Consider the following 260,612-nt stretch of genomic DNA (forward strand, 5'->3'; position numbering starts at 1 on the left):
CCTAACATGGGAAAAATAACTCCTTAATTGACAACTGATTTCATCAGTATGATGCGTTTGCCTCGCCCCCTAGAGACCCTCCACAACAGAGGACTGTTGTGTCCCTGGCTCAAGAGTCTTGGGTGTGACCATGAGAAGGAGATGTAGAGGCAGGGGGCATCTGTGCCCCTGGCACTTCCACACGGTCATCTGAAGAGGCCAGGAAGCTTGGACCAGAGTCCTCAGGAGGGACAGCCGCTGAACACGCAGACCCTTGGGTAACCAGGGTCATCTTGGGAGGGTGGCCCTGATGTTGGGGGCCAGCAACCTTGGGCAGAGGGCCTGGGAGGTCCGCACCTCTGGAGCAAGTCCGCAGCTGCGAAGGTGGCCGTGTGCAGGTGGGGGAGCAGCGCCAGGCAGAGGGCCCTGTACTCACAGTGTCCCACGTGGGGACACCTTGGCCTGGTCACAGAAATGAATGGACACCAGTGTAGCGAGATCCAGAGGGATAGGGGCTGAGACAGGTGGTATGACGGGCATCAGTGTGCCCAGCACCTGGCATCCTGAGCCTTCTGGGAAACCAATGTGACCTTCATCATGGACTGGGCGGGGGGGGGGGTCGGTGTATGAGCTCCTGAGAGAGAGAGAGAGAGATGCAGGAGCATAAAGTCCCAAACATCCCCTCTACATCTCCTGCTCATGGTCCAAAAACACTAAAGATTTAGTCAATCCCCAGGTCACTTCCAAACTCCAGGCAGACAGAAACCTGGGACTCGGACCCCTTCACGGCCGCTCACTCCCGCCTCCCCTGGTTCCCAGGGCTGCCACAAGGTGTCGCTGTTGGAAACTGGTTCAGCGCAGCTGGGTGCTTTTGCCCAAGGCTGGGACAGCAGGCCCCACAGTCCAGCCGGACATGGACTCTGTGGTCCTCCCCACACGCCAGCAGCCAGCTGCCAGCTCCTTGAGCTCACAGGTGGACGCTTCAGACTTCTATCCTGTTCCCTTCCAGGGCCTTCCGGGCCCTGTGCTGCAGAGCTACCTGCAACCACCTCATCTATTTTTAATCTAGTGTTAGGCTGGGTCCCCAGCTGGGGTGCTCTTCCCTTTGAGGTGATTATATTTCTAAGTTCTCATTTCTCTTCCCAGTAGATATCCATTGGAAACATTCCCATCCATCCAGATGGAGCTCCAAATCTCATAAATAAGGAGCAGGAATAATTGCTTCTAATGACTCTGTTTTTTTGAGCTCTTAATTCATTCCTGGCCCTTGGTTGAGAAACACACACACACACACACACACGTGCAATATAATCATCACATAATCCCATTTTACAGATGTGGACACTGAGACTCAGCACTTAAAACTCCTACCCAACCTCACAGGCAAATCAGTGATGCAGCAGGATTTGAAACCAAGCCACCTGCCACGGGAGAGCAAGCTGCTACTGCACGGCCTCTGACCCACGTCCTGCCATCAATCACCCGAGTTCCGGGGCTGGGGATGTGGCTCAAGCGGTAGCGCGCTCGCCTGGCATGCGTGCTGCCCGGGTTCGATCCTCAGCACCACATACAAACAAAGATGTTGTGTCCACCGAGAACTAAAAAATAAATATTAAAAAATTCTCTCTCTCTCTCTCTCCCCCACTCTCTCTTTAAAAAAAAAAAATCACCCGAGTTCCTTATGCAAACAGATGCACCTTCTCCCCAGAAGTCCCCACGGGTGCCAGGGCTCTTCAAGTGACAGGTTTATTCAGGTAAAAAAAAAAAAAAATTTTTCAGGGCATTCAATTCCCAGAACAGTTTGTAGACCAAAAAGGTCCAGGCAAGTGACCCACTGTGAGCTAAGGGCCACCAGTGACTGACTAAGGCATGCTGTTCTCAGGAAGAGAAGGCAAACCCACTCACACCAGCGCAGATCAAACCTCTCACAAGGGTTATGTCCTCTCACATCCCATTGGTCAGAGAAAGTCAGTTAGTAGCCCAAAGGTGGAGGAGTGCACTGCAACCACCATCAGGGCAAAGCAAGTCCGTGGCCCGGCCAGCCATGGAGAGACCTGGGAAGGGAATGAATTTAGGGGAACAATAACCCACCCTTGGAGATAGCTTCTGCCCAACCTGTTTTGTGGGTTGATGGGGTAGAAGGATGACAAGTCCCTTTTAAGAATTTTATACACTTTACACACATTTATTTCCCGAGGTCCAGCCTTTCCAACATATCATAGTGGGTCCTCCACATTCCTGGGTTCCAGACCTGTGGATTCAACCCACCTCAGGTAGAAATATTTTCTTTTCTTTTACACACTGCGGCTCCAACCCAGGGATATGCACACATGCTAGGTGAGCACTCTACCACGCAGTGACAGCCAAAATATTTTTTAATTGTGTCTGTACTGAACATATGCAGATCTCTCCTCACCATGATTCCTGAACATGAACTGTACTTTGTATTAGGCATCATAAGTCATCTAAAGAGGACTGATGTACGCAGGAGGATGCACATAGACCCTGTGCAAATACTACTCCAGGTTCCGTACAGGCCCTGGGCACCTGTGGGTTCTGGCCCAGGTGGGTCCTGGAACCAAGCCCCAGAGGTCATCGAGGGGTGACTGCACAAAGATGCCTACAGTTCATACGAAACAGATTTTTTTTTAACTAGAAACGTTTTTGAGAAAATTTTTTAAACTTTTCTCCTGAAATTATTTTGGCAATAAGCGACTCATTAAATTTTTGATTGGATGTGATTTCTGGGCAATTGTACCTCCTCAGAGGCTCTTGAAAGTGAGGATTCTAACGATGCACATTTTCAGATGTAATGAAATCTCTGTGAACACTGAATTTACCAATTAGTGATGTTGACAAAGTAGCACCATTCGTGGGTGATTTCCACACGTGTGTTCATTGCAATTTTGCCATTTTTTGTTTGTTTTTTTGCATCCTGGAACCAATCATTTCTTTTTCAGACCTCAAACATTTTTTTTTTTTTTTGTAGATTCTCAAAATACGCACAGGTCCCAGGAGGATCCTACGCTGGATGAATTAAGAAGTCGCATTGCCTGGATCCACGAGATGGGCACACGCAGCCCACGGTCCTTCCTCAGGGAGCGAGAGTCACCAACGCCCAACCAGCCCCATCTACTGAGGAGGCTCCCACCTCTTCGCAGGTGGATGGTTGGGTTTTCTGCTCAACAGAGCTCTTCATCTCATCCACACACTCTCCATGCTGTCTCCGTCCCATTTATAAGGCAAATAAAAATGTCATGTTCTGAACTTGGCTCCTTTCATCTTATAGGGAAAGTGTCCCCTCCCAGTTGCTCACCATCATTTCTCCATTGTTATGGGGGAAAAAAAAGAGGTAATAAAAATTGGCCTGATGGTGGGTCCTCTGAGAACCAGGATATTGAAGGAGCAGTAACGTACCCTGACACCCCAAGGAGGTTTTTCCCCATCACACAACAGAGCCATAGTTACTGTGGCAGAGGGCACCTCACTGATACTGGGCCATATAGGGCTCACGTTCAATTAGTTATATATGAATTTAAGGGAATCTCAAATGTTTACAGCGATCATTTATGTGGACGTGGGGTGTCGCAAGAAAATTTAGCTCCCCACCTTTTTGATGGATTTGGCGACAGGAGAATATTCAGCACCCGCAGATGAGGATCCAGAAGAGTAATGAACACTGATCACTGGGGCTGCGGGTCTCCTGAGCCTGCTCTGGGCCGAGCACCTTACGTGTATAAATGGGATGTCACAGGTTCTGAATGAGGTCACTTTTGTGCTGTCACGATCCCCACAGCCTAGCTCAGCACCTGGCACCTGTTGACCCCTCCAGAGAGACACTCAGAGGGAATGAGCAAGAAGCCAGGGCTCCAGGACCTGCCTCCTGACTCTCAGCACCAGGGCCCTGCTCTTGGGCCCTCCCAGGAGGAGGGGACCCACTTTCCTCCACGTTTTCTCCTCATTGTGAATTTGCTACTTGGGAAAAAAAAATCAAATTAGAATCTAGCATAAATAGAACACTCAGAGAAACATGATGTTTTTTAAAGGAACATATGCACCAAGACGTTAATACAGTCACATCTCCAGGCGTGGAACACGGGCGAACTTTTAGTTTCTCTTGCCAGTCTTCTCTGTTTCCTCCCCAGATGTATCAAGAGTAGGTGCCCCTTGCCAGGAGATCTGATGTGGGCTTAATAAGGAATGTTCCCGACAGCAGGCGGGAACCTAGGGGCAATCCTATGAGAGTCCTCAGGTGGGTCAGGCCACCGACTCCCCGGCACCCGCTGTCCAGGGGCTGGGCCGGAGGGAAGAGCCCCGACACCCAGCAGGTCCATTCTCAGATAGGACTCAGCCCTGGGAGCAGCGTGCTGGGGCGTGGGGGGGGGGGAACGGTGCATGCGCACACCCTAAGGGTCCACCTCCCACACCAGGTGCCCCTGAGCTCCAACTTGCTATTTCCTGTCTCCCAGTGACTAGTCTTTGGGTCCTTCTTCTTTCAAAGAGTGTTTCTCCCCATCCAAGGCAAGCGTCACTCCCTGAAAATAGCCATCAATCATCCGCCATCTCTTCAGCCAAGTGTTACTCAGTGAGGGGCCACTGAGGGCCGGCTGCGGTGTCGGGTGGTGGGCACCCCACAAGGAGCAGCCTGCAGGTTTGCTTCCTGCCCACGTGGAGCTCACAGTCTAGAAGAGGATAGTGAACCTATAATCAGAAACCACAGTGGGTCTCTGTAGGGAAAGAAGAGGGTTTGACGCGTGGGGAGTCATGGAAGGGGCCTGAAGTGGTAGGTAGTGTGGACCAAGGGAGGTCCGCGGAAGGCACAGTGTGTGCAAGGGCCCTGGGGCAGTGTGCCAGGGAGTAGGATGCAAGACTGGAGAGATGAACAGGACCCTGGCCATGGAGGCCCCTGCGAGCCATACTGAGGACTTGGGTCTCTATCCTAAAACCAAGGTGGACCCATGAGAGGACAACACTGATGAGCTGAAAACTTCTAGATCATTCTCTGAATCTACCTTTTTTTAGGGAAAGGGGGCTCAGGGATCAAAACATGTGATTTCAGCTCACAGGTTTCACCGGGGACCAGTCTGTCTCTGGGGCTGTTCCACAGACTGTGACCCGTTCCCCTTAGTCATCATCCATGCGCCAGACGTGGTCGATGGCACACAAGATGTAGGTTTTGTCATCATCCCATTTTACAGATAAGGAAACTGGGCTCCGAGAGGCCCACAATCTGTCCTAAACGGTGTGACACTCTTTGAAGGAACAGGGACCCAAAGACAAGTCCCTGGGGTCAGGAAACGGCCCAGGTGTTAAACCAGCCACTGCGACACGGGAGCCAGGCGCTCTGGGAGCCACCAACACAGGGTCACATAAAGCCACCGTGTCCGGGCGCAGCGAGGTGGCGGCTGACCTCAGCTGGCTCGCAGGGGCTTTGGTGTAGCCAAGAGACAGAGGCCATGTGTCCCGGGGATGCCGTTGGCCTCCGAGGTCGACGCTCCGGAGTGGCAGGGGACAACAGGACAGTAGCTGGACTGACCCGTCACACCTGCGACAATCCAGAGGGGACATTCTGCCCTTCCCTGCCGCCGACTCTGAGCCCAGAGAGATGCCACCGCTTACGGCAGGGGAGGGGTGAGGCAGGCCGTGCCCAGGGGTCACCTCTGCAGCTCAGCTTCGTTCACAGGGCAAACACGTTCGACTTGCAAGTGGACGGACTCTAGTGACCACCGTCGACGTCTGTGACCGACACCGTCACGGTGGCACAGGTGCCCTGTGGGCCTGGGGACGGGGGGAGCAGGGGCTGGATTTCATGGTCTCCTCCCCGCTGTCAGCCATGGTGACGATTCACAAAGCCAGGTGGGGTGCCTTGACCCCCTCTGGGAACCTGGGGGTCGATGGGGTCAGGAAAGGCCACACAACCGTCCAGCATGCCCCCATCCAACGGAAGCAGCTTCTTCTTATGTGGTACCCACCAACCATTCAGAAGAGTGGGGTCTGAGCAGCCCGGAGGGTGTGTGCCCCACGAGGAGGCGGGGGCAGCAGCTCCTTCTTGGACCCACAGATTGTTTCCACCTAGGAACGTGGGCGCAGTGAGCCAGACCCTCCAACGCTCTAAGAGAAACCAAAGTCCGCTGTTACGTAAACCCCCCAGGGGTGAAGAGAATCTTTTAAACATCAAAGTGTGTTTGAGGGCTGACAATAGCCCCTGGGCCCCAGTCTGCAGCCTCCGGAGCCACACCTCACAGGGACTCATTAATTGAAATGAGTCACATTTAAAAGACGCCCTTACAGTTTGATTGTGTCTGGATTCCCTGGACGGCTGGTGACAAGAACCGACTCAAACAAGAACTTACACACATGGGATTTGTCAAAAATGACCATTAAACGGACGATTAAACAACCGAGCATGGGACAGGTAGAGAAGAGGGTGGCTTCAGGAACAGCTGGATCCAGGGCCCTGGAGGCCACCCAGACTCATCAGGCTTTTGTCTCACACTGCCTCTCCCGACTGTTAGAAATACCGGGTCCCCAAGAAATCAAACATGTGCTCAGAAGGGGGTCAGCAAGGCAAAACTGCTTCTGCAAAACGGTGTGTCACCAAAGAGAATCTGGCCAGCGAGCACACCTGGGCAGCAGCCCACCTGCTCTTATGCCCCTGGCTACACCATCAGCTAATTTAAAATTGGGGAGGGCACCAGAAAAGGGCTGTAGTTGTGATTGGTTACCTCTTAGGGAATTTTTAAATGGCTACATTCTGACCAGAGGGTTGCATCATGTAAAATGGATCAATTGTATTTTCTTAAAATATTTCCTAGTTGCAGATGAACACAACGCTTTTATTTATTTATTTTTATGTGGTGCTGAGGATCAAATCCAGTGCCTCACACAGGCTAGGCAAGTACCCTCCCACTGAGCCACAACCCCAGCCCCTCGACTGTAATTTTAAGTTACAGTAAACGTGCTCGTGTGTCACATTACAGGTTGGATAGAAAAAGAAAACCTTACTCTTTTGGGGGGGGAAATGGGTACCGGGGATGGAACTCAGGGGCACTCGACCACTGAGCCCCACCCCCAGCCCTATTTTGTATTTTATTTAGAGACAGAGTCTCACTGAGTTGCTTAGCACCTCGCTGTTGCTGAGGCTGGCCTTGAACTCACGATCCTCCTGCCTCAGCCTCCAGAGCCACTGGGATCACAGAGCTCGCCACCGTTACTCTCCTACAACCAACCAAGCTCCCATGTTCCGCACCAGGGGCCTCCAGCTCTCAGAGAAGGGGCTGGGCGACCTTTTCTGCTACACAGACAAACCCCGGGGAGAACCGGTCACGTGGGTTTCGGGCCTAAGTCTGGACCAATCTCGGGGGGCCAGAAAGACAGTCCAGGTTCAGTGAGGTGTCCCACTCTGGGCCAATCTGCATGGCCCGGGGGTCGACCTGGACGGACACAGTAGCCCCTGCAAGGCCATGTGGAGGGTGAGGTGACCGTAGGAAGGGGACACATGGGTCCAGTGGCCACCGCTGGTTCAGTCTACGTCTTCACAGGTGGTGACGTCTAGAGGAGAGAGCCGCAGCACCGCCCTCTCCTGCCCAGATCCTGCTCAGCCGCCTGGGTGCTGGCCTACTGCCCAGCCCTCCTAGAAAATTTCTCTTGACGGGAGGGACGTGCCAGGTCAGGGCCCACGGACGTCCAGCACAAAGGCCTGGCACCTGAGCCTCACCTGGCACAGGGGCCTGGCACGGAGTTCGTCCTGGCCTCGAGCCGACGGGGACCCATCACATCTCGTCACCATTGGCTTCTCTTCTGACCCACCTGCTGCCTGGCCCCTGCAGGGCGCTGCCCCCATCGGCTTCCTGCAGGTGGATCTCCGTCTGGGAGGCCCATGCCAGCCACAGTCCCCGCAGACGGACTCTAACAGGCTCTGCAGCTGGGCACCGCGGCTGGCACCAGGGCCCCATGGCTGGTGGAGATGGGGACTCTGATCTCTCGGGTCACTCCAGGGTGGTGTGACTGCCAACCTTTCACCAGTGCTGATGGGAGTGGGGCGCTGGGGGCAGGTGGGTGTGACCGCTGAGGCCAGGAATAGGTGAGGCCAGCGGGTCCCTGGGGGCCACATTGAGGAAGGTCATTCTCAAGGTCATTGACGCACCCCTGCACTCCCGTGAGCCTGCGAGGGCCACCTTGAGCTGTTGGTGCTGGGCCCCTGGCTCTGGTCCGAGCCCTGAGTAGCATCGTAAGGATGATGGACTCCAGTGGCCGTTCCTGAGGACTTTCAGTGCAACAGAGAAGGCCGTGGATGCCTGAGACGGAATCGCCCAGGAGGGCTGAGGAGCCCCAGGTGTCCTCCGCAGCAGAGTCACTGCCTCCTGCAGCGAGAGGTGGCTCGACTGCCCACCAGCTGCCCATCAGCTGCCCATCAGGCCCAGGCCTTAGCGGAAAGGAGATGGACCTCTGGAGGAGGTTCCAGTCTCAACTCCGGCAGGGCCCTAGTCGGGAGCGGCCAGCTGCACAGTTCACTCAAGGCTTTGGAACCCCAGATTCTCCTACCCCACCCCCACTTCTGCAAACTTTAGCCCAACTGAAGGCCGGGGTTCCCACCTCACCCCAGAGGACGCACAGAACTCCAACTTGTGGGACAAAAGCGCCTCCCCTGGGTCTATCCCCATTTCGTCTCCTGGACACCAGACCCAAAAACTAGAGCCAGCTCGTTGAGACTGAGGAACATTCTAGCAAGCTCTGAAAGGAAAGGGGCCATGTGAAAAGGCTCTTCAGGACAAGCCAGCACGTCCTTGCAAGGAGCCAGGTGATACCTGGGACTCCATCCCGCCACGGTGGGCCCAGGGAGCCGGAAGGAGACGGTGGATGAGGAAGTCCCCCTGTGAAGCACTCCCGATGAACGGGGACCTCGTGACCTGGTGAGAATGACTCAAACACGCTGCTTAGGATGGTGTCCAGAGGCAGGACAAGGGCACCAGCCCCCACGGAGAGCCGTAGAAGTGCCAGGGCAGCCCTGGCAGACCGAGGAGGAAGGAAACCAGAGGCCCAGAAACTGGGCACAGTGGACCCAGGAGACCTGATAGTGGAGAGCGTTCTGCAGGAGCCCCAGGGGACAGCCGCTTAGAGAAGTGAACAGGAACGTGCTGATGGTGTCCCTGGCAACGTCGGCACACGTCGGGGACTGTCCTCGGCAGGAGACAGGGAAGATGAAGGGCACTGGGCTCCCTGATAGACCTGGGGATGGTGGGATCCCAGCAGAGCCAGGAGGTGGCACTTAGCCATGGGGGAAGGCAGGAGTGGCTCTCCTCAACAGAAGCCAGGGACCCTGCCTCCCAGGGAACGACGGCAGTGGCTGATGGGGCCGGTGTCCCAAGACAAAGTGCAGTGGGCATCGAGGCTGCTGGTCAACCCCGTCAACCAGAAGAGATTAAAAATGGCGGCCACCCAATCAAAAGTCTCCAGGCCGCGTGAGGTTTGTAGTTCAGGGGCCACTTTCACAGCCGGAACCTCACGACCACCATCTCCGTAGTACAAATACCTGTAGGTAGAGGAGTTCTGGAAGTTTTCAGCAGCGTAAGGGAGATGAATTGATTCAAGTGCTCACAGCAGCCTCAGGTCCCCCAGAGAGAGAGGGAGCCCTTCACAGGGGCCAACAGGGAGGGCCAGGGAGGTGGCCCTGGCTCCAGAAATAAGGTCCCAACTCTAGAAAGGTGAAGGAGAAGCGTGACCGGGGGTCAGAGGCAGGAAGCCCCGCAGTAGCAAGCCAAAACCTGTCACCTGGCTCCCAACTTCCTGTCCCAACTTCCCTGTAGTAGCAGGCCAAAACCTGTCACCTCACTCCCAACTTCCTGTGTTTGGGGCAGCCCCAAAACATGAGGACTGCAACCCCGAAGAGACCAGGAAACAAGACAGAAATCCCAAGCCTGCTGTCACTCCCGAGGGTCAAGATTCAACCCACCTGCCCTCCCCCCACCTGCTCTTTGAAGATGGCACTGCAGGTGGGCACAGGCCGGCTTGACGGACAGCCAGGACAGAGAACAGAGTGGGGAGGAGGACGCTCCCCACCAAAGCCCCCCGCACCCAGCACTGTGTGAAGGTTCTAGAACCTGGTACTGACGTGCAAACTCTTCTTCCTGCTGCAGCACCTCTGTCCTTTACAGATGGAGAAAAATCTGCTTCAATTGGAGTCCCCAGTACAGGACCGGCCCAGCCAGGGACCAGGCTCAGTCAGGTATAGGAGGAGGAGTCCCCTTTACAGACTCAGCCTCCCTGGGTGCCAAAAGGCGTCCCTTCTCAACATAAAGCTCCCAAATTCAAGGACAGCAGGTGGAAGGACAGATGGATGGGACGTACAAATGGATGGTGGGTGAACAGACAGATTTGATGGATGGACAGAAATAAGCCTCGCTCCCTGTGCAGATGGGAGAGCCTGCAGCAGGAGGGACCCCAACAGAGAGAATAGGGCACCCCCAAAATAGCTGTCATACCAGGATCAGCGGCACCCCAGAGGCGAATGGGCCCGGGATGACCCCGCCGAGCTGGGCTGGGCAGGGGTACTCCTCGCTCCTCCCAGAGGGAGCCCGCCAGCCCCTCCCACCCCCACCCACCTAAAGCTCTTCTGTGGACCCTGCAGTTGGTGCGGGGCCAGGCACACAGCAGGTGCTCAGCGGACGCGGCCGCACGTCCTTGTTGATCCTGTTAAAGGCACGTTCTCATCCAGCATCACCCGAGGCCCTCCCAAGAGCCACACGAGGGGCAAAAGCCATTGTCCCCACTCCAAATGGGGGCTCGCGTCTCTGCTCAGGCCAGGCCCCCAGAGCTTGGGCCCTCTCCTCAGCTGGTCCTGGGGCTCAACCTTCTGGGGAAAGAAGTTTGATATGAGAAAGAACTTTCATCATCTTTGCCCCAGAGCACCAACTGCCTACAAAGAGCAGATCGAGGAGTGAATCGAGAAAGAAGCCACACGGTCACCCCCCGGGGGTCCCTCCATCTAGAAATGGGCAGATTCAGAGATGCATTGCTCTATCTTGTCCCTCTATTATTATGGCCTCAAAGATGAAAAGCTGGCCACCCTGGTGGACCTCTGTCCACCAGTCAGTGGATGAGTGGGGACTTTGGACAAGTGGTGAGGAGGCGGGGGACACACAGGGCCACATCTCCACAGGCCTCCTGCACCCCATGGAGGTCGGGGCTGGCGAGTCCTGGACAGGAGGAGCACTACCCTGAGCTTCTCCAAGCCTGTGGCCCAGGGACTCTGGAATTCAGGGTCACACGTTTGCTCACAGCTCATCGGTACCTGCTGAGCACCAAGAATGCGCTGGACCAGGCTGGGCATGGAGCACTCGGGGGAACAAGGCAACGTGATCCTGCCCCCAGGGGTCCTGCCGTAATGTGGGGTTCCTCAGCCTCAGCAAGTGGCCGTGGCCAGGCCATTCTCTGTTCCGGGGGCTGTCCTGTGCCCTCTGCGGTGTCCAGCAACATCCCTGACCTAGCCTCTGCCTACAGAAGGCCAGTAGCACCCCGACGGACAACCAAAATCTGTCCCCCCAATTGCCAAAGGTCCCCTGTGCACTTCCCACCTCCCCGGCTGGAGCAGCACCCTTCTGAGGGACAGTCAGTATGGCGGAAGGAGGGTCGGCCTCGGAGCTGGATGGGCTGGGCTCTCCCCACCACCTGGACCCAAAGATCAGAAGCTCAGACTGCAGCAGACGCTGTCAAGAGACACCCAAAGCCCCCCTCCACACTGAATTCCAATGGAACCCCAGTTCTGCCCTAGGATTCTTATCTCAGGGAAGCTGGGCTCCGTCCTCTAGGGGGTGGGCAGTGATCCGAATCCAGCTAGTGGGGTATAAGGAGCCTCTGAGAGGGACGCCCTCTGGGGAGCTCCTCTCTGATGGGAGAGAGGTGGACGAAGAGCTTGGTGGTTTTAAAATGTATCTTGGAGCTCTCTGGAAGCCTCGCTGCAGGGGACAGAGCCAGTGCCCCTCCTAAGGGCCCACTTTCCTGACGGGCTCCTAAGGAGCGCAGCGTGGAGGAGCGCAGCCTGGAGCCCACAGACCCGGAGGCCGGCTCCTTCCGTGCTCTCTTGGACACTCAATCTGGGGGACACAGCTGCCATGAGGACTCTCGGGCAGCCCTTGAAGAGGCCACGTGCAGAGCAGAAGAAGCTGTCCAGCCAGCAGAGACACTCAATGGCCAGCCACCTGCGTGACACCTGCCCCCCGGGGTCAAGCCTTCAGACTGACTGCAGCCCCAGCCGACATCCGGGGAGACCATCACACACAGCATCGCTGGCCGACCCTGTCCTTGTACCTCGTCAGAGGACAAGAGGTGAGGGCCACAGTGACCACCAGGGGCCAGGAGAGGGAGGCCGAGTGTCTCAGCAATGCTGACCCGAGGCAAAGAAGTGACCCGAAAGCCCCCACTGCAGACACCCTGTTGAAGGAGGACAACGCCTCCTGTCCGCTCACGCCATGTCCTCCGGGCCTTCCGTCCAGCAGGTTACTCACAGAGACGCCATCGTCCATGGGACTTCCCCGGGCTCCTTCCGTGACTTCCCAACCCTCCCCCTCCCCCACTGGGTGCCCCACCACCTGACCTGGAGGGACTGGGTGTGAAGGGAAGAGGACACCAAATGGGGACACTCCAGAGCTGTCACCTGCCACCCTCTATTCTGAGACAGGTGATGCTCCCAACAGGCTCCTGCGCTTGGTCTCAGGCTGCCGTAAAAAAAATGTCACCAACTGGGAAGCTCAAGAAACAGGCAGCTCTCGAGCTGGGAGTCCAAGTCCAGGAGCTGCGTGCGTGGGCTCGTGGAGGGCTCTGTCCCAGGGGCGCAGACAGCCGCCTTCTTGCCCTGCCCTCCCATGGCCAGGGGGAGACGAATCTCAGGTCTCTCTCTCTCTCTCTCTCTCTTTCTTTCTCCTTTTATTTATTTATTTATTTATTTTGGTACCGGGGACTGAACTCAGGGGCACTGACCACTGAGCCCCAGCCCCGGCCCTTCCTGTATTTTATTTAGAGACGGGGTCCCACTAAGCTGCTGAGGCCGGCTTTGAACTCCTGCCTCAGCCTCCGGAGCTGCTGTGATCACAGGTGTGCGCCACCGCGCCCAGATTCCATCACTGAGGGCCCCTCGTGACCTCAGCCAAACCTAACCACCTCTCAAAGCCCCCCTCCTCATGCCGTCACCTCAGGGCGTGGGGCTTCAAGGTGCAGGCGGGAGGGGACGCCCCCACCACAGAAGCTCCAGGCCTGTGCTCTGGGAGCCGGAGGGAGGAACGCAACACGGCAGCTGCCCCTTTGGGGAGGTTGGTGGCGGTTCTGAAATTCAGAGGTGGCTCCCACGTAACCAGGTGGAGAGCGACAGAAATAACACAAAAGCTCCCAACACTTAAAAGAATCCGTGGGCAGGGAGCCAGGGGAGGGGCAGAGCCGGGGCCTCCAAACCTGCTCCGTTGGCGCCTTCACGCGGGGTCTCCCGAGATCACCAATCGTGGGCCCGGGGACTCGGCAGCCTGGGCTTGATGGCCTCTCCTGTGGACCCTGAGCCAGCGACCCGCTGTGCCTCGGTGTCTTCACCTGTCACATGGACGTACACATTCAGGGAAGCGAGGTCTGTCGGGGCTCAGGACGGTCACCAGCCACCCCATCTGTAAAACCGCAGCAGGGGGAATTTTGTCTCAGTCACCAAGAACATGCCGGAAACTTGAAACAGCACATCGGCCACCACCGAGAGTCACCTTGTCGTGCGCTGATGCCACCTGGGAATTTGGGCTGGAATCTGGGTGAGGGAACACATCGCGCCCAGCGTTCTCAGGACAAGGAAGACCATCTTCAGTGAAAGATGGAGTCTACGTGAGGAATAAAGCCAAGGCGAGACTCTAACATGTGGCCTCGGGCCAGCAGGCTCTGGGGCTCCGTGGGGAGCACAGGGGACCCAGCAGGTCTGCCTCTCTTCTTGTCAATCAAACCCAAGGATCCTGCGGAATGGGGGCTCTGTGTGTGTCCAGGGAAGCCGAGCTCCCTGATTCAGGGGTGCTCTTCATCAGCCGTGACAAGGGTGACAAGACTTGGGGTCTCAGCTCTGACCCCACCTGCTTCCCTGTGGCCTAGGAATCAAGATCAGCTCTCACACCTTTAAGTGGATAGAAAAAAGCCAAGAGCATAATGCGGTCTCATCACACGGAAAAATCATATAAAATGCCAATCAGTCTCCAAACAAGTTCCCTCGTGTACCCGCCAGAGGTTCTCAGCTTGGTGTCCATCTGAGGCACTGGGGGCTGACTGACATGGACGGTGGCTGCCTGAGTCAGGCTCCAGCATGGTGCTCCGGACAGCCTGGGTGGGCGGACACGGGAACCGCTGCTCTAAGCCCATAGGTGACTCCGTCTCCCTTGGGTGTGACGGGCTTAGACAGGGGGCCTGTGATCGGGATCCAACCAATGAGATCCAGGGAAAGTCGGCTTCTGGGAAGGTGGTCCTGGGGAGGGACAGAGGGGCCCAGCTCTTTCCCTTTTCTGTGGTCATCCTGAGATACCGTGAGACACACACCCGAGGACCAGAGCCGCCTGCTGGGGTGGGAGGGCAGCCTGATCCCCTGCCCCATGCTGAGCCATCGGATGAACTGACCACAGGGTCCCCTTCAGGGTCCACCGTTATTGCCAGAGCCACTTCCTGCCTGGCACCCCTCCGAACCCCCTCTGCACCCCTGGCCCCTGGGGACACCACCCTCCCTGGGCCAGAGGCCAGGGCAGGCATGTGCTCCACACTCGCAGTGGCGCGGATCTTGGAGCCACTCGGCACCAGGTGGAAGGCCTGATTTTGCCCTCGGTGGCCGCGTGGCCAGAGCCCCATCCACCCGAGGCTCCAGGACGGCGCCCGGGGAGGCGCTCAGTTGGGCTCCTCTCCTCTCTGGTCCTCTGTGGGCCTCTAGAGCTAGCGCTGGCCTGTCATTCACCGAGTCCAGGCACTGTGCTACATTGTCACCCCAGGACGTCACATGCACCCTGTGAGCTGGGCTCTACGGTGTCCCCCGTGTCAGAGATGGAGAGCCGGAGGTGCCCCCAGGTCACGCATCCCACGGTGTGGGCGGGATTCCTGCGCAGGGGCATGGGCTGGAGACGGGCGCGTCCCAGCTCCACGTGGTGAAGTGACAGACGGGAACCTCCCCCACTCGGGGGGCTGCGAGCTCCCAAGACGGTCTGTCACCCCGGCTCAGGCCTCCCTCACCGCCCACGACACGGCTGGAGAAGCAGGCAGGACACCGACTCCACTTTCCAAAGCGACCAGGATGTGTTTAAGGACAACCCCAGATGTGGACGACGGACATCGGGAGAGCCGGGCACCAGCTGGACTGCGAGGGGCCGGCTTCCCTGGCCTGGATTCCTGGGCAGCAGCCCGGCCTCACCTGCCAGTCTCCACGCCTGGCTGAGCCTCCGGAGCTGAGCCTCCCCCACCGCCCTCTGGCTTCCAGGTGTCTGATCAGCCCGCTGAGCCCCCCCCCCCCTGCTGGAGGCCCGTGAGCCCCTCTGGAGGGCAGGCGAGGCACGGAAACGGGCAGCCATTCCAGAGCCGTCACAACGCCGGGCTGAAACCGAACATGACAGATTTACCATTGGGCAGGCTGTTCCATTTATTATTTAACACTCGCAATAAATATTTGCATGACCCAGCGCTGCAGAGAGCGCTCTGTGATAACTCACCGCGTTCCCTGCCAAACGCCTCGGCGGCCGGACTCCCGAGTGCGCCAGGGAATATTTTATGTGATTCTAAGGGCCCAGGTGACGGCCCCTCTCTCCAAAATGCTCCACGGAGGGGAAAATGAGACTGTCACTCCCAGAAGCAACTGCAGGGGAAGAGGAGGAGGAAGGGGGTGAAGGGGGTGTTGGCTTAGTACCTACTGTGTACCAAGGGCCTCCCACATGGAGTTCTTGACCATAAGGGCTGCCAGGCTTGGGCATAAGAACACAGGACACTCAGATTTTAAATTCAGATAAACAGACAGTGATTTTTAAGTACAAGTATGCCCCACTCGGCACCAGAAAATGACATGATGTTTATCCACCAATCGAGCTTCTCTGGGCACCCCGTATTCATCAGGTACCCCTGAGGCTTGGCTACACCACACACTGGGTAACACAGGGGTAGGGTGGGCAGCCTCGGAAGGTGATACTTGAATCGTGGTGGCACATGCGTGCGATCCCAGCCGCTCGGGAGGCTGAGGTAGGAGGATGGCAAGTTCAAGGCCAGCCTCAGCAACTTGGCGAGGCTGTAAGCAGCCTGGTGAGATCCTGTCTCAGAATAAAAAATATAAAGGGCTGGGGATGTGGCTCAGGGGGTTCAATCCCCGGTACCTCCAAAAATAAATAAATGAAAGAATCCAGTTAGAACCAGTCAGCATGGGCCGAGGTGACCTAGAGTTGCATGACAGTGGGGGCAAGATGAGAAGGAGCCACCCAGGACAATCATGGGGAAACAGAGTCCCAGGCATCCTGCAAACGCCCAGGGCCGGAAACCACGGGCACTTGAGGACTTAGAAAGAACACGTGTTTGCAGCTGAGTGACAAAGGGAGGTGACACAGAAGACTGCAGGCCCACAGTCACGATACAGAACTGAGATGGCCTCAGGCGGAGGAGTGCCCCGGAAACAGCCAGGCCACAGCCTGACCCCCGCTACGCAGGGACTTCTGGATCCAGGCAGGACGCAGCCCACCTGACTGTGGCCAGAAGGGAAAGAAAGCGCAAACTGCCCCCAGGGAGCCGGCCAGCCTCGCGGGAAGGCCTCACGCACCCAGAGACTGCCACCCTCAAGGGAGACCCACGCTTCCCCGAGCCGTCCCCAGCCAGGCAGCCGGGAGGGCGACGCCGCTGGTGGCAAAGCCATCAATTTCCACTTTGCTTTCTCCAGCCTGGCTCATCCCCCCGCCCAGCAAGGGACAGGTCCCCTCCTGTGTCCCCCAGCCTCCCCTCCAGAGAGGCCAAGGGAGGCTCTGCCCCTAAGGCCTGACCCTCTGCCCTTCTCTGCAGGACTCCTGCTTCAGACAAGTCACAGGGGACCAAGGAGCCTCCTCTGGAGGGGCGCACGGTGGCCGGCGGGAAGGAGCCAGCTTTGGCGTCAGAAAACCCGAGCCTGGCTCCCAGCTCCGGCACCGCTTGGGCCGCCCTGAGCACGGGCCGAGCCTGGGCTCCTCCTCGTCCGAGGAACGGGAACCGCACAGCCGTCCCCTGGGCAGCTCCTGCAACATGGCCAGGCTGGACACGGGGGTCCCTGGAACCCGGTGGGGCATGTCCTGGGCTGTGTCGTGTGGACGGCACCATGAATCAGAGGGAAAGACGAACAGGAAGGACAAGTGTGTCCCCTGTCCCCTGGAGCCAGCACACATCCCTCCCCCGCCCGTGGCCTCTAGACCCTCCGACCTTGGGACCCCAGGACTTCCACCAGCCGCTGCCCTGGTTCTCTGGCCTCTGAGCCTGGACTCAGCACCCTGCCGGCCTCCCAGGGCCTCCGAATGCCCCCAGCCTCCTGGGATTTCTGGGCCTCAAGAACCGCGTGAGTCGGTTCCCTAACAGACGCCCCCTGCATAGCGGGTCTGGTGCCATCTCTCTCTGAAGGACCCTGGCTAATGAAGGCATCGACACCAGGCCTGGCACCCAGTCCCCATCTAATAAATAGTATCTAATAAATGAGTGTCACACCAGCGATGACACTCCCCCCACCAGGGTGGACCGTCCACTCGTTCAGTGAGTTTTTATTGAGCACCTGCTATGCGCTGGGCACCTGGCGACTCACAGGAGCCCCAGGTGGGATTTACAGGGTGACAGAAGAAATGGGCTCATGGTCTAATGAAAACACATTCATTTTAAAAATCAAGGGTAAAAGATAGGACAAGCGTCCACGTTGGGAAAGAAGCAAGGTTTGTCTGAAAGGATCGTGTCCCAAGGCCGAGGCACCCGGAAGGACTCCAGGACACTGCAGCTGGGACCTGGGGGTGTGCAGGAGCCAAGACCAGGAGGGGCCAGGCCTCCCGGGGGACAAAGGAAGCACGAAGGGGAGCCACGGTCGGGGGCGCCAGCTGGGGTCGGTCAGGTGACCACTTGTAAGTCATCCTGAAATCAAGGGAAGCAGCTCCGGCTCTGGGGGTGGAGAACAGGAGCGACAGCCTGCGAGCCCCGTCCCCAGCCTGAGCAGCCGCACCCCACGGAGATGGCCGGGCTCCCTGCTCTGTGCATCCAGGGGACTCCGGGGGCGGGGGGCGCACATTCAAAGTCAGTTCAAAGTCAGACAAGCTCAGCAGGAGCAGCCCCGTCCACAAAACGTACAGAGCAGGATCCCAGGGCCTGGCATCCGTCTGCCCACCCCACCCCGCACCCGGCCGGACCCTCACGGTCACCTCGGGCTGCCAGCCAGCAGCCCGGAAGCCTTCGAGGCCAGAAAAGCAAATCCTACAGTTGGCGCAAAGCTGAGACGCCTCCCAGTAACTGACAAGGACAGAGCCACCGTCTAGACAGTGACAAGACACCCAGCGGAGAGCGCAGGGTGACCGGGGCCTGTCTCGAATTCCTGAACCCCACTGTGGTTTATTAATTCGTTCGCTACTCACTTGGAACTTGCCAGAGACACCAAGAAAGACACGTGACAAATTTTGAAAGTGAAAATTGGGACTAGAGAAAAATAATTTTAAAATAGGAGGGAAAGACAGAGGGAAAGAGCAGAATCAAGATACGGGAGCCGGAAAGTCAGTTACCTGAATTGGAGGATGGTGGCTCTCTGAGCTCCCTGGTGGCCAACTCAAAAAGGGCAGTGGAACATGTGCTCTTGGTCCCCAGGAGAAAAAGCCTTGACCTCAGAACCAGACTGCCCCGCCACGTGCCCCCATGACTGGTGATCTGATCTACTCGGACTCAGTTTTCTTGTGTCCACAAAGGGGTGAGAGGCCACTGGATCACTGTGACTTCCACATTCAGTGAAAAGCCCAAATAAAAATCCAAAGAATGGCTGATCTTTCCGCATGAGCTCCGGAATCGGAATCCCAGAGGGGCGTGAGAACCAGCCAATAACGGAAGTGAGAGGAGTGGTCTGTCTGTGGCTCACAATAGGGCGTGGTGGGGACGGTGGCAGATGGGTGCCTCCACGCTGGTCTAGGGTGGACAGGCGCTGCCCACCTTCTGCTTCTTAAGAGATCAAAATCAGGGATCTTTGTGTAAACTCTTCCAACTTTGAGACTTTGCTTTTAATCCCAATTTGCTCAAAGCCACGTAGAGGTCAAACATGGTCCCCTCTGAAGGCTGATTCCAGGAAAAATCAGCAAATCCCTCCGGAGTCTCCCACGGCTGCTCCTCTGTATCGGCCGGTCCCACCCACCACAGGCTGAGATCCTTTTTAGCTGTGTCCACACTGAACATCTCCCCGCGTCATGGTCCCCGAGACAGCACGGTTCCACTGTCTGCACGGCGCCTCGGTCGTCAGAGGTGGCGTAAGGAGGAGGTGCGAAGGTTCCGTGCAAACGTCACACCTGTACGCAGGGGCCTCGGGCATCTGTGCGCCCATGTGTCCTGGGAGGGTCCCCGGAACAATCCCCTGTGGACACACAGATTCTTCTGTCCCCAGGGGAAGTGGCCATTCCTGGACCCCCAGCTAAGGACCTCAGGAAAGTCTCTCGGCAAAGGTCTGCCAGGCTCCGGCTGGACAGGCCCAGCCCTGCACTGTGTCAGGTCACGGGGCAGCTGGGGACCTTCTCCAGGGGGGGCGAGGTGTGCAGAAACCCTCCCTTTCCACCCACTTCTAGGCATGTGCCCGGATTTATCCCAACCAGGAACTAGAAGGTCCGCATTCCTGTCCAAGTCCTTCTCCTGTGTCCAGCCCCTGGATGAGGTCCTCATGGCACCTGAACATTTCCAGTTCAGCCAAATGCTCATCAGATACTGGTTCTGTGCTAAGAACTGGGAGCAATAAGATCAATGTCACAGGGCCACAACCTTCACAGGCAGCTGAGTAGTAAAATGGAGAATGAGTTAACCTGATTCATCTGGGTGCAAGTTGGAGTTCTTACATCCACAACTGTGTGATCCTGGGAGAGTCACCTACCCTCTCTGTGCCTGTTCCTTCATCTATTTAAAAAAAAAAATGGAAATATAACGCCACTTAACTTGCAGTTTGTTGGGCACAGGACTGACCCCTAGTGCTGCAAAGGTCATGCAGTGCGCAGTTCTCAGGAGCGCCGTGAAACTACATTATGCTGCCGCCGATGGCTTGCCCTGGAATTGCACAGTACTGAACACAGACAGCTGTATATGGCATCCCTGGTTGGAAGGAGCGAGTACCACGTATGAAGAAACAAGCAGGTTAGCTGCTGCTGGCACGGGAGCCAACTGGAAAACAGAACCCGTTGGTTTCCTTAGCGTCTCTTTTTCTCCATCTTTTCAGCAACTGAGGCAAAGCACTCCTGACAATCAGGGTCCCTCGGATTCAAGCCGTTCTCATCTATCAAACCTGAGCCGCCTGCGTTTCTCCCTCCAAGGAAACGCAGGCCGCTCAGTCCCCGAGCCTTGATTAATGTCTCTGCCGCTGCCACTCGGCTCTGCGGCTCCTCCCCGCCTGGGCCCAGCCTCGCCGCTGGATTGAGGTTGGGACCTCAGCTCGAGGATTCCTGCTCCTCCTGGCCCAGGGTCCTTCTCCAGGGCCACGTGTGCTCACTGCAGCATCAGCCCCGCGATTTCCTTTTCCTTTTAAGCGTCTAACTAATTGTCTTAGACGTTTAAACACAGCCGGCGCCCACTCTGGCTTGATTATTTGGCAGATGGCATTGGCTGGGTCTCTTTCTGTTGCATAGTGACAGAAAACTGACGGGAATCAGTTACACACACACACACACACACACACACACAGTGCATCCATTGGTTCACATATCTCAAGAGTTCAGGAGTAGAGCTGGCTTCAAGCACGGCTGGATTCAGGCACTCAGACAATCCTCGGGGGTCTAGTTCCCCATGTCTGCCTTCAGCTGATCTCCCTGGTAGAGCCAGGTGGTGGCTTTGGGGAAGCCATGTTCACCAGAGAGCTGAGGAGAAGCCTCCAGCCAGAATAAAAATCTGAAGAGAGCACAGCTGTACACCCCGTGCCCACTACCAGGACGTCTGCCCCTGTCCCCCCACCAAACACCAATCTTGCTGTATTTGTCTGACTCAGCCTGAGGGAAAGCTCTGGGTGGTGCTGTTTGGGGTGCTCAGGATCAGACCAGGACCCTCACCTGCTCAGGGAACACCCTACCACTAGCCCCGCGCCCAGCGCTGAGGCGGTTCCCTGTCTCTGATCCCTGGTCTGAAGAGAGCCCCAGCCCCAGATCTGCGCCCTCCTGCAGAAGTGGAAGCTCTTCCCCTTCCTGCCGAGCCTCCACTTCCTGCCGAGCCTCCATTTCCTGCCCAAAGGGAAGCTGTCTTGGGGCCGCAGAGCACACTGGAAATGCAGCCATAGGGGAGGCTGCGGCAGGAGCACCAGGCCAGCCTGGGCAGCCTAGCGGGATCCAGTCTCAAAATAAAAAAACATGAAAAGAGCTGGGGAGGTGGGTCAGGGGCAGAGCACAGAAAGAAAACAAAAGAAGAAAGGAGGCTGCGCTTGTAGCTCAGGGAGAGCGCTTGCCTACCATGTGTTCGGACCTCAGTGGGTCCAAACCTCCACACACATAAGAATGAAGAAATAAAATAAAGGTCTGTGTCCAGCTACAACTAAAAAATTAAAATAAAAAAAGGAAGTTGTAGCTCTCAGTCATTGGTGGAGTGGACTTGACAGACAGTCCCTCCACCCAATGAATGATGGAGTGGGGTCCGCTATCAGCCCCTCCCACTGTTGGAGGGCTCTCAAGAGTCTCTGCTTTCCATTGCGAGGGGCGTGCCCCTGTCATTCAATGAGTACTAAAGAATCTGTGTTTGCCAGCACCGTGGTGCACGCCTGCAATCTCAGAGCTTGGGAGGCTGAGGCAGAAGGATCTCAAGTCCAAGGCCAGCCTAGCAGCTCAGCAAGACCCTAAACAACTTAGTGAGACCCTATCCCTAAATAAAAAATAGAAAGGTCTGGAGACGTGGGTCTGGGGTCAAGCACCCCCTGGGCTCAAGCACCCCCTGGGCTCAATCCCTGGTGCACCCCAAGAGAGAGTCTGTATTTTATTATTATTATTATTATTATTATTATTATTATTATTATTATTATGAGACAGGATAACCTATTGTTGGAAAGTTTTATAAAGGACTTTACAGTTCTCAAGTGCTATTCCAAGGACCTTGCATGTATTGCACTTAAACTGCCCCATGAGGTGGACTTTTTCTGTGTGTGATGCTTGGGATTGAGCCCAGGGGTGTTTTTTTGTTTGTTTTGTTTTGTTTTTGAGCAGGGTCTCTGCTAGGTCCTCCTCGGGTCTGTGGAGGTAGAGGCTGGGTCCTCCTTTGGCAGAAAGGCTCTGCAGAGGCGTGCAGAGGGTTCATCCTCCAGTTATTGAGCACCTACTGTGTGCCAGGCATTGGCCCTGGAACTGGGAAAAACAGAATGTACCAGTCAGGAGCCCATGGGCTGCCAGTGGGGAGGGGCTCAGGTTCATTCTGTCGACTCACAGGTGCCCCCCCAGGGCTGAGGGCTGGGCCTGCAGAGGTCAGCAAAAGACCAGGCCACTGGGACCTCCGAGGCAGATTCTCCCACCACCCCAAACCTGGGAAACAAAGCTGAATTGGGAGTTGGCAATAAAAACAACACCTGATTGGTCAGATCTAAGATATTCAAGTCAGAGGAAGGTCCAATAAAAACCTAAGACAGCAGGTGTGCCAGCAGGTCAGCCAGGGGCTGGACCCCCGGGACCGCATCAGTAAGAAGGTGTAGTTTGGAGCCACCCCGCCCCAGGGGCCGGTTCTGGTGCACAGAACGTCCCCACCCAGGGGACAGGACCTTCTGTGAGGCTCAGAGACAACGTGCTGTGCCCAGGGCTACACTCCCAGCAGGTGGTGGGCTCAGAGGTCTGACCCCAGACACTTGTCACTGCTAATGCACATGTTTAACATGGGGGACCACCTAGAGAGAGAGGGGAGCCGTGGCAGTTGAGGAGTCTCCCTCCTAAGAGGTTCCGGCAAGGCTCCGCCCCAGCGAGGGTTCTCGAGGGACGTGGGAGCGTCCAGTTGAGCCGGATTTACGGAGGTCCCGTCCTGACCTCGCCACTCCTCCGCAGCTGGACTTGGACTCAGTGCTTGGTCCCCACAGAGACCGAGCAGAGCCCACGCACCTGACACGCAGGATCCCCACAGAGCAGCCCCCAGAAGAAAGCCTTCAGCGCACCCCGGGACTCCCTGTGGAGAGGGGTGTTCCCAGCCCAGCTGCCCTCTTGATCCACCCCCAGGGGCCAGCTGCACCTCCTCTCCGCCACTCCAGCCAAGCCCCCACCAGATCCCCTCTGGATTGCTCAGGACCCCGCAGCCGGTCTCCCTGTCTGGGCTCCCACTGTCCCACAGTAGAGGCCCACGTGGCCCTCAGGCCAATCAGCCAGCACCTGGAGTTACAATAAAGTTTTACTGGCACACAGCGCGTCCACTTGTGTCCATATGGCCTGCGGCTGCTTTGCCACCACAAGGGCAGAGCTGAGGCACTGCAGTGGCCCGAGGTGTCCACCCTTCAGCCTGTGCAGGAAATGCTCCCCCCATGGCCCCATCTGGGGGCCTCCCGGGGCTATGGGAGGTGGCTAGCAAAGTCCCAAGGGCCTAGCTCCTGGTTTTGTCACTGGCCTGGTCTCTGTGCTCCTGCCAGTCTGCTGTTTGCAGCTGCTGGAAGTCCCCCCTGCCCCCCCCCCCGCAATGAGACCCATCCCACCATCCCCCCCACCATCCCCCATGCCCCCTCACCATCCCCCCAACATCCCCTCCCACCATCCCCCCACCATCCCCCCACCATCCCCTCCACCATCCCCCCTACCATCCCCCCACCATCCCCTCCCACCATCCCCCTCCCACCATCCCCCTCCCACCATCCCCCCACCATCCCCCTCCCACCATCCCCCTCCCACCATCCCCCCACCATCCCCCTCCCACCCCCCCACCATCCCCCCCACCATCCCCTCCCACCATCCCCTCCCACCATCCCCCTCCCACCATCCCCCTCCCACCATCCCCCCACCATCCCCCCCACCATCCCCCCCACCATCCCCCCCCACCATCCCCCCACCATCCCCCCACCATCCCCCCACCATCCCCCCACCATCCCCTCCCACGATCCTTCCTCAGGCCTCTGCAGTGCTGCTCCTGGGTCTGGGAGCTCCGTGGAGGCTGGCTCCCTGTCACAGAGGGTCCCAGGCTAGAAGGGCGTTCCCAGCTCCTTCCTGACCTAGAATAGCCTGGTCACTAGGCGTCCCCAGCTCTATTTGCCTGTCTGTCTTCCCACTAGAAAATAAGGTCCCACGAGAGCGAGGACTTGGTCTTCATCCAGTGCCCAGAATCCAAACCACTGCCCCGCGCGGAACAGCCAGCCACTCCCCAAACTTTTGTTGGGTGAGTCCATTTTTTTCCACCTTCCTCCCCACAGAGCAAAAAAGCAGAAGCTGGATTTCAGCAGCTGTGACCTGGGACCTGAGAAGCTTTTCTTTTTTGTTGGGGGGGGGGGCGGGAACTGAGGATTAAACCAGGGCTCTTTACCACTGAGTTACAGTCCCTAGTCCTTTTTAAAAATTTTTAATCTGAGACGGGATCTCACTAAGTTGCCGAGGCTGGCCTCAACCTTGTAAATCTCCTGCCTCAGCCTCCTGAGTCTCTGGGATCACAAGCACGCACCACCCCTCCCAACTAGGAACCATTTTTTTTCCAACTCAATTATTTTTAAAAATTACCTCGCCCAGTGCTGGTAACATCAAGAGTGTGGGTGTCAATGGCTGAAAACCCTTTGGAAAACAATAAAGTAAAAAGCATCTAAAAACTGTCAAAATGTGCTGTCATTAGACTTGGCGTCCCAGCTCCTGAGAATTTAAAGAAACAAGTCGGTGGTAGCAAAGGTAGTTTGGCATATAGGTGTTTACTGTCTTATTACCTGAAACAGGAAAAATAAAAAAGAACCTGGAGCAAGTTAAAAGTCCACGGGCATCCACAGTCTCTAACCACGATCATTACGAAAACTCAGTCGAGACACAGAAAAAGGATTATGATAAATGAAAGGTGTCAAATAAAACTAGAATATATACTAGGGCTCCAAGTAGGAAGCGTCTTACTAACGAGGGCAGGAGTCAGAACCAATGAACATCCTGTGTGCAGGGGAGTCGGCCGGCAGCCATCAGATTCAGTCCCCAAGACAGCAGGACCCGATTTCCCAGCAGCCCTTGCACCAGGGCAGCGCCAAGGATGGGTTCAATTCTCCCGGATGAGAGTGGAAGCATCATGATGTGCCACTGGGCTGTTCTGGCTCATGAAATCCCACCACACGTGCTGCACCAAGGTCTGAGGGGACTTTAGAAGCCACATGGAAGACCAGAGACCCTGTGAGCTTCAGCACCAAAATGACCGCCGAGCACAGACCTGCCCCTCCCCTGGGGCTCCCCTGGGACCACCCTGAACTGTAGCATGAGAAAGAAATAAACCCCTGATCTATGCTCGTGTGTGGGTGTGCCACTAAATTTGGGACTACTTGTTACAGCAGCATAGCCATCCCTGACTAATACACATAGATGATGAGGGCAGTTGGGAGGACATGTGACGCAGGGGTTGAGACCATAGACTTGAGAGTCAGAAAGACTTGAGTTCAAGTTCCAGCAATGGCATTTACTATTCCCAGGAAGGTGTTTAACTACTCTGACCCTCTGTATCCTCATCCATTTGTTTTGAGAATCAAATGAGAAGATTCTACAAAGTCCTTAGCACAGTACCTCGGATGACAAGGGGCTCAGCCAATGATCCAAGTCCCCCTGAAGCCCAGCTGCTTCCGGGCTCGGTCCTGCGTCCTGAGACATTTCCCTAAGCTTGTCTGAGCTCGGTTTCTAGTCCTGGCAAGCAAGAGTGCCAATGGGGACACTGCCCCTGGGGAGACGTCCTTCCCTGATCCTCACCCAGGCAGAAGCTGTCCAGCCTGGGCAGGCCTAGATGGGCTGGGGGGCAGTAAGTGACTCAGCGTCCTCCTCGTCGTAATGACAGAACAGGGTCCAGGAGCCAGGTTGTCCCCAGCCAGTCTTTTCCAAGACCCAACCCCGACTTGGCACCAAGTGGGCCAAGCCAGGCTGGATGCAGAAGACACAGGCCAGGCAGGCAGTGGCCAGTGGCTGTCCCATGTCCCAGACTGACAGCACTTCCCAGATGGCACCCTGGCAAGCCCTCAAGGCCAGCAGAGGCCAATGGTGCCCCAGAGGCAAGAGGCCCAATTTGGTGGGGAAGGGCTGAAGTCCTGATGAAGAGGGCATCTGGATGGTCTCATCAGCCACCTGTCCACTGTGTGAGGGGCCCAGGGAGCAGGACAGCAGGCCCAGTTCATGCAGGGCGCTGGACCAGAAACGCGCCCACAGCCTCACCCTGCGCACACACATGACGCACAGACAGCTGCCTTCACGTCCGTCCCACGTGCGTGTTCCTCCCAAACTCAACTCCTGCTGGTCACACAGCAGACGAGGGGGTCCAGGTGGCACATAGCACACCCGCAGGGCACCTTGTCCATCACTGCTTGCACCCATCAGGGAGAGAGACACCTTTGATCAACTCCTTGAGTCACGTCCCCAGCAGGGTCCCTGCCCGTCTGCAGACCCCACAGACCGGCTCCATGCAGACGGCCCCTCAGCTCCCTCCACAGCGCTCCTAAGGCAGGTGGAGGTGACCACTTGAGTGGGTGTGGACGTTCGAGGAAGGGAAGTGGGGGCCGGAGGATGCAGACGGGATCAGCACTGAGAGGGGAGCCCCTGAAGTCGGCCTGGGCCTGACCCCAGGAGGGTGTGAGCTGCACCACCAAACTGTCCCCTCCACGTTGCCGGCCAGCTGTGCAGGGCCACCTCGGCGATCACCGACTACTGCTGAGACAAGCTGGCCCTCTGAGGCAGGTGCTCCCTTCCAGGTGACGTTCCAGAGAAGGGGACAGCTGTGAGCCTAGCAGCCAGCAGCTGGGATCAGAGAGCCGGCCAAGCAGACAGGACCAGGCGGGCACCATGAGATCCGCCAGGGAGACCTGCTGCCTCTCCCCAGGGGAATTTTCAAAATATGGAACACTTGGCACTGACCAGTCAGACCAGGCGCTGTGACCAACTCGAAAGACTGGCTCTAACCGGCAGGCACATCTCACCAGTGGGCAGCACCTGTCAGCCTTGTCTCTGCAAGGGCTGGGCCACCAACACCGTCCTCACGATCACCCCATAACGCTGGCATTATCCCATCTTACTGCTGGACAGCTAAAGGCTCAGGGACACCAGACAGCCCTCCCCAGGTGGCACGGCCCCATCCGTCACAGGGCCAGCACTTGCATGCAGACTAGTCTGGTGCCAAAGCTGGCACACATTTTTCAGTCGGCCCCACTGGGTCATAGAGATCCAAGAAACTCAAGGGTCCCTCAGTGTCGCTAGGTCATGATCTCATCATGTTCAGAGGGGAATGGAAGGACAGAAGACCAGTTGTGATCCCCTGTGGTGTCAGAAGCCCCTCTTGACACTGCGCAGCACCAATGTGTGCCAAGGCCTCGGGAACCAGATGAAGGCAGAGGCCTGACCCCGCCCGCAGGAGCCTGTGACAAGAGAGACGTAGAAATGAAGTGGAACCTTCTGGAGCAAGGACGGTGCAGGCATTCGATATTAATGATCCATTTCTGTCCCAAAGAAGCCAGCCTTGGGCTTTGCCCAGCCACACGCTCTGCTGTTAAAGGACCAGCACGGGCCCCGAGGGCTATTCCTCTCCCCTGCTGCTAAGGGAGGCACGACTCTGCCCCTCCCAGGGGACAGCCAACTTCTTCAGGAAAGAGCCAGACAACAAATATCCCGTGGGCCTCATGATCTCTGTTGCAAGACTCAACTCTGCCAATGTTGGCCATCCAAAGTGGCCATGGATGCACAGAAATGAATGGGTGCAGCTGTGTTTCAATAAAACTTTATTGACAAAAGCAGGCCACCAGCTGGATCTGACCTACGGCTAGGGTTTGCTGACCCCTGCTTACCCCACCTCTGGGCATTTTCAGGTGGGCCCGTGAGCAGAGCCAGTGCTGAGCTGTTCCACGGCCACAGGGCATGACTCTGACTTGGACTCTTCACCTGCTAACTTTGGCCACTGGCCAGGAGAAGGTCGAGCAGCCAAGGCCAAGGTCAGATGCAGTATAGGTGCAGGCCTGAGAGTGGACCAGGTGAGACGCGCCAAGTTGAGCAGGCAGTGCAGCTGGTATTTCACCATTTACTTAAAATAAACATCTAAACCTCTTATTTTAGAATAGTTTCTTAAAAATGGCAGATAACACGGAGTTCCCGCTGGCTCCGTATATTCATGTTATCATTGGCGGAAGTCCACACTCGATGCAGATTTTCTTTGTTTTTACTGAATACCCTCTTTCTGCTCCAGACCAGCCAGGATGCCACACTGAGAATTTGAGGGTGCTGGCCAGGGTGTGGACTGTCCTCACCGGGGATGTCTCAGGTGTTCTTTCTATAATTAGACCGGGGTGTGTGTCCACAGGAGGGTGCTGCAGAGGCGAGGCCCTGTTGTTTCCCCTTCCTGCCCGCCCACTTCTCTGGAGATGCCAGTCACTGCCAACACTCCCCTTGGCCATCTGCATGAGTGGGCAGTGGTCAGCTTCCCCCTGCAGAGTCGCTCCTCCCCCTTCCTTCACCCGCGCTCTCTGGACCACAGCCCACACCTCAGATGGGGGATGACCTCCCCGGCTCGGGGATGGCGTGGCACAGGTGGCGGGAATTCCTCTACACAGAGGAGGCTCCTCTCCACTACCCGATCCTTAGGTCCACAGGGAACCATCATTCCAGGCCCGACCACTGAGCCGCTCTGGGAGAGTCCCCACCAGGGCCGTGTTTTGCTCTGGGTGACCCTCCACATTCTGGAAGGACAAGATGCTCCAGAGCTCCAGGCTCATCTCATCTGTTTCCTATGTCAGTCCCAGAACAGAGATGTCCCCGGGGAGCCGGGTCCTCTCATAGGAGCTCAGTGCCGGCCATGGTGGTGCACCCTGTAACCCCAGAGACGGGGGAGGAGGCAGGAGGATCGCATGCTCCCCCTTACTGGCCTCCTGCATCTGCCCTTGCTCCCCAATGGCCCCAACCCCCCAGTGTTTAAAGTAACCATGTAGAAACATAAACCAGATGGCTGCCGCTCCACCTAAACTGCCAGCCGCTTCCATTGCAATTAGGATGAGTCCCAACTTCTTTCCTGGGTTTCTCGTGGAGGAGGGGGCAGGGGGAGAGGAGGAGGGGGGAGGGGGAGGGGGAGGGGAGGAGGGGGGAGGGGGAGGGGAGGAGGGGGGAGGGGGAGAGGAGGAGGGGGAGAGGAGGAGGGGGGGGGGGGAGAGGAGGAGGGGGAGGGGGAGAGGAGGAAGGGGGAGGGGGAGAGGAGGAGGGGGAAGGGGAGAGGAGGAAGGGGGAGGGGAGGGGGGAGGGGGAGGGGAGGGGGAAGGGGAGGGGGAGGGGGAGAGGAGGAAGGGGGAGGGGGAGAGGAGGAGGGGGGAGGGGAGAGGAGGAGGGGGGAGGGGGGAGGAAGAGGGGGAGGGGAGGGGGGAGGGGGCGGGGCGGGAGACGGGGGGGGGAGGGGGAAGAGGAGGGGGAGGGGGAGGCGGGTGTCCCCTCAGCCTGGGCAGCTCCTCCTGCAGATCTCTGCATAACTGCCCCCTTTTCCTCTCCGTTTCCTGAGAGACCTTCCCTGACACCAGCCACAGTGCCTGTTCTCTTTTTTCCTAGCACTGGTCATTATCCAAGAAGTTCTAATTTGAGATCCCTGTCCTTCCGTCCAGGAGCACGAGGCCTTGAGAGTGGACCCTGTTTACCAGACAGTGTGTGGAGGCCCAGGGAGCGTGTGCCAACTCCCGCTCAACTCTGCAGGGCTCCCGCTGGCCTGGAGCTCACAGATTCTGTACAGGCCAGGTTTGCCCCAACTCGCCCCTGACACGGTGGGGCCCACACAGTGGTGGAGGGGGTGGGCACGGACGGCGTGGCTGCTCCTGACGCTGCACTTACAGAGACAGGGGTGTGGCCCCAGGCCATGGCTTGCTGAGCCTGGCACCAGCCCAGCCCAGGCCTTTGACGTCAACGGCTTCTGTGTGAACAGATCTCTGCCATCTAACCTCTCATCCCACAAAGCATGGTGAGCACCCAGCATCACTAGGGGAGCACCCAGCATCACCTAGGGGAGCACTGAGCATCACCTAGGGGAGCTGCACCTGTGGGCAGGCAAGGCCCAGGGAGCATTTTAAGTAGGAAGCAAACTGTCCTCCATACTCCTGCCCACCAACGCCATGAAAAGGAAGAGAAGGACCCCAGGTCTGAGGGCGGGGCAGTGGTGAGCAGCCCCTTCCCCTCAGGTCCGGAGCAGGGGCTGGATAATGCAGCAGCCATCACCCCTCTTCCCCCTGCCAGGTGCTTCTCTGCAAGACCCCCACAGAGAGCAGGGATTCAGCACAGGTTTGGGGACCACTTGTTCCAATGCGTTTGTCCAACGATACAAAATCTTCAAATCCTGACCAGCAAACTAGTGAAATATTCACTCATCCCAAAGGCTATGTGACAGCGGCCCCTGAACCCGCCCAGGTGGAGGGCACAGCTGCAGAGGTGGCTCTACACTGCTGTCACCCACCCGAGGCACATGTGCCATGAGGTACGGACACCCCACAGGGGTGTGGCGAAGTTCCTGGGTGCCAGCCCCAGCGATCCTGCAGCCTGCGTCAGCCCTGCACCCTCCCCGGGGCAGACACTGGGCTTCCCCTGGAGGGGCACCCTCCGCAGGGCCAGAGCTCGTCACCTCTGCGTCTACGCCCCATGTCTCCCCTGCCCTGCCCCTGAGAGAAGCGGATGAACAAACAAGCCTGGGCCTGGGCTGAAGGATGAGCCGGGCAGTCTCTAGCGAGGCCGTCTCTCAGAGAACCAGTCTAGAACCTTCCTTGGTGGAAAGACAGTAACAAGGTCAGAAGCAGTGGAGACTGCTGGTCCCTGCTCCTAGAGCCAACTGAAGGGTGGCCAGCTCCCGGATCCCACCTGGGGCCAGATGAACTGCCTGGGCCCAGAGCAACTGAAGCAATGACCCCTTTGGTCAAAGCCACTCAGGGAAGCGGAGACTCTTCCAAGACGGATGGTCGGGCCGCAAAGCATCTCCCATCGGGCTGCAGGACGCCCCCAGCTGAGCCACCAGGACCAAGCTTCACGGCCCAGGATCCAAGTGCACATGAAGCCAAACGCTCCTGGGGTTCCCAGCCAGGCTGTTAGGGAGGGCCCCAATTTGCTCAAGCCAGTGGAGTTGGGGGTCTGTTACTTGAAACCGAAAGAGCCACGACTTCTATGCACTAGAGACATGTCTGTTTCTTAGGAACCTTTTCCCCGCTGTCCACTCAGGCCACAGATGTCTGCTGAGCACTGGTCACTTACTGTGGCATTGCTACCCCTGAACCCAGGAGGCATGAGTCACATGCCACGATACAGTCACATGCCACGTTTGTGGATTCTGTGGTAGAGAACTTGGGAGGAGCCTGGCTGAGCAGTGACACTCGGGGTCTTCCACGTGGTGGCCGTCAGATGGGGGCCACAGCCGTTGACATCTGGAGACCCGACTGAGCTACAGGATCTGCTCCCACGGTGGCTGACTCCCAAGGCCGAGAAGGTGTGCTGGCTTCTGGCCAGGGTCCCGGTGTCCTAGGAGGGCCGTGGCTTTCCCTGGAGAACAATTCCTCCATGGCCTGGCCTGAGAGGTCACCCGTCACCACTCACCCCGGCCACGTCTGTCTCCCGCCATTGCCACCCTGCTCAGGCCCTCCAATAGACGGTGCTGACTGTCCACCAGGTCAGAGCTGTCCCAGGAAAGCAGCGGGTGACAGGCAGCGGGTGACAGGCAGAAGCCAGGCTTTCCAATGGCCTGAGAAATGCCACAGGTAGACTTGGGCACTGAGGTGACCCAGCCAGCAGTGGAAAAGGCTGCCACCGTGTGGTGGCCTGGAAGCTATGGCCACCACAGGGGGTTCCTTGTCTCCCACAGCCTCCCCTCGTGCCCAGATAGAGAGCCCATCAACACTGGAGTGAGAGTTAGAAACACTCCGAGAACCGGTTCTGGTCACCTTGGTCCCAGATGCCCCAGCTCACCTCCCTGGTGGCAGAACCACCACAAAAACCCAGGTGCCCAGCCCGAGGCAGAAGCAGAGCCCATGGGTGCCCCCCCAGAGCCGGGGACCCTCTGAGCTGAGCCTCTGCACCTGCGGTGGCACCCAGGATACTATCCTGCTTTTCATCTGTGCCTCGGCCATGGCAGACCTGGCTCCAGTGCCCACCGGCAGTGTCACCGGACCCGCAGGTGCTTCACCTCTGCTCTGAGCCCTGGGCTCTCCACAGCCCCTGCCCCTGGCGCACCTCTGCCCTGGCTGAATCCAGGGCTCCAGCACACCAGGCACAGCCCTGCCCCTGCACTCCCCGGGCAGCACGCAGTCGGCACCCGATGGACGGGGTGACCTCCGCACTGTCACCTCCTCCCTATAAAGTAAGTGACCACGCACTCTGGCAGTGCTGAGAGCCAGACAGCGGGTCTGTCGCGCACACACACACTGGCGCCCTTGAGCCCCCTGCTCACGTGTGCGTCTGTAGGAGGCCCAAAGCGTACTTCTTTAAACCAAATCTGTCACTAAACTTGGAAGACTTTGCACAAAGCTTTCTCTCTGGCTTCTCTAGAAAAGGAATGTGCATCCCTGAGGACAGTGGGCTCCCGGAGTGCCACCTGAGCAGGTGGGGCGGGCCTTCCCGGGCCGCACCCCACTGTTCCCCTGATGGCTGCCATGCGACGTCACCGTGACGCACCACGCCTCTCCTCTCCCACTTCACCAGGACTCTGACCTGCTCCCCACATGCTCCAGTCTGTGACCCCAGCATTTGGCCAGCGTCACCAAGAAACGCGGCTGGGACGAGCGACAACACAGATGAACGGGCAGGTTTATTGATTTTCACCTCCTAAAGGACGCTCCTGGTGGTGGCGCAGGTGGCCATGGCTTCAGCAGGGTCTCAGTGCAAAGGGGCGTCCAGGCATAGGACAGTCCAGAAGGCACCTTCGCCCTGCGCCCAGATGCCATGCTTGCTGGGACGCTTCCTGCGAATGACGTGCAAGACTAAGAAGCCGCTGCCAGCCCCCAGCCCTGCTTAAATACTCCTCTGACAAAATAAAAACAATAAATTATCTTCAGCTCAGAAAACGCGTTGGGCTCAGCAGAGTGACAGGAGGGTCTCTTCACTGCGCTGCGCCAAGAGGCCACACGAGGGGAGGAGGGGACCACAGTGACGGGCCCGGGCCATGGTGCGGTGGAGGTGGCAGGCGCATGCTGGGCTCTGTGGGCAGTGTCGGCCGGCGGCCTCCTCCTCCTCCTCACGTCCGCCTCATCTTCTGCTTCTTGGCCTGTCGCTTCACGTCCTCGGGGCCGCTGTTGTCTGAGGCTGCTTGGCCCAGCGCCCGGACTCCCTGCAGCCGGCTGGTCAGCTGCCACAGCAAGGGGATGAGCTGGGGAGAGAGGGACAGGGAGATGCGGGGGCTCCTGCCGGTCACAGGGCCTCGTCCTCACCCTTCTCCACTCGGGTGGTCAGCACCCCCGCGTGCTGACGGCTGGATGTCAGTGCATGGCAGGCCCCAGGCCCGAGGGCCGCCAGGGGGGCTGCCTCTCCAGGGGCAAGGACTAGGAGGGTCACTCAGGTTCATGCCCTTGAACGGGGACCCTGGGGCTGGCTTCAGGCCTTCACGGTCCAACCCTGAACTGCTGTCACAGCGGCCACTCCTCCACGGCCGCTCCTTAGTGGCGAGGCCCACTCCCTGCCACCTTCCTGTCCCCAGGTCCCACCCGTCCTACCTTGTCGTGGTGGTACCCGGCCAACAGGACCAGCAGCGCCAGCGGCAGGGCGATGTAGGACCCCTGTGCGATGTCCTGCTCAGGCAGCTTCCTCTGCAAACACAGGGCGCCGTCACAGTCACCCACCAGCCACAGCCACGACGCCCCCGCCCTCCAGACTGGCCACCAAGGACCCCAGAGTCTCCACACTCGCCACCCAGGAGGAAACTGAGGGACAGAGTCGGTTCTCAAACTCACCCCCCTGCTCCCCAGATTCTCGTTACGGGGCCCCGGAGGCCGGGCAGCGCAGCACCTTCCCCTGGTGCTCACTGGCCACACCGAGGGGAGGAGGCGCAGGGAGCAGGAGTCTCGGTGGCTGAGAGCAAATGGGCCTCGCTGATGGAGTCCCAGCTATGCGTGGGGACCCTGTCTCACAGGACATACGGGGAGCTCTGTTCCAGAGCCGGGGCACATGTGATGGGCAAGCTGGTCCCAGAGACCACTCCCAAGGGGAAGGCAAAGTGGAGACTGTGACCTCTACCAGGGCCGCTCTCCCCTCCCCCTCCTTCGCCCCAGACTTCAGAACAGGCCCCATTTCCCAGCCTCCTCTAGCGAGGTGCAGCCCTGGAACGAAACTCTGGCCAGCAGCACACAGAGGGACCGGAGCCACGCCCGCTAGGCCCGCTTGGCCCTGAAGACAGCGGCGTGCCTCCCCGGCTGGCTGGAGGCACTGCCCAGTGGACCATCTGGAGAAGTCACGAGCTAGAACGTCCCGACGCCAGGGGCGACCTGACCCCCGCGCTGCTGGGCAGGACACTGTCAGAGGCAGAAACCTCTGACCCCCAGGCCTGCGTTCCCGGTCCCAGGACACCCAGGGAACTCCCTCTCCACAGGACACAAGTGAGTCACAGGAGAACCTGCACACACCGACGAGGACAGGCCCACGAGCCAGAGCACAAGGAGGAGGGCTCGAGTCCTCCTCACGACACACCACGGCCTGTGCCCCCCCGTCCCGGCCCCCCACGGCATGGCTGCTCAGTCTGCAGGGCCTGGGGTCTGAGGAGGCCCGAGCTGCAAAGGCCACTCAGCTGAGCAGGCGCCTTCTCAGCTACAGGCACTGCGCCCCCTGCTGGGCTGGTTTCCCCTTGCACTTCATCTGTCAAGTACGCCACATTCCACTCTGTTGTCCCGCATCCCTGGTGGCACTTCTGTGCCTCTGTGTCCTCTATTTCCTGCAAATGGCTGCTAGTTCTAGAGTTTGGAGTTGGCCAGGTGTCAGGGGCCTCCTGATAGAGGAGGAGCACAAGGCCGCCTCTCCCCCCAGCCCTCCTGAGCCCATGAGGTGATCCCAACACACACACACACATACACACACACACACAGGCACACTCCGCCACCACGAGTCCCCAGTGGCTCAGAACAGCAGAAGGGCATCTGGGGAAATTTGAATGCAGAACCCAGAGCGGGACAGCGACTCAGAGCCAGGAGCGCAGGCTGGATGTCTGTCCCCCTCCTGCCACCCACGGGCTGCTTTCCAAGTCCCCTGCTACTCACGGTGGGGCTGAAGATCAGGGTGATGTGCTTGTGGTAGCCCACTGCGGAGAAGGAGACCTGAGGCAGGACGTAGTCGTGCTGGGACCTGGGCAGCGTGGAGTCCAGCAGCACCACGTAATTCTGTGACCACACAAGAATCGCTCGGGTAAGCAACCTGTCTGGCAAAGCCAATGGAGACTAACGCCCGTCGTGTGGCCGTGGTGACACGAGCTCAGGCCTTCAAAGAAACCCAAGTCTGCGCTTCCAAACCCAGGCTGCTGGCACACAGCCAGGGCCTCGGCGGGCTACCCCACTGGGGACGGTCCTGCATTCCCGGGGTCTTCTGATAAGGCTGCCAGGCCCTGCAGCACATTTTAGGAGCCTATTCAGCCTCGACAATTAAGGGTCCTTTGAGAATGTGACCTCAGGAGCCAGTTCTGAGGAGGGAAGGAAAGTGACCAAAGGAAGGGGGGGGGCCAGCCCATACTGAGGCCGACTCCCAGGGAGGCACGAGATGGCTTATCAGCTCACGTTCTAGAAATACGGCTCTGGGACCGTGCAGTGACACCACAGCCCTGTGTGCCAAGCCCGACCAGGAGCCAGGCCCTGTGCCCGACAGGCCCGATCTGCACTCAGCCACGGAAGGCCAGGACCCGCACCCCATCCCCTGCATGGGGGAGCCCACATGGGGTCAGCAGCCCCGCAGGCTCGGACCCCAGGGCCCAGGTGCTTCCACCTGCTGTGTAAGGCCACTGTGTCAAAGGCAACACCACCTGGGGACACGGCAACCTGCTCTGTTATTTCAAACAGAGAAAGAGGCGGAGTCAAGAGAGGCGCCCTCCCACCACAGGTGCACAAAGGACACCCTTGGCCTACCACCACTACCCAGCTACGACATCAGCCTGACAATTAGAGTTGATGAGAAACAGGTTTAGAATCAGTAAGGGACGTCCAAAATGACAGCCAGAAGCTGCTCAGTGCTGGGGTGGGAGATGGTCATCCAGGTGCACTAAACCAAGGGACACCACAGAGGTGGGACCGCAGGAGGTCTACGTGAGACTACAGGAGGTGCCTGGTCATCAAACCGTCCAACACAAAGAACTATGAGGACTGGGGCCGTGGTGGTGGTAGAGCGCCTGCCCAGCCTGCACGAGCCCCAGTTCCACTCCCCGCACTGCAAACAAAACAGACTTCTGAAAATCGCCGGAGAAGCTCCTCCATCAGTGGCTCTCAGTAAACCTGGCGGCCAAGGAAAAATGGGAGCACAAGGAGTAAAGGGTGCCCCACTTCAGGGCCTGGTTAAGCTAACTGAGGGGAGTCCCCACGTGATGGACCACTGCGTGGTCAGGGAAAACCAGGCAGTGGAGGACTCGATGGTGGGGGACAGATGTACATTCTATTCTTCATTACGGAGCAACGTACGAACGCTCCAGGTCTGAGCTATCACAGTCAGTGCGTTTTTACTGCTACACACATGCACACGTGCACTGAAAAGGAACCCAGAGGACACCAATCAACACGTCAACAGTGGTTATTTCTGGATGATGGGACTTTGTCTGATTCTTTTTTCTATTTTTTGAAATCTCCTGCTATGAATATGCATCATTTTTGTAAAGAGAAAAGCAGCTCATTAAGGAGCAGTAGTCCCCGCAGAGCCCGGCCTCCTGATGGGGCGCTGCGCAGCCGCGTGGGGAGCAGGAGGTCTCCCGACCCAGAGGCAGAGCAGGCAGAGTGTGGACCTTACCTCGCCGTCTCTGAGCAGGGGCGGGAAGTGGAAGAACAGGGACTGGCCCAGGGACACCGTCTGGATCGGGTTGTCGAGGTTTTCACTCTTATAAAGCTTCACCTGGGGACAGAGCAGGCGGCTGAGCTTCAGAGATTGAACACAATAAATGTGTCACACAGACGTCCTCGGACAGGCCTCTGTGGGGGGAAACAGGCCCTCCTCCCCCGACAGGCAAAGCGCCTGTCCCAGTCGGAGGCTCCAGGCACGTGCCAGTGCCACCACAGAAAGCTGACTCTGGAACAGGCCCTGACCACCCAAGAATTGCTCAAAACAGCAACCACGGTCGTCATGACGGTGTTCAAAGGAACTGCTGCTCACATCCGGGGACCACCTCAATGCACGGCACCCACAGGCACCCTCCAAACGACTCGGCGATCCTGAGACAAGGCACTGCCTCATGAAGGCTCAAAGCCCATCACCTGAGGTCACTCAATGTGGACGAGCCCAGATCCTGCCTGCCACATCATGTCAAGTGACCTGAGTCCACAAGACGGTCTCCACTGAACGGTTCTCCAGGCCGTCTCCCCAGATCTGTCGCCTCCCCACCACCTCACACAGTGGACACGAGGAGGAGAAAGGTCCAGTCCAGGCTGCCTTCAAAGGCTGAGTGCCCGGCCCCCACGCCTGCCCCAAGGACACCAGAAACCACCCCTGAGGGCCACAATGACACTTCTCTGCACCCACAAGTCACAGGGGCTTCCAGGGATAGAAGTCACAGCTAGGTCTGTGGGTCACATTCAAGACCACTCACAACCACCAGTGACAGAACAGCCCCGGGTGCCTGGCCTGCAGCCACTGCCCAGTGCACAGAGCTTAGAATCACAGCACTGTGCCCTGACGTGGGCCCCACCGCGGACTGACTGTTCCAAGCACTCATCAGCCTCGCCGTCACCCACCTCCCAGAGAGCAGGGGCTGCAGCTGCCTGAAACTGGGTCACTCCCAAGCATACCTGTGAGGGAGGGTCCTGGGTGCTCACCTGGACCCTCAGCAGGGCGCCTCCCTCTGCCCTCCACAGCCTGCTCCCGCCCGTCTGGTGCCCTGGAGACGCTGGCCTTACCCATAATGTAGGAAGGTACTCCGAGGAAGTGATCACATTTCCACTCAAATCAAACTGGTTAATCTGCCGGAAAACTATGATGTTCACATCATCGATGTCGTTATTCCCAACCTGGGGGGGAGAAGGCCGAGCTGAGTGGCTGCTGTGCCCCACACAGTGGCCAGGAGCTCCCCCGGCCAGCAGCACTTCCCAGAGGAGGCGCGTGGTCCAATGCAGTAGAACACATGCAAGGCCACACACCGGCCAAGGGCGACCCCTGGCCCACAGAAGCAGAGTGTCTGATGGGCAGTGTTCACCCTCTGGCTTCTAATCCCCTGCCGTCATCTTTAGAAGAAAGAAACCTCTTACAAGAAGGCCGAGTTCCATGCTCTCTAAAGAAAGACCAGGCGAGGGGGGCAGGAGGAGCCGGGAGAGGCTCCCACCTGGTCAGCCACAGTCCACACCACGTTGTGGCCCTGCTCAAGCCCCCAGAGCAGGAAGCGGTGCCAGGCACCTTGGGGTGAGAGGCAGCCACCTGACCGTCAAGAACGCCAGGCACAAAACAGCCCCTTCCCCAAAAAGCCCTAAATGACAGGTGCCATGGTGCACTGCTGGAGTCCAGCTGCTCTGAGGCTGGGGCAGGAGGGTCACAGGCCCAAGGCCAGCCAGGGCCCACAGTGAGACTCCGTCTCAAAAGGAACTTTCTGAGAGGGCTGGGGATGACGCTCGGGGTGGAGCGCTGGCCCGTCCCGTGTGAGGCCAGGCCCCCAGTGCTGAGGGGCAGGGGGCTCCTAGGTGGCCCACTGCCCTCCCTCGCGATCCTCATGCCTAACCACCACCTAAACAAAGCCACCAGGGAGCAGTTCCTCGTCCCAGCCCAGCCCTCCAACCCGGCCAGGAGGGCTGCTCCACGAAGGCACTGCCTCCAAGGAGGCCAGGGCCACGCCTGGTGACCTGAGTGGCTGCCTTGGGGACAGACTTAGAGTCGTGATCTTGAGTATCAATGACTCGGCCCGCAGAGTGGCAGGGAGAGGCCTCCGAAACCTGAGAGGCCTGGGGACAGGCTGCCAGTTAAGCCCCCATCCCCCTAAGTCGAGATGCTGCCTCTGCCCCGAGACCCTCCCCGTGCCGCCACAATCAGCCCCTGCTGGGGCAGCGGGGAGGGAGGGCGAGGGCTGGCGTCGCCCCTGGACGTGGGACAGCAGCACTGCCCAGTGGAGACCCCACGTCCCTGCTGCTCGGGAGCAGGACACACTGAGAGGACCTGGGTCGGGTCTTAACACCCCACCACAGACGGAAGACACGAGGAACTCTGGGTCAGGAGGGTGACCAGTGGGTCGTGGGGCAGTGTGCGTCCTCACCTGGATGACCCGATGGTGGGGCAGCGCCCGCTCGATGTGGTCGTTGCCTTCGGCCTTGAGCTGCACGTGGAACACACACCCCGGCTGCAAGGACACCACGGTCACTGCTCTAGGAGGGCCTGCCGGCACCCCACCCGAGCTCCATGTCCCTCCAGAGCACCCTGATCCCTCACGTCCCAACCTCTGCCTGGCCACCTTCCCAGACTTCCTTGAGCACCGCCCCCACCCCCATCACACCGCCACCCCTGGTTCCCTGGTCCCAACCCGGCTCGCCCTTCTCTAGCCCAGGAGGTGGGACCCGGCTGCTCTCTCACACCTCGAGCGTCCACGCCCGACGCTCCTGGAGCCACGCTGGCCTCGCGCTGCCCAGCACCCCGCACCTCCAGGCCCCCGAGGCTCGGGGCAGATGGGGTGCTAGAAAGAGGGCTGAGGCTTGCCCCTCTCAGATCTCCTTGTTTATGCTGCCTGTCATGTGGCTCAGATTTATAGGCCACAATCTGCCACAAAAGCGTTCTGCTAAAAAACTAAAAACGCTCATTTCTGACCACCACAGTGGTCAGACCCAGCGCCTCATCTAAAGCCAGGGTCATGGTCACAGGCACCTGGATGCACCTCGGGGAGAAACCCTGAGAAGGAGCCGTCAGTGCTCAACTAGCACGGAGAGGGGACAACAGGGTGCCAGCCACCTACACTCAGGCCCCCACCCTCTGCATGCAGCAGAGAGGTGCAGGCTGGCGCTCTCAGCGTGCCAGCCAGGGCCACCCCTTCTGGGGTAGCTCTGGGCAATCCCCCTCCTGGGGTCTTGCTCTGTTCCTCATGTCGCCTGAATCCTAGAAGGAGCACGTGCACCCTGCAAAGACAATCCCACCAGCACTGACAAACCACCAAGGGGACAATGCAGCACACGGTCACCAACAGACCGTGCTCAGTGGGGGCTGGTGGCACTGTGGGAGAAAAGGAGACACTGCTGCGGAGGCTGTCGGAAGGCCACTCCTCATTGTGGCGCCCGGCCTGCCCAGTCCCAACAGGCGGCCACATGGCCCGGACTGGTCCACTCCTGGCCACATGGCCAGTCGTCCTGGGGACTCACGTGGCCTTTGGCAACAACATCTAGCGTCAGCTTCTCCCCCAGGTCCTGACGAGTCCCTGAGCACATCAACCAAGGGCCAGGTGCTCCTCCTACCCGGGTCAAGCCCTCGGCATCCCCAGCTCGCCACCCTCTGGACACCCACAAGGACACAGGTCAAAGGACATCCCTTCGGGACGTGTGGCCTGGCACTTGGAAGGTGTGTGCTGCCACCAGGGAGCACCCCAGAAATACAGGAAGACCCTAATGACTGACCCCTTCAGGGAGGAGGCGGGGACGTTACAGTGGAACCCACCGCAGTGGAGAGGAGCCGTGGCCCAGCGCCGAGTCAGCTGAGAGGAGGAGGCCGCACTGGAGGACAAGGAGGCCCCGCTGGGAGGACAAGGAGGCCGCACAGCTCTCCTGCCACCAGGGGTGAGGTGAGCAGGAGGCTCGGCTTGGCCAGGGCGCCACTCCCAAGTGAGGAAGGGCTCTGCTCTGTTCACGCCCTCCCCCAACACGCGCCCCATCAGGAAGCCCCTGGGGGACTTCCTACAGGCTGTCTGCCAGGTGAGGAGGAACAGGTGAGCAAGTGCACAGGGAGGACGAGCTGCACGCCCAGCCCAAGGCTGCCGCTCAGAGGGGAAGGACCAAGGAGCGGCTCACTGGCGCCCAAGGGAAGTGGAGGGTTTTCCTTCATTCACCGCTAACATCAAAAACCAGGCTCACAGAGAACCTGAGTCCTGACTTCTCTTTCAAACACTGCAGCCGTGGCTGTGGGAGCTGAGCTGTGTCAGGGCTGTCCCCTTCACACGGGCTAGGCCCTCCCCGGTCCTCACGGCGCCCTGCTGGGCACCCGGCCATCCTGGGCCACTCACACTTTTCTCCCGGCCCCATAAGCCCCTGGTCTGAGAGCCCGACGCAGCCATGGCCACTCGATGCCAGGCCAAGTTCCCACCAAACCCGGGTTCTCAATCTCACTCTGCCACGGAGCCCAACCCAGTGCTGGCCAGATGAAAAGCAAGTGGCCAATTGAGACAAGGACCAGGAGGACCCAGAGCCTCCCCGTGGTCCTCCTGCGGTCTGGAGGACCCAGGACCCAGGCACGGCGCGCCCAGAGCTCACCAGCAGGCCACGCAGCCTGAACTTCCCCTCCTCGTCGGTCACGGTGTCCTCCCCGTACATGCTGCAGTCCTTCTGCCCCACGGCTTCCACGGCCACCCCCTGCTCTGGTTCTCCATTCAGAGATGTCACTGTGCCATAGCAACTGTGTGACAAGGAAAAACACAACGTGTCTGAACACCCGCAGGGTCACGGGCAGCATTCTGCGCTCACCCACAATCACGGCACAAGGCTGCGAGGGGAACTGCCCACGACCCCCAGGTCAGCTGTACCTGGGCCGCCCCCGCCCCAGGACACGCTGCCATCAACTTCTCTCCTCGTCCACCCCAAGGGACGCTCCGGAATATTGGAACACAAAAGGCTGAGGTTTTGTGGACCCTTGCTGATCTTTACTTAAACACTGAAGCACTTGACGGTGGGAAAATAACTCGAGAACGCCACTCCACGCATTCAGGGAACACGGTTCATTTTTCTGAGCCGGATCATCCTGACCATCTTCACCCCCCAGGGCCCGGGCATGTGTGTGAACACGCACATGTACAGTGTGAGCACATGGCTCTGCACGCGCCTGCCTGTCCGGCTGCACGTAGTGCGTGTCCATCTACCTGGAGCTGGTCTTCAGAAAAATAGGAAATGGTGGGCGCCAGAAGGGGTTGTGGTGGCTGGACACAGGCTAGTAAGGGGGACCTCCACACTGCATGCTCTCCAGCATCTGAAGTGCACGCAAGTAACTTAAGCCTTTCCCTTTCTGAACGTTTAATCAAGTCCAAACTTAAAAGATTAAATTTTCCAGCAACCGACCGATATGCTTTCTCGGGCCTCTCAGAGCAGGCGAGGGGGTCACAGACCACTGCTGAGCCCTGAGCAGGTGTGCACTCGCTCACCTGTTCCTCCTCATTCTGGTGACACTGAGTGTGTCACCAAACCTTCTGGATCAAACCAGCTGTGGGGTGCGAGGCTCCAGGGGCACAGCCCTGAGTGAGCAACAGGCCTGGGGGCTGGCGGGAGGCACTACCTGTAGGCCGTGCGGTACCCGGTGATGGTGATCTTCAGGTTCTGCCCTTCCTGGACCTCGATCATCTGCGAGGACGGCTCAAAGCGGAACTCCTTCATCATGGGCTTGAAGTAGTACTGGCCGGGGCTCTGCAGGGACAACACACACTGCCAGCTGCCACACGGAAGGGCACACAGTCACGGCCACAGGGACCTGCATGATACCGAGCAGCCCTGGCCTCCCAGGCAGGAGGCAGAGGTGGAGACCTCTCCTCATGAACGGTGCCAAGGCCCAGGGGCAAGCACAACCCTGACAGCGGGGCTCTGTTCAGGAGCCCCAGCACTCTGTGAGGAAGGTAGATCCCAAGAGACCCAACAACTGGCTCCATGCACCGCAGCGAGTAGGTAGCAGACTCGCTGCAGAGGCAGGACTCAAGGCCGGGGGCACGGCTGCAGGCCCGGGACCTTCCAGATGCCACACTACTTGCCTGCACTCCCCACGAGTCATTTCGTTCCCGTGACTGGCAGAAGATGCCACTTAACAGATACCTCTTGAGTCCCTACCACCGGGACCTCGGATCCATCTCAAAGGAAACCTGGGCTACCCTCCCCCAGGAAAGGGGCTTCCTACAGAATGACAAGCTACCACCAAACAAGACGCGGTATGGAGCAGCAGGACCCTGGGGTACAGCAAAGGGCGCCTGAGAGAGGCCGCCAGGGCCAGGGCAGTTATCCACACAGCCTGGTGACAAGTGGGTGACCAGAAAACAAGGAGGAGGAAGGACGGAGACCAGCAGCACCAAGCTCCAGGAAGAGCAGCTCCCTAGTGAGATGTGGTCCCCTAAGACAGGCCACTGCACGTGGCCCCGTCCCCACACCGTTGAGCACCAGCTGAGCCAGGCATGGGCCGGCTGTCCTGGGGAGACAGCAGGGACGAGCTGCAGGACACCTACCAGGCTGGAGAAGGTGAGGACGCCGTTGTCCTGAGTCAAGAGGTTGGAACGAAACACGCCCCCGCTGAGTGACAGGAGGACCCCCGGGAGGGGCTGGTCATCCTCGGCCCTGATCTGGGGATGAGGAAGCACACAAGGTCAAGGCCCCTCAGCCGAAAAGACGACTTTCCTCCCAGGAGGGGTTGGTGGCCACCATGTGTTCCCCCGCCACTCACAGGGGCAGGATCTGCTCTCCCCCAGGGTGACTAGCAGGAAGGGTGGCCACGTCACCTCAGAGCCCTGAGAGCCCCTCCGGCTCCCAGGGGTCTCACCACCTCACATGTGCTGACACCCAGCCTGGCTGCCTCCTGCCCACTGCCCAGCATGGTACAGCCCCATGTGACACTGCCCGAGGCGGCACTTCCTGTGCCCACTGTTGATTGTGTGGCACACCCGGGGCAGGATACCTCGAAGCTCACTCCGGCCAGGGCGTAGGCCTTGAAGTCTCCTATAGTTCCTTCCACCGCGGTCAACACGTAGCCTTCCTTCTGAGAGGTCACGGTGTACTCCAGGTCACTGTGCAGGGGGCCAACGCTGGACAGAAGAAAGCGAGATGCTGAGGCAGCTCTGGGCCCTCCCCCCAGGCGCTCAGGCTCCCAGGGCGTCTCGCTGTGGCCCACCTGTAGGCTCCTTTGTCATCGGTGAAGACGGTGATGAGGGGCGAACTCGCCCCCTTCTCACTGATGACGATCTCGACTCCCTCCAGCTCGGGGTGGATCTGGCCCTCCAGGAAGAGGCCCGCCTTCCCGTGGATCTCGATCAGCTTCCCCGGGCAGCTCTCTAGATGGAGGAGGCAGCCCAGGAGGGGAATGAGTGGCAGAGGGAGGCAGCTGCTCAGTCAGGGCCCCCACAAAAGAGGGGTCTCAGACAGGCGCTCGCTACGAAGGAGGTCCACGCCCAGCGGCAGCCCAGAGAGACCACGCGCAGCTGCCAGGGCGTGTGGAGCAGCCCTTGCGGGTGATGTGTCACTACTCCCTGCCAGCTTCCCGCAGGGCCACGGGACAGGGAGAAGCCTCCTGCAGAAGGGGCAGGGCGGCTCCCCTAGGGACCTGGGCTCCCAACCCCCACAGATGGCCACCACGTAGCCAGCCCAAAGGCCAGAGAAACTCGGCAGTCACAATCACTGCTGTCACTTGTTCCCAAAAGCAGGAAGACGATCCCTGTACCTCTGCAACAGATGGTTTTGCTTTTCACCCCCCGACCCCCGTCAACCAGTAACGTCAAGGGAGGCCACGACCGCAGAACAAACCCACCCCCAGGCCGTCCGTCAGCCACCCACCCGACAGGAACACCCAGTGCCCAGCGGGCCCCCGGGGCTAGGGACACAGCGGTACCACACCACCACAAGCCACTTCTCAGCGAAGGCCAGGGCGCGGTGCTGGCTGGCGAGTGGCAAAAGTACCTCCGCTGACGAGGGCTTCCATGGCAGGGGGATAGAAGAGCAGCTCCTTGGACGAGGGCGTGACAGTGATCTTCTCCCCAGACCTACGGGGCGACACTGGAGTCGGGCTCTGTCCCTCCAGGACCCAGGACGCTTCGGAGAAGCGCGCGAGCGCTCACCTGGCCCAGTAGGAGAAGTCGTAGTGGAAGGGGCCCTGCAACTCGTCCACCAGCTCCTGCCCCGGAGGCCGGGCCCTGCCCTCGCCGCCCTCGGCCTTGCCGTTCTTCTCCCGCTCCTGCCGGCGGGTCTCGATCTCCGCCAGCTGCTGCTCCCTCCGCAGCTCCTGCGCAGACTTGAGAGGGCCCAAGACCAGGGCCGGCTCGCTGTCGATGGAGGACCTGCAAGACGGGCAGCTGGTGGGAACCTGCCCTTCTGCCGCCGGGACCCAGTGAAAACTGAGCACCTCGGCCCAATCACAGTGACACCTCGGGATTTAAAACACAGAAAATTCAAAGAAACCGAACTGAACTTCCAGATGGGGAGCAGGTGCTGGGCTAGACTAATACCCCTGACCTGGCACTGCCAGGTGAAGGGCCGTCAGTCTCCACGTGGGACAGGGAGCTCTCTCCACACCTCTGTCCCCTACATCAGAACACTGTGACCGAGAACGCGTGCGCTGGTGAGCAGGCAGGTCCCCCGGCCCTGCAGAATCCATGTCCCAACAGGAGGGCAGACGATGACAGGGACCACCAGGTGTGCACAGGAGGGACAGAGCCAGCAGCAAAGGAGGGCAGGGTGCCAGGAGGGCCAGGCCCGGTCTTTCTGATCAGGTGGCGTTGAGCCAAGGACCAAGGGACAGGAGAGTGCAAGTCCCACGGCTCTCAGGTGAGAGCACAGCAGATGCCAAGGCCCAGGAGGACAAGTCCCCTCGGAAGTCCCACAGACAGCAAGGAGGCCAGTGAAGCTGGGGCAGGGGACCCACGGAAGCCCCAGGCCACTGGGAGAGGCCAGAGGGCCGCAGGGGTCACGTTGCCCCACAGGAGCCACCATGGGTTTCCTCTGGGTGGGACGGGAAGCCACTGGGGTTCGGAGACGAGGAGGCGTGACCTGCACTGAGAAGTCACTCTGGCTACCGCAGGAACAACATACTGCCCCACGCAGCAGCTGGAACGGGGAGGCCAGGCAGAGACCTGCCGTGGTGACCAGGCACGCGAGACAACCACTGGACTGTGACAGCAAGCGGGACCAGACCGCGGGAATGTCCTGATCTCATGAAACACCAGGGTCTGTGGAAGGTGTGCGGGTGGGGTGCGAGGGAAAGAGGAACGGCCAGGAAGCCGGCCCTGCGCGTGGGGAGGCTGCTCGGCGGCCTCGGGGGGAACCCCCGCGATCTAGCTCTGAACCCCGTAATCAGAAGGGTCCGGAGGCAGGTCCAGCTGAGGACACGCCCACAACACCAAGCCCTCCTGAGGGAACCAGAGTGGCCTGGGAAGGGCAGGCGGGGAAGGGAGTCCCCGCTGGGCAGGGCAGGGGGCTGCTCACCTGTTACCACCCTCCAGGCAGGAAATCCAGGCGAGTCCAGCACCAGGGCAGCGCTGGCCGCTGGGCCATGAGGGACACACCAACCCTCCCTACTGCCTGGCTCGTCCTTCAGTCCCCTCACTAGAAACCACGGGCTCCCCAGCTCTCGTCCCTCCCTGACCCTGCAGTCCGTGGCCAGGTCACGTCAGCTCAACCTCACCCTGGCCGTCCCCTGCCCTCGGGCCCGCACGTGGACCCTGTTCCGCTGGCCCCGCCCTCGGGCCACTTGGTTTCCTCACTCAGAAACCAGGGCTCCTCTTTCAAACAAGGCCACCCTCTACTGTAACAGGGCAGTGATGTCCATGGGACGAGGACCAAGACCCAACACGGCCTGGCCCCCACCTGCCATCCTCCTGTGCCCCCAGCCCAGGGCCACCCCAAAGCACTCATGGCACTGGAGTCTGCAGGTCCCAGTCGGCCTCCCTGGGGGCAGGAAGTCTGGGGCTGAGGCCATGAAGACGCCCACTGTTAGCAGTGATGGCTGGCACAGGTGGGCCAGAAGGACGGCGTCACAGCCCATCCTATGTGACAAAGACGGTCAGCTGCCCAGGCTCTCTTTCCTTGAGAAGATTAGTATCCCAAACCGCGTCATACTGCAGAAATTCAACTTAGGTGACAGTCACACGGACACGACCCTCGGTGAGGGACGGCCTTTCCAGCACCTCCTCTCTCATGACCCGCCTCGTATCAGGGGCCATCTCTATTTCCTAAGCCTCCAAGAAAAGATCTGAAGAAAACCTGGCATTTTTTTTGAATTTGCGAAAACACTTGAAACACAATGAACGTGACCTGGAGATTTTTTTCCCTTAGAAAGAAGTTCAACGAGAAACGTAAGACGGGGAATCTGCTGTCAGAGGCTCCTCCTCACCCACAGCTAATTCCTGAATCATAAAAGAAAGGGATCGGCTGCTGGGTATTTATGACTGTCCTACAGGAGAGGGTCGGCCATTTGTATGTCCACCCAAAGATAGGAAGTCAAGAGCAGCTTTGCGTCTATTAGAGAACCCAGGCCCCAGCACCTCCCGCTCCGCCCAGCAAGGAACACAAGTCTTACTTGATAGTCACGGTGACATCCATCATTTTGTCAGTGGTGATAGTTCCAAGGACATGGTGGCGAATGGCTGTCAACGTCAAGATGCTGGGTGAAGACCTATAAATCAGAGAAGCGGAAGCGTCCACTAGCAGCACTACCTGGTGCTCAAAGGACAAAACACGCGGTGCCAAGGGGCTCTTCCCTGGGACCCAACAGCTCTGGGAAGCCACCCAGGCCCGTCAAGAGTGGACGAACCCTGCGCTCCAAAACCTCACCCTTCCGGCTCCCAGCGGGCTCCACGCCCAGCCGCAAAAACATGGCGGACCGGGGCGGAGGACGCCCACGGGCAAGGGCCGGAGCCTGGACGCAGCTCGCCTTCACAAACATGGCCTCCCAAGGGAGTCCAGGGAGTTCCTGGGAAGGAGACTCCCCGTCCACACACAGCAGCGTCCAGTGTCTCATCTAGACGATACTTAATGCCTAACTTTGCCTCTTCCAGGAAAAAAACAGAAAATTTCCTTTTGTTCTCGGAACTACAGGAGGCCACACTCAGGGTCGCTCTCCCCCCAGAAGGCCCACCAGGCCCGTGGGCTGTGCTTACGTGTCGTAGGTGTAGAAGGCTTGCTCGAACCGGTGGCAGGAGCGAGGCGTCACCTTGTACACACCTGCGGACAGGAAATCAGAAGTCGTTTTCAGAGAACAGTGTCTATTACGGCAAGCAGCTCCAACGCCCGAGACCCGCAGGCCGGCCTCGAATCCAGAACCCAAGCAGGCACCTTCCTGCTGCCAATCACGGCTGGCTGCCAAGCACCCAGCCCACCGCACAGCCACTCAGAGGCTCTGGTTTCCCAGTGTCCATGACTTAACAACTCCCGGTAGTGACCTGCACGGGTCACGCTGAGGCACACGCGCCCAGGAAGGACAGAAGCACACTTCCGCTGCAAACGAGGCCGAGAACACTCTCCCACTTCAGATCCTATTAAAGACCCCACAGATAAGCACGCTCCTACAAATATCCCTAAAAAGGAGCAGGGCGTAGGGAAGGCCCAGAAACCCACCAGCAGTCGGGAACATCCCTACTCTACGAGCCCATGCAGAGGAACCCTCGGATTGGTGCATATTCATCCTTTGCCAGAGGGACAGTCGTTCCAGGAAGAAGCAAAGTGTAACTATTTGCTCCTCCAAATAATCATTAACCAATATTTTGAACACACTTCCTACAAAAACATGAATCAGTTTAAGCCACCCCTGCTGTCCTCATGGCACTCAGAAAGCCCAGTGAGGTCACCAGGAAGAAAAGACGACCCGCTCTGTCCACCGTTTGGTTCTTTCATTCAACAAGCAGTGACTGAGTGCCTGCCCCCCCAGGCTCCCTGCTGGGGCCGTACACAGTGGAGAACAGAGAGGCCTGGTCCCCCCATGGGCAGACCGTCGGCAGAGCAGGGCACAGGATCGCCACTAATATACCAATGGTGGTCCACGCCTGAAGGAACAGAAGCGAGTGTGCGGTCAGGAGGGCGAGAGGGAGGCTGCAGGACCTGGAGGCCCACCCTCCCCTGGGGAAGCAGCTGAACCCAGGCGGACAGGGGGTGCAGAGCAGGTGGGCGGGAGCTCAGGCTGGTGTGCTATGCGCTGCCTCTGACGATCAGGAAGCCACCTGTCCTCTGTCATCCTTCTCCCTCAGTAACAGACCCCGGTCACCTGGAGGGAGGCAGAGTTCCCAGCCTCCCTTGCAGCCAGCAGACAGTTCTGGCATGAGACGTAAGCAAGCTTCCTGGAGGAGAGCTTCCCATGGGGAAGGCCGGCGCCACACAGCCCGTCTTCCTGCTTCTAACAGGGGGTTGAGGCAGCTGTGGCCACAGGTCCCAGGACGTGGCCCACAGACACCAAGACACCAGCGCCAACTTCCACCAGAGCTGACCCCTGCCAGCAACCCGTACTGCCAGGCTTCTCACTGAGGCAAATGAACCCCACTTGTTGACACACTGCAGTATGAATTGTCACTTGCAGCCAAAGGCAGCCCAAATGACACACACAGAAAGAGTGGCTGGAGTGGAAAGTGGCACTCAGGGGAGGTGACCCAGCAGCTCAAGGTCAAGTTAAGGGTTCCGTGTTCTACTTGAGAGCCAAGAAGAGCCGCTGAATTATTCACTAGGAGAATGAACTGACACCCACAATAAGAAATGCTTCCTGTCCACTAGGACAGCTGTGAACCGAAAGACACTAATACACGTCGGCAGGAACATGGAGACACAGGAACACGTGGGCACTGTGGGGCGACCAGCACACGGGCCGCTGCCACAGTCACCAACACGTGGCTGCTCCCAAAATTAAACAGAATGCACAGTGCGATCCAGCAACTCTGCTCCTAGGTGTCTCGACAAGAAGATCGAGATGTGGACATGGGCACAAAAACCAGTACAAGAATGTTCATGCCAGTGTGGCTCAGAACTGCCAAGAAATGGAAATCCTCGCGTACCACACAGAAGGCAGTGAACGTGCACACAATGGAGCGCTGTCAGGCAGTGTGAAGGAACCAGGCGCGGAGACCAGGCTGTGTTAAATCAAAAGAACCAGAACACCTGCAGCCTGCGACACCCTTCGTGTGAAAGATCCAGAAAAGGCAGATCCCTGGGAGAGGAAATGAGGGGCTGCCTAGGCTGGGGATGGGGACAACCAACCACCTTACTGGGGACAAGGAAAACGCCCCAAACTGGGCTGCGGTTCTGACTGTACGACTTGGTAAATTCACTAACAATCCCTGCATGGTATGTCTTTTTTTCTTTAAGGTGCTGGAGGTTGAACCCAGGGGTGCTCTGCTCCTGAGCTATAGCGCCACCCTTTTCATTTTTTAATTTTTAGACAGTCTCACTAAGTTGTCCAGGCTGGCTCAAACTTGAGGTCCTCCTGCCTCAGCCTCCCCAGTAGCTGGGATTGCAGGCATGTACCCCCACACCTGGCATATTACACAGCTGGGACGGGAGAACTACTTTTTCTTTCCTTGGCCTTCCCCCAGGGCCTCGTGCATGTTAGGCCCACATTCTGCCACTGAGCCACACCCTCAGCCCCAAAATGAATTGACTGTGTGGCATGCAAACTGTATCAAGAGAGTTAAGAGAGCAGGAAGCCACCAAAGATTTTAAGCAAGGGGGAGATGATTCAACTTTAAAAAGGTCACCATGAGGAAAGGTCATTGGCGGGTGAAGGGTACGCTGTTTATTTCTAAAGGTGGTCCCTACCCAACTCTAACCTGAGACCAGGCACGTTTTCCAACACGGCGCCCTCTACAGGGAAGAGACAGAAAAACAAGACAGCACTGAACTGGACTGAACCCGACAGCCTGCTGCACAGGGATCCAGGCTAAGGGGAGAAGGCCTTCAAAGCCACTCTCAGCGCCTCCCCGTTTTTATAACCCACAGCACATCAATCCTGCCAAACTTACCAGGCTTGGACAGGCAGAAGCGGTTGACTCCTTTGGAGAGGTTGTAAATCCCCACGTTCTCAGGTCCATTTCCATCCTGATAGAACTCCTGTGGGACCAGAGCCAGTGCGATGACTTACCGGGGAGATGGAGACACCACCATGATTAATACTATTTCTGTTTCCGAACCAGTCATCTGTTTTGCCCATTAATCATTTGAGCGGTTGGGTGCCACAGGAAAATTAAAAACCTTCAAGATCTTCCAACAAAAATGTGCTCTTTTCATTCAATCAACTAATATTTATTGAGCACCTGCTATGTGACAGGCACCAGGCTGGGCCCTGGGAGGCACTGGTGTGGCTCCCGTTCTCAGGGGGCTTACCTTCTAATTTAGGAAACCAGAAAACCAGCAGGTCAACAATAAATTAGTGACTTCTGTGAGAAGCAATAAAGCTAAGAAAATCAACAGGGAGCAGGATACACGTTGACCGCGGGGAGGGCTCCTGGACCACCCTCTCCTGGTAGGTGACACTGGGCTGCACACAGCCTCAGTGATGGGAAGGAAACACATGCCTGCACTCTGGGAAGAAGCTCCCTCCAGACAGGGACCCGCAGGGACAGTGGCCCAAGGAGGGAGTGAGAGGGCAGGGCTGCGAAGCCAGGGCAGGCGGGCTGAGAACACACAAAGCGGGGAGTGGGGGCTGAGCTAGGGCCCACGGGTCGCCACTAGGCACCACGGAGCCTGACCTACAGGACCCGGGTCCCCTGCAGGGGAAAGGCAAGGCCTGCCTGTCACCCATCCTCGGTGGGTGTGAATCAGCCCTTCTCCTGCAGCACAGCATCTGCTGGGGTCTGCAGCAGCTGGAGCAAGACGCGCACTGGAAACACCAGGGTCTATCACAAAAAGTCACTGAAGGCCAGTTGGCCCAGTCTCTCTACTGAGACCTGACAATGACATCTGTCGCTGTTTGATATCAACACGTAGAACTCTGAGTGAACCACACAGACGCTCCTTGTCCTCTGAGCCGCTTGGCAGCCTGCCCTCAGGCCGGCGCAGACCTTGGGGAAGAGCAGCTCTGGCCCCTGCCCCTGCCCTGGAGTCAACACTGGAGAAAGCCCACTGCCCGCCTAAGCACACCAAGGAAACCTTAAATACCAAGAGGTTCCCCTGGACCTGAGCAGGGGCATTTCAGCACACCGTGCACCCCAGCAACAGGCTCCCTAAGTGTCCGTCAGATTGTGTGGGGGACGGCAAGGCGATCCCCAATAAGGGCTCTTTCCACTAAGGGACGTCAGTGCTGCCCGACCGTGCTTTCCCTGACAGGTGGGCGCACCAAGGGGCACGGGCAGCTCAATGGACTGTGGTTCTCACGTCATGCAGCCCAGCATCTCCCACCCGGAGCCCCTCCCCCACCCCGCATACCAGAGTGATGGCGTGGGACAGGGCGCAGCGCAGCATGTAGCCCGTCTGCCTGAACTCCACAGCCGACACGTCCTCCTCCAGGACCTCCACCTCCAGGCTCTTGTTCCTCCAGCACCAGTCCTCGTGCACGATGCTGACTGCAAGGCAAGCACGGGGGACAGCGTGGGCCAGAGCCCCATCAGGTACGCCCCGGGGGACACGGGCCTGCGCAGGCTTCACATGTGTGCACAGGAACACTCCCACGGCTAGCAGCACACGGAACAGGCTCCTGCTCAGGTAAAACTGAAACCCAGCCAGGCACCGTGGCGCACACCTGTAACCCCAGCAGCTCGGTGTGAGGCTGAGGTGGGAAGATCGCGAGTTCAAAGCCAGCCTCAGCAATTTAGTGAGGCCCTAAGCAACTCAGTGAGACCTGTCTCTAAATAAAACACAACAAAAGAGCTGGGGATGCCACTTAGCGGTTCAGCACCCTGGGGTCAATCCCAGTACCAGAGAAAAAACTGAAACCAGTGGCCAGTAACATGACAATAAAGAACTCCAAATATGGGGCTGGGGATGAGGCTCAAGCGGTAGCGCACTCGCCTGGCATGCGTGCGGCCCAGGTTCGATCCTCAGCACCACATACAAATGAAGATGTTGTGTCCGCCGAAAACTAAAAAATAAATATTAAAAATTCTCTCTCTCTCTTAAAAAAAAAAAAAAAAAGAACTGCAAATGGGCCACAGAGACTGGCTTTAAGGAGGACATTCAGGGACCAGCAGACTTTTTCTGTAAATCTTTTCAACTTTTTTGAGAAGGGGTCTCACTCTGTTGCCCAAGCTGGCCTCAAATTTCTAGGATCCAGGGATCCTCCTGTCTCAGCCTCCCACGTGGCTGGGCTTCCAGGTGCACGACGTGGGACCCGTCTCAGTGTCAGCTCTGCAGGTCTGAACTACCCGGCCACCACCGCAGCTCATGAGCTTGGGAACAAATGGGTGTGGCTGTGTCCTAGGGAAACTTTTTTATGAATGCCAGCAGGCAGACTCGAACCACAGTTTGCCAACCCCAATGGGACAGAAAAGATAATTCCCAGAAAAAGAAATCTATTCTATAAGTATTCACAGCAGAAGCTCCAAGCTGATCTTTGAAAAAGCAGAAGTACAGGCAAGAGGTGGCTTCCTGAGGGGGCAGGAGGAGGGGACTACCACTGGCAGCACCTGGTGAAGACCAGGCACCCTGCAAGGGGCTTTGCCAGCTTTACTTCAACTGCTCTTATGTTCCCTAAGAAGGCTGCAATGTGCCCATCCTACAGTGAGGAAACTGAGTCTCAGTGGGGCTCAGAATACCTGAGACGTGGGTGGGGGACAATTTGCCAAGGTATAAGGGTAGACAACAAGCCGAACTACGTCCACTCACCGCTGGCATCTAGAACTCGAGTGGCACGAGTTGGTCACCCTCCCAAAACACACAGTGGGTGGGCTGTTTTGGTGAGGTACAAGTTAGTCACAGAGCGTGACTCCAGCATCAATGCCTAATGCCACAACCTGCAGCCGAGGTCCCGGGCAAGGAAGAGCTCACAACAAGAGAACACAGCCGAGACACAGCTTGAGAACCGCGACTCGGAAAGTTACGAAGGCAGGAAGCGTTACTTTTATATTTTCCAGGGAGCACGTTGTCAAACGTGAAAGTCATGGAGTTGACCTTGCCGGAGAGCTGCAGGCTCCGCTTCTCACCCTGGCGGCTCAGGGACTGCAGGGTCACCAGCAGGTCGCCACAGGTATCTGCAGAGGAAAGACAGGAGGCCTCACGTGACTGCCGCCAGGGACAGGAAGCACGCTCTCCTGCTCGGCAGGCTCCTCCGAGCACACCAGCAGGGCTCAGGGCTCTGCGCATCGACTGATTGCAAGAAGTCCCCCGGGCCGTGGGTCAGCAGCACACGACAAGGGCATGAGGGCCGAGAGGACCCATGGATTTCTGCATGCTCCAGTCTGAGCCAGGGGAGAAAGAAGGAAGGAATGTGACATTATATAGAGCACCTATGGAGACAAGATGGCATGCAGGTGACATCATGCCGCACCAACAGGAGCCAGAATCAGAGGTGATGGATGAACAGCTACAGGATGTGCCTTCCATACCAGCAGGAACTGAGCCTTCACACAACGTCACCAACAGGAAAGATGGACTGGCCTCCCGCGTTTGGGCACTGTGCCCAAGGCCAGCACAGGCTGACACACGGACCCTCAGGGCTCTGGGAGGTGTGTGCAGCTAGCTCCACACCACGGGGGAGGGATGCGGAGGCACAGGGAGGCTAAGCAGCGTGCCCTAGGTAGACAACAGGGCCCAACCCTGGAGTCTGGTGCCAGAGGCTCAGCTCGTCACCATTATGTCACACTGCCATGTGACAGGATCACATCCAAGCCCCTTGAAGACCTCCAGGGAGCAGTATGACCATTTTACAGACAAAACACAGAAGCCGACAATCTCAGAGCTGCAAGGACACGAGCCAGCGTTGAAACCTGGCCCCCTCCCTTAGTCAAGAGAGAAAAAGAAACCTAGGGTTTCCTTCCAGAGCCAAAGCAGAGTATTCTAGAATGCTCCTGGTGACTCCCCACGGCAATGATTCAGAAAGAACTACGTGCAGGATGCAGTCCCACACCTGCTCAGCAGGCAGGGCCCCCTCCCACACCACCCGAGGGAGGGCGGGCCCAGCCCCACCCACCTGCCGGCTTCTTCAAAACCCCCTGCTCCTGCTGCCACCTGACCTCTTACCCAGACAAGAGACCTTCCCAGACACGGAGGCCAGAAACTGCACAAAAGCCACATCCATCACAGGGCTATCGGTCACCGTGAGAGGAAACGTGTGGGGTTTCAACATCAGCCCTGCCCTGGTCTCCGCCTCGGGAACCACCACCTGCGGAAAGACAGGACTGGCACCTGGGCTGCCGTGGGTTCTCGGCCCCTGGGCCTCTGGGGCCCTGGAACACCCACCTGGGCCCCAGGCTAAGCAGATTTTGAAGGACAGCGGTCACTTCCGGGCCCAATTTTATAAGCCGACACACCCATCTGTGTGAAGGGCACACATTTCCTTCCACTCAAAGGTAAAAGCCAGCCTGCAGCAGCCCGGGGGCAGGCACAAAGGTGACTCCCCAGAGGGCACCCAAGGCTGACCTCCACCGACGAACTGCTGGACGCCAGCCTGCTCCGGCCCCTTCCCAGAGGGACCCTGCTCTGCCCTGGCAAACAGTCTTGGGGGGATTCCTGCCCCATGGCCTGCAAGGTCACTCAGCCTGCCCAATGCCTGCCTGCAAAAGTCTGTGGCCAAGGGACAAGGTCTCTCTCCCTCTGGCTGTCCTGTCACTCACTCGCTGGGCCCAGCCATGCTCAGACCTTCCCCATGGAGGTGAGACCACAGGCCAGGGCTCCCCAACTTCTCTGCCTGCCTGGGGACCAATCACATGGCTCCCGTCCAGCTGTCCTCAATTCAGGGCACGGCAGGAAATGAGAAGCTGCGTTTTAGCCTGAGGTCCCAGAAGCCGGGCGTGTGGGAGCTCTGAGGTCCTCCTGAACTCGCAGTGTTCCAGAGGGGTGGCGCCTGACCCAGCCCCCAACAAATGTGATAACTGAGGAAGACAGAGGCCTACTGTGCTGCTGCCCCCCAACCATGACAAGCAGGCCGACAAAGACTTAGAAATAAGAAGTTGGGACCTGAAATGCTCCTTCTCAAACCCCGTTTTAGCTCATAACTCTTGAAAATCATGTTTTTCTTGTTTTCAAATAAAACAAAAACTCTTCATACCTGAACTTTGTAGGTCCCTGGTTTTGCTTTGAAGCAAAATGATCCATGAGCATCCGTCTCCACGGTGACCAAAGACTTGTCCTTGTCTTGAGACGACAGGACCACTTTGTATTTACCCATCTGCTTGCTGGCGTCAGGGAAGCGGATGATTGATATCTGCCCACAGACACTGAACCTGCAAGAAGACCATTCATCCAGCTTGAGGACTCAATCACAGCAGAAGAGACTCTCAACAACCCCAAACGAGCCCTCTTCCAGCCCTTGTGCCGAGACCAGTTTACTCTGAGCAAACAGACAGAACGCAGCCCAGGTGGTTTCCACTTTAACAAGCAACCCGCAGAAGGAAGAGCAGACCACGCAGGGGCCGTCTGTGTGTTCTGGGTGACATGTGGCAGACCCCCACTGCAGAGGCAAATTTCAGAAAATCTGCAGATAATAAAAATGTTTCAGGTAAATGGATCACGGACAGTGGAACGGGCTGGGACTGAGGCCGTGGGCCAGCACTTATAGAAGCAAGAGCTGCGAGCTGCTGGAACACGGGGCCTGAGCCAGGCCACGCAACAGGCAGGGTGAGGCGCAGGCCTTGCTTGTGACTAGACACAAGACATGGAGGAAAGCAAGCAGAGAGACTGCACAGACGGATACAGAACTCCCCAGGAGCTGCAGGCCCGACAGCAACTGAAACGCCCTGTTGTCAGAGGGTGATGCCTGGGATTTGGGACTATAGCCGCAGAGCTCCAGAGCACCCTTCAACAGACACGCGGAAGACACATCCGTCCTGATAAGACCTTCATCCCGGGGGATGCCCTCGGTCCGAGCTGATGGGCGAGGAAGGGCCCGGCGCAGCTAGAGCCCACCAGGCCTCTTCCACTTGCGGGGCTGTGTGTTCGAATCCTGAACTACCATTTTAGAGAAAAATCAGTTGTTCCTTTTGACAGAAAGATAATAAAGAAGACTGGCTCCAACAACCACAGGACACACTAACTACGTGAATAGCCACGCTGCTTCAGAAGCAAGACCGTGGGAGGCAGGGCAGAGGGCAGGGCAGCGAGACCCCGGGTGAGCAGAGGCACGGCTGCCGCTCAGCTGGCCGCCCACCGCAGGGGTGGAGCCGTGGCCTCGAGAAGGCAGGTCAGCGCCGTTTCTGTACAGACCACAAGCCAGCGTCCACACTCTTCAGAGGTTGTAAGACAAAACAAAAAAAATTAAAATCAAAAGGAGGATAATATTTCATGACAGAAAAAAGTCGCTTGAAATGCCAGCGTCAGTGCCCAAGGGTGAGGCATTGGTGGAACACAGCCATTCCCATTCACTTCCAGACTGTCGCATGGTCTTCCTCAGAGACCACACGGTCCAGGAAACCTAAAATGCTTACTCTCTGGATGTTTGCAGAAAAAATCTGCCAATCCCTGATGGAGTCCAAGGAATGCACACTGGTCCTCACCTTACCCTCAAGAGCACCTCAGAATGAGGGGACGGGAAGGGAACGTGGAGGGGACTATTCCTACAGGTCTTGGACACTGTCTTATCTACCTGCCAAAGGAAACGTCACCTTGTCTGGTCCCAAGTGACGCTCTCTGCCTCCCTGCATTGTAAATATTGCAACTATAGGATCTGTATTTAGCTCATACCCTCCACTAAAGAGAAACGCCCCGGTTCCCTACACCTCAAATGCATTTGGAAAAATACACTGAAAAGCTGGTGCAAGGCCTTAAAGGTTGGTCTATCCCATAAACTAACAGGGTTTAGTAACTTTACAAGCTAAAGGTGTGATCTTGGTACATAACGAGATAGCGCTATGCTTATGATCACTTGGACAGACGTCAAGAGAGTTTGTTTCTCAATAAACCGAGAATGAATTAAAAAGAAAGAAAGAAAGAAAGAAAAGAAAAGAAACCGACACCAGCAAAGGTGAGCCAATCGCTCACACAGGCCAACGTGCCCCCCCCACCCCACAAGACGATGCACTTCCCAGATGTCAGAAAGGGGATTGTTCTTTCCTTTGTCCAAATACTCTACTTTAAAGAAGAAGATACGTACATGTGTTCCCCATCTCCTGGTACACCCCGTTGCTCCAGTGAGGAGTCTGGGCTCCTCGCCCCTCCCCTGCTGGCATCAGGTCCCACCATCACCACAGCTTCCTGGGATGACTGCCACAGCCCCTGCCTGGCCCCGCCACTCACACCCTGGCTTCTCCACGCAGCCAACAAGAAAAACTAACAGCCAGGGCCGCCGTCCACATCACTGCCTTGCCGACGACCCTCCAAGGCCCCTTGCACAGGGAGGCCAGCTGTCCCCACAGAGCCCACTGCCTCGCCCCCAGCCTCCCCACAGCTGGCTATTCCCTGCTCTCCTGGCCTGGGAAGCCCCAGGACTGACCTTAGTCTCCTCTAAGTTCTCAGGAACCCAGAACCTTCCAGGGCTCCCATCTTCCTGGGCTCCTCAGAGCACCTGGTCTCCTGCTATATGACACCTGTCACAAGTGACCATCACCACAGGTCTGCCTTCAGCCTGCCACCCCAGGGAGGCGAACGCCCTCTCTTCACACCACTTTGTTCCTCGTCACGTACCACCTAGCATAGGGGCTGCTAGAAATGTCCATGGGGGGTTCGGGGGGCCTAAACCCAGGGAGTATTATCAGACGGAGATCTGCTTCTTCACCTCCCAATCACCCCTAAATCGACTCCCTGACCTTGACTTCTACCTGTGTAGAAAACGGTCACGGCGGCCTCCTCAGTGACCAAGCCAGTGACCATGATTTCTAGGGCTCCGCTCCCTGGCCTTGCTGACAGGCACTTCCTCCTTCCTGACTCCCGCTCCCTGCCCACCCGGCGCCCGCCACCCTGGTGCACTGTGTCCTGGCTCTGCCTGCTCCCATCAAGCTCAGGCTCCGGCTGCTGCGTGCGGCCCGCCCTCAGGGTTTTCCATCAACCCAGCAGCAGCTAGGGAGCGCCACCTAGCAGTCCTCCAGACCCAGGTGGCCAACCCGGACCCTCGAGGCTCGCTGGCTTCTCCCTGTGCACAGCACGGCACCCACAGCCCCCGCCTTTCAAGCTGGGACCCTGACTATGCTCCCCACCCTGACTTCCCTGGTCAGCTGTTCTGGCCTCCCACACCCTGTCTCCTGCACTGGCTCTGGACTCGGCCAGCAGGGCCATCACAGGCCAGGGCCCCCCACCTCGCACTACTCTGTGGTGCAGGTCACCCAGTCTGTGACATTATGTCATTGGCAGTGGAAACAGAATGATATGCCTACCGAAAGCAAAAATCAAACAATGCTACCTCGACTCAACACGGTTCCTGCCCTCAGCCAGGAGTCAGCCCCTGTCGTCCACTGGGGTAGACGGACCTGAGATCTGCCCTCCAGCCTGCTCCCCTCCCTTCACCTGCTCGGTACTTTGTGCTCCAGCCCGGACCTGCCCCTTTGAGACTGCAGGCCTCTGCTCAGGCCGTCCCCGCCCCATCAACCCCTGCACCTCTCCTTCTAAGCCACAGACCCAGAGCCCCTCGATGTCAAAAGAAGGCTGGTGCTTCTCCATCCTGCAGGCTCCAGGCAGGGTCACAAGCACCCCAGGTCTGACTGCAAGGCCGGGGTCTGCTGCCACACCATCTTGCTTCAGATGATCAAAGACACGAATCCAAGCACAGCAGATCCCCCCTGGACACAGGATCACTCCCTACGCAGAGGGAAGAACCATGCAGCGACCCAGGACACCTCCCAACAAACCCCTCAGCCACCAACTATGCCGCCCTCCAAAGTCCTCAAGGCTTAGGCGAGAAGGCCCCCACAGGACAGGTGTGGAGGCAGACGTGGAGGACGCGTCCTACTCTGACAGACCCCTGTAACCCTGAGGACCTGGCACGAACACACAGTGGGCCCAAGGGGTCCCTGCCAGCCACTGAGAGCAGCTCACCTGGTGGCGACGATGTCGGCCAGCTGCGGCGTGTTGGGGGCGATCTTGATGGTGAGAGTCTGGAAGTAGAGGTGCTCCTTGTGGGCGTGGATGGTGTAGGTGCCCGTCGTGATGTTCTCCAGGCGGAAGGAGCCGTCGGCCTTCGTCCTGACTGTGAAGCAGGAACACCGTCAGCACATGCACCCCGGGAGCTGAGGCGGAGCCGCCTCGCCGTCACGCAGGCCTCAGGGCTGGCTCCTTCCCTCTCTCCCGTCACGCGAGCCCAGGGCCACACGGCTGCTCACCTTTGATCTGGTTGTTCAGAGTGACCACTGCGTCTGGGACACCTTCCCCTTCGGGTCCATTTAGGACCCTCCCGGTGACAGAGAATCCCATGACGTGGAACATGGGCTGGAAAAGAAGAACGGAGGACGGTGCTCAGGACCTGGGCCACAAACCCGCCCTGCCCGGCCCCCGCCCACCGCTTCCACGGCCTCTCCCAGCGCAGTCCGGCCAGGCTCCCTGGCACACTGATGTCCACGCTGATGGGTGTCCAACAGTTGAATGAAAAGACCCACAGACTCACTTTCCAATTTAGAGGCCACTCACTGCCTCGGCCAGGGGCAGCTTCCCCACCCTGCCTCCCCCTGCCCAATCCCCCTTCCCTTCCTCCAGGCTCCCAAGAGCGGATCCCAGCATCACCCTGGAGCCCCGCCGGCCCTCCAGCACCAACCTGTGCTGTGGCTCCCCTCTGCAAGGTCCCAGAGCCCCTCCTGACTCCCCACAGCTGGTGCGCAGGCCTGAGCCCTAGCCAGCCACCTGCCAGCCCTGGGCACACTCACCACTCGGGACCCCGTGCCCTGTGCGACCACGTCTGCACTCCGCCCGCTGTGAACACCCCTGGGCACACTCTGGAGCCACGAAGCCCAGCCACCCTGATCTTGGCTCCTCAGCTTCACCACTACTCACTGACTCACTGTCGTCAGGCTTAGCAATACCTGAGACACCCTGGCTCGACTTCTCAGAGCTTGCCTCCTGCCCACGAGAATATGAGCTCCCTGAGGACAGGGACCTTACCTGTCTTGGTCACCTGGTTCACAGTAGGCACCAATAAATGACCCCTGAGTGAACGAGCACACCCACACACGCACACGGGCACAGCGTTTGACAGGCACCTTCCTTTCCATGCACACAGCCCTTCTCAACCCTTCCAAAACCACGCAGTCCCCCCATCCGCCTGCCCACCCACTGACTTCTACCCACACCCAACAGACGTTCTACTTATTGGCACCTACTGTGTGCCGGGCACTAAAGCAACGTCAGGAAGACAGCAAGGAGCAAGACACGAATGGGCTGAGCACGCAGAACCTGCAGGCCTTCTTGAAATGGCACCCACTGCCTAGACTGCATTTGAGCGCCATCTGGGAATGTCCCCCCACCTGCCCATCCCTCCCCGCAAGCCCTCTGAAGTGAGCGGAGGCTCCCCCCACTCCCCCCAGCAGCCAGCAGAAGAGAAGCGTCACTGAATCTTAAACAGCAGAGGCAGCTCCCAGGTGCGTGTGACCCCAGAGGGAGCTCCGCAAGCCGAGCCGTTGCCACGCAGCACTTCCAGACGTAACATGAGGAGAAAACAGCTAAAACATCATCTTTTCAATAACTCTAGCCCTGGGTGGTCCATTAGGAAAGACTACTACCGTCTTTGGGGATTTGCTCTATCTAGCAAATTTTCCACAGTAACTATTTTCCATTTCTGTAATTAAAGTCAACATAAATACGATGAAAACCACAATCACCGTCTACTTTAGGGCTGCAGGGAGCTGACTGGGTCACCTAGCGCACGGTCTACGGCCACCCCCAGGGCCTAAGCTCTGCCCGTCGCACCTAGCCCCTGCACTGCCCCCGGAAGAGCCCAGTTTCCACCTGCGCCCGGCGGACCTTTCCCAACATAGCAGCCAGGAAATCGCACCTCCTCTGCTCGGACCCCTCGGGTGCTACTGAAGCTCCAGAGTAACAGGCCACATGGGCCCCCAGGACCTGCACAATCTGACCCCTCTTCTCCTCCTCGGCCTTCACTACCCCTGCAGCCACACCGGCCTCCTCAGGTGCCCCAAGTCCTCAGGCACGCTCCTGCCTCAGGACCTTTGCACTTGTTCCCTCAGCCTTCAACAGTCTCCCCTCAAATAAAAGTGCAGTTCTCACATTTGTCCCCTTCAAGTTGATGCCCAAGTGTCACCTTCACCGTAAGAACTTCTGAGAAAACCCTACATAAGGTACACCCTCATGTCCACCATATTCTTGCTTTATATTCACGTGTCACCCTCTGGTCCATTTTCTAACTTTCTCATCTATGCCTGAACTGACTCTTTCCATCATCCAAATGGGAGTTCCATGGGTCAGGAATTTTGGCCTGTTTTGGTCACTGCCATAGTCCCAGCCCAGGAAGAGGACCTAAAACATGCCACTGGCATTCAAGAAATTTCCCTGAGTGAAGCAGCTCTAGCAAGGAGTTCAATCCTCGAGGACCAAGATCTCATGCAAGACGGGGAGGGAAAAGTGATCCTTCTCGATAAACTATTGATTTTTTTAAACATATTTGCAACACCTGTGCCCAGGGATGGGAACTCCAGCCCCTGTCTCCCGGAGCATGGGGAGGTCTCACCTCAATCTTCAGGCTGTCGTGTTCCACTGTGAAGTCCAGCCTGGAAGGTGCGACGTCAAAGGTGATCCTCTCCCCTCTATAGAAGGGGACCTGCAGGAAGAGTCTGCTGATCACCACGAGCCAGTCACACAATCCACCGTCAATACCAACCACCGATCCAGCGGCCCACAAATGACCAGGGGCAAGACAAGCCAAGATCCTTAACTGTACTGTTGCTGCTTTTAAGAGGCAGCCCTGTTTCTCTACTGCAGCTGCCACTGAGGGGCCCATGTCCCACCATGAGCACAGCTTGAGTCTCCCTCATCCAAATGCCTGTTTCATACTGCAGAATTTTTCGGATGCTGTAATATTTGCACATACATAACAAGATAAATTGGGGATGGGACCCAAGCCTAAACAGGAAATGCCTTTACCTTTATGTTTCACCTACACCACATAAAGAACATATGAGGCAACTTACATAAAATATTTTTAAATAATTTTGTGCACGCAACAAAGCTTTGAGGTGTAGAATTTTCCACTTGTAGCATCAAGTCAGTGCTCAAAAAGTTGTGGATTTTGGGGACTAAGGTTGTGGCTCAGCAGTAGAGTGCTCACCTAGCACGTGTGAGGCCCTGGGTTCAATCCTTAGCACCGCATATAAATAGATAAATAAAATAAAGGTATTGTGTCCGTTACAACTAAAAAATATTTTTTAAAAAATTTAAAAAAAAAAAAGTTGTGGATTTTGGGGCCAGGCGTGGTGGTGCACGCCTGTAATCCCAGCAGCTTGGGAGGCTGAGACAGGAGGATGGAGAGTTCAAAGCCAGCCTCAGCAACTGAGTGAGGTCCTAAGCAACTCAGTGAGACCCCGTCTCTAAATAAAATACAAAATAGGACTGGGGATTGTGGCTCAGTGGCCGAGTATTCCTGAGTTCAATCCCTGGTACTCACCCCCTCACCCAAAAAAAAGTTTTGGATTTTGGAGCACTTCAGACTTTGGAGTTTCAGGCTAGGAATGCATGATCTGCAGCTGCTGAACAGCGCCCATGGGACACCAGGCCACCACTTGCTCCCTGGACACCGACAGCACCAGTTCTCATGGGACTGTTGGCCTCCCCAACAAAAACAGAGCAGTAAGCTGCCCCACTCACCACAGTGTAGCCCCCACTCGGCAAGGAGTAGAAGGAGAAGGAGCCGTCTTCCTTGGAGACCGTGTGGCACAAGTACACCAGGCTCTCGTCCTGGGGCTGGAACCCAGGCACTGGGGAGACGTTGCAGCCCAGGACGTCCTGTGCCAGGGGAGAGAGACTTCTTTTACTGTTTACATGCTCCAGTCACACCCAGGACCCACACCAGGGAGAGGACAACTGCATAAGTTTCATCTCTACATAGATGTATTTTTTTCCCTGAAATCTAGGGCACATTTATATAGATAAAAGAAACAAAATCTCCACACTCAAAGTCACAAGATGAAAGTTGCCATGATGTTCTTGGGAAAGGGACGCAGCTGTCCTTCCCAACAATGGGTCTCTGCCCTCCAGATAAGGAAAGTCTCAGCAAGGCCAGGCAACAGCCCAAGGTCCCCTGGCTGCTAAGAGGCGTCAGCAAACCCAGGTCCGTCTGATGTCAAAGCCTGTGCATTTTCCACTGAACTCCACACCTCCCGGTGCACACAACCAATTTCTTGTGAAATTGTTCTCAAATAACCTGAAGCAGCATCTCCACCAACAGACCCCAGCTGCCATGTCCCCGCCCGCCACACACACACCAGCTCTTGTTCTTTGCTTTCTTGTGCTTACCTCTTTGGTGACGAAGGAAGAAAAGAGAAGAAACTTCACCCCTTTCATGGGTTCCCCATCACTCCGAACAGAGCCAGATACGTTATAGCCGGCAACAATGAGCGGGCCTGCAGCATTGGCGTTGGAGTTGGTCACGCGCACCGTGGTGCTCGCCTACCAAGGGAAGAGGTGTGAACTCCCCAAACGTGAGCACTTGCAAAGTGCCTAACACTGTGAGGACACGAAAATATCCACTGGAAAAAGCAACACATAAAGCTGCATCGACAGTTGTCCCCAGCATCCCTGGGGCTGGCTCCAGGACCCCCCAGACACCCTAACCCGCAGATGCTAAGTCCTTCATGCAAGAGGGCAGAGTACCTGCCCAGAACCTACACACCCTCCCAGAACCTTGAATCATCCCTCGAGCATGCATAATCCCTAACACAATGCCTTGTGAATAGATGTTCTTCTGCTTAAGGAACGATGACAGGAAAGAAGGCCTATGCGGGCAATGTTGTTCCTATATATCTTCAGCCCACAACCAGTGGACCTGAATGAACTGGTTGAACCCAGGTGCAGAAGCCACAGACTTGGAGGCTGACTGCACTGCGTGACTGCAAGCCCTGGTCGGCGCCCAAAGTGAGGCCAAAGGAAATGAAAGGAAACATGGCAAGGCCACGCAGTCTGTCTGTGGAGGTCCCTCCCTTCTCCACACTCTCCACCCTCCAAAACCCCCCGCTGCTCCCAGTCCTAACAGTCATCAAGGTTCCAACTTTTAAATGAGCATGTTGTACTTTTCCATGTCTAGTGAAATGCATACTTCTTCAACTTTTCTTATTAACGTACAATTTACAACAGATATGCTGGGCACGTGGGTGGTGACTGGCATAAACTGAACGCACCACCGATGACCAGCACCCAGAAGCCCCTCGCCTACTTCCCAGCCCTGACTCCCACCCACGATAGGCCAACAGGATCCTGACTTCTAATCACAGGCTTTGCTTTACCATCAAATTTTATACTCACAGACTCAAGTTCCTTTACACCTACACCTAATAAGCCACGTAAACCTGAAAATGTATTCTACATCCTATGTGTAGTGTGTAGGGCTTGAGTTTTAATAAGCCTTTGTTATGTATGTATGTGTGTGTGTGTGTGTGTGTGTGGTGGTGGTGGTACTGGGGACAGAACTCGAGGGACTTAAGCACTTAGCTATATCCCAGCTCATAATTTTTATGTTTAGTTTTAATTTTGAGACACAGCTCTTGATAAATTGCCAAGATCAGCCTTGAACTTGCCATTCTCCTGCCCCAGCCTCCTAAGTCACTGGTTACAGGCATTTTAAGTACTGCCCCTGGCTTAAATAAAACATTTTTAAATGTTGTTTCAAGAAGGAAAAAAAAAAAAATCCTGAAACCCAAAAGTCATAACAGGACATAGGTCTTTGGTGAAAACTATTTCAGCCAAAGAGAAGACAAAAAGAAAAAAAAAAAAAAACTCTGGAGGACACCTGCATGTCCTCGTGCCAGGTAAAGAAATAAGAACACAGCTCAAGACCCCACATCCCCTCCCCCTTCCTCCCTCCTCTACACCACCAGGTCACCGGATGCTGCTGGTGCCCAGCACAACCGCACCCTAGATCTACACCCACCTGGCTCTGCACTGGCATCACCACGAGAGCCTGTGACCTCACATCCTTCGCTCTCTGCACACAGCTCTGGGGCACTCATTACTGATGCCCAGCATGTCTCCCTGTGGGGGACCCACGATCCACTCTTAATGGCATTGGCGTTGCTTACCCCATTTTGCTATTATAAACAAACTGCAATAAGCATTCTTTGTTGTTGTTGTTGTTGTTGTTTTTTGGCACTGGGAATTGAACCCAGGGGTGCTCTACCAGTGAGCCACATCCCCAGCCCTTTTTATTTTTTGAGATGGGGTCTCACTAAGTTGCTGAGGCTGGCCTTGAACTTGTGATCCTCCTGCCCCAGCCTCCCAAACTGCTAGGATTATTTGAGTGTGCTACCACACCAGGAGAAAACAAATATTTTATACATTCTCTCTGGGCATGTGCACAACAGTTTCTAGACTGTTCAGTATATTCATAAATATCTGTCTCAGGTTGAAAAAGAACAAAAAATCTATATCATCAGGCATTTCTGGTGTTGCTTTAGCTTAAAATAGCATCAGTTAATAAGAGAGCAACCCTGTCACCTACAACCGAAACCAGTGGCACCCGCTGTGGCAGCGGAGTTTCACCTCGTCAACACCTCCTCCCTCGTCAGCACCTCCTCCCTCAGCACGGCTACTTCTACATCAACATCTGGAAAACCCATAAATTCATTTCTCATCCTAAACTGAAGGCATCTGCAGACTAGCTCGTTATTGGCACAGCTATCACAGGCTGAAACGCTCACCTCTTTCAATGGCCAGGTGGGATGAGTTGCAAGGATTTCATAATCTCCAGGAAGAACTTTAAAAAATGCAAACCTAGGGAACACAAGACACACTTAGCTTTCTCCAAACAAGCCGAGGACTTCTCATTATCTGACTAGTGCTCGCCTTATCCCAAACTCCCTCTGGCTAGTCAAGCGAGTGGAGTCAATTGGTCACTCTGCAAATCCACAAAGGGTGCTGGCGAGGCCCACAGAGCAAAGCAAGGCTGTCCCATGTGCCAACAGGAAGGACGAGGGCTTCTGTTTGTCTAAATTCCAGGACTCCTGCCACCAAACTGTCACTGTCGGACAGCAGGGACCAGCCGCAGGACACTCAGCTCGGCAGAGAGAAGGGGAGGGAAGCGAAGGCAAGGAAGCGGGAAGAGGAGTGGGAGCGAGGATGCCAGGCTGGGGAAGGACGCCGACGGAACCCCACTAACACTGTGGCCAACCGTGACAGGCTTGGCATCCTGCACAGCTGAGCTCAGATCTGCTGCGTGAAATGAACACAAGCATCGTGGGCTCTTGTGCAAAGCAACCATGATGGAACCCTAGCCAGGGAGGTGACTCCACTGGCTCCTGCAACTGAGGTCACAGCCAGCTGAGCTGGGACTCTGTCGCACTTCACCCTTCTGGTCCCAAGGCGATCAGAGGGCTGATTCCAGGGAACAGCGTCCCAGGGCCGCCTGCCACTATCACTCTTCAGCTGGTGCAGATGAAAGGGACTCTCGAGACTCACTTGTTGTGTGAGGTCATCCCTAACCGGGAAACCAACCCAAACGCTCCAACATCTGGAAGGCTTTGAGTGCCAACCTGATGCCAAGTCAAAAGTCCCACATTCGACACTTTGTTTCACGTTCCGTGTTGTTTAGAAATGTGTGTAAGATCACCTTCATAAGGGGTGTAGGAAACATAAATGAATTTCAGGCTGAGACCTGGGCCCCCTCCCCAAGATATTGCATAATGTGTATGAAATATTCCCAAATCTGAAAAGTTCTGCAACCTGCAACAATTCTGGTCCCAGCACTTTGGAGAAGGAACACTCAACCTGTAGCAGCCTAGGACACAAGGCATAGCTCCACATTCCACCTCAAACCAGGACTAAAGAGGCACCAATCAAGAAGAGGGAAGCTTATTTCAAAATGAAAAATAATTCCAACAAAATTTTTAAATTGGATAACTTACTGGCAAACCCATTATAATCTTTGATTTTGCCATTCAGTCCGTCTTGTGTATTGAAGTAGCTAATAATGATTTGAATGCTTCTAAAATTATCAGTCTGAACTATTAATCTTGGCACATCTATTAACATTTGCAACTATATAGATCCATTAAGTAAATGCTTCAAATTTCACTCGGCAAGGTTAATTAGGTAATCAACAGTTCCCACTACAAAATGGTTTTGATGTGATAAAATAATGTTTTTAAATCATAATCACACTAACCTATATTGAGCAAACATTTACTAAGCACATAATCCAGGCTGGCCAGTCTGAAACAATATTAATTCACTCTTCCCAGGAACCGTGGGAGGCAGGTTCCACAATTACCTTCATTTACAATTAAGGAAACCAAGGCACAGAGGGGTTAAGTGACTTGTCCCAGATCAAACAGCTAGCAATGGAGGAGCCAGGATGCAAACCTGGGCCACCAGACTCTAGGACCAGCCCCAGCTGTTACCTGAAGGCCTACTAAGTGCCCGGCTTAAAGCAGGTGCTCTGTGGGTGCTAAGTGATATTTAATCAGGTGCAACAGGACAAATGACTTCCATCTCACAGACAAGGAACTTGGGCTCCAAAGGGCATGAACTTGCAGGAAGTTAGCAGGCTGAATCAAGATCTGTACCCAAGTCTCCTGAATGCAAAGTCTCCAGCCCCCATCACGGCCCGGCTCCAGCTACATGGTCAGGTAAGACGGCCACTCACTTTCCTCCAGGTTGCGTGACCGTGGACTGGATCTTTGCTTCTGTTCCAGTGTTTCTCAGAGACACCTGAACTCCTGCAGGACCCAGGGGCTGCCCTTTGCTGAGGACCTGTGTGCAGAAGGAGGTTAGAACTGCTGGGCAACAAAGATCTCTCCACAAGTCATTGCCACCCACTCCTGCCCCGCAAGTGGAACTAGAACCTTCTCTGGGTCAAGGACCCCTTTGAAAAGATGACATTAACTATGAATACCCTCTCTCTGAGGATGAGGTGGGGGAGCCAATAGTGACAGTAAAATGACCCTGTTTCACTGAACCACCGCTAAAGATGCACCACGATTTTATAAACCACTGGATGGCAAAAAATACCCACGGTCCCACTTCACTAAGACGCCCATACATAAAGTGGGCTGAGGGAGAAACGAGCCTGCCATGAAGTCAGCCGGGAGCCTGCACATCTCCACCATGCACCAGCTGGGCAGCAGGGGCGACCTCGCCAAGGAGGGGAACGCAGTCAGATTCACACCACTGTGCAAACACCTCCAGAGCTCAGCTTCCACCAGAGACTGCTCCAAAGGGGCGGAAGCAGGTGCACCCCTGCCCCAGGAGGCCTGAGCACCTGGGCAGGCAGGCAGAGGAAGGCGCCCTTCAACTCCACGCCCTATGAAGGACCGTGGGCACATGTCCTAGGTGGGGGCAGCATGGCCAGCAGCCTAACCTGCCTCCTCGACCTACCCTGCTCCACACATGACAGAGGCAGAGCTCCCAGACCCCCCAGCCCTGGGTGGAAACAGCCCACTCAACCTTTCCATTCACGGAGAAGCCCGTGAACACGAAGTTGATGTCTCCGCCCTTGGTACAGATGTCGCTGACGCCATCCACGTACAGCTCCACGTTGGTCGGCTCTGAGGAGGGGATCAGGGAGGGAAGAAGAGGGAGGGCAAAGACACACGGGCAAGGTGAGTGCTGGGACACTGTGGGACTAAGAAAGGCACCCGCACGGCCAGCTGCTCCACACATTACGAACACTTACTACACTCCATGATTCAAGACCCAAGGGGGCAAGAAATTTAGCAAGGAAAAGCCAACTTCCCACCCCCGTCCCCAGCACCTGCCTTCCTGCCCCAGAGGAACCAGGGTTCAGAGAATAAAGAGCCCAGAAAGAATCTTCCAGCCCAGGGGCATCCTGGGGCCCCACTGAAAACTGTGACCCCCAGTTTTATTCACATTGTTAGCCGTGGTCAGGCACCGAGCCAAGGGCACTACCCCCACAACTACCTCAGGAGTGGGGTCATTCCTGAGGGGTAAACTGAGGCACAGAAGCACTAAAGGATCTCCAAGGTCACAGAGTTTGTGAGTGACAGAGCTCCCATCTCCCAAAGCAGGCTGCAGACCTGTCCCAATGAGCCCTTGAGTCCAGCCATGCTAGCCCGGGCCATGAGCTCAGGGCCCAGAAGCCATGTGGAAAGGAAATGAGCCATCTGCCCTGTGAGGGCCACAGCAGTGACAGCGGGCAGCCAGCTGCCGCCGTGTGGCCCAGGTCACCAGGCCCCCAGCCCCCCAGACACCCCAGGAACACAGAGAACACGGATGTTACGGTGACCTCCCGAGTTTTCAATACTGGTGACTCATTCAATTTTGGGGAAGAAACTGAAGAGTTCGTTATAACAGGGTCTAAAGAAGAGTTTTTGAAAGATTCCAAAGAGTGTAGAGTAATAAGTAGAGAAAAAAATAGAAAACCATGAGGTTTTCAGGTAAAATAAAGACTCCTCCACACAGACAGACACAGCAGGAGGGTCTGGAGCCCGCGTGTGTGTGGGGACAGGCTGCTCCTTGGCGCCGAGCGCTTGTTGGCTGCCTGCCGGCCTCTCTAAACCCTTAGCCCAGGCCCCCCCCAAGGCCGGACTGCAACCACTGTGACTCCACAGGAGAGGCGGAGGCTGGAAGGGAAGTGACTCGCCAAGGCTGTCACCTGGCTGCTGAGGCCCAAGGCGGCCGATCTTGCCCGTTAAAGAAGCAGGTCTGTTTGGCGCTCAGTGGTGGAGCTCAGCACAAGCCAGGCCGGGTTCCATCCCCACAGCAGCGAGAGACAGATCTGGACTTTAGTGTCAAATTTAAATGGTTAAACAGTTCAATTAACTAAAAAAAAAAAAAACTAAGGTGCTGAAAAAGAAACCGCACTGGGACAAGAACCGAGCCCCACTCTTGGTTTCTATATTGTTACAATACCACGTGGGGTGAAACCGTGAAGGCCCCGTTTCCAAAAAGAGGAACAGTCCACGAGAAGATGCCCGACTTGAGAAAGGTGACAGCAGCCATAGGGCAGATGGAAGATAGACCCAAACTAAAGTGACAGGAAAAGGGAAAGGGGACAACACGAAAGCCCTCTTCCACGAGAGAAGCGGATGCTTAACTCTTCAACAGGCACTGACTGTGCCAATCCCAACCAATGTCTGCACATAATGGGGCCCTGACGAGGTACATCTGGTTATTCGGCTAACTTACCAAAACTCCACCCTAGGGGAGGCTCAATCTTCAGAATGAAATCCCCCTACCGAAAAAAATGAAATTTAAAGAAACGAGAATTGATGACACTGGTGTAATGTAATCTAAAACTAGTGCATCTGAAGTGAAAATCCAGAGCATAAGCAGTGTTCTTCTGAATGAGTCTTAGGTTCCTTTCAGAGGCTGCAAACTGAAGCAATCAGAAGCTGTCCCATTGAGCCCATTTGTGAATTCTAAAAACAATACATTGCACCTCCCATGTCTTTTTATACCAAATATTAACCAAGTCTTCCACTAACTTCTCGCATGCCTAGGGCTACAAGGTTTGCTCGCATCCTTGGGAACTAAAATCACTATTTAACACTAGATTTTACCTATCAACCCTGAAGATTGACATTAATAGTTAAGGAAAAAAAAAAAAAACAGATTTCAAGACCCTGCTAATTCACCTCTAGAAATCAACTCATATGTTGTGCATAGATGTAAATTCAAGACTACTGATTACTGTGTTGCTAATAATAATTTTTAAATTGGGACAAGACTGCATGCCCATCCACTGAGCGTGGTTAAATAGATTACAGTGTGGGGCTGACTGGCATTTGATACAACCTTTAAAAAGACAGCAGCAGGCCCACATGCATGCTGCTGCTCAAGCAGGCAGGGAAAACCACCTCCCCACGGCAAAGCTTTCCATTACATTGAGGGGAAAAAAAATCAAATGGCCAAATAACTCCAACTGTGCAATTCCATCTGTATTAAAAAAGGCAAAATTAAAAGTATATATATACAGCTGGGTGTAGTGGCACACACCTGTGATCCCACAACTCAGGAAGGTGAGGAAGGAGGATTATAAGTTCAAGGCCAGCCTCAGCAACTTAGTGAAACTGTCTCAAAATAAGAAATAAGAAGACTTGGGGATGTAGTTCTGTGGTAGAGCACCCAGGACTTCAATTCTTGGTACTTAAGCAAATAAATAAACGAAAAAAACTATGAATGCTGACTATTTTTACAACATCCTGTGAATTTATATCTCCAAGTACGTGGAGGAGGCTGGGGCTGTGTAAGAAGTGTGCAAAGGCACATCTAGGTGGCATGTGTATCTTCCAACTGTAAGCAGAGAGCGCACTCTGTTAGGAAGCACACAAGAACCTTTGTCAAAGGTCACTGCTATACGGGGGAGGAGACAGAATTAGGGGGCAAAGGGTACAAATTTACTTCATACAGCCCAAAAGATCTTGATTTTTTTTTTTTTTTCACAAAGCCCATGAAAATGCATGGAACTTCTGGAATCTTTTTTAAACAGTACTTTAAGGGTTTTATTAAGTCAGTTTTCCACACTGGCACTCTGGGTGTCCCGGGCAGCACTGCGCTAGGGTTAGTTTCATCCCCAGCTTCTGCTCTCTGAGTAACCAGAGCCCCCTCCAGGGCTGTAACCAGGTCTCCAGTCACATGAACATGGAGCCTGGAGACCTCGGGTGCCATCAGACCAGCTGAGAAGTCATCTCCCTCATGGGAATGAGCTGAGCAGCTATGCTGAGCGCAGGTACAGATGCATCACAGGGCGTCCCAACTTCATAGAGAACAATGATGCACCAATTTAAATAAATAAAAAGTAAATAGAAGGAAGACCAGCAGAGAAAGAGGACCACAGGAAGGGAAGAGGGGAGGGAAAGGGGGAGTACTGGACCAACTATGTTATATGCACTTATGAATACGTCAGGATGAACCCCACTATTATGTACAACTACACTGCACTAATAAATATAAACATAAAAGAATAAATAAGTTACCTCCCTTGGAACTGGACTAGCACTGCCATGTTCCTCTAATCATTTACAAAGTCAGGGAGCATCTACTCATGTGGGAAAGGCCACTTTCCTTTTGGCGCAGCCCAAAGGCCACACTAATTACTTCCCATCATAAAAGACAAGCAGGCAAGGCCGGCACCCTCCTTACCTTATCATACAAGGGAATCATGAAGTAGCCGTTGTTAGGGGCACAGTCTGTCTGGTATTTCAAAGTCCCGTGCTTGGTGTACAACTTTATCTGGAAAGAGGGGAAAGGAAATGCAAGTCATGATATCGCCTCTGAGAATCGCCCACATCATGCCTGAACGTATCAGGCAATAAGCATGTGCTCGCTGCAGACCCACTACATGCCAGCAATGAACATCAGGCCTCTGGAACAAGAAAATAAGATGAAGCCACCCCAGTCGTGGGATCTGATGGTTCTCAGGTTAGAGACTATCTAAAACCACCCCAAAGTCTTGCTTTTCAATGCCTTTCCATTGACTTAAATGGCTGTCTCTATTTTATTCATGTAAGTTTCTGGGTCTAAATCAAATTTTCTGTTAGTGAAACCAATCTGCTTGTTAAAACACAGATCCCTGAGCCCCACCTCATTTCCTCCACTAGGTCTGGGATGAGGTCTGGGGACCAGCATCATTAGGTCCAAATGACTCTATAAACTAAAGGGACATTCACCTATAAGCTTAATTCTCTTTCATTCTCAAAACAAAAACAGATCAAAGACATTTACTGTTATGTCCTCTCCTCAAGGACTCTAAAACTTTGTGTCTTCAATACTAGCAGGCACAAACTATTCACCCAATAAGAGGCACAAGCAGTATCTACATCTTCCACATACTGGGTGACCTTGGGCTAGTCCTTTAACCTCTAGAGGCTGTTTCTTCATGGGTAGAGACAATGAATTCACATCACTGTATATTAAGCATCTGACACGAAGCACAGGCTCAAATGAATTACTATTTAATACCTGAAAAACAACACAACGTGTGTAATCAGCAGGGCACAGACTGAGTTCTAGGAAAGTTGCCTAAACTTACCTGAATGGCTGAACCACTCTGAACCTCAGTCTTTACATATGTAAAAGGAAGCAGCTGGGACTGATGGCATCTAGGAGCCTCACCTCTAAAATGTGAATGATCCATGACCAAGATACAGAGATGACAGAGTCAACCAACTAAGAAGATGTATACGGCAACAAACTTGCAACTTGCACAGTGTTGCAAGTGGGAAAGGCCCAGTGTGAAAGAACAAGTAGACTGAGTTCTCCACAGGCAGTAACCATGGCTTACACACCACAGAGCCCGGGACAGTGTCCTAGGTACTAGGTCCTCAATAAATAAAAAATGAATTTATTCCAACCATAAAGAAATTCAGATGCATACAATTAAAAGCATGGATTGGAAATCCAGCAGCCTAGAGGGGCACAGAGGCAAGGTCAAGGGGCATTACTCTAATGGGGCACGGAGCACTACACAACCTGAGCCAACCTCTGCGGCCCAAAGACAAGGCGATTTCCAGAGAAATCAGGAATTCAGTTTCTAAGGTGAAATTTCTTAATTGTTAAAGTGTCAGCAACCAGTATGATTCTTCTTTTTAACAGCTCAGGCCACAGGTAAAGAACAGAAACGTCAATGCCCTGAGTAGGGACTTTCCTCTGGTGTGTTCACTTCCCCACCTGGGCCACGCTGCAGGACATGCAGCAGCGCAATAAGTTGTTGTTGACTGAACAGGATGCAAAAGCACCCAGAGGGAAGAAGGCTAGAGAGGGGGAAGGTAGCCAGATTGGGACACAGAGAGCACCATCAAGAAACAACCATGAAATACCGACTCTTCTTTCATAAAGTACAGATGAGGACGTTGAATGGCAACCTAATCTACAGTGAGGTTACTCATATGAAATGTCTGATTTCATCACCAGTAATTAGGAAAGAAGGAGCGTCCAACACAAAAGAACAAGCGGGGGACGGGCAGCCCTAGGGCTCAAGAGATACAATTCTCTGTCCAGAGGCCACTATTAGTACTGGGGGTGGGGGTGCCCTAACAGCCTTTCCCTTCCTCCCAGAGCCCCAGGAAACTACAAACTGCCTGCGACAGTGTCCTGTTTTGCTCTGGGTGCTTTGAAGACAGCTTCTCAAATGCCATGTGCCTGCAAACCCAGAAGGTGGCATGGGGACCCCACATGTTCCCAGCAGCTCCTGCCAGCCCTTAGGACTAAAAGGGTAGAGGAACAGCGGACAGAGGGGCCCTGAGGCTGACAACCCAGCCTCCTCTGTAGAAGCATCTGCTTCTCTCCCAACACCATCCTACAGGTAAGAAACAGGACTTAGAGCAAAGCCAGGTGAAAGTGTTGAGAATCCACTTCCCGCCCCTCCCACAATCCTTGGCGACCTGTTCTGTACAATCCTGCTGTTCCACTCTGCCTTCTCTGGGGCAGCTCAAAGGTGCCTTCGGGTAGCCTCTGTCCCTTCCCAGTCTCTTTGGCATCTCCTCGCCCCTTCCTTTGTTTTCTCTCAAACCTCATCCGAGGCATCTGGTGTGTGCCTCTTCCACTCCCCTCCATCCCCCTGTCCCATTTACAGTCCGCGGTTGGAAATGAGGCTCAGCCCTCCCGGTGGCTCTTCCTCACCCACCTTGACAGGTGTCCTGGAAGCCTACCTCCACGTGTCCCTCCCGTGTCCTCTTTTCAGAAGCTATCTGGGCTACAATCCCACTGGGATGACAATCACTTCACAGACCCTTACAGTTTAATTTTTTTTTTCCTAAAGAAAACTTCTACACGGATCTCTAGTGTGATTCCGGTGACCACCCGGGACCACCCATCAGGACAGCTGGCAACGCTCCCCTTTCAGAGGAAAAGGAGCTGGGGGCGGGGGTAAAGACGCAGCCGCCCCCCGCGGAGTTTCCAGCACGGCTCTACCGAGGGTGGGTCTCCGGGGTGCTCTTTTAAAAGCACCTGGGGAGCACTGGACTGGACCTTGCGGGGCGGGGGGTTCCGGGTTGTGGGTAAGAATCGTGGTCTGCAGGTCTGGGGAGATCTGCGGTCCAGCTTTTGGAGAAACGGGGTCAGGGCTCCAGGGGCTGCGGTCTGGATTCGGGGCGCCGCGGCCCCGCGCCCGAACCCGCAGCCATACGTCGGCTTGCGGACGCCGCGCGGGGCCGGGCACCAGGCCGTGGCGGCCCAGAGAGGCTGAGCGACCGGCCCGGGGTCACAGCGCGAGGCCTGCGGCGCGCGGGGCGGGCGCTCACCTCGATGAGCGAGTAGTTGATCTCCACGTCCGACTTGACGAAGCCCCCGCAGCCCACCACGATGTCCTCGGAGCCGCACGCCGGCCCCACGCCGCACAGCAGCAGCAGCAGCAGCACGGCGGCGGCGACCCCCACGGGCCCCGGCGGCCCCGCGCCCCGGCCCGCCCACATGGCCCGGCCGCCCTCGCCGACCCTCCGCAGGCCGCCCGGTCCCGCCCCTCACTCCGCACGCTGCCGGCTCCTTCCTCTCCGCCGGCTGACAGCCCAGACCCCGCCCCACCGTCGCGCAGGCGCACTCAGAGACCACGCCCACAGAACGGACCCACGGCGCATGCTCAGCAAGGAAACGCGTCCTCCTCTGCCCCCTGGAGGCCTGGAGGACCCCGCGCGCCCTCTGGCAGGTGCTCCTCTGGGTTCAGGAGCTGAATTCTACCTCCGGTTCAATATCACAGCTGGAAAAAGAAAAGAAACTGTGGATCGAGGTATCCAACAGCTTTCCCAAATCTAATTAACTCAATATTTCACAAGTGTTACGCACTCTCAATAAGCCCGTTAGAAATCTGCAAGTTGGTGCATTTTCTATGATAAATGATTAGTAAGTTTTAAACCAAAACATATTAAGTTCAGCATAATATTAAAGAAGGTATTACTTGAAATTTATTTTACTCCCTGTTCTATTATCTGCATAGAAACAGATCTCAAGAGGTTTTTTTTCCCTCTCTCGCGCTCTTAAAAGATTGAGGTCCACATGTGGTTTACTTTGGATTCATTCTCCAAGATGAAATGTTTTGTCTAAAAGTAGTTCAAATATCAGCATGTTGTATTTTTTCAAAAGACTGAATACATAACATGTGTAGGCAGAATTTAACTACAAAGTTTTCCACCAAAATGGACAAACACTGCTTTCTAACCTAATATTTGAAGTTTTTCCATTTTGCTCCTTTAAGAAAAAAAAGTGTTTTATTTTGGTAGTTTTTAACATTTTGTTTCTAAATGATGAAATAAGAGATTTCCCACTGCCATTATCACCATTGTGGCTAAAACTTAAACAATATATAACTAAGAGATTAGACTATATGGTCATCAAAACCTTCCCAGTGGCTACAGAGGATGAGGCCTTACAGCAGCCTGCCATGGTGGGTGCATCTGATTCCGTCTCTCCCCTCTGCATTCCCACTAAAAACACAGTGAGATTCTCAACTACTCAGTCATAGGAACTGTTTAAATAATTAATTTCTTCAGTGGGGTTTGTTATTCAGAACCACTATAAGGCTGATGTATTTACCCTCCCTACCATGAAGCCCTGGTTTATCTTAGCAAATCACCAGGGGTTTGAAAACCACCATTTAGGAAGTGTGGGCCCCTGGGAACTTCTCTTCCTACACAGAATGGGAAGCCAGGGGGAAAGGACTTATCTAGACTGCTCTGCATGCAGCCACAGGCGGTTCTGAGAGCTGAAGAGTAGGTATTAGGATTCCCCACGTCATTTTCTTGGTTCATCCCCCGATTTCCCCCGTGTTCTTCTGACTCCGTGACCATGCCTTAAATTCATCTTCAAACATACAAAGAAATAGGACTGCGGCTAAGCCAGCTGGGTGGGGGTTAGCAGCCTGCAGGGAAAGCGGGCTTTAGCTTCCCCCTAATTTCCTTCAAACTCTACAAACAAAGCAGCTCAAATAAACAGACAAGATGTGAAAGCAAACAGCAGACCTGCCCCTTCAGCTTCAAAACAAACCCTGGGTTCATTATGACCTTGTCTTCCAGAGGACATGAGCAAGAGGACCCCTGAACGGGGGACTTCCTGGACCCCAGACTGGATTGGGGAGACTCAAAGAGACAGGCGGAAATGAGGCTGTGGGAACCCATACTGTGGAGGCCCAGGAGAAGGTGAGGCCAGAGAAAAAGATGAGGATAAGACCCCCAGAAACAGCCAAGCAGCGAGAGGGTGCAGAGGGTTTTGATTTTTTTACCCAAATGCAAATCTGGGTGGGTGTCTGAAAGACTGAGTTCCTCTCTCCAATCCTCACTTATTTATTTCTATGTGGTGCTGAGGATGGAACCCAGGGCCTTGCACGGGGGAGGTGAGCGCTCTACCACTGAGCCACAATCCCACCCCTCTCTCTCCAGTCTTGAAAGGAGTGTGGGCTCCTTGGAGGAAAAATAATGATAAATGTTAATGAAAGTGGTCGTTGCCTTAGTGCGCTTCCGTTTTTTCATCTGTGCACATACCACAAGTACACAGCATCATTTCTAAAGTCAGCCAGAGGCAGGGGACTCTGACACAAAGCCACACACCTTGCTTTAAGACTCAGGACAGGGGAAAAAAAAAAGACTTCCTTCTCCACTTTCCCTAATTTAAGCATATCCCTTTCCCCTGGCCCTTTCTTTTCTCTTTTCTTCTTTTCCCCTGTAAGAACATCATATCCTTTCTATACTGTCATCTCTCGTCCTAGTGTTCAGCAACCGACTTTCCACATTCACACATTTCTGCAATGGCATTTTGCAACTATTGGTTATTGCCTAGTGCAGTGGCACCTGCCTGTAATGCCAGCCACCAGGAAGTCTGAGGCAGGAGGATTGCAAGCTCCAAGCCAGCCTGAGCAATGGAAGCAGACCCTGTCTCAAAATACAAAATAAAAAGGGCTGGAGATGTAGTTCAGTGGTGGTGCCCCCAGGTTCAATTCCCAGAAGTGGGAAAAAAAAAAATCAAATAGAATGAACAACTCATTGGTCATTAACCCGTGCACTAAGTGATCATACCAAGCTAAGGTAATCCCTAGCTTATTTAGCATGTACTGTGTGCCCAGCGCTGTGCCAAGGCTGACCTGGAACTCTCAAGCCTCCTGCCTCAGCCTCCATAATGGCTGGGGTCCCAGTCCTGCGGCCATCTGCCCAGCTTGTGCTAAACTCTTTATTGAGAATCTTCTTAAACTCTTCGCAGCGCCCTGCATATAGACGATGTCCATCCGGGTTGTTGGTCCGTGGCCGCTGCCAAGACTCCTGCTACAAACACGTGCGCACCGTTGGTTCTTTCATCGGGATAAACACCCGGAATTCCTGGTTCCAAAGCGTTTGGGACAATACTTGTTGCAGAGGGCGGGCAACGAGCATGGGGGTGTCCCTGCACTTTTCAGGGATCCCTGGATGCCATCTCCTAGTGGGGTCCCAGGGCCTCCCTGCGCGTCCCCACCGCCGCGCCTCCTTTCACCCTAGTCGTCCCAGCGTGGCGGCGCGGCTGGACCTTGCCCTTGGCCTCCGATCCCGACCGGCCCCGCCCCTGGCCTGCCCGACCGAGCGCAGTGGAGGAGGCTGCCCAGGGATAGACAGACAGGCAGACCCACGCTCGGACCGACGGAGGGACGGAAGGAGGGCGCCCGATGGCCGCGCCTGGCGAGCCGTGCGCAGGGCTGGGGGTGAGTGCGCACCCAGCCCCGCTCTCCTTTCCCCGGGCTGGGTTTGGCCCCAGATCTCTCTCGGGCTGCGATACTAGGAAGGGAAATACTCCCCCTGCCCCCCACTCCCGCCAAATTCTTGGCCCCAGGAAGCGAAGAGATCTGCTGTCCTGTTACAATCCAGGTGACAGCGGACTAAGGGGCCTCCGGATCTCCCAGCGACTGGGGGCTGTGAGCTCTACTTGCATGAAGCTAGGGGACCCTCCCCAAGCCCTTCCCACCGCAGAGAGCCCTATCCGGTCTGCAAGACCCCCTGCCTCCCTGGGCCCCTTGGCCATGGGGCCCTCAGCTCTCTCCAGAGCGGAGTTCTTGGGAAGGGCGGGGGTCGCCAGCCCTAGGCTCTCAGGGCTTGGTAGACGGGCAACAAAGAGACGCAAAGTTAACTGAGCGCCTGCCCCGAGCCCTCATCGCCATCCGAGCTTCGCTGCTATGGACCCATCGTTAGGAGATTCCATTTCCCGGCTTCTACAGGGAAGCAAACTGAGGCCCAGAGAGGTTGAGTTCAGGGCAGTCAGAGTAGAGATAAGTGAGGGGGGCGGGGGTGAGTGGCCCTGAAGGGACCATGTCCTCCAAACTTTGTATTCGAAATTCTCCAGTTAGAAAGGGCCAGCAGAAAGATGGAGATGAACCCCAGAGATAAAGAGGTCCCATGGAACAAGCTTCCAGGGGAGGCACCTGAGAGGAGGTCAGCCCTGCACTTCCTACCTGTGTGGGCCTTAAGGAGACGGCTCCCCTCCGGGTGCCTCCTCCTCTACTCATCTGTAAGATGGGGACAGTAGCATCTACCATCTGGAGATCTTAGAAGAGGAGGCATCTGTGCCTAGCACTTATTATGGAGCGCACTTGTCCTTGACTCCAGGACACAATTCCCTAGCTTCAGATTCGCGCACCACCAACTTCCCAGTGGGTATGGTCAGCCACGAGACTCAACCTCTCTGGGCCTCAGCGTCCTCCTCTGCCAAATCACTATGGTGATTACAGCTACCCGTAGGGCTGGTCTGAGGACGGGAAGAGTTGAGAAGTGAGAAGCATCCCAAAGAGGGCGTGGAACATCCTAATGTAAATGTTAGGGGCCCAAATGCTGGACCTGCAGGCAGGTGAGACTGGGTCCCCGGGTTGTACCATCCTGAGGGTCCGCCTGGTGTTCTTCAGGTCTGGAACCAGACAGAGCCGGAGCCTGCGGCCCACAGCCCCCTGAGCCTGTGCTTCCTGAGAACAGCGGGGGTCTGGCTGCCCCCCATGTACCTCTGGGTCCTCGGCCCCATCTACCTCCTCCACATCCACCGCCACGGCAGGGGCTACCTCCGGATGTCCCCGCTCTTCAAAGTGAAAATGGTAGTTTCCACCACTGGGAGATGATGGAGGGGAGGGCCCGGGAACCTGGCAGGGACCCCAAAATGAACACACCTACCAGGGAGCACACGGGGTAGTGATGAAAGGGAGCCCACTGACCAAACAGATCAATACTAGAAAGGCAACAGAGGTACACTTGGTGGATCAAAGTTCCCCCAAACAGATTTTGTAATTGTAAAACCCCGTGCGCACACAGACACATGCATGTCCCCACAGTGCAGAGGTATCTGAGCCTGGCTTCTCCTGGTGCCATGTGTACTTGGGGTGCGCATGGTGATTTTTACCTTTTTAAAACTTGAACAGTTGATTTGATTTGATTCTTGGGTGCTGGGGATGGAACCCAGGGACCCAGGCATGCTAAGCACACAGCTCTATGCCTGAGCCACACCCAGCCCAATTAACTTTCCTCTTTGCTTCCCCACTAGGTGTTTACCATAGTGTGTTAGATAAATGCTGCTATTCCAAGTGTGGGCCTCTGCATTCATTCACCTTCCATTCATTGCTATAGGAATGTCCTTTCAAGTTCATTCATGGCCAGATCATTAAATTCTGGCTGTATTGCCCACCCTCTATCCGGGCATCGCAAACTGAAAGGTCCACTGTTGCCTCCGAGAGGTTTTGAGGGCCGTGCTGTTTCATCCCGTGGGCAGCACAAAGCAGCCATCCGCAGCAGAGAGGAAAGAGACATGAGCGTGTTTCGATAAAACTTTATTTATATTCCCTGAAATATGAATCTCATCTCATTTTCGAGTCATGACATATTACCTGCTTTTGCATTTTTTATTTTTTTGGTAACCAATGATTGAAAAATGTAAAACAATAAATAATTTCTTAGCTCACAGGCTACATAAATGGACAGCCGGCCCCACTCAGCTGCAGATGGTAGGTAGCCCGTGACCCCAGCAGGAGCCTGGCGGGGTGGTTTGGGTAGCTCCTCCGGGAGCCTTGCCCTGGCCTTCTCTGTGGTGTGTGCACGTGCGAACACTCTCGTTTTCTTGGGCAGATATTCTGGAAACGTCCCAGCCCATTGAAGAGTTTCCCATAGACTTGGTAGCAGAGATTACAAAGGGCGAGAGGAGCCCATTGAAGAGTTTCCCATAGACTTGGTAGCAGAGATTACAAAGGGCGAGAGGGCATAACTTTTTCAGCCTGTGAATAATTTTCATGTCACTTGGTATCTCCACACCCAGAGTGCATTGTTGGAACTCCTTCTGCATTTGGGGGACATGGGTTTGGTCCAAGTCCTGTTGTGTGTTACTCACTCGAGGGCTGGTCTGCAGTGCCCCCCACCCACGCATCCTGCACATCAGCAGCCTGGTAACGTGTGACCTTGGTTTATTTCAGGGTCCTAGCCGGGATGTTGCAGAACCAGCGCCCAGTAGGATGTGGGACCACCCCACGTCTCCTCCCACCTCTATTCCACCCCCAGCCTTACTTACACCTGTTTCCCCAGGTGCTCGGGTTCGCCCTCATGCTCCTGTGTGCCTTCAACGTGGCCCTCCCTCTTTGGAAAATCCAACAGGGAACACCCCAGGCCCCAGAATTCCTTATTCACCCTACAGTGTGGCTCACCACCATGGTAATGACCTCTTCTGCTGGAACCTGGCTCGCTCCTGGTGGGGAGTGTGGGGAAGAGAGGCGCCTCCCCTCCCACCCCACCCCACCCCACTCCCACCCCCACAAGGGGCCCAGCTGGACTTTGTCACCCAGGGCTTCGCCGTGTTCCTGATTCACATGGAGAGGAAGAAGGGAGTCCGGGCTTCCGGGGTGATGTTTGGGTACTGGCTACTTTGCTGCCTCTTGCCAGCTACAAGCACCGCCCAGCAGGCCTCCAGAGGGGTAAGTGGGGACCTGGGCCAGCTGGGGAAACCCATATGGCGGCCTTGGGTCTCATCCATCCCCTGCCCTTTCCACACATGGCTTAATCTCAACACAGAGAGACACAGGCACACACCCCAGTCACTTAAACACTAGAGACTCACAAACGTACCCTCACTTCTAAGTCACCGCCCTCCGTCCATGTTCTGACTTTTGACTGGCACATGCTAATCGTACACACTTACGGGGTGCAGCGGGGTATTTGGGTGCATATGTACACCATGTAAGAATCCATAGTTAGGGTGCTTAACATATGCATCACCTCCTCCAGGGGCCGTTTCTTTGGGGTGGGTACATTCAGACTCCTCTCCTGGCTCTTTTGAAATATTCAACATTGTTAATTACAATCCCGGCCCGTGCAACAGAACGCCAGGCCGCATTCTTCGGCCATATTTGTACCTGCTGAGGAATCTCTCCCACCCGCTCTCAGCCTCTGGCCACCCCGCTGGACCCTGGTCTGTAAGAGCCTGTGGGTGAGGCCAGCCAGCCCTGACCTCTCGAGCCCGGCTCCTTTCACTTCACGCAGTCATCTCTAGACCCCTGCACGTTGTCACTTGTGCTTTTTTTTAATGGCACAGATCCCCTGGTCTCACACACGTCACACTCTCTTGCCGGCTGGCACACACCTGAGTGCCCCAGGCCCGCCTCCCGCCAGGACACAGGAGCTCGCACGAGTACTGCCTGACCTGGACGCACACGCATGCTCTCCCCTAGGTGACGCACGCACGTGCCCCCTCCTCCTGACACACTCGGCCTCCCCGCGTCCCTGTGCATCTGTGCCAACACTCACTTTCTGCACACTCACTCAGCTGTCCAGTCTGGGGAGCGGGGCTTCTGTATTAGGAGCTGATGGAGCGATTTCTCTGCAAAGAGACACACAGCCTGGATGGGGCTTCACAGCCTGGCTCTGCCCACCTTCGGACTGGACCCTTCTCCATTGGTGGGGGGACAGGGGATGGTCCTAGGGATATGGATAGGCATCTCTGGCCTCTACCCACTAACAGCAGCAACCGCCCTCCATGGTGGTGACCCAGAGTGCCCCCAGATCCTGCCAGGTCCCCTGAGAGGGAAACCCGCCCACCCATGGCGAGTCATTTGCCTCTGGAGAGTGTTCTGCCGAGGCTGTGGGCTGGGGGCCGATGGCCAGGTGGAAGCAGGTGGCCGGCCATCGCTTCTTGAGCCACGTGGACACTCTGTCCTGCTCCTAGGAGGAGAAAGTGGAGGGACATCTCTGACCCTAGGACAGATTTTTAAAGAGCAACGTTTTTACCTAATGAGGAAATCCCACCTGCACCCCCAAATCATGGAGGGTGGGGCCCACAGTCAGCTTCTGGAACTCAGGACAGAAACAGAGACCCGGGAGTCCTCAGCACGCCAGAGCAGTGGCCACGGACAGGCACCAGGGAGCACTTATGTCCCCCCCCCCCACACTGGAGTCTTCCCAGAACGCTCTGTCTAGGGTCCCAAAGTCCCACTTCAAAGACAGGAAACTGAGGCTCCGAGGAGGGAATGCCCTCCCCCAGGCCACGTGGTCAGGAGTGCAGAGGCCAACTGTGAGCCTCTCCCAAGGTCAGGTCTCCTCACTGTCCCAGCTTTGTCATAGCAACAGTGGTTAAAAGAAAAAAAAACCACACAGCGGCATGGGAAGGTGGGCCCCGTGAAACCAGAGGACAACTGTCTACTGTCTGCAAAAACATAAAATAAAAGCCAGAAGAAAAATCTCAGGAGAGCCAGGCACAGGGCGCACGCTGTCATCCCAGCAGCTCTGGAGGCCGAGGCAGGAGGATCTTGAGTTCAAAACCAGCCTCAGCCACTGTGAGGCGCTGAGCCACTCAGTGGGACCCTGTCTGCCTGTCAGTGAGACCCGTCGGCAGAAGACAAGCCTGGTGACTCCCCCAGTGGGTCTAGCTGTCACTGTCCCCGCCTGAGCCCTGTGTGCGTTCCCACCCCCATCACAGTAGCCAGGGGACTGTACTTATTGGTCTCTTGTCCAGCCCTGCAGTGGCTCAGCAGAACAGCTCATAATTTGGCACCATCTGTGTGCCCTTGAGCTCAGCTGCTGTTTCACCAGGAGGCCGTAAACCCAGCTGGGGTCAGGTGGGCGGACTGTGCTTAGGAAGGACGTCTGTGTGCCCGGACAGAGTACATGCTCAGTTAAGCCCGTTCCCTCTCCGTCAACCAGAAACCAGAGGGAGCCGGCTGGGAGGCTGGGTGTGGCGGGAAAGCTGGAATAGAGAAAGACTTCCAAGATCCCTTCTTCTTCTTATCCCAGCTCTGTGTCCGGTCGTCACCAGCTAAGGGCAAAGCCCAGACACAGCCCTGGCCCCGCGTTTGTTCAGACAGAATATGTGCACATCAGGTTTTGCAAACTGGGACAACCAGGAATGCAGGGGCCTGGCTCGGGAACACCCTGGCCCTGTCCCCTGCCTGGACGCTGCTCCTGGCCTGGAACCCTGTTCAGCCCCGGCCTCCCCGCTCTTGGGAGCCCCTCTCTGCCTCCACCCCTGGGGGCTCAGGCACTGTCCTCTGTCCCCCAGACTCAGGGGGACTTGTGCTCTCTCTCCTGCAGGGCTTCCAGAGCGACCCCCTCGGCCACCTGTCCACCTACCTGTGCTTGTCCCTGGTGGTGGCACAGTTTGTGCTGTCCTGCCTGGTGGACTGGCCCCCCTTCTTCCCTAAAGACGCCCAGCAGCCGGTGAGTCCCCAGGTCCCCAACTCCGGGCCTCCTTCCTGCCTGCACCGCTTTGGGTCCCAGCCTCCGGGGGGACCCGAGAGCGTGGAACTAGAGCTTAGGCCTGGGTCTTTCATTCGCTGGCAACATGGGGATGGCTCAGCTCCTCGCGGTGGCCCTGTGGCCAGCTCCCTCTGGAAACATCTGAGGCTCTGGGAGCCGGTCTGCCGCGGTGGAGCAGAAGCCAGCACAGGAGAAGTGTCGGCCGAGGGACGCGGCCGGGCGGCCAAGAGCATGGCTTGCAGAAGCAGGCGGTGGGCTGGGTTGGGTCTGGAGGCCACAGCGCTGTCCCCGGCCCTGGGCTCCTGCCCGGTGCTGAGGATCTGGTGAGCAGCACCAGGCAGTTAGCGGTCACATAACTGCGCAGACGTGGGGGAGGTGACACCTGGGGAGGTGCTCGGCAGGAGACTTTCAGGCCCCTGAGTCCCCGACACGTGCCACTGAAGCAGGCACCTGGGGAATCAGGGGAGAATTTTCTGAGGAAGAGCCGGGCCGCGGCCAGCTCTAGACCTGCTCACGCGGGTGAGCTGTTCAGAACGGCCGTCGGACTTTTCTGTGCCTGTCAGGACGGAAACAAAGAAAAACCTAATAATTGACAACAAGTTGGGATGGCCACCATGGAGTGACATGGGTGCTTTTGTGACTTGTTGGTGACGAGGGTGTTACCGCTGTTGACTGGTGACGAGTTCTTGCTTCCCCAATGTTGAAGAATAACACCAAAGAAGCACGCCGAGGCAAGGTCAGAGTAGAAATTAGAAGTTTATTAAAGGACAGCAGAAAAGACTTCTCCCGGAGGAAGAAGGGGACCCAAGAGGTGGAATCCGTGGAAGGGATGTTGTCTCCCCTTTTTATAGTTCTTTCAGTGATGGAATGTAGGTGGGAAGGCCCGAGGGGTGGGACACAGGTGGGCCAAAGAAGTAATCTGGTCAGGAAGGACTTCTCAGTCAGCACCTTTTTGCTGGGGGCTGTTCATTAACATTTCTTTGAGGTGGACTTTGGCCTAGGGCCTTTTCGGACTTCATTAACATTCCTTGAGTTGTCCTGCGTTTCCCGGAATCATTGCCAGCATGGCCTCCATTTTAGATTTCACTCGGCATTAGACCCGATTTACCTAACTACACTGACTACCTAACTTTAAATCTGGCTTCAAGGGTAGACTGCACAACTTTGTGGGTCAGCTGACAGAAATCTCAGGAAAGAGCCCTCTTTGTTAAAAACTTTGTTCTAATGAGCTCTACGTGACAGTAGGATGCACATAGGGTAATAAAGTCTGATTCTTCCTATTATCCTTTCTACTCCCATACCCCTCCCCTCCCTTCACTCCCCTCTGCCTAATGCAAAGTCCCCCTATTCTCTCCTAGCTGTGCCCCCACTTAGTGTGAATTAGCATCTGCATATCCAAGAAATCATTTGGCCTTTGGTTTGGGGGGGATCGGCTTATTTCACTTAGCATGATAGTCTCCAGTTCCATCCATTTACCAGCAAAGCCATAATTTCACTCTTCTTCACTGCTAAGCAATATTCCATTGTGTGTATGTGCCACATCCTCTTTATCCATTCATCTGTTGAAGGGCCTCTAGGTTGGTTCCTAGTTTGACTCTTGTGAATTGAGCTGCTATAAACATGGATGTGGCTGCATCACTGTAGGGTGCTGATTTTAAGTCCTTTGGATATAGCCTGAGGAGAGGGAGAGCTGGGTCAAGTGGTGTTTCCATTCCAAGTTTTCTAAGGAATCTCCATACTGCTTTCCAGATTGGCTGCACCAATTTGCAGTCCCACCAGCATTATGAGTGCGCCTTTCTCCCACATCCTCGCCAACACTGATTGTTGTTTGTATTCTCAAAAGCTGCCCTTCTGACTGGAGTGAGGTGAAATCTTAGTGTAGTTTTGATTTGCATTTCTCTAATTGCTAGAGATGATGAACATTTTTTCCCATGTATTTTTTGACCATTCGTGTTTCTTCTGTGAAGTGGACAGTGCCCTCTTCCCAGCCCTGGCTGAGGGACATCGTTGAGGACATGGTCCTTCTTTGAGAACTTCTTGGTCTTGGTGTGGACAGCTGTTCTCCTGAGCCGCTCTCATTTCTGACTGCGTGGACTCTCCCAGTCTGTAGCTCAGTCCATTTTCACCTTGCCTGCTAGGAAGCACCACGCTCCTCGACGTGACAAGGAGGCAGTGCCCTCAGTGTGCATTCTGAGTGCGGAGTGCGTGGCCGGTCCGTCCTGTCTTCCTGACCGTGGTCACCTACCCTCCCTGGGTGTGCGCTGAGGCCTCCCCCTCCCCCATCTTTCATCTTTTGCAGAATCCATGTCCAAAGGCTGGGGCTTCCTTCCCCTCCAGAGCCATGTTCTGGTGGATTTCGGGGTAAGCATGGTGGCGGGAAGGGGCTGGGGGTCCTAGCCACCCAGGCTGCTGCCTGACTCCCCCCGGGGCCCCTCACAAGGGCCGGCCCGGCTTTCCCGCTGGTGGCTTGCCTCCGGTCAATGACCCACATACCTGGGCCCACTTCACTTTCTGGGGTGTGATCTGGACTCGGACCCTGGCTCTGCCTCTTAGGGGCCATGACACAGATCCCCGGGGTCTCCAATTAGCCCTCTGTGACCTGGGGACCGCTCTGCCTTTGTAAATGGAAAGGGCCTCGTGCTTGAGCACAGGTTTAGTCATTCTGCCAGCGTTTAATAAGCACCTACTCTGTGCTGACCACCAGGAGTAAGATGCAAAAGGCCAACGCTCTACTGCCCGAGGGGCCCCGGCTGCTCCTCTAGGGCCAGCCCCCCCCCCCCCCCCCCCCGGCAAGGGGGATGTGCCCACCCACCAGACCCCCTCCTGAACGCACTGCAGTCAGACCTCAGTAGCACCCAACCACATGGACGTGGATCCTGGCTGTGTGGCCCTAGACAAGCTACTTTACCTCTCTGTGCCTCAGTCCCCATACCTACAAAACAGGAAGGATGACAGGATCCCCCTCGTGGGCTGTGAAGGTTGAATAAGACAAAGTTGACGAGGCCCTTAGGTGGGGCCTGGTGCGTAGAGAGTGTTACATAAAAGGGTCGTCACACAAACAAGGAACGGGGGCCTCTGGATGTGTGGACTTGGTGGAAGAGCCCAGAAGTTTCCTTGGCAGCCCCCCCCCACACACACACCGGGGGTCTGGCTGCTGCTTCCTTAACTTAGTTAGGGGTGGCTTTTCCTGCTGTTTGCCACATGGGGGTGTCCTCCGCCCTCCCCAGTGAGCTCGCTTTTTAAAAACTCACTTTTTTTTTTTTAAACTTCAATGAACTTTTGAAAAAGGAATCTTACCGTCACTGTCCAGACTTGGAAAGTCAGTCAAATCCCCTGCCCTGTAGAAAACTCCGGAAGAAATCTCCTCAGGGCACGGCAAGCTGGGTTAACCCCGTCCCGGTCAGGCCGGTGGGTGCCCAAGATCACTGTGTCTTAGAATAAAAGGGCACTTGGCAAGTCCTAGAGAGAGAGGTGACACCCCGAGGACCTCCCAGGTGTCATCAGAAAGATCAAAGAGACCGGAAAAGAAAGCAAGGCTCCCTCCGCAGACGCCCGTAGAGTTTAATTTCTCCTGTATGTGCCGACCTCAGTCACCTCAGGCCATCTGCAGGACATGTCTCACTTTTAAAGTGAGACAATTGAAACCTAGGGACGTGCCCCAAGGTCACAGAACCCTGCCAGAATGCGGGAACACAAGACAGGGAGGTGGACAGTACTGCCCCTGCCCAGGGAACTTGCCATCTGCTGGAGGAGGGGACACTAAGTAGATAATTAGGTAAAAAATGGAGATCATCGTGGCAACTGACATTCTTTTAAAATGAGGCTCAGGAGACCCCAGGCAGTTAGAATGGAATCCACCGGGGCTGGGAAGTCCAGGGGGACCTTCCTAAGAAGTCAGGTGTAAGCTCAGACGATGAGTAAGAAACGGCCAGAGGAGGGGTGGCAGGAAACGGGATTTTAGCAGTGTGCCAGGCGTCTGCAAAGGCCCTGAGGCTGCTGGTTGGGCCAGCGGAGGAGGAGAGGTATTTTTAGCTGGGGGAGGAGTTCAGATCCCCTCCACTCTGAGCATTTTAGCCCCTGGACTTCTGACCCTCGGGAGGGGTCTGTTGCCCTAGCGATGTCAGCTGTCCCTTGGCGAAGTCACTTCGTCATCCCTCTGAGCCTCTGTGTCCGTCATCATCTGTAAAATGGGCCAATGATCATCTAGCGGAGGGCTCCCCTGAGAATAAGTGAGACCCTCTTCGTAACCGAGGGGTGTCAGGTGGGCTGAGGTCGGCTGCCTTCCCTGACCCAGGGCCCAACAGAGGTACAGAGAGCCACAGTGACATGCCCAGGGTCACACGGCTGCCGGCTGGGGCCCCCCGGGGTGGGCGGCTGGAGAAACGGGCCTCGGTGTCCCTCTTGGACAGGCTGCTCTGGAGGGGCTACAGGAAGCCGCTGGGACCAAAAGACTTCTGGTCACTCGAGCAAGGAAAGTCCTCTGAAGAGCTGCTTTCCCGGCTGGAGCAGGAATGGAGGAGGAGCCGCCGCGTGGCCCAGAGGTGAGGGCTGGGGCCGGGGCTCAGGCCGGTTCTCGGTCAGCAAAGTCCACCCGTCACTTGGACCCCCAAGTTCAAGTCCAGCCTCAGCAGCTTCGGGAGACCCTGTCTCAGAACACACTGGGGGCTGGGATGCAGCTCGGCGGCGGGGCCCCTGGTTCCAACCTCTGCCCGAGTCCTTCTGGTCCCAGCCTCGCACCCTGGGCCCGTCCACGGGCCCCTCTGAGCCTCGGTTTCCTCGTCTGTGCACAAGAGGGGACACCAGGCTTGCAGGGTTCCTGGGAGGACGCAGGAGTGCCCGCACCCCACAGGTGCCTCCCACGGTGGCCCCAAGGCCACGGGCTGCCTGCCGTCCCTCCCGCTCCCGCCGCTGCCCATCCTGATGGAGTCCCCTGGGTGTCGGAGCCAGCAGGTCTTGCCCGCCCCCTGTCGTGGGGAACAGAACCCCGGGGGCCGGCACTTGCCGGGCGGCTCAGCCTGTGGGCAGCACCCGACACCCTCTCCTCTCCCCGAAGGCGCACCAAGGTGTCCAAGAGCAAGGGACGCCGCGGCGCGGAGGCCGCAGAGACGGAGGCTGCGGAGAAGGAGGCCCTCCTGCAGCAGGAGGGGAGCCCGCGGGGACCGCTGCTCAGGGCCATCTGCCGGGTGTTCCGTTCCACCTTCCTGCTGGGGACCCTCAGCCTGGTCATCAGTGACGTCTTCAGGTTCTCTGTCCCCAAGCTCCTCAGGTAGGTGGGGCGTCTGGCTAAGGTGGCGGCCCCACGGCGTCCTTCCAGGGCTGCGGTCTCTCCTGCGGCCTCTTCCTGGACGCGTGGTGCTCAGCACCCGGGCGGGGCATGGAGGCGGGAAGAGGAGAAGTGTCCCTGAGGTCAGGGGGTGACCCTCCCCTGCCTGGGTCACTCGCTTCTGGCTATAAACCACCCCAAGGTGAGGGACGCAGAGCCACCAGGCATGTGTTTGTTGGGCTGTGACAATATGGTGGCATCCCGGCTAGGATCCACTGGGCGGACCTTCTTCTGCCAGGGTCCACCCGGGTGTCCTCCTCCGGCTCCTGGTTTGGCTGGACACTGGCTCTGCCGGTTTCATTTCCTTACATTCCTTTGGGCTGGGCACGGAGCCCGGGGCCCTGGGTGCGCTAGGCAGGTGCCTCCCGCCAGCGCCATTGGAACCCTGGAGGTGGCTCTGCTAGGACCGTCTCACCAGGGACACTTTCGGCTCTCTCTCCTGCACGTGCAGAAGGCTAGCTGGGGCCTGTTCCCATGGCCACTTGGAAGGGTCCAGGAGAGGGAACAAAGTGGCATGTGCTCCTGAGGCCGTGGCTGGGAGCTAGCAGCGTCCCCTCCAGCCAGATGTCAGGGCCCGAGTGTGAGTCCCTAGGTCCCCTGTAACAGAGCACCACAAAATGGGTGACCACTGGACTCACCGTCCCTCCGTCTGGAGGCTGAAGCCCAAGGTGAAGACGGCGGCGGGGTGGGCTTCTCCCAAGGCCACTCCTCACCGTGTCCTTGCGTGGCCCCGCCTCGGGGTCCCGGGGGACACTAGGCAGACGGGATGAGGACCCTGTTGGCCCTGGTTGACGTCAATGCCCTCTTTGGGGGGTGCTGCCTCCTGGTGGGGGATCTCAGCTCTGCAGGAGGAGCCCCAGGCCTCATGGGGACGGCCCTCTGCAGGAGGGGTCTGCGCCCCTGGGCCTCGGCGGGCAGCTACGGGGTGCTGGCCTCATCCGCTGCCCTCCCCCTCCCCCAGCCTGTTCCTGGAGTTCATGGACAGCCCCGAGGCCCCCGCCTGGAAGGGGCCGCTCCTGGCCACCCTGATGTTCCTCGCAGCCTGCCTGCAGACGCTGTTCGAGCAGCACTTCATGTACAGGGTGAAGGTGCTGCAGATGAGGCTGCGCACCGCCATCACCGGCCTGGTGTACCGGAAGGTGAGCCCCGGGGCACTCACGCCCTCCCGTCCAGGCTGGAGGGGACGGTGTCCCTGGGCTCTCGATGATACCCTCAGGGCTGAGAACAGAGTCTTCACTCACTGAGTCTTCACTCCCTGCACTCTCATCTCCTTGGTTCTTCTGGTCAGGCCCCGTGTGATCTGACCCTGAGACCCCTCCAAGCTCATCCCGTCACACAGCTCCCCCCCCTCCCACGCTCCCCCTCCTCCTGCCATGCTGCTCAAACCTGCCCGGTGTGCTCCCACCTTGGGGCTTTGGCGCTTGGGATTCCTACTGCCGGGTCGGCTCAATGTCCTGCCGAAGCTCGGTCGTGCCTTAGTGGTCCTGGTTTCCAAACCTGGTGTAGACACTCATGAGCCCTCTGCCATTAAGCCAGGCCCAGGGACCCATGCCTGTGATCCCAGTGACTTTGGAGGCTGAGGCAGGAGGATCCCCAAGTTTGCACGCACACACATCACGCACACACACGCACAGCCCTGACCTTGGACGTCCCTCTATCCTGAGTTTCCTGAGCAGGGTGGTGACTGTCACTGTATCCACCTCCTCTTCCTCTGGGAGTGTCCACTCCCGCTCATGACAGCCTCTGGCTGTGGTGGACTGTCCCCTGTCACCAGGCAGCACTGCTCAGGGTGGAGTGACTTCTGGGCCACTGTCCAGTGCCATGGCCTGGAGGTTCTGTGACGACTGTGACCACCCCCTGGGCAGCCAGATCTGGGCAGTGACTGTGCTCCCTCAGGGGACCCTGGGGGCCAGGCCCACCAAGCTGCCACGGATCCTGGCTCCGGGGGGTCTGCAGCAACTGAATGAGGGTGTTCCCAGTCCCTGAGCTGCCACCCGCAGGAGAGGGGACAAGGCACCGTCCTGGATGGCCCTGGCATGCTGCCCGGCCAGCCTGCTCTGTGCAGGCTCCTGTCCACTCAGCATTGGAGTTGGGTGTGGCCTCTCAAGTCTCCCGAGTTCACCTGTTTCCTGAGCTAAAGAGGAAGCCCTTTGATCCCCGGATGAATGAGCCGGACTTCCGCTGCCCCTCGGGCTGCCCCTCGCTGCCCTTGAACACATTGTGAAAGGCTTGGGTGTCCTTCCCTTTGGAACTCCAGTCCCTGGTGCCGGTCGGCTGCTCAGGGAGGGGCACAGGTGGCTGTCCCCTTGTAGAGCTGCACCCCCGGCCCAGCTCACTCTCACCCTCACACACCAGCAGAGAGAGGATCGCAGGTAGAGTCCGACATCCAACAGGCCAGAAGGGGTCCACTGTGACCCCCGGGTCGGGGGAAACAGGATCGGGGTCCGAGGCCGTGGAATCGTGGGGGCGTGGTTCCACATCACGCCTGGCCCACATCACGCCTGGCTGGTCCTGGTTTCCAATCCCAGCTCAGCATTTACCAGCCCCCCCCCCAACTTTGAGCAAGTTGTTCAACCCCTCTGGGCCTCGGTCCCCTTGGCTGCCCAGTGGGGTAATAAGTGTGCGGCTCCCTGACCCGGGATGGCTGTCTCTTTTCACCCTTTAGCAGTTCTGCAGTCAGGACGCATCTCGAGGGTCCCAGTTTTACTGGGGATATTTTCCCTGGGGATTCAAAGCCGGAGAGGGCTCTGTCTGGGCGTTTGGGATTGCGTGGGGCACGGCTGAGCCCGGGGCCGGGTTGGCACTTGGCACATGACCTCCGTGACCTTGCGGAAGCTGGTGTATTTATCGGGGCTGTGGATTTTTGCTGCGCCAGAGCTCTAGGGACTCCGCCTGGATGCCCAGGACAGCCCCGGGAGGTGGGCACAGGGGACTTCACAGGCTCCTCCCCTCCTCAGCCCCTCTGTCCCTCCGGCCCAGGTCCTGGCCCTGTCCAGCAGCGCCAGAAAGGCCAGCGCGGTGGGGGACGTGGTCAACCTGCTGTCTGTGGACGTGCCGCGGCTCACGGAGAGCGTCCTCTACCTCAACAGCTCCTGGCTGCCGCTACTCTGGATCTGCCTCTGCTTCGCCTACCTGTGGCAGGTGCGGGGCGGAGGGGCGGGGCTTGGGAGAGGGAGAAGCCCTAGGGACGCGCTGGCTCGGCCCCTCTGGGACTCGGTCTCCCCTCTTGCAAGGTGGAGTCTCTGCCCATGGCATTGAGGCTTCTCAGGGAGGGTCTTGGGGTCACCAGGAGGCAGATGGGGCACAAGGTATCAGTACTGCTGGGGGGTCCAGACCCCGGCACACAGCAAAACGATAGCAAAAGACCCTTTTACAGGGAAAGGGATTGTTACCTGAGCAACCAACGGACCCCCCCCCCAAAAAAAAAGAAAGAAAGAAAAAAAAGAGAAAAAGTAATGAGACAGAGAGAGAAAAGAGAGAGGACTCTTTTTTATTTTATTTTGGTACCAGGGGTGGAACTCAGGGCCACTGAGCCCCATCCCCAGCCCTATCTGTATTTTATTTAGAGACAGGGTCTCGCTGAGTTGCTCAGGGCCTCGCTTTTGCTGAGGCTGGCTTTCGAGATCCTCCTGCCTCAGCCTCCTGAGCCACTGGGATGACAGGCGTGCGCCACCAAGCTCAGTTGTTCTTTTGATTAAAATCAAACTCTCTCAGTAGCTCCTGGGTTCAAGTCCTGCCCTGACCACTTACTGACTGGAAACCTTTACCCTAGTCATGGGCCCCTTTCCCCATCTAAAAAGAGATGGCAATCAGGAATAGCGCCCTGTCCTAGAGCCGCTGGGGTTCACTGGCTCTGCAGGGTGAGCAGCCTTCGTGTGGAATGCCTGGCCCGAGGCGGTGAGGGTGGCAGGACTTTGCGATGTTGGAATATCTGCGTGACGCCTCCTGAGATCTCGTGGGGAGGGCCCAGGTCTAAACAGCAAACCCGCTTATGTTTCAAATGCGCCTCACCCACGTGGCCTGACGGTGTCCCATACAATATTTTCAGTCTGCCTGTGTTTTGACTGTGACCCTCGAGGTCAGTGTGGACGCTCCCATTGCAGCCTCCTGAGAGTGCTGGATCTTGGAGCATTTTGATTTCAGATTCGGGTGTCCAACCCGTGCCCGTGAAGAACAGGACAGAGGCCCACAGCGGCTCTGTGGGTTTTGCTAGTGTCCCTGATAACTAAAGAGCTCCTGGGACCATCTAGCGCTTAGCTGTCCTGCTCCAGGGTGGATGTGGGGCTCACAAGCTTATCTATAAAGGACCGGACAGTGGCCATTTTATGCTTAGGGGGCCGCAGGTCACTCTCTCGACTCTTCAGTTCTGTCTTCAGGATGCAAAAGCAACCTCGGACGATGCTGAACCCCTGGGTGTGATGGCTGGGCACGGCAGCCCACGCCTGTACCCCCAACAACTTAGGAGGCTGAGGCAGGAGGATCACGGGTTCAAAGCCAGCCTCAGCAACTTAGCGAGGCCCCAAGCAACTCAGTGAGACCCTGACTCAAAATAAAATGTTCAAAAGGGCTGGGGATGAGGCTCAGAGGCAGAGCACCCCTGGGTTCAATCCCCCGCACCACACAGAACTCTCTTTATGGACACTGCGACTTGAACTCCACATCATTGTCACATGTCATGAAACAGTCTTCAAGTTTCACAACGATTTAAACTGTAAATGCCATTTAGAACTTCTTGCAGAGCTCCTGGGAGACACAAAATCCCCTGTGCCAGTGACGACAGGCCCTGGGTGGGTCCGTGGGTGGCATGCTGATCGAGCACGAGGGGCAGATCCTCCTGCATGCCCTCTGGTGCCCGTGCACATCATTATTTTGGCAGTGCCCACGGGGAAGGACCTTTCTCTGTATTTCAAGGCCTTGCATACAGCAGGTGCTCAGCAAGGACACAGAGGCTTTCAGGCAGTACCTGACGTGCAGGATAGAAACACTGGATGTTTCTATTCAGAATAAAGAGGGGGAGGGAGGGAGGGAGGAAATGTGGAGAAATTCAAGGAGGTCGAACAAGGAGACGGTGACCGTGATAAAAACCAGGGACTGAGAGCCCTGCAGGTGCCCTCCCTGAGGAGTGCATCACCCAGCCCTTAGAAGACCGTCCCAATCATCAGAGGGTCACCACGCGGTGCAGGTTAAGGAGGGCTGGGCTCGGGGTGCCACAGTTAGGTGATACCAGTTGTTTCCTTAGGGTCTTTCCAGCTGGGTGCGGGCGTGTGCCTTCTAGACACTTCTCCACTGAGCCACTGGGTGGCGCCAATGCCTTATAAATGAAGGGAACTGTCCACCCAGTGCCCAGTGCCCGCCCCCCGGTGACATGGGTGACTCACCTGGAATCTAACCCTGCCCACCCCAAGTGGACAGCTCCCACCCTGGCAGAAGGACCCCATGTTCCTCAGGCATCTCCTCCGTGGATCCCCGTGAGCCCCCCACCCTGACATCTGCCTGTGTGAGGACCCACGTCTGACCACATCCCCGGGGGTCTCGTGCCCCCCACCTGCTCTGTCCCCAGCTTGTAGGACCCTCAGCCCTCACGGCCATCGCTGTCTTCCTGGGCCTCCTCCCTCTGAATTTCTTCATCACTAAGAAGAAGGGCCACTACCAGGTTTGGCTCTGGGAGCAGGGACGTGCCAATCAGGAAGTGGGGGGTGCTCACGGGTCCTGGGCCCCCGCTGGCACCAGAGACTGGGGGGGGGGTCCTGCAGGCCTGGCTTGCCCTTGCCCTGGCACGACTGTGCCCCGACTCGGACCTGGGCACCCATCCAGAGCATGACCCCTTCCACGGTGGGCTCTCCAGCCCCCAGTCTCCGACCTGGACAGTGGCAGCCACCCGGTCCCTTGCTGAGTCCCTCGCCCTCTGACCTTTGCTGTCCCCTGGGATTCTGCCTTCTAAGGTGGCCACTGATCTTCTCGCCCTTCTCTGCTTCCCGCGGGTCACAGGAGGAGCAGATGCGCCAGAAGGACTCCCGGGCGCGGCTCACCAGCTCCGTCCTCAGGACCATGGGGACCATCAAGGCCCACGGCTGGGAGGAGGCCTTCCTGGAGAGGATCCTGCGCATCCGGGGCCAGGAGCTGGGCGCCCTGAGGACGTCCACCCTTCTCTTCTCCGTGTCCCTGGTGTCCTTCCAAGTGTCCACGTTTCTGGTGACGCCGCCGGTTCCCCTGCAGAGCCTGGGCTGGGGGAGGGCGTGCCCGGGTGGGGACCCCACGCTGACCCTGGAGGCCGCGCAGCGGGGCATCTTCCCGGCCACGCTCGGCCGTCGTCTCACGGTCAGCGCCGGGTGCCCCTCCAGGTTGCCCTGGTGGTGTTTGCGGTGCACACTCTGGTGGCCGAGGAGAACGCCATGGACGCGGAGAAGGCCTTCGTGACCCTGACCGTACTGGGCATCCTCAACAAAGCCCAGGCCTTCCTGCCCTTCTCCGTCCATTTACTTGTCCAGGTGGGGCCAGCGGGGAGGGCCCCGTGCCAGCCACCCCTGCAGGCAGAGGAGGAGAGGGAGGGAGAGGAGGCGTGACATGGAGCAGAGGGTAGCAGGGAGCCATCGGAAAGCGTCCAGAGGGTGACGGGGACCGCAGCACAGGTCCTCCCAGGGCGCAGCAAGCCCTGGTGCAGGAGTCCCTGCCCGGTCCCCTTTCATCCAGAGCTTTACTCGCTGCCCGCTCTGTCCTGAGCATCCCTGGGCACTTGCCCGTCAGAGCTGCTGCATTTCCAGGGCTGCCTCCCGGTCCCCAGAGGTGGGTTTGTGGTTGGGAGCTGAGAGGGTACCCCCCGGTGGACAGAGTCCGACATGATCTTTCATCTTGCCTTGAGGCTGTGGGAAAAGCCACCACCTGTTCCAGCGCTTGATTGTTGCAGTTTTGCTACTTAGGAGCCAGGAGGTGGGAGAGGTCCCCACTGCCATCACGGTCCCCACCTCCACATGTGCGCAGAGGCTTCGTTCTAACGCCTTGCAAACCCGCGGGGCTCGGTAGACAGGACACCGTCCTGGGCACCTGCCCCAGAAGCTGGGCTCCTGCTCTTCTGGCTGGGTGACCCGGGGCCCTGGTTTCCACAGGCCTGGGTGTCCTTCAACCGTCTGGCTGCCTTCCTGAGCTTGGAGGAAGTTGACCCCAGTGCGGAGGACGTGAAGGCCGCCAGCCTGGGTGAGGGCCAAGCTCAGCAGGAGGGCGCGGGGGGATGGGGGGACATGGACAGGAAGAGCGCCCCCACCTGGGGAGATGGCCGGGCTGCGGCAGGGGGTGGCAGGGACAGACCTCTCACATGTGGAAATCAGGCATCACGGGGGACTGTCCTGCTGGAGCCCCCGTGGGGTGCTGTTCCAGGTGCACAGCACTGAACACTGGGCCCAGGTCCTTGTCCTCATTCACAGTCCAGGAAGAGAAACAGCGACATTTGTTGGGGGGCGGGGGTACCAGGGATTGAACTCAGGGGCACTCGACCACTGAGCCACCTCCCCAGCCCTGTTTTGTGTTTTATTTAGAGACAGGGTCTCACTGAGTTGCTTAGGGCCTCACTTTTGCTGAGGCTGGCTTTGAACCTGAGATCCTCCTGCCTCAGCCTCCCGAGCGGCTGGGACTACCAGCATGTGCCACGGCACCCTGTGACACAGTGACATGTTTGCCCAGCTAGAAAATGAGTTACAGGCACCATCATAGTATGAGACTCACCAAGCACTAGTTACCTAGTTACTATTACTAGTTAGCTTCTCTGTTCTGCCCTGGGCATTCTCACCACCTCTTGTAGGTCATAGTGACGTCAACTCCTGCTGGGGTGAGGTGGGACCTGTCACCAGGTTATGTTGTGGCTCGGGCATCTGGTCAACCTGCTCATTTGGATGCTAAGCCCATGGCAGTGGACGGCCAGGTCCAAATCCTGGCTGCAGCACTGACCAGCCAGGTGGCCCTGACTAGCTGTCAACCTCTTGGGGCCTCGGTGCCCCCATCTGCAGGAACCTGCTCCCTGGGGTCGGGGTGAGGGTCCACGGGCTCAGGTTCGGCCCATAGCCCAGGGCCTGGCACCCAGCCTGAGCCCAGAGCACTTAGTCATTAGTGATTGTTGCAAAAAAACCCAGAAACAGCAACACCCAGGGCCCTGACACACCTTGGGCTGCACACAGCTTTGCTCGACCCTGTGGGTGTGACTCAGCAGTTCAGACCCAAGTCCTGGGTTCAAGTCCTGGGCTGTCCGCCCCAGCTGTGTGACCCTGGGCAGCACCTCCTCCCCTCCTGGACTCGGATGCCCTCTGCCCACATCGTCCCGGGGGCTGCAGGAGATGGCAGCCCCTGGGCATTAGGACTGCTCCGTCGAAAGGCTGGGGTCTCTCATGACTGTGATGTCACCCCCACTGAAGGGCCACCAACCACAGACCCCTGGGTGTTACTCTAGTCATGAGTTTGACCCAGCTGGTCACCTGCTTGGGGCCAGAGCCGCCCTCTCTCAAAGCTATGCCAGAGTGAGACGAATACAAACACCCACAGCTAGACTGGACGGGCACTTCCGTGTGCAAGCACCATTCAAAGTGCCCGGTGTAGACCCGAGCTCCCCTGAGCCTCCGGATGACCCTCGCCAAGTCTTACGGAAGGGGAAGGAGGAGGGAAGCCCCACCCCTCAGATGACGAGCGGGATCCCAGACTCCCAGGCCCACACCCGGGATGCCCAGTTCACTCTGAATCTGCAATTTATTCTCTAATAAACCTTTCATTATGATCATGTCCCATGCAATATTTGGGGCATATGTATGCTAAGGGAAAAAAAAAAACACTATTGGGAGTTCACATTTAAGTGGGGGTTCTCCGTTGGATCGGGCATCCTCCCTGGAGACGGTCAAGTTTACGGGTGCCCATGAGTCTCTAAGGGACTGAAGAACTCAGGTCCCCAGGGCTCCAGTCGTAAAATCGACACTGCCTCCCTCCCGTGCCACAGCCCTGGGGTCAGGTGATGAATCATGTAAAACTCTTCTTTTTCTGCAAAGGACTTGATTGTACCTAATTCGGGCTCCTGGGCCACGTGGTCACTGCCACCTTAGCAGGAAGGAGTGGGCGTGGCGCGTTTCAGTAACTCTCCACTCATACAAATAGAGGGCAGGCCGGGTGGCTTCCTGTGGGGTCACCGTAAGCTGGTGAGTGGCAGGGGCTGGCTCTCTGGGGGTTTCCTGCTGTCTCCTGGGCAATGGCTGGTGGCCTCGGGGCAGAGTGACTCTGCAATAACTGGCTTTGTGCCCTGCAGCTGCCGGGAAGGACTGCGTGGCCATCCACAACGGCACCTTCGCCTGGTCCCGGGAAGGGCCTCCCTGTCTGCACAGGTACGGATGGCCCCGCCCGGGGGGAGCCTTCACACTTAGGGGGAGAGGGTGCAGGGGCAGCTGTGAGTCCTGCCTGGGAGGCGTGTGGCGTCCAGCCTGGGGCCGGAGGGCGCCGCAGGGAGTGGCGGGCGGGCGGGCTGGCGGGAGAGGCGCGGTGTCGGGGGCCACTCATCCTGCACAGACCCGGAGAACTGCATGCTGTCCCTCCTCGTGGCCAGGATCAGCCTCACCGTGCCCCAGGGGTGTCTCCTGGCTGTCGTGGGTCCCGTGGGGTCAGGGAAGTCCTCCCTGCTGTCCGCCCTCCTCGGGGAGCTGTCAACGGTGGAGGGGTCCGTGAGCATCAAGGTGAGGCCGCCCCGGCTGCTAAGACGCCCATCCTGAGCCCCCCCCCCCCCCCGTGCCCACGTCCTCCCGCGCCCCCGCTCCCAGCCGAGCTGATTGGCATCGGCTCTGCGTCCCCCCTCCCCCTCAGGGCCGGCTCCCCCCCCTCCCGGAAGGGCTCCCACCTCGGTCACCCAAACTGGCTGTGTCGCAGGGCCCTGTGGCGTACGTGCCCCAGGAGGCCTGGGTCCAGAACAGCTCCGTGGTGGAGAACGTGTGCTTCAGGCAGCCGCTGGACCTGCCCTGGCTGGACACGGTGCTGGAGGCCTGCGCCCTGCGGCCGGACGTGGACAGCTTCCCGGCGGGCGTCCACACCCGCATCGGAGAGCAGGTGGGGCCCGCCTTCTTGGCACAGGGACATCGGGGGAGGGACCTCGGCCGCCCTGGCCTGTGGGCAAAGTGCTGAGGGGCAGAGGGCACAGGAAGCGGGCGGTCAAGGGTGCAGTGGGTGCTCGCGGTCATTAACGAATCCGTGACTGGAAACAGGCCAGGGAGAGGCCGAGGCCATGGCGGGGGTCAGTGGGTTAGTGGCCGGGGCTTTTGGACAACTAGATCAGACACCGGGTCAGGGACCCCTCGGAAGTCAAATTCCAGGGCCAGGGCGAGCGGGGGACTGTGGACGGCGGATCCCCGTCATGTACGACCAGAGTGCTCCAAAACAATACGGGACACTCCAAGTCCAGGGGCGGAGGGGAGCTGCCCAGGGAGGCCAAGGAGAGGAGGGCCAGGCCCGAGAGTGGCCAGAGGGAGGCCCCTGGAAGGGAGACCCGGAAGTGCTTCAAACAGGAGGGGGCACGTCTGTCCAGCTGTGTCACACCCTGGGCCGAATGTCTGGTGGCCTAGAGCCTCCTCCTCCTGTACCCCGCACCCAGACCCATGCGCTGTGGCTCCGTCCACCACCAGCCCTTCCCTGCGTTGCTGCAGGAGCCCCCCGATGGCCCCTTTGACCAGGCCCGCCACAGCAGCTAGACCACTCCTGGCTCCGCACAGAACCCACCTGGCCCCCCGTTTCCCTTAAGGCAAAGCCCAAGTCCCAACCGTCCCTGACAAGGCCTCTTGCCATCTGTCCCCACCTGTCTCTCTGCCCATCTCCCCTCATACCCACCCCCTTTCCTGCTTCTGTCCAGTCGCGGGGTCTCTGCGATGTTTCCTGAACACCCAAGGCACGCTCCCACCTCAGGGCCTTTGCACCTGCCTCCCTTTGCGGGGAAGCTCTTCCCCTGGGGCCACGGGGGGCTCACCCCTCTGCTGAACAGTGGTGTGCGCGTCCCAGCTCTCATTCCACGCTCCCCACACGCCATGCAGGTCCCTTGTCTGGGCTTTGGATTCTCTCTGTCCCTCACCCCACCCTTGTTACAATGAAAGGCAGGAGAGCAGGGCCTTGTCCCTGGCTGAGTCCTCAGGCCCTAGACCATAGCTGGCCATAGAGCAGCCGCGTGGTAGATGTTGGCTGAATGGAAAGAAATAAGAACCGGAAGCCGTTGCTGGATGGAGCATCAGGGACATCAGGGGAGGGACCACAAAGGTGGTGTCGTGGAGGAAGCCGGCTGAGTGGAGCCGGGAGCCAGGCAGAGACAAGCATCGAGTGTAGACGGATCCAGCAGTAGGCTGGGGAAGGCCACCCTGAGGACCCGGGGGTTGCGCCCTACCCTGGCCAACCCGCACCGTCCACGCGTCCCAGCACTGCCCAGCAGGTGCAGACTTGGGTCCCTGTTCCTCTCTGGCCACAGGGCATGAATGTCTCCGGGGGCCAGAAGCAGCGGCTGAGCCTGGCCCGGGCCGTGTACAGAAAGGCTGCCGTGTACCTGCTGGACGACCCCCTGGCAGCCCTGGATGCCCATGTCGGCCAGCACGTCTTCACCCAGGTCATCGGGCCTGGCGGGCTTCTCCAGGGGACAGTGAGTTTGGGAACACATGTCAGAATCAACAGGGCAAGAGCAGAAGCCCTTAGAATTCAGTCCTAACCCAGATCTGTCTACCACCCGCTCCTTGGGTCTAATTTTCCTCTTCGTATTGGTCAGCTTTTGTTGTGACAGTGCTACGTAACAAAGAATCCCCCCCCCAATCTCAGTGGTTTATGACAGCACTCTTTTATTAGTGCATTTTAATTATACAGAATAACGGGCTTCATTGCAAGATATTTGTAGGTGCAAACAGCATACTTTAAACATATCCATCCCCCATTACCATCCCTCCTCCTCCTCCTCCTGGTCCCCTTCTTCTCCTCTGATGGTCTCCTTCCTACTTTCATCTCTCCCACACCCCCAGAATCCACTTAATACTTGTCTTCCTGTCTGGCTTATTTTTCACTGAACACGGCGATCTCTAGTTCCATTCATTTTCCTGCAAATGACAGGATTTCATTCTTCTTTATGACTTGAATATCACTCCACTGTGTGTACAAACCACATTTTCTTTATCCGTTCATCTGTTGATGGGCCCCTAGGCTATTTCATCACTTGGCTACTGTGTCTCACTTTATTCTGCTGACTTTAATTCCTTTGGGTCTGTGCTGAGGAAATAAAGCTGAATCACATGGTAGTTCTAGTTTTAGTGCTTTGGAGGAATGTCCATACTGTCTCCATAGTGGCTTTCCTAACTTGCCAAGGCTGGCCTCCAACTTGTGAACCTCCTGCCTCCGGAGTCACTGAGATCACGGGGTGCACCACTGCACCTGGATTTTCAGGGCTTTTATTCATAAAGGGATGTTGAATTTTGTTTAGGGCCTTTTCCTGCACCTATTGAGATCATCGTATGCTTTTTTTAAAAGTACTCTATCATGCTTATTGATTCCAGAGGTTGGGCCATCCTTGAATTCCTGGGATGGAACCAAATTTGATCATGGCATCTGATCTTTCCAATGTGCTGTTGGATTTGGTTACAGGTTTTTATTTAAGAATTTTGCATCTAGGTTCATCAAGGATGATGGTCTAGGATTTTCTTTTTTTGCTGTGTCCTTATCTAGTGTTTGGAAGTGCCCTCCTCCTTTCCTATTTCATGGAATAGTTTGAGGAGCTTAGCTGTCAATTCTTTAAAGATCTAGTAAAACTCAACAGTGAGTCCGTCTGTGGCTGGGCTTTTCCTTGTTGGAGACTTTAATCTTATTGTTATTGATCTCTTTAGGGTTTTTAAAATATTCTCTTGATTCAGTCTTAGTAGGTTGTGTGTCTAGAAATTCATCAAGTTTTTGTGCAGATTTCCCAATCTATCGGAAATGTAAGTTCTCAAACTACAACCTGGTGATCCTTTGGGTTTGGTGATATCTTGTGATACTCCCTTGACATCTCTGATTCTCTCTCTGTCAGTTTGGTTAAGGGTTTATCAACCTTCCTTATCTCTTCAAAGAACCAAGTCATTGTTCCGTTGATCATTTGTATTGCTCTCTTTTTCAAATATATTTTTTTTAGTTATACCTGGACACAATATCTTTATTTTCTTTATTCATTTTTCCGTGGTGCTGAGCATCGAGCCCAGTGCCTCCCTCCTTCGAAGCAAGCGCGCTGCCCCTGAGCCCAGCCCCCGCCCCTGTATTGCACTTTTAAGCCTCTGTGTGGTCAGTTCCGGCTCTGACCCTTGTCATTTTTACTGGTTTTACGCTGGGTCTGTTCTTGGTTTTCGAAGACCTTGAACCCCGCCACTGGGTTGTTTATTGGAGGTCTCTGATTTTTTAGAGCAGGCGCTCAGAAGTGTGACCTTCCCCTGACACCTGCCCTCTCTGTGTCCCTCAGGTTCTGAGATGTCGCGTTTCCGTTTGATCCTAGGAATTTTTTAACTCCCCTCTGATTTCGCCCATGGCCCACTGGTCCTTCAAAAGTGCGTCGTTGTTCAATCTTTTGCAGTTGACTCGCGGTTCCCTTCCGTGACGAACTGATCAGATACCTGAGCGTATTTAAAGTTGGGGGTGTCGTTGGGACTTGCTTTGGGGCTTGAGACACGCTCGGTTTGGAGAAGGATCTGTGAGCTGCTGAGCCCAGCGGCCCTCAGTGTGGGCATCTCTGGTTAAACTACTCGAGATCTCGCGGCGTCGCGATGGCGCAGAAGTGACAGGCATCCCGTAGAGAGCCGCACTTTGAATTCTGGTCGGGGCACTGCTGCCTGGCTTGTGATGTGTGATCCAGCCCTTTCTGGTGACACTGGGCAGCGGTGGGCCGTCACCGCTCCTGGCCAGCCAGCCATCAGCCTTGGGGAAGCCAAGGCTCCACCGTGGACCTCCCTGCTGAGCAACGTCACTTAGGGTATTCTCAGCACATGATGGTCTCCTGGGGATCCCCACCTGGTTGCTATGGCAACTCCCCATGGTAAGCTGAGCACCTCCCCACTGTGCCCGGTCCTGGGCCAGTTTCCAGTGAGCCCAGTGTCCCCAGATGGCGGGAAGCCCCTCCGCGTCTCTCCTTGGATGTCTCCCAGAAAGAGGGCAGGACAGGAGAAGGGCGTGCGCCCCGCTGTGAGCCTGGGGGTGCCCCCCCTCCCGCTTGGACTTCCAAAGACTGGCCGAGCCCAGGAGTGTGACCCCCCCCTTCCCTGCCCAGACGCGGATCCTCGTGACCCACACGCACCACGTGCTGCCCCAGGCCGACTGCATCGTGGTGCTGGCCGAGGGGGCCATTGCGGAGATGGGCACCTACCAGGAGCTTCTGCGGAGGAAGGGGGCCCTGGTGGCCCTCCTGGAGGCAGCCAGACCGCGAGCAGGCGGAGCCCAAGGAGGTAGAGCTGGGCTTTGGGGACTCTGTCGCGGTTCCTGCCACCCCAGGGAGGGCTCCGAGGGTCCCACTGGCGCACGGTAGGTGTGGGCCCAGGCCTGGAAGCAGATGGCTCTGCAGGGGGTCACCTCTGCCCCAGGCAGAGCCCGAGGCTGCACCTGGCACCTCCGTCATCATGGGCCACCTCACCCCTTTCTCACAACGGCCCCGCCAGGCACGTGCGGTCCCCGCTGCCATCTCACAGAGGAGGACACGGAGGCAGAGAGCTTTATGCCATTCGCTCAAGGCCACAGAGGAGAACTGGGGCGTGTTCAGACCCGAGGGTCCATGCTCAGAGCTGCCTCACGGGCCGAGCGAGGTCTGAGGTGCCTGGGCTCCGGACCCACCAGAGAACCCCGAGCCCGCTGGCCAGCAGTGAGGTCCCCAGGCAAAGCCAGCCCTGCCAGGCCACCCCCGAGTGCCAAGCAGCAGCTGGTGACAGCTCGCTGAAGTCAGCCCTCTGAAGCTGGCGAAGCCTCCGTTTCTCAGAGGAGGACGCTGAGTCCAGGAGTTGAGGACCTGGTCCAATGTGACTCCCACGGCTTATCCGTGGCAGGGCTGGGACGTGAGCCCAGGTGACGGGACTCCGAGGAATAAGCTTTTAACCACAAAGCGCTACGTGCCCTCCCTGGGCACCTGTCTGGTGACAGCTGCTCAGCACAGGCCCGCCCTCCTCAGAACCCTGTTGGTACACAGTGTCACCGCCCAGGAGCTTCAAGATAGAATCTGCCCATTTGTATCAGTCCATTTCTGCCGGGTCAGTGCTGTGTGACAAACAGGCCCCAAATCCCAGCAGCCTGTTTTGGTTACTGGCCCCTCCTGGAGAGCGGGGGAGAGGTCCTTCCCGGGGAGGTGGCACCTGAGGTTGGACTCAAGTTGTTCAGAAAAGGACATTCCAGGTACAAGGAACTGCTTGAGCAAAGGCACTGGGGAAACCGGAGGCCACTTGACCTGCTCAGTGCTGTTCCTCCAACCCCAGGGCTCGGCAGGTGCTCAGGGAACATTGAGGAATGAAAGGGTCCTGGGTGAACCCGGAGGGGTGCAGAGAGAGCACGCCCCCACGGCAGCAGGAGCCAGATCAGGGGGACAGGTGCTCAGAGGTCAAGGTCACATTGCACCGAGTGTCAAAGCTGGCATAAGGACCCTGTGGGGGACCCCACTGTGTGACAGAACTCCCTTGAACTTGTAGGAACGGAACCTGTGGCCAGTGCTGGTGACCCTGGTGGCTCCCCTGGAGGCAGGAGACCTGAGCACGGACCAGAGGGGTGAGTCCACTGTGGTGCTGGGTCCGGGAGGACCAGGCTGAGCGTGAAGCAGGGACCACTGGTGACCACAGCGTCTCGGGCGGGAGTGCCCACAGAGCCCCCAGCTGCTCGGGAGGACGATGCACCCAGAACTCCGTCAGTCCACTGGCCAAAATGATGAAGTCCCCAGAAGGCCAGTTCACAGGGTGGACAATCTGCCCGCTGACGTGATGAGACCGTAAAGTGGGCCAGGGGTTTCGTTGGAGCAGTCTGCCGGCCAGAGCGGGCAGCCCGCCTTCCAAGACAGAGGCCCGCGCGGCCTGGCCGGCCCCAGCCGTCGCACAGACAGGCAAAGGCTCAGGCCAGCCAGGAGGCGTCGCTGGGCGCTGGCTGGTGACGAGACAGGAGAATTCACCAGGAGGAGGCTCTGCTCCCAGCCCCTCCAGCCAGGGCCCAGTGGCACTCACCCCGGGGCCGTGAGCAGAGGACCTGATGGTGCCCTTCTTAGGAGGGTGGTCTTGCCAAACAGAGCACAAGACGCTGGGCGCCAGGCACCTGGACTTCAGTGTCAGTTGTTGGGGGGACATGCAGGGGGCCTTGAGGGTTTTTGGTCCTTGGGGGTAGGAGACTGGGCACAGGCCCCCCTCTCCACCCACCGAGCCACCCTGGGAGGTCCCCTGAGTGAGATAACAAGCAATCCCGCCCAAGAGTCCTCAGCAAGATCCCGTAGGTAGGTGGGTAGGTAGGTGGGTGGGTGGGGAGACATGGTGGATGGATGGATGGATCAATGGATGACTCCCCAAAATGGATGGTAACAGGTGGGTACATGGATGAGACATGACAGACGTTATCTCCGTTGTGTAGCTGGGGAAACCGAGGCACAGAGTGGCTAAGTCAGCCCCTTGTCCTCACATGAACATTCAAGAAGGCTTAGCTGGGCACAGAGGCACACACCTGTGATCCCTGCTATTGGGAGGCTGAGGCAGGAGGATGGCAAGTTTGAGGCCAGCCTCAGCTACTTAGTGAGACTGTCCCAAAATAAAAGGGGCTGAGGGTGCAGCTCAGTGGTTGAGCATCCCTGGGTCCTATCAAGAAAGAAAGAAAGAGACAAAGAAGGAAAGAGAGAGAAAATAAAAGAAAAAAATTCTCTATCATCTGAATTGTGCAGTGCGGCCTTCTGCCAGGCTGGACCGACAAGTCTTAGAGTAAACAGAAGAAGCAAAACAATTGCAGCAAATCGTAGGCAAAAATGAAAACAAGGTCCACTCTGGAGGGTGGGCTTGGTGACTTGGGGACCTAGATGGCATTTAGCATGGCCCACAGTGGGTGAAGGGGGCAGCTGGGAGCCAGCCCCAGGGCTCGGTGGCGACCCACGTGCTGGGCTGGGCAGCCCCACCACGGGACAGTGGCTGACACGTCCTCCTTCCTGCTAAATGACAGGTCCGTCAGGTCGACCCCTGGAGGGGACGCCACCACTTCCGAAGGCCAGATGGCAGTTCTCCGAGACGACCCGGAGAGGGCAGGGTGGCCGGCAGCTGAGGACAGCATGCCGCATGGCCGGGTAACCACCAGTGGCTGCCTCTCCCAGGCCGGGGTCCCCGCAGATGAGCACAGGGCGGGGGATGGGGGGCGGGGAGGACACTGACCTTTATCGAGCACCTGCTAAGTCCAAGTGAGATTCCAGACCCTCGTGACTCTCCGTCCTCTCAGGCGCCCTGAGAAGTGACAGGTCCACTTCAGAGACGGAGAAACTGAGGTCTGAGAGAGTGAAGGGCTTGTCCATCTGGCCACGCCGGGACTGAAATCTAGGGCAGCCCAGATCCAAAGCTCTGGCTGTTCCTCCCTTCCGGGCCTCTCTGCCTGTCCACCTCATCATCTACCCACATGCACCCTGTGCCCACTCCATTCGTCCCCCACCCTCTGTCACCCCATCCTGCCCTCTGAACACCCAGCCATACGTCTGTCTGTCCACCTGTCCCTCCATCCATCCATCTGCCCACCCGCCCATTCACTCCTTCTTCGTCCATTTGCTTATCCACCCGGGGCAGGGTCTCTGCCATGGAGGAGGGACACGCTCTGTCCTCAGTGTCCTCATCTGGAGTGAGCAGAGAGACGTGCCTGTCCCCAAGGAGGTGTTCAAGGAAATCCTCCCAACCAGAAGTCACCCAGCCAGTCACCTCTGAGCTTCCCGAGGGCCCCTGGGGTCCACAGCAGAAGGGGGTCCCCAGGCCTGCAGGAGGGCGGCCTCCTGGGGAGCACTGAGGTCTGCCGTCCTCCGCCTGCCTGACCCCCCTCGGCCTCGTGTGCTGCAGGTGAAGGCCGCCATGTACCTGACCTACCTGCGGGCCGTGGGCACCCCGCTCTGCGCCTACGCGCTCTTCCTCTTCCTGTGCCAGCAGACGGCCTCCTTCTGCCAGGGCTACTGGCTGAGCCTGTGGGCGGACGACCCCATCAAGGCCGGGCGGCAGGAGCACACGGCCCTGCGGGGCGGGGTCTTCGCGCTTCTCGGCTGCCTCCAAGGTACCCCTCGCCCGCGTCCCCCATTCCTCCCCCTCCTGCTCTGCGACGTGGGGCTCCCTGTCCCCCCCGTGTAGCATGTCCCAGGACCAAGAAAGACCTGTGTCCCTAAGACGGGGCTGGAGTCCTGGGGGCGGTTGGCAGGACACAGCCAACCTTCTCTGGAGTCCTCAGACTTTCTCCCAGCCGCTCCTCACATGCAGAGGGCAGCTCTGTCCCCTCCCAAGCCAGACCCCTCCTAACAGACACGCCAGGGCCACTGTCACCTCCCATCTTCCCCTTTCTTCAAATATTGAAATCCTGCCAGGTGCAGGTGCACACCTGTAATCCCAGCCACTCGGGAGGCTGAGGCAGGAGGACTGCAAGTTTGAGGCCAGCCTCAGCAACTTAGCGAGGCCCTAATCAACTTAGCGAGACCCTGTCTCAAGATAAAAACTAAAATGAGTCGGGGGTGTGGCTCAGTGGCTAAGCACCCCTGGGCTCAATCCCTGTCCCCAAAATCAATTAGTTAAAATGAAGTATCTACTCCGACGACTGCAGGTTCACACGCAGTTGTAAGAAATAACGGGGACAGACCCTCGCACCCTCTGCCTGACTTATCCTGTGGTGACGTGTTGCGGAATGACAGCTTGTCCCAGCAGGGAAGTTGGCCTGGGCAGTGCACTGACCGTATTCAGAGGTGCCCAGGCTCACCTGTACACGATTTTATCATTGGTGTAGCCACCGCCACACTCAAGGGCAGGACCAACCCTAACCACAGCCCCCGGGTCCCCTGGGTGGCCCTTATTCGCACCCCCACCCCCGCCATCAAATGGACGTCAGATCTGAAAGCGTCAAGAACTCAGGGACCTGCCTGCTCACCGGAGCTGGGTGTGGCGTGCACTGCTCAAGGCAAATGTCAGCCCCGAGGGACCAGAGAGGGAGTCGTCAGCCGCGCCCTGGGACTGATGCAAAGCCCCACTCGGGGGACACGTTCCCCTCTGAAAATCTCTTACATCCGCCCGTTGTTTGATCAGGAGGTGACAGGAGCCTCCCAGCCCCGTGGGCACCCTGTCCCAGGTGCCGTCCCCCGGCTGAGCTCTCCCTACGTGGCCCCTGTCAGTTATCTCCCGAGGGCTGCTGGGAAACCCGTTGGTACCAGGGCGGGAACTCGGTGCCCTCGGGACAGCAGGGACGGGTGTCAGCGGGCTTGGCACCTTGGGAGCCTCTGAGGGAGGACCCAGCCCACCAAAGCCCCTGACCTGGCCTCCGGTGGCTGCCACGTCCCCGCCTGGTGGACGTGTCCCTCCCGTGTCCACCTCTGTCTTCACATCATCTTCTTGCCCGTGTCCACTGTCCCCTTTTAAGGACACCAGACATTCCGTGGGCCCCGTCCCAAGTCCAGGATGGTCTTTAATCACATGTGCCAAGGCCCTCTTTCCGAATCAGGCTCTCTCCGAAGTTCTGGGTCGGCGGGAATCTCGGGGGACGCTATTCGACCCCCTGGAAGGGGGGTTCATCAAGGCCGGGTCACAAGGCCTCGCGCTGCCTTCTCTCCCTCCAGCCATCGGGCTGTTGGCCTCCACGGCCGCCGTGGTCCTGGGCGGCGTCCGGGCGTCCCGCCTGCTCTTCCGGGGGCTCCTGTGGGACGTGGCCCGGTCACCCATCGGCTTCTTTGAGCGGACGCCCGTCGGGAACCTGCTGAACCGCTTCTCCAAGGAGACGGACACCGTGGACGTGGACATCCCCGACAAGGCCCGGTCCCTGCTGATCTCTGCCTTCGGACTCCTGGAGGCGGGCCTGGCGGTGTCCACGGCCACGCCCCTGGCCCTGGTGGCCATCCTGCCGCTGCTGGTCCTGTACGCGGGGCTCCAGGTAGGGAGGCTCCCGGGACAGCCGAGGCCACCTCTGCCAGCCCCGTCTCTGGGCAGGACTCAGTGTGAGGGGGTCCGTCCAGCGGGGCCCCTGGGCTGGCCCTGGATGAACCCCAGGGCGCGGTCCCCACCGTCTAATGTCTAACAGCTGAGGCTCTTTAGCTCCCCAACCACCTCGTGTCTGACCGTGTCCTGCTGTGGGGATGCGCTGCCGCGGCTTCCTCTCCACCCGTTGGGAGGCAGGCAGGGTCCCCAGGGCCTCCGCGCCGACTGGATTAGGCTAGACTCTTTCCATTGCCGGGACCGGACACCCCTTGACTTGGCCTAAACAAAAGACCAGACAGGAGTGGCAGTGGCTTGCCCCCTGGTGTGCCCCAGCCACCCCCAGACACCTGTGCTCTGGGGTCTCAAAGCGCAGCCCCAGGAGCAGCATCCAGATCGGCCAGGAGCTGGGAGGGACGCGAGGCTGTAGGCTTGGTGTTCAGCAGATTCCCAGAGCCTGTCCCCGCAACCACATGCCACGCGTCGCGTGTTACCCAGGGTGTGACTCCTGGGATCACCAGGCGCATCGGATTGACCAACTGCTTTGCTCCCACGAGGACCTTCCCTAAAGGAAAGCTGACCTCAGTGTTGGGTAGTGAGCCTCTTAAACGAGGTTGGTGGTGTCTGAACCTCGGCTTTTAAAAGATAACGAGCTAAAGGGATGTCACGTAGGGATCCTGATTGAGTCATTCTGGGGCCTGGAGGTTTTCAGACCTCCCCTGATGATTTTCAAAAGGATCTTGGAACTCTGATTCTGCAAGGAGAAGGGAGCCCAGAGAGGGCAAGACACTGGCCCCAGGTCACACAGGAAGCTGGTAACAGAGATGGGTCTAGGTCGTGCGCCTGGGGCTCCCTGGGCCTCTGGAAGCCATCTCTGTGTGTCTCTGGCTTCTCCTTTCCCCGACCCTCCCCATCCTGCCTCAGAGCCTGTATGTGGCCACCTCATGCCAGCTGAGACGACTCGATTCAGCCAGCTACTCCTCTGTGTGCTCCCACGTGGCCGAGACGTTCCAGGGCAGCGCCGTGGTGAGGGCCTTCCGCGCCCAGGGCCTCTTTGTGGCTCAGAGTGACGCTCTCATGGACGAAAACCAGAGGGTCAGTTTCCCGCGACTGGTGGTCGACAGGTAGGAAGACCCTGGGGGCAGAGAAGACCCTGTAAGCATCAGTGTCTGCAGAGGGGGAGACCTGAGGTCATGCCGTGTGACTAGAGCGGCCAGGGCTCTCTGAGGCCAAGGCTGGACGCCCTGGACGGTCTCTGGGCTCACACCGTGAGCCTACAGAGCCTGGCCCGAGTGGTCCCCCACAGCCAGGGAACAGGGCACAGAGGAAGGAGCTCGGTTGCCAGGCAACTGTTCCAGTCTCTGTTGCCTTGGCAACAAAGGAGCTACTCAGCATCCCTGGTCTCCAAGCTTTGAGCACAGTCTCGGGTTCAAATCCCGGCTCTGCCACTTACTAGCTGGATGTTCCTGGACAAGTTACGCAGTCTCTCTGAGCTTCATGTACCAACCCGGAGCCACCTCGGGGCAGTGACAGGATTAAATAAGCACTCAGCGGTGACATTTGTAACCGGCTCACGAAGTGCCTGGTGCTGTTCTGAGCCACCTGTATTCACTTGAGCCCATCGTCCCACAAAGCAGGTGTTATAGATGACGGTGGTGAACTGGAAGGTCAGGAACCTACCCACGATAACAAGTCCTTGTGCCCACAGAAGCAGGTCCCGGGGATGAGAGCACCGGCTGACCCTGCTGTCACCTGTTCCCTCTGCAGGTGGCTGGCGGCCAACATGGAGCTCCTGGGCAACGGGCTGGTGTTGGTGGCCGCCATGTGCGCGGCGCTGAGCAAGGCCCACCTCAGCGCCGGCATTGTGGGCTTCTCTGTCTCAGCTGCCCTCCAGGTACTACTGGACCAGAGAGGGTGCATAGCTCTCTCAAGGATACACAGCATGACTCAGGTCCAGATTCCACCCTGACAGCTTCCGGCCAGGGCAGATTGGGGACAGACTCCTGCCAGTAGGGCCATCTAGCACCCCAGCCCCTACAGCCAGGCGGTTAGGGAAATCCGGTACCTCTCCAGACCTCAGGCAGGGCCTTCCCGCGGGAGTCACCTGAGACCCAATCAGCACTCCCGCCACGCCCCACGTTGCCGGGGCAGCTGGGACAGAGACTGAGTGCCCTTCCAGAGCACTGACATTTGAACTCTGAATAAGGAATGTCAGGTCATGACCTCAGTGGGGTTTGTTATGAGCAAGGTGCTGTCCTAAGAGCCTGGTAAATAGTCACTCACTTAATCCTGCCCAGGCCCCCATCCAGGAGGCACAGGGGAAAGCCGGCCGGGGGCGGGAGGATGAGGAGTGTGTCCACTTCCACAGGCTGGGAGGGACGCTCTGAGGACCCTCTGTGGGGGACAGGAAGCTGGAGAGCGTCGGGGCAGTGCAGAAGGGGTCCCGGGGAAAGGCCCCAAGGGGCATCCCTGATGTGTTAGAGGCTCAGCAATAAGCCAGGTGTGGCTGGAGAGGGTGAGGTGGCAAGTGTGGGGTGAGCGTGGAATTGACCATGGGCCCTCGTTGAGGAGCTTGGAGTGGCTCTGGGTATGACTGGGAATCACCGGGCGCCCGCTGGGGAAGCTGTTGGGATGGAATCTGGACCTGACTCATGCTGTGTGTCCTTGAGAGAGCCGTGCACCCTCTCTGGTCTGAGGGTTTCTTTCTGCTCTGTATGATTCCACTGAAGGCAGGGGGGACTTGTTTGGGTGGAGGCCAAATCCCATCCCTTTATTCCTTGAATCCAGCCTCCCAGCCCCGGCCTTGGGGGCAGTGTGGGGAGGGAGGAGGGCTGGTATGAGCCCCCAGGGTACCCCTGGCTGAGGTGTCCTCTTGCACCAGGTGACCCAGACTCTGCAGTGGGTGGTTCGCAACTGGACAGACCTGGAGAACAGCATCGTGTCCGTGGAGCGCGTGCGGGACTATGCCCGCACAGCCAAGGAGGTGAGGGGGACAGCTGGACGCACCGGGCAGGGCCCAGGACCAGGTCTGCAGTGGGCTTTGGAGCCTGCACCCTTTTCTGTGTCACTAGCCCCGCAACCCTAGGTTGGAGCGCGGGACAGAGCAAGAGCAGTAGTTAAGATCATCAAGTCCTGCTTCCTACCTTCAGCAAGTGACAGGGGACCAGGGCACAGGAACAGCGATGTTCCGGGCACACTCCAGCAACGTCACTCCATCATAGTTAACAGTTACCTAGCAACAGTTACCTAGCAACACGGCGCCAAGACAGTGACGTTGGAGAAACACGATGGCAACGTTCTAGCAACTTCAGAACCCAGAACAGAAACGTAATGTCCCACAGTGTCCCCTGTCCCAGGAGAGCCAATCAGAGCCTGCCCGGAAGAGTCAGCCTGGGTTCCACCCACTGTGGACACTCGGGACGGGTTCTCTGCTCTTAGTGTCTGTCCCCATTTCACAGATGAAGCCAAGGCTCTGTTGAGGCCAACAAGGATCTGTTGAGGTCCCAGGAACAGCACAGGCAGGGCCAATCCCCCCACGGCGCTGTCTTGATCCTTCAAAGACACAAAGGGGAGCGCCCCCTCCTGCCCCTGGATATTTTTTTTCAGCATCAACAGTGACAAACAATAGCAAGAGATAAAAGGGGGCCACTTTGGGGATGCCAGATGTAATCTGCCATCGGCCCTGCTGTCTCCCTTTGATTTCGACGACTCTGAGAACAGCAGTACACGTGGCCACCTTGCGGAGGGGGAAGCAGGCGCAGGGAGGCGGCCGCCATGGGAAACCTTGCAGGGAGCCTCTCTGACCCCGTGTCCCTCCTCGGCAGGCTCCCTGGAGGCTGCCCTCCTGCGCAGGCCGGCCTCCCTGGCCTCGCGGGGGACAGATCGAGTTCCGGAACTTTGGTCTGAGACACCGACCCGAGCTCCCGCTGGCTGTGCAGGGCATGTCCTTCAAGATCCACGCGGGAGAGAAGGTGAGCGCCTGTCCCTGCACCCTTGGCACCCTCGAGGAGGCCGGCTTCAGCCTACATGTCCCCACTGGCTCTTGTTTCTACACCCTCCACCTCCCCACTGGACTCAATCTCCCCAAATCTGCTCTGGAGGGGACTTCCCCAGGCCACCTTGGTGTCCCAGAGGAGGCCTCTCTCGTCCTTCTCCTGCTGACCTTAACTGAACACCTACTACGTGCTGGGCAGAGCCCAACCTTCCGTTCACACCGTTCTGTTTGCTCGGGATGGCTGCCGCTTGGCCAGGCCTGAGCCGGGGCCAGTCGTGTCACGTCTACAGGACGGGAATACCACTGCTGACCTCTGAGTTACTGTGACAGTTGACATAGCCCAGAGAAAGGACACAGCGAGTGCCATGGACACGTGACGCTGGGTGACTGAACCAGTGGCGTGTTCACAGCCCAACAAAGGGGCGCGAGGGTCCTACTTTAGCGGGGACCCTCCGCCGATTCTCCTCCCTCCCGGCCACTCTGCTCGGCCTCCCTGCGGAGCCCCCAGCCTCCCTTCTCACCTCCTCCAACCTGGTCTCCGGGGTCTGCCTTTGAGAATGTCCTTCCCCTGGTCCATACTCCCCAGCTGCTGCCCTCCGTACGCCAGGGCTGAGCCACCTTGGGTGGGGCAGCTGCTTCTGGGCCAGCCGGGCCCAGGGTGCTGTGAAATCAGCCTGCTTTACCTGGGGTCCTCCCCGTCCCCGAACTCCTACTCACCCTTCAAGGCCCCACCCAAGCATGCCCTCCTTCCCAAGCCTCCCCTGAGCCCCACCAAGCCCACAGGGCAGCATGAAGGGCGCCCTCTGCCTCCCCTCAGCTGCTGTGCCCCTGAGTCAGCTCACCCCACTGTTTCCAAGAAGGGACAGTGACCAGTGAGGAGCAAGGACTTTTAGATTCCTGAATTCCTCGTGCTTTAAAGTGTGCGTGGCATATGGGGGGAGGACCCACCAATATCATTTTCTAAACAGCACTGACCCCCCACCGTAGTCAGGCACTGAGTAGTAGCAAGAGAGTAAAACGAGAGAAAGGGCGGGGACAGATGGACTGATGGTCAGAGGGAAGGGTGCGGGTGGACGGGGCAGGAGGGTGGACGGGAGGGAGGGCCTGGCTGGAGGGAGGGAGGAAAGGCTGGAGGTAGGTGGGGGGGGGGACCTCGGGGTGAGGCGGGGCTGGACGGATGGGCACACGGAGCAGTGGACACGCAGGTGCCCGAGGGATGGCACTGGACGGTCAGATCTTCAGCGCGGGGGCGGTCCCTTCCAAAGAGGTGCCCGCGACCTGGCCTTCCTCTGGCCAGGCCTGGTCCGAGCAGGCCCCGTCCTCCCGTTCCCTGGCAGGTGGGCATCGTGGGCAGGACCGGCGCCGGGAAGTCCTCGCTGGCGGGGGGCCTGCTGCGGCTCCAGGAGGCCGCTGAGGGCGGGGTCTGGATCGACGGGGTCCCCATCGCCCACGTGGGGCTGCACGCGCTGCGGTCCAGGATCACCATCATCCCCGAGGTGCGGCGCTGGGGGGGCAGGGGGCGGGCCCAGGCGGGTGGGCGTGGCCGGGCCCGCGCTGACCGCCGCCCCGCCCTCGGCCAGGACCCCGTCCTGTTCCCCGGCTCCCTGCGGATGAACCTGGACCTGCGGCAGGAGCACACGGACGAAGCCATCTGGGCGGCCTTGGAGACGGTGCAGCTCAGGGCCTTCGTGGCCAGCCTGCCCGGCCAGCTGCAGTACCAATGTGCCCACCAAGGAGACAACCTGAGGTACGGCCAGCCCTGCCCCCGAGGGACCGTCACCCCGTTAACCCACGCACCACCCGGGATCCGAACCCTCGGCACCGATCGCAGGGTCAAGTTCCTTCTTGCTCAATCAGCGTCTGCAAAGTCTTTACCCCACTCGGTATTTATCTGGCCGCCAAGATGTCCTTGATGTTGGCGCTGACCTCACGGCCCCCGGGGCTCAGTGATGTCAGGTGTCGGCCTTTTCTTTAAAAAAAATTTAAGTGTGAGCAAAACACATAACAAAACTGTTCCATCTCAACCTTTAAAAATGCACAGTTCTGCGGTGCGGAGCACAGCTGCCGGTCGGCCAGCCCCAGTCCACGGAGGTCCCGGGGCGTCACCTGGTGACGTCACAGGGTCTTAGCTCGGGCAAGGCCACCCTGGCGTCTGTAGGTACGGGTGTGCATTTCTCAGGACAGAGCCCCGTCATTACGCCATGCATGAAGAGCCACTCACACGACAGGTCTCAGAACTCCTCTTGCAAAACGGAAACTCTGTTCCGTAAGCACTAACTGTCCATCTCCCCTCCCCCAACTGTCCTCTCCCCTCTCCCAGCCAGCGCCACTCTGCCCCCTGTCTGTAGGTTTGACAGCCCGGTCTTCAGATGAGTGGACTCAGAGGAAGGGCTTTTCTGGCCTGGATTATTTCACTAGCACAGTGGCCTTGATGTTCCTCTGTAACTGGGGTCAGAGTCTCTCTCCTTTTTTATTTTTATTTATTGAAGATGAACACCATAATTTTATTTTATTTATTTATTTTTTTAATGTGGTGCTGAGTTTTGAACCCAGTGCCTCACATGTGTGAGGCAAGCCCCAGCCCCAGCCCCAGAACCTCCTTCCTTTTTAAGACTGGGTAATATTTCATTGTGTGAAAAGACCCCAGTTGATCCACTTACCTGTCCCCAGGTGTGGATGTGTGGGTGGTCACCACCTTTTGGCTACTGGGAAAAACTATGCTATGAACACAGGTGGAGAGAGGTTTGCAAACCAAGATGTTCTGCATTTAAACCCCCTACCCCGAGGGTGTCGGGAAAGGTCTGTGGGTGCGGTGGCTTCAGGCAGCGTTATCTTGGTGGGTCAGACGCCTGGGCTCAAATCCAGGCTCCCCCACTTCTAGATGTAGGACTACGGGCAAATTATCTAATGACCTGGGTATCAGTCTGCTCATCGGTAAAACGTGTCTAACGGTACCAACCCAGGGGGGGGACGAAGCAAGTGGGTGAAACTTCGTGGTCTGCAGGAAACGAGAGTCATCTTCTGAATCCTCAGACACATTCTCACTAATCCCCTCTCACAGAGTGGCAAGCCGAGGCCTGAGGCTTGCCCAGGGCCACCCAGCTCGTAAGTGGTGAGGCTGGGGAAGGCCCAGGCACCGGGTGCTCACATGGCCATAGTAGGATCTGACTCTCTGAAGAGGCCCTGCTGAGCCGGGCCCAGTGGCACATGCCTGCCATCCCAGTGACTCCACCAGCTGAGGCAGGAGGATTGCAAGTTCAAGGTCAGCCTGTCTGAAATAAAAAGGGCTGGGGGTGTAGCTCAGCGATAGAGCACCCCCGGCTTCAATCCCTGGCACCCAAAATGATAATAATAATGATAATAATAATAATAATAATGATAATAATAATAATAATAATAATGATAATGAGGCCCTGTTATGTGGATGAACTGGTTCACTGAGGCAGGAAAAACCCAGCCAGGCCGAATCCCCAGAGGCCAGTTCCTTCCTGGGTCCAGGGCCTCACCAGCTGTGTGACCTTGAGCTTGTACTTCCCTATCTACAATCAAACAGCAGCTGCACGCTGAGGTTCTCTCTGACAAGCACCCACTTTTGTATGATTGACTCGGGGAGGGAGGATCCGTGATTCAGAGGTCCTGGGTCAGAGTCTGGCTCCGCCAGCAGCCAGCACTGTGACCTCCCTGGGCCTGTGCCCTCCTCTGCCAGAAGCAGAGACCAGGACCCACTGATGTGGTCAATGTCTGCGTGACACCCAGAGGGGTCTCCTGCATGATGAAAACCAGGGAGCAGAAATAGCCACGAACAGAGAGGGAGGGTAGCCCTGTCGCCGGTGGGGGACCGAGGCTCTGGATTTGAATGACCTGCCTACGGTCAGCCTGCTCAAAGACAGAAGGAAGGGGACGCCAGGCTCACCCTGGGGACAGGCCCCGTAGGCCTACTCCTGCAGCCGCCCGGGGACCCGTTTGTGGGCAGGCTCTGTAAACTGTGACCTGCGGCAAACACTTCCAGCTGACTGTCCCCTGACTGCAGCGTGGGCCAGAAGCAGCTCCTGTGCCTGGCACGTGCCCTTCTCCGGAAAACCCAGATCCTCATCCTGGATGAGGCCACGGCCGCGGTGGACCCGGGGACGGAGCTGCAGATGCAGGCGGCCCTCGGGGGCTGGTTTGCCCGATGCACCGTCCTGCTCATCGCCCACCGCCTGCGCTCCGTGATGGACTGTGCCAGGTAGGGTGCCCTCTGGGGGGCCCTCGGGGACCACCACAGGGGACGAAGGGGGGGTGGGGTCGGGTGTGGAGCTGGAAGGGCTCTGGGGTGCACTGGGAAGGGCCCGGCAGGCAGCGGGCAGCACTGATGCCCAGAGGGGAAGGGAAGAGCCCCGGACACTGGCTTCCAATGTGGTCGCACCGGCCAGGAAGGGGCTCGGGAGGTCGGAGTTCTGGGGGGGCAAGCCTTGGAGCAGGGTGGGGCTTGCAGAGCTGCCTGGGCGGGGCACCAGGGGCTACCCTGTCTTCTCTCCTGCAGGGTGCTGGTCATGGACAAGGGCCAGGTGGCAGAGAGCGGCAGCCCAGCCCAGCTGCTGGCCCACAAGGGCCTATTCTACAGGCTCGCCCAGGAGTCCGGCCTGGTCTGAGCCAGACCCCTCAACTGTCCCCTGGCCATCGTCAGTGGCTCCCCATGGTGGCAAGTCTAGACTGCTACAGAGGGAAAATGGCAGAGAAGGTGCCAATTGTCACGGACTATGGGACCCACGTGGACCCCCCAAGCTCCAGGGCAGCCCAGGCAAGGTCCACTCCGCCTGGCCCACCCTGGGGTCAGACGGCAGTGCCCCTCAGCCCTGGCTGGCCGCCAGACTCACTGGGAGCTCACGGACAGCCCCGCGCTCAGGCCCAACCCACATGGATTAAGCCAGACTCCCTGGGGCTGGGGCTGGGGGTGCGTGCAACTTTTCCCAAATGAACTGTATTTTGAGATGATTCTAATCTAACCGGCCACTTTAAGAAGGAATATGGAGAGATCACCGTGCCTCCTGCCCTGTTTCTCCCGGGGGCGGGGGGGGGTGACATCTTGCCAAGCTCTAGTGCAAGATCACAAGCAGGACTTGACACTGATCCGACGCCCCTGTGGTTCACACCTCAGTTTTGCTCGCGGGTGCATGGGTTCCCACGCGCACCTCCCTGGTGGGGAAATGCACTCGTCCCACACCCAGGACCCCTCCTGCGGCCGTTCTGCAGCCCCCCTACCCCCATGGCCCCCCACACCTGCTGATCTGTTTTCCATTTTGATAGATAAACTGTTAAAGCCATGATCGAAGCATCAGCCAGGAGTGAGGAGGGCCGTCCCATGCCTCCCTGTAGAGAAGCTCCAAGGAGTGTCTTGTCCCACCTGGACACACAGCCAGGTCCCCCTCACAGAGACGGGCCCCCTCCAGGCACAAGCAAGCACGGCACACACACTCAGTTCCCAGAACAGAGGTGCCAGGACTCGTGGCCCCAGTGGGAGAACCCACCCAGGACTCTGCACATTTCACGCACATGGCTGCAAAGACCAAAGTCCAGCTCCGTTCCAGGGCAGCCCCAGAGGCCATCAGAACGCCCCGAGTGATTCTGGTCACTCTCGTACTGCAGACGGTACTGAAAGCCAAGCACTTGCTTTAACCAGAGGTGACCCGCGCACAGCTCCCTGTACTGCTCACGCCCGGACACGTAGGATTAGCTCTGGGCACCGGGAAAGAGGACCAAAGAGTCTCCGACAGCCGAGTCCAAGGTCACACAGACAGGTGTGAAGGTCGCACAGGAATCGCTCCCTGACCCTCATGGTGCGAGCCTGGGGCATGTTTCCTACACCAGGATAACAAGGGCCGATGGGACGCGATGTGCAGGGGAGGCGGAGCGGGTGTCTCCAGGCCCTCCAGCCGGATCGAGAGTGACCTGTGCAGCTGGACCCCTGTCGTGGGGCGTCCCGAACGGCACAGTATGTGTAACAGCTTCCTTGGGCTCCACCTGCCAGATGCCAACAGCATGTCCCTCCATGATGGTAACAAAATTCCATACACTGCCATCTGTCCCCTGGGGGGGGGGGGGTGTCAGGTCACCTATCCTGTCCTGCTGCCATTAGTCACCCCGGGGCATGCACATGACTGTGCTAGTACCAGGCAGGGACATGCCCAAGGCCTTGTCTCCGGGAATCGCTGCCTGGTCCCCCCAATGCAGGCCACAGGGCCTGGTCCTGATGAAACGTCTGTGCCCTGCCCTTCAGGACACGTACTCTAAGTCTCAGTGACAGCTTCAGTCCCCCTTTGCCAAGATGCGGGCCGGGTCCCTCTGATGCCCTCCCCGCCCCCCGTCCACTCACCGGCTGGTTCTGTGGACCCGTTCCCAGCCCCCCTTTGCAGACAGGGAGCCTGACGTGGGAGAGGGGACGGGGTCGCCAGGGTGTCTGGCTGGTAAGGGGCAGAGTGGGATTTGTCCCGGGCCCCTCCATCACCCGCGCTCACACCAGCCCTCGGCCTGTCTGCTTTAGAGAAGGGGCGGCCTGCGGGGGCATTTTGCTCTTCTCTGCTGGCCAAGGTCACACAGACAGGTGTGTGGTCACAGGCAGAGGCTGCTGTGGGCTTGGCAAACTCAGCTGGGGTGGCTCCTGGGCCACCAGAGTCTCCGTCATGGACCAGAGAGCCACGTGGGGGACACAGTGGCCGGCACGTGGAAGCCCTGGAGCCACTGACCAGGCTGCTGTTGGCTCCCGCCGTGAGGCAGTGAGGAGGCCCCCCAGGCCATAGCAGCCCTGCCAGAGGCTCCTCCGGTGGGGCCTGGCTGGAGGAGGGGGCAGGGTTAGGTCAGCAAGGACACAGTCAGACGCCCCTGGCCAGTGCCTGTCCCTGCAGGCTTCTCAGCGCCACAGGGTCCCTTCCCCCCTCAAGCACATACCTGTGCCTGACACGGCTTCAAGTGCTGCCACACGGCGAGCTCAGCCAAAGGAGCTGGGCACTGTGGCTTGCCCCTGATGAGACGTTCTAGGACCTGGGGCAGTACTACTCCTACAGCTCTTTCTTGTTTTCTGGTAGTGGGGACTGAGCCCCGGTGTGCTTAACCCTGAGCCACATCCCCAGCCCTTTTAACTTTTTGAGACAGGGTCTAAGTTGCTGAGGCTGGCCTCGAACTTACGATCCTCCTTCCTCAGCCTCTCGAGTTCCTCGGGTTCCAGGTGTGAGCCACGGAGCGGCCTTTACAGGCTCTTCACGGATGTGCTCCGGTGAGGCCATGAGACCCTGTCACATGAGAAGACTGGGACCCAGAATCAATGAGCAGGGTCTCCCTGGCCCCCTGACCCTCAGGTGGCCCTGCCTCCTCTTGGGCTCCCTGGCATCTGCGCTCAGCCAGGGCCACTTCCGCCCTAGAATCCCCCGGGGACGGCAGCAGAGTGCTCCTCTCCCCCGGGATCTGGGGGTTTGGGTCGTGCCGTTCGCCGTGTTTCCCGCACCTTGCACCCACGTGGCACTAGGGCCCCCTGTGTGTGGTGACAGATCCCACAGGGTCCACGTGTGTCCTCAGAGCGGGGCGTGGTCAGGGGTTTTACCTCTTCTGTTCTGTCCCCACACAGCCGGGACGACCCTGGGGTGAGGCCGGGCAGGAGCCCACATCAGCTCCTGGTGTCGTGGGTCACCATGGCGCTGGGAGAACAGGCAGCAGGGTGGCAGCTAGGGACAGAAGCCAGGAGGTCACCGAGGAAGCCCCAGTGGGGACACAAGAGCAAGAGGGAGGCAGCTGGGACAGGGTGGCAGCAGAGGGAGAAAGAAGTGGCTGGGCCGGGCGGGTGGCCCACGCCTGTCATCCCAGCGGCTCCGGAGGAGGCTGAGGCAGGAGGATCTCGAATTCAGAGCCAGCCTCAGCAACTTAGTGAGGCCCTAGGCGACTTAGGGAGGCCCTGTCTTGAAATATAAAAATGTAAAAAAGGCTGAGGACGTGTCTCAGTGGTTAAGCACCCTGGTTCCTCCCCTGGTACCTGCCCCCCCCCCAAAAGGTGGTTAGATCCTGCATATTTTGGAGAAAGTACCGAATTAGCCATCAGATCGGAAAGAGGGCTAGGGTGGAGAAAGTGGCCAGGACCCCCCTTAGTGGGAGCTTTGCAGACACAGAGCCCAGAGCTGGGCACGCAGTAGGTGCACAAGAAAGCTCAGCCCCCCCACCCCTGCCTTCAAGACACAGAAGCACTTACCTGGGAGGGGGAGGGCCTCACTCCGTGGACTCTTCACCAGACTAAACTGACACCCAGCCCTGGGTTCCTCCTGAGCACCCCGCGTCCAGTCCTAATGACCCCACCACCACCTGAACCCCAACCCGTCCAGGGCCAACCCTCAGAGACCGTTTAGGATCTGACCCGAGACTTCGAGGCCCAGGGCCAGGCTCCAGGACAGAAACCCGCCGCCTGCCCCAAGCGCGGCCGCCTCCTCACTGACAGTGAATGGCCACTAGTGGGAATGGTCACGGCCTCCCCAGCTCCGGCTCAGGGGCTGCCTTCCCGATCCGCAGTCTTTGGGGCAAGCTGACAGTGTCAGTCAGGGGACTGCAGTGCTTGGGGCACAGTGGAAGTGTTAGAACGTTCCATCCGCACACGCCCTTGGCGCATGGTCTTGGTGTAGACTGAAGGTCGCGCTCCCAGGGCTCCGTCGTGACCCAGACTCGCCCAGTATGAACTCAGACACACCCCCGTCTCACCACCCCACACCAAGTCCACGCCCGCATTTCCCAGCGTCCCCTGTGTCTGGCTGGAGTGAAACACGCGTGACCGATTCTGGCTGAGGGGCTGTGGGCGGGACAGCTGCGGGTCTGCGACTCTGAAGAGTGGCAGGGACTCATCCATTTCCCCCTCCTCGGCTCTGGGGACCCGGAAGCCAGCCCTTGAGTGGTGTCCACAGGAGCTAGCGTGGAGGCTCCTGTCCCTCAAGAATTGGAAGAGCGTGGCATAAACCCTTGGGGTCACTGTCCAGGATTTTATGACTTGTTCCTGCAGCCCAGCCTGGTCCATCCCAGTACAAAGCCAGGATCAAGGGTAGCGTTGGCCACATGGGATTGAGCTGGGCCACGGGTTCCCAACACACCACGAGGTCATTCTGACCAGCCCCTCTTTACAGACCAGGCAACGGGGCAAAGTGACCTCCCCACAACAGGTGACCAGGGAAGGACTCTGATTCGGCCTGTCTGGCCCCAAAGCCCAGGCTTTGTGCACCTGCTAATCCCACCCAGCTCCGGGTTCTGATGACAGCTCATTCTAGCAAGAATGCACCTGCCACATCCCAACTCCGTCAGAGGTGTGACCTTTGCCAATGCCCCCAAAGAAAACAGAACAGCTTGTTTAGAAAGAAATAAAGTATTTTTTTTTTTACTGCAAATCATTTGCAAATGTCCATGTTTCCAGTGTTGAGTCATTACAAAAAGGTCTCCCAAAAAGGTCTTCACTTGGATTCTCTAACGTGAAAGAATGGTATAACTTACAAAAAAATAAATATATATTCCCACCTAGAAGAAGAAAGATGCTTCTCTGGGTTTGAAGTCAGCAACGTAATTCATAGCAAGTATGAATCTGGGGGCAGCAGCGGGCTCTCGCCGTCTTGGGGGGTCTTGCTTTGGTCTGTCACTGGGACACCTCAAGGTCCCGCTTTGAAGGAACCACTTCTTGGTTTTCCTCCAAGAACACGTGGACCAAGTATCAAAGGCAAGGCCAGGTCTGGCCATTCCCCGGGCACGCTGCTCCTCCGCCGGACACTTCCTCCCAAGAGGTCAAACTCTTTAAGAGGGTCTTTTCCCCTGGAGCAGTACTTAAAAAAAGAAAAAGAAAGAAAAAAGTTCTTTTATCCTGGAAGGAACTCCGTCACCCAATGTCAAGTTCTCCACAACCTGCTCTTCAGCAGCCAGCCAGAGGGCAGGGGTGAGAAATCAAGGTCTAAAATCCAGAAGACGGGATTCTTTTTGGTACCAGCTGGGAACGCCTGGGATGCTTCGTAACCGTTAGCAGACCTGCATCTCTTCCAGGTACCGAGGGGCAGACCTGCCCTGGCCCTGGTAAGAAAAGCAGGGAGGCCGAGGAGGGAAGGAGGGAGTCGGGAGTCGGGGGCTCCGGGTCTGGATCATCCACTGGTCCACCAAGTCCCCTCAAGACAGGGTGCAGGGGGCCCAGGTGGCCTCCGGCAGCCGAAGCAAGTCCTGGCAGAAGGTGCTGAAGTGTCGGCCTGCGAGACCAGATGGTTGGCCTAGGACTGTCCCACCTGGGAGGGCCGCCTGAGGGTCGGAAGGATTCCCACCAGGCCCCTCGGCTGGAGCTGAGGCCCCAAAGAAAGGCAGCTTTCCCAACGGAAGCAGAAGGGACGTCACAGGTGACGGGGAGGCGGTGGGGACCGGGAGCATCCCAGAGGCGTGGGATCCACAGGTTTTGGCTGGAGAGACACAAGGCAGTTGGCAGCATTTGGTCACTAGCGTATTTCACACAACCGACTTCTCCAGAAGTCTGGCCACCAAAGGCCCCAGGAGCCGCGGGCACCTCCAAGGCATGAGATGCGGGAGAGCGGGCAGGTGGGCACGTCTGGGCGGGGGCCTCTCCGCTCTCCTTTTCTTCCAGCCAATTCTGGGCAAGGGCCAGATGCCAGCTGCTGCCCTGTGTCCGTTCTGGTTTTGGGGTTTGGATTTTTTTGGTTTCTGCGTGGGAGGCTGGGGTTCCCGAGGACGCTGGCCCTGCGTGCTGACTGGACGCCCGGGCCCCGCGGCTCACACCAGGCCGGCGTCCCTGGCCATGCTGTAGAAGAGACCCCTCTGCTGCAGGAGGTCCGACGGCGTGCCACACTCCCGCACCTCTCCTCTGTCCAGGACGATGACCCTGCAGGGGAAGGGGGAAGACATGAGAGGCAGGAAGCCGTCCACCCGGGCCCAGGGCATTGCTTTGAGTCGGCCCCTAACACCCGGGGCCAGGGCCACACCGCAGACTCCCACCCGGTGCCCGGCCTCACTCTACTTCCAACCAATGTCAAGTTGCATGAGACCGCCTCCCGAGCGTCCACCCTATGCCAATCACAGTGGCAGAAGTAACAGTGATGGGGGAGTAGTGGGGACAGTGACACGCTTTCAACTGTTCCTATGCACTGTTCCATGGCACTGAGGATGAAATACACAGATCTCAGCACAGTCTACAGCGGGGCTCAGCAACTGTCCCCTGAAAAGGGCCAGGTGGCCTTTTCGGCTCTGCGGGTCACATGGTTTTGGTCACGACTGTGAAAGCAGAGATGACAGAGGACAATGAACAGGCGTGGCTGCGTGTCAGTAAAACTTTATGTGTAAAGACAGACAGGGGCCAGCCTAGTAGGCTGCGACCCCTGGTCTACGAGGTGATACTAGAGGGTCCAACAGCGACCACTTCCCACCTCACTTCAGACTTCTTCCTGGTGGATCTCAAGTGTGCAGTGGGGACCTGTCACACAGAGGTGCTGGCACACTCTTAAAAGATGTCTATCACCCCTGCACTCGAGCCCTCCAATGGTTCATGGCACTCTAAGTTCCAGATCCTTCTTTTTTTTGGAGGGGGGGAGTATCAAGGATTGAACTCAGGGGCACTCGACCACGGAGCCCCACCCCAGCCCTATTTTGTATTTTCTTTAGAGACAGGGTCTCCCTGAGCTGCTTAGGGCCTGGCTTTTGCTGAGGCTGGCTCTGAACTTGCGATCCTCCTGCCTCAGCCTCCTGATCAGCTGGGGTGACAGGCCCAGATCCCTTGTTGAAGTTACACAGTGCTCCAACGTCCAGCCCTGCCTACCTCTCTGGCCTCATCACCCACCACTGTCCGCTCCATGCCAATGTCCAGCACACTGGCCGGGCTAGCTTTCCAGTTGGGTAAGCATCTTCCCGTCTCAAGGCTCCCAGCTTAGATTCTTTCTCCTTTAGATCAAAGATTGGCAAGATGCCCAGCCCGACTCTAGCCCACTGCCTGATCCCAGGAATCGAGTTTTACGAAGTCACAGCCACGCTGCTTCATCTCTGTGTGGCCTGTGGCTGCTTCGTGCCACCGCCGTCCGAGTGGAGCAGCTGTGACGGAGACCGATCGGCCGGCAAGTCTGAAGATACCCTGGCCCTTTAAAGAGAGGCTGCGGACTCCTGTCCAGATGGTCCCATGCTGACTCTGTACTCAGCACTCTGCTCAAGGGTCACCTTGTGGGAGGGGCCTTCCCTGGCCACCTGTGTTAAATTTGAGACTCTCAGACCCCAGCCAGGGGCTGTGTGACGGCTTTTGTGCATCCTGGGCCCGACGCCTCCGTGGCCCCTTTCTCCAAAGGTGCCGCTCCTCCAGGGTGCCACGGGCACAGGGCCCTGCGTGGCACTGCCACCATCCCCTGGGGGACCTCCCTTCCAGCCGCGTCGTCCTGTGAAACCACATCACTTGCTGCTCTGTTCACTGTCCCTTGTGACTAAGCTGCCTGGTCCTCGAGGCGGGGGCTTCGTCTGACAGCGTCCTGAAGGGTCCCCACCTCCCAGAACCATCCTGGGCAGGCAGTGGGGACAGGCCCAGCGGTGTCTGCTGCCTGTGACCCCGGGGCACCTGGCGCCACCCAGGATAGAGAGGCTCTGCCACCGGAGGATGGTGGTGAAGGAGGGGCGGTGACCGGAGGCCGCTCAGCCCGGAGCCCTGCGCGGGCCTCACCTGGTGTAGTCCATGATGGTGTTGAGCCGGTGGGCGATGGTGAGGACGGTGCAGTTGTCAAACTGCGTCCGGATGGTGGACTGAATGAGGTCGTCTGTTTCCAGGTCCACGGCCGCCGTGGCCTCGTCCAACACGAGGATCTTGGTCTTCCTCAGCAGCGCCCGGGCCAGGCACACGAGCTGTCGCTGCCCCACGCTGGGAAGGAAGAGGCCAGAGAAGGTCAGCCCCCACGGCCCTGGGACAGGCAGGACGAAGGAGCCGCTCTGTGCCGCTTCCACCAGGAGAGCACCCGCTCCCGGGCCCCTGCCCAGGGCAGACATCACTAATCAATCTCCTGCGTAAGCAGCAGGCTCGGGATGGGTCTCAGGAAGCTCCGAGGTGGCATCCGAGCCCTGGTCAGTTCAGAACGGTTGGGGGAGTAGATGGCAAAGGTGGCCTCGGGTCCACGCATCTGCGTCCACCTCTAGGGCTGACTCTGGACTCAGCCGTGGGCCTTGCCTTGGCCAAGGGATGCTGACGGACCTAAGGCCAACTGCGGTGGGAGGGCACTGCACACTGGGGCTGGCCCATCCTGTACCTCCCCATCACAGGGACACGCCACGGCTGGTCTACTGGAGGGTGAGCGGCATGTCCCCTCACCGCCCCAGCTCAGGTCAGAGCTGACCCCCGACTCCTGAAGGAGCCCAGCCAAGGTCAGCAGAGCCACGAGGCCGACCACCCCGGGGCGTCCATCGCTACCACTCGCAGCACGACCATCGCTGGTGGTCACGGCGATAGAGTAGAAGTGAAGGGACCCGGTCTGCTTGCGCCCCACCTAGGCCTAACAGATGCAAGAGGACGAGTCTCCCCATACCTGCAGAGGGCACCCGCCAGGGCGCTGTGTCCCCCCCCGCCCACCTCAGGTTCTCCCCGCCTTCCGAACACTCGTGGTCCAGCTTGTCGGGGAGCCCCGACACGAAGCTCTTGAGGTGAGCCAGCTCCAGGGCCATCCACACCTCCTCGTCCGAGTACTGGCTGAACGGGTCCAGGTTCATGCGGAGGGAGCCCGAGAACAAAACGGGGTCCTGCAGAGGGGAGAGCAGAGGGCCCCTCAGCGCCCGTCCCCCGGGGCCCGGGTGGAGCACCGGGGGGCATCAAACACGGTCCCCAGAACTGTGAGGAAGAGCTCTCAGCGTCCCCAGAACCCCTAACCCCGGAGACGTTTGCAATGAAAAAACAGTTTGGAAAAACCTCAGGCTGATGGGGTAAAACGCATCTTTTCTTTTCTTTTTTTTGCAGAGCTCCTCAGAGTTTTCAATATGCACTCGGGTGGGGACCTTGGAGGAGGGAGAGAGTCCTGGGAATTCCTCCCTCGGCCCCCGCCTCCCAAAGAGGTCCTTAGAGGAAACTTAAGAAAAATACACAGGCAACAGATAAGGGAGCTGCCTCCTCCAGGGATGGGTCTAGAAAGTTCTTCTGCCTAGACCTAGGAAGCATGAGATCTTCATCCTGACCCCATGCCGGCAGAGAGAAGATGGCATCTCATTGAGGATCCTGATCACCTCATCTGCAGATGCTCAAGTCTCACACACAAAACAGATCTGCACACGACCTTCTCACGTCCTCCTGTGTGGCAAGGCATCTAGATGACTCACACCTGTCACGGCACAAATGCTACGCGAACAGGTGTCACACTGTATGGTTCAGGGACTGACATTAAGTAAAAAGGGTCTGTGTGTGTTTGGTGTTGGGGACTGAGCCCAGGCACTCTACCACTGAGCCACACCCCAAGAACTTGTTCGTTTTCTTGAGACAGGGTCTCGATAAGTTGCTGAGGCTGGCCTTGAACTTGTGATCCTCCTGCCTCAGCCTCCCAGGTTGCTGGGATTTTAGGCGTGCACTACCAACGCCTAGCTCAGGTGCCATTAAAAAAAAAAAACACCTCTGATCTGTGATTGACAGACTCCACAGACGTACAGGCCGACGTCCCATTAGGGCAAGCACAGTCTTGCCAGCTCCAGGCCCCCCGCGGCCCCCCCAGACCCCACCTGGGGGATGATGGTGATCTTGAAGCGCAGGTTGTGCAGGCCGATCTTGGCGATGTTGACGCCGTCGATGATGATCTCTCCTTCCGCGGACTCGTTGATCCGGAACAAGCCCAGGGTGAGGGATGACTTCCCGGCTCCCGTGCGCCCCACAATGCCCACCTGTAGGGCAGGAAGGGCTGGGGTGAGGTGGGGATGAAGGAATCCGGGCCGCCTCAGCCGCACGTGCTCTTGCTAAGTGTCTGGTCCACCCAGCTCCCTCCACGGCCTCGCCCTCGCCAGCTCCCCAGAGACTCCGTGAGGGGCTGTTTAGGACAGAGGACTCCGTTCCCCTCGCCAGGCTCCCCAGGAGCTAAGGCACTCTTTGGGGCACTTTCTTACCTGCCGACCCCAGGTTTTCACCTCTCACCCTGAGCTGCTGAGACCCCTCCGGTTCGACTCCCTGCACCCTCTGGATACCCTATACCCACTGTCTCCACTTGAGGGAGCCGGGCTCCTGGCTATGGGCAGTGCCTCGAGTCCCGACGTCCACCCACAGCCTCCGTGCCACCCGGGGCTCCCTCGCCCCTGTCAGCCACACCACGGCGCAGCCTGCACACAACAGTGCCCACGTGTAACACGAGCCATGAGGATCGTCACCTGCCCCGTCCTCCCCTGGACACAGGCCAGGGAATCAGCTCGTGGGAACGGGGACCATCCAAGCCCGTGGCAGGGACAGTTGACCAATCCATACGTGCAGAAATGCAAAGGGCCAGGAACACCCTTGACCTGATTTCTGAGGAAATCCTAAGAATCTCGAGCGGGGATGTGCTCTGGGAATAGCTTGGAACCCAACTTCGTATGTCCCTTGAGCCGTCCCCAGCAGTCACAGTGACATCCTGTCACTCCAGCGATGGCCAACGCCAACCAACGCCTTACAGGGGCACATGAGCAGCCAGAGTGAACTCGGGGGCCGGGTCTCCTTAGAAAGAGCCAGGCTGCGGGGGGCCCCAGAAAAGCAGGAAATGAGTTTTTATATAAAACGTCAGATTTTTTTTCAGGATTTGCAACTTATTCAGATCTCCCCCCGCCCCTCAAAACACAGCTGCGGTCCTCATTTGACCCTCGGGGTCCCAGAGGCAACCTGCTGGGCACACTCTGAACTGCCTTCATTTCCACGAGCCCCGGCAGGTGACGGAGCCGGCTGTGGACGGGCTGGGGGACGTCGCACACCCACCTTCTCTCCCCCTTCGATGGTGACGTTGATGTGCTTGAGAACCAAGTCCAGGTCCTCTCGGTACCGCAGCCCGTAGTCCCGGAACTCCACTCGGCCCACCTGGGGCCAGTTGCTGGGGGGCGCTGTCTCCGGGACCTGCCAGGGAGCCTACAATCACAGGGAGGGGCCGGAAGGGAGGAGACGGTGAGGAATCTCGAGTCCATCCTGGTGCCCAGGCTCTGCTGGGCCAGCTCCCTCACTTCCGCAGAGCTCCTGTCAGTGAGACCCCCCTCCTAGCCCTGGGCCGCCTGTGCCTGCCCTGCTTCCTTCTCCTGCCGATCACTGACCGCCGCCTGAGCAGTCCTGGCCCACCGGCCCTCTGAGCACAGGCTCTGCCCTGCTCAGTGCAGTCTCCTGGGGCTCAGAGCACACAGTAGGTGTGCTTCATCAACATTTACAGACCAAATCAACATGTGAGTGGTCTTCTCCTAAGAGTAAAGGTAGGTTTTGACAGAGATGGGTCAGGTACAGGATGGAGTCTCAACTGGAGGAGTACCCAACTCACCCTCCTGCTCAGGCAGAGTGGACATAGACATGGCTCAGAGGTGTCTTTCGGGCAAAGCTACACTGAAGACCAAGGCCAAAAGGTCGGGTCGGGGCCCTTCTTTACCTCCTTCTCGGTTTCTGAATACTCCTTGAGTCTCTCCACAGCCACAATGTTGGTCTCCATCTCGGATGACATCCGAACCAGCCAGTTCAAGTATGCGGTGATCTGCAAGGGAAAGAGTCGTGTGGAGTTTCCAGCGGGAGAAGAGCTATTTTATTTTTGTTAAGTAGTTATGAATCATGAAATGTTTCAGATATGAAAAGTATAGAAATTAGCAGCCCCACATACAGCCATCACCCCAACTTACCACACTTAGGTATTTAACTACCACAGTTTTCAAAATGACCCATCAGCTATTTGAATAATCAGAAAGGAAGTCGGAAAACACTTCAAACTAGATGATAATATGGAAACACTATGTATCAAAAGTCACGAGGTGCAGCTAAAGCCACACTTAGAGGGAAATTCATAGTCTTAAAAGCATTTCCCCTGGAGCTAATGCATCCCCTCAAGCCATCAAGGAATTTTATTGGCTGATGGAGAATCCTGGCCCCACGTCCAATTCCTTTTCTATACCTGGTCACCAGGCTCTGTACTTCTCAAATTCCACTCAGCCCCTTTCCTCCCCCTCCATATGGGAACCCGAAGACCCCCATTAGGAGACTTTCATCATCCAGGCGAAGCGACTCCTCTTACCTGCAAAGAGTAAGACACGGAGAGGCCCACCAAGCCTGCACGGAGGCTGTGCCGGGAGATGACCGCAAACAGGGAGGCAAAAAAGACTATGAAGTTGCCAACGCACTCCAGCCTCACAGCCAACCACCTGCTCAGAGAAACAGGCCGACGGACAGAGAGACAGACAGACACACAGAGTCAGCTTTTCAGAGACCAGGCTTCTGGCCAGCGGGGGGAGAGGGAAGTCCATCTGCTAACTGAAATAACTCCCTGAGAGTTCTGCAGAAAGGCCATCTGAGCTCTGCTCGTCCAAACACGCAGCCCGGCCCCAGGGGAAGGAGGGCCCAGGGGACGCCCCGTCAGTAACTCTGCGTCAGCCTGGTAAGCCCAGGGATCAAAATAGTGTTCTCCAGAAGCCGTTTAGGCAAGAATGTCAGGCTTGCCCAAATATTATGACCCAGCTTTTTCTCGGGAAGTCTTTAAAACACACACAGGCATAAAACACGAAGCCCCAGACATTCCTCAGGACTCAGAAGCCATCAACCGGAAGAGGCAGCTCTGGCTTAAAAGACGTCTCTTGGCAAGAGACGAATCCAGAGAGAGAAGCTACCGTTTTTCAACCTCCCTCCCCCATTCCCAGACTCCTCCTGATTTCAGAAACATGAAAAAGAGTTCCTTTTGCCTTTTTATAAAGAGATGCTTCGCTGCTCAACGCTAGCTCAGAGGCCATCCCTAGGGTGACGGGCACTACTGTCGGGTTTGCACTTGGGAAGCATTTTTTATTTCCTTAGGGAGATGGTGCTGGGGGGGTCTCTCCTCCACCACAGCCCACGGGATCCACGGGACGGACCCTCGCTTGTAGAACAGTCCCGTAGACGAGCCAGATGGGGACAGACACTAAAAATTCTATAAGGGCAGCTGAAGACCCTTTGTCATGGACGGTCCCTTCACCCACTTTTCTACTCTGACGGTGTAAAGCAGGCCCACGGTTGGTCGCGGGTCACCTCCAGGCCAATTCTCGGGTGTATGGGGAAGGAAGTGGGTGAGAAGGAGGCTATTTTAGGAACGCATCAGGTGATACTTGTCTAACTTCTGCCTCTTTCTGATTGATGCTCCTCACTTCTAAGCCACAACACGGTGGTTTTTTACGTGACTCGGCTCAGTGCGCGTCAACTGTTCTGGACACACCTCCCTCGGCAGGAGTGACCGCCCCTCGTCCAGGGACGACGTGCAGCAGAGGACCGGCTGCCGAGGAGCTGCGTCCCAGGGACGGCACCTGGAGCACGGTGCTCACAGGCGGACTCCGGGGGGAACGCTGTCCCCACTCTGTCGTGCCCTGGGGCCCTGCCCCGTCCCCAAGTCTTCCCAGCCTTTCTGCCAGGGCCCGAGTTGTGCGAGGTGCACCACGGCACTGAGACGGGGGGACGAGGTGCTCGGGCGGCCCCCGCCCCCCCGCAGGTCCAGCGCACCTGTTGGCCACGATGCTGGGGTAGTAGGCCTTCTGGTTCTCGTCCACCTTCAGGTCACTCTGGTGGATGAACCGCTCCTGCTCCTCGAAGGCGCGGATCACGCTGACCCCCAGCAGGGTCTCGTTGAAGTGTGAGTACACCGGGGAGCGGCTGACCGACTCGAGGCGCTTCAGCTGCCGGGAGGAGGCCACGTAGAACCTCTGCGGGTGAGGGACGCAAGACGGGGTCAGTGCCAGTCCCTGTGCCCATGCTCCTGAGGCCGTGCTGGGGCAAGTCTGGACGCGGCAGGTCCTCCAGGTGGCCAAGGGCTGAAGCCCGGTGTCCTTGACAGTGCCCCACCCCTGCTGGACGGGGATGGCGGGGACGGTGACAACAGCTACTGCTGACCGACAGCCCAGCCTCCCAGGTGCTGCCTGCCCACTTTCACCTACACCTGCCTCCACGATGCCAACGGCAAGCCCAGCAGGTGCTCCGTCCGGCTTCCCAGGAGGACGTGAGCAGAAGACCTGAGCCACCCCCTCCGGAGGCCCCACGGCGGGGAAGTGGCAGAGTGGGATTGAGGGAGGCAGCCTGGCTGCAGAGTGCCACCAACCCGGGTCCAGGGGCTCCGGGACACAGCAGGGTGGTTTAATGAGTTTTGAGGCCAACCGGACCTGAGTTCAAATCCTGACTCTGCCATTGCTATAAAGAGAGCCAGGGACTTATTCTTCTAAGCCTCGGTGTCCTCATCTGTAACGTGGGGACAAGAAGGCCTGTTCACAGGGCTGTGGGGAGGGGAACACGTGAGCGTCACTCCTCCTCTGCACACACGTGTCTGCACGCACACGCGTTTCCCCCCCCACACACACACACACACAGGTCGGGAGGCTCAGCACCTGGTGACGCTGGGCTGAACCACAAGACGCAGACGAGGACCAGCAGTTCCACAGGCTTCGAGTGAGCAGGTGCCCTCAGAGGACAACTACTGCCATCAGTAAGGGACAGGATTTAGCCCATTATGTCCCCAGGCAGTGACGGCACTCAACTCACCTGCACTGACCTGACCACGGGACGAAGGTAAACTCGTCACCCAGGCCTCAGTGGCCCCCAGTGCTCTCAGAGGGACCAGCCCTGCCCCTGCGACTGTGTCCTGGGATACGGCTGCTGTCCCTGCCCCTGTCCCCAGGCCACTGCGCCTCTGGCTCCCCATATTCACCACCAGCCCCGCCCTGCAGTGGCCCTCAGCGCCCTGCAGAGGGCGCACCAGCTTCACCTCCAGGGCACCCTTGCCCCCAGTTGGGGCCACCTCTGCGGCTCGCTGCCCGGCTCCTGCCCTGGCTCCTGACCTCGGGGGCTGTCCACCAGGCAGCTGCCGTCTTTCCTGGGCTCCTGCTCTGCCCTGGGCATTCAGCCAATGGCCGGCAAAGCTGCCCGGCAGGGCTTGTGGGAGACGGAGTGAGAGCCAGTCACCCTCCGGAAGCTTCCAGAAGCCGCTGAGCAGAGGCTGGACTGGCCACTTGAGCTCTCTGGGCCCTGGCTCTGCGTCTGTACCAAGGACACCAGAACAGGGACCCGGGGCCCTAGCAGGACAGCTGACGGGGAACTGCTCTGAGTGCTGTGGGGACCTGACCTCTGACTTCCCGTCCCAGCCAGGAGCACTGGCCACTTTGGGGCAGAGTCCCATGGGGAGCTCTGAACCTAACAGGAGGCTTCCGTGGGGCCTCGGTGGCTGGCGGCTTCTCTCTGGACGGCAGGCTCAGCGGTCATTTGAGCCCACAGGCGGGCAGCTCTGGGCCAGCCCAGCGGTCTCCGAGGGCTGCAGCCCCAGGTCCAGGAGCCCGAGGCGCACGCCGTCCTGCAGCTGCGCCCGCTGCCTTGGAAGAAACCAGACGCCCGGCCTGGCCGAAGGCCCTGCGGCCCCGCCCTCCCTGGACCCCGGCCCTCTGGGCTGAGCTGCTGGAAATCTTTTGGTTTTGTCTTTGGTCCTGGGCACAGAACCAGGGCCACTGGAGCCCGAGCCCCACCCGCAGCCCCGTCTTGTTTTGAGACAGGCCTCGCGGAGCTGGACGGGGCCCTTCAGGAAACTTTCCCGCCTGGGAACGAAGACCGATTCGGGAAGCAGCTACGGTTTTGGTGAAAGGCCGGCACCAACTCAAGAGGCACCGGAGGGTCGGGGACTGCACCTCGCTGACTACTGCTGCCGGTGCTCTGGGTCACTGGTCCCCAGGGTGGCGGGGTCCAAGGCGGGGCTGGTGGACAGGGCCCAGCCTCCTGGACCCCAGCGGCACAGAGTGGCGAGGGGTAGACACACCTCCTGGTCCCTCACTGTCACGTGGGCGGCCACGTGAGGCTCCCCTCAACAGCCAGCCCCTCTGCCACTCTGCTGCAGCCAGTGCTTGGGGGCAAGTAAGGACGCGGGCTCAGGAACCAGACAGACCTGGCAAATCACATGCTCCCTTCCACCCTGGGGCAAGACGCTCCTTCTCTCTGAGCCTCAACATGCCGGTCTGTCAACCGGGAACGTGACACTCCTGGGCTCAACAATCCCACTTGACAGATGAGCACTTCTGCTGGGATCTGTCTTGGGTCCAGCCCAAATCCTGCCCTTCCTAGCCTCCCTTGCAAAGAACAGTGGTTCCATGACCAAGTTCTAGAATATTAGACGTATTGAAATGGGCACTGCCGATTCGGGAATCATCTGCTCCCTCATCCTTAACATTAATCTCATTGTCTGAAAAATAGTTGTGATGGCTGGAACTCCAGCACCCATCCTGGACCATGAGACCAATTTAAGAATGGCAGCCTTCTGTGAGAAGGGGGGCAAGGAGAACAGAAAACACAAGTGGAATATTAACAAACTCCTGGAGTGGCCACCCCAGCCCTGCCCTTGCTAGAACACGCGTCTCCTTACTGCAAGCCCAAAACGACCCGTGCACAGGTGTTCAAGACGGACAAAAGCAAAGCCCGGCCCTGCAGACAGAGGCTCAGCGCCCCGCTCTGGGGAGGCGGCGAGGTGAGAGGAGCCCTTGGGTGAGCGAGGCAGAAACGCAGCGCACAGTAGGGCTGCCCGGGCTGCCAGGCCCCGCCCTCACCTGCACGAGGAAGTAGAGGAGGCCCAGGGGCGGGATGATGACGGCGGCGATGGGCGTGGCCAGCAGGATGACGACACAGGCGCCGAGGACGTTGAACAGGGAGCCCATGAACATCTTGATCACCTGCGGGATCATGGAGTCCACCGTGTCCAGCTCCTTGGAGAAGCGGTTCACCAGGTTCCCGCTGGGGGTGCGCTCGAAGAAGCTCATGGGCGAGCGCAGGACTTGGTGCAGCAGGTCCAGGTGCAGGCGGCGGGACGCGAAGATGCCCCCGATGGACACCGTCATGGAGTAGCCGAGCACCGCGATGCCTGCGGAGGAAGCCGGTCAGCTCCCGGTCCTCAGCCGCCCGTCTGTGAAACAGGCCTGCTGGGCCTCTCCCCCGTCCCTCGGGGTCACCCTGCGAAGGGCTACTGAGGGACAGGGTCTGTCCGTCTGGGCTGGGCCCCCTAAGGACGTGGGGGACCCGATTCTGTGACTAGACCCCAAGCCATGGCTGGTTCCACGCTCAGGTGGGCCCAGGGGGGCGGGGGCACCCACCTTGCGCGATGCCCAGGCCTCCGTAGACGCCCAGCCAGAAATCGGTGTGCTCCTGGGTCCCGTTGACAACGGGGTCGTCCGTCCAGAGGCTGAGCCAGTAGTTGGAGGCGAGGGCAGACACGTGGTTGCACAGGAAGAGGAAGATGCTCACGAAGGAGAGGCAGAGCCCGATGGCCTTCATGTAGTCCCAGTACACGGACAGCTTCACCTGGGGGCGGAGGAGCGGCCTCCGAGGTCAGCGACTGCCCGGCAGAGCGGCTGCCTGCCTGTCCCTGCCGCACCTCCAGCACAGAACTAGGCATCTCGACCCAACCCAGGGTGGGGCGGCGTGGGGGCAGGATTCTCCGAGGAAGTGACATTTAACAATCCACCAGGGGCTGAGGATGCAGCTCAGAGGCTGGGTGCTTGATGAGCAGGCGTGAGGCACAGGCCCGAGATCTATCTCCAGCACCACAAAAGCCCCAACAAAACTATGGGGAATCAACCTATGCAAAGGCCCTGAGGTACAAGGGAGTGTAGCAAGCTTCGCTTTGGGACTGAAAGGAGGAAAGGGTCGCTGAACAGAAGCAGGGGGTCACAGCCACACAGGTGGCCTGGGGGCACCTATCAGGACTCTGAGCTAATTCCAGGACCATCAAAAAGTCTTAAGCAAATGGGAAGGTGGGACATGTTGCCTAGCAACCTCCCTCCCTCCCACCACAGGGCTCCCGGCCTGCCACTCCACTTCCTCTGGGCACCGAGCACCAGGCTGCGGTTTTCCTTGGTAGGTGCTCGCTGGGCTCCATGGGGACACTTGGGGGCTTCCTGTGGAGCCCAGCAGGGGGCGTGGTGTCCACAAGCCCCAGGGCTCCCTCCTGGGGGTGTGCCTGGGTCATCACAAGCGTTTCAGCTACGTCCAGGTCAGGACCCTGCAGCTGGCTGAGGAAATGGGCCCCGCGTGGAAGGGCTGCTTCCCTCCCGTCTCCAGATTCTGCCTCGTCCTTCACCACGCGGCCAAGCTGCCTGCCGTCCCTGCGGCTGCCCTGCAGGGTTCGGGGCACCTTCCCTGGGGGCAGTAGGACGCGGTGGCCCAGGCTGCAGAAATGCACCCCTCTCGGGATGGCATGGCTGCCTTGTCTTGGGGTGACCTCTGGCTCCTGGGAGGGTCAGAGCCTGGCACAGCCCGGGTGTGAGAGCCACAGGGAGAAGCAGCCAGCGACCAAGGGTCGTGCCCAGCCTGTGGGCTCCCCTCCTGCCTTCCCTGGGAGTTTTGGTTTGGACTGGGAACTTATTTGGGGTGGAGGGGCACCAGGCCTTGCGCACCCTAGCCCCTCCCTTAGTATGACCACGTTTATTTTTGAGAATAAACTCAACGGCTCGGGAGGCTGAGGCAGGGGGATCGCGAGTTCGAGGACAGCCTCAGCGATTTAGTGAGGCCCTGACTCAAAATAAAAAAATAAAAAGGACTGGAGACGTGACGCGGTGGTCAAGGGCCCTGGGTTTCATCTCTGGTACCAAAAGAAAAAAGAAAGAAAATAGACTCTGGATCCCTCCCAGGAACAGAAAACTACTGACACTTGCCCCAAACCAATGTCCTTAAAAATAATAATAATAACAATACAGTAAGACGAGGGCCCAGACCCTGCTGTCCCAGGCCACCCCAGGCTCTCTCACTGACGCTGTCACAAGGACGAAGGGGAGTGGAGACGCCTTGTCCTGACTGCGTCTGTGCCCATTCTTCATCCCTGCATCTGGCACCACCTGAGGCCACCTGTGCACACCTGGGCTGAGCCCCGCCTGCTCACAGCGGGGGCAGCAGGGAGACCACAGGTGCCCCCCGAGCCTGGGCGCAATCCCAGCTCCGCTGCGCCGCGGCCGTGCCCTGGACACATGTCACTTCCCCCCTGGCCTGGTCCCAGGCTCACCTGCCCCGTCTGGACCTTGTCCGCCTCCACCAGCTTCCAGGCCTCCTCCTTGGCTCCGGCCTTCTGCGGGTCAGCGGCGCTGGCCTGGGGCCGTCCTCCGTCCTCGCTGTAGGAGGAGGAGCTGCTCAGCTGCCTGGGGAAGCAAGGCACGGGGGTCCACCTTGGGCCAGCGCCGGGCCCCCAGGCGGGGACGTTCCAGCAAATGTGTAGATGACCACCTGTGCACGTGCAGGCTCCTCGTGCCACTGCCCAGGCTGTGGTCCTCCCTCGGGACGGAGTCACCCGTCCGTGCCGTGAGCAGGTCACTTCTGGGTGGTCTGCGCCAACGGGAAGGTGGTCAGCAGACCCCGCCCCCGGCCTTGACCGCCCCCGTGAGCCCAGCCACGGTGAGCAGAGCCGCCATCTATCCTTGTCCCTTCCCCCGCACTGACTCAGTAGTGACAGAAAGAGGACCACGGGACACTTGGTCTTCCCCCAGCTGCTCTTGGAGCTCAAGCCCGTCCACAGTTGCCAAGGAAACCTTCCCTCCGTCCCCTGCGTTCCAGAGGCCTCCGGTCCTGGGGGCTGCTTCTCCAGGGCCTCCCGGACCCCCTCCCGGGGCCTGCCGGGCCCGGGGTCAGGAAGTCGGTGGGAGGGAGGCCAAGGGCAGAGCCTCGAGGCCGACCTCCTCTCTGTCCCGGCCGACAGCTGCCGACAGGTGCCGACAGGTGGCAGCAGGCGCCCGGGCACAGGCCGCCTTTTCAGTTCTGTTCGGGAAAAGCTGAGAAACTCCGGCTACTTGTAAGAAACCAGAGGGGCCGAGCCAACGCGGAGGGGGCCGCGGGCAGCAGGACCTCCAGTCCTCCCGCCTCCTGCTTGTCACCTGCAGGAGCCACGTGCCACCTGTGGGCAGGGTCCGGCCGAGTCATCCCTGCGCCCCAGCACTGGTCCCGGACAGGAGGTCCGGGGGTGGCAGGTCCCCAGCACCAGCTCCCTGTCCAGCCCAGGGCGGGGTGGGAGCCTCTCCCGCCCAGGAGGCCTGTCCCAAGGTCTCTGGCCGAGGCCATCAGGTGGGGTCGGCCCCTGATCAACAGCCGGCCTGGGCTCTCGGCCTCCAGCAGAGGAAGGACGGGGAGGGACAGTGCTGGGCCCATCGGGGATGGAGCACCCTTCAGGGAGCCGGAACCTCCTGCTTGGTGACCCAGAACCTCCAAGTCCAGCTCCCCGGACAGGGGCGCTCCAGACCTCCCGTCCTCTGGCCCGACCAGGAGGTGACAGTGACAGCAGAAGCACCGTCTCTGAGTGCCCCCCACCCCCGGGGCCAGCACCAGGCCAGGCTCCCCGTCCTCTGCCCATTCCCAGGTCGACCACAGCTCCCCAAGCCTCTTGCAGGACGGCTGACGTCACCCCTGGGGAACCTCGGCTGGGCCCGGGCCAAGTTCAAGGTCAGCTTCTCTCCCGCCACGTGACTGTGGGCAGCTCTCATGCAATGGGCAGACGAGGTCTGTCACCACCTCTGGGTCAGAGACCCTGCAGGGCCGCGGGGCACCAGGCTCCGTGGGGAGCCCAAGCCGCGGTCGCTGAGGCTCTGTGTCTAGTCAGACGCTGGTTCACCAAGCTCGAAGGTCCCGGCTGCTCCGGGTGACCCGAGCAAAGACCCTCGCCCAGTGCCAAGGAGGGGACCCAACGTCAGACGTGGGGACAGACAGTTCCACCACGAGGCCCGGAGGAGCCGTGCCGCGGAGGAAGAGCGGCAGGCGGGGCGGAGGCCTCCACTTGGGAAAGCAAGGTCCCCGGGCTGAGGGGAAGGCCAAGGGCACAGGCAGAGCAGCTGGCCCTGTCCTGTCTGTCTCCCTGGGCAGGCAGGACAGAGGGTCCCCTGGAGCACACGGGACAGTGACCCCACTCACCTCTGCACCTGCTTCCCCGCAGCGGCCGGCACCAGTGTCCCGTTCTCCACTGGCTTTGGCTCCTTCCCTGGACCACTGCTGCCCGTCGGCCCTGGCAGGAGACAGGAAACGGGCACAGCTGGGACTCCCAGAGCAGGAAAGGGGACAGCAAAAGACAGAGACCACTGGCGGCTTCGGCCGGGAGACCACAGGTGGCCTGTCCCCCGGGAAGCTCAGGGAGTCGGGGGCTGCCCCACCCTGAGCCAGGCCCCGGGGCAGGGACAGTGCCTGGCCACTCGTGGAAGGCCCCTCAGCAGGCCCCTGGGCTGGCACCGTGAGACCCAGGCCAGCACTGTGGGGCTCAGCCAGTGGGACAGAGCCACGGGGGAAGGCAGAGCCCTGCGGTCCCCTGAGCGCCCCAATAAATGACCAGTGTGACGGGGTGCCAGCCACCAGGCAGAGGCCCTGCAGTGTGGGAGTCACCCCTTTGGTGGCCAGGTCACAGGAGACCCCAGGGTCAGTGAGGAGGAGGCCCTTTAGTACGTCCACACCAACAAGGCCACTGTGGGGCGCGGCAGCCGGAGACGGCTGGTGCCAGGAAGGACCCATCCAGCGTCGAGGGTCACCCGACACGGCTCACGGCGCCAGGGAGGAGACACAGACAGACAGACAGAACTCGGCGCCATTCAAGGGCTGGTCTCAGACAGATGGGAGGGGACCCAGGAGAGAGGTTCCAACTGGGGACACAGCCAGCAGCATGCCAGGGTGACCCCAGGAACTTGCTGGGAAATGGACAAGTGCAGAATGCAAACCCCAGTCCAAGGGGACGGCCACAGGGGCCACAGGGGCCACAGGACAGAAGGGCAGAGGGCAGGGGCTCCTGGCCCAGGGAGCTGTCCACCGCCAGGGACATCGGGGGTCTGCGTCTGGCTGTGAGTGAATCACGGGGTGGGGGGGGGCAGTTACAAATGAACAGCTGCCCCTGGGCCCAGCCCTGGACCCAGCCATGTCCAGGGCTCTGAGGTCCAGCACAGTCAGATAGCGGGGACAAAGGGACATGCTCTCAGTAACTGGCTGTGCACTCTGAGGAGACAGGAGACCTCTCTGGGCCTCAACTAGCTCATCTGTGAAGCCAGAAGAGCAGCCCACCCTGGGAAGCAGGGGAGCTGACCAGGCTCACAGGTGGCCCTGGGTGCAGGCAGCACGCCGTGGGCGAGGCTGCTGGGGCACCTGCAGCCGTGGGCGCTCATGACCGCGTTGGGCAGACGATGCCAGGCACAGCCAGGACAGAGAAGCAAAGGGCTGATCATTTCCTTGACGTCAGTTTTGTTTTTCAAATTAAAGAAACAACCTTAGAAACCCCCCAAACCAGACAGACACGTCCTGCAGGAAGAGGTGTGACACCAAGCAGGACTTCCCATACAGTTGGCGCTCACGCACATACGGGGAGCTGGGCCCTCCAGGGAGCACCGCCCACGGGGCTGCCCAGCCTCCCCGCGCCCCCCAGCTCAGGGACCTGGCAGCTCCCCAGCTCAAGACAGGCTTCTCCTCCCACGGCGGCCTCCGCAGCTGCCCACCTTCTCCACTGGGGGACTAGGAACAGCGGGGGCCCCCGAGTCCCAGCCAGGTGGCCACAGGACAAGGATCCCCGGGTGACCGGTCCTGGCGGGTCTGCCGCCGTCCCTGTCCCCTGGGAACCTGAGACCCCACCCGCGGTAGTGGGTGCCCCGGGGAATCAGTGTCACCCGTTCACCCCCTTACTCAGCACATACCGCGTAGCCACCCTGCGCCCAGCACTGTTCTCAGCCCTGGGGACACAGAGGTGCACAAGAGCCACCCTGAGACCCAAGTTCCAAGGGGGGAGAGCCTGCCACGTGGACAGCGGGTCACGAAGGAAGCCAGGACGGAGCGGGGGACAGCGCAGGGGACAGCTCGGCAGGAAGATGCTGGGCACGCCTCCCAGACAGCTGAGCCCAGGAGGCCGTCGGTCAAGGGACGTCCCCCAGGTCCCCCAGAGCTGAGCCTGGACCGCGGGGCGGCCGCCCTCAGAGCAGGCACCTCCGGGCTCCCGTTTATGCCAACGTCTCTTTGCTCAAGAAGGTTCTGGAACTCAGCCCAGACCAGGGCCAGCAAGGCTGGCCTCCCTGGAGGGAGAATCCAGCTCAACTGCGTTACAGCCGACGCCTCGGTTTTGACCAAAAACGGAGCTGACCGGTGGCCCGCCCAGCCTGGACGGCCAGCCTAGGTCCCAAGGTCCTCCGTCGTCAGAAGAGGGCAGCTGCCAGGCACAGCCGTCCCCAGGAGGGGCTCCCGCGGCTGCTGGGCGTCAGGAGGAGCTGGTGGGGTGGGGGAGGGGCAGAGGAAGGGGGGGCGGCCTGTCCCCGAGTGTCCCCGGGTCTGCAGCGAGTGTCCCTGGGTCCGCAGCGAGCACAGACGGACTCACGATCACAGAGGAGCGGGACCAGAACCACCGGCTGCTCTGCCCAGTGGGAAGGTGGCCGCGTGGACGGGGGCCCCTCTTCACGCAGAGTCAGCACCGGGTCCCCCAGAAACCAGCACCACCGCCCATCTCGGCCACCACGCGGAGCGTCCGTCCCCGCCCACCCGCTGCAGCCCGGGTTCCAAAAGAGACCCGCGACCCAACCAGGAAAAGTGTCCCCAAAGAGGAGGAGCTTGAGAGGTGGCCAAAGCTAACGGGACGGGGCCTTCCAGGGCCACCCTGTTAAGGACGGCTCCGTGCGCCACCCGGCCAGAGAAATGAAATGCACCCACAGAGGAGCAGGAAGGACCTTCTCCACCAGATGACACGCTGCTGCGCAAGGAAATCAGAGGAATCGGGGCAGGCTGCTGGCAGCCGCCGTGGGTCCCGAGGCCAGCTGCTGCCTCTCCCTGACACTCCGTGGCTCCCCACTCATGTAGGCCCAAACCCAAACTCCTGGGGTGCAGACCCTGCAGGGCCACCCCCGCTGCCCTCCCATGCCCCAACTCCCCTGCACACCTGGTCTGGCCGCCCGGCCTTCCTTCTGTTTCTTAAACAAATGGTGCTCGCGCTGGTCCTGTGGCCCACCCCACCCCCACATCTGCCACTCTTGCCCCGGTCCCCGCCCAGCGTCCCCCTGAGACACCAGGCTGCTCCCCGTGGCCTGCGGCTCTCCTGAGCTCTTGGTGTCAACTGACGTCACCCCTGAGAATCCGTCTGCTGAAGTCCCAACCCCGCACCTCAGGCCGCGGCTGCTCCTGGAGACAGGGTCTCGGCAGGAGGTGAGGTCACGGGGACGCGGGGGCCTCCTCCACGGGCCAGCTGCCCTGGGAACCCTAAATGCCCTAGAGCAGGGCACGTGGGGACAGCAGGGTGCAGCAGGGGGGAGCCCAGAAGTCAGGAGAGACCTGGACGCCTCCTCGGGCCTCAGGAGGGGCCCAGCCAGCTGCCACCTCCCCTCAGACTCCCTGCCTCCAGCATGTGGGACAGCAGGCAGCTGTCATCGGAGCCACCCAGTGGTGGCCCTCGGTGGCAGCCCTCCAAAGACATCACCAGAACTTGACATACAGTTGGTGCTTAATAAATCCCCGCAGGACTGAGCGAGCAGCACGGACCCTTCCTCAGCGACCCAAGCCCCTGGGCCGTGGCCCCCGCAGACCCTGCGGTCAGCTCCACCCCGGGCAGCTGTGTGGTGGGCTCCCTGCAGCCCACCCCGGGAAGTCCATCTGAGACCGCTGGGGACAAAAGGGACAGTGTGGAAGGAACGAGCCTGAGTCCCAGGGAGCCCCTCGCGTCCTCTCCTGGAGGCCGGGGCAGGGCGGGCGGGAGGCTGAGCCGGGTGTAGCCGGTCCTCTAGACCAACGGGGGCCTCCCTTTCCAGGACACCACGGGCCAGAGCGGGAGGCGAGCCGCGGGTCCCCGAGACGCCAGAGGGCCACGGGAACACAGGGCACCCGAGGGGGCTGCAGACCGACCCCCAACCTCGGAACTGAGCAGCAAGAGGGAAGAGCACCTCGGACGTCCAGCCTGCCCTGGCCAGATGGAAGGGTGCCCCTGAGACTCGCCCACTCGAGAGCCTGGGGACAGGCAGTTCTACTGTGACCCGGCAGACCCCAGGGTCGTCACCCTCCAGGGTTGTCACCAGAGCTATTGTTTATCCTTCGCCTCTGAAGCACGGGGCACAGCGTGGGCCGAAGGCTCGGGCGGGTCACCACATTAGGGCCCCACAGCGGGTGGTCCTGCTGTCCCCTGCCTCGTCAGCGAGGAAGCAGGCTCAGAGGGGGCGAAGGACAGGCTGAGGTCACCCAGGCCCGTGGACCCGAGCCTGCCAGGGGACTGTCAGCAGCACTGTCCTCGTCCTCCCCTGCCTGAGCTGCGACCCCTGTCCACTCCGCCCCAGGCGGGGCGCCTTCCGACACGCTCCTGACCGTCGCCCACCCGCCCTCCGCCAGCACCCCCGTGGCCACCCCGACGCCCCCCGGGCCTTACTGTCGTCCTCCGGGGCCTGGTCCTGCTCGGCGCTGGAGTAGGTGCGCAGGAACTCGGCGAAGGCCCCGTCGCGGGCCAGCAGGTCCTGGTAGGAGCCCATCTCGGAGATCTCGCCCCCGCTCATGACCACGACGACGTCCACCTGCGGCAGGTAGCTGATGCTGTGTGTGACCAGGATCCGAGTCTGCGGGCAGAGCGGAGACCCGGCCCGTCAGCACACGCGGGGACAGCCTGACCTGGGCGTCACCAGCCCCGGATGCCAGAGCTGGCTGGGAAGCCGGAGCCAGGTGACACGGGAGCTCCGGCCTCCACGGGTGAGCAGAGCTCGCCGCGGGCCAGACGCTGGGCCTCGTGCAGGGACAGAACCAGCCCAGACGCCGCCCCGGGCTCCAGGAGCCACCAACAGGAGATGGGGAGCTGCACGGCGATGGGGGACGCAGCAGGGAGGGCAGGCCCTGCAGAAGGCAGAGGCAGGCCCGGCAGCAGGGCTCCGATCTAAATGGGGTTTGGTACCAGGGATTGAGCCCGAGGTCCTCACCACTGAGCCACAAGCCAGCCCTGTTTTGTATTTTATTTAGAGACCGGGTCTCGCTGAGTTGCTAAGCGCCTCACTAAGTTGATGAGGCTGACCTCCAACTTGCAATCCTCCTGCCTCAGCCTCCTGAGCAGCTAGGTGAAGGCCAGAGAGAGTGGCAGGGGCAGCAGGCATGTGGTCGAGGAAAGGCGCTGTGGACAGGCCCCACCCAGGACAGGCCCATGGCAGGACAGGCCCCACCCAGGACAGGGCCATGGCAGGACAGGCCCACCGCAGGTCAGCCCCGCCCGGAGCCCCCAGCGGGCCGCCCTCCCTCGAGCAGCACCTTGCTCCTCAGCATGCCCTTGGGGCCGACCACGTTGTCGAAGATGTGCTTCCCCACGTGCGCGTCCACCGCGGAGAGCGGGTCGTCGAAGAGGTAGACGTCGGAGTCTCCGTACACGGCCCGGGCCAGGCTCACGCGCTGCTTCTGGCCACCGGACAGGTTCACGCCCTGGGGGGACAACGCGGAGGGTGGGTTCCCCGAGAAACCCCAAGACTCTGGAGGGCCACCCGCTGGGTGCTGACAGGCCACGAGGCTGTTTCAGCGTGAGACAGGGCAGGAGCGTCCTGGGTCCCACCGGCAGCCCCCCAAAGACCAAGGATGTGACTGTGGGCGCCAGGGTGGCCCCTCCTGGAAGATGGGTGACAGGGTGGCTGGGAGGGGCGCCTGGCCTTAGTGAGCGCTCAAGGCAGGCCCTGGATCTTCCAGTCTGGTGGGCGGCACCAGGGGACACAGCCGTGACGTCACGGCGAGGCTGCTGCGGTGCCCACCGTGGCCGACGGTCCTGGTGGGCTTGGATCTGATCTATGGGTCACTGGGGGAGCCACACGGCCAGGGCGGGCTCCATCCTGGGTGCTGAGTCCAGGCCTGGGCTCTACTCACTGGGAGGACCAGCAGCAGCCTGTGTCCCCACCACAGATGGCCCAAGGCCATGACGTGACTGGCTAGGCCATCGCGTGGACACCCGCTGGGTAACTGCCCAGCCCCGTCCTGGGAGACGGCCACTGCTCTCTGGGGGGGGTCCTGGCTGTTGGTCCCCTCTGACAGTCCCTTCAGCCTCTGAGTACTGTCCAGGGCAGACGCTGGGCCCAAGCTGAGCCGGGCGCTGTCTCCCTCCAGAGCGTCCCTAGAGAGGGACGGTCGGGAGTCGCTCAGGGTCAGATGTGGACACTCTTCAAGAAGGACGGACTGAGAGGCAGGAAAGGAGAGGGAAAGGAGCCGGGCCACCTCCCCAGGGCCCCCAGGAGGCCCAGGCCTTGGACCCACATGGTCACTTGGGGGTAACCAAAGGTCCCTGATGATAAATGCAGCGGGTGAGACCAGGACACAGAGCCCCCTCTCCAGGTCTCCCTGGCTGTGTGGCCTTGGCAAGTCACTTAGCCTCTCTGTGCCTCTTTCCTCAACCACTAAATGGGGAAAAGAGCCAACCCCACTCCTGAGCTTGCTGTGAGGATAAAATGGGCAAGAAATGTCCAGCCTAGGGCCTGGCGCGTGGGCAGTGCCCAGCGTCAGCGACAGCACTGCTCCTATCACCGCCCTGACAGGGTCTGTGGCCATGAGGAGTGAACACCTCCTCCCACATCTCGTCCTGGCAAGGAGCTTGGTGGACACGTGACCGTGACAGTGCCCAGGTGCCCTGGAGCAGGGCCTCCCGGGGAGCCCTGCCTGGGACGGCCATGGGCTGACTCAGAGCAGCGAGGGTTCAATGTGTGAGCCACTAGGACCCCGCGGCTCCTCCTCGGGCAGCCGCAGTCGACGGACCCGGGGGCCAGTGCTGAACTGGACTGACCTTCTCGCCGATCTCCGTGCGGTCCCCGCTGGGCAGGATCTCCAGGTCGGGGAGGAGCGCGCAGGCCTCCACTACGGCGTTGTAGTAGCGCTCCCGCAGCGGACGCCCGAACAGGATGTTCTCACGGAGGGAGTTGTTCTGAATCCAGGCCTGCTGGGGGACGTAGGCCACCGAGCCCTGCGTGGCGAGGGAGGGGCGAGACAGGGACAGAGGTGACGGACAGCTCAGAGCCGGCTCAGCCCCTGCCAGGAGAGTCCTCCAGCTCACCCCCACCAGACGCTTCACCAAGAGGGAAACTGGGGACTGAACCTGAGGACGCTTAACCACTGAGCCACATCCCCAGCCCTTTTTGATTTTTAATTCTGAGACAGGGTCTCACTCAGTTGCCTCGAGCCTTGCTAAGTTGCTGAGGCTGGCCTTCAAATTGCAATCCTCCTGCCTCGGCCTCCCAAGTCGTTGGGATTACAAGCGTGCACCACGGTGCCCTGCTAAAAGGGTTCTGAAGTCAAGGAATTCCTAGGGACAAGGCCGGGCGTGGGAACCGGAAGCTCCATCTCTGATCTAAACACTCAGATAAATGATCAAACTGCTGGCTGCGATATCCTAACCGGTAAAAGGCAGAACGTCAGAAAGTCTTGGCCCTAAAACCCACGGGCAATTCAGACAAGGTAGGGGCAGGCCACACCAGAGAAACACCTGGAAAAAATCAAGACTTTACGCTTTGAGCACGCCGCCCCCCCCCCCCAGGGCAAAACAGCCGGCAAGATAACCGTCTGGCCCACCATCAGCAGTGTAGCTCCAGGGGACAGTGCTGCTGAGCCAGATGGCAGAGCAGAGGGCCGCGACGTGAGGTGTCCCTTTCTGGACTCGAGCTCCTCTGGCTTTAAAACACGGACTTCAAAGCAACGACAGCATTTCTCAAAATAACAGCTAAAGTCGTTAACTCAGACCCCCGGCTGGGGGGTGCGGTCTCTCGGGCACCGTGACAGGCGGGCGCCCTGGGACAGCTGCCCAGACGAGGTCCAACCCTGCTCTCCCTGCAGGACTTCTCAGAGCCTCTGCTAAGGTCACCGTCCCTGGTGGGCGGGGCCTGGGGCTCGTGTTCCCCAGACATCCTGCAAGACCTTGGGAGCAAACCCCGCTGCAGGAAAGGGGGTGTCAGAACTCGAGGGGCTCATTTCTGCAGCCGGAAAGACGGTTCTCGGGGAAGGGACGGCACGGGAACCCGGCTCCGGATCCCGGGGCTCTCTCTGGGGGGCTTCCCGGGGCGCTCTGTGCCCTGGTCTCCCGGCCACGCCAAGAATTCAGCCAAACCAGACCTGAGACTGCCCCTTCCCGGGGGAGGCCCTGGGGACGCGCTCCCAGGAGTCACACTGCCAAGGTGTGTTTACGAGAGGAAGAGCCACAGCCAAGAGCAAGGTGCAGAGAGACCTCGGGCACCAGAGGGGGCAGACGGGGACAACGGGCCAGGAGTGCGAGTGTTCGCTGCACATAGACTGAGCGCCTACTGTATGCAGGCACTGTTCTAACAGCTGCCATTCTAAGGGCAGGGAGGAACTGGAAGCAAAATCCTGTCCTCTGCCGGCGGAGGAGAGGCCGGGGGTGGGGAGGGGACGCTGGGGACTGGAGTGAGTCCGTCCTCAGAAGGATCCCAGCCACTAGGCAGAACTAGGACCCAGCCGTGATGGGCGAGTGACGCAGCCTGGGGACACTGAGGGTGAGGCCTGGGAGAGAGTCCCCTCCCCTTCCTGGCCTTGGGGAGCTTGGTCAGCGCCCCCACCCCTACGTCCCTCTGCAGAACTCTCCAAGGCCTCGTAAAAGGAGCCGGTTCCCCTCCTTATCACACTCCGAGCTTCCTGCCGGAACCCCGTGGAGAACTACGGTCGTTTACACCAGAAAACTCTCTACACCGGGCAGCCTGTAAATGCCGGGGAAGCCGGCGAGGGACGCCCATTACTGGGAGGCCGGTCCCCTGGGCCGCACGGGCAGGGAGTGAGGCCGGAGTCCCCTCCAGGGCTGTGGCCGCTCCACCACCAGCCGTTTCCCCAACACAATAATAAAGGACACGCACCCCAGTCCCCTGGGGCGGCCGGAGGGAGAGCAGCGAGAGGGACAGACAGGGGGACGGGCGGGGGGACGGACAGGGGGACGGACGGGGGGACAGACAGAGGGACGGACGGGGGGACAGACAGAGGGACGGACGGGGGGCACGGCTTCTGCTCCCCGCCCGGGGAGGGTTCCCGCCCCCGCCTTACCTTCAGAGCCACGAGCCCCTCCACCTTGTCCATCTCGGCCAGCAGGGCGGACAGCAGGGAGGACTTCCCGCAGCCCACCTGGCCCACCACGGCCACCAGGGCGCCTTCCGGGACGGAGAAGGTGATGCTGCAAGGACACCACACGTCCGGCCTCAGCCAGCCGCCCCGGCCACCGCGCCTGGGTCCCCCGAGCAGGGAGAGATGCGGGGCCCACCTCCCGCCCACCTGGTCTGCGCCCCAGGAACGGCCCGGGCTCCAGGTACGAGGCAAAGGCCCCAGGGTGAGGGACCAAGAGCCGAGTCTGGGGACATTGGCCATGCCGTCCCCCAAAACAGGACACCTCCAACTGAGCCCTGGAATGTTCTCACAGGCCAAAGGGAGGGAGGGATTGAGTGGAGGAAGGTCTGGGGTCCCCGGGCAGCAGGGGACTGGCACAGGAGGGCCCTGAGACTGGGGGAGGGCAGGAGGGCCCAGCCCAGATGAGCATGCAGCAGGGGGAGATGGACAGGTAGGAACGCAGGAAGAACTCAAGTTACACCTAAGGAGGAACTTCCTAGACCACGGGTCTTCCGGGAGGTAAAAAGGGACAGGAAGACGTGGGTGGGGATTCCCCAGAAGGGCCTGTCCCCTGCCTGATGAATGACAGCTCCAAGCTGACCCCAGTGGGGGCAGCTGTTGGAGGCACAGGGGGAAATCTGGCCTCTTCAAAGGTCCCTTTGGCCCTGGGTTTTGGGGACTCCCTAAAGAGGCTGCTGATCAAGGTCACCAGTCAGGAGGGGACAGGGGCACCTGACAGTTGCCCGGGGGGACGGGGCCATTCCCCGACACCGACCCTGGTGTGGTGTGAAAGACAAGGGCAGGTGGGCAGTGCTGGGGGTGGGCTAAGGCAAGACCGCCCTGGACCAGCCTGGTCACTCCCCCACCCCGGCCCTGCAGGCCCGTGACTGGCTCAGGGAGGGGTAAGTGACGTGATATGGACCAATGAGAGGCAGGCAGGTCCCCTGCTGAGGGAAGCCGTGCCCCAGAGCTGGGGCCTCTGTCCTCACACTCTTCTGAGAGAGGAGCAGCCCAGAGGGACGCAAAGCCAAAGGGGGACAGAGTTCTGATGGAACCGTGTGAGACCCTGGATCACACCATACCTGAAAGTGGAGCTACTCAGCTATGGGAACCCCAAATTCCCCTTTGTCACCCGCCTGGGCAAGGGTGCCACTGCTCACGAGGAGAGGCGCACCTGTCTGCTCCTGGGGGCAGCCTGAGCCTGTGTGGCTGGACCTGTTTTCCTGATGGGTCAACTGAGGCTCAGAAAGTGACCTCTTCAAGGCCACAGAGGTGGCGAGTGGCTGGATTTGCATCCACCTTTGCCCACAGTGCTCTGTGCCACGTGTGCCCAGGCCCCTCACCTGTGGAGCGTGGCCGGCTCGCCCCTGGCCCACGTGAAGGTGGCGTTCTCCACAGTGATGCTGTTCGTCCCCGTCCCTGGAAGACACCAGAGGGGACAGTCAGGCTGGGGTGGTGTCCCGAGCAGAGTGCCCTCTCTTTCTCATTGGTGGTCTGACCTCGGATGCTGGACCCCAGGGGCCCCTGGCTGTATCTAGAAAGGTCATCGGCTCTCTGAACAGGACACCAACCCCAGCTCTGGAGGACCTCAAGAGAGGTGGACGCGCCCTCTGGGACTGGAAGCTGGCCCATCCCGACGCCTGCAGGGAGGGGGACCCAGGTCACCCCACGCTCGGGACCCCCCTGCCCGCTGTCTCACGGCTTGGGCAGCTCTAAGCAGCAGCCGAGGTCAACGGCTGGCACGGCACCCACGGGGCCTTCAGGTCCAAGGTGGGTCTTTGTCCCCACCCCCTGGCAGCCTCTCCGTGTCCCCGGCATACCCCCTGCCCGCGGGCTCACCGCTGCGGGACGCCAGCCACAGTCCGCTCAGGACAAGCGGAGGTGGGGCAGGCGGGCTGGGGTGGGGCCAGGTAGGACAAGCCCCCACAGTGTGGCTCCCAGGGGGCCCTGGTGGTCATCTACCCTTCCCCGGCTCTCAGTTTACTCCCCGTCTCCCTGGGAAACGCCTCTTCACCAGGAGCCACTTAAACCTCTGGGGATAAGAGCACCCCCCCCAGTTGTCAAGTGAAGACTTAACTCCCCCCAGCACCAAGAAACAGGCCTGGGGCAGGAGCCGCTCCCGTCAGCCCAGCTGACCGTCCCCCTCTGCTTTCCTGGGAGGAAGCTGCTCGGGTTTTTCTTAGATTCTGTGTGGCTCTGGGGGTGCACCCAGGGCCTCTGCGATGCCACTCAAGGGCTCTTCCCAGGCCTTGGAAGTCACCGCAGTCAGGAGCCGCCAAGGACCCTGGGACCTGGGCTGCCAAGGTGGTCGCAGAGACCGTGGCGGACACCCCAGGGAGCAGGAGGGCTGCGTGGCCCTGACCAGGGACCCTGACCCTTGCAGAGGCCGAGAACAACATCAGTGCAGGAAACGGCCCTGGCCACTGGGGTCAAGGCCCGTTTCACAGAGAAACATGGCCCCGGGGGAGCCTGTGGCCTTGCCCCCACCTCCTGTAGGACGCCTGGTGCTCAGGGGCAGGGAGCAGGATGCCAGCACCCCGTGGGCAGTGGCCCTCCGCAGGGGCACCTCGCAGGACATCAGAGACATTGGTCATCAGAACCGGGGTGGGAGCTGCCACATCTAGTGGGCGTGGCCAGGAGCACGCTGGGCACCACAGTCCACAGGACGGTCCTCATGGGGAGGAGCCAGCAGGCCCAGGTGTGATGGGGGGGGGACCAGACTCCTCCAACCGCTGGGGCTGGGGCTGGGGCTGGGCCCGACTTCCCCGAGGGCGGAGCCGTCTAGTTACGCAAGCCGCTTCCTCATCTGCAAAACCGGAGGTTCCAGTGGACCCTCTGCCCGGGCCGTGCTGAGCACTGGGTCCGTCAGTAGGCGGACACCTTTGGAAATGAACGTGCCCGGCAGGGGCGTCACAGAGTGATCGGGTCACTGCGGCTGGTGCCGTTCATAGACACCGAGTTCCAACACAGGATCCCCGCTCGAGGGGACTGGCGGGAGAGTGACCTGTGTCCACTGTCCACAGAATGAGCAAGCCCACAGAGGCACACCCTGCCAGAGAAAGGGTCTCCATCCCACCGTCCAGAGGGGGAACGGGGGGGGGGGGCTCAGGCCCACAGGACACAGCTGGGGGTGGGGACACGGCCGCTTCTCCACCCACAACAGAACCAAGCTCTAGGGCCTGGAACCTGACAAGGGGAGTGACCCGAGGCCACCTCCCAGGGAGGAGCAGAAGTGTAAGCCCAAGGGCCTGGGGCAGGAGATAAGAGGGGCCCGGGGGATTCCAGGAGGTGGCCCCTGCTCAGCCTCGCTCGCTGGGGTCTTGCAGGCAGGCCGCGGTGCACGACCCAGCACCATGGCACCCACCGTCCTTGAGTGGCCTCCGCTCGATACTGCCGGGCTCCAGCTCCTCGTGGGAGAGGAAGATCCTCAGGCGTTTGAGGGAGACGCTCGCCTACGTGGAGGCAATTACAGGGCATCGTGGATGTCAGCGGCTTCCCACGTCCTCCCCCGCCCCAGGGCAGCTGCACTGCAAAGAGCAAGAGGGGCCTGGGCTCCTCCTGCCCCTCCAGAGCCCCCAGAGGCAGTAGAACGGAAGGACAGAAGGACGCGGGGACGGGGAGGGCCTCGATGAAAAGGGACTCCAGGGACCTGACCCCTCCCGACTCTCACCAGGGCGCCAAGGGCTCGCCCCTCCCCCTGCAAACCCCAGGGACGGTGTTATTTTAAGTGGCGGTTGGCAGGCGTTTGGAAGGATAATGGTGCTGGGATTGCGTCAGGAGAAGGGCAGGCCAGTGTTCAGGGCCCGGGGAGAGGTTCTGAACCTGCCTGAGAATTCTTCAGCCAAGAAAGAAACAGAGGGGAGCGGAGGGGGTCAGGGTTGGGGAGGTGAAGGGGGAGAAACGGGGCTGTGGGCCCCAGGGATGGGGACCCGGCCTGGGGGACACTGTTCCTTTCGGGGTCCCTCCTCACGGGAAGGGTTTTCTGATTCCGGCAAAGCCTAACCAGAGCGGCACAACCCCATCTTCGGGGGGATCCATTTGTGGGGCTACAAATGGGGTTTAAGTGGATTTGCACACAGCGATGGAGGGAAGTGGCCGAGGGGCAGTGGGAATACAGCAGGAGCCTGTCCTCTGCCCGCGGGCCACCGCAGGGCCACCACAGGACCCCGGGAGCCTGCAGGGCCAGGGGAGGGGGCTGGAGGGACTGAGGCCTATGGGGGGTGCGAAATCAATCAAGCGGGTCAAGAGCTGCAGTCTAGGAGGAGACAGGCTAGGTCAGGGCGGGAGAGAACATTCTGGAAAGGCCCCCAGAGCTCGGGAAAGCTCGCTGCGTTTGGAGCCGTCTCAGACGCTCAAGCCAGGGCTTGGTCAAGAGCACCAGGGGACGCTTCCTCTGGGGCCCAACAGAAATCATGGGACGGCTCGTGTCCGGGCCTCGTCCAGCCCCCGGGGCCTACGGGAGCGCAAGGCAGGCCCTGAGCTGCGGGGAGGACGGTGCCTGGCTGGGTCCCCGCCGGCCTCCCGGTACCTGCACGATGCTGCTGATGACCATGGGCAGGATGTTGAGCGGGAAGCGGAGGATGTTGAACAGGGCCAGGGACACGAAGGCCTTCTGCGCATCGAGGACGTTGTTCTTGTCCACGGTCACGTAGACGGCGAAGGTCGACAGGGCCACCTGCAGCAGGGTCCCCAGAGCTGAGCAAGAGGCAGGCCTTCCCCGGGGGCAGCCAGTGACGGGGCCAACGCCCTGGCCTCCCACCAGCTGGGTCGGGGACGAGGCACTTGCGGTCACTGCTCAACACCAGGCGCGTCCTTCCTGGCCTGGGCCTGCAGCTCCCTCTGCCTGAGGCCACCTCGCCATCTCCATCTCCTGGTCACTCCCTCTTGGCCTCCAAGAGCTGCGCCCACCCCAGGCCCAGAACAGCCCTGCTGTGCTGCCTACCCAACCCAGGTCCTCGGGACACCTGCCCAACCTGTGCAGGGACGCTACACAGTCGCCGTCTCCTACACTGAAACGCCAGCTCCTTGAAGGGACTAGACCCATCCCTGGTGTTTAGGGACCCGGAGGACAACTATGATGGCTCAGCTGTGAGGAGCCCCAACTCCCCTGCGTTTTTCAGTGCAGCGACCTCAGAGTGAGGACTGGGTGGCGAGAGCTGGAACCCCAGCAGCCCGTGCTGGGTGGCATGGACGATGGCATGGACGACCCAGGCGGTGACTGTGGGCAGGGGGCTGCACGAGGGGGTCACTGGGGGCTGCCCAGGGAAGGTGCATCTGCCCCGCGGCCCCGTCCCCTCTTCCCCTCGGCTTCCTGACCTGCGTGAGCTGAGCACCTCTCCTGCACCGGGCCCTCCCCCGTGACGGCTGGCTGCCCTGGGCCCAGAGCAACGGAGAGGGCCGTCTACGACCTGAGACCTCAGAACCGGGAGCCCCCGATCAACTTCCCCTCCTCTAAGTTGTTCCTGTCAGGCATTTTGGTCACAGTGATGCAAGGATGACTAACAGCACGACCTTAAGTTCACTTCCTCTCCCAGGGACTCAGCTGTCTGGTGTGTAAAACGCAGAGGGCAGATCCTCGAGGTCCTCTGGCTTATACAGGATATGACTTAACGCCCGGCAAAAGGAACGTTTAAAGAGAAAAAAAAAAAGAAACCCAACAGCCCAGGCCGGGTCCTGGGGCAGCCCTTCCTGTTCCCACCTACACAGTCAGACTCGCCCACGGCCGCTGGTGCCCACCCGCACGCAGAGACCACCTGCCCCTGCCCAGCTGGGTGGTGGGAAAGCCCTGAACAGTCCCGGCGGGCGGCCTGGCCCAGGAGGGGAGAGCAGCTGGTGGGTTTGGGTCGGTGGGTCCCTTCCTCGCTGCTGGGATCCCGGCAGGGCCAGGCAGCGGGATCGCGGGCTGTCCCAGGACACGGCATCACGGGCAGTTTGGCAAACCTGGGACCCCGGCAGTGGGCAACAAGCTCTGTCCCCGGTTCAGCCATGGTCCTACGGCCCTCCACGGCTTTCCCTGGGGGACGTGAACTCAGAGCTCAGGGCCGACCGCTGAGAGGTGGGCAGAGGCGCGCTGAGCCCTCGGGTGTCGACCCTGCTCAGCCCTCGGCTGCACGGTTTTGCAGAGCTAAGCTGCATGTTTCCACGGCTCTGCTGTGTGGCGCTGGGAGTCTCACTTCCCCTCTCTGAGCCAGGCTCTGCTTTCCTGTCTGTGAAATGGGGCTCAGGACAGGCCTTTGAGGACTGCTGGTGGCAAGACAGTGCCCCTGGGCAGAGGGCCCCTCCTCGGGCCGTTCTCCCAAAGACCCCACTATCTACCCCGGGCGCAAGAGCCCAGCACCAGCAAGTAGGGCTGGTTCTCCTCCCGGTGACACCGTCCAGCCAGCTCCGCCGGAGGCGAGGGCCAAGAGGGAGGGGAGGAGCTCCAAAGGCCACCGACATGGGACACGGGGTCCCCGGGACAGCCACACATCTGAGCAGGCTGACACACTGGCTGCTGACACAGGGAACTGTGGTTTCTTCTTTTTAACATTTAAAAAGAATTTAACTGATACATAAAAAGTCACCAACGGGTGCGGGGGGGGGGGGGGGGGGGTGCGGGGACACCCGTGCACACCGCGTGACGCCTGGATTCAGGTTAGACATTGACCGTTTCCTTATGGAGAAAACTAGAATCCTTTCTTCCAGCTTTTTGAAATAAAAGTATACACCACATCACCGTTACCCAGTCGCAGCTCGGGGGGACGTCGGGATGTCACCTGACGGTCATTCAGTCCTCGTGGACCCCCCAGCCCCAACCCGGAGACACTCTTCACTTAAAACCCTCTACGTATAGCCACGCAGCAGAATATCATGCAGCCACAAAATGGTGTGAGACCCCACCCAGAAAGTGGGGGGCAGCTGCTCTCTGCTGTAGGGGTGGCTGAGGGGCAAAGAAACCACGATGGAGAAAGCAGAGTTGAGAGACAGCGAGTGACCCCAACATCCCCTTGGAAGCCTCTAGATCCAGCCGTGCCTGCAACCCCCAGCCATGCTCTCAGGTACCTGCCTCGACCTTTTGGTTTCGTGTCCCTCAAAACCTGCCCCCTTCTTGCTCTGGGTGACGGGGTTAGGCTTCCGTCCAGGCAAGACGGCTCCTGGGTTCATTCAAGCCTTCCTCCCCTCCTCTGCAGATTCGCGAGGTGCACCATGTGCCAAGTCCCCCGCTCTGGAGACACAGCGTAAGGATGACAGAGACTCGCCCGTGGACACCTGTGCACACGTGGACACCTGTCCACTGGAGGAGACACAGGCGAGGCGCCCACCAACCATCTGAGATGGAAAATGCTGAGCGCCCACCGCGGCTGTTTTAGGACAGTGCGCGAGGGGGATGTGAGAGATGCCAGGTCCCATAGGCCACCAGACGGCATCCCCAGTGGCCCCGGCCTCCTGGGCCTGGCTTCCATCACCCACTGCCGGGTAAACACGGCGTCACCCTTGAAGCGCAGGAATCCGCTGTGGAGAGCCCCCGCGGCCCGCCCAGCAGCACAGGCCGCATACTTTATCCTAATGTAGTCAGAGCCCCGTGCCTCGGGCAGGGCCTCGGGCAGGGCCACGGCCCCCAGCTGACCCCAGGCCCGGCCGCTCCCCCGCCCCAGAAACTCCCTCAAAGCCGGGGCCTCTACCCCGCCCCACCTGCCCCGAAACCGAGAGGCAAGTTCAGGGTCAAGGACGGCCACTTATGCTGTCCAGAGTCTTTCCCTGGAGCCCAGGGCAGGAAGTGACAAAGCAGAGGCCGGCGTGCACTCTGGTGACACCCTGGAAACCACAGGTTCCGCCTAAGGACAGGCAGAGCCAAGGGTCACGAGAACCCCCCAACCAGAGCTCGTCACCACCACCCACCCCCGTGCTGGCTGCAGACCTCGGCCTCTGAGGCCGTCCTCAGCAGCACGACTTCTGCACCATGTGCAGTCGCAGCGGGAAGGGAGACGAGATAGACCACTGTAAGGACTGACGCACCGCCCGCACATGGGGCTCTGGAAACGCTCCCGAGGAACTGGTGTGGTCAGGGCCTTCACCAGGGACCTCTGGTTCCCAGCTCGGGGTATTCTGCTCCCAAGGGGACATCGGCCAACATCTGGAGACACTTCTGATTGTCCCAGCTGGGGAGCGCGGGGCAAGGGACTACTTGACACCCAGCGGGTGGGGCCGGGGATGCTGCCGCCATCCTGCCCTGCTCGGGAAACAAAGGGGACTAGGCTGAATGCTGCCTGTGTGCAGGCCATCTGGAGTCCAGGGTGCTGACCGCGAGCGCTTCTTCCTGCCTTTTAAGCGTATGCTTGGCCGAGCTGGGGGGGTGTCGGGGGGCCTTCTCAGCCTGGGGCAGGCCCCGGTTCCATCCCCCGCGCTATGACACGGTGACGATGCACAACTTATCGCAATACAGAAGCGAGTACCTCCCTTGGGCATGACGCACGACTCTAATGTCAAGAAAAATAACAAAACAAATCCCCCGTAACTAGGGTCCACCGTGATGTCACTTCTAATTTCAGAGAGGTCCCTCTGCCCGGCCCACCCTGCCAGGGCAGCCTGAGGGACAGAGACGCAGAGAGGACCCAACAGCACGCCTTCCAGCCCCAGGCCCAGAGGGACCTTGGGGACCCAAGGGACTCGAGGACCCGGAGTCCCAGAACACCACAGGGAGGTCCCCTCTTGTGCCGGTACCAACCCACTGGTGTGGCCCGGGAGGGCTGCGGACCCTAACTCGGGGGAAAGTCCGTCTTGATGGACTGGACGTCGTCCGTGAGGGTGGGACACAGCATGCAGCCCGGTTCCCTGCACCCGTGACTTAACGTCATCAGGGTTCCTGAGGAGGTCCAGCGCCAGGGAGGGCCTCGGGTCACACCTGAGCTGAGGAGGAGCGTGGCGGGTAAGCAGACGCGGAGAAGAACACTCCGGTCCTCCGCCAGGGGCTGGCCCGCGACGGCCCAGGCCCGCACCTGTCTACAGGCCGTCCACGAGCCCGGGGTGGATCTGCATCTTTAAATGCTTATGGGATCAAAAGGATACTGAGAACACGCAAGTCACATACGTGGGCGTGAACGCAGGTCCACGGCACCACTGCAGCCTCACCCTCGGCTGCTCCTGCCCTGCCCAGGGGCGAGGAGCACAGTGACAGAGCCACGTGGCCCAGAACACCTGAAATCGTCACCAGGGACCCTTTACGGAAGAGCTTGCCCACAGCTAGCTTTTGGCTGGTGTCTCTCAAGATTTCAAACCACCCTCAGAGCTTCCTGAAATTCAGGTTCCATTTCAGTTCACCTGGGGCGAGGCCCGAGACCCTGCGTTTCTAAAAGCCTGGCAGTGCCGACACTGCCCGCCAGTCCAGGCCGACACTGCCTGCCGTCCACCGATCGCGCACCCGGCTGGCCCGGCGGGGCCCAGACAGCACCAGCGGCATCTGGAGGTCAGAGTGCAGGCATCAGGCCCGAGTCCAACTGGGCAAGCTGTGTGTGTGCAGCAGCCTCCAGTCACTCTGAAGGCTCCACCACCTCGAGCCCTGTGTCCTCAGCTCAAGCTCAGGGACAGCCGAGGGGAGCCCGCCAGAGCCAGCGTCGGAACGCACACCCCGACAGGAAAGGCTCCTCATCAGGAAAATGTGTGGTTTCAGGTCATAGAAACTTCCAGAAACCACAGTCACCCCCCGGCACCCACAGGGACTGGCTCAGGATCCCCCATAGATACTGAAATCCAGGGGTGCTCCAGTCCCTGGTATGAAGGGGCACAGTGTCTGCAGGTGGCCTGTCCACGTCTGCCTGCGTGCACTAGATCATCTCTGGATGCTCAAAATACCTGACGGTAAACGCTCTGTCACCAGCTGCTATACTGCACCGTTCAGGGGACAATGACATGGAGAAAGTCCGCACGTTCAGCACAGACGCAGTCTTTTTCTCTAAACACACACACACACACACACACACGCCCACACGGCACTGGGGACTGAACCCCAGGGTGCTTTAACACTGAGTCACATCTGCAGCCCTTTTTATTTATTTTATCTTGAGACAGGGTCTCGCTGAGTTGCTGAGGCTGGCCTCGAACCCGCCAGCCTCCTGCCTCAGCCTCCCGACCCGCTGGGATGACAGGCGTGCACCACCGCGCCCAGCTCAGCTAACACGATTCCTTGTAAGAGAAGGGCTCAGGAAGGAGGGCACTGGTTCCTTAACTGGCTGCCCAGAAGCTGTAAAGGGCTGTGAGTAAAATAGAAGGGGGCTGGGGTGCGGCAGCTCACAAACAGGTGATTGGGGAGACCCTCCCTGAGACGAGCAACCCTTACAGAACACGTGACCCAGGAGCAGCCGGCCCCACTCACCAGGAACGGTGTGCAGACCCAGGTGAAGGTGCCCACGGCCGCCAGGTAGGCGGACTTCTTGAGCACCTTCAGCTCCTCCTGCCGGATGGCCATCACCTTGTCCTTGAAGGCCAGCTCCCAGGCGTAGAGCTTCAGCACCTTGATGCCGTTGAGGATCTCGTTCATCAGCTTAATCCGGCTGTCCTTGCTCTTCATATGGGCCACCTTCACGGAGAAGGGTGGTCAACACTGCACCGGGGACGGGCCATGCGCCCTGACCGCCACCCTCAACATGGCCATCACCTGAGACCACGCCAAAGGACCCGCCGTGACGTGCTTCAGCCACGTCCCATGGCCTTTAGAGAAGGCCACTCAAGTCAGAACCGAGGGGTAAAGGGGCAAACACCCCCCGGTGGCCAGAGTAGAAGGGACGGGCCCTACTAGGCTGATCCAAACACGGGGGTCCCTTTTCTTACTTTTAGACAGTTCGTGGTGGGTACTGCTCTGACCAGCAGGGGCCCGTCTCAGGTTGTCACGTACTTTAACGCCCTCTGTCACCTGCCTGGCTCTGTCCTTCTCCCTCCTGGGGCGGGTAAGCGTCCAGGGCCTTTGCGTGCGAGGCCAGTGCTCACCACGGTCCACCCGAGCCCCCCGCCAGGCATTTCTTCGGAGCGTTTTACAAGTGCTCAGTGATTTGCTGCTCACACAGGACCACCCAGTCAGTGCCACGGTCACCCTGGGTCATGTGGGGGAGCCTTCAGCAACACGGAAGGGTCCCTGAGGAGCACACACATACCACCAGGCCTGACTGTGTGGTTAATGAGTGTGCGTATGAATGCAGAGACAGTTCTAGAAGGTTCTGTGTCAGTGTGCTCACAGCAGCCGAGAGGGAACAGGGCATCCCCCTCTAATCCCTCTAATCCCTGTTATCTGAACTATTTCATAACAAGAAAGCACTCGCTCTGTTATTGTGTATTTAAGAAATCCACACTGTCTCTAAAAGCCAAGTTGAGCGCTGTGCAGAGGGTCACCGTTACTCAACTCTTGCAAACACAAACATAAGAAATGAGCAGCTCTACGATAAAGCATGCCCGGAGCCCACTCGGCCTGTCTTAGGAGCTCTCCTGGGTCGCCCAGGGCCACCGGGGGGCCTTCCCAGACCCCAGCGCCCAGCGCGCTTGGTGAACAGAGCCCCAGGAAGGAGCCCAGGCAGCGGCTGAAGCTCCCGGGCGAGTCCCGGGGGCAGGTGGGGCTGAGAGCCCAGGGCCTGCACAGAGTGAGCCTGGCCAACGTCCCTGCAGACAGGCCGCGGCCAGGTCCACCTGCGGAGACAGACACCCACCTGGTAGGTCTTGGTCTTCATGGCCATCACCGCGTTGAAAGGCACCATCAGGATCATCACGGCCACCCCGGCCAGGACAGAAGGGCCCAGGTTCTGAGGAGACAGAGACAGCCCCGGGCTCAGCCAGCAGCAGAGAGCAGGGCCTGACCCTCCTCCGTGGGCCGTCCACCCCCACACGGGCAATGAGTTCTGGCCAGGTGTTTTCCTTCTTCCCAGTGACGGGGTGTTGGGAGTCGGCCGCCGCGGGGTCCCCCCACCTCTTTAGGAAGATGCAAGTCTACGATCCCTTTGATGGCAAGCCCTTGGGGCCGGCCGGGTTTACAACTGTAGAACTGATTTTCTTCCTTCCTTCCCTCCTCCATCCCTTACCAGGGACTGAACTCAGGGGCACTTTACTAACCCTGAGCCACAGCCTCAGCCCTTGTTAAAAACATTTTATTTAGAGACAGGGTCTCACTGAGTTGCTTAGGGCCTCATGAGTTGCTGAGGCTGCCTTTGAACTCATGATCCTCCTGCCCCAGCCTCCCAAACTGCTGGGAGGACAGGAGTGGGCCACCGGGCCTGGCTAGAACTGTGGACCTGGGCAGAAAACAGACTAAGACAGTGCGGCTGGCCTGGCCGCTCATCCTGCTCTGAAGGCTGCTTACCAGTCCGGCTGGTGGCTGGGGTCTCGGAGCCTGAATTCCAGGAGGGGGCTCACACCCAGCACGGCGCATGGTGAACCCGCTCTCCTCCTGGAGACAGGGGGCGCCTCCGTGGCCAGCTCCTGGTGAGACCCGTGGGGACAACACCTCCCACCTCTGAGCCTAACCTGCTGGTGGGGAATCAAGAGCACCCCAGGGGACCCCGCGGGGAGAGGGCTGCTGGCTGCTCCCCTGGACCTGACCCTCAGCACCGATGTCCTTTGTTGTTGGGCTGCAATAAACCAAAGCCCTGGGTGTGACCATGGGCTGAGCTGGGGAGGGGTGGACAGGAGGTCAGACATGTTCTCGTAGCCCAGCTGCAGACCAACTGTCCCAGAAAAGTGGTCAGCAGCTGAGAGGAGACACAGAGCTGCGTCTTCCAACCTTCTTCCAAATTTCTTGTGCAAATAAGGAGACACCCGAGCTCGCAGCCCCGAGGGCCTCTCCTCAGCGGCACCACACCTGGAGCTGCAGCACAGCGTGACCCGCGTTCCCTTTCAACGTCAGGACGACAGCAGCCTCGTTAGCTCAGCCAAGTGTCCACCCTCCTCCACTCCCAGTTCTAGGAAAGTGCTGCTGCTGATCCACCCCGTATGAGGACATACCACCTCAGCTGCGGAAACTACTCTGGCCTCAAGGTGGAAGGTGACGCCCTCCCATAACCGAAGCGGCAACTCCGAGAGCAAGTATCAGTAGCCAAAGTGTCCCCGCACCTCTCCCTGCCAGGCCCCACTCCACGAACAGAACCTGCGTAAACGATCAACTGCCCCAAGAGCCCCACCGTGAGAGGCCATGGTCACCGTGGATCTAGAGACGGAGAAGGAGAGGACATTGAGAAACACTCCCAAGTCCCAGAGTTGGAAACAGAAGAGGCACGATTTGAACCCGGGCAGCCTATTCCGGGGCCTCTCCTGGGTTTATGTTGAAAAAAGAAACCCTACTGCGGTCTCGAGCAGCGGTCCCAAGCAGGGACACACCTGTCCTCAAGAGACACCCGGCAACCTCGGGAGGCACTTTTCACCATCACAGTGGCCCCTCGTGAGGTCAGGGCTCTGCTGAACCTCCCACTGCCCACAACTACCCTGCCCCGATGCCCCAATGTCACCTGCCCCGGCTGCAAACCACCTCCTACAGCAAGAGGCGGCAGGAAGCCGTTTTCCCAACGGCTTATAAACCAGTCCTGAAGGCAGCGCTCAGAGGGGCGATCCCGAAACACCCTGACCCCAGGAGGTCCTGCGAGGAGCGGAGACGCCCCCAGGCATCTGCCCGGAGGTCATTTAGAGACTTAAAGTCTGGCGTTGGAGGCTGGGCGCGTAGCTCGGTGGTCCAGCTTGTGGGAGACCCTCCGTTCTACCCCTAGCTCTGAGAAAGGGAAGATGCTCGTGCGTTTTTCTTTTAAGTTTCATTGTCACAAAGACTTCATTCACTTTTGCTCTCTGTAGCCACAAAAAAAATGGTCTATTAAAGTCAAATTGACAGATAACCTGTGAGTCCCTACTGTGTACCTGGCCTTGGAGTTACACCCACGAGATATAAAAACAGGTTAGATGCTGTACACCTGCACACACACATGCACACTCACACACGCGCAGACACGGCCGACGTGGCAGCGTGACGAAGGGGCTGTACCTCAGGTGATTCCTACTCTAAAGCCACTGGGATTCAGCAAAGGAAAACAAAGGAAAAGAGGGCCAACAGGAGGACAGGAGCCAGGGCCCGAGGAGGCGGAGACCAGCTGGCAGGGGGGGGGGGCCCTCCCGGAGGAAGGAGGGGCCTGGGCAGGGCCAGGGGTGGGGAGGGACCGGCGAGCGTCGGGCCTCGGGCCTCCGGGCTCCAGGCAGCAGACTTTGGTTCAGGGACGGGGACAGGACCGGCGGCGGCAGAGCAATGCAGGCTTCTCTGCTCTGGCCCTGCTCTGGGTAAACAGGGTACAAGGCCAAAGCCGCCTGGGGAATCCCACTGAGAACAAAGAGGAAAAGGGGCCAAGAAACAGTGACCCTGGGAAAGAACTGAGTCCCTAAAACCCTGCTCGATCTCCTGGATCCATCCATGCCTGAAGACAGATCCCGGGACTTTTCAGGTCTGGCTCACTCCCAAACGCCCCTGATTTGCTGATGTAAAGATGGATTTCTGGGAGATCCACACCTGGGGAGATCCTGACCAACACCACTGGGCACTTATCAGGGACTCTGGTCACAACTGAGAGGCTATGGTGGGAGGAACAAGGCGGGCATGTTGCAGGGTTGTTAGGCACCCACACGGTCAAGGGGAGACAACTGCGCACACACCCCGTGCCATCAAAGAGGACATGATCCCCACAACTCGGGGACAACAAGACTGTCCAGGAAGGGGTTCGAGGGCCAGAAAACAACACATCAATGGCAGTAAGAGGGACCGCGGAGCTGTGGCGGCTCCTGTCAGACACCCCCTCCCCCGGGCACTCGAGGGGACGACGCGGACACACACCAGCCACAGGAGGTACAGGGCCAGGGAGACCTGCAGAGGGGCCGACCAGATCATGTTGATGTACGTGGCCAGGTCCATGAAGCGCTGTGCGTCCACAGACATGAGGTTGACCATCTCCCCGACAGTGGAGGACTTGCGGGCCGAGTTGGTGATCACCAGGGCCTGCAGGGGAAGCAGAGGTCGGGGTGAGGCCCCGGACAGGACGGGACACTACCCATCTTCTCCCGTCTCCCCAGCCCCTCTGCCTCGCGAGGGCCACGCCTCTGCCCACCGCCCTCCTGGACCTGGCCAGGTCCGACTGCCTCCCGTCTTGGGTTCTTCAATGTGCCCTCAGGGGGGCCCTCCAGAGCGGGCTCTGCCCACGTGAGTGGCCACACACACTGGGTCAGCAGATCTGGGCGGCCCGAGGGTCTGCGTTTCTAACAAGCTCCGAGGCCAGGCTGAGGCGGCTGGTGTCCGATCCCCAGCAAAGGGCACAAGGTCCCTCAGAGTGGCCCTCCTGACGGCCAAGGCTGAATCAGCCTTCTGGGGCTGTCCAGGGTGATGTGGGGCCCTTAGCAGCCTCCTTCGCCTCTGACCACTAGATGCCCCCCTCCCACGTTGTGACAACCCGATGTCACCAGATGCTGCCCAACATCCCTGGGGAGTGGGCACAGGGCTACAGCGTAGCCTCCCTGGACCAGGCCCCGGGTCCGCGCACCGCCCACCGCCCACCGCCCGAGGAGTCTGAGGAACACTAACTCCTGCCCCGCCCTCCCTCGGGGACGCTGCTTTGCTGGCCAGGGTGCAGCCTGGGTGGGAGGCCTGAGCCCCCCAGGTGAGTCCCGTTTGCAGACAGGGCTGGGGACCCCAGGCCCAGCTGTCTCCCTAGTGACCTGGCTCCCTAGTGACACAGCCCCCGCCCCAGGGGCTAAGAAGTGAGGGGACAGGAAGGAAACAGGGTTCCTCTCCAGTCCGACCTGGGGGCCGGGACGTGGTATCTGGCCCACAGCAGGCCTGAGCTCCCGCCAGCTCCACACGCAAAAATAACCCTCTAGGAAGCCGGACGTGCACAGGCGCTGGCCGGGCTCTATCCTGCAGGAACCGGCCCCCCTCGGTTCCACCGAGGGAGAACACATGGGCAGCCACAGGAGACCAGGAGGCAGCCTGGCAGCCCCACGTTGAGGACCGGCAGCCCGCCTCCCGGGCACAGGTACCCACGGTGACGGGCACAGGTACCCACAGTGACAGGGGGCAGATATCCCGCACGGTGGCCCTGGATCCTGGCCAGCGGTCCCCCCTCGCCACCTGGGTCACTTCAGCCCCCCTCGCCCTCCGGCCCCCGGAGCAGAGCTGCAGATCCCCGGGGTCCTGGGGGGACCCACCTTGCGGTAGACGGCCCCGATGACGGCGGTCTTGATCCGCATGCCGCTGACGAAGCAGATGTGGAAGTACTGGTGCAGGACCAGCGTCTGCAGGCAGGCGCTCACGAACAGCAGCACCGTGTACAAGTAGCCCTGCCAGTCGGGGGCCTTGGTGTCGTTCACGAAGTTGATGAGCAGCCTGCGGGGGCGGGGGACAGCCCTGAGTGACCCGTGGGACCCAGGGAGCGGGACCCAGGGACTGGGACTCACGGGGCAACTTCCAAGCCAGGCGAGGGGGGCAGACAGGTCAGTCAGGGCGCACACAGGGCCCCTGGGTGTTGGGCTGCAGGGCGGCCGGCCTCTCCCAACACGGCCCCTGCCCTGGGGTCCTCACGCTGTTCTGTCCACCCCCAGAGAGTCACCCAAAGGGGACCAACTAGAGGACAAAGTGACCGAGGTGAAGCGGGACAGAGAAGGAACCAGAGGCCCCGGGGAGACAGAGGAGGGGAGAAGGGACCCCGCCCTGACTTCTCGGCTACATGGGCTCTGGGACCTGGCTGTGTCCCCTGCTCTGGATCTCCCATGCCCTCCCCACCTGGGCTCGGGGAGTCTGTCTGTCTGACCACAGTGCCTTAGCTCAGCTATTCAGCCAAGCACGAAGCAAAGCCGGGACAGACAGGGACGTGGTGTGGGTCCCCCCAGCATGAGGGACACTAGGGTCCTCAGAACAGCAACGAGCGGTCAAGCCGGGAGGCCGGGGAGCGGGGGAGGGAGGGAGGACTCTTACTTCAGGATCTCGGGGCCAGCGAACATCATGAGGTCGTGGATGGCCTTGAAGAGGAAGCTCATGAGGAAGTAGGGCCCGAAGGTCTTGTACAGCACCTTGAACAGGGACGGGGCCCGCTCCTTCTGCGGGGACTTGACAATCAAGGCCTCGGCCTCCTCGTTCACGTCCACCTTGGAGCCCCCCTTGGCCTTGGCGGGATCCTTGGTGGAGGAGTACGCGACCTTCACGGGCTGCCTGCAACACAAGTGGGGTCAAGGGGTGGTGGGGCCAGCGGAGACGCAGCCCAGGCCCCGGGAGAGGGACAGCTTTGCACGGGGGGCGGAGGGGGGGGGACATGGTGGACACGGGTCCTATCCTGGCTTGGCCACCTGCCGTCTGAGGGACTGCAGGAAGTCCCCTGACCTCTCCAGGCCTTAGTTGCTTCGTCTATAAAACGGGGACAGAGGCAGAAGCCACCTCCTATTGCCTGTAAAAACTGATTTAGCCAGTGGACGTGAAGGCTGAGAGGACCGCCAGCCCCCAGCTGGCCCACGCAGGCCCCAGGGTCCCCGTCAGAACCCCAGACCTGGAAAATCCAAAACCACGCCAAAGAACCAAGGAGACTCGCACGTCCCAGCTTCAGGACTGACCCCAAGACACCAGGCGCCCAGACAAGCAGAGGTACGGGCACCCAGAGATCACGGCAGCAGAACTCCAAGTCCAGCCAGGAAGCTCACAACCTTTGGCAAGGATGTCGAGACCACCCACTGGGAACGGGGCAGTCTTTTCCAAACACGGTATTAGGGACAGGACAGCCACGGGCAAAGGAATGACTATGGACGCCGGCCTTGCTCTACCCACAAAAATCAACTCAGCACGGAGCGGTCAGCAATGCAGAGCTGGCGGCCTATAAACCTCAGGAGGAATCTGACCTTGAACTTGGCAAGAGTCTGCAGCCGTCGTCATCCCAAAGCACAAGCGACTAAAGGAAAAACATGTGTCGGAACTTCAACGGAAACCACTCTTGTGCCTCAAAAGACACTCGGGAGAGTTAAAGGAGAACCAGAGAACAGGAGGAAGGGCCTGCCGGCCGGACACCTGGCAAAGCTCCTGCGTCCAGAACGCACACAGCACCCGAGTCCTGTGACACAGACTCCCTGCTTCAAAGAGGGGCAAAGGACCCGTAAAAAACTCTCCAAAGACGACGCTGTGACTGGCCACCAAAGCACACTGGTCACCCTCGTCCCTCGGGAAGCCAAGTCTTCCGACCCGTGAAGAGGGCAGGAGCCGAAGGCCACGTCATGAAATCGTGTTTGTGACGTATCAAGAAGTCGGAGCACTTTATTCCATGGGTGGGAACAGAAGGTGACACCGTCCCTTTGGAAATAGTTAGTAATCCTTTACGAGTGGAAACAACCATCCCAGACTGGCATCTGTGCCCGGGAGTCCTTCCCACGCAGAACAGAGTGCGGCAGGAAGGAGGGCACCACTTCAAGACCAGGTTAGCAAAACAGCATGGACTGCACCTTGCCTTGCTTGGACCACTCACTCTGGACAAGGCCAAGCGCCACGTCCCGAGGACACTCCATCCAAGATGCCCCACCATGAGACCCCTTGCTAAGAGCCAGCCCTAACTTGCCAACTTGGGCACAACCAGGAAGCAGGTCTTGTAGCCCCATGTCCCAGTCGAGCCTTCAGATGAATGCAGCCCTTACTGACGCATGACAGCACCCTCCTGGGAGACCTCGAGCCAGAACCACCCGGCCAAGCCCACCCCTGATCCCGGACCGGTGTCCATTGTTATTTTAAGCGGCTACATTTGGGGATAACCTGTTACGCAGCCCAGCCATAGATACTAATTGATACACCCCCGCTCTCTTCTCCCCAAACGGTCAAAGCAACTTTCTCCAACGGACGGATCATCTCACAGTTCTGGAAGTGGGAAGCCTGAAGTCAGCCCACGGGGTGGTTCCTTCTGAACATTCTAGGAGAAATCAGTGCTTGTCCCTTCTGGTTGAAGAAGCCGCATGCACTTGCTGGTTTGTGACGCCTTCCTCCCACCCCAGGGCCAGCAGCGGCATCTCCCCTCTGTGATCTCATCTCCCTCTTGGAGAGAAGCCTGTCCAGACGGCACGGAGCAGTGTCAGCTCAAAACGCCCCCCTACCCACAGCTACAGACCCTTGCTGTGCCACGGGACGTCCTCCCAGGTCCTGGGGACCGGGAGGGGGACGTCTTTGAGGAGGAGAGCCTTTAGTCCCAGTCACAGGGGACTAGTCACCTGCCCTAGATCGTCCCCTGCTCCGGGTCCTTCTTCCTCGAAGCTGGGCTCCTGGCTGGCGTTTGGAGTCCAGTTTCTTCTCACCCCCAGAGGCCAGCTTGGCCAGTTGGGCATCACTTCCTGAGTGCCCCACGGGCCTCCCCCACCCAGGGCGGTCCTCGGTGGCCAGGGCGTGGGATCAGGGAGGCCGAGGGCGCCAAGGTATCCAGTGAACGAGAGGCGCAGAGCAGGGAGGGAAGGAGCTTGGGGGGTGGACGACGCAAGAATCTCTGAAGGGTGCGTCCAGCGCTGGACGGGGAAGGGCTGAGTCAGAGGAAACCACCCAGAACAGGAGGCAGGGAAGGGGGAGCCAAGGACCGGGAAGACACAGGGCCTTGCTCCCTGGCTCCAGCTTCAACGAGGGCAGGGGAGACCATCGGCCACTCGCCCACCAATGCTGACCAAGAGGCCCGCAGGTGACCGGGAAGGTGCCACAGTCAGGGGGGCTCGGGAGGGACGCAGCCCAGCAATCACGCCTGGCAGCTGTGTGAGAGGAGAAGTCGGGGGGCTGCCTGGAGGAGGTGGCCCTGATGAGGGAGCAGGTGCAGCTGGGGAGGGACAGGGTGCTCCGGGGGGAGCCGGTGCCCGAGCAAGGCCAGGGCTGAGGGTTTTGGAAGAAGCAAGGAGCCGGCCTCAGAGCAGCAAGAGCCTGGGGTGGCCCAGCCAGAGAGGCTGGCAGGGGACAGAGTGGCCTGTTGAATGAAAGCCACGGGAGGCCCCTGTGGGGCACTAAGCTCCTGCAGGAGCCCAACAACCAGGCGGAAAGTTAAAACGGAGCCACTCGTGCTCAAGTTCCGCGTCACCAAGTGGCAACGAAGCTGTCCACCTCCTTCACAAGCTCGGCGCCACAGGTGACAAAGACGAACCCAGAGGAACACAAAAACACCCCCCAGGCCTCTGCTCGGGTCTGTCTCCTGCCCCACGTGACCGGGAGGTGGCTTCACCAGGACTCATCCGGTTCTTCCAATGTTTCGTTTCTGCTTTCTTCAGCCCTTTTACGTCCATCAAACGACCCCCCCGAGGGCCACTCTGGAAAGTCTCCTCTTAAACCCGACGATGGTGATTCTGTCTCCCGACAGCCTTCAACCAGAGCCCCCTGAGGAGCCCTGATGGCTTCGTCTTTCGTGAAACCAGACGGCCGGTGTCTGCAAGGGCCACGTCTCAGCCCCCACAGCTCGGGATTCTCCGGACGCGCCTGGAGCCCTCTCTTCAACCCCCCGTCCCTGTATTTGATCTCCAGGGGCAGAGAAGGGATCTTGTCCACCCTACGGCACATTTCATTCCTCTGACTGGGAAAGGGGAGGTGGTAGGGGAACCGCCAGCCAGGCCCCCACGGGAACACGCGGCCCCGGCTGGACTTCAACTTGACTCGTGCAACCAACGTGAGCGACGCGAGATGGAGTCGCCCTTGTTTTGTTCCTCGATAAAGGGTCTCAAGAGGCCTTGCTTCAGGAATCCCAGTACCCGAGCCCAGGTGCCAGCTCTTCTGAACCTTCCTGCCTTGTGCAAGATGGTCCCGAAGGAAGACGGTCATTCCACCAGGCGTCCGTGCAGAAGGCAAGCCTGCTTACGATTACCCACGTCAACCTCCATTTCCAGATACAAATCTGTGCAGAGGGCATATTTCTGCATATTTAAATAAATACTAGACCCTCTACTTAACTGTGAGGAATACGGCCCCAAGCCCCCAGCAGACGGCCAAAATCACCAATTGTCCCAAACCCTACATCCACTGTTTTCTCCTAAAACTACACATTTATGAAAGAGTTCAGTCTATGAATTAGGCATGGGAAAAGATTAATGACTAATAAAACAGAACAATGACAACAGACTGTAATAAGATGTGTGTGAACATGGCCTCTCTTAAAATATCTTACTGGACTCTCCTTGAGATGGTGCAAGATGACACAATGCCCGTGTGATAAGATGAAGGGAGGTAAATGACACAGGCATTGGGACCCAGCATTAGGCTACTACCTAAGGATTACCTGAACACAAGCACTGTCGGTCTGATAATCAAGATGGCTACTAAATGACTACCGAGAGGGTAGCGTATACACTGTGGATACATTAGACAAAGGAATCATTCACATCCAAGGCAAGGGAATGGGATGGTGCATCGACGGTGCACCATTTAAAACTTATGAACTGTTTATTTTTGGAAGTTCTGATTTAATATTTCCAGATCACAGTTGACCATAGGGAACAAAACCATACAAAGTGAAACTATGGATAAGGGGAAATAACTATACTTGTTATTTTTTTTTTTTTTTGGACTGCAACTATTGCACAAATCAAAAAAAGACTGTATTTTGCTCAGGACTTCACCAAATGTTGGTCAGCACTTTGTAAAATCTCATCTCTGGGGGCTGGGGTTGTGGCTCAGTGGCAGAGCGCTTGCCTCACACATGTGAGGCACTGGGTTCGATCCTCAGCACCACATAACAAAATAAATAAACAAAATAAAGATTGATTCCATATATAATTTAAAAAAAAAAAAATCTCATCTCTGAGGTGAGGATGCTTCCAGTCATCCTCAAACAACACAATCTCCCGACAAAAAGGGGCCAGTTGGGATTTTAGCTGGTCTAACAGTTATACCCTGAAATACATGTCACCTTACTGTAAATTCCTTGCCCTTAATTCCTACTTCAAGTCTAGGGAAAGCATATTGATTTTTTTAAGAATCAGATAGGCTGGTAGGTTATTCACATGTTTGCAGTTTTGGTGCCCAAGGAAGATTCTGGAACAAATCCCCTGCAGATAAGGAGGAGTGGCTATGGTCCTTTTTGTCCGATTTCTGTCAATGAGCATAAGGATTCTGCCGTTCAGCCGTGTTGTTGTGTGTATCCACAGTCCACTCCTGGGTGCTGCTTAGGAGCCCACTGGGTGGGGGCACCGTGGTCTGCACATCTACTCACCAGCGGGTTGCTCAGATTGAGCCACCACAGACACACGGCCTCAGGTCTGTACGTGTCTTTAGGAGTTTCCAGGCCTCTTGGGTCTCTGCCTGGGAGCGGAACGGCTGGCGGCATGGTAACCGCCCAACTCTTTCCAGAGCCGTCAAACCCTCCTGCACCCATGCCAACTGTAACCACCACCCAAAACAGCTTCAAGCTATGGTGGCCACGGGCCGCGCAGAACCCACAGCCACCTCACATGAACCAGCGAAGCCCTGGATTTTCAAACCCAAAGGTAGGAGCCGGGAGGCAGCTCAGACCAGGCCTCTGAGAGAAGCAAGAGGGGACAGGAAGCCGAGGCTGACCCTCCCGCCCATCACCCCCTCGCTGTTTCTCAAAGACCTGGGACACCTGCAGCCCAGACCCACGCGGGGTGGCACCCCTTCTCTGGTTAACTGAAGAGACTTGGATGTGAGAGGCCGTGCCAAGGACCGCCAGCCCAAGAGGACACACGTCCTCCCCACCCCTCCACATCCTCAGCAGCGGCAGGGCAGATCTGGCTCCCCTTCTGGGAAAAAGCAAGTGACCTCTCCCCAGGCTGAGCACCCCTGAGGGCTCTGCCCCTGGGGGACCCGGCCTCCAAGCCCCAGGAGCCATCCCCACCTAGACCTCTCGGGCAGGACGGACGCCTCCAGCCCAGATGGAGAAACACCCGTCATGCAACTGAAACCTACGTGGAGCTCACCCAGGACTGGGACGCGGCTTGTCAGATGACATTCACCCCGCCACTGCTTGCCAGACGCTCGGAGGACAACACCGAGGCTCAGAGTGAAGGCCCCACCTGTCCCCACTTCTGCTCTTGTTCCCGTGACCCGTCTCCTCCGGGCAGCCCCGGGGTTGTCATAAAACAGAACTCAGGTCACACCACTGTCCTGCAAAGCTGTCCTCTCACCACACCTGGAGCCAAGCCCTGGGAGCGCCCACCAGCGCCTCCTACCTTGTCTCCTCCTGCCCCCACCCAAGCCCCCCTCTGCTCAAGCCACGTGGCCCCCTGGTTCCTCCCCAGGGGCCTCAGGACTTTTGCACGGGCTGCTTCCTCCAACGGGAAGGCCATTCTCCTGGATGCGCACATCTCCACTAGAACTCACCTTCCCAGAGAGGCCATCCTTGACCACCGGATCTAGCACAGTCCACGGGACACTCTCGCCCTCACCTCACCTTAATCCCACCCAACACTGGTGCTCAAAGCCACGATCTCAACTCCCCACCAGCCTCATCACGCCGCGTGCAAAGGGCACCAAACCTGGAGCACGCCTGTCCTGCTCTGGCCCCTGAGCCTGGGCCTCGCCTGCCCTGTCCCCTGTATCTGCTGCATGGATCCAGTGAGGGCCAGACAGAGGCAGAGCTGCTGGTGCCGGTCCACCCTGCTCCCCAGGGTCACCTCACAGGCTGGACACACCCCAACGGCAGGAACGCTCGGGAGCACACCAGGGCTTGGTGACAGGCCACAACCACGGCGGACTCAGGAGGAGAGTCCCACGGCTCCGCTGTGTCACCAAGAGCCACTCGGCAGCGGGACAGACCCTGTCTCTCTTTTCCACCCAAATCGCCTCTGCTCCCCGAAAGGCCCCAGCCCACTTGACCCAGGGAAAGGAAGCCATGCTCCTGGGACAGCAGAGCCACCAGAGGCCACGGGGCTGGGCACAGTGGCTGAGGGAGGTGACGGGGCACCTGGGGGTGACAGGAGCCACACTTACCTCCTGGACTTGGCAAACTCCTTCCTCCAGTTCTTCACCAGCACGGGCACCACTTGTGCGGACGTGTCCTCCTTGTTCAGGGACCAGAGGTCGCCGGCCTCCAGGGGCTGGCGGTAGCCCCGGATCATCAACCTGGGGCCAAGACACAAAGGTGGACAGCGTGGACGGGGAGGGCGACAGAGGGCAGCGGGTCCCATTCCACGCCCCCAGGGCCCGGGCCTGCCCCTCCATGACAGCCGCAGGCAGCTGACCGCTGGCAAGAGCCAAACAGAGGGACACAGGGCAGATTACGGAACTGCAGTGAAGGCCATTAGGTTGCCCGGGGAAAGTGACCTCATCTTTACAGAGACACGAACAGAGTAATCAGGAGAGAAACATCAGGGTGATGCTGATTTACCGCACAGGGTGCAAATTCTAAAAGGCCACTTCAATAAAACACTGCGATCGTGGAGGGATGAGTTCATCGAGTTTTATCCTTTATCCAAAATGCGTGGGAGGGGAGGTGCTCTGAATTCCAGACTTTGGAACACGTGCTCATGAATATGTGAACGGCTGGGAGGGGCCCAAGTCTGAGCTCGAGGTTCATGGGGGTCTCAGATCCACCTTCTCCACAGCCCGGGGTGACTCCACGCAGTGTTTCTGGTGCCCCTGGGTTTTGACCTGACCTGTCACCTGAGGCCCGGGGTGGAATCTCCCACTTGTGGCGTCACAGTCGGGCTTAGAAAGTTTTGGATTTCGATTCCAGATTGGGGGTGCTTGGTCAGTCCTGGTCTAAGTGTCCGAGGACTTTCAGGATAAAACGCAAAACCAGGGACTGGGGTTGGGGCTCAGAGCACTTGCCTCGCCTGCTGGGGGCACTGAGTTCGATCCTCAGCACCACATAAATAAATAAATAAATATTACATCCACCTACAACTGAAAATTAAGAAAGAAAAGTGGACCTATGATTTCCACCTTTTAGAAAACAATCTCAAAGTTACAGAAAGGTCCCAGGAACCGTACAAAGAATTCACCTCCTTCACCACCTCGGTGCCATGGTTCCGTCTCTGTCCGTCTCTATACAATGTGCTAGACACCCCCAAACCGCCTTCGCTCCCCGAAAGGCCCTGGCCCAGGGACGGCCCCGCAGCCCAAGCTGCAGCCAGGGAAAGGGAGCCACGTCCCCAGGGCGGCGGCTCGAGGCCTGCGGGTGTCTCACACTCGGGTTCGTGAACCTGGGGACGGTCAGCGCCTGGCGCAGGAAGACTTGGGACAGGAGCCAAGCCGAGGGATGCCTTCATCGGTCCCTTCCCCTCCACCCACCCCGGGCCTGGGGCGCTGGCCTTACCCCGTGATCCACCAGAAGGTGATCCTGGACAGGAAGGAGGCGCTGGATTCCGGGCAAGGGTTCTGGAGGAGACAGAGCACAGGGTGGGGGAGAGGGAGGTGAGCACCACACCTCCCATCGCGGCAGAGCCGGGCGGAGAGCAGCCAGCAGACCGACCCTCCTTCAAGGGACCAGCGTCCACTCCCAGGCTGCTCTGCGTCTCACGGATTCCGCACTTGGGCCCCAGGGGGAAGAGACCCACGGCTGCTCCTCCTGCGTCACCGGCCAATGTCCCCAAGGGTCCACCTCCAGGCACAGATGCTGCAGCGCCAGCCTGCCTGTCCTGCCACCCAGGACAGCCTGAACCATGGGTGCCCTTGTCCCCAGTGCACTCACTCAGCCAGTGCTTCCCGCCTGACCACCTACTAAGTGCTCTCCAGAGAACTGGAGCCCTGCCTTATCTCATATCCCACAACCAACTCGTGGACTGGGGTCACGACTGTCCCCCAGTGTATTTGTGCATTCATCGAGCAGGTACTTACTGAGCACCTACTGTGTGTCCGGTCATCTACAAGGAGCTCAACACTTGCATGATCTTATATCCCCCTGAATGTGGCATTACTATCATCTCCACTTCATCCAGCCAGCCAGCAAACATTTCCTGAGCACCTACTATGTGATGAGCCCCATAAAACAATCTAAACAGAGACGTCACCCCTGTCTTCATGACACTGGGCACCTACAGTGATAACACCTGCCAACCTACTCCACCAGCTGGATCTGCCCTGAGTGTTCACACAATGACCTCACTCCGTCTTCACAACCACCTACAGCACAGGGATCCTCCCGGTTTGCAGTTACAGAGCTTAGCGGGACGGAGGGGAAGGCTTTTCCCCAGGTTCAAAGTGGTGGAGCCGGGACATGAGCCCCAAGTAGTCAGGCTCCAAGGGAAACAGGAATCAAGTGATCACAAACAGCAACTGAATCTAATACAACAGCTGTGACGGGGGCCTCAGGGCAGGTCAGTACCACCAACGAGTCCATGCAAGGGGATAAGAGCCAGTCTGGTGTGCCAGGGTCCCAGAGGGCTTCCCCGAGGAAGACGGTCTAAGTGGCATCTGAAGAGCAAGTGAGACAAGTAAAACCAGAGAAAAGGCCAGCCCTGCCCCACAGAGAACAGTGTATGCAAAGGCCCCGTGGCAGGCGGAGGCAGAGCAGACTGCAGGGGCAAAGACAGGGTCTGTGGTGGAGGCTGTCATTCTGTCTACACTGGAGGCCACATGAGGAATGGTGGCTTCCGTCTTAAGGGCCATGGGGAATCCCTGAGGGGCTCCAAGCAGCCGCCCAAAGAATCTCTTCCCAGAGGTTCCGTTGATGCTGCTTCCCAGTTAGACGGGGGGCCGACAAGGACAGGGACATCAGCTCAGAGCCCCCGGGACCACCGAGGCGGCTCTCGCAGGAGGCACGTCCAGGGCTGCATCCTGAAACACAAGCTCTGGTGGAAGAAGGTGGGGGTCACCGGGCAGCGACGAGGCCTTCAGCCAGGGCCACCACCCAAGGGCCTCTCCTCCTGCAGACGAGGCCTGCGGGAGGCGGCTACATGACGGCAGGCCACAGCCACGTGCTGGCCGCCAGGTGGTGCTCCTCCAAGCACTGCCCCTGCCTTCCAGCCCTGGGCACTCCAACTGGGGGGGGGGGGGGGCGGGACCAGGCATCCGAGTGTCGTTTTGGTCTCAACCTCCAGCCTCCTGGGGGCAACCTCGCGGGTCAGGGAACGGCGGAGTAAGCCCAGCACATCTCGCTGCACCCACAGCACACCCACCCACCAGGACCTCAGGAGGCCCCAAAGTGCCTCCCACCAGCCACCAGGGGACACACGCCCTGAAACACCCAAGTTCACGTCGATGCTGGGGTGGGGAGGCGGACATCCTGGTGTCACCCAGGAAAAGGTGGTTAGAAAGCCAGGTCACTGTTTTGGTAACAGAAAAAAAGGGAACGAGAAAGCTTGCCCCAGTTTTTCTAAATGACCATCAGGGTGACAAAGAGAGGAGGGAAATGTGTGTTTTCACAGAGAAATTCCAGCTGATAACTGAAGGAGTGACATAATGTCGTCTGATGATGTCGTGAACTGTTCTGCACACGATGGCTCAATGGAATATTTGGTATTCAAGAATTATTACTGTCGCTGGGCATGGTGGCCCATGCCTGTGAGATCCCAGCAGCTAGGGAGGCTGAGGCAGGAGGCTGAGGCAGGAGGCTAACAGGTTGGAGGCCAGCTTCAGCAACTCAGCAAGACCCTGTCTCAAAATAAGAAATTAAAAGAACGGGGAATGTAGCTCAGAGGTTAACTGGGCTCAATCCCCCGTACAAAAAATTACACACACACACACACACACACACACACAACTGGTATTTTTTAACCTGATAATGGTTTGACAGTTATATTTTTAAAAATCCTTATCATTCAGATATTGTCATTAGGGAAAGGTACGTGGAAGCTCTAATATTTTCACAACTTTCTGGAAACAAACTATTTCAAACTTAAAAGCTGTTAGAAATAGCCGGGGACACTGGTGCACCCCTGTAATCCCAGCATCTTGAGAGGCTGAGGCAGGAGGATCGCCAGGTGGAGGTTACTCTCAGCAACTTAGCAAGGCCTTCAGCAACCAACCCAGTGAGACCCCGTCTCAAAAGGAAAAATATAAAACTTAAAAAGGGATTGGGGAGGGAGCTCAGGAGTCTAATCCCCAGTACTGCAAAAAAAAAAAAAATATATTAAAAATAAACACAAAAACTGATCCACATCGTCTGGCAATGCCCACGGACGTGTTTGCACAGGTGACACAGGGTAAAGTCCACACTGGTGACTTTATGTGCTACATGCAAAGTGCCTCCAGAAGTCCACGCAGCCTGGCTGGCGGGGGGCTCAGGGAGGCTCCGGCCCTGGCCGTCCACTGCATCTCCTGGGGAGTGTGCCAGGGCAGTGCCCAGGGCCTCTGGGTGGCCCTGGCATGAGTGTACTAAGCTGCTGGTCCACGGACCTCACTGCAAACCAGCCTCGGGCTGGGGAGCCTGGAGGACCTGGGTTCAAATGCTGACCCCGCTCTGCTCTAGCTGAGTGGCCCTCGGCCAGTCCCGTAGCCTCAAGCCTGGACTTCTGCGTTGGAAAGCGGGGTCCTCCCAGGGCTGCCAGGAGGGCTCAGGAGGTCCTGGGGCTGGGTCAGAGGCTGGAACTTTCCCAAAGTGGCTGTTACTCATGGCGGAGGCGGAGGCTGGCCCTGTCGGCGGGTGGGAAGTATTTCCTGAGGCCTGGATTCTCTTCCCGAAGCGTGGCAGCGTTTTACCAGGATGGACCGCGGATCCACCTCTGCGGGTCCGGGTTCTACCTGCAGAACGCCCAGGTGCTGCTGGCAGAGGGGCGGAGGCTGGGGCGCAGCTGAAACCCCTCGTTTATTGTCAGGCAATATTTGGGGAGCGCCTGCTGATACACCAGGGTGAGGGCTCAGCGCTGGGGACAGGGGGTGAAGGAGACGTCAAGGCCCCGCCCCAAGCAGCTCCCGGGGGCGTGGACAGTAAGCAACCACCATGCAAATAACTGCAGAACCAGAGGGAGAGATGCAATCCAGGAAGGTCCCGGGGGCCGAGGAGGGGGCAGGCAGCTGGGGGAGGTGGGAAGCAGCAGGCCGCGCGGGGGCCAGCAGGGACAGTCAGGTCCAGCTCTGCCCTTCACTCGCTGTGGGACCCTGGGCAAGCTCCTTAAGGGTGAAGAGTCAACAAGGTAAGATCTACTGAGCCTGGGGACAGGGCCTGGCCGAGTCACAGGTCTCAAAACCAATCTCGAGGGCTTCTGCGTACATCGAACTCCTATCAGACGCACACGATCCTCCTCTGTGTGTAGATCAGCAAAACCAGAGGGGCGGAAAACCAATGGCTTCCATCTCTGTAGACACACTAAGCTCCCTATCCGATGGCTTAGACTTGGTGGGGGCTGGGGGGGGAGCTAAAAGCAGAATCAAACCCAGAAAGGTGCGTAGGGACCCAGGGAATTTCCACGCTCGGCCAGAATGCAACAGACATCGCCCAGGTCCCCAAACTGCCCCATTGTAAGGTCATCCTGGCCCACAGGCTGGCTATTTCAATAAAGTTTTATTGGAACACAACCATGTCCGTTCCTTCATCCGTTGTCTGTGGCTGCACCTTACTAGGCCCTAAGGCCCGGGGTGAAGCCAGGCCCCAGAGGATGATCTTCTCCCTCCAAAGCCATGTTCTTTATCCTCGCATGGCCGTGGGGGCTCAATGCCACCTGTTCTCAGCACAACGACCGCGGGGTCCTGTGGACTCAGACCCTCATTCCAGCTGGGGGGGGTGGGGTCCCAGGTGCTGGAAGCCACCTACAGCTCAGCCCGTGGCTGCTGGCTCGCATGTCCCAGAGCTGCCCCCGACCCCTGCCGGGACCCCATGTGTGGATTCTCAGGTGACCGAGGTTCAGACGCAGGGGCAGAGCCCAGCAGCGCTACCTGTCCTCCTCGCTGTCAGGGAAGGAGACATATCAGCCTGGGAGCTGGTTTCCGGGAGCCCCTGTCTGCCGTGCAAAGCCTGAGTCGACACCCAGGCCAGCTGGACTCGCGAAGCAGCCAAGATGGCCAGACAGACAGGAGGGGACACAGGCCGGGCCCAGGACCCGCGGCACCGCGTCCAGGGGAAGCGCTGAGGACTTCCTAATGGGGCTCGTTAGAGGGGACAGACAGAGGGGTCACCTTCCTGGCCCGGGACAGGGCTGCAGCATGTCTACCCAGGGTGGAGCGAAGGGGACCTATGAACCGGCCCCTCGTCACCTAGAGAGGAAGACCACTCAGACGAGCCCGGCTGAAGGCAGGGGCAGGGCAGGCCTGTCCTGCACAGACCCAGAGGGACCAGGGACTCAGCACTCGTGTGGGCTGCATGTTTGGCACAAGGCGACTTGGCCTGAACCCTGGGGTTGAAACCAATTTGGTCCAAAAGCCCCAAATGCCGATTCCTTAAGAACTGGTCACGAATGACCTTGCACGGGGCAGTTTGGGGACCTGGGTGGTGCCTGTCGCATTCTGGCCCACGCATCAGAAATTCCCTGGGTCCCCACGCACCTTTCTGGTTTTGATCTGCTTTTCGTGCCCACCTGGCTCTCTGCAGGTGGCTCGGAGATGCCGGCAGCGCGAGGTGCTGGAAGAGGCCAGGAGGCCGAGAGCCACGGTTCTCAAACGCACCCGCCCCCAGCAGTACCTGGGAACATGTTATAAATGCCTGGAAGCCACCGGGACCTATGGTATCAGAAACTGTGGGGGTGGGACCCAGCAAGCTGTGTCCTCCAGGCAACATTGCCACATGCTCAACTCACCACTCTGACCCTCGGTGTCTTCATCTCATTATCCTGCCTCACTGGGTTGCTGAGAGGATTAACTCAACTAATAAACAGCGTGCGGAGCTGCTCTCCTTACCGACCTGTTGGAACCACCTGAACTTCAGGCCACCAGAGAACTTTCCAGCATAACGTGAACACTGGGAATTTGTTTACGCTGCTGCCCGCGAGGTGTACAGACCCCTCCCCGCCCAGGCCCTCTACTCTCTCCCACCAGGTCCTTCTCCCGTGCCCTTTCCCCCGACCCCCAAGCTGAGATGGGGACCCTTGGGCAGACCCAAGTCCCTGGCGCCGCGTCCCTCAAAGCCCCCGCTGCCAGTCCCACAGCTCCTCCCGCTCCGCCCACGTGTGCCCAGCTCCGCCCTGGCACCAAGGTGAATCACCACAGGACCACAAGGACGGGAGGAAAGCGTCCACGTTGCGTGGCCAGATGTGGTGGGGCCCGGCTGTGATCCTAGTGACTTGGGAGGCTGAGGCAAGAGGATCGCCAAGTTCAAGGCCAGCCTCAGCAACTTAGCAAGACCTCAGGGGACACTGGAAGTTTGCTGGCAGCAAGACCCTGCCTCAAAATGAATGAATAAATAAAAAGGGCTGGGGACGTGGCTGCGTGGTAGAGCGTCCCTGGGTTGAGTCCCCAGGACCAAACAATAAAATAAATGAATTCACTTAATCAGCAGTCCCAGGTCCGACCTCTGGGGTGGGTGGTGGACGCAGGTCACAGAGGGGCACGAGGAGACCTTCCAGGCCAAGGGACGGGGCCTCCAGGCGTGGGCTCGCATCACTCGTCACACAGGAACTTGAGACTGGAAGTCTCACTGCAGTTAAGTTTTACTTTGTGGAAAAAAGACGAATACAGCCACCCGACTCTGGCTCATGATTTGCAGGGGACTGGATGTGGGTGACGGATGCCAATGTCCCTCAGTGCAAGTCTCACACGTGCAGGGCATTAGCAGTGGGCGGGCTGCACTGAGAGACAGGGACGTGACAGCACGGCAGCACAACGTCAGCTGCCACTCTCGGTGCTGGACACGGCTGCTCCCGGTGCTCTGGGTGGGACGCAGGTGGGAAAGCGGCCGGTACCGTGGGGACAGACAGACATCTCCTGCTCCACATGGCCCGGTGGCTCCCAGCCATGCTCTGAACCACCAGGGAAGCTGGTCACCACGAGAGTCTGACCGGGGGTCTGTGCGGGGCCCGAGGCCCGCCCTCTAACAAGCTGATCTGGGGGACCCCGTCCCCTCTCCCTCACCCACAGCGGAGGCCGGGGTGGGCAGGAGCCAAGAAAGCCCTGGAAGGCTGTCTCTGCCACACCCGGCTCCCAGAAGCCCAGGCAGCCAGGGTCAGGGACAGAGGGGAGGAGCCCCAGTGGGAAGCCAGGACAGAAATAGACGCTGAGTCACAGAGTGGGCCCAGGGCCCGTGGGGGGACGGCCACTGGGTGACTCAGCATGTAGCGGCCTGGCCAGCCCCACCCAGCCCAGCCTCCCTGGGGATGGCCGCTGCGGCTCTGAGGGTGGGAGGGGGCTGGGGGCTGGGTGCCTCCCACCCTGACTTGGGCCTGAGGGTCATGGGGACACAAACACGTGACAGTGTCCTCAGGACACAGGCCTCAGTTCTGGGGGGGCCGTGAAGCCTGTGCCTTCCAAAGGTGGGCAGACAGTACCTGCTGCCCGGCAGTGAGGCCCGGGGGCTCCCCACCCCGAGGCGGGGTCTCAGGCCCCTTCCCCACACCAGAACAACCTTGACCAACCGAGGGACACCCTGCGACTCGGGGTCTAGGTCCTTGAAGGGAGCACAGCTTCCTCTGGCCCAGTCCCTCTGGAGACCAGCTGCTGTGCCCTGAGAGGCCCAGCCATGAGAGACCACCTGGGGGCGCAGGCCCAGGGGACGCCCCGCCAGCACCAGCACCACCCGACACCAGGCTGCGGAAGCACTGACCCAAGGTCCAGCCACCATCTGACCACGGATGCAGGAGAGGAGGATGGGAGCCACCCAGCAGAGCCCTGTCAACACCCAGGACCGCGGTTATCAATGGAGAGAGAGCACAGTCACCCCCCTATCATCCGTCCCAGGACCCCCGACACACGCTCTGAGACGTTGACGTCCCTGACGTCTGTGTTAAGAGCATCCTTTGCGTATGACCTTCGCACGGCTCTCCACGTGCTTTGCTCCCGGATTGTGCAACACCCGACACAGGACCCGGCTCTGCAGCCCTGCTGGACTGTTCAGGGCAGACGTCCACCCAGGCTTGGAACAGGGGCAGACGTGTCCTCCCAGACTGTCACCCTGTGGTTGGTTCACGCACGAACGCAGAGCCCTCCCGACGGCACCAGGTGCAGCTTGTCACCTCCTGCAGGCCGCGCCACTCCAGAGCCGCCGCGTTCACAGGAGACGTGGTAGAAGGTCACTGAGCAGCGGCAGATGCAGGAAGCTCTTCGCCCCTCCCCAAAGCAGGGCAGAACCTTGTCTGTGCAGCCCCCTCCCCGCCCACTCAGGAGAACCACCATCACGGGGCCCTTCTGCTGACTCACCCCCCGCACCTGCTGACTCACCGCTGGCCGCAAGAAGCCCAGCCCCTTTCCTTTGTCCTGTTACCTGTCCACGATTCATCCCCCTCACTACCACAGACAGCGGCTCCCACGTCTGCCGCTCCCGAGGTGCCCACTTCTTCTCTGCGACGCCTGCCCCGGGTGCGGGTGTGATCGTGGTTTTCTCCTGTCACTTTCTCATCAGTTTGACCTGCAGCCCCCAGTCACAGAGCCTCAGAGAGTAGAGGAGAAACGTCCCCTCCTCCAGTGGAACCACGTCCATTTTGTGCAGCCTTGTGTCCCCTGCACCAAGCACACCGTGGGCAGCTGCTCAGTCACAGCTCGAGAAGGGCTCGAGGGACCCGGCGGGACTGGAGGCATAGAATCCGTGCAACTCCACGATGAGGCTCCCCTGCCATCACACCACGCCGTTCCCACAACTAGGGTGAAATCAGGGTCCAAGAGCTCAGACCCCGAGTCTCAAGTCACACACACGCATGCACACATGAACACACATGCACGCACGTATACGTAAATGCATGTGTGCATGTACACACGTGTGCATATACATACACACATACCCATACACGCACACTGTGTACACACATTCACACACACACACACACACTCACACACACATTTCTCCGGCCCTGGAGCTGCAGCTTGGTGGAGGAGCACCTGCCCAGCGTGAGCAAGGCCCCGAGTTTCGTCCCAGGCCCCGACACACACTGATGCGTGTCCAGCGCACTGTGAGGTCTGAACTGGACCTTCCTCGGCTTCACGCCGGATGCTGACGGGCCGGTTCTGGTCGGGGGCAGGGCCTGAGGCCTGCACATCGACACTCTCTCAGCTGGTCATGGCCCCACTTTGGGGGGCAGGGGTCCAAATGACATAAAGAGCTCTCGACGCCGCTGGACCGCACACTGAGGGTGGCAAGACACAGGTCGCCGGTCCTCTGACCAGACCTACATGTTCTCAGCATGAAGCCCAGGGTCAGCTGCGAGGAAAGCGCCAGCCGCCTGCAGACACAGAGGCCAGCAGACCGCGCTGGCCACGCGCTCTCCCTGCCCGCCACAGGAAAACCCAACCCTGAGGAAGGAAGGGGGCAAAGGTGAAGGTCCAAGTCCCAGAGCTACAGGACACTGGAGCAGGCGCGGGCAGACGGCCCAGACCGCGGCTGTGCTGGACGGTCTGCAGCAGCGACACGGCCCCCCGCAGCTCCAGGCCGGGGGCCTGAGGCACAGGGCTGTGTCCCAATAGAACTACCAAAACCACAGCTGACAGCCAGGTATGGCCTGCGGGCTCCGGGGGCCAGCCCTGGCCGGAGGTCCAAACTGCAAGGGGGCAAATGGCCCCCGCTGGGTCTTTCTGGAGAGACCCAAGGAGGCCCGGCTGGCGAGCGGGCAGCGAAGCCTCTCCCTCGGCCTGTCACCAACACGGCAACGCACCGGCCACACGACACGGGCCACCGCTGCGTCTCGCGGCACCAGAGGCAAACAGAGGGAGACAGGGTGGCTGAGCAGGGCCTGGGCCAGGCTGCTGGGAGCGCAGAGCGCACAGAGGACCGCGGCGGCCGCGCCAGGCAGCGATGCCCACGCACCAGGCACCAGCAGGATCCGCACTGACCCCCACGGCAGCCCCAAACCCTTCCCCAGGAGGCTCCCAGGACGCCCCACTGCTCCGGGAAGTCGGAGGGTCAGGGGCACCCCACGGCCAGCAGCCAGACCCCAGGACTCCGGGTCAGCGCAGCTTGACGTGACCCTGCTCCATACACTGAATGCCCGAGTGATGGGGACTCGGGGCTATGGGGACACAGGCCACCCCACCACAGCACTCCACACTCAGACCAGCTGCCTGTGTGCCCTGCACGGGGAGAAGCCACGTGTGCTTGCTGCCTCCCTGAACGTCACACAGCCAACCACATGGACCCAACCACGTGCCCACCAACCCCTACACGCACACACAAACCCACGATCACGCAGAGACAGGTGAGCCCACAGCAGCCACCCACGCCTGCTCATGTCCCCGGCCCTCGCCCCAGAGCAGGCAGCTTCGAAGGCCCTGGGACGCGGGCTCCCTCCACCCCGCGGCGTCAGCTCCCCCAGGGCACCCAAGCCTGACGTCACCCAGTCCTCCAGAGGCTCAGGAGGACCCAGCATCTGTGAAGTTAGCATCCCCCGACCCCTGCTCACGCTCCACGTCACCAGGCCAGGCAGGAAGATGACAAGCTCAGCAGCCACCCTCGCCCCCAAACAGACCTCCTCCAAGCATAGCCCGCCCCATCCCTGCTGCGGCCTGGTCACGGTGCAGCGGGAGGCTGAGGCCACAAGTCCCTCTGCGGGCCACCCGTCCCGGGGGCTGAGGGCTGAAGACCAGGGCCTGGGACGTCAGCTGGCGTGAGCTCCCGGGCACACGCATCCTGGTGGCACTTACGGGGTCATTGATGGTCTCGGAGAACAGGGGCGCGCGGTCCAAGACACAGGACAGCACCAGCTGGGCCAGCACGAGGACCAAGTAGACGTAGAAAGTCGTGTCCCGGAACCGGTCGACCTGGGCGTCCTGCGCGGCAGACAAGGGGCAGGGAGAAAGGTCACTTCCAGGAGTGCCCCAGGAAGCCGAGCTCGGCCTCCAGAGCTCACGTTGAAGCCACGTCCCCAGGGTCCTGTGGTCACAGTATTTGGAGGTGGGACCCCCACCCCCCACCTGGGGCGGCTTGAGTGGCTCTGTAAGAAGAGAGACTCGAGTCCGTGCGCTGGCTCTGCTGGGCAGGGACGCCCTGAGCCACCTCAGGGCTCTGGGAGAATCCCCACAGTGAGCAGGTTTGGCCAGATGCAGTCGCATGACCCTGGATCCCCCGCAGCCTCTGGAACCACGAGCTGCACAAACCTTTGTACTCTATAAGTCACCCAGCGGTGGCATTCAGTTACAGCAACAGAAAACAGACCAAGTCGAGCTCGAGAGAGCCTGGAGAGTGCCCCCTGCAGACCCAGTCCTGGCTTCCCGCCACACCCCACCCCTCCTGAGACAGAAGAGAGGGCTCTGACCCATGGTCACCCTGCCCAGCTGTGTGGTGAGGGCATCTCGGGTGCGGAAGGAAGCCTGGGCATGGGAGCCAAACTGAGCTGCGTCCAGGGCCTGGCCCACCCCAAACGGGCTGCGGGACCTTGTTCACTTACTTACCCTCTTTGTGCCTCAGTTTCCCCTCCTACAAACAGTCCGGTGGCCCTCAACCAGGAGGACCTCCCAGGGACCAAGTGGCAGTTTAGGGACACACATCTGTCATAACCTGTGGTGTGACTGGCACCCGGCAGGGGGAGGCCAGGGATGCCCCAGAACACAGGAGAGTACTCGGTCACAAAGCAGTGTCCAACCCAGAATGTGAATCTGGCTGGGGGTCGCAGAGTCTCATTCGTCACGGAGCAACGTCACGTGATTATTCATAAAAAGCACTCAGTCCCCTGCACTTAGAGACTCGATGTCTGCTGCCACCAACGTCTAGGAGAGGCTGCGCTGTATGCCATGGGCGCTCAATAAACACCCATTCTTTCCCTTCCTTTGCCTCACGCTGCTCCTTGGTGAGCTCCAGGCCAGCAGGGACAGCGGCCAGGAGCCTCGAGGTGACCACTCCTCAAATTCCTGGGAGCAGTGCACGCTGCCCCCCTAGACACCGTCTCCAGCCAGAACGCAGCTGATGGCACCGAGGTCACCTGGGGATGCGTCCAGGCCCCCGGGGAAACAGCCACTCGGCACACCCTGCTCCCAGCTCAGCTCAGCTCCGCCCCAGGCCGAGGACGCGTGCATGTCCCCCGGCAACCCAGGACCCTGGCACGGAGGAGACGCAGCACCAGCCCTTCACGGAGGTGAGGGACCGTGCCGGCCCCGACGCCCACTCACCTCTTTTAAGGCAGCCATGATCTTGGATCTGAAGATGGCGAGGGCGCACAGTAGGGCCATGAGCCAGAAGACGAGCAGGACGCCCGAGGACTGGACCCCCTTCCTCCTCTCGAGCTGGATTAGGAAGGTGGCGAGCAGCTGGGGAAAGAGCAGAGAGGGAGCGGCTCAGGGAGGGCCGGACCCCAAGGCCCAGGGCCTGGTGGACCTCAGCCTGCGGGACGAGGACTCCCGGGGCAAGCCGGCTCCAGCCCAGCTCCGCCGTCACACCAGGTGTGACTCTGGGGCTTTCACTCCATTGCTGGCTCTAGGCCCGCTGTCCCCACCAACACACGACTTAAAACCACCAATCTGCTTCTCCTTGGAAGAAGAGGACACTGGGGTCACCCCCTGGAGGGGCAGAGTGGCCCTGGGGAAGCAAGACCTCGATGCTGGGTCTCCAGATAGACTCAGGAGAGGCAGGGCACCCACAGCCCGCCCCTGCCCCCAGACGTGGGCTCAGAATGCCCTGTCCTCGCTCCTCCTGCCCAGTCCCTGGCTCCTCCCGGAGCCCATCAACCAGGGCTCTGCCTCTGAGGCCCGGGCTCAGTCTGCCCGGCACAGCCTCCCCCCCTCTGGCTGGGGCCCGTCAGTCCAGGGGCTCCGGCCTCTCCTCTCTCCTTGGTCAGCTCGTCGGCACCGTCAGGATGCCTCGCCCTGGCCCCAAACCTCTCCCTTCAGGACCCGGGGTTCAACATGGGGAGCAGCACTGGGCCGTGGCCAGAACCCAGGCGTCCAGGAACGTCACTGAGCAGTGTCCACAGCAAGGGCGGGGAGACAGCAGGGCGGGACGGGCACACCTCGGGCTCTGCCACCACCACCAAAGGTCAGGTGTGTCCACACCCTGTGGGAGCAGCCAAAGGAGTCTCCAATGGCCACACACGTCACGGCCACCCGGAGACCAGACCACACGCCGGCCACCTGACCTCAACCTGAAACGCGTTGCCAGAGATGCCCGCCTCGTGCCACCGATGTGCTCCGAACATCTGGACAACTGTTTAGACTGACCGTCCCCCGCCCACGCCTCCCGCCACCCAGGAACGGCCCAGCAGCGAGCGGTGAGGCCACACAGTGAGTGAATCAGGACAGACCCGGCCACCGGGCTGCAGCCGCTCCGCCGTGACGTGCCCACGGTGCTCTGGAGGCTCAGAGCAGGACGGGTAGCACCTGAGTGGCCACAGGGTGGGGGGGCGGGGAGGCGGAGAGTGACCACGGGGTGGCCCGAGGGAACTCAGGCAGGGGTACCCTCCACAGGTGCCCCGTGTGTGAGGCCGGGTGTGGAGCAGACCCTCCCTGTGCACCCTGCACCCGCCGGCTCCCCGAGCTCCCTGCCCCTCACACTCTGTGCCCCGGGGAGCCGCGCGTGGAGCTCGGTCCCGCCACACACCTTACCTCACGCCCCCTGGGAACAGTGTGGGTAAAACAATGTTTGCCCACTGTTTCCTGTGTCATGTTCCTTGTGCCTGCAGGCTCTGAGGTCACAAGGGAGCCAACCCCAGTGGGAAAGCCAGATAATAAACAAAGAGTCACGGTAAACAAACACGGTACAGCGCGGCAGGTGCTGGGCCGGAGCTGGAACCCGGCTCTACCGCTGTGGCTGTGTGACCTTAGCAAAGCCCTTAACCTTTCTGTGCCTTAGCTTCCACCTGCTGGAAGGGGACAGATCAGAAGCTGTCTCGCAGCAGATCGGCTACAATTAATAAACGGCTCACCATGGGCACTGCCCGCCGACCGCGGACCCCCAGGGGGAGGGGCTGCTTCCTGTCCAGCTTAGCATCCCACCCCTCACTCACAGCCGGCAGCTGGGGAAAGTGTCTGAGATTTCACTGCAAATGCAACGGAAGACGAGGTGTCACTCCGCCTCGGTGAAGGGAGAGGGCAGCGGTCCCTACGGTGGCAGGAAGGGCGTGCATGCCCCTCCCGCGGGCCCCGCTGACCTCCCTGTCCAGCTGGACTCCGGCGGGGCCAGTCCCCGGGGTTTTTCAGAAGAAGTCAGATTTCTGGGTTTTCACCGTCCCTTCTCAGCCGGCCGCGGTTTGGGCCTGCGCGGTGCCTGGCAGTTGGCCAAGGTTCCCAGCGGTGCCACTTACCATGGTGACGCCCAGGAGGGTCGGGCTGACCAGCAGCACGGGGGCCACGAAGACACCCTGACTCCTTTCCCAGAAAGAGTAGAAGAGGTCGGCCCAGCAGACGGTCCACAGCAGGAATCCCAAGGCCTGCAAGAGAACACAGCGGGTTCCGGCACCCCGCGGGGAGCGCGGCCAACCGCAGACCACTGGCCACGGTCCTCGGATAAGGCCCGCCCCTGCCACATGGAGCCCAGCTGGGGTGGACGGCCAGCAGGCCACACAGGGTCTGTGTCCAACCCGCCAGGCGGCGCCCCTGACCCAGCAGGACTCGCTGGCTGATGTCCCCCCAGCACCCAAACTCAAAGGAGCGCGGCCTGCAGCCCTCCCTGGAGCCATGCCGTCAGCCACGTCACCTGAGGGCCAGCCACAGAGGCAGAGGCCGTCCCTGCCTTCAGAGCTGATGCTCTAGTGGAAGGTAATCAGGAAAAAACAGAAGCACCCCGCGTCCTGCCCGAGAGCAATGGTGCAGTGCAGAGAAGGAAAACAGGCCGGGCCTCGGCAGGCGGCAGGGGAGTGGAGAGTCGAAAGCAGGGAATATGTGTAGGCAGAGGGCCCAGGACGTGCAAAGGCCCTGGGGTGGGACCAAGGGTTTGTTGCTGCTATGGGATGAGCAACGGACACGAGGAGATGGCAGAGGAGGAAACCTGGAGCCAGGGCACTCTGGGCCACCGGGGGACTCTGGGCCACCAGGAGGCCTTCCGGATCTTTACCCCCAGGAGCGGGAAGCTAATGGAGCGTTTGAGCCAGGAAGGATAAAATCTGATTTATCCCTGAAAAGGAGACAATGTTCCCCAAGAAATGGACACGGGGCTCCTGGCTCGCCCAGTCCAGGCAGGGAAGCCGGCGACGGTCTTTCCAAGACTGATTCTGGAGGAGCTCCAAGTTCACAAAGATCAGGGTCAGCGCTGCCCCTCCCCCGCCCCCCACGCGCCCGGCCTCCGCTACCAGCATCCCGAGGGGAGAGCCCAGGCCAGGCCTCCTTCCTGGTACTGGACCTCCTCTGCCGTGGCCCAGGGCCTGAGGCCGCGTGTCCCTCGTCACGGTCCCTGTCGACCCCCCCCCGCCCCCACGCCCCGTCTTTCCCTTCCAGAGGTGACACAGCTGGGCTCTTCACACTCTGTGGCCGAGCCCCGGGGACGGGGACAGGGACGGGGATGGAACCAGGCCAGGCGGTGAGCCACCCGAGTGGCCCCGCCCCTCAGACTGGCTTCTCCCAGGTGCACTTGGGTGGTCACCCTCCCACAGCGTGACGGCTTAGCTCCTCAGGCAGGCGGGCGTAAGGCCACCAGACTGCTCCGCGCTGCCTCCCGCCCGTGGTCAAGAGCCCCTGCGGCCACTCCGACAGGCGTGGGGGGTCGCGTTCTAAGGGGCCTTGACTGCGGTATGAGCCAGACGGGCTCGGGCGGGGTGTCCCAGCAAAGGACTGGGGCAAATCATTCAGGCTTCCTTGTTCCCGAGGGTCTTAGGAAACGTGGCATCAAAAAGAGTCACGGCCCGAACCTGTGACCCCGCGACTCGGGGGGCCGAGGCAGGAGGGTCTCAAGCTCAAGGCCGGCCTGGGCCACAGGGCAAGACCCCATCTCAGAAAGACAGAGGTGAGGTAAACAGCTGGTGCAGAAAGAAAGCAGGAGAGGGAGCAGGGCGCTCGAAAGCTCCTCACGGCTTCTCCTCGATGGCCGGTCAGCTGCAGGGGGGGCGGGGACAGGACCCCAACACGGAGAGGCCAGGCAACACCTGGATCAAGTGACCGGCACCCACCCGACCAGGAAGGAGCAGGGGGCCAGCTGCTCTACCGTGGATCTGGGCTGTGCCCCAAAGACCACGGGTCAGAGACCTGGTCCCCAGCGGGGCACTACTGAGAGAGACCCCTCAGGAAGTGGGGCCTGGCGGGGAGTTTCCTGGGGACCCTGCTGGTTTGGGCCACGAGGATAGGGTTTGCTCTGCTACGTGTGCCAGCCAGGATGTGCAACCTCCTCTCAGGCCGAAAAGCAATGGGTCTGCCCAACCCTGGACGGAGGAGGCCTCCAAAACTGTGAGCCCAAACAAACCTTTCCTCTTTATAAGTTTGTTTATGTCAGGTATTTCTCACAGTAACAGAAAGCCAGCTGACGCAAAACGTCACTCAAATTCAAACGGAGGAACGGACTCCAGAATAACTGTCCCTCACACGTCCCAAGGTCATGAGACACACAGGAGGGCGGAGACTTCTTCCAAATTAAAAAGAAGCTACAGAGACAAACGTGAGCAAAAGCAGCACATGGCTGCAGCCTGCGTTCTGCGCCAGAGGAGGAAGACGCTGGTGAGGCCAAGGCCAGCAGCAGGTCAGAGGACAGACTGCAACACAGACAGCAGATTTTCTTTTTTTTTTTTTAAGTCGTGGCCATTTGTGAAATTTCCTGTTTCATAACTGTGCTGTGGTTACACAAAAGAATATTGTTGGGGGGGGGGGGAATAAACACTGCAGAAGCTGAGGGGCCAAGGCGCGTGGCGGACGCCGCCTCTCTCAGGTTTTGTGAGTGTGGGGGGCGCTGGGGATGGCGCCCAGGGCCTGTGCGCCCGAGGCAGGCACGTCCCCAGCCCACGCCGCCTCTCCTCACATGGCTCAGAATGGGTACCCGTGGAGGGCAAGGGCTCTCATCCAACCCAAGGGCCAAGGGTTCAAAATCAGTGGGCACAGGAGGGACGGGGCAGTCCTGGACACGGATGCCATGACCCTGTGCTTGGAAGCCATTTCAAAATGAAGACCTTTTTAAGGTAAAAAAATAAAAAATAAATGGCGAATAGCTTTCATCGGGGAGGCAGGCCTTCTGAGGACCTGGTCAGCCCTGGAGAAAGCCCTGCCGTCCGCTGGGCACACATGGGGCAGTGAGGCTCGCAGGCGCCCGAGCGGGGATCCGAGCCCCTGTGTGGTGCCCAAGCTCCAGGCTTTAAGTGAACTCGAGACCCGTGGACAGAAACGTCAGGCACCCCCCCCCCGGTGCCCACCCCCTCGGCCGTGGGGACGTCCGGCCACTCACAGTTTTGGCTTTGTTGAGGTGTGTCATCTGGATGTAGCCCCGGTCGTGGCGGGAGAGATAGAGGGCGTAGACGGGGAAGGAGGCCCAGAGGTAGAAGCACGGCAGCCACAGCAGGACGGTGTTCTGGAAGCACTTGGGGAAGTCGGGGTTGCTGGTGTGCCACGTGACGTTCCAGTCCTGCAGGCAAGGCCCAGGTCAGGGGCACCGGGCAGGCGCACCGCCCAGGGTAGCCACCAGGATCCGCCCCTTCAGATCCACAGGGCTCAGCCAGACCAAGACACCAGTCACGGGGACGGGCGACCTCTCGCCTCTCCCTACAGGACAGACAAGGTCCCCGAGCCCACGGCCAGTCCCACCGCGACACAGTGAAGACTGCCATTTCCAGGGGCCCTGAAGGACCCTTTGGTCATACGGGTCCCCTTGATGTCACTGCCTTGTGAAATGAGGACGTCGTCAGCAGCAGCAGCAGCAGGAACATGGCTCACACCAGAACTGAGCTGGTGAGCCAGCGCCCCCCCCCCCCGCAAGTGCTCAGCACTCATCACCCCCCTCGATCCTAGGAGCTAACGACGCCCCCAGCCCCTTCTGCAGATGCGCAAACGGGCGCCACGGGTTCGAGGGCGTGTCCAGTATCGCAAGGCCGCTGAGCTCGGTGGCTGAATTCGCACCCAGGCAGTCTGAGCGGCTCCCTGCCTCCACCATCAGACTCCCCAGCCTCAGGGACAAACTGCTCCGATCACTTTAAAAAATTTTTTTTAAAAAATGAAAAGCTGGGGCTGGGGATGTGGCTCAAACGGTAGCGCGCTCGCCTGGCGTGCGTGCGGCCCGGGTTCGATCCTCAGCACCATATACAAAACAAAGATGTTGTGTCCGCCGAAAACTAAAAAAAAATAAATGTTAAAATTCTCTCTCTCTCTTTAAAAAAAAAAAAATGAAAAGCTTGTATTTTGCACAAGGGACGTGCCAAACAGACTTCTAAACATGATACGCACGTACACAACTCGCCTGGACAGATCTAGCCAAGAGCTCATTCCACTCGCTGTTTGGCAATGGAGAATGTGAATTTAACTCGAGGCCAGAGCCGTCTGTGAACTAGCTGCACAACTGGGAAACCCTGTCACCCAGGTCGGGGGTCTCGTTTCCTACCTCTGCAGGGGCAGGCTGGGCGAAAGGAGAAATCCGAGACCTCGCCCCACAGTGGCCACGGAGCCCGGGGATGGTTCCTTGTTACTTTGGACGTGATTATTAAGAAAACAAGGTCAGCTGCTGACACCTAAGATCAGACCATCTCCTATAAAAACTTGGATGATTTCTGACACATTTTTTAAAAAAATCGGAACATCCGGGCCCAGCGCAGTGGTGCTCGCCTAGAATCGCAGCAGCTGGAGAGGCTGAGGCAGGAGGATTGCAAGTTTGAGGCCGGCCTGCCCACCTCACGGCACCGGACAAGCTTGGACAGCCAGGCCAAACGCAGGGAGGGAAAGGGGAGGAAGCGCGCGGCTCTCGTCTCTTTTTTAAATCTTTACAAATCTTTGGTACCAGGGGCCGAACCCAGAGATGCTTAACCGCTGAGCCCCAGCCCCAGCCCTTTTTATTTTTGATTTTGAGACAGAGACTCGCCGAGTTCCTTAAGGGTCTCAGTAGGTGGCTGAGGCTGGCCTTGAACTTGCGATCCTCCTGCCTCAGCCTCCAGAGTTGCTGGGATGACAGGCGTGTGCTGCTGCACCCGGCCCGGATCATTACACTTAAAAGAAAACTGGGGAGGGCTGGAGACCAGCTCAGAGACAGGGGCTTTCCTGGCCTGTGGGGGCCCTGGACCTCCAGCACTCCAAAATAAAAATGAAATAAAGAGGAAAAAAGCTGAGAATGTGAGTAAAGTGTGTGTTCCCCAAAAAGCATCTGAGTTATGCACCACAGGACGCTTGCCACTGTCCAGCTATGCACTTTCAAAGTAGTTAAGACGGTTGTAAAATTCTTAATAAATAATGTGACTTGAGAGGGACATGGAGACGTGAAGCAAACTGGCTCCCCAGAAGCGTCCCTCCTCCGAGACGCAGAGGGCTGTTTTGGCAGAACCAGGAACGAGGCAGGACCCAAGAGCCAACTTCCAAGGCCCCCACACGCAGGGCTCAGCTGGGAGCTTCGGGCCTGACAGAACCGTTAAAAAACCAAACAAAACCACACCGGAAAGGTCCGTGCGTCTGGAAGACACAGCCTTGTACAGTAAGACCGCGGTCGACCGAGGAGAGGAGCCACTTCCACCGAAGCCCGACGGCCTTAATTGGTTTCCCGCCACCTGTGATTCTTAAGGTCACGGGTGACACGAGGATTAAACTGCTGGTGGCTCTTACCACCGGGCAGCCTCTCCGCAGCTGCCAGACACAGCTCACACCAAAGGCATCTGCCCTTTAGAGAGAAGACAGCCCGGAGCCCCCGTCCCCGGTGAGGCATCTGAGAGGCGCGGGTCACTGGGCTGCGCTGTGACCCCCTCTGTCCTGCTCAGTCCTCCCCACTAAAGGCAGGTGTCCAGCCACGGCCACATCTGACTGCCCATCAGGAGCCATCACCCACTCGTCACCCCCCCCCAAGTCCCTGCATCCACCACCCGGGAGTGCACCCCAGCTCCCTCCTCTCTCTGAACTTGTTTAACAGGTGACACGTGGGCGCGTTCAGACTTTTCAAACTCCACCAAATGGTCTGTGATGAAAAAATCAGTCAGTCCCTTCTCCTTAACGCCCAGCCTGTCCCCCATCCGCAAGCCAACTGCCCCCTGGGCCAAGGAGCATCCTGGAGTCTTCCCCACAGATCCCAGGCGCAGCCTCCGGGGTCACCCGTCACACCCTCTCCTCGACACCTCGGGTTCCTGACGCCACCACTGGCAGAGGTGTGCCCGGCGCTGGACATTTTGATTCCTCTGGAACAACGAGGTGGGGGCGCGATCTTGCCATCGTCCGTATCCACCAGACCGGGCTCCTGTCCCTAGAAGGAACCCTTGGCAGTTTCTTCTGTCCTTCCAGAAACCGATTCATGCGAATGTAACACAAGCAGATGACCGTCCGTCACCAGGGGAGGAAACAGACCCCCCACGGCGCTCTGCACTCGCGTCTTTCTCCTACCCACAGACCCTAAACTGAGCAGGAAGCCCCAGCGGTCCCTGCGACGCATACTTCGTGCACCTTTGTGCGGGGTGGGGGGGAGGTGAGGGGTGGACCTGCTTCCAATGGGTCTCCTGCAGCCTTGGACCTGGGCGGCTCTTGCAAACCAGACGGGTCCCTTCCACAACCCTCGCGTCACACCCAGGCGGGCACGTCTGTGTGACAGCTTTCTAGGAGTGAAACTGCTGGGTCACAGGGCGCACATTCGACATGAGGAGAGGCACTGTCCTCCACCCAGGTGACAAGAGCCTGTACTCCACCTACAGGACCCGGGCGGCCACCCCCAGACCAGCCGCCAACCTGATATAGAACAAGCCTCACGGCAGCTCGACTCCCTTCCCTCCTCATGGTCAGAGAACTAACTGGGAGATCCTCCCAAGTGTGTTTAGAAGCAGGCTGTCCCCTGCTCAGAGGGAAACCCACAAATTTACACACTCGCATTAATAAAAGCCACGGGGCTGGGGTGTGGTTTCGTGGGAGAATGCTCACCCAGCAGGTGTGACAACCTGGGCTCCGTCCTCAGCCCCACAAACGCACACAAATAAAACTGAGTGAGACAGACGGGGTCGCCCCCTGCTCTGGAATACCACACCCCATGGCTCCCTACTGCCTCTGAGAACCGAGTCTTGCCAGGCTCCTGCGGCCTTCCACATCCAGCCCGGCATTCGGCGTCTCCTGCAGTTTCTCCCCGAGGGCCATCTTACTTGTCCATCACCAGCCTGGACTGCACGCCCTCAGTGCCTGGCCCTGCAGGGTCCACCTCCGCCTCTGACCCTCCTCACCCAGCAGGCGGCCGACGAGCAGCCAGCAGATGGTCCAGGGACGCCGGCCCTCCCCTTCTATCCAGGGGCTTACTGAGGTCAGGAGCAGCACCTGCCAGGGGCCGTTCCCTGGGCTGGACGCCACGTCTAACCCCGACGAGTAACCCCAGCACACAGGGGCAGGGAGTGGACGGACCCATTTTACAGACACAGAAACGAAGACGGGGCAGGCACGGCCCGGAGCCTGACTCCAATAGACGCCTCTATGTAAAAACAAAATGGGAACGTTGCCTTTTTACCAGACAGACCCACTGTTCCCACCAACGTCAGCCCCGGGGACGCCCACAGGCTGGACGGGAGGTTTTCTTAGAAGGGGTCCAGGGGAGGAAGCTGGGCCCCGGGGGGCAGGCTGAGCTCCGTGGGAGGACACGGTCATTCGTCTTGGGTTTGCTGTCTTTTGCCCTGTTGGGATTCTCTGCGCTGCGTGTAGTGCCGCTGCGATGACCATCTCCAGGCCCGTAAATAAACAGCTGCAGGAGACCGCGGGCCGAGGCCCGAACGCAGAGCCGGGAACAAACAGGAGGCGCACTTTCACTGGGCGCCAAGGATAACAGCAACCGGCCGCGCCGGGCCCGGCCCCGAGTTTTCCAAGCTCTGGTCCAGTCGAGCCTCCCGCGGGCCTCCCCTGTCCGAGCTCCCAGACTCCCTCCTGTCCCAGGGAGGAGGCTGAGGTCCAGAGGGTCAGGGCAGCCTGCTCAGGCTCACTGACCAGGAGGGGACCTGACCCCAGAGAGCCTGCAGCGGGCGTCCCAGCCCTTTCATATTTTATTTAGAGGCAGGTCCCACTGAGTGGCTTAGGGCCTCGCTAAGTCACCGAGGCTGGCTCTGAACTCACGATCCTCCTGCCTCAGCCTCCCGAGCCACTGGGATAACAGGCGTGCAGCACATGGCGCCCGGCTGCCAGTAAGTTCTAATACTGAAGTGGCAGCTTTTGCTAAGCACCAACTGTATGCCAGTGCTGGGTGCAGACGTCAAGGCCTCCTGTCTCAGGGGCAGCTGCGGAGGAGCCAGCACACCTACCCAGGAGGCTGGCACGAGCTCCGGCCAGCGCAGGCCTGAGACCAGGAAGCACTGGCTAAGCCGGCAGCCGTCGGCAAAGGCCACCTTCAGGCCACCCTGGGTGGGCGTTGAGAGCGGCTGCAGAAAGGAGGGCAGAGGCCCCGGGCAGCCAGACACCGATCCTGTTTGGCCACACAGCCTGGGCGCTCACCCTGCACGGCCCTGCACAGACAGGACAGGGAGAGGCCCGGGCTCCGTGCCCAGCGCTGCGAGGGCGGGCAGCAGCTCCGAGTGGGAGGTGCCAGGGCCAGCACACTGTGGGCGAGGCCCCCTGCCCCCATTGGCCGAGGGACTCTCCTCTCTCCTGGGACTCAGCAGAGCTTCGAATAACACTCAGAAACGTGGAAGGGGACACGCCCCGGGGACAGCACCCAGATCCCTGTCGAGACACAGAGCCGGGTGGCGGGTGGGCGAGGGGAGGAGTCCAGCAAGCCCAGCTCCCGTATCCCCGGGCTCCCCGCACAGAGGTCAGGGCAGAGCCCAGCTGCCGCAGGGGGCAGTGTGTCCAGCCCACTTGGACACCGACCTCCCGCGAGGCCTCTAGGCAGACCCTTCCCTCCGCCAACACCTGTCCCCGTCCCTCCCGCCAGGACCACGCGGCTCACGCCCTCCAGCTGCTTCCTCTCCTCCGGTCACTGAACCCCCGGGTCATGTCCCAGGGACCCGTGAGGGGTCAGGCACATGCCAGGCACGGGGCACACGCGTCTGGGAGTGTGGCCGTAACAGGACAGATGGCATCCGTGCGTTTACTGAGCACTGTCCCTGGGGTGGAAGACCCAGAAGTGAGTGGCGGGAACAGAGGCCCTGCCCTCCCAGAGGCCACAACCCAAGGAGGGGACACCCTCAGATAAGACAAAGGACACGGGGACTGTGTATACAGAAGGGGCCCAGAGAAGGAGGAGCACGGGCGGAGGATGGTGGTTCAATGAAGGATTGGAAGGAAACGGGGGATTAGGCAAGCAGCTATGCAGGGAGGGGACAGGGCTCCCAGCAGCAGAAACAGCACATGCCAAGGTCCTGAGGCAGGACTGTGTCTGGCATTGTTTAGCAATAACACAGACACCCACATGTCTCCACGGTACTATGAGAGGAAGGCAGGGAGGAGTCAGGCTGTGAGGGACTCCCAGGCCACTGCAGGGATTCCACTGTCACTCAGGATAATGGGGGTGCCACAGATTCACGTTTGAACTTATCAGTTCACAATTGGGAGCACATTTGTCTCCCAAGGGACATTTGACAATGCTTGGAAACAGTTTTGGTTGTCACAACTGGGGCGGTGGAGAACGAGCTGTGTCATTGGTATTTGGTGGACAGAGACCAGGGATGCTTCTAAACAGCCCCAACGTCCAGCATCGAGGAGCCTAATACTGTCCACCCAGCCCACCACAGTCAGGAAGAGGCTGTCCGCTCCTCGCCCTGCGGGAGGACGGAGCCTCGGCCTCTGTGGACAGGGAGACGGACTGGGGCAGAGGCGGCCAGCCAGGGCAGAGCACGCCGCGGGGGCCCAACAAGTCCCACTGCCCCAGAGTCGCCCCTGCCCACGTCCTTCCGTCCTCCAGCCCCACTAACGCCCCTCTCCAGCCAGTGAAGACGCACCGAGCCCCGTGCGAGCCGTGACCCCCGCGGGCACCTGAGGGCAGGAGGCTGTGCAGGTGCAGGGGTGGAGGACCCGGAGCCCGCGGCCACCCTGGACGGACAGGCCGCCCATGGGAAGCCCAGAGGGGGAGGGGTGGCGGGAGATCAGGCTCCAGGGACAGAGAGGGGGCCACAGGCCGAGCATGGGGGGGGGCCGCGGCCCAGACAGGGAGCAGCCGGGCCTGGAGGAGGGTCCGCCCGTGACTGGAAGTGTAAGTGGGTCGTTTTAAGCCACTTGATCTGTGGAACCCGGAGGAGGTGATGAGGCATCCGGCTGGAACCGAGGCCCTCACCCGGTGACACTCCTTCATGCCCCGATGCCCTCCCCGCCTTGAAATGGACCCAAGCCAGGACCGTGTCCACACGAAGCCTCCTGCTGACCCTTCCCGGGTGGCCCTGGGGAGACGGGGTGTGAACTCACAGAAGGGACCCGGGCAAGGCCACTCAGGCCCACAGGCCCCGGCGGAGGACACAGCCTCACCTTCAGATTCTCATGCTGCCTTTATTTTACTTTTCAATCTGTTAAACACCGAGACACAAACCCGCACCTTCGCCAGGACCCACACCGGCACCGGCTTCTGTCTCCACAGCTTGTCCCACCCCCCACCTGCACACACCCCGGCGCGGAGCAGAAGGACCTGCCGAAGGCTGCTCCGCAGTCGCCATGATTTTAAGTCAAAGGAGACACCGGAAAATAAGGGGCTCACCTGAAATCCCAGAGGCTCAGGAGGCTGAGGCAGGAGGATCACAATTTGGAGGCTCAGCAATTCAGTGAGACCCTCTCTAAAAATTTCTAAAACACAAACAGGGCTGGGGATGGGCTCAGTGGTTACGCACCCCTGGGTTCAACCCCTGGTGCCCGGGGAACAAAAGAAGGGTCAACCAGGAGTGTCATTCATCAGCACACTCGGGACATCACCAGCATCACCACAAAGGTGGGAGATGTGCTGGCCCAATTCCCCGGGTGCGACAGGACCCGGCAGGGTGACGTCCCAGTTCGTCATAAGGGAGGCAGGACCACCCTGGCCCTCGCCTTCGGCTGCTCGGGGCTGAGTGTGTGCGGCGAAAAATCATCACCCTCCTCGCTCGCCCCAAACCGGCCCCTCCTTGCACGAAGCCACCTGCACGAGCATGTGTGGTGTGTGCACACGTGTGGGCCCGAGACTGGGCCCGGGGCCTCGTGCACCCCAGGCCAGCGCTGGCCGTGGAGCTGCGCCCTCGGCCTGGACACCTCCATTTGGGACCCTGGAGTCCACCCCCGGCCTCCATCTGACGGTGCACACGGTGGAGGGACCCGGACGGCAGGAACCCGGCCCTGAGGACCGTCACTCGGGGGGCCGCCAGGCTTTAGCTCCTCCCAACAATGACCCTATGAACTTCCTGGGAACCGGCTGCTGCAGCAGAGATAACACAGGAGGGACCCCAGGCTGCTGTCCCCAACCCTGCCAACAACAGAGCAGTGTCCCCAAGGACACCCCAGCTGAGATCCACATGGTGGGAGTGGGAGATGAGGTCTGTGCCCCTGTCCCCGACACTGCCAACAACAGTGTCCCCCAGGGTGCCAGCACTGCCCTGGCAGTTTCTCCCTCTGTCCCCACACCTGCCACCGTCATCGAGGGCTGTCCACCTGCCCGTTCCCATCACGGACCCACCGACTGAGCCCCGCCCGCATCAGGACTGGGGAAGAAGCGCCCCCCCCCAGCAGCTTAGGACCTTAAACACAGGTCGGACAGTCACCTGGACAGGAGCCCACGGAGGCCCCGGGGACGCAGGAACGGCACGAGGCGTCCAGAAAAGGAGGGAGGGGCCAACTCACAAGGCGAAGCAAAGGAACACTCCATTTCCTTATCCGCAGGGCGGGCGGGAAACCTGCCTTTTCAGAGATATTGGGAAGACAGAATTCCCAGGTCAGAGGACTTCTCCGCCCCGAGCCTTTGAAGTGGGTGCACTGTCCCCATTTTGCAGAAGTAGCGACTGAAGCACAGAGAAGTACAGCAGCTCGCCCCAGGGTGCACAGCCTGCGTGTGGAAGGTTCCAGTCCACTCAGGAGGGCTGGCTCATGGCTCCGTGTCACGTTCGGCCTCCCCAAGACGAGAGGGATAAAATCACTTGGGTGACAGTAGATGGGACCCTGTTAGTGGAAGCTGCTGTGACGATTTCCTCTTGGGAGGTCAGATCTGGATTCCTCAAGGAGGGGCTGGGGACGAGGCTCCGTCGTAGAGCCCCTGCCTCCAGGGCCCCGGTCCAATCCCCAGCACCCACCAAAAAAAAGGTCTCCCCAAGGAGGTAAAATCAGGGGACCAAGAGGCCAAGATCTGCCACCCCGACAGCGGAGGGGAGGAGGGGCCCCAGGGGACGTCCCCAGGCAAGGTCAAGGCACACAGGTACAACAGGACCTGCACCAGCCAGCCAGGCGAGGAGGGTGGAAAGGGAGGAGCACGGGCCGGGGCCCAGGGCGGGGAGACCTGCACTTAATACCCGCCCAGGAAAACGGCCGACCCCCTGGGAATTGTGAAATCAAGATGGAGACCTTAAGGCTTCCCTGTCCCTTGGATCCAGCTGACAACAGGAAACTGGAGAGTCGCCGTCATCCCCGACTGCTCCCGCAGACACCCCGTCCCCACCCGTGCGTGCACCCCACTTCCGAGCCTTCCCTCCCAGGGAGCCTCCCGGCTTGCCCACCTCCCAACCCAAAGGTCTGCTCCAGACAGAGACCCTCACCTGCACCCAGCCTCGCCAGGCAGCACGGGCAGTGGGGACAGGCTGGGAGCAGGGAGGGAGGGGGCCACCTTAGCCTTTGGAGCAGCAGACCGGGCTGTGCAACCTTGGGAAACTCAACCTCCCTCTCTGACTCCCAGGCCCCACGTGTCGGTGGACCATAACCCCCATCTCACAGTGGGTTTTTTTGGGGGGGGTTGTTTTGTGGTATTTTGGGGGTTTTTTGAGGTGCTGGGGATTGGACCCAGGGCCTTGTGCCCGCGAGGAGGCGGCTACTCTATCAGCTGAGCCGTATCCCCAGCCCCTGTTCTGGTTTTTCAATCCTGGGGGACAGGACCGGGGGGCTCGGCCACTGAGCTGCACCCCAGCTGTTGCATTTCGAGTCAGGGTTTCCCCGAGTTGCTCAGGCTGGCCTGGAACTGGTCCCCCTGCCTCAGCCTCCCGGGTGGCGGGGATCCAGGTGTGCCACCTGGGCCTGGCTCTCGGGCTGTTGTGCCGGTGAGTCGGGAGGCGTCTGGTCCAGTGCCCAGGACTGGGCAGCCTGGGAGTTAATTATTAGCAGCAGCAGCTGCGCCAGGCGCCCACAGCCCACGGCAGGCCCTCGCCCGCGGCCACCGAGGCCACATGGGTCCCCCGCGGCACTTCACAGGTACCAACTCCTCACTTCAAAGCCGCCCACGGGTTGTTCTGGGCCTGTGAGTCCCCGGCCCGGCTGGCTGCACCTCCCCTGCCCAGGTGAAGGCCCCCAGCCCTGTCCCCGCGGTCACCAGGGCAGGGGTCTGTGTGCTTCCTTAGCACCCCTACATTTGCAGGGTGCGGGGACCAGCAGGGCTCTGGGGCAGGAAGCCTGTTAGCCCCGGGGCCACCGGTCCAGCCTGCTTCCCCGCCTGTGAAGAGGCACGACCCTGGCCCTGCTCCCGGGCGACAGGGACGAAGTCTGGTCATCTGTGCCGACCTGGGGCTAGGAGGAAGCCTCGGGTGGGATCACAAGGAGACAAGCTCAAGGTGGAGGGTCTGTCTCCCTGCGGAGGGTCAGGGCAACCCGGCAGGCCCTTCCTCACACTGCCCGACACAGCGCCCAGCACCTCACGCCACCCCAGAGGTAAGCGCAAGTCAGGCCACAGGCCTAGTTACACAGAGACCCGCGGTTACCGTGGCTAATGGGGCCTTCGCAGAACAACGCCGACATCCAGTCCTATCGCCATCCCTTCCAGATCCTGGACTGGGCTCCTGACCAGGGTGAGGACCTCTGTGGGACAGAAGGATGCTCCTGACCTTAACAATGGCATGTCCCACAGCAGGACTAGCCCACCAACCGCCCATCAGCCCATTCACGCCTCAGAGACACGCTCCTGTATCTCCAGTCTGCACATAAGAGAGGACACAGAGACCTCAAGTCACCTGCCCAAGGTCACACAGCTGGTGAGAGGCAGAAGCAGGAGCTGACAGAGGACACCCGGGCTCTCCGTACTGCCACATTCCTCTAAGTGTGTTTGTAACTGTGGCCTTCCTGAGAAAGGGACAGCGGCTGTCTCATTGGCCGTGGTGTGTGGCCCCAGCACTCGGTCCCAATCTACAACAAAGGCGCTTGGACTCCACCCCATCTGTGAAGAGGCCCAACCACAGTTGCTGCTCCCAGGGGACAGGGACGAAGTCTGCGCAGGTGGGAGGCGCGGCTGGTGCTCAGGAAGGATCGAGCATGGGGCCCAAGGGTGCCCGCCCACCATCTCTGTAAGGCGTCCCTGAAATTCAGGGTGCACCTTCCTCCGTATCTCAGGAGACCCGGGGTCGTCTCTGGGTGCACGTCGCCAAGACCAACCGGCAGATGCCCCCACGGCACGGCAGCAGTGATTGACAGCTGGCGGGACCACCCAAAGCATGCTTCTCTCTGGTCTCTCAACAAGAGAGTCTGACCACCACCACGACCACCACTCACATGGCCTCCGTACTCTGTGAGGTCCGATAAGTCACCTAGAGACGGTCTAAGTACAGGGGAGGGTGGCGCAGCTGGTGTGTGACCTTGTCCACCCGAGGGACGTGGGCATCCGGGGCCTGGGGTCTGGGGGGCGGCGGTGCTGGCACGGACTCCCTGCGGGTTCTGAAGGACGCCTTCCTTTCCTTCAATAGGTACTAGGGGACATGTGACTATGGCCAACCTGTGACTTCATCCAGAGTGACAGGCGACTTCTTTTAGGGATGGATTTACTTTGGTTAAATACGAGATAACGGACTTAAAGAGCAGTACTCAGTAGATAAGCTGCCTGCGCTGCCCTGCCCCACCCGCTCCCTTCCACCTCCCACTGGAGAAGGACACCACCCGATGCCCACTCCTCCTGCCTCCCCTGCAGCCAGCGCTGGTCCCGGGGCGCAGTCCCGGTCAAGAAAACCTGAGGAGTCTCTAGTGCAGGCAGAGGGGCTTCCAGGAAGACTTTCGCTTCCCTAAATAAAGAGGGCCATGTGAGGCTGGCGTGGCCCTGCCTCCTTCCTGCCTTGAACCTAGATGTGCCGGCTGGTGCTACAGCAGCTACCTTGGGGCCTTGAGGAAAAGACCATGAAAATGGCAGAAACAGCAGCTTTGGGAGCAAGGCCAGAGGGGCTGCAAGCCCTGATATGTTTGTTTTTGTTTAAAAAAAAAAAGAAAGAAAAAGAAAAAGAGCACCTTCACACTTAGACCCCGGGAGCCAGCCTTTCTGTTTCTGAAGTCAACTGCAATCCCAACGGATATGAGGAAAGCCACAAATGTCAAAACCGTGGGACTGAGGTGAAACCTCAGGGAAGAGCGCAGGCCGAAAGCCACAAATGTCAAAACCGTGGGACTGAGGTGAAACCTCAGGGAAGAGCGCAGGCCCCGAGGTCCTGAGTTGGAAAACTGCCCACGCTGCTCGCTGGCCCTGTGAGTCTGGGCAAGTTGCACTGTGCCTCGGTTTCCCCATCTAAAAACAGGGATCGAAAGAGCCCAACCGTGGGGCCAAAGCAAAGTCTGCTACAGAGAGGGCGTGGCATCCTCCACGACACACAGGAGCCAGCCATGTCTGTGACTTACAAAATTGAGCCCTTATCGTAGCCACACGGGGAGAAGGGACAAAGCAAAGGTGGAACTGACTTAGTCGCTAGCTCTTCCAACACCTGCCCTTAAGGACTGTGTTCAGCACCCCTGTCTCGGAGCTGCTGGCACAGCAAGAAGAGGGGAAAGAAAACTGCTCCAAGCCCTGCCAGCCAGCTCTCAGCCCCTGGCTCCCCCTTCCCTCCAAGCTCCAGCCACACGGGCCCCCTTGTTATGCTGGGGCTTCTGCAGGTGCTCTCCATAGCCTAGAACATTCCAGCGTTTGCTTTCTGCCCAGGTGGCGGGAACTGCAAGCAGCCCTCCAATATCCAATCTCCCTTATCCACCAGCAATGCTAGCGGAGCGCACCTCTCCAGAAAACTACATTCCCTGGACAGAGGCTGTGGCTCAGAGGCAGAGCGCTCGCCTAGCATGCATGAGGCACTGGGTTCCATCCTCAGCATCGCATAAAAATAAAGAGTTTTTAAAAACTACATTTCCCAGCCTCCTTTGCAGCTAGATGTGACCATGTGACTAGTTACCAGCCAATGGGATGTGACTAGAGACTCCTCAGGGTGCACCCTCTTCCCCTTTCCCACTGGCTGGCACGTGGGGGTGGGCGCAGATGGACCAGCACCCCAAGGCAGCAGGGCAGCGAGATGGGGAGCCCCACCTGCTGAGATCTTTACCTGGGAGAGCAATTCACTTGCATCTTAGGCCCCTGCGTCTAAGTCTCTGCCAGACAGACAAACCCAGCTTGCAATTCAGGCTCCCCACCCAACAGTCTCCCTCCTCTCTGGGACCGACCCTCCCTGCGCCCACCAGCACCAAGTGAGTCCCCTCCATGGCACCGGTGGATCCCACCTCCCACTCAGTGGTCCCTTTCTCCCATGAGCCAAGCTCAAGGAAGACGGGGACCCTGCTTCACACCCGGGGTTCCCAGCACAGAGCCCCGTTCAAGGACAGTCAGGACCCCCTCAGAGACTGTCAATGGGATGGGGCCACCACGGGACCAACTCAGCCTGGGATACAGAGCCTCCAAGGGTCTCCATCCCACCAGGAGCACTGAGGAGGCGGGGGGGGGGGGGGGGGGGCGCCACCCACTCAGCCAAGTCCTGGCCCACGTCTTGCCAGGACCGCTCCATACCCAGAGGTTAAAAAACAAGACTCTGACCAACTGCCTCCAGGGGAAACGATTATTAACCAAATACTTAATTAGGTTCGGGTTTACACTTCACCTTCAACTACAGATCTGTTAAGAAAAATGGGTCATAGCCAAGACACACAAGTCAATGGGAAGAAGATTGAAGAACATGCCTTAATAGGGCTCTCCTCATCGGAGTCTGAGGCAGGAGGATCCCAAGTTGAAGGCCAGCCTCGTCAATTTAGCAAGACTGACTCACGATAAAAAGGGTTGGGATGCAGCTCAGTGGTAGGGCATCCCTGGTCAATCCCCAGCACCTCAAATAAAATAAATTAAAATTACAAAGGGGCTGGAGGTGCTGCTCAGTGGCTGGGTGCTGGCCAAGCATGCCTGGGGCCTGGGTTCGAGCCTCAGCTCTGCCAAACGTCAATAAAAATACTGCACGTTCAGCTTTCCTGGGGGAGACTGGAGATTAAACAACCTGTGCAGAGAGTGACAATGGAGGACTTCCACCTGTCACCTTCCCCTCTCCTCTCTTCTTTTACAGCATGGCTCTTACAGTGTCACAGAGACAAGGAGGAGGCCCTGTGAGTAATCTAATTACCAGGGTGTTCACAGTTACCAGAAAGCCCGGGGCTTCCAACGCCCGGGGACATCAGCAGCTCAGAGACATCACTGCCCGGCTTCAGGTGGTTTGGCAAGTTTCCTGAATCCTGAACGACAATAAAACCTGCAGGATGAACTTCCCCACGACGCCTGGGATAGCCGGAGACTCCTCAAGTGCATGACTGGGCCCTGGCAAGGACACCTTGGGGCACTGGCAGAACCAACCCGAGCCATCTCCAGCCCCTAGATGAGCCAGGAAAGGATCAGGATGTCCCCGGGCTGCACCCTGCCCAACGAGGCCTGCCTGGGCCCAGAGGCTGCAGAAGAGACACCAGAAACCCTCACTCCCCGGCCAGCCGGCCCATCCAGCCACCTCCTTGTGACCCCAGCTGGCATCTGCGGGGCACCTCCCGCGGGCCCTGCTCCACTGGGGGGGGGGTGCCACCTCTTTTCCTCCTCAAGGTCCGTGAGACCCCCACACAATCACAGCGCACTTTACCGACAAGGAAACCGAGGCTTAACAGGCCCAGGGTGGCCTCGGGGGCCTTTGGGGAGTAACAAGGGGCTGACCCAGAGGGAAATCCTCTCTCTCAAGTCCCTCCTCCCACCAAGCACAAGGTGACGTGGAGGTGGGCCAGCTCTGTCCCAAGGGTGAAACGGCCACCCACACCCCCACCTCCGGTGGGACAAAAGTAAAGGGCGGGAGAGTCCCGAGCAAGTTCAAGTGCAGTCCTGGCCACCTCTGCTGCCAACGTGTCCCTGGGCAAGTGAATTGAGGAGGCCTTGACCTAATAATAACCACCGGGTCACCTCTCCCAGTGCCAACCGGCCTCTGTGTCCAGCCTGCCTGGAGGGACCAGAGAGCTGCCTGGCATCGTCTACCCTGCTCCCCCCCCCATTTATTTTCGGGTTTTCTGTTGCAAGGCTGAGGCTGGGGGTGAAGCCAGAGCCTGGTGCCGCCAGGCAAGCGCTCACCACTGAGCCACACCCCAGCCCACAGCTAGTCTCAAGAACAACAGTGTGCATCCCGAGAGCCGGCCACAACAGCGGGTTTTCTGTTTTAGAAAACAAATAAGGCAAAGCTACAGGGTCACCTTTTCAAAGGTCCTGAGCTGTTCATTCCACTCCTGAGAAGGTATTCTATTGAAATAAGCCAAGGGCACCTCACCACAAGGTGCCATTACAAGTGTTTTCTTTAAAAGGAGAAGGAGGGGGGAGGAGGAAAAACAACAGAGCACCCTAAATGTCAAACCACAGGCCTCAGGGAGTGGATTACAGACCACAGATACAGGGACTGTCACCCGGACACCTAAGGGTAAAATTACAAGGGTTATGTAGAACGTGGGAAAATTATTACTGTTATTATTATTGTACCAGGGACTGAACCCAGGGGTGCTTAACCACGGAGCCACATCCCCAGCCCTTTTTTTTTTTTAATTTTTTTATTTTTGAAACAGGGTCTCACTAAGTTGCGTAGGGCCTCACTGAGTTGCTAAGGCTGGCCTTCAATAGGTAATCCTCCTGCCTCAGCCTCCCAGATCTCTGGGATTCCAGGTGTGCACCAACCCACCCAGGCTCATTGAAAAATCCTTACAACAGCGGGGGAAAAAAAACACACAAGATACCGAATGGTACCCAATCTATAAGTGAGACTCGAATGTTAACACGCTGATAGACACAGCCTTGGGAAAAACACTTACAATCTCCATGACAGAGGGACAAGGCCCCCAGTGCACGCCGAGACCCTGCAAGTTAACCAGACACAACTAGCCTGTCAAACACCCCAAAAGGACCCAAGACGACGCCCACAGGAAAGAAGGTACAATCACGGGGGAGTGTGTTGAATGGCACACAGAGGGTCACTATGAGAGGGGCAGGCGGAGGAAAACAAGGCCTCTCTGCACTTGCCACAGTCACGAAACACCGAGTCGTGTTCAGCCCTGGAAAAGATGCCGAGAAATGTGAATTTTCCACACCGGGCCATTGGGAATGGACTCCTTTTGGAAAATAACCAGGCCACACTATTAATGAGAAAAAAATGTATATAATTCTGACCCAGGTACAGGGAGATATATTGGGCCATTGTCCACTGGGGGAGAAAAAAAAATGGGAAGCCTATCCAAGCAATGATCCACCCACAGGCACAGAGCCCAACTACCCCAAATCTGTAGGTCTGAATACTATACAACCGTGATAAAGGTCAGTGAAGGTTCTGTGTGCTCACGTGTGTGATGCTCAAACAGCCGAGAATGACAGGAATCCACACTGAGCTGAACCTATTAGCTGAGTATGTAAATGTCGCAACAGTTATAGAGAAAGGACTGACTCACACCTGGTCCTGGAGTCCAGGAGAGATACTTGATCAGGCTTCTCTTTTTTTAAAATATTTTTTTTTAGTTGTAGATGGGCACAAAACCTTCATTTTATTTCTTTATTTTCATGTGGTGCTGGGGATCGAACCCAGCGCCTCGCATGTGCCAGGTGAGCGCTCTCCCACTGAGCCCCAGCCCCAGCCCCTTCTCAAGCTCTCTTTAAATATCCCCATTCGGTTTGACACTTCTGAAATCAGAAAACCCTAGACTCTACTAGAAAGTTTATGTGGAAAAACTCAACAGCCATGACACCCACAGAGCACCAGGAAAGCTTCACCCTGGTCTCTGGTTGACCTAACAGCACTTTTAAAATAATAGGACAAAGAGGTTCAAAATTTAAGGGCATCTTTGAAACAACTGAAACAAAAAAACCAAAACACCCTCCTATTTGGGCTCCTGACCTAAGCCCTTTGGAATGTAAGGTTCCACTTGAGCCCCCACACACAGGAAGCATTTGCCCGGCCTGCTCCATGATCTTGATATGCCAGGAACACAATAGGTATTTAATAATTGCTAGTGGGTCTGCCAGTGGGAGTATCACCTGCTGCAGCCACACAGCAATTAGCTCTGAAATTTCAAAACTCCAACATCCCACCACCTAGCAGCTTCCCCTGGGAGAACTTGGTCTGCAGAGTCATTTACATAGATTTGCATACATGCATACAGCTTGCCCAGGAAGGAGCATGTATTAATGCCACCAGAAAGCTGAACAGGACCCCAACAGCCACCCAGAGGGGATGGGGCTCAGCCACGTAACTGAGTGTGTGGCTGATACAGAAACGGTATTTCCTTTTCCTTTCGATTTGCGTGCACCTAACCGGGAGAGCCAATCCGCATTTAGAACAGGAACCCGCTGGGGGGAGGGGACACACAGGGGTACACACACATCTGCATAGGTCTTTGCATAAGCTAGAGATTTTTCTAGAAGGTCGCTCCGAGAAATTACCATCATCACCAGGGGCACAGAGCAGGGAGGGGAAGTATGACCTTGACCTTCCCTTTATCAGGGGACCTTTTTTTAGATTGACAGCAACCTCAAAAAAGTTACAGTGCGGGTGGGGGCCAATCGCATCCAGCTCAACAAGGAATTTTCTAGTCCTCTGCAGAAAAGTCACTGTGACCCCTGACAGAAAAGTACCTCCTCATCTTCGTGGGCCAGAAAAACTTTCTGTATGAGAATCAAAGGCCGCTGGGGAGGGGGGAGTCCCAACCCCAGCTCAGAGGTCCCCCCGGGGGTTCTCAGAGATGAGCCACGTGGGAAAAAATACACACAGGAGCTCACTTGGCCTTTAAAAACCTGAAGTTCCCTCAAACGTGGATGAAGGATCAGAAGGCCGTGCCTCTGCTGCGGACCAGGCAGTGCTCCATCTCCTAGGGGGACGAGGGCCGGAACCTCCCTGGAATTCCCAAGCCCTTCATTAGGCCCACCGCAGCCTGTGGGTGCTCCAGGCAAGACTGTGCTGGGCAGGCCCTGCAGATCCTTTGAAGTAAATTCCCCCTGGGGCCTCGGTGCCTGTGATCCCTCTCTCCCATCCCCCACCCCCTGACCTTGCCTGGCCGGCTTTGACACTGAGGTCTGGGGTCAGCCTAGCCCCCAGGGCCTTCGGTAGCTTGCACCCACCTCAGTTCTTCCCAGTGCGGTCTCTGCAGCCTCCACCGTGATCTCAGATCCCCAGTGCAAGCCCCAGGGGAACGTGGGCCTGTCTGTCCAGCTCTCTGCTGTGTCCCCAGTGTCGGGAACAGGGCCGGCACACTGTAGATGCTCAATTAATAATAATGATAATCAATGTCAATCAAAGAATGCCAAGTGGTTGTAGGAGAGAGAGAGAATGAATCCCAGGCCTTCAAAGGCCACCCTGAAGTCCCCGCTCCTGGGGAACCCGGCCGAGGGACAACACCACTCGTGCGTGAAGACTCTCCCGAGGCCCACGGCGGGGGGGGGGGGGGGGGGGGTGGTGTCGGGGTGCACAGAGGCCAGCTCCCAGCGAGAGGAGAGCGTCCCAGCAAATCTCAACCACTAGCTGAGCCAGTCCAGGGCCACCGCCTGGTCCTCAGAGCCAGGAGATGAATCCCACAACTAAGCCACGGGACACTGCTGTGAAGTGGAGTCTTGACTCTGTCACTGCTTGACCTGGGGCAGAGCCTCCCAGCTGGCCTCTACAGGAAGGCCCTCTTCAGGACAGCAACCTGTCCCCACACCCTCACCAGAAGACAGAGGCAGGTGGAAATCCAGGCCCCAGTGGGGACAGGGCAGCAGGCTGGGCTGCCCCAAGCCCCTTCTGTAGTGACCGGGGTGGAGCCTCCTTATGGGCGGGCAGCTCACTAAGCTCCCCCAGGACAGCTCGGTGAGCCAATGACACCGCGAGTCCCCAGCCTACCACCTGACTTCTCCAGGAAACGCCAGGAAGGAGGCCCCAGATGGCCCCGAACTTCCCCATGTTCCCCCACACCAAGTGACTGCAGTTCCACTCCAGAGCACAGCTGGCACTGCCTGGGCCATTCCTAGTTGTCCTGACAAGGGGCAATGTCCCCCTGTCCAGTGGGCAGAGGCGGGCGTGGCTGCCAACCAGCCCCCGGGGCACAGGACGACTCCCACACCAGGGAACAACTTCCCGGGCCGCCAACAGGGCCAAGGTTGAGGAGCTGGCTCCTGCCTCCCTCGCCCCCACAGAGGACCGGCCAGCTCTGGCCCTGGGCTCCAGCACAACAGCCCTCCCGCCCTCGCCCTTGGGGGAGCCGGGCTGGGGAGGCTCTGCAGTCCTTACTGTCCCAACCCATTTCTTTAGTTTTTGCAAACAACGTTCAGGACAATGTTTTAGGAGCCAGAGTCTGACTGACCCTTAAGACCTGATGGTGAAAGCCAGGCCTGACCCCCACCACGAACACCCAAGCCAGGGCCCACAGGGACACCAGGGGGTCAGAGTGCAGGGCCATCGGGGCTGGGGTGTGGCCCAGGTAGAGCACCTGACCCACGGATAGGCGCTGGGTTCCATCCCCAGCACCACAAAAAAAATAAATAAATAAAACAGTTTTTTCTTTTCTCTCTAGCTAGCCAGATGGGCCCCGACACCAAAAGGCTGGGCTACAGAACAGGAGATGCCAACTCAAATACTAACAGGTGCCAGGGAGATGTCACCAGTGAGGGAAGCCGACCAGGTGTGAGAAAGTACGAAGAGAGAAGATGACAGACGCTCGGCCCGGCCCCGCAGAGCAAGCCACCAGGGGCAGGACGGGCAGCCCCAGCCAGGCCAGTGGCCCACGGGCCTCCTGACCCCGAGGAGAAGCCAGAGGTCCACACAGGTCTGTGAAATCTTCCAGAAAGGAAACACCAGAAATCACAATTCATACCATTAAAATAAACCAAGCCAGCGGGGGGCTAGGTCCACCCCCAGCCCGGAACAGAGCCGAGAGGCTTGCTCAAGTTCACAGGCTGCTTGGGCCTACTGTGTGCAAGACACCCGGAAAGAGTGGGACACAACCCTGTCTGGACCCCTGCAAGACAAAGTACAAGGAGCCTAATGTGGGAGCCCAGGGCTCAGTCTGAGCACCCACTCCAGACAGGAGAGACTGCTGCACCCCAACACCTGGGAGAGGCCCTCCGGGCTGCTCCAAAGCCATTCTAGAGCTCTGGGTCGTTTATTCAATTAGCAAACATTTGCTGAGTACCTAGGAGCTGGGATCACAGCTGTGAACCCCGGGGGTGAGGTGGACCCTTTGGTGGACGTGTACAGAGTAAGCACCGCACCGTGAGTAAAGACTTCAGAGTATGAGAAGGCCACAGGGCCATGACGTGGGGGGCAGAGAAGTGAGCACGCAGGGAAGTGGGGGGGGGGGATGAGGAAAAAGGCTACCCAAGGCAGCCTCCGAACAAGACCGGGAAGGCAGGGAGCATTCCAAGCCATATGCAAAGGCCCTGAGGCAGAGCAGGCCTGGCTGCCACAGGAGTCCTCTCTCCCTCCACCCTGAGGGACTTGGGAAGCCACTGCAGAGTTCTCAACAGCAGATGGACAGCATCTCTCTGGCCGCCAGGCTGAGACTGGACTGCAGAGGTGGAGGGAGGGAGAAGAGCAGAGGTGAGTGTACAATCCAGCAAGTGGCCCACGGTGGCCCAGGACAGCGCGGTGGCCCAGGAGGCCTGAGAACAAGGCCGATTTGGATATCTTTTGAACAACAGGCAGCGGGATCTGCTGGTGGGTCAGATATGGAAGGGAGGCCAGTCGGAGGAGTCAAGGACACTGCAGCTCCTGGCCAGTGTCTGGGCGGACTCGGCCCCTGGCCCCTGTCGCTGACATGGGGAGGGCCGGGGAGCTGAGCTGCTCTGGGACCTGGAGGCAGAGAGGCCCTGAGTCACCCAGGTGGAGAGACCAGATCCCAAAAGTCCATGAGTGGGAAGGGGAGTGTCACCCACCAGCATGTCCCAAAGGTGAGGCGCCCCAAAGACTGCAGCCAAGGAGTGGCCCAGTTCAAGGTCTTCTGAGGGTCTCAGCCAAATGGGCTGCTGGGCCTTCCTTCTGGAGCCCCGGGTCAGCACGCGCCCTGCCCAGCTGGGAGCTCCCCAGGCCGGGCCTCAGATCCAGCATCCACGCAGCGGGGTGAGCAGGGGCAGGACCACACCAGTCCTGAGGTCCCCTCCCGCTCTAGCAATCATAGGGAGGGAGGGGGAGGGTGGCGGAAGGAGGACCCGCAGGGGAAGGAGAGGGACAAGGTGGGAAGACAGTGCGGAAGCCATCCTGCGGAGTCCCTGCAGGACGAGACCCCCGGCTCCTTCCAGACGGCTGGGAACACCCCCAAGGGGAGGTTTTCAGGCCGGAATGAGACCAACTCCAAGGCCACTCGTCACCCCAAGAGGAACTTCTAGCAGCTGCTGAGATGTCCCCACCCCGCTCAGAGGTTCCCAGAGCAGATTCCACCCCAGGACCAACTCACTCCGCGACCCCGCCCAGGCTGTGGCCAAAGTCCACCAGAGTTCCACTGGGTGGCCACCACTACCACACAGGGAGCGCCAACTACAGAGCAAGCAGCCGCAGTGGGACAGCTTGCCAAGGGCGCGCTGGCCACGTCCCGAATCACCACAGCTCCTTGGGGGCTACACGATTCCCCCATGGGGGGACCAACCAGGCACTGTCAGGGACACAACTGGCCTCAGCTACAGAACCAGGATTTGAGCACAAGGTACACGAGCGTCAGCTCCAGGCCACCATGCTACACCGGGGCTGGGCGTTCTCTCCGTTCCTCTGTATTTTTCTAATTTTTCTACCCTCAGCATGAAACACCCTAGTGCATGGATTTTATTTTTTTTAATTTTAATATTTTTTAGTTCTCAGCGGACACAACATCTTTGTTTTGCATGTGGTACTGAGGATAGAACCCGGGCCGCACGCATGCCAGGCAATCGCGCTACCGCTTGAGCCACATCCCCAGCCCATGCATGGATTTTAAAAACTGACTTAAGAATGGCCAGGCCTGGTGTCACACGCCGGTCATCCCAGGGGCTCTGTAGGCTGAGGCAGGGAGGTCGAAAGTTCAAAGCCAGCCTCAGCAACTGAGCGAGGCCCTAAGCAACTTAGCCAGACCCTGTCTCTAAATAAAATACAAAAAAGGGCTGGGGATGGGGCTGAGTGGTTAAGGACCCTGGGTTCAATCCCCAGTACCAAAAAAAGGCCTTGCCAAGGAGATACCCTAGGACATTAATCCAACCATCAAACACCAGCCACAAACCTCACCGCCACCCTCCAGGGGAAAAACAAGCCAAGTACCAAAAACTCTATTTGTTCCCGTAGATAACTCAAGTCCTCTCTTCCCATGGGGGTGAGCCAGCGCATCCTCCGGGGGCCTCGTCTGGACATTTTAGGGGCACAGAGACAGACACCAGCCCAGGCTCCGAGACAGTCCCACATGGGCCAGTTCCTTGATGAGTGGGCCCCCAGCACACCCCCAGGGAGTCCCCAGGAAGGACAGGAACAGGAATCAGCTCCTTCTTGGAGGCCAAGGGAACCACCGTGATCTGCGCAGGCGTGGGCTCAGCAGCTCGCTCCTTTGCTGGGCACAGCAACCTAGGAGGTTGGGGCGTCTGTGGGCCCCATTTTACAGATGAGGGAACAGAGGCAAGGAGTGACACAGTGGCTTCCCAAGGTCACACGGGCATCTCCCAGCGTGGAGTACGCCACCTTGGGAGACCCAAGCCAGCCGCTCTGGATTGCACTCGACTCCTGCAACTGGCACTTCCTGAGGCCAGCCGCCCACTCGCCAACTCTGGTTCCAGGGCACCTCCAGAAACTGGGGCATCCAGCAGGTGGAGGATCCAGAGGGAGGAGGGGCAGAGGGAGTCGGCAAGACCAAGAGGCAGGAAGGAGCAAAGGCCTCTCAGAGGTGAGGGCCAACCACCACTGTCCCTAGGTACATTCGACCCTCTGATGATTTCTGTAGCAAAAAGTCCTCGGAAGAAAAAAAAATAATAAAACAACTGGGTTTCTTGGATGGGTTCTTAGTTAAATAATCACAGGACACAGGATACTGCCAACATGAGCCATCCACTGCCGGGAACCTTCAGTAAGATAGAAACTGGTTGACAGGCACCTGTGTCCCCCACCTTAACGCAGGAGAAAATAAACAAGAAATACTCCAGGACTCACTCAGCGCTAAACCAGGTCCTCTGTGGAGACCTGCACAAATATCTTGCTGCCGTTACACCTGGGTCACAGGGACCCACAGGTGTTTCTCTCTGCTCAAGAGACTCCAATGCAAATTGGCCTCCAGCCTAGCCCTCCAACTCCTGTGGCTTAAAATGACATCTCAAAAGTGCACTTGGTTGTTCAACCAAAATGACACCCCCCCCCCAAAGAACAAAGTCTTGCCCTGGGCCCTTGAGGGGAACTTTTCAACCCTCAGGAAAAGACTACAAAACAGGACAAGAGGGTATTTGTGGGTGCTAATCGCCAACTCCTGTGAGCCAAAGGTGTTTTTCCTGATTCCTAAACAAAAGATTGTGTCCAGATTTGCCCATTGTGTTTACCAATAAGGAGGTCACAAAAGAGCTCTCCTGGAACCAAGGGGCAAATCGCATTACAGTGACCCTAAAGCCCCAAGTGCTGGGGATTAAACCAAGAAAGTGGGCTCTGGGAAGCCAGCTAGCTAGGGCCAGCCCTTCACATTTCAGAACACTCCCCAAGTAGGGGTAGAGCCCGGGGCATCCCCAGAGAGGAGGCTCACCCCAGGGAGCCGGGTCTGGGGCATCCCCAGAGAGGAGGCTCACCCCAGGGACCCGAGTCCTGGGCATCCTGGGCTGCACCCCAGCCCTGGCCCCAGGGTCAAGCAGCACATGCCAGGTCAGCCGCCTTCTCCCCTGGTCTTTCTCCTGTTCCCCTAAACTTGCCCTGAGCTTAGGCAGAAAGGAAGGAAACCAGGACAAACACAGTAACCAGAGAGAGTGACACGGAGTAAAGCAACGTGGGGTGGGGGGGGGGAGCCCCAGCGCCACCAGTGGGAAGTTCCTTTCTACAGCCTGTGCCCTTCCCCAGCTCCCCCTTAAGGAATGGGGGTTGGGGGCGAAAGGGGGGCCCCCAGACCACGAGGTAGGTGGGAGGGCAAGGTAAGCCGCCCCCCTGGCCTCCCTGCATCCATCCCCACGTCCCCTTTCCTGGAAGGTAACTGCACGGGGCGCCCCGCGCGGGGAGGCCCCCTGCTCGGCCGCCCAGCTCCCCGCGGAGCCCGTGCCTGGCGCCGGGCGGCCCGAGTTCACCCCGCGGGGGGCCCGGGGCGGCGGGCGCGGGGCTGGGGACTGGGGACCGCGGGCCGCGCGTCCCGGGCCCGGCCCCGCCCGCCGCGCCGGCCCCTCCTGGTCGTCCCTTCGTCCTCCTCCCGCGCGCGGAGGCCCAGCACGTACCCAGAGCGGGTCGGAGCCGTCGGCGCTGCAGAAGCCGCGGAGCGCCATGCGGGCGGCGGCGCGGGCACCGGGCGGGCGCGGACGGGCCCGGCTGGCGGCGGCGGCGGCGGCGGAGGGCGGCGGCGCAGGAGCCAGCGGAGCCGCAACGCCGCCGGGTTGGCCCGCGTCACCGGGATGCGAGCGGCGCCCCGCCCCGTGCGCCTCGCCCGCGCGCCCCGCCCGCCCCGGCGCCCGCTCCCCCGGCGCGCGCGTGGGCAGCGCGGCCGGACCCCGGCGCCAGCCACGCCCGCCCCGCGCGCCGCGAGGACCGTCATGGAAACCGGGGGTCACGTGTGCGAGCCCGGGGCCAGCGGAGCCGCCGGCTGCGTCCTGATTCGACCCTCGCCGTTACCACTTCCCCTCGGTGCAGGAAGAGAACCAGGTGCCCGGTGGCTTTGCCAGGGTCACCTGGTTCTCAGCCCGCAGGAGCTGAGCGGGCCAGCTGGCCGCAAGACGGGCAGCAGGAAGTGCAGACTCCCGTCCACCTACCCCTTCCTAGTGGGGAAACTGAGGCTGGGGGGAGGGGGGGCGGCGAAGTGACTTGCTCAAGGTCACCCAGTCAGCAAGCAGTGAAAGTTGGCCCCAGGACACTGATCTCCATTGCAAACACCTGTGGCCCCCCACCTGTGGGTGAAGCACACCTGCCTTGCAACACTCTGAATTCCACCCAGGAAATAACAGGGTTGTTTATCTTCATCCCGGAGATAATAAAACTGAGGTCTAAGGATGTGATAATAACTAGCAGACATTCACAGGGAGCTGCCCAAGGCCTGTGCTCAGCAATTCACCTGAAGTCACTGTCACTCACACTACAGCCCATGGGGTGGGGCCTATGAAGTGTCCCCATTTTGCAGACGAGCAGACTGAGGCCCAGGGAGGCGGAGTAGTTTGTCAGGGAAGTGACTAAAACGCACCTTGTAACTGAGGGGGTCGGGTTGGGGAGGGGGAAATGGATCATGGTCACATTCTGCCATGTCCCCTCCGAACTGCCCCAGTCCCCAGGCAGCCACAGTCAGAGGAGCTGAGGGTGGGGCCTGGGAGGTGGGCGTCCTGTGATTCCAGCAAAGCCCTTCCCCTCCCCTGCCCCCTGCACAGTTTCTAGGACACACACATAACAGCTGCAGCCAGTGAAACAGGAACCATGTTTGTACTTGGGACCCCCTAAAGGATCTGGGGAGGGGAGGGAGAAAGGAGATGGGGTTTCTGTGGAGTTTTGTATTGACCCAGGTCCCCCTCAGAGTGAGTTTCCTAAGAAATAATGACTTGCTGGTGACAATCCTCCCTGTGCTGTTACTTCAACCTGTATACAGTCAGCATCTATTTATTGACCATCTAGTAAATGCCTGGTGTCTTATTTTGGTTTGGGTGCTGGGGATGACACTCGGGGGCACCTTACCACTGAGTTTATTTATTTATTCTCATTTTTATTTATTTACTTTCATTTTGAGATGTGGTCTCACTAGAGTTGCTGAGGCTGGCCTCTAACCTATGATCCCTCTGTCTTAGCCTCTAGAGTCTCTGGAATTACAGGCATGTGCCATCCCGCCCCGGTATGCCTGGTGTTTGGTTAGGAACCTTTCAAACTCTTAAAGAACTTAAAGAGTTGTGTCTTGGTTATGTTTGGAGTATTACATAAAGCAACAGATATGTTAGTCAAATAATCGGGTAAAGAAATCGTATTTACAACCGTGGTTAAGAGCTAGGAAGAAGTGAACCTAACCGAGCCTGAAGGAGCCCTGGCGTGCTAGGGGTGGAAATCAGGAAGACTTCCCGGAGGAAAGGGTTTTGGAGCTAAGTTCAAGAAATGAGTCTGGGATTGTGTTCCGTGACCAAGACCAAAGGAGCTCAAGCACCACTGGCGTGACAGGAGCCCCAGAGAGGGACAGGGAAGGGTTCAGCCTGGGACAGGTGGGAGGGTCCACAGCATGCAGGATCCTGTTGGCCACTAGCCTGGGGGGGCAATAGGGAGCTAGGAATGGGTTTTAGGCAGGACAAGCGGCGAAGCTGGATTTGTTTCCGTTCTCATCCTCTGTATTCATTCATTCTTTCAATACGTTTTTTTTTTTTTTCGATTGGGCAATATGGGAATCCCTTCCACTCCATTAGTCATCACAGACACGCAAAGTCAACTCCTTTGGAATAAAATCTGTGCAATTTCTACCGAAGCTAAATGTGCAACTACAGGGTGACACAGCAGTTTCCGTCCGTCCGTCCTCTCCTGGAGAGTGCTTATGTCCACCCAAACACGTCCACAAAAAAAAATGTTCCAGCAGGAGTGTGTGTGAATCTCCAAAGCCTAATATGGAGCAAGAGCAGGCAGATGGGAGAAAGCACATATCTCACAATAACGTTCAGATGATGTTCGAGAACAGGCAAAAGTAACATGTCAGAGTGATGGTTGTCATTGGGGATGTGGGGGGGGGGGGAAGGGTGCAAGAGACCCTGCTAAGGAGATAGAGCTGGCCCATCACTTGATCTGGTAGTAATTACATAGTTCCTTTTTTTTCTTTTTTTAATTTTAGATGGACACAATTCCTCTATTTTATTTACTTATGTTTATATGGTGCTGAGGATCAAACTCAGAGCCTCAGTGTGCTAGGCGAGCCCTCTACCACTGAGTCACAACCCAGCCCACATGGTTTTTAATATATATATCTATATACACACATATACATATTTTTTTTTAATTTACTCCTAAGTATTTTTAAATGCATTGAGCTGGGGAAGGTGGCTGACATCTATAATCCCAGTGACTCAGGAGGCTGAGGCAGGAGGATCGCAAGTTCAAGGCCAGCCTCTGCAACTGAGCGAGGCCCTGTCTTTAAATGATAAAAAGAGCTGGGGAGGTGGCTATGTGGTAGAGTGACCCTGCATTCAATCCCCTGCATCACAAAAAAGAAAAAGAAAACATGACTACAGCCAGGTGCAGTGGCACACACCTGGAATCCCAGCTACTTGGGAGGCTGAGGCAGGAGATTCAAAAGTTTGAGGCCAGTTTAAGACCTTGTCTCAAAATTAAAAAAAAAAAAAAATCTGGGGGTGTAGCTCAGCAGAAAAGCACTTGCCAGGCACACGTAAGACTCTGGGTTCAATCACAGAAAATGTCATAAAAAAATGAATAGAATGCTTTGAGTCTGACCCTTAAGGTTGTACTTTGCTCTGTAAAAGTTATACCTTGATCAATTTTTGTGTGTGTGTTTATGGGGTGCTGGGGATGGAACCCGGGGCCTCGTGGGTTCTAGGCAAGCACTCCCCCACAGAGCTGTTACCGCTGTTGACTGGTGACGAGTTCTTGCTTCCCCAATGTTGAAGAATAACACCAAAGAAGCACGCCGAGGCAAGGTCAGAGTAGAAATTAGAAGTTTATTAAAGGACAGCAGAAAAGACTTCTCCCGGAGGAAGAAGGGGACCCAAGAGGTGGAATCCGTGGAAGTGAGGTTGTTTCCCCTTTTTATAGTTTTGGTGATGGGATGTAGGTTGGAAGGCCCGAGGGGTGGGACACAGGTGGGCCAAAGAAGTAATCTGGTCAGGAAGGACTTCTGAGTCAGCACCTTTTTGCTGGGGGCTGTTCATTAACATTTCTTTGAGGTGGACTTTGGCCTAGGGCCTTTTCGGACTTCATTAACATTCCTTGAGTTGTCCTGAGTTTCCCAGAATCATTGCCAGCATGGCCTCCATTTTAGATTTCACTCGGCATTAGACCCGATTTACCTAACTACACTGACTACCTAACTTTAAATCTGGCTTCAGAGCTACATCCCAGTCCTTTGTTTGAATTTTATTTCGAGACAGAGTCTCACGAAATTGCCTTGCCGGCCTTAGATTTGCCATCCGGCTGCCTCAGCCCGTGTGCGCCACTACACCTGGCTTTGATTAACTTTTTTATTTAAAAAAATGAGTATGGTGAACGTATGTATCGCAGGCCTGCGAATGTTGGGTACTGGGTTCGTTGCTGTAGACGCAGTAGTAAACAAAACACAGGTCCCTGCCCTCCCCTGAAGGAAGAGGAGCTGGGGAGGTGGCTTGGGGACCGAGTGCTTGCCTGGCACACGTGAGGCCCTGGGTTCCATCCCCAGCACTGCCCGAACAAAGGAAGGAGGAGGAGGAGGAGGAAGTGAATGATCGACCCAACTAATAATTACCATTTTCCAGGCACAGAAACCAGGGGATCAGGGGCCGGCCACTTGTCTCAAATCCCTCAACTGGGATTCTGCAGAGAAAAAGCTCTGCTGTCCTCAGCTCAGCCACCAACACTCAGCGGCAGTGTCAGACCCCGACCCTCGAAGCCCCTTCCCCCGCTCTGGGGTGCCTGTGTCCTAATCAACACCTTCGCCCAAGAGGCTCAGGGGTGCCAAACCCAGCCACTGACCACAGAGTCACCTGGGATTACAATTCTGAGCACCCACAGCATGGTTGACTGAGAATCAGGTAAACAGCATCAAAATGATGCCGGAGAAATCCTTTTTCTTTGTCTTCCTCTTCCTGTAATCCTACCACCCCGTCTCCACTTACACCTCCTGCCCTTCTTTCTGTTCCTAAGACCATTTGTTTATCTGTCTGCTCCATGTGGCCTCCCCAGGCCAGACTGGAGGCTTCCAGCTAATGCCATCTCCCACCCTGACCCCTGCGCCGGGCTTCTGCAGGGTCTCCTCCTCTCCCTCCCCTCCCCACTGTAATCAGGGACCCTCAGGGCAGCCCCAGGGACCCTACTCTTACAGCCAGGCCCTGGTGGCCTCCCGGGGCCCTGCGTGGACAATCCCACTGGAAGTGATTCAGCAGTTTCCTCTCCTGGGGACACTCCCCGAGCCCGTGAAAGGACTCAGATGGCTGCACCCCTGTGCTTATATCAGCATTAGTCACAACGTCAAAAGGGGAAGCCACCCAAGTGTCCCCAGATGGGTGACTAGATAAACAAATCATGGACTCTGCTACAATGGGGATGAACCTTGGGGACCTAGCTCTGATCCAAATGAGCCTGGCACCAAAGGACAGACATTACCTGAGTCCCCTGATGTGAGGTTCCTCGGCTGGACCTACTGTTAGGAGCAAGGCTGGGGTCTCCGGGGGCTGGAGGAGGGGCGGTGTGGAGTGACGACCTATCGCTGGGATGGTGGGAAGGTCCTGGGGATGGGTGGTGGCAGGGGCCACCCAGCACAGGGAGTGTGCTCAGGATCACAGACCCACAGCTTAAAAGTGGTTAAAATGGTAAATTTGTGTTCTGCATATTTTACCACAATTAAAATGATTTTAAAAATAATGATAATAAAAGGGACCAAAATGGAATGGTTACCAAAATCATCCCCCCCGGACTCTCTGTGACCTGGCCTCTGCTCCTCACGCAGGGTGTGTGTGTGTGTGGCGGCCATGTGGGTGGCTTTCTGTTCCTGAACGTGCACCAAGCTTGTCCCCACTCCAAATCTTCTCCTCTGCTGTCCCTCTGCCTGGGACCCTGTGCTCCCAGTCTTCAGGGAGCCAGTCCTGCTTCAGCTCAATGCCACCTCCGGGGGAGGGGGGTCCCTTGTTAGCCCATGCACAGCAGCCACCATCCCCTGTCTTGACCCCTGCTGTATTTTCTTGTTTGTACCAAACACTGTCTGAAATTGCGTCATCAGCCTGTCTCTGCTTCTATAGTGACCCTGTCTCCTGCTATAATATGGATCCTGAATGTCCCCCCAAGGCCTGTGTTGAAGGCTTGGCCCAGTGATGACACTATTGGGAAGTGGTGGAGACTTTAGTGGATGGGGCCTAGTGGAAGGGATTGAGGTCTCTGGGGGTGTGCCTGCCCTGGAAAGCGATATTGGGACCTGTGCCCCTTCCTCTCCCTCTCCCTCTCCCCCCCACCCCACCCCCCCGCAATCCTCTCTCTCTCCTTCCTGGACACTGTGGGGTTAACAGACCTCTCCCACCATGATGTACTCCCTCACCAAAGACCCAAAGCAATAGGGCCTAGTGACTATGGACTGAAGCCTCTGAAACCATGAGCCAAAATAAACCTTCTGTCTCTTCAGTCGATTCTCTCTGGTATTTTGTCACAGAGATGGAAAGCTGACTAACACATCTGCCTTCAAGAATTCAACCAACAAATATTAATTGGGGGGGGTCAGGCAATGTTCCAGGCAGGAGTTAGGGAATCAATAAAGTTTTATTGGAACCCAGACACGCCCATCTTTTTAGGTATTTTTTTATGGCTGCTTTCACACCACAATGGCAGAGTTGAGTGGTTGCAACAGAGAGACTGTGTGGCATGCAAAAACCTAAAAGATTTACTCTCCGGCTCTTGGCAGGGAAAGTGTGCTGACCCTTGACCTAGGTGCTCCAGGCACCTCAATGAACAAAAATGCTAAAATCCCCACACCTTGGAGCTGAAACTCTAGTGAGAAAGAGAAACGGATTAACACAGTCACAAGATAAATACATACAAAACTGAATGTCAAATTAGAATAATCAAATGCAGGAAGGAAACGTTAAGGAGGGAAGGGGGTCTGGGGGCCGGGGTGGGGAGGAAGGTACTTGGCACTGGGTGACCAGGGAGGACCTGTCTGAGGAGGTGGCCTATAGGCAATGGGGTGAGGGTCACGTGGCTGTGCAGGAGGACAGCCTAAGCAGAGGCTGCAGCTAATGCCAAGGATCCTAAGAGCGTGCATGGGGACCAGCCCGGAGCCATGGTGGCTGGAGGTGTCTGATTCTCAGTTGGCTTGGAGACCAGTAGGATTTGCAGACAGACCCCACGCAGGTGTGAGACACAGAGAGACTCCAAGGGGGTCTCCGAGACCTTGGCCCTCAAACTCTGCCGGGTCCCCACATGCCCAGGGCTAGGTCCTCACGAAGCTGAGTGAATGAATCCAGGAATGAACGCTCAAATGGGCATTGGGCCGTGACAAAGGAAGGCCGGGGCCAGGGATGCATGTCCGGATCTGGCTCTAAAAGCAGAGAGGAAGGCAAAGCGCAGGATTCCTGAACCCTCCGTGAACAAGACAAAGAGGACCTACGAGCCGGGAGTGGAGGCACACGCCTGTCATCCCAGCGGCTGGGGAGGCTGAGGCAGGAGGATCACGAGTTCAAAGCCAGCCTCAGAAACTTAGCAAGGCGCTAAGCAACTCAGTGAGAACCCTGTCTCTACATAAAATACAAAACAGGGGTGCAGGATATGGTCCAATGGTTAAGGATCTTGGGTTCCATCCCCGATACCAGAAGAAAACACAGCGTTGGGCTGGGAGTGTGGCCCCGTGGTAGAGATCTCACCTAGCGTTGGAGAGGCCCTGGGCTCCATCCCAACACCGAAATCAATCAATAAATAACTTATTGTTTCAGCCCAACCAGAAAAGAATGCCAGGGACAGACCTGGGGTCAGAGTGACCTGGGTTTATCACTCAATACGATTCACCCCAGAGCAACTGTGAATGCCTCACCATCACGGAGAAGAGTCTGGTCAGCGTGGGATTGGGAGGAGGGCCAGGGGCAGGGCAGACTCAGGTGAAGCAGGACCGTGGGTACAGGGGGTCAGAGGCCCAGAGCTCTCGGCCCCTGGAAACAAGAAGTTCGACAAATGGAAGTTCTGCACCAGGGCTGGAGTTCTAAGCAGTTTCTGGGTGTCCAAGTGACTTAGATCCTCCAAGAAAGAGGGAGAGATTTCATTTGTCCTGATAGGATTCTATTTGTTGGGGGAGAGGTGCGTTTGTTTTTTTATGTATTATGCATTTTGAAAATCACGTTCCCTCTTCATTGACTTCTTTGCTCTCACTGTTTCCTCGCTTGGCCGCTGTTCTGTCAAATATCAGGTCCCAAGCTCTCTGCCCAGATGGAAAGCCCCTGTGACCACAGCCCTCCCCCTCCCCAGGAGGGCTCTCAGATGGCAGAAACCACCTTTCCTTCCTCTCACTCCCAAAGGAGCTGGGAACGGAGCAATCCAAGAGCCCACCTTCGAATCACAGAAAACCTAGAGCGCCATGCGACGCGGACACCAAGCTGTCTCCTGAGTGAAGACTTTCTCATACACCCAAGGATGAGCTGGGTTTTTGAGAAATGCAGACCAGGCCGGGCACAGTGGCGCACACTTGTGATCCCGGCCGCTCTGGAGGCTGAGGCAGGAGGATTGCGAGTCCAAAGCCAGCCTCAGCAACTTAGTGAGGTCCTAAGCAACTCAGTGAGATTCTGTCTCTAAATAAAATATTTTTAAAAGGGCTGGGGATGTGGCTCAGTGGTTAAGCACCTCGAGGTTTAATCCCTGATACCGAAAAAAAAAAAAAGAAAAGAAATCTAACTCTATTAGTATGACCCCACTGCAGCATTTTTAAAGGAAGATATTTTTGCTTTTTATTTCTCTTCCCAAAGAGGAATAGACTCTCCTAACGGGGATACAGTGAACCAGGATAAATCAGCTCACACACGCGAGACGTTCCTGGATCCCGATTTGGAGTTGCTGAGAATATTCAGCACGTGTGTCAGAGTGGCAAAGATTCCGGGGAATCGGAGAAAACAGAAGTCAAGGGCAGCGGCCACCTTCCAGATTCATGTGGGACACACGTACCGACCGCTTGCATTTTTGTTTTTCAGGGTGGATGTCAAGGCCTGGAGGCCCCTGATGGCAACATGAGTTATCCTGTACATCACCGGGTTCCGAACAACACAGGGAAAGACACCTTTTCGGAAGACGATACCAAAGAGACCTTTTGCTGAAGGTCGTCTCACTCTGAAGGGGAAGGACTGGAACCCAGAGCCTTGAGGCCTTCATTAGCTTGACCCTGCTCTTTGGTGGCAGTGGCCTCCGTGGGAGCTCGGCCACCACCAGCTGCGGGTTCCTCCCCCTCCTCTTGGGGATGGAGGGGCAGGATTTCCCCACACCTTCCTGCGTGGCCTAAAGTGCTCCCCGTGGGGGTGGCTGGCCATCCGCCCAGGCAGGAGCAGTTCCAGTGGACGTCTCCCATGGGCAGTATCCATCCGTGGTCCCTGGGGTCAGCCCCCAGCCCCGCACTGCTGGGAGTGTGATGGGGCTTGGTCGGGAGCACAGGGCGACCCGGCCCTTCCCGCTGGTGGGTGGTAGCCTCCCTCCTTGTCTGTTGGCTTGGTTTTATTTGATATAATTTTATTTATTTTGATTGTGAGTGTGTGGAGCTGGGAATGGAACCCGGGTCCTCCCCATGCTGAGCAAGCCTCTCACCGCTGAGCTGTGTCCCCAGCTCTTCATTAGATATCACTCGATTCATCTTGTGGTACCAGGGAGTTAAACCAGGAGGGCTCTGCCGCTGAGCTACACCCCGTTTTCATTTTCGTTTTGAGCCAGGGCCTCGCTGAGTTGCCCAGGCTGGCCTTGAACTTGCAATCTCCTGCCTCAGCCTGAGGGGGGCGGCTGGGACGTTTCCCGGTGCTGACCCCTGGGGCCTGATCTTATCTTCAACTGCCCATTTTCCGACCATCTACCATTTTAGGGAACATACTTTCTCAGTGAGTCAGAAAGCAGCAGCGGTTGGCCCAAGAAGGGGTCACCCTGGTACCTTGCCCTGGCAAGGATCCTTCTGACAAATATCGTTTCCGGTTCCCTCTGAGGCTGGCTTTATCTGGGCGTCACATCCCCTTCTGAAGAACTGCCTGGTGACTTTCACTCTGCTTGTCTGATCCTGCTTTTGCCTTCTCACAAGAAGGGGTCACATCCTGCAGCACTGGGTTGTCTCCTGTTAAGTGCATCTTTTAATGGAGATCAGCCCCCCCCCCACGTGGCATTTTCTGTGACCTTTAGATCTTAAGGCTCACCGGATTCAGGTAGTAACCTGTGCTCCCAAAACAGGTGCCTCCGGCCAAGAGGTTTGGGTTAGTGATGCCAGGCAAACGCTCCACCACTGAACTATGTCCCCAGCCCCTTTTTATTTTATCTTGAGACAGGATCTCGCTTTTATTTTATTTTGGTCCAGGCTGGCCTCCAACTTGAGATCTTCCTGCCTCAGCCTCCCTGAGACAGGAATGTGGGGATGCAGAAAAGAAAGACATAGCGAATCTCAAAAGAGAAGCCCCCCATGAACTTTTGGAAAGGCTGCCCTTGAAACTTTGTAATGCAAAACCAGCCACGAGGAGCAGCCCCGTCCTGGGTCCTCATTCTTGGCCACAGGAAGTACCAAGATACCAGGGCGCCGTGAAAGTTCAAGGAGAAGTTGTGCAACGGTGCTCTGATTCCACCTCTATTTCAGCCCCTGGCTACAGTCCCTCTATAAATATGATCAGCCCAAACCAAGGGGTGGATGCTTCTTGCCCTAAAGAGGGCCCCCCTTCTCCCTTGAATTTCTCCCAGAAAATGTGCAGTCGCCCCCAAAGGCGACTCTCCTCTCTCTCCCCACTCACACACATTTGCCCTTGAATGTGGATCTGCTTTCCTAAATAATCTTCCCCTCTGTCTCTGATTGGCACAGGCTCAAATTCTTTTCCATCACATGCACACAGGACCCCACTTGTCTTGAGCCAAAGCACACCCCGTCTCTGGGGACTCCTCTGATGACATTTCTTTCTCTCTCTCTCTCATTTTATTTATTTATTTATTTATTTATTTATTTACTTACTTACTTATTTACTTTGGTCCTGGGAGATGAATATAGGGGTGCTGTACCACTGAGCTATGTCCCCCCCAGCCCTTTCTTTCTTTCTTTTTTAAAAAATTTTGATCAGGTCTCCCTATGTTGCTGAGGCTGGCCTCAAATTTGCATTCCTGCTGATTTAGCCTCCTGAGTCACTGGGATTACCGGTGTGCACACCACACCCAGCTTGGTGACATCTTTTCTCAGCGTCCAACATGGGGCCCTCGTGGAAGCACCCACTTCAGCAAGTTTGCCAGATGCTCGTCTTTCTGCCTTGCTATGCCTTACTCTATGGAAGCGCCCATATTCCCAATCTCCCTTCCTCTGCCTCCTTCACTTGAAGAGCATGAACTCCGTCCAACTGTTTGCCAAGGGTTCCTTTTGTGAGTGGCTGGGGAATCCCCGAGCCACGTAGATTCAGGTGGCAATAAAGTGATGGTCAATGCTGTCCTTGGGATCTGGTAAGAGTCTTAGACTCTAAAACCACCAAGGAGCTCAGTATTCTGCAAAATCCTTCTCTTTGCCTCTGACACTTCAATCCCAGGGTTACCTGTAGATTTCTCGGCCATCTGCCTGATCTATGTCGTTGTAAAGACCTGCTATCTCAATCCAGCTAGAATGTAAACCACTTGTGAGTCACTTCCCGGACTTGTTTGAGACCAAAGAGGGGGGAAAAAAAATCTCTTAAATTCAAGTTGTTATAAGACTTAGACATGGGCTGGGGTTGTGGTAGAGCGCTCAGCACCACATAAAAATAAAGGGATTGTGTCCAATGACAACTAAAAAATAAATACTAAAAAAAAAAAGGCTTAGACAGTGACCTAAATCTGTAACTGAAAATAAGACACCACCTGTAGATAGATTGACTTTTATTAAAGGCTACATAACTTTATTCTATCGAGGATGCTTCCAAATCCTCTTAAAAACCCTCTACAAGGTCTTTGTGGCTTTTGCTATTTTAAAACTACAAGTTTCTCAGAGCACCAAAAATCATTTAAGAATCAGGGATATTCTTTTATAACCGATGAGTCTTCTCTTTTTTTCTGAAGACCCAAAACAGAGAGTTGTTTGTTTTTTGTTTTGTCACTGAGGATTGAACCCAAAGGTGCCTTACCACTGAGCTATGTCCACAGCCCTTTTAATTTTTTTTTTTTTGAGACAGGATCTCACTGCTTTGCTGAGGCTCACCTGGAACTTGCCTCCTGATTAACTGGAATTGTAGGTATGTGCCACTGAACCTGGCCTGAACAGGGGGTTCTGAGACTTACAGGAATGCCCGGAAGCAGGATCTGCTTATCTGGGATGAGGAATCTCCTTTGACCAATAATCTGCAGAAGGTCTGAGCCGGCACCAGTCATTTAGAATCGGCTGCATCCCGGGGCAGGGATGCCTGAGACAAGCAGATCGGCAGGACAGGGCGGCCCTAAACGTCTGACGTCAGTGGAGACTCGCTGCCTACTTCAAGAGACTTAGTATTCCGGCTTTCCTTTCCTTCCCACCCCCCACCTCCAAGAATAACACAAGAAAACCCTAGAAGCATGAAATGACCAGATCCTGGGTCACTCACTGTCTGTCCCTGAGACCTCACCCCACAGGTGCATAATAAACCATCGAACTTGTTTTAAGATAGAGATTGTAAAGAAAAAGAAAAATTGATTTCTTCTGTAACCCACAGCTTAGGCCAAACTAGAGAAGGTAGATTTGCTCTATAAATGGGAAGGAAAATGGACAGAGAGCTATCTATCTGGTCCCCACCCCCACTGTCCTTTAAAACCAGTGACTCAAGTGTGGTTCCCTCGACAGTTACTGAAAGGCTAACTCACAAATTCAACTGAGAATAAGGGAAATAAATGAGTCTTCCCCCTTCGAGGGTCCTAGGGAGGGAGATAAGCCATAGTGAAGGTGGACGCAGATCTGCCTCATGGAAGACAGGCGTCACCTGGACCCGTGATTCGGTGTGGGCCATGGTTGGTAGATTCCGCCCCGGCCTCGGCCAACTGTATGACCCTCCCCACGGCTGTGTCCTCTACCCTCTATTACCCACCGTGTCATGTGATAGATGTCTGTGACAGCTCTGTTTTGGTTTCTGAAACTCTAAATTGGGCATGTGCTCTATTTTGTGAGCATCTGTGACTCCCTTGTCCCCTCCCTGTGGGGATCCAATACCTGGTCTATCCAAGGTGTGAAATAAATGACTCTGTTGAACAGAGATGCGACATAGCCAAATCTCTGGGACAGTCAAAAGGCTGTTCTCAGGGGAAAGTTTATATCATTGAGTAGCTTACATGGTAAAAACAGAGAGATCCCAATAGATAATCTAATGTTGTACCTAAAGGCCCTAGAAAAGGGAGAACCAACTAATTTCAAAATTAGTAGAAGACGGGAAAGACTTTCAGAGCCCAAATTCATAAAATTGAGAATAAAAAAAAAATGCAAAAGACCAATGAGACAAAGAGTTGATTCTTTGAAGAGATAAACGAAATTGATAAACCCTTAGCCAAACTCACCAAAAGAGAGAAGTCCCAAATTAGCAAAATTAGAGATGAAAAAGTCAGATGTCACCCCAGATACTTCTGAAATCCAGAGAATCGTTAGAAACCGGTTTGAAAATGTATACACTAATAAAATGGAAATTATAGAAGATATTGACAAATTTCTAGACACATAGGACGGACCCAAACTGAATCAGGAGGATATAGAAAACCTGAAAAGACCAACATTTAGCAATGAGATTAAAGCAGCCATTAAAAGTCTTCCAGAAAGGGCTGGGATGGTAGCTCTATGGTAGGGCACTTGCCTAGTATCATGTGTGAGGCACTTTGTTCTATCCTCAGCACCGGATAAAAATAAACAAAATAAAGGTATTGTGTCCATCTACAACAACAACAACAAGCCTTCCAGCAAAGGAAAGCCCAGGACCAGATGCGTTCTCAGCCAAGTTCCACCAGAACTTTAAAGAAGAATTAACCAGTCTTCCTCAAATTATTCCATGAAATAGAAAAAAAGAGGGAAGACTCACACAAATTCAGGCTATAAAGTCAGTATAACCCTGATGCCAAAATCAGATAGGGACATACCCAGGAAAGAAAACGGCAGGCCAATATCCCTGATGCACATGGAAGCGAAAATTCTTAATAAAATATGAGCAAATAGGCATTAAATTTGCATGAAGAAGATAGTACACCAGGATCAAGTGGGTTTCATTCTGGAGATGCAACGTTGGTTCAACATGCGCACATCAAAAGACATAATTCACCACATAAATTGAATTAAGGGCAAGAAGCACATGATCATCTTCAAGGGTATGGAAAAGGCCTTTGACAAAACCCAACACCCATCATGTTAAAAATACTGGAGAAACTAGAGAAAGAAGGAACTTGCTTCAATATTATAAAAGCCAGATATGACAATCCCAGAGTCGACATCCTACGGAATGAAGAACAACTGAAAGTATTTCCTCTAAAATCAAAAGCAGGATAAGGATGTCCACTTTCTCCACTCCTGTTAAACACAGTCCTTGAAACCCTACCCAGAGCAATCAGGCTAGAAAGAAATTAAAGGAATAGGAAGAGAAAAAAGAGGAAGTCAATTTATCTCTGTTTGCTGATGACATTATCTTGTATCTAGAAGACTCAAAAAACTCCACCAGAAGACCCTTATCTAGAGCTGATAAACGGATTGAACAGAGATACATGATCAACATTTGCGAATACTTGGAACTAAATCTAACCAGGGAGGTGAAAGACCTCTACAATAAAAACTGTAGAACACAGAAGAAAGAAATTGAAGAAGACCTTAGAATTTGCAAAGCCCTCCCATGTTCTTGGATAGGCAGAATTAATATGGTCAGAATGGCTCTATTACCAAAATATAAAGTGTTACCCAGACTCAAAGCAGTCCCTATCAAAAGACATGTAGGATTTTTTTCACATAAAAAAGGAAAAACTGTTAGAGTCTGTAAACAAAAAAACAGTCCTAAAACTCATTTGGAAGAATAAAAGACCCAGAAGAGCCAAAGTAACTTGAGCAAGAATAGCAATGCTGGAGGAATCATAATATCTGATCACCAATTGTACTATAGAGCCATAGCGACCAACACTGTCATAAAAATAGACATGAAGACCAGTGGGATAGAGAAGAAGACACAGAGACCAACCCACACGGTTACAGTCATCTCATTCTTGACAAAGTCGCCCAAAATATATGTTGGAGAAAAGACAGACTTTTAACAAACGGTGCTGGGAAAACCGGATATCCACATGTAGAAGAATGAAGTTAGAACTCTCGCTCTCATCCTGCACAAAACTCAAAGTGGAACAAAGACTTGGCAATTAGGAACAGAAGCTTTTCAACTGCTAGAAGAAAACACAGGAGAAACACTCCAACGCCTTCCTTAACAAGACCCCTAAAGCTCAAGGATTAAAGCCAAGAATCAATCAGTGGGATGGCATCAGATTAAAAAAAAAAAGTCTTCTGCACAACAAAGGGAATAATTAAGAGAGCCCGAAAAGAAAGCCTAGAGGATGGGAGAAAATCTTCATCCAGTACTCCTCCAACAGGGGATTGATATCCAGACTACATAAAGAACCCAAAAAACTCGACACCAAAAGCAATAAAACAAAACACCCAATCAATAAATGGCCCAAAGAACTAAACAGACATGTCTCAGAAGAAGAAATACAAATGGCCAATAAATCAATGCAAAAAAATATGCAATATCCTTGGCAATCAGGGTTGGTCTCGCCCTAAGTAGAATGGCTACGATCAAGAATCCTACTAGGGCTGGGGATGTGGCTCAAGCGGTAGCGCGCTCGCCTGGCATGCGTGCAACCCGGGTTCGATCCTCAGCACCACATACAAACAAAGATGTTGTGCCTGCCAAAAAACTAAAAAATAAATGTTAGAGTCTGTAAACAAGTCAGGATGGCGCCTGGCAAAATGCCAGAGGGAGTGGTTTGTGAAGTAACGCCAGAGAGCCATTAAGTGTGGAGATTCCTTATTGGTTGACTGCTGTATCTAGTTTATGTTAATTAGATAAGCTGTGTGGAATGTATATATACCCCTCCTGTCCTACAATAAACGGCTCCCACTCCTGCTGTATCAACGTACACAAGTTATTCGTCCCCCGCCCCCCCCCCCCCCCCCCCCGTTATTTTGCTGCAGCCGGACTCCAGCAAATAAATGTTAAAAAATTCTCTCTCTCTCTCTCTCTGTCTCTCACTCTTTCTTAAAAAAAAAAAAAAGAATCCTACTAATGATAAATCCCAGTGGGCATGGTGATGGCGGGAAGGGTACTGATACATGGTTGAGGAGACTGCAGATCAGAACCACCATTCTGGAAAGCAACATGAAGAGTCCTCCAAAGACCAGGAAGAGGACCGCCATATGACCCAGCGATGCCACTCCTCCGCATTTATCCAAAAGAATTAAAATCAGTCTACTCCAGTGATACAGGCACATGCATGTTTATAGCAAGCACAACTCAAAATAGCCAGAGAGGAATGGATGAATGTGGTGGTCTGCATCCACAATGGTGTCTCACTGAGACATAAAGAAGGATGCAATTATGGCCTTTGTTGGTAAATGGATGGAACTGGAGACCATCATGCTCGGTGAAATTTCAAAAAGACTCAGAAAGTCAAGGGTTGATTTGTCTTCTCTCATATGCAGAAGCTAGAGCAAAATAAGGTGCCGGGGAAGGGTGGGGTATGAGCCCACAGAAATAGAAAGGGGGACCCATTCTATTGAGGGGAGGGAGGAGAGATGGGAGAGACTGTAGAGTGGAACTGACAAAAGAATCCTAGGTACCTGTATGAATATACCTCAGTGGATTCCACGTTCAAGTACATCTATAAAGCACCAGATTAAAAAATAAATAAATCAATCAATCAATAGAAGGTATACCAGTAGTACAGAGGAAGAGGAACAAGGGGAGGGAAAGAGGAAGTACTGGGGACTGACCCGGAGCAAATCACATAGGGAGCATGTGTGATGATGTCGAAATGAGCCCCACTACTGTGCAGTAATACAAACATTTTCACCCAGCTCCGTCCCTCTCTCTCCCTTTGTCTGTCTAATGAGATACTTTCTTTTCTACTTTTTTGGTTAAAGGGGATATCTAGCCCATCGGTGACTCTCTGGGAAGAAATCCAAGGAGCCCTAACATGGACTTGTGCTCCAGCCACTGGAGGAGCCTCTAAAAGAAATAGTTCTAAAAGCAGGTGCTGGGAGCCATTAGCCAAGTAGGTATGACAATTTCCTTGCCAGCGTACCCCATGTTGCAGTGACATTGAATGTACGTGACCTTGCTCAAGGACCAAGGCAGATTAGGGTGTTCCCGGTTTTAAGATAATCGTGTTTAGGGCGTTCCCAGTTTAGGTTCCAGGTTTAAGGTTTAAGATTATTCCTGCTGGGAATAGGGCGTATCCTGCTGCCTGAGTTCCCCTTGAGTTCTCATGGGATTCAGACAATATATTTTGGAGATAGAAGCCCAGTGGAGGTGGATTTGGGCAGAGAACGTGGATTTGGGCAGAGAACGTGGATTTGGGCAGAGAACGTGGATTTCCCCAGAACGTGATTGTAGACGGCTGGTGTGAGTTGGGGAATAAAGAGTTGCTGTTTGAATCTACAAGCTGTGTGGTGGCTCGTGATTGTGTGCCCAGCCAGACTGCGGATTGTGTGCCCAGCCAGACTGCGGCATTTGTGCCCAGCCAGACTGCGGCAAGCAGGTACTGGGCCAAATTCTAATTGACAAAGCTTTGGAAAGTTGAAAGGAGGCGTTTTCAGGGTGGGTGGGCCTAGTCCTCAAAGGGCTACCTCTGATTTTTAAAAAACCAGGTAGGTCAAAGGGACTTATCCACTCGATAGTTCTCTAAAATATGATTTTCCTAACTTTTTACGTAAGAAATTCCCCTTGGTAGGGGTCTCTTGGTTACATGGAGGTTGATTAGTTCTGGAGTCAGGAAAAAAAATGCTAAATCTACATCATAAAGCTCATCTTTCAACCTTTTGCTGGGCCTTTCTCTACAAGGTAGAAAATCTAGTTCCCAGTGACAGAGAATAGTCTAGATTTTCTACCTTGTTTCAACCAAGTCAAACCTTTGTGCAGATTTGAGAATAAGGCTGGCTTAGGGCTATGGTCAATATACCAACAGTCTAACCTTTTTGAAAACTGAAAATGCTAAATCTAAATGAGAGCTATAAGATCTTTGCTTTCTGACTATTTTATGTGTGTTTGTACACATGTGTATATTGTGTGTTGTGTCTTCCCGGTGCCAAATCGGCTTACACAGCAATGAGCGCTCGTCAACTTGAGAAACACATAAAAAAACCAAAATGCCTTTTCGTTCACATGACTTCAATAAATATTTGATAAATTAGTTAATACCAATCTGTTGCTTTGAAATTATTAACACACATATCAATTTGCCTCGGTTGCTAACCGGATGGGACTATGTTTTTCCTTTGTGAAAGATGCTTAAAGTTCAGTGTCCATCCCGTTTAGGAGTTTTCTATTGGAAACAATAGCTTAAAATGTTAATTATGCTGGTGTGATGTTTTTTGGTTTCATGGGTAATTTAGAAATAGTTATTAAGTTGGGCAAACAAGGTTTGATATAAATTGGATAAACATTTATTTAAAGTGTACTTGTTGAAGAAAACATGTGAGCCATTTGTATGTTGAGTACTAAAATACCAGTTGGTAAATATAATACCAGTTGGCTTCTTAAGGTTTATAAAAGGCAACATATTTTGGATTATTTGATGTATTTTCATAAGTTGTTGATATGTGGGGGAAACAACTTAAGATGGCCTTTTTCCTGTGTCTGCATTAAATTCAAATATAATGTTACCAGAGATAACAAAGAATACAAAGAATTTAAGCTGTGTTTTGATTTTAAAAATCCTGCAGAAAGCATAAAGTATTTTACGTTATTGAAGAAAAGGAAGTGATTTGTCTAAATTCAGACATTTTTTAAGGATTGTTTTGAATTGTAACATAAGGAAGGATAAAGGGCAGAAAAGAATTATCAAGCAGTTGGAAAGAAATGGCAGGAGGTTTTAAGTGTGGAGACATATTTTTTGGAGAATGTTTCTAGATGAAAAAAAAAAAAACGATTTTATATGGTAAAGTGAGATTTATGCCCTAAAGTCCAAAAATGTAAAAAAGGAAGACAGGCTGTGAGCCAGATGTGGTGGCTCATCTTTAATCCCAGCAACTCGAGAGACTGAGGCAGGAGGCTCACGAGTTCAAGGCCAGCCTCAGCAACTTAGGGAGGCCCTGTCTCAATATGGCAGTGGATGGAGCTCAGTGGTTGAACGCACCTGGGTTCAATCAACAAAACAAAGCAAGAAAGAAGAAGGAGAAGAAAAGAAAAAGTGAAAAAGATAAGAAAACTTTTCATATATTTCTGTGTTTTGTTTTTGAGGTACTGGGCTTGAACCCAGGGGCCCTCTACCACTGAGCTATGTCCCAGCCCCTGTTTTACAGAGAGTCTTGCTAAGTTGTGGAGGCTGTCCTTGAACTTGCAATCCTGCCTTGCCCTGCCAAGTTGCTGGGATTACAGACATGTGCCACCATGGATTTAAAAATAGCATTTAAATTTTCAGCAAATAGGTAAAAATAAGCTGTAATTGGTACGCCATCGATGGAGAGGTCTGCTATTTTTTACACTGGGGTGGGAATTTGAATATACTTTTTGAAAGTTAGTAAGGAGATGCTGATTGATTGATTTAAAGCCTGGCAATGTAAAATATGGAAATGTTTTGCCACTTTTTCCACACAAAAAAAAAGGAAATCAAGCGCTCTCTTATCCGTATCTGTTTGATTCATACTTAGATATGATGCTTTTATGCCTACTGTTCCTTAAGTAGACTCAGAAAACCTTACATGGGAACTTTGTTTTCTTATTCTCCTAACAGGATGATATTTTAAAAGGGGGCAAACACGTTAAGGTTCGTCTGAAGGCCAGCCTCACCAACCTCTCCTCTTTCCACTCCATGTTAGGATGGCCCCCTGTAGGCTGAAATTGAGCCCATTTCAAGTTCTGTTCAAAAGGATACATTTTTTGTCATAAAGATCACTGTGATTCCAAAATGGAGAGAGATACCATGAAAAACGAAGTAAGGATTTGGGTGATGAAAAGTATTTAAAGGTTGTAAAAAAAAAAAGTATTTAAAAGAAGTAGAACTTGTGGCGCTGGGGTTGTGGCTCAGCACTAGAGCGCTCACCAACCGTGTAGAGGCCCTGGGTTCCATCCTCAGCACCACATAAAAATAAATAAATAAAACAAAGGTATTGCATCCAACTGCAGCTAAAAAATAAAATATCAAAAAAAAAAAAATAGAACTTGTAAAATATTTTATGTATGATCAGGTTGACAAGTTACAACAAGTTACTTCTGGGATGTTTTTTGGACACTACACAGATATCAAAGGTATATGAGTGATGTTACAAAAAAAAAAATCATGGGTTTTGGTTCAGAACTAGTAAACAAACCTAATATGTTTTTGCTCTTCTTCATTCTGTTTTGTATTTCCCTTGTAAATCTTTTTTTTTTTTAAATAAACTCCTAGCTCTCTTATTAAAAAAGAAAAAAAAAAAACATTTTTGGTTGTAATGAACACAATGCCTTATTTTATTTATTTATTTTTATACAGTGCTGAGGATCGAACCCAGTGCCTCACACGTGGTAGGTGAGTGCTCTACCACTGAGCCACGACCCCAGTTCCCCTTGTAAAGCTTTTTAACAGCTGCCTGTTAGATTTTTGCAGAAATACACTTCTAATGGGATAAAGTAAGTTCATTCAAAATAAGAAGCCATTACCCACAGGGCAGATAGGATAGAGACCAACTGCCAATATAATGCTGCCTCCAATTAAGTGGAAAGGGTGACTAGAATTACAAAAGCTGTGACTAAAACCCACTGTTCCCACTCAGGACAGGTGGGACTGGCCTTCTCTGTGCTCATCAACAGAAACCTGGAGACCAAGAACAAGGAAAATAAAAGAAACAAGAAAGAGCCAACTTACTATTTTGACCACTACCTTCCGATATATCAGCCAGGACCCAGGGAAGGACACAATGCAATTCTGCTAAGTCACCTGACCTCCCCATAGAAGGAGTTACGGTTTAGATGTGAGGTGTCCCCAAAGGAAATGATAGGAGAAAAACAAGAGGATCAAAGAATCATATGAGGAAAAGTTTCAGAACTGACAGGCACGATTTTTTTTTTAAAGAGACACATACTGAAGTGTCTACATGACTATGTCATGGCTATTGTAACTTCCTCTAAAATATTTCAGCCAACTAGGACTGTGGTTGTAACTTAATGTAAAAGGTCCTAGGTTACGAAAAAAAGAGAGAGAGAGAGAAAATTTCTAGCAAACCACAATGAGCCATTATTCTAGACAGACCCTAGAACAACTGTAATTTTGAAAAGATAACATCAAAAACAGATGGGAGGGCTGGGGAGGTGGCTCAGAGGCACGGCACTTGCCTAGCCTGTGCAAGACCTCGGGTTCCAACACACCGTAGGAAAAACAAGAAAATGAATCCAAACAAGCCCCAGATGTGGGTTCCAGGTTGTCTTCTCTCTAACCTGCCTAGCGTGTCCCTCCCTGAGCCCCAGCGGTGGCTGACCCACAACAGCTGTGAGCCCAATGTCACACGGAGGTCGACCTGGTGTACAAATGGCCTAAATGTGTCTCCCAAAGAATCATGGGCCGGAAGCTTGGTCCTCACCGTGGTGCTGTTCGGGTAGTAGAACTTTCAGCGGTGAGGCCTTGCGACAGGTAATTAGGTCACGGAGGGGACTGACGCTCCCCTTGCAGACTGAGTGGGTTCTCATCACAGCAAGTTGTTTTCCAAGAGTAAACCTGGCCTCTGAATCCCTCTGGCTTCCTGTCCTGCCATACAATCTCTTTGGCACCCAAGCCCACCCTTTTGATGTCATCCACCATGAGGCCTTCACCGGAGACCAAACAACGGGAGCCACCCAATCTTGAAGTGTCAGCCTCCAAAACGTTGATGAACTGAATAACTTTTTTTTTTCTTTATACATGACCAAGCCTCAGGCATTTCGTTTAAGAAACAGAAAATGGTCTAACGCACAGAGGAAGCAGTCTTCCACAGACTTCTCCACATGTCCCCACAGTTGACTAAAACCTCAATAATACATTACTTTTTATTAAGTATCAAGGGCCCATAATTGTTCTGCTTCCCCAGTCAAACCATAACCCATGTAAGTAGGTCATTAACCCTCTGAAGAAAGGTGACTGTAGATGCTCTTGCAAACATGTATACTATCTCTAAAAGGACTCACCAGACACTGTGAATACGAGGTATTTGGAGGGAGAAATCCAAATAGAGACAGAGACTTTCTTTTCACTCAATTGTTTTTTTTGGAAAAAAAACATTAATTTATGTATAGTATAACTTTTTAAATGCATAATCATGTTAAAGCATAGCATGCACTTATAAAAAGAAGTGTATAATATATGCAAAATGTGCAGTAGTATCTCATTGTGGTGGTAATTTGCATTTCCTGACGACAAGTGAAGTTGAGCACTTTTTCATATGTTAACAGGCCAAATGAATTTTCTCCTTTTTGAAAAAGCATGTTAAGGTCTTTTGACATTTTTCTGTCAGCTGACCATTTTTTCTTAATGATTTCAAGGAGTTCTTTATTTGATCTAGGTACAAATGCTTTGTCACATATGCATTGTAAATATCTTCCACTACTCTGTTTCTTTTTAATTTATTTACTTTAATTTCTTAATTATTTTTTTTTAAAAATAAATGACAGTAGAATGCATTATAATTCTTATTACAAATATAGAGCACAATTTTTCATCTCTCTGGTTGTATATAAAGTATGTTCACACCAATTTGTGTCTTCATAGATGGACTTGGATAATGATGTCCATCACATTCCACCATCCTTACTAACCCTCTGCCCTCTCCCTTCCCCTCCCACCCCTCTGCCCTGTCTAGAGTTCATCTTCTCTCCCATGCTCCCCCTCCCTACCCCACTATGAATCAGCCTCCTTATATCAGAGAAAACATTCAGCATTTGTTTTTTGGGGATTAGCTAACTTCACTTAGCATTATCTTCTCCAACTCCATCCATTTACCTGCAAATGCCGTGATTTTATTCTCTTTTATTGCTGAGTAATATTCCATTGTGTGTATATGCTGCATATTTTATCCATTCATCTACTGAAGGGCATCTAGGTTGGTCCCACAGTGTAGCTATTGTGAATTGTGCTGCTATAACATGGATGTGGCTGTGTCCCTATAGTGTGCTGTTTTTAAGTCCTTTGAGTATAGACCAAGGAGAGGGATAGCTGGGTCAAATGGTGGAGATTCCTTGGAATACTGTTTTTTTTTTAAACCCTATTTTTTGTTTAAGTTTCATTTGATGAAAACAGTTTCTAAATTTAGTTGAGTTGAACTTATCAATATACCTCCTTTTAATACTACTTGTGCATGATGTAAATCCTAATAGCTATAGTCCCATCTTATGGTAAATTTTAATGTTCAGTAAAGCAAATCTTCCTTCTTTTTTCCCCCTCTTTCTTTTCCAAATGTTTCTTGGCTACTTTTGCTGCTTGCATTCCCATGCCAGTTTTGGAATCAGATCCTCAAATTCTAAAAAAAGAAAAAGTAAAGTTTTAATTGGAATTACATTTTATCTATAAATTGATGAAACGAGAATTAACACCTTAAAATCTTAAATCTGGGCTAGGGATGTGGTTCAAGCAGTAGCGCGCTCGCCTGGCATGCGTGCCGCCCGGGTTCGATCCTCAGCACCACATACAACAAAGATGTTGTGTCCGCCCAAGACTAAAAAATAAATATTAAAATTCTCTCTCTCTGTCTCTCTCTCTCTCTCTAAAAAAAAAAAAAAATCTTAAATCTTCCAATCAAGGAACATGGTATATCTTTCCATTTATTTATATCCTTTAAAATGTTTCTCAATAAAATTTTATAATATTTTCAAAGGAGGTTTTTTTTCTTTTTGTTTTTTTTTTTTAAACAACCTTTGTGAGATGTCAGCTCTTTTTGGTAAAAACTCCTTGGTATAGCAAGGAGATAAGCTGTTCACTTTTTTTTTTTTTTTTGGTATTGGGGATTGAACCCAGGGTTGCTTAACCACTGAGCCACATCCTCAGCCCTTTTTTATATTTTGTTTACAGACAGGGTCTCACCGAGTTGCTAAGGCCCTCCCTAAGTTGCTGAGGCTGGCCTTGAACTTGCAGTCCTCCTGCCTCAGCCTCCCAAGTCGTTGGGATTACAGGCTTGTGCTACTGTGCCTGGCACTTCTAATGTTTTTAAACTGGATTTTAAAAAATTGTATGCATAATTTTCAAAATAAAAACTACTGAGGTTTTTTTTTAAATTATTCATTTATTTATATGTGATGCTGAGAATCAAACTCAATGCCCCTCACATGCCGGATAAATGCTCTATCACTGAGCTACAACCTCAGTCCACTACCGAGGTTTTTGAATCAGCATTACATTATCATTGCTCACACACCAATGATATAAGAAGGCACATAGAAGAAAGTCTGTTTTTCATTCTTGTGCCTATTCATATATTCCCAAGCTTTCCCAGTGGGTAATTGCTATTATTAATGTCTTGTATATCTTTCTAGAATTCTTCATGCACGTATCCTTAAATGTATATTCCCTGTCTTCTCTGGATGAATGTCATAGACTACATGTCCATTTGGCAGAATCTCTTGCAAGACTGAGGGAAAAAAAAAAAAAATGGACCCAGTGATTACATCACCTCCATTCAGGTGAGTCCATTAGCCCCAATCATGCTGATAAAGCCATTTCTGCAGAGAACTTCTCCAGCGTGAACACTCTGCACTCTGCACGATCTTTTTAATCACTTATTAAGTTGCAGTCAAACCTGGCCAGGAGCAGGGGTGCATGCCTGGAATCCTGGTTACTCAGGAGGTTGAGGCAGGAGGATCACACGTTTGAGGTCAGCCTCAGCCATGTAGTAAGATCCTGTGTAAAAAAAAAAAAAAAAAATTGTGCAGTGCTGAGCACTTCATGTTTTCTTTTTTTTCAATTTTATTTTAGTTATTGATGGACTTTTGTTTTATTTATTGAGATGCGGTGCTGAGAATCCAACCCAGTGCCTCACACATGCTAGGCAAGCGCTCTCCCACTGAGCCACGACCCCAGCCCGCGCTTCATGTTCTTAGCATGTATTCATTCTCCTTCTCGCTCCTGCTAGCTCCCAGGGACCGTGTATACAGTAATTACAGGAGCCCAGTTGCCTCAGGCCCACAATACTTGTAAATCTCATGGAAATACTTTAGTTCTTTTTAGATCAGAAGAATAGTAAACGTAACATCTTTCTACCAACACAGGCATATGTATAATAAGAAAATATTTATCATTATCACCTCATGGAGGGCCTATCCCAACCCATGGCCTCTTCAGCATTGCAGCAGCTGGGTGCTAAGGTGGCACAAGGGAAGAACTCAAGTCTGAGAAGTAACTTCCAGGTTCAAGGCCAACTAGCAAGGGTGGGAATGGGGACGAGACCCCAAGCCTGGGAGGCCCTCAGCACTTGTTCAGGGCGTCTGAGCTCAGGGGCTCCAGCTGGGCCCATTCACAGCTGGGGACATGCCTGTCTGACCAGACCAGGGAAGGTTGATCCCGGAAGTAGAAGGAAGTAGAAGTAGAAGGACATCTGATACCGTCTTCAGGATATCTGGAGCGCTGTCATGCAGAAGGAGGATTAGCAGCCCTTTTATAAGGATCCTGAGAACAGGGCTTGGGTGGGGGAGAGGGGTAACAGGAAGGTGGCTTTTGTCCTGGTGACGTCAGGAACTTACCGGCAGCAATAAGATCCCTCTTGGTGTTGCTTGATTATGACAACGGGAGGCAGGGGGCTTGACCCCAGTCTCTGAGAAGGGAAGAACTCCAAACAAGGCTGTGTGGTAGAGGATGGCTGCTTAGGAGGAGCGTGGGGTCAGAACTAGACCAACACAAGGGTCTGTGGCTGCCAGTGTAAGTGGTTCTGTAGCCCCGAGGTGCTGGACCCTCCCTACACCTACCTCCGATTCATCCATCCTCAGGGAGACCTCTTGCCTACCCGTGGTGGGAGGATAAAGAGGTATGGGGTTTTGGGAGGGTTGTTTTGCAGTATCTATTAAGATGGACGCTATTCCTTTCCTTTTGTTTTAGTGATTCTACACTAAGCACACAAAGGTGGTCCTCCAAGGGGGTTCATCACCAGATGTTTGAAGTGGCAACAGGTTGCCAGCATGGCATGGGCTGGCGGGTGCCGCACACTTGCAGACCCAGCCACTTGAGAAACCAAGGTCACTTGAGCTCCATAGTTTGAGAAAAGCCTGGGCAACAGAGTGAGACCCCCTCTCAAAACAAAAACAAAAGCAAGAAAAGAAAAAGAAGAGGGTTGGGGCTGTAGCTCAGTGGCGGAGCGCTTGCCTGGCATGTATGAGGCCCTGGGTTCCATCCTCAGTACCACAAAAAAATAAATAAAATAAAGGCATGCTGTCCATCTACAACCACTAAATAAACAAACAAACAAATAAAAGAACAGAGGAAGTTGGGAACAACCCAGTGTCCACTGGAAGACAGGTTAGAGGAATGATGATAGGGTTGTCCCTCAGCATTCTTGGGCATTTTCGGGGTCCCCCATGGATGTCCCAATCTGCAGATGTTCAGGTCCTTTACGTGAACGATGCAGAATTGGCCCAGGATGCACCTGTGCACATCCTCAGACATACTTGAATCATCTTCAGATTTCTTATAATCCCAGTCTCACGTGAACCCTATGCAAATAGTTGTCCTGTGTTGCCTGGGGGGTACTCATGAGGGGATGTCTGCACGGTCTCAGTATTGACACAGTTTTCCTTCATTTTCCATGATTGAACATGCAGGTGCGGAATCCATGACCACCAGGGGCCAGGTGCACACAACTGGTACCTTTCACAGCATATGAATGAACCTGGCTCTGTCGCAGACTCCAGGGACCTACCAATGAGCATGTGACGAAGACCTCACTCTTGTGAAGATCTCCCTAGTAGAGGTGGAAGAACATCTGGCAATAAATCAGCAGATTTAGTGAGTAAATCATCATGGTGGAAGGTGGTAAGGGTGTGAAGAAAGTTCGGGGTAGGGGTGAAGAAAGAAAATGTGGGGTAGAGGTGGAGGCATTGCAATTTTGGGAGAGGGGGTACTGGGGATGGATCTCAGGGGCACTGGACCACTGAGCCACATCCTCAGACCTATTTTTTGTATCTTATTTAATGAGACAGGGTCTCACTGAGTTGCATAGTACCTCACTTTTGCTGAGGTTGGCTTTGAACTCGCCATCCTCCTGCCTCACCCTCCTGAGCCGCTGGAATTACAGGTGTGGGCCACCATGCCCCATGAGGCATTGCAATTTTAAGTGAGGTAGTCCAGGTTAGCTTCACTGAGAAGGTGCCATTTGAGCAGACCCGAAGGTCACTGGTAGGACACTTAATGTTTCCTGTGGTTCTATGTTGGAAGTCTCTGGAAGGTCACTTGTAGAGAGGGCCTAGCATCCAGCAAGGACAGTAGCTATTGTTCATTTTAGTCCTGGACTGAATAAGGGCTCACAGTGCCTAAGGAAGATGCCCGCAAGCAGCACAGTTTGAAAATGAAGAGTGGGGAGGTTCAGAGCTGGTAACTGTTTCATCTGCCTCCCCAGAAAGGAATCGCAACGTCCCACCCTAGCGGAAGGCTCCTGCTGGTCCTGCAGCCGCTTCTGTTACAATTCTTCCATTGCTCCCACTGGTTGAACTGCAAGGGGAGGCTCCTTAGCACACTTGGTCCCTGATAACACCCACAGTGCCTGGCCGGGTGTTGGGCCATGACGAAGCCACAGGCGTGGTGAGATCCCTCCCTGGAGAGGAGGATGACAATCTGCAACTCCTTCTAGATGGAGCCCGGCCACATCAGGGCCTTTATTCTGCAAAGCACCAGGGGGTTTCAGAGGGGTCAGTGCTCCCTCTCCCTGACTCCAGGCCTTAGCGAGTTCCTTCCAAACAAGGTTCTGACCTCTTCTCTAGGATAACTGACCTGTACTGGGCTCTGCCCTGGCTTAGCTGTTCCCGACGTCAGAGAGGAAAGTGCTTCTCTAAGGGGAGAAGAAACAGATTTCAACACAAAGCCAGGAATCAGACAGGACCACAAGAGAAGACCCTGGAGTCTCCATCGGGAATAAGAAAGGGACCAATGACATCCATTTTCCTAGGAGAGTGGTGTCCTTAGACAGAGGACACAGCAGGCTGCCAAGGGCCTATTCATGCTGTTCTGAGAGTCCCTTTTGTCTGGGCTTTGTGATAAAGAAAAGAATTAATGGGGGGGGGGGATGGGAAGAATGGAGGAACTTTAATGGGGCAAAGGGGAGGGAGAGGAGAGGATGAGAGGGATCATGGGGGAAGGAAAGATGGCGGAGTGAGGTGGACATCATTACCCTAGATACATGCATGACTGCACATGTGTTGCGACTCTACATCTTGTACAACCAGAGGAATGAGATTGTGCTCCATTTGTGTATAATGAATGGAAATGTATTCTGCTGTCATGTATACCTAGTTAGAACAAATAAATTTAAAAAAAAAAGAATCGATGGTGATAGCTCATGGTTATCTATGCTTGCCCTGTGCCCAGCGGCTTATAAATACTTGGTACTCCAGGTAACCATGGTAGCAATCCTGTGAGGAAGTATATAATATTGCAATTCTATAGTTAAGCATACAAAGGCAACGGTGGGTTATCCGTTGCCGGTGTGTGGTTGAGGGGTTTTTGAACTGCAATAATTGTAACCACATGACCACGGCCACTAATGGACCACCAAGCTCTCTCCTGAGCATTGGACATGCCTCTGCTGTGCAGGTGAGGAAACTGAGGCAGGAGCCGGGCGAGAGTCTGATTCCAAACCACGCAGCTGGTTATGGGTCCAGCAAGGTGGACACTGAGGCTGACCCCCGAGTGCTGGTTCTTAACCGCTCTGTTGGATCATGACTCCCTGATCCCACAAGCAACCTATGAAGATGTACTTGGTGCTTGTTCATCTGGGGACCAGAGTTTGGAGGGAAGGAGAAAAGCAGCCCTAAGCCGCTGTCACTGGCCTGAGCGACAAGGGTAATCTAAAGAATTTTTAACTGATACATAAAAACATAAAAATTGTACACACTGTGGTGGCGCACACCTGTAATCCCAGCAGCTCGGGAGAGTGAGGCAGGAGGATTGCAAGTTCCAGGCGTGGCTGGGCAACAGAGTGAGACCCTGACCAAAAATAAAAAAATAACAAGGGTTGGGGATGTAGTTCAGGGGTAGAGAATCCCTGGGTTCCATCCCCTGTAGCACACTCAAAAAAAAAATCTGCATACACACACACACACACACACTTTTGGGGGGGTATACTGGGGATCGAACCCAGGGACACTCAACCACTGAGTCACATCCCCAGCCCTTTTTTCTATTTTATTTAGAGACAGGGTCTCACTGAGTTGCTTAGGGCCTTGCTAAGGGGCTGAGGCTGGCTTTGAATTTATAATCCTCCTGCCTCAGCCTCCTAAGCTGCTGGGATGACAGGCGTGCACCACTGTGCCCAGCTATACACACATGCTTATGGAGTACTCCATGATATTTTAATTCATGTACACATTGTGTAATATTTAAATCACATTAGGTACCTCTATCTCCTGCCAGGTGCAGTGGTACAAACCTGGAATCCCAGCAACTCCAAAGGCTGAGGCAGGAGGATTGCAAGTTTGAGGGAATTTAGGGAGGTCCTAAGCAATGTTGAAAGACCCTGTATCAAAATTAAAATTTTTATAAAAGAGGGCTTGGGAATGTAGCTCAGTGGTAAAGTGGGCCTTGGGTTCGATCCCCAGTAGCCACCCATCCACCACCAAAAAAAAAATTTTTTATGGTTGAACAGTATTGCTTGGTGTATATGTACCACATTTTCTTTATCCAAGAATATCCTTATCATATGGACTTATCAAGGGACTATTTATTAAATCATAGATTCATTATTCTTAGGAAATACAAAGTAAAGTATTTAGATGTGTGTGGGGCATCATGTGCACAACTAACTCTCAAGTGGCTCACCAGTAGTTCCATGGACTGTGTGTAAATACGATGTGAGGACACAGGGACTGTTACAGATAGGAAGTGTCCCCCAAAAGCTCATGCGTGAGACACTGCAGGATTTAGAGGTGAAATGAGTGGGTTATGTGAATTTTAACTGAATCAGGGCCTTAATCCCCTGATAGGGATGAACTGGGTGACAGTTGTAGGGATGTTGGGTGTGGCTAGAGGAAGTGGGTCATGGGGGTGTGTCTTTGGGGTTTATATCTTGACCTGGGTCTGCAGAGTTCAGTCTCTCAGCTTCCTGGTGACATCCTGAGCTGCTTTCCTCCACCTTGGGTCACCTCAGGCCCCGTGTAACGGAGTCCGCCAGCCATTTATGGACTGAGACCTATGAAACTGTGAGCCCCCAGATGAAATTCTCCTCCTTTTTGTGTGTGTGTGTGTGTGTGTCACACAGAGAAAGAGCCCACCCAGTGTGAGGAAATGTCTAGGTTGGGGAAGGGCATGGGAAAACCTATTTTACGGTTCTTCCATTCTTCTGTATATTTAGATTGTTTTGCAAAATAAAAATTTTCAAAAAGAAGAACATGTACTCTTAAAAAAAAAAAACACGTTGGCTTGTTTAAGGCTGTGAGAAATTCTGCAGTCAAAATTCTTGTTTCTCTCAACAACCAAGATTTGTTTGACCACATTTGTTTGGCCTGAAAATCTGTTCCTTTCTTATTTGTAACTCCAGACGACACTTTGGGCATAGACTAGGATGGCGTGTGTGGGAATAAAGTAAGAATGGATACAAAATATCCAACAGAGATAAAAATCCACAAGATTAGGTGCAGTGGCTCAAGAATTTAGGTTTTGGTCATCGGGAGGATGATGAAGCTGTAGAATAAATTCAGTTCCTCTGCAAGGTGGGAGAAGTGGCCAGTGGGGGTAGCATTGAATTTTGCTTTAGATGACTTTAGACTCTCCAGTACAGGCTCTAAGCAGGCAGGCAGCTGTCAGAGTGATCTGGACATGGAGAAATAAGTCCATTTTCATTGTAGGAGTCAAATACTGTACATAGTAGAAGTCAAGGGAATGGCCAATGTCCTTGGGAGACAGAAAAAAAAAAAGTGGTATTTGTTAGTTTTTGCTACTCATCACCCATTTTTTCTGCTTCTGAAAAAATGTCATCTGCTTTATTTTGGAGGGCTACCCACTCCCTTGCTGGAATATTCTTAATGAGGCTGTCCATCAAAATACTCTCACTCTTCTGATCAATGGGTGGGTGTGTGAACCAACCTGGCCAATTAGATTCTCTTCCCTGAAAATGTGAATATTGATCAAAAGGGCTGAAAATATTTGGATCCAATTCATTCCACCATTAATGCCCTGAAAAGACTATACCTGCACATTACCTGTGTTATCATCTTGCTAAAAATGTTTAGCCTGATTCTAATCCCGAGGAAACAATGAGACAAACCCAGGTCGAATATTCTTTTAGGCATCTGAGAAAAGCTCTTCACAAAAGCCAGTTTCATAAAAATAAAAAGAGGTGGAGAACAATTCCAATTTGAGAGAGAGGAAAGATACGTTACAACCAAATCAGTACATCGCCTCTTCTGGATCCTGGACTGAGTAATAAAACAAAAGTTGGTTGTAAAAACAGACACAATAATTACTAGACAAAAAACTTTGAATCAACTATTTTGAATATTCTGCACCCTACAAAGAAAAAAAAATCATGATTTTGAAGAAATAATAGGCCAAATTTCCAAAACTTGATGGAAGACACGAATCTACACATCCAAGAAAAATTAAAGACACTGAAGTAGGACAAACTCAAAGAGATGCACACTGAGACACACTGGAATCCATCTGTAGAGCTGAGATTGTGGCTCAGCGGTAGAGCACTTGCCCAGCACATGGGAGGCACTGGGTTCAATCCTCAACACCACATAAAAATAAATAAATAAAGGTATTGTGCCTGACTGCAACTAAAAATTAAAAAAAAAAATCAATTTGTAGAAAGGGAAACGCAAAGAGAGAATCCTGAACATAATAAGAGAGAAGTTACTTGTCACATATAAAAGATCCTCAATAAGAGTAAAAGCTGATATTTTAATCAGAAATCATAAAGGTCAGAAGGTAGTAGGATGCTATATTTGAAGATCTGTGAGAAAAAAAAAATCAAGTGAGGATCCCATAACTATAAAACTATCTTTACAAAAATAAAGTCAAAATTTAGACATTCCCAGAGAAAGAAAAACGGAGAGAGATCATTGCTGGTACGGCTGACCTTCAAGAAGGGCTAAAAAGAGTCTTTCAGGCTGAAATGAAAGGACATTTGGAAATAACTCATATCCATATGAAGAAATAACACTGATAAAAAGAACTACAAAGGTAAATGTATTTGGTAACTACCTCAGTATTAGTGTATTTTTCCTTTATGATTTAAAAAACTCCATAAGACAGTAATTACAAACTTATGTTCATGGGCACACAGTATATAATGCAAGATGCAAACTTTTTTTTCTTTCTTTCCTTCCCCCCAACCAGCACAAGAGATTGAACCCAGGGGCACTTTACCAGTGAGTCACATCCCTAGACCTTTTTATTCTTTATGTCAAGACAGGGTTTCTCTAAGTTGCTTAGGGCCTTGCTAAGTTGCTGAGGCTGGTCTTGAACTTGTGATCCTCCTGCCTCAGCCTCCAGAGTCACTGGGATTAGCAATTTTCAATAATAAAAACATAATGGCAATAATGGAGCTAAATTGGAGTAAAACATTTGCATGCTATTTAAGTTAAGCTCATATTAATTTGAATGAGATTGTATAAATTAAGATATTAAAATACTGGAGAAAACTCAACCTTTTTACCAAATGGCTCTGGGAAAACTAGATATTCATATGTAGAAGATGGTTATTAAATCCCTGTCACTCACCTTGTATAGAAATCAATTAAAATGGATCAGAGACCTCAGTATAAGACCTGAAACATTAAAATTGCTAGAAGAAAGCATACAGGAAAAACCTTGAGATATGGGTACAAGGAATAACAAATACCTTGAGGGCTCAGTGGTAGAGTGCTTGCTTAGCATGCGTAAGGCACTGGATTGGATCCCTGGCACCACATAAAAATACACAAATAGTGGCTGAGGCTGTAGCTCAGTGGTAAAGTACTTGCCTCCAAGGCACTGGGTTTGATCCCTGGCACCAGATAAAAATAAACAAAGAGTGGCTGAGGCTGTATGTAGCTCAGTGGTAAAGTGCTTGCCTCACATGTGTGAGGCACTGGGTTCAATCCTCAGCACCGTATAAAAAAATAAGTAAAGATACTGTGTGTTTATCTACAACTAAATAAATATTTTTAAAAAATAAAATAAAGGTATTGTGTCCATCTGCAACTAACATAAAAAATAAAAAAAAAAACTTGAGATTCCATCTCACCCCAGTCAAAGAGCAATTATCAAAAATATGAATAACAATAAATGCTGGTGAGAAGAGGAGGAAGGAGTCCTAAATTCTGTTGGTGGGAATGTAATTTAGTACAGCCACTGTAGAAATCACTATGGAGGTGCCTTAAAAATCGAAAACTAGAACTACCATATGACCCAGCTGTACCACTCCAAGTCGACATACTATAGAGATACCGTGTTCATCACAGCACAATCCTCAGCAGCCAAGTTATAAAATCAGCCTTGGTATCTATCACATAAACAAAATGCTACATATATACACAATGGAGCATTACTCAGCTAAAAAGAAGAACAAAATCATGTTATTTGCAGAAAAATAGATGGAACTAGAGATCATCGTGAAAGAAGCCATACTCAGGAAAAGAGTATCCCAAGTCTTCTTTCATATGTGGAATCTGGAAGAAACAAACAAAAACCACATTAATGTAGTAGGGAGGCCATTCATGAAGAGGAAGAGGATCATGGGGGAGGAAAATAGTAGATAATGGGGGTGGAAATGGTCAAAATATGTTATACAAATGTATGAATATGCCATAACAAAAACTTCTATTCTGTATAGATAACATGCACTAATAAAAGTAGATAAATAAATGTGTATTTGATGAATAAAACATGTTAACTGTAATCCCCAGGGTAACTACTAAGAAAACTGAAAAATATATAGTAAAATACATGTCGAGGGAATCAAAATGGTACCCTAGAAGATATCTAACTCAAAATAAAGCAGTAATAAGGAAATTGAAGAACAAAAAGAATTACACATAGAAAACAAATTGGAAACTAGCAGAAGTAAATTTTTATTCATCAGCAATCACATTAAATGTAAATGAATTAAACTTTCCAAGTAAGGGGCAGAGACTGGAAAAATAGAAAAAAATAATAATAACATAAGCTAACTACAGTTATCTCTGAATATCTTTGAGTGATTGGTTCCAGGACCCTGCAGATACCAAAATCTGAGAATATGCATATATAATTTAAATCATCTCTAGATTGCTTACAATACCTAATATAATGTAAATGCTATGTAAGTAGTAGTTATACAGTATTGTTTAGGGAATAGTGACCAAAAAATGTCTGTGTGTGTGTTCAGTACAGATACAACTATCATAATCCTAACTACACAGTACATGAATGAAATGCAAGGTGAGAAATGCTCAGAGAGTGCATGCTAGAGAGGAACTGAGGCCCCGCGAGATGTGGAGGCTGCAGCATAGCGTGCCTACACGTTGCTTCATTTGCATGGACATGGTGTAGTGTTTGACATGCAGCCAGTTCAAGTTTTGCATTTTGGAATTTCCTGGTGTATTTTTCTCAGATATGTTCTTATTGACATATTTGATTATATATCTACCCTATTGGCAGCTGATTGTATCTGCTAATGCAGGACCCGCATTAAAGGTTTATCAACAGGATTAACAAAATTGATACACTTTAACTAGATTTTTGGCCAAGGAAAAAATGGAGAAGACCCAAATTACTATGATAAAATATGAAAGAGGACCACCACCCATACATAAATAAAAGAGATGATTAAAAAATGCTGTAAAACAATTGTATGTCAAAAATCAGATAACCTGGAAGAAATGGACAAATTCCTAAAAGTACATAAACCTACCAGGAGTAACTTGAGAAAAAAAAATAGAAAATCTGAATAGATCTATAAGTAAAGAGATTGAATTAGTAACAATAAGGAAATTCCAATAGGGGCTGGAGTTGGGGGCTCAGTAGTAGAGCGCTTGCCTTGCAGGTGTGAGGCACTGGGTTGGATCCTCAGCACCACATACGAATAAATAAATAAAGGTATTGTGTCCATCTACAACTAAAAAAAAATTAATTTCAATAAAAAAACAAGTTCAGGACCTGGTGCTTCATTGGCAAATTCAACTGGGCATTTTAATAATGGCATTATGGTTTGGACCTAAAGTTTTCCCCAAAGCCATGTGTTGAAGGGTTGATTGACCATCTATGGTGCTATTGGGAGGCGGGGCCTGTTGGAAGAGGTGGGTCACTGGGGGCATATCCTTGGGGGCTATATCTTGTCCCTTGCCCTACCTCTCTCTCCTTCCTGGCCACCATGAGGTAGGCAGATTTACTCCACCTCGTGTTCCCCTGCCATAAAGTTCCGCCGTGCCAAAGGCCCAAAGTCAGGCAAGTGACTGTGAACTGAAATCTCTGAAACTGCAAGCCAAAGTAAATCTTCACCCCCTAAACTTGACATTCTCCCATATTTTTTCACAGAGATGGAAAGCGGAACTAACACAATGAGCACCAATTCTTATTAAATTCTCCTCCAAAGCAGAAGAGGAGGCAATCCTTCCTAACCCATCCTATGAGGGCAGCGTTACCCTGATACCAAATCCAGACAGACACAACAATAAAACTATAGACAATGTCCTTTATGAATATAGAGACACAAAAAAATACTAGCAAATTGAATCCAGCAGCATATAAACAGATTGTGCATCATGATTAGATTAGATTTATCCAGGGAATGCAAAGGTGCTTTGATATAAGAAATTCAGTAAATCTATTTCCAGAGAGAGAGAGAGCCGATGGGATACAGGAGGGGATTTATTAGGGGAATTGGCTCATATCACCACAGAGGCTGAGAAGACTCACAATCCGCTGTCTGCAAGCTGAAGATGCAGAGACGGTAGCTGGGTGGCTCAGCCCCAGACTGGAAGGCTCAGATCAGGAAGCCCCCAGGTGCCAACCCCCATCTGAGACTGAAGAGCCACAGGTCCCCAGAGGTGGGTATGATGGTGCAAGTCCCCAAACCCAAAGAACCTGAAGTTCTGATGTCCAAGGGCAAGAGAGGGGAGTCCTGCTCTGGAAGCACAAGACAGAGAGAGGGCGCCACAGAGAGAGCACCTTACGTCTGCCTCTTCATTTTCCATGGGTGTGGGCAGTGATTGGATGGGCCCACCCACATTGAGGGTAGAGTAAATAGTTACCCAAAGGAAATTTAGTGTGCTATATACAGAAGAATGGATTTTGAAAGCTGTTGTGGCTTGGATACAGCTTGAAGGTCCTCATTATGGTTATCCTGCCACATCCCAGACGGGGCTTAGGGTGTGGTTAGAGCTCACTAGGGCACTGCCCTTGGAAGGGATTAATGGAGTCTTGTAGGACCTCTGTTAGTTCCTGTGAGAGTGAGTTGTTAGAAAAGAGCAAGACCAGCCTCTCTCTGGCTTCCTGTCTCACTATGTGATCTCTCCCTCCCACAGGTGCTCCTGTCATTTTGTTGCTACCACCATGGGCGTGAACATCTTGGACTTTCAGCCTCCAAAACTGTGAGCTAAAAAAAAATCTCTTTTCTTTATACATTATCATCTTCAGGTATCTTGTCATAGCAATGGAAAACAGGCTGACAAAAGCTGAGTGGAAATTACAGACAGGTCCTGCATAAACACCTTCATCATGTTGTGCCTGTCTCTGGAGTCTGACCTCCCTTCCCTAAAAGTCCTTACTGTCCCTCCTGTGACTATGCTAGACCATGTTCCTGGAATGTTCTTTTTTCACTGTGCCTAGTGACTGTACCTTCTTATCCCTCAGCTGCCTGCTCCACATTCACTTCCTCAGGGCAACTGTAGCAGCTGTCCTTTCAAAATATGGCCACAGTTGTTCCTCTTCCAGGGAGATCTGGTTACTCCTTCCCTTAAGAAGTGTGGTCTGTGTTCCCTTCCCTTGAAACCAGGTGAGCTTGAGTGTGTTACTGTGGAAGTGACACTGTGTGACCTTTGGAGGTAGGTCATGAACGGTGAAAAGCTTCTGCCTGGTTGTCTTGGGACACTCCCTCTTGGAACCCAGCCACCATGCTGTAAGGAAGCTCAAGCAGCCCAGGGAGTGCCCCCAGAGAGCAAATGGGATTTCTGCCCTAGGCCTGGCTAAGTTCCCAGATGACAGCTGGTATCCCCTTGTCAGCTGTGAGATCAAGCCATCCACAAAGTGGGTTCTGCAGAACCTCAGCAACATTGTGCTCAGTGACATGAGCCAGACACCCAAGGCCATGACCATATGCCTCCTTTTATAAGAAATATCCAGGGTAGGCAAACCCATAGAGACTAATAAACTATAGATTGGTGGTTGCCAGAGGCTGGAGGGAGGAAAAGCAACAGCTAATGTTCCAGAGTTTCTTTTTAGGGAAATGAAAAAGTTCTGGAATCCAGTAATTATGGTTACACCACCTTGTGAATATACTAAAAACCACTGAATTGCACAGTTTCAATTTTATGATATGTGAATTTTTATTATCTCTGATTTTTTTTTAATAAAAGTGGGTCCTCCAATCCCTGTCAACTGTCATAGCTGATGCCCATCTTGTGTGGCACACAGACTTGCTGTCCAGGCTGCATTCTACCCAAATGGCAGATTTTTGGGGAAACAAACAATGGTGTTGTTTGAAGCCTCAAAAAGTTTTGGGGGATGGTTGGTTACAAAGACTTGGGTAAGGTTGCAGAAGCCTTTCCTAACCACTAACTGGTCTGGATCAGGGCCCCTGTCTTCCCCTGTCTCTGTATTTTTTATTATAACATCTATCTTATTTGCAATTTTGATCTATATTTGATCAGTTGCTGTCTTTCCCATCGGCGAGTGAGCTCTGGGTGGGTAGGGACCTGACTATGCACTGCAATGCTCTTAGTGATGACCGTTATACTCAGTACCTAATAGATGCTCAACAAATATCTACAATGAGTGAATGGAGGATTAACATGAGGAGAGATGCCGGGCTTAAGTCGAGGGGTCGTGGGGTCTTCCTGGTTGAGTAGGTTCCGATGGGTGAGCAGGAGGAGGGAGACGAGGTTGGGGATTCACAGAGAATGGAAGCTTCAGGAAAGACTAGAGAGGAAGGATAAGGAAATTAACAAGAGAAAACTGGAGCATAAATGAATTCTTCCATACGGAATCCAGCTTGGCCTCCCAGAAACAGCGGTAGAGATGGAGGAGCTGTGCGTTGGGCTGGACTGGGGCCTGCCGAGGGGAGACTGGGGGAGGAGGAAGCCATTTATTTGTGTTTGCTATGTCCTGCGCCCTGTACTGAGTTGCTTTTCCTGCATTAGCTAATCTGAAATTGCATCAACATCCCAGGAAGTGGATGCAGAAATCAAGACTCCCTGGTAGAGCAATTTAGCCAAAGGACACCACTAGCCAGGATTGCCACCCAGTTCCACGTGACTACAGAACTTGTACCAATAACCAGGATCCTGCAGTGGGGTTCTAGGTCCTTGGGTTCAGACTGTGTTTCTAAGAGTGCTGTCAAAAAGCCAGTGATGCAGGGAGGTTCCAGGAGGGGACTCAGACGCCACCTTATCTGTCTGGGCTCTAGGTTGGCTGTGCCACAAATCACTTGTATGGCCTTAAGCAAAGTCTTTAACTCTTTTCCAATTCAGTTTTATGCTTTTATTTTTCCCAAAGTGATCGAAGATCAGAAGAGGCAGGGAAGTCCTAATTGGGACAGAGGCTACATCAGCTTTACCCTACATTCTTTTCCAGCCTGAGAGCCGAGCCTTCTTATTCTAGGGATCGGTGAGTTCATGACAGCCATACATCAGAGATTTTCCTGGTGTAGCTGGACTACCAGTTACTCTGTGCGCCTGCCTGGCCAGTTGGAACTGAAAGACCTTCAACCTGAGTCTGACCTTGGGCAGGTCACGTTCTTCACTTTCACATCAGGATAACAACAGGACCTGGCTCTCATCTCCCAAGAATTCAATGGAATGATGTAGGTCAGATGTTTCCTACAGGTCCTCCTTCAACATCGACTGCACCCCTGTTCTTAAGTCTGTGCGCAGGGCAACAATACCAGAAAGAAGGACAGTTGCTGTTTTTCCTCCTTAATAAATCCAGAAAGAATTTGAAATCCTCCGGGATTCGGACCGATCCCTCTGAGTCAGCAGTGTAGCTGGGTTGCCATGGTCTCGGGGGCTGTGCATGGCTGAAGTGTAAGCATGTCGCATTTCAGAATTTGTCTCGACTTGCCGGGTGAGCAGAACCCATTCCACAAGGCAGCCATCTCCAGTCTGTAAAATTCCATCTCTTTCCCCGGCCTTCCCTGTGGCTCCCACTGAATCTTGGTAGGGGACATGGCCCTCTTTTGCCTTAAGGACATTTAACCGGCAACTTTTTCCAGCTGATTTCCTCTGACAATACTCATTTCAGCAAGATTACCTCAAAAATTCCTTCATCTTTAATCTTCTTAGTGAACAAGGCGTTGGATGAGATTAAGGCTCATGTCTCTGAAAATGGCCTGCTGAATGTGGTCTGAGAATGTCGTTTAACCGGGGGAACCAGCCGACATGAATATCCACTTATAAATCAATATAAGTAAATAAAATCCACTTTAAAATTTCCCACGGGACAAGGGTTAGATGGGAGAACTAGTACACGCCACGGCCTAGGACTTGGGGTCTCTGATCCCGATGGATTCCGGGGTGGTGTCTAGGCAGCAGTGCTGGCCTTTGGACTCGCCCAGGTCTGGGCTCAAATCCCACCTCCGCCTGCCCCAGCCTCATTGCTTTGGGCCAGTGGCTGTATTATCTGGGCGTCCATTTCATCTGGGAGGTGAGCTGTCCTACAGGGCTTCATTCACTCATTCTGCAAATATTTGTTCTACCAGAGTCAGTAGAGATGCAAAGCAGCCAGTGTGGGCAGCTATCTGGAAACAAAGAATGGTGGCCACACCTAGGGTGCTGGGCAGGGTGGGGATGGAGCCAGCCCAGAGGGTGCCTTGGCTCCAGGTGCACCCTGGGCACGCCCTCTGGCCTGACATTGCTGCGCCATGACTCACCCCTGCACACCTTGGGAAGTGGAGCAGGCACGGGACCTGTCACTGCTCCATGGGATCCTGGCCCAGGTTCGGGGAAAGACCCAGGGGGAGCAGAGGCTTCAGCACCTGGAGGAGATGCAGCTTATCACCATCCCAGGCTCCCCCTCAGGCAGCTCTGAAGTTGAGGTGACCCTTAGAATTAAGGGGACCAAAACTTTATACCCCAACAGGTACCAGGCTCTGAAAGCAGCCTGGCCTCAAGGGAGGCCATGACCTTGAGCCTGGGGGAGGGCAACTGTGGTGCATCTGTACTTGAAGCTTCCTTTAGCCTTTCCCCAAACAGATTTGACAAGAGCCTCATGTATCCAGGGGAGAAGACGTGCTCACCAACTTGGACGAGAAGAATGGGTGGAAATCACCCAGGACAGGAAGAGCTTAGAGGCTGAGGGAAGGGCCAGGTGAGAGAAGAGGAGGGGAGGGGAGGGGAGGGGAAGGAGGAGGAAGACAGAGAGAAGGAAGAAGAGGAAAAAGAAGGAGGAGGAGAAGAAAGAAGGAGATACAGAAGGAGAGAGAGAGAGAGAGAGAGAGAGAGAGAGAGAGAGAGAGAGAGGAGGACCGTGTCTCTTGGGAGTAACTAAGCAGGGTTCCGTGAATGTGGGGTGGAGCAATACTTAGCCATTTACTCCCAAGTGACTCAGATTTTCTGAAGCTCACTTTCTTTGTGACACAGGGGTGGTCCTCACCTGGCTCAGGTGCTTTTCAGATGATAAGAAAACACACACACACACACACATACACACACACATATCTCAAGAGCTCTATAAATGTCCATTCTTCTTCTTATTATTACTGGTATTGTTCAGAAAATAATGGCTGATTCATTAATATTGTACCCCTTTCCTGGAAAAATTATGGAAGAATTATTCAGGAGTTGGCAAAGTTTTCTTCAAAGTGCCAGATCAGACACTTTTAAGCTTCTGAGCTTTCTGGCAACTTCTTGACTTTCTTGCATCCTGGGTGGAAGATGCCAGAGACATTGTATTAAAAAAAAAAAAAGAGCTCCGCTGTGTTCTAACAAGACTGCGATTACAGAAAGAGGTGTGAATCCCATCTGCCAACATCAAAGTTAGCCTCTTCATTTGAGAAGACATTTCAGGTCTTGGATTGTGGTTTTTAATCCACCTGTGCATGCATCTTGATGTAATTGTGAATATGGATGTTTAGGACCCCGTCTTTGGGAGAAGGGCATAGGACTCCTCTTGTGGCTGCACTGTCATTTATTTACACAGTCCCTGCCCTGATGATAGCAATATTTCCAGTATTCCTCAAAAGTCAGGTGGAGGGAGGTATACCTGGAGTAAAGATCACCCTTTCAAGTGTACAGTGTATGAACTTTGGCAAACATGCACAAGGCTGTAATTCTAATCAAGATACAGAGCAGCTCCATCACCTCAGAGTGTCCTAGTGCATCATGGGAAGCCATCCCCCTGTGTCCTCCTGAGCACCTGGTACCCACAGATCTGCTTTCTGTCCCTGTGTTTGCGTTTTCAGGCGTATCACACAGGATGCAGCCTTTGGAACCTGGTTTCTTTCACTGTGCACAGTGGGTGTGAGACTCAGCTCAGGAACATGGTTGGTTCCTTTTTATTACCAAGGGATACTCTGTAGTGCACACTCACCATAGTTTGTTTATTCACTCACCAGTCATAAGGCATTGGGTCATTTTCAGATTGGGGCAATTATGAATGAATCTGCTCTTATTAGTTCCTGGCTTCTGTGTGGACTTCAGTTTCTGCATCTTGGGTAAACTCCTGGGGTTGGGATTACAAGGGCTACATAAATGCACGTATGACTTAATAAGCAATCACCAAGCAATTTCCCAAAGTGACTCTGCAACTTGGTTTTCCCTCCAGCCATGTGGCGTGCTTGACAGCATTTAGCATCGCCAGTTCTTGTGTTAGCCTTACCAAGAGTTGTACGTAGTTTTGTTCTACAATAAACAGTGCTAATCACTGTTTATGTACATATGTCCTTATACATGTATCCTTTGCTGTTAGGTGTGAGTATATCTGTAAGGATCTGCAAAGTACATTCTTAGAATCAGAACTGATGGGTGAAAGGGTATGAAAGGCTGATTTGATATTGCCAAACAGCCTCTGGATGGTGGTGCCAATTTGCCCACCCACCCATTAGCTATGGCAGTGCCTATCTTAACCACATCCTTGCCGGCAGCGTTTTTACTCAATTCAAGTTTTGATTTAATTATTTTAAAGAGACTGGGGGGGGGGTCTCTCTTTGTTGCCCAGGCTGGCCCTGAATACCTTTGCTCAACCGATTCTTCTCCTTTTTTCTCAGCCTTCCAAGTAGTGAGACTACAGGTGCCTGCCCCTCACCTAGAGCAAGTGTGTATTTTTGAAGAAAATTATACTCAAGATAATTGCAGAATAAGTGTGAACTTTGGAGGGGTTTTAGTGAGTACTTAAAGCTTCTGGAGCAGGATGTGCTGATTAATGATCATTGGCACTACTAATCAATCACAGTGTTCTTTGCCTCTGAGTTTGTCCTCAATGTATTCAGTAGGGCTTCTTTCTGAAGAGCTCAAACTTCACCAAAGGAATTTAGTTAATCCTCATAAATCTCCTGAGATGGTGACCAAGCACGTAAGCTGTGTGGTGCTGCAGAGTAGAGAGACCTGACGGGAAGGAACTTTCTGAGGTTCCAGAACAGATCTGTGTCCCACCGGGTCAAAAATGAATCTGTTGGTGTGGGGACGGGGGCTCAGTGGTAGGGCGCTCGCCTAGCACCACATAAAAATAAATAAAGGTCCATTGACAATTTAAAAATATATTTTTTAAAAAATTAATCTATCTTAGGGTGAGAATTGATTCCTCTGGATTAGGATGAGCCTGCTACGGTTGGATGGTCTTTTTAACTTTTTTTTTTTTTAAACTGCTACCCACTTTGAGAAATACCCCAGGAGTTGGGGCCAATGGTGCACGCCTATAATCCTGGTGATTTGGGAGGCTGAGGCAGAAGGATCCCAAGTTCAAGGCCAACCTCAGAATCTGTCTTAGAATAAAAAATAAAATGGGGGGGGCTGTGGCTGTGGCTCAGTGGTAGCGCAAGTGCCTGGTATGTGTGAAGCATGGGGTTCGATTCTCAGCACCATGTATTAAAAAAATAAAGATTTATCATCAACTAAAAAATTAAAAAATAAATAAATAAAATGGGGTGTCGATGTAACTCTGGTAGAGTGCCCCTGGATTCAATATCAATACTACTACAACTACTACAACTAATAAATAAGTAAA

General features: G+C 56.6%; 3 protein-coding genes across 5 annotated transcripts; 1 reads left to right on the plus strand and 2 right to left on the minus strand.

Annotated features, from left to right (window-relative positions):
- Positions 1-33,046: 33,046 nt before the first annotated feature.
- On the minus strand, positions 33,047-76,863 carry LOC124087984 (BOS complex subunit NOMO3). The gene is made up of 31 exons (XM_046437258.1): positions 76,678-76,863; positions 73,580-73,669; positions 71,624-71,669; positions 69,923-70,023; positions 69,123-69,229; positions 67,180-67,252; positions 64,784-64,936; positions 64,136-64,273; positions 63,003-63,092; positions 60,649-60,754; positions 60,365-60,515; positions 56,451-56,625; positions 55,424-55,565; positions 54,304-54,435; positions 52,676-52,812; positions 51,274-51,361; positions 48,433-48,496; positions 47,853-47,948; positions 45,397-45,615; positions 45,239-45,321; positions 44,457-44,616; positions 44,244-44,370; positions 43,798-43,911; positions 42,867-42,994; positions 41,855-41,996; positions 39,664-39,747; positions 38,324-38,434; positions 37,224-37,325; positions 35,501-35,620; positions 33,968-34,060; positions 33,047-33,624 (listed from the first exon to the last, which is right to left on the minus strand). Exons 1-31 carry the CDS (start codon positions 76,846-76,848, stop codon positions 33,493-33,495), a joined length of 3,675 nt encoding a protein of 1,224 aa, XP_046293214.1. The 5' UTR covers positions 76,849-76,863; the 3' UTR covers positions 33,047-33,492.
- Positions 76,864-79,933: 3,070 nt separating this feature from the next.
- Abcc6 (ATP binding cassette subfamily C member 6) lies at positions 79,934-120,555 on the plus strand. Of its 3 annotated transcripts, none has more exons than XM_046437390.2 (31): positions 79,934-80,090; positions 81,282-81,464; positions 82,936-83,061; positions 83,193-83,321; positions 85,930-86,055; positions 88,394-88,455; positions 90,504-90,635; positions 91,148-91,360; positions 92,379-92,556; positions 94,397-94,558; positions 96,978-97,070; positions 97,406-97,609; positions 97,759-97,905; positions 98,521-98,608; positions 100,692-100,767; positions 100,986-101,112; positions 101,240-101,479; positions 102,879-103,046; positions 105,678-105,852; positions 107,077-107,152; positions 108,572-108,692; positions 109,444-109,651; positions 111,192-111,502; positions 112,468-112,667; positions 113,311-113,437; positions 114,425-114,526; positions 115,368-115,514; positions 116,875-117,033; positions 117,118-117,284; positions 119,568-119,762; positions 120,060-120,555. In XM_046437390.2, exons 1-31 carry the CDS (start codon positions 80,055-80,057, stop codon positions 120,166-120,168), a joined length of 4,587 nt encoding a protein of 1,528 aa, XP_046293346.1. In that variant the 5' UTR covers positions 79,934-80,054; the 3' UTR covers positions 120,169-120,555. The 3 variants fall into 3 exon arrangements, with proteins under 3 accessions (XP_046293346.1, XP_046293429.1, XP_046293514.1); XM_046437473.2 differs by having other exon boundaries at positions 101,303-101,479; XM_046437558.2 differs by lacking the exon at positions 120,060-120,555 and having other exon boundaries at positions 119,547-119,682.
- Positions 120,556-124,879: 4,324 nt separating this feature from the next.
- On the minus strand, positions 124,880-217,457 carry Abcc1 (ATP binding cassette subfamily C member 1). Its single transcript, XM_046437689.2, has 31 exons — positions 217,355-217,457; positions 192,920-193,096; positions 189,864-189,989; positions 187,738-187,875; positions 186,277-186,402; positions 175,943-176,004; positions 174,616-174,747; positions 167,662-167,895; positions 166,896-167,073; positions 165,532-165,693; positions 162,383-162,475; positions 161,062-161,265; positions 155,242-155,388; positions 154,078-154,165; positions 152,057-152,132; positions 150,657-150,783; positions 148,402-148,578; positions 146,895-147,062; positions 146,035-146,218; positions 141,588-141,678; positions 139,699-139,831; positions 137,795-138,002; positions 137,255-137,565; positions 134,184-134,383; positions 132,736-132,862; positions 132,103-132,204; positions 131,454-131,600; positions 130,241-130,399; positions 129,111-129,277; positions 128,214-128,408; positions 124,880-126,401 (listed from the first exon to the last, which is right to left on the minus strand). Exons 1-31 carry the CDS (start codon positions 217,400-217,402, stop codon positions 126,293-126,295), a joined length of 4,596 nt encoding a protein of 1,531 aa, XP_046293645.1. The 5' UTR covers positions 217,403-217,457; the 3' UTR covers positions 124,880-126,292.
- Positions 217,458-260,612: the final 43,155 nt, after the last annotated feature.

Source organism: Marmota monax, unplaced genomic scaffold (assembly GCF_021218885.2).
Source record: "Marmota monax isolate L192 unplaced genomic scaffold, Marmota_monax_Labrador192_F-V1.1 WCK01_AAM20220418_F8-fsc00035, whole genome shotgun sequence".
Classification (NCBI taxonomy): Eukaryota; Metazoa; Chordata; class Mammalia; order Rodentia; family Sciuridae; genus Marmota; species Marmota monax.

Excerpts from the sequence above, each read along its gene's own strand:
- Abcc6 (XM_046437390.2), top strand. The coding sequence starts at position 80,055 with ATGGCCGCGCCTGGCGAGCCGTGCGCAGGGCTGGGG. Across the intron at positions 107,153-108,571 it reads CCTGAGCACGGACCAGAGGG|GTCCGTCAGGTCGACCCCTG; the intron begins GTGAGTCCACTG and ends GCTAAATGACAG. Across the intron at positions 112,668-113,310 it reads CCGCGACTGGTGGTCGACAG|GTGGCTGGCGGCCAACATGG; the intron begins GTAGGAAGACCC and ends TTCCCTCTGCAG.
- LOC124087984 (XM_046437258.1), bottom strand. The coding sequence starts at position 76,848 with ATGTGGGCGGGCCGGGGCGCGGGGCCGCCGGGGCCCGTGGGGGTCGCC. Across the intron at positions 60,516-60,648 it reads TCTGAACAACCAGATCAAAG|TCAGGACGAAGGCCGACGGC; the intron begins GTGAGCAGCCGT and ends CCTGCTTCACAG. Across the intron at positions 43,912-44,243 it reads TGGCCGGAGTGAGCTTCGAG|ATCAGGGCCGAGGATGACCA; the intron begins GTATCCTGCCCC and ends CCTCATCCCCAG.
- Abcc1 (XM_046437689.2), bottom strand. The coding sequence starts at position 217,402 with ATGGCGCTCCGCGGCTTCTGCAGCGCCGACGGCTCCGACCCGCTCTGG. Across the intron at positions 189,990-192,919 it reads ACCTCAACAAAGCCAAAACT|GCCTTGGGATTCCTGCTGTG; the intron begins GTGAGTGGCCGG and ends GTTCTCTTGCAG. Across the intron at positions 187,876-189,863 it reads CCCTCCTGGGCGTCACCATG|CTGCTCGCCACCTTCCTAAT; the intron begins GTAAGTGGCACC and ends CTCTTTCCCCAG.